Below are 252,836 nucleotides of genomic sequence, written 5' to 3' on the forward strand. Positions count from 1 at the left end.
TTAAATAAATTCAAGGAGGGATTGGACAAACTTTTAGAGGGAATGGATGTATGAAAATTTTTTTTTCTCTTTTTGGCTGATGCTATATAAGCTCATGCACTTGTTTTCTTGCATCACATGCCTCCATTACTACTACTGCTACTATGGTAGAGAGTGGTAATAAATGGACACTGCTCTACGTGGATTAATGTTATTAATGGAGTCCTCCAGGGTTCGGTGCTGTGCCCATTGTCGATGATTTGTGTATTTATCAATAATATCAGTGAAGGTATATCAGGCGTAATGTCCAAGTTTGCAGATGATATAAAGGTTGGCAGGGTTGTTAATGATAGTAAAGACAGTATGCTATTGCAACAGGATCTATAAACTTTTGGCAGATGGGCTGCAAAGTGGCAACTGAAGCTTAATATTGACAAATGCATAGTACTGCATATGGGTAGCAGCAACCCAAGAGAAATGTACCAACTGTGTGGTACTACACTCAGGGAGGTGGAGAATGAAAAAGACCTGGGGGTAATTGTGTAGTCAGATATGAAGTTTTCTGAGCAGTGCAGATGGATTGCCAGAGCAGGTCATGGAATTTTGTCAATGATATATAGGAATTTTGCTAGCAGAGACAAGGAGGTGATTATACCTTTGTTTAAGGCAATGTATCACAGGTCTCGGTGGGACCTGTGATACTTTAAGGCAATGGTCAGGCCACACCTAGAGTACTGTATACAGGCCTGGAGGCCTAATTTCAAGAAGGATGTAGAGCTGCTGGAACGAGTACAGAGAAGGGCAACAAGATTAGTGAATGGGACAAAGGGGTGCTCTTACGAAGAAAGGCTTAAGTTTTGCAAATTACAGTGTCTGGAGACTAGGCATCAGCGAGGTGCTCAATGCTGATGGGATTCTTCCTCTTGCTCAGAATAATCACCTGAGAGGGCATAAATTCAAATTGAGGAAAGACAGATGTAGGATAGACGTGCGGAAATTTGCCTTTAGCCAGCGGGTGGTTGGTTGGTGGAACAGACTTCCATCCCTTGTCGTGGAAGTTTACAGACTAAATAAGTTTAAGGCTCAGGTGGACAGGTATTTTGAACGAACAGAGGGGTGAAGTGGAAGTGGTTATTTTTCATTTATTTATTTTATTTTATTTTATTTTTTTTTGGCTGATGCTGTATAAGCTTGCTTTCTTCCATCAAATGCCTCTACTAATGCTAATGGTCACGCCAAACTTTGAGTACTGCATACAGGTCTGGAGGTCTCATTTTAGGAAGGATGTAGAGTTCCTAGAACAAGTACAGAGAAGGGCAACAAGATTGGTGAAAGGAACAAAGGGATTCTCTTAGCAAGAGAAGCTTAAATTCTGCAAGTTGCAGCATCTGGAGACGTGATCTGATTGAGGCGTACAAGGTCTTGAATGGTTTGAGCAGGCTCAATGCTAATGGTATACTTTCACTTGCTCAGATTAAGAACCAGAGGGGACATATATTCAAATTTTGGAAAGACAGTTGTAGAATAGATGTGCAGAAGTTTGTCTTTAGCCAGTGGGTAGTTGATCTGTTGTTGTGGAAGTTGATAGCTTAAATAAATTTAAGGCTGAACTAGACAAATATTTGGAGTGGATGGATGAAATGGGAAGGTTTTTTTGGCTAATGCTCTATAAGCTTGCTTTCTTGCATCATCATCAGCCATTTTCAATCCACTGCAGGATGAAGGCCTCTCCAGCAACTTTCCAGTTCCTTCTGTTTTGAGCACTGGCCATCCATTTACTACCCAAAAACTCATGAATTTCATCTATCCATCTCCGCCTTTGTCTTCCAGGTTTTCTTCTAGCTCCTCTTGGGTACCATTCTGTTATTTTCTTAGTCCATCTGTCATCATGTCTTCGAGCTATGTGTCCTGCCCAAGACAATTTTAGTTCTTTAGTTTTGATAAGAATGTCCTTTACTTGAGTTTGCTGCGTAATCCATGTGTTTCTCTTCTTATCTAACAGTCTGATTCCCAATATAATTCGTTCCATTCTTCGCTGTGTAGTTCTCAGCTTCTCTTCCATTCTTTTGGTGAGTGCCCAAGTTTCACTTTCATAAGTCATGGTGGGGAGTATACATTGATTCATTATTTTATGTTTCAGACAAACTGGGATATTGCTCTTCAGTATGTGACTATATTTCCTGAATGCTATCCATCCAAAATTTATTCTTCTCTTGACTTGCAGCCATTTATCATTATTACAGCTAATAACTTGTCCCAGATAAGTATATGACTCCACCTTTTCAATTACTGCTCCTTCAATCATTATTTCCCTTTCTGTGGCATACTTGTTCATCATTACTTTTGTTTTAGCCATATTCATCTTTAGTCCAAAATCCTTACTAACTGTGCATAACTGATTAAGATTTTCCTCTAATTCTTTGGGATTGTGGCTTATGACCACAATGTCAGCTGCAAATCTTAAATGGTTTAGGTACTCTCCGTTCACATTGACTCCTTTCTGCGACCAGTCTAATCTTCTGAAAGCTTCCTCAAGGTCAGCGGTAAACAGCTTCGGAGATATTGTGTCTCCTTGTCAAACTCCTTTCTCGATTTTAAATTTGCTACTGTCTTTGTCTAGTCTAATAAAGGAGGTAGCACTGTTATATATTTTCTTCAAAATCATAATATATGGGGTATCTATGCCTTGTCTTTCCAGTGCCCGAAACATTGCCTTATGCTGTATGGACTCAAATGCCTTTTCATAATCCACAAATGCCAGGCATAATGGTGTTTTATATTCATTTGCTTTCTCCATTAGCTGTGATATTACGTGAAGGTGATCCATAGTTGAGAATCCTGTCCTAAAGCCAGCTTGCTCTTTCAGTTGATTCTCATCAAGTATTCTTTCTAATCTGTTAGTAATGACCCTTGTGAACAACTTGTAGATGTGGGATAACAAGCTAATTGGTCTATAATTTCCAATTTCTGATTTATCTCCTTTCTTATGCAGCAAAACTATGATTGCATTATTCCACTGCTTAGGCGTCACACCTTTTCTAATGCACTTTGTGAAGAGCCTTGCCAGTTTTTGTGTTATGTCTCTTCCTCCCAATTTTAACAACTCTACAGTAACTTCATCTTCCCCCGGGGCTTTCCGATTCTTCATTTTCTTCAATGCATGTTCTACCTCATCAGGAAGAATATCGGGTATGTCGTATGTGTTGCTACTTTGCAATCCATCTTCCCCACTGCTCTCATCATTCCCTCGCTCCTTGTATAATTCTCTATAGTAGTCTTCTGCTATTTGAATTATGCCTTCTCTGCTGTTTATAAGTACACCATCGCTATTCTTCAGTTTCAGTATCATTTGTCTTTCTGTATTACTGCTCATGGCTGCTGATTTAAATCCTTTGTTTTCCCTTAATGCTTGTTCTACTTTTCTTGTGTTAAATCTTCTTATGTCCTCTCTGAGTCTCTTTCTAATGGCTTTGCATAACTCAGTATACTCAATTTTCTCCCTGTCAGTGTTTTTCTTGCTCTTCATTTGTCGTCTTCGGTTCATCATGACAAGTGTTTCTTGACTAATTTTTTCTTCTTTGGATTTCTGTTTCCCTATAGGTTTCTTGGGCTTTATCACTTTCAGAAAGTTGTAATATTCCTCGTTGATATCTTGGTCCTGAGCAGTCTGCAGAAGCTCAAACTTGTTCTTAAGTTCCAGTACATACTGCTTTTTCTCCTCCTCTGTTATCTCAAAGATCTTTGTATTATTTACTCGAGTCAGTTTTTTCCTTTCCTTTCCTACATCTATATCAAGTGTACATCTTACCATTCTGTGATCACTTCCAACATTTACCTTATTCAGGACGGTAACATCATTCACAATATATCTTCTGTTAGTGAGGATGAAGTCGATTTCATTAGTTGTTAATCCATTTGGACTCTTCCATGTCCACTTTCTGTTCACCCTTTTCTTGAAAAAAAGTGTTCATTACTGACAGTCCTTGAGATTCTGCAAATTCCACAAGTCTTTCACCTCTTTTATTTCTTTCCCCAATTCCAAAATTTCCTATAGTTCCTCTTTCTGCGCTGTTTTGCCTTTTCCTAACCTTAGCATTGAAGTCCCCCATAATAATAGTGTATTGGGTTTTCTGCTCACCTAGAAGACTCAATTTCGGTGTACATTTCTTCAACCTCTTCATCATCATGGCTTGATGTTGGTGCATAAATCATTATAATCTTTACCTTGTACCTTTTAGAAATCTTGAGTGTTAGTCTTGACACCCTTGGTGATGTACTTTTGAATTCCAAAATGTTGTTTTTAAAATCTTTATGGACCAGAAACCCAACTCCACCTTCACTCCTTTCACTGTTTCAATTGGTGTACAGCAGATTTCCACTTGATAAACTTATAAGTGATTCATTTCTTCTTCTTGTTTCAGCCAAACCAATGATATTCCAATTCACATTTTCTAATTCCTTTTCCAGCTCTAATATCCTGTCTTCACCGATGAGTGATCGTACGTTATAACAGGCCAAGTTCAGTTTCCGTGCATGGCAGCCTGGTCGTACCCAGAGATTCTTAGCACCCTCTGCTTCCGCTCTGATCATCTCGCTGCCGTAAGAGGGAGAGTGAAAGCTGCTGGGGACTGAGGGCCATTTGTATTGTTGTGCTCTCATATGCTGGAGGGTTTGGTCTTTTCCTCTTCACGCTGACCAGGTGTCTTGAAGAGAACCACTCTACACGTTCGTTGCCACCTAAGTGACGTAACAGGGCTTACCATTGAGAAGGTGTGCATGAGTGGATTTTAGGGAGGCAGGCCAACCGGACTTCTCCTAAATCTTCTGTAATAGAGAGATATTGGATCCATCAGTGTTTTAGGCTGAGTGTCTGATAACACACAGGATACCTGTTCCCCTCTAAGTTCCCCTCTTGCATCATATGCCTCAACTAATGCTAACATTGGTGAACCTAGTCCAGTCTGCATCCCCACTACTTCTATTGCAGAAGTATCCAAAATACCATCCTTCTGAACCTCTCCATATATACAATATGAAAGAATTTTTTTTTTTTTTTTTTTTTATTCTAGACAAATAAAGCAATCCTTGTGCAAGCCACATATTACTAACATCTTTCTCAAGAGCAATAATTAGAAATATTAAAAAAATTTTAGAAACACTAAACAAGCACAATCTCTCAATGGCAGAAATCCTAGTAATTATAAAGATATCAACTACTGGTTGATACTAAAACAAACCAAAAATATGTGGTGTATGGTGAGCACAGTAATCAAGTGGTCTAGGATGAGTAGAGTTGCTTCAATTGATAAAGATCAGCAAAGCCACAGTCAATAAATTTTGTAGGTCCTTACTTAAAAATATAACATTTAATATGCACATTTAGTATGTACATAAAATATGCACATTTAGAAAACATATTTCTGAACTTTATAGTAAATAGCAGAACCATTTTGGTCCTGAGAAATATAAACAAGTTTTTCCTTCTTAAAATGTTTTCCCCTTGATACTTTTGTTGACGACTTTTCTGACCATCTTTTTTACATGGGATTGAAAGCCACAGGATTAAGTCAATGAAAAGGGTAGACATTTTTGGGTTTTTTTATCACTATGACTGAATTAATCAGACTCCAGTGAAGGGTGCTTGACAAAATATTTGGTTTTTCTGTCAAATTGGAAGAGAAAGTTCTAAAAAGAGTGGTTCCCCTCCAACCAGATTAAAAACCTTAAGCTACATATTTGCATGAGGAAGCAGTGAACATGTTAGGGTTTGCACTGCTTACCCTATTCAAAAGCATCTTATATGGTGGGAAACCTTTTAGAGTTTTTCACTATATGTATAGGAGGATAAATCAAATGGAAATTTGTGAGTAAAACTAATACCCATGTCAGTTTGTTTGTTATTTGGTTTTTAGGAGCATTAGCAACTAAGGCCGTATTGCTACGGGGATATGCGGTGGTCATTCCCTCACCTTTCCGCATCCTCCGTATTTGGTGGTTACGGGCTCGAACCCTGGTCTAATCAAGAAGTGTGTGCTACGCACTGCTGCTCCTTCCCACCTGGCTACGGAGGCGCCCGACCCATGTCAGAACATGCTCCCATATTCATCATACCTACTATGTTGTTAGACAAGTCTATACATGTGTCACCAATTGCATGCACTCACTCAGTTGAGGTGTAACCATATCAGCTCTGCTTTCCATTTGCACCATAAGTAAACAACATATGATCAGATTTTGTGGTCAAACCATCCAGATTCAGAGAAGAATGTTAGCACAATATGAAGAAAAGTGAACTGTTTGTTATTTGGTTTTAAGGAGCATTAGCAACTAAGGCCATATTGCTCCGGAGATATGCGGTGGTCATTCCCTGACCTTTCCGCATCCTCCATATTTGGTGGTCACGGGCTCGAACCCCGGTCTAATCAAGAAGAATGTGCTATGCACTGCTGCTTCTGCCCACCTGGCTACGGAGGCGCCGAAAAAGTGAACTGGACAAAGAAAGGTTTATAAGTGGCAGAACAAGTGTGGTTGATGAAGACCATTCAGGCTGTCTGACAATTTCGACAACAGCAAACAATCTGATCAAGTCAATGCTATTCAAGAAAACAGACAAAATACTATTGCCAGGTTAGCCATCAGTTACAGGTCTGCATATTCGATCATACATGCCTTAAATATTGCAAAGTCTGTACAATTTGGATTCCTCAACTTCTTTCATATGAACATAAACAGAAGTGTTTGGAGATTTTCAAACAATTTTTGCAGCAGTATTGTGACAAAGGAAAGGCAATCCCATTACCAACTGTTACAGAAGACTGAATATTATATTCAGCACATATGTTTTAGCAAATGCAAGAAGCACAGCATGGAGAGGAAACATGTCATCCCAATAACCAAAAAATTCCAAAATGTGCCTGCTTTCAGCAAAGTCATATTGACACTCTTTTTGGATCTGAAGAAGTCTAATTCCAGAACATTAACAGGAACATGGAGAGCGGAGAAGCTGTCAGGGGTTCAGGATGATATGTTGGGAAACTTAAACCTGCTAATTGCAGTAAATGCAGAGTTGAATGTCAAAAGGTGTTCTGCTGCAGCATGACAATTCTCAACCTCACTGCAACCATTGAAATGACTCAAAAACTTCATTCGTACTTCTCTCTCACCCACCATACAATTCAGACCTCATCCCTTCAGGCTATCACCTTTTTTGGCCTCTGAAAAAAGGATTGTGTGAATGTTGATTTTCAAATGATGACAAAGTCAAAGAAGCAGTGCACAAGTGACTTCACCACCAACCGAAAATGTTTTTCTTAGCACTGAGAAGCTTGTGGACTGATATGAGAAGAAAGGGGGTTCTACATGGAAAAGTAATACTAAAATACATATTTTCCTTTTTTTGATATAATAAAAAAAAAAATTGCCTTTACCTCTTGATTTACACTCACACAAATAATGACATTTGCTTATAGTCTTACTGAAAAATATCTACAAATACTTACATTACTGCTGCAGTAAAATTCATCTGTTCAGCCTCTTCCTGCTGAACAGATGAATTTTATTTCAGGTTTATTTAATGTGTGTGGTCAATCTCAAATTTGTAATGCAAGGTGCATGCCTAATGAACTATTTTTAAATGGCATATCAAATTCCATACATTTCCCCCCCTTTCAAGGCTTGCAATAATATTCAGCTGTTTGATGGAAAGGAGCTGTTCAGCTTCTTCCTGCTGAACAGCTGAATTTTACGTGCAGTCAGTCCCAAAATTGTAATGCCAAGGTGATTAAGAATGAGCTATTATCAAATTTCATATAAACACTGGCAATGTTTACACAAAGTTGTGTCACAAAACCAGCTACTCTTATTCTAAAAAGGCAGTACATTTACAATACGGAAACCTTTACAATATGTTCACCAATGTAAATACCTTTCTGTAAAAGGTTTCTGAGAGTTTCTTGTATGACTGGCTACTGTTCAAGCAGGAAATGTTGGAAACCTGAAAAATTTGGAATGCCAATTCCAAATTTTTCTAAATGTTAAATGGCCTAAATGTTAAAATAGAAAACCCAGCCCTGTAACAGTTAGGCTTGGTGCATTTCACACCTGGTTCTATATTTGAACAGTTTTCTTGAAAAACAAGTTATTTTTAACATTAAAAAATATCGGTGTAAATATACCATAGAGAGCTCATAAAATAAAAGCTACAATAGTAGTGTAAAGACATTGATTAAATTGTATCTCATATTGTGACTACCTTCACAATGAGTTACCATGTATTGCGCTACTTTAAATAAGTAACGCTTCACTAATAGAGAAGACTTTTGTTACTTATTCTCAGTGGGCACCACCCAGATGGCACCATTTCAAGGCTTGTTGCCCTATTGTCAGTGGGTGGACATGTACCTTGGTGTTGCAATCATGCCATATGAGATATGCCAAAACGATATGTCAACAAGCTTGAAATGGTGCTATCTGGGTGGTGTGGTGCCCACTGAGAATAAGTAACGATAGTCTTCTCTATTAGTGAAGCGTTTCTTATTCGAGGCATTGCAATACATTGTAACCTGTTGTGATGATAGTCACGATATGAGATACAATTTAAATGATGCCTTTATATTACTATCGTAGCTTTTCTTTTATGAGAATAAGTAACGATAGTGGGCACCACCCAGATGGTGGATCTATGGTGTATTTATACCGATATTTTAAGCTCATATCATATTATGCGTTGTGCATTTATATTTTAATATTGTGTTATTTTTTAATAAAGAAATCATAGAAACCCTTTCTAAGATGGTTGTTACTCTGAGTTTCAGCAGGGTGGCAAAAGTGTAAATTAAAGAAAGATAGGTTAGCTGCACTTCGTTAAAATAACTGCAGAAAGTACTGAATAAGATTTGCAACTTATGATATTGTAACACGAAAGCAGAGAATATTCAAAACTTATTCTTTCATTTTCTGCTAATTACAACAGAATAAAATTTACTGCAACTGTACATATATATATAATATATACACATGTATACATAGTAGAACCAAAGTTCTGGTATGCTCAAAACAGTTACTCAAGGCAGCATTTGTGCAGACCTAACCAATGACTGGCCTAGGCATGCTCATATTCAGTTTGTGAAGGTCAGGAAAGGTAAGGTAATTAGGTAAGTGTGCATGCATACGTACATATATTCTTCAAGGGAGAGTTGTTTTTTTATTGCATGTGCCAGGAATGAGAAAACATCAAGTTCTGCATGTCTAGAAAAATTTCTCAAGACTTTTCCACATGTACAAAAAAAAAAAGCTCTGCTTATTGTTCAACTGCAACATGATGATACATGAAAATGAAAACAATTCACTCCAACAAAGAATACACACACCCGTCCACCTTTCTCATTCCCCACAAAATACTGAATGCACATGTGGGAACCAGTTACTGGCTACTTACATCCACTGACTCTACTATGTACATTTTATTGAAATTACAGAAAACAATCATGACTCATCATCTACAGATTCTTCAGTTTCACTATCCTCTTCATCAACGCTTTCATATTCAGATGACGATAGCACCATGTCTTCAATGATATCCTCTTGGTTATCATCAAGCTTCAGTTTCTTAAATGGTAACTGCCAGGCAGAATCATTTTTGCTTAAAAAAAAAAAAAATACACACACATGTAAATATATATGTATATACACACTGTCCTCCAAATGTATGGGACACTAAATGAAAAAACATCTGGTTGGAAAAAAAGAATTTTTAATATCAAATATGACCCTGGATGGGCTTTAATGACAACATTAAACTATTTGTTAAAACATCTGAAAGAGACAAAAAAAAAAATTGGAACTAAATAACAAAAAATTAACTTACTAGGGCAAGCAAAGATGCACCACAAAGTACCTTAACTTCTCAAACAAAAAATTTGTGAAGTTAAAAAAAAAAGTTTGCAGCTGATATCTGTGGCCTTAGTTTTTGCAGGGTCATTAGCCAGCATAGGAAGTGTGATGTGGTACAGTAATGGATTAACAAAAAAGTTCACATTGCGTTAAGTTGCATCCCTCGCACTAGTGGATCGGAAGGGCACATTTGATAATGTACAAATGGGAAAAGTCAACAGGAGTGTGCACATTTGGTAGTGATGGGAATTTTGTTAAAGTTAATAGTGAATGCTCTGTATGTTCAAAGTAGCTTACTAGAAAGAAGTTTGATTAATAAGTTGGCTTGATCACTTTAAAAAAATTTTGCAAAGCTATGTGTATGGATAATTCAGTGTTCCTATAATTTAAAGACAAACAGATTGTATGGTGTCATGGTGCTGCCTATGAACTTAACAGCACAACTGTCTTGGCAAGAGATCATATAAACAATGTTATTTAACTCATTCATTGATATTTTACAATTTTTATAATAGCACATCATCTAAATGACATAAATAACATTATTTAATATGATCTCTTGCCAAGACAGCTGCAAATGCTAAGTACAGAGGTGGTACTACCACAAGATACAGTCTAACATCTCAAAAATCCTCACACACTACCATAAATTGAGATTACCTTCAAATTACAGTAATGCTAAGTTATCTGTACACATGCTACTTGGCAAAATTCTTTCCCTTAATATCAACCAACCCAAATTATTAATCCCAACTTCCTTCTAGCAAGTGAATTTTATAGAAGGAAAATGAGGTGGTGAATCTGACTGAACCAAGGCATACTGATCATGCTTTGTGGGATGAAGCATTGTCATGCTGATAAAATTTGCATTGCCATGCAGTCCTCTGTCTAAAGAATTGTGTAGAAAAACCAATGCCATGATACTCACAACCACCAATGGTACTCATCATGAAATTAAAATGCATTTATTTCAAAAGAAAATGAACTGGCTGGAGACCATGATCCATAATTTAGTGGCTCAAAAGGAAAACTATTCCATATTATGATTACCATATTTTCCAAACTCACACCTTATATTTTACTGTTTCACCAGTATGTGCCTACTATTGAAGCTGGGCCTTTTTACTGAACACTCTTTAAAGTCCTCTGACCAGTTTGGTTTTCATCCAGGGTGTGGAACTGAGGAAGCCTTGGTTGAACTTCTTTCCAGAGTAAACACTGCATTTTTAAACATGTTATGGCTAATTTTGTAGATTTCCATGAAGCCATTGACTCCCTTTGGTGGGACAGTTTTTTGCTTGCCCCAGGATTGCTTAATGCTCCTCACAATTTTACAACTTAACTAACTACTTTCTCCACTGTTCTCAAGTTAAACAGACAAGTTAAATCTCCAGTTCAACTTGTCTAATTTTTCCCTCTGTAATTGTGGCAGCCCAAGAAGACTTGCAGCATGTTCTTTTCGCTTGTCCATATTACTTGGATCTTTGTCAGTCAACGTCTACTGTGTGTCAACCATTTTCTCTAGGCAATGAGCCATCTCTATTGGACTCCAAAGAAAAATTTAATCTTCTGCAAGATCTCGCCACCAGCACTTCAATTCCAGGAACTACTATTATTCCGGCTCCACCTTCAGTTCAGGCCATCATCGCCATTTAGTGATACCACCATCTTTAGGTCAAGTACCGTCTTCACCATCTTCGACTTGGACAGTTCCTAATCTTGTAAAATGCTGAACGATCACTGTTTTCCTGTTTTCTATCTCTTGCCAGTCCTGAGGTGGGATCATCTTTTGTTATTCTGTGTGAAATCTTTGTCTCTTCCCTCTATCCCCTTTTAATTCATGTATTTTCCTTTTGTCCATCTATCAAGTGTTTACTTTTTATTCTTCCTCCTTTTACTGCTATTCTTTCCTCTACTGTGTTTCTCATTACTGACACCAGCCTTGCACTGGTGCAGTATTTATTTATTTATTTCTTTTTGCTAGTTTGCTATCAATTCCTTATTTTTATTTTCTTAATATTATTTAATTTAATTTATTCCTCTATTATTTTATTTGTTCATTTTTTGAATGGTTTAGACATTCAATATATACACTCTAGATTTGCTGCGGTTTGCACTGAGTTGTAGCGTAGACGGGTATCAGGATGCACCTCTCTGGTGCTTGTTGCTTTCTGGTAGCAAAGTGGCCAGAAACAACTAAACATATACACAGCCCAACCATATCATTACACACATTTCTGCAGAGTTTCTGTATTATCACAATGTACCACGGCAGAGTTGAACTAGCATTTGGGAGTCACCCTACATAAGGTACATGTCTACAGGTCATGTTGATGCTGGGCCCATATCATCATCACTTGAAGGTATATATAATAGGTAAAATTTGATTAACAATTTGAAACATTATTGTCATTTTTGCAATATTCTGTAAACTCTGATTACCCATTTTTTTGTGCAAAATCTGCATCATTTAGCTCTTTGTGGAAATTTGCCTCTTATCACTCATAAGTAATAAAGAGGCAAATGGCAAATTATTTAGATGTTGGCTGGGATGAACAATTTTGTTTTATTGATTTTAATAGTGTTTGTTCAATGCCAATGTCATGATTCTAAAGAAAACTAGTCTTTGTGGGGGGGGGGGGGAATGGGGTCCTAAATCTACTACACAATGGGACTTTCTACCCCACTGGCTAAATATATTTTTCAGACTGTATTTTGTCCCACACCATAGTAAACTGAAAAGTGAGTGCCTATGCATTATTTAATTAAATGTAGGATCACACCTAATATACTACTCTTTGCACTCTTCACTTCACATCACCAATAATTTAAAAAGGGTCCTCATGGTTAAAAAGGTTACCAACCTGTACTCTATACCAGGGGTCACCAATTAGCAGACCACAAAAATTTTTTTTGCAGACCACAAGGTAAATGAACCTAAATCATTAATTTAAATATACACTCAGACCTCTATTTAATGCACATCTTTATAGCAAATTTTTCTATTATTTCTGAATTACTGTCAGTTGTACAATCATTTCGTGAGAAACTTGACACAGCTTCCTCTGATTTAAATGATGAGGCACTGCACTTTTCTGTGTATGAAAGAAGTATTAACGGAAGAACTTAATATACAATTAGATAAAAATGAATACAATAATTTTCTAGAAAAACTAAATCATGAACTTGACAAAAGGTTTGGCAATTTTAAAAAAATAGGAAAATTAACAACTTCTCATATGTCATTTTCACTTGAACCAAATGGAGAATGGACTAATGAGGCAGCAAAATGGTTTAAGTAATAAAGCTGCACTGCAATAAAAATGAATGGAGTGATTTGCAACAGTTTTGGAAAAAATATGTGCAACGTGAAAAGTATCCTGAAATAAGGAAAATGCATACTCGATTATGTACAATGTTCGGATCAACATACATATGTGAATAAATGTTCTCAAAAATGAACCATATTAAGAACAAGTTTCAATCTTGGCTAATGAAGAATCATTTGCGAAATTTGTTTTAAATATAGTTTGTTCCAGATTTTACAAAAATTGTTTTAGAAAAAAAAATGTCATTTTTCTCATTAATATATATATATATATATATATACATAAATTTTAACATTGTATCTATAGTAATTACATAAATAAATACAAATATCACCTAATATTTATTAGACAATTTATTAATTTTATTTTAATTTCAAGTATGCGGACTGCGATAAGAAATTTTTTTCTAATATAGACCGCAATGAAAACTGCACTGAACGTGGTGACCTCTGCTCTATAGCAATACTCGCAACTGATACAAAAGGTGCAAGTTTGATATTTGTTTTTAATGAAGTAAAAATATCAATACTTTCAATTTAAACTATTCAGAATTTTATGATGACCCAATATTCGAAATGCATTCTTTATCAAAAGTTAATAAATAGTGCATTTGTAATGTTTTAAAAACTGCTATATTACTGCTTACCTCTCTTCACTATTTTTATTTTCTCCAGTATCTTTAATAGTGCAATGATTAGTCTCATTTTCTTGGGACAGTTTCTTCTTTCGTACTTTTACAGTGTCTTCATTTTGTGAGCTAACATTACCAACCATGTCTTTAACTTTCCTCTGATCCCCTTTCTGTTTAGTAATTTGTTTTTTTACAGTTGGCAAATCTTCAGTGTTCATCTGCAGTATGAAAAGAGATAATAATGAAATAAACAAGTTATCTAGAGACGGTGAATCCGTATCTAGTGCAATGAAAAGGCTAAAGATTACTTTGAATCAACTGTACACATCATTAAGTCATAATAATAAATTACCATAAATTAAAGTTCTGTACTCAGTCTGGATAGATATTCTTGTGACTGGAATGTCATTAGCAGTTAATGTACGACTGGAAACATGTAATTTTTTACTATGAAAAACAGATAAATAAAATGAATCATCTTCCTATTGGTGTAATTAGAGACATTCATCTGATCTGTAACATAAGAATAGTTTATTACCTGCAGGGTTGGACAACTCAATCTTCAATAGTTGATCTTTAGGGTGGACCAGTATCACCAAATCCCTTGGGATTGGTGTGGATCCCTTTCTGTTTCTAGTTTTCATCAAGACTTGAATGTGAGAAGGGTCGAAAAATGTAAAATGGTATCCTCTATGGATCCCAGCATGGGTTTGTGAAGGGAAGTTCATGCCTGAACAATGTAGTAAATTACTGTGATGAAGTCATTAAACAGTTGGATGCAAGAAGACAATTTTGACATATATATCTAGATTTTAGTAAAGCTTTTACACAGTTCCACATGAACGGCAGCTATATAAACTGGAACAAATTGGAACCACACATAAGATCCTATACTGGATTTTGGGATAGCTAAAAGATAGGAGACTGAGGGTTGCCATAAATGGTCAACCAGGGTGGACTAGTGTAATAAGAAGTGGATTCCCTCAGGGTGATACCTGAGGTGTTGGTGCTCTTATTCTAATTTTTTTTTTTTTTTTTTATGTAAACCCCAAACACGAGAGGTATTAGCACCAATAGTACTTAGTACAGTGTTTGGGTTGGAGGTTGAGAAGACAAAAGAAGATATTTGTTGACATTGGACTTGAACTTCTATAGACTGTAATTTTCAGGAAATATGTATGAAGGAAGGTTGTTCCAGAAAACAGCAGCTGAATGAATAAACGAGGAAGATGAAAAGTTAGTTCTGTGAGTTTGAAGTTGGACAGTAAATGGATGTTGGCTGGTGGCGGCACATGTTAGGACTATTTTGAAAGAGAGAGTGGGAATTATAGAAGCCAATTCAAAAGAACAGTGCCCATAGAAGTACCTGTAGAAGAGGCATGCAGCAGAAACAGTACGTCTATGACACAACGAGTGGAGAGACTCTGTTAGAGATGAATCATTAATTAACCTAACTACCCTCTTCTGAATGGAATCAAGAAGCCTGAGAGAGGTTTTTGGGGCACCACCCCAGATGTGGGAACAATATTCCATGGCAGGGTGGATTTGCAATTTATACAGAGTGAGCAGCTGTTTGGAAGAAAAGTAATGCTGAGAGCAAAAGAGAAAACCAAGTTTTTTAGATGCAGAGGAAGCAATATTTGTAATGTGCTTATGTCAAGAGAGAGAGAGATTAGAATTCAGGGTAATCCCCAAAAGAGATATATCATTTTGCCTAGAAATCAGAGTGTCACTAAAGATAAGCATAGGAGCAGAAGAATCCTTTTTGTGAGATATAAGACAAGACTGAGTTTTAGAAGGGTTGAAATCAACTAAGTTATCTATGCCCCACTGGAGAATTACCTGAAGATCGGCATTTAAGAAATTGGTAGCAGATTTTCGAGAAGTTGAAGCTGATTGAGCAGGGCAAGGTTTCTCAAAATGGAAAGTGGAATGCAATGTGCTATCATTGGCAAAACTATGGATAGGATTTCCAGTCAATGGAAGAAAGTCATTAATAAACAAGTGGAAAAGAGTGGGGGAAAGAACTGAACCTTGGGAGATACCGGCATTAGTGGAGAAGTTAGAAGACAGAGAGCCATCTACCATCACCCTCAGTGAGCGATCAGAGAGAAAACTGGATAACCAATTACTAAAAACAGTTGGCAAACCATAAGATGGAAGCTTGTTTAGAAGACCTTTATGCCAAACACGATCAAAAGCCATTGAGATGTCAAGAGGAACTACTTGTGTTTCACCGAACCTTTCCATTGAAATAGTCCATAAATGGGTAACATAAGCCACAATAGCACCAGTGGATCGACACTGACGGAATCCATACTGGTGATCGTTGATCAGACGGAAGGTTTCTAGGTAGTTTAAGAGTTAGCGGTTAATTGATTTCTCCATTACTTTAGAAAGAGTAGAAGTAATTGCAATGGGGCGATAATTGGATGGGAGGGATTTGTAACCCTTTTTAGGAACTGGCTGAATATGAGCAAATTTCCAAGCAGAAGGAAAAAGACCTTTGGAATAATTAAGTGAAAAAAGGCAGCAAAGAATAGGAGTAAGTTCAGGAGCACAGGTTTTGAGAACAAGTGGAGAAATACCATCGGGACCTGGATCCCATTTTATTTTCTTAGCATCAAGATTCGTCAAAATTCTTCTGACATCCTTTTGACGGAAGACCACAGGAGACATTGAATGGAGCGTGTTGGGAATGGTGGGAGGTGTTTTACCAAGATCATTAATACACGAGTTGGAAGAAAAATGGGATGCTAGCAGGTCAGCTTTATCCTTGGCTGAAGTGGCAACAGAATCATCTGGTTTGGACAGAGGTAGGAGCAGAGATGGGCAAAAGTTGCGGCCAATAGCTTTGGCAAGAGACCAGAATGCTCGGCTACCATTAGGGCAAGAAGCAAGTTTTCTACTCTTAGCCTGTTCAAACTCTAGTTTGGACTGATTAATAACTGCTTTACAATTGTTGCGAGCTTTAGTGTAGACAGAAAATGAAACTGAAGAATTAGAAACAAGCCAATTATGATATGCAACATTCTTTTCTTGAACAGCCTTAGCACATTTATTGGAAAACCAAGGTTTAGATAAAGGACGAAATTTTAAAGTGGAGTGTGGGATAAAGGATTCCATTCCTGCAAGAATAATTTCACTGACACGATCTGAGCAAACGTTGACATCAGAAGTTTTGAAACAGTAATCCAACCAAGGAAAATAAATATCGCAGGTCATCCCGTTTTGCATTCTTGTAATGCCAAACAACATGAGGTTGGGAATAGCCATGAGATAAACGCTCCATTGGAGAAGAGACAATCACCAAGTTGTGATCTGAAGTGCCTAAAGAACCTCTCACTTCGACTGTGTACTTAGAAGGGTTGTTTGTGATAAAAAGATCAAGCGTGTTGGCTGTATGATTAGGATTGTCTGGCATTCTTGTGGTTAAATGAACAATCTGTGGTAATTGCAAAAGCCTCAGCATCTCGGCCAGCTAGGTCGGTGTGACTGGAAAATGGAAGCCAGCTGGAGTTGTGAACATTAAAATCACCAAGGAAAATTACCTCACTGTTAGGAAAGTTGGACTGGAGAAAGTCAAAGAGCTCCAAGTGATTTGTGGAGTTGGGAGAACGGTAGAGACAACAGATGAATTTTATGCAATGAGGTAGAGAGATTTTAAGCCAGAGAAGATCAAAGAGAGGAGATTCCAAATTGCCAAGTCTCTGACAGGGAATATCTGAACGGACATATGCACAAGTACCACCTTTGAGGCGAAAGGAATCATACAGCGAATAATTTGGGCATCTGAGATGAGCAGTAGTTGAATCAACCGATAACTGAGATTCTGTCAGAAAAAGTGCATAGGGTTTGGCAGACTGCAAGTGGAAATGGACATCGTTGAGATTAGAATTGAGACCACGTATATTTGTGAAATGAATTAGGAAGTGCTTGGGAGGTATCTCTTCGCAGATAAGCTTGCTCTATTAGTTTGACAATTCATGGTGTATTCAATAGTAAGAAAATGTGGGTGGGACATGCTGTATGAAGTAATGAAATTTTTGGATATGGAGTACACATGGTAAGAATATGCCCAGATCCTTGACATAACGTGGCCTCGACAATGCTCCCCGCATACACACTACTCGGACTCCCTCCAGTCACTATCTGGCAGAGTAGAGGTAGCAAGATTATACACTAGCTGATCCAGAAGCCTCCTAGAGAGTTACCAATAAGTTCGGTCCAGTGTACTAACTAGTGGCCGGCCTGCGAACACCGTTTTAGAGCTGTACCCTCAGAATGTAAGGAATATTGGATCTCGCCACTACGTTCATCGTAACTTCAAAAGTCATCAATCATACTGTATGATGGAAGAGGTAGGGAAGGGTTGACCGGAACTTAGCTCTAGAGACTAAACATAGGTTCCACCACTTCAAGCCTCCAATAAGCAAAGTGGTGGTATTTCACCGGTTGATGAGAGTCATCTACCACCTAGTACTGCCTGGTAACATAGAGGGGCGGCGTTCCTCCATGTGGTATGTGTGGTATGGGCGCCACACCTCGACCTCTGCTTACGTTGGTTCACACCTGGGTGGTCACCCACCATGTACTTGTGCATGGAGGTTATACCCAGGATTACTAACAGTCCCACCACCGTGAAGGTGCAAGCAGAGGATTTGGCTGTCACAGACCGTCCAGACTTCGCCGAAATTGGGTCCACTTGACTTGAGTGTCACCCGAATGTCAGTTCCATCAGCGTTTTAGACTCCCAGGTAGCAAGTACAGCTTGTCTGACATATCTGAGAGAATGTCTGTGACAACCTCAAGGACCATTAACTTTTAGTGTTTGAGGATAACATTAAAAAAAAAAAAAATCATATAAATAAATTTACAATTCTTTTAGAACACCTGGGTATCATCACACTCAAACTGTATATTTATTGCAAAGTACACTGTTTAATTGTGATGTCGGGCAATTGATAATGCAAGCATCCAAATAAAAGTATAGTTTTTGCTCCATATGAATTCAACATCTATTAACATTAACAGGAAGATTCAAAAAATATATATATAACCTGATGGCTGTATGGTAAGAAATAATATATTCAGTAGCTTCTGTACTAAAGCACAGGCAAGTGAAGATTTTACGTTAGCTGGTTATGTAAAGTCATTTTAGATAACTTTGCACTGAGCCATCTAAACTATAGCCACAAAGCAACAGTATAACTGTAAAATGCATGTATTCTATGGTTGGTTTGCCTCATTTGAAATAGGAAACCTATACAATACTTTTCTGAGGCCAATTAATGTGTGAAAAAAACCCAAAAAAAAAACAAAAAAAAAAAAAACGAAGGTTCCTTCTCTATAGAGTGGACTTGAATCTAAACTTTTTTCACATGAATGATGTGGGAGAACAATGATGGCAACCACTGCATTAGCTGCAAGAGCTTTAGATAAAGTCAAATTGGGCAGTGCATGTTTACACATACTTTACAGTGTCTGCATTTTCAGACAAAAGTCATGATTTATTAATACACCTGTCAAATAATATTTTTATTGTTCACTTTACTGTCAAGTTACTGCTTATTAAAAATTACACTTGAAATAATAAACACTTCTGACCTGTATTTTTCTTGCATTATTCCGCAGAAATTTTGCATCTTTCAACTTCTTCCATGTAGAAAAATACGTACTGATTGGAGTTCCTTCAACTTGAAGTTTCTTCTCCCAGATTTCCTAAAATGCACATACCACATATTAAATAATATCATAAAAATGCTAATGCTATACAATATCATCTAAAATCAGGGTTTTAAAGATAACAGGCCAAAATTAAAGAAATTCTGACCATACCCTCAAAGGAAGTAATCCTGTGAGGGCATGACTGCCTTTGCTCTCGTTGAAATTTATTTTTGGTTTTATAACGCATCAGTATCTTAGGCTATGTTTTGCTAGTGCATTATGTCTGTGGACCAATATGCATATCATGCAGGCTGATAAACTTAGAATCTGCCTCTGCCTGAAATTGGTTAAGGCAGCATTTCCCAAACTGTGTTCCACGAGATGTGAACAAGTGTTTCGTGAAAAATTCTAATTAATAATTTAAAAAATAAAATAAATAAATTTTGCACATTTGTAGCATACACCACTTTTGTATCATTCTAATTAAAAAAATTTTTTTTTCCTTATTGGTTATTAATATACTGTACTGGTATCGACTAATCAAATAGACCTAGTAACACTTTATCTTAGCAGGCTTTGCTCTATAGAAGTATGTGTAGATGTAATGACATATACGAAAAAGTAGCAATATAGTGATCTAATATGCCATTTGTACGCGATTTAGCCTGGAGTAGATGGGTTGAGGGGGGAAGCGAACTGATATCATGCATCGTTCGGGTGGATGAAACAAAGTAGCCTTCTGCTGACATGTTCTTGCATGTTTACGCAGCAGGTCCGTAGTAGTGCAGAAAACTAGTAAATATAACTAAACTCACTTTCTTGTATAAATATTTTTTTGATAATTATCAGTATTTCGAAATATTATTATCAAAATAAATTACCATGGATTTGTGGTTGAAAAAAGGAACTTTAAAATGCAAAGCAAGTACTTCTAGTATTGCAACCGTGGTCGATGAAAACGAACACAATATTGTCACACTTCAAAGTGAGGATGAACAATCACAGCCTTTTGTTCCCAAAAATCCAAAGTGAAAAAACAGGAAACAACTAATAAAAGACCAAAATGAAAGTATGATGACAGTTATTTGAATTTCGGCTTTACATGTGTTGAAAATAAAGATGCTCCTGATGCACAGTAAGTCGTATGTAATAAAATTAGCAAACAGTTCTTTGGCTCCTGCAAAACTTGTGTTCCGTAAATATAACGTGAGATGAAAAGTGTTCCGTGACTAAAAAAGTTTGGGAAACGCTGGGCTAAGTACAGTCCTGCTCAAAAAGGTCTTTAAGAATTACTTCAGTTTCTGACAAAATTTGAAAACAGTGACAAGTGACAGAATTGCTCAAGGATTGGTTCATACTCTGATGAGGGTTATCATCATCAAGACAACTTGCACTATAAGGCGTCTGTGCCATGCCTGTTAATTGTGTGTTCCAAGGTGAGGTTTATCTGTTTATGGGATAAGTGAAATGGAACCTGCACCTCCATTTAAGGCAGGCTAATTCAGATTCCACTTAAAGATCTTAATATAAACTTAATTATCAGCTGGACTTGAACTCAGACTTTTCTGAACAGGTAGCACAATGGCCATACCAAAATGGCTATTTAGATACAGCTCTGAATGTTTTGCCACCAAAGCATTTATTGCACTAGCATGTGGAATGCATGTCTAGCAAGGATTGGCTAGAATAATAGAAAGTTAGTAATAGTATTTGCCATATTGTGCAAGGAAGCCACAGGCTTTTGCTGCAGTGGCAAAAAAAACAAACCAAGTAGATAAGAAAATATAAATTACGTACTTCCTTGCTCAAACAGGTAACTATCCAGTTGACCTTTGAATTTATTCAACTGTCAGCCTTAACTATCTGTGAGGGCAACTTGTTCAGAAAACTTCTTACAATCTAATACAAACCACTAAAAGTGAACTTCCTACAATCTAATACAAACCACTAAAAGTGAACTTCCTACCATCTAATATAAACCTCAACACCTGTAATTTGAATTTATGACCCCTAGTTCTGGAATTCTTTATAACAGTAAGAATTCCACCTTCCTTCATTTTACTAATCCCGCTTGGAGCCTTATAAGCCTCAATCAGGTCACCTCTGAGGTGCCTGGATGCCAAGCTCTGTAGCCCACATAATAGGAGTCTTTCCTCACACGGTCGTCCTTGTGCCGATCTGGCCATTCGAGTTGCCAGTCTTTGGACCCTTTCAAGAAGCTCAATGTCTTTCTTTCAGATGAGATCTACATACTTGAACATAGTATTCCAAATGTGGTCTTACAATTGCCTAATGGGATAGGGGGGGTCATAATCCCATAACAATGGGATTATGGGATTAGACTTTCCCAGCTGCCTGTTTACCCTGTTCAGAAAACTTCATATCTGCCTGTATTGTAACTCCCAGATCCCTTTCCTCCTCCACTGTTTTTAATTCAATCCTACCAAGTGTATAATTTATTTGTGGGTTGCTATTTCCCAGGTGTAAGACCTTGAATCCAAAGATGCCTTCATAATAAACCTTAATGGTTCAATATGCTTTCCCTCAAAACTACAGGGTATATGGTATCAACTGGAGCCTTACTTGCCTTTATGCTCAAAAATTCTTCTAATAAAGAATCATCTGACATAATTTCATATGGCTCAGCCTCATCTGCATAGCCTTTTCTCAGCATGAAGAGTTTTTTTTTTCGGTAAAGAACTAATGCAAAGTATTCAATTCATCCGCAATATCAGCTAGGTTATCTAAGCCTTTTCCACACCCAGTGCACAAAGATTAACTTTCTTCTTTGTTGTATTCACATACATGAAAAATTCCTTGTCCTCATTCTTTACTCTCTTAGCCAATGCTTTCTCGTACACAGTCCTTGCCTCCGTGACCTTATTTATAGTGCTATTACAGACCAACTTGTATCTGTTGTAGGCTTCTGTACTTTTCGTCACTCTGTAACTGTCCCATGCCATCTTTTTCTGCTCTATTTGACCAGCCAGCTCTGCAGTCACCCATTTCGTTATCCTCCTCCTGCAGTATTTTCTTAAAGGTATGTATGCATCCATGGCCTCTGTGATTTTTGCTTTAAAAGTATTTTATAATTCAAGTGTATTCACCATCCCTCTGCAATCTGCCCAGTTCACAGATACCATACAGCGCCTTAAACTACTGCAACATCTTTCTTCATCTTCCAAATGACGATTGCATGATCACTTCCTGACAATGGTTCCTGTAGTTTAATCCCTGTGATGTCGTCTGAATCATTAGTAATGATGAGGTCAAGAATATTCTCAGCCCTTTCTCTAACTGCTGGTACAAATAATAATCATCTAGTTTATTTAAAAAAATTTCTCCCATCGTGAGTTTCCCTCCCACTTATTCCAATCAATGTGGAGCAGATTAAAGTTACCCATAATAAGACATTCATGCTTGTTTGCCCATTCCATCTGCATGTAAAGACTCATTGTATTCTTCACAATCTTCTGGTCCAGATTACTCCCACTCTCATTGTTCCTTTTCTTCCAACTAACTCACACCAGTCAGATTCCATGCTGGCAGATGCAAATTCAGACTCAGTAAAAGCTCTTTTCATGCTCAGGCTGCTTTTAATAGGAAGCATGACCCACCACCTCTTCAACCTTACTTACCTTTCCTAAATACATTATACATACCATTGTAGAACACTTTTCATCACCAATTTCCGGGTGGCACCATGTTTCTGTCAGCCCTATTATATCAGCATTAGTTGTCCTAACCAGGAGTTCAAATTCAGCCATTTTATTGATGACACTCCTAATATTACTGTAGACACAGCTGAGACTTCTACAGTTTACTACTCTGACACACCCCATGAAGTTATTTAGGTTTGCATCATAAGCTTTATCTTCGTCCCCAGTTGAAACATTGCTACCCTCAGAACATCTTATCAACATCAGCTGTTTTGGCAACAAACAAGAATTCATGAGGTGACTGCAAGCATTACTTTGATCCACATCATCAAATAAATGCAGATCTATATTACCCTTCTCCCCCTAATTATCAGTTTCCCCGAACTTATAGAGTATCCTCAATGATACTGGCAAAAATCCTTGCCTCATCTTTGTTCAAATGAATACCAGCTCTGCAGAACAGATTCCTTCTACCTGCAAATGTGGGCCATGCTGATAAAAATTTCCTCCCTAGAGCCTTGTAGATTTCCTCAAATCTTGAGTTAATCCATAAGGCTTTCAGCGTATAATTCCTCCTATCGTGTCTGGATAGAATTGCAGACACATACCATTGTGATCTAACTTGTGGCATTTTTTCAGCATAGTCCTATATTTATCTAACAGATGGTCAGGTTGAGTATGTTTAATATTGTTAGTCCACACATGAATAATAATGCTCTCTTTACGTCCCTTAAAATCTGACAATCTGTTGGTAACATCATCAATTATTGCTCCTGGCAAACACACTCTAGTTCTGAACCACTTTATTATAAAAAATGTTTGTAACAAAGACTGTTTCTTTGACAATAGTCACCCACTAAAACTAGATCACCTTCGACCAGAGCAGTCTGCACTTGACTTCTTTTCTGGGACCTGAATCAGAGGTGCATCACTTGGCAGGTCAGAAGATACTTGAGTCTGACAAGCTCCCATTACATTTGTTTCTAGGGCAAGCACTCATTTTTTCAGTGACTCAAATTCTTCTCGTAATGCACTAAGTTGTAATTTCAGATCAGTACACTCCTTACATTGGTTGCAAAGAAAAGAATCTCCAGATGAGCTAAGTCTGTCTACTAGACTGGCCTTAGAATAACATGCCAATGGCTATACAAATAATGAAGTCATGACTCACACTGGAAATGCCCACAGGCATTTCCATTTCAGTCCTGATGTCCTGGACTTTGTACTGTAAGTGAACCTTGTAGCAACCACAATTTAAATAAAATTTGAACTTTATGAAGATTATGAAATTTAAATTTACAATATATTGCAGAATTTATGTTAATAAAATATTGCAGAAATTAAACTGTTGACAAAACTTAAATCACTAAAGAAGTTAAATTTAAGCTACTGAATGAAAGTTATGAAATTCACACCAAAATATTCATAACAAAAGCTATCTGAACATTAAGCTGTAGCTTTCCAAATACTTTACAAATTTAAACTTATAACATACTATGGAATTTAAATTAATGGAGTATTACAGAAATTATATTGCTGACAAAACTTTTAGCCACTAGTGAAATTAAATTTAAGCTACCCAATGAAAGTTAAAGTTCCCGCCAAAATATCAATAGCGAAGGCTATTTGAATATTAAGCTGTAGCTTTCCAAATACTTATCTAAATACAAAAATAAACTAACCTATGTGACTATAGGAATTCAAACTATATATTATCTTTAGTATATTAAAATGTAAAAAAATAAAATTATTTCAAAAACTAACCTGTAATGAACAGCTTTGGAAGTTATCTGTACACCTCTTTTCCTATCAGTTCACTAGAGCCAATTCTTGATCTTTGCTAGTGAAGTATCTGAGAAATTTGCTTCTCAGCCTCAGGTGGTGGAATGTATGAAAAACACAATCTCAAACTTGATACCAAGTTTAAAAACTGTTCCTTGCTATTTAGATACTAGATACTACCTAACATTAAGCTAGATAAAAGTAATGCTGTTGTTGTTATTTGGTTTTTAGGAGCATTAGCAACTAAGGCCATATTGCTCCTGGGATATGCAGTGGTCATTCCCTGACCTTTCCACATCCTCTATATTTGGTGGCTCACGGGCTCGAACCCCGGTCTAATCAAGAAGCATGTTAAAAGTAATGCCTCATAGTCCATAACCTCAACACTAAGTGGCACATCAAGTTCCAACTAGTGAAGTATAACTAGGTTCTTCGTGCAACTAATAGTTTTGTTAGTATATACCAAATGGTGTTTGGTTGTTCATTAAAAGTTACACTGTTTTAAATGGAAGCATTTTGAAACACACAGTTCAAACATGCAGTTATTGAGTTTCTGACTTTTGAAAATATCAGACCTATTAAAATTCATCAATGATTACTAGTTGTTTATAAGGATGTTTATAACTGTGGATGGTAGCAATTTTTGCCAGTGGATATTATGCTTAGAGTTGAAACAGACAACCAGTAATTTTGGCTGATAAAAGCACATAATAGATAAGAAATTAAAAAGATGCTGAGTTTGTCAAAGTTTGTCCCATTTCAAGCACAAAAAGGCATTTTTAAGAATGAGCCTGGAGATGAACTCTGGATTCACCTTTATGATCTATAGATAGTCCAAGGAATTTCATCAAGGAACATCTTTACGTCAAAAAAAAAAAAAGTACAAGTGTTAGCCACAAAAGCAAAGTTGACTTTTTTTCGAACTCTATGGATGTTATCCATACTGATTTTGGAAAAATGAACCACAATTCAGTCCATTAAACTGAAACACTAAACAAGCTAAAAACAAGGCCTTGCAATACAGCAATGTTGCTTCAACATGACAACGCATGTTTGTTGTTGTTTGTTATTTGGTTTTTAGGAGCATTAGCAACTAAGACCATATTGCTCCAGGGATATGCGGTGGTCATTCCCTGACCTTTTGCATCCTCCGTATTTGGTGGGCATAGGCTCGAACCCCGGTCTAATCAAGAAGCGTGTGCTATGCACTGCTGCTCCTGCCCACCTGGCTACGGAGGTGTCTATGACAACACATGAACTCACTGCAGCCACACAATATTGGCAGTAATTTCATCACTGAGATTTGAAGTTGTTCTGCACCCACTCTATAGTGCAGATTTGGTTCCCATGCAACTTCTCTTCATTACCAAAACTTAAAAACCATATATGAAACAATATATGAAAAAACAAATATGGAAACAGATATGACTGATGAAGAAGTTAAAAGCAGCCATGAAGTTGTCCTTGCAGCTGAAAGAACATTACTTAAATGGTACACAACTTTTTAAGTGCTGGATCAAATGTTTCAATGTAAGTGGGGCATATGTAGAAAAATTATACATTAAATTAAAGCCAATTTTTTTTATCTACAAGTATGGTTTTTTTTTTTTCTTTTTGATTTATCTGTATTCCTTAAAATGTCACGCAATGAGATACTAGACAGGCAATACTTTTCACTCATTCTCATATAAATTATAATCTGTAGGATAGATTTCATTATTTTACTATAAAAATTTTGCAGTAAAATAATGAATGTTCAAAAAAAGAAGGCCAAAGTACCTTATATTGTATGGTTATTTGGTTTTTTTTTTAGGAGCATTAGCAACTAAGGCCATATTGCTCCGGGATATGCGGTAGTCATTCCCTGACCTTTCCGCATCCTCCGTATTTGGTGGTGACGGGCTCGAACCCCGGTCTAATCAAGAAGCGTGTGCTACGCACTGCTGCTCCTTCCCACCTGGCTACGGAGGCGCCATATTGTATGGTACATGTAAATCAATCCTAAATATAATTTTGAATTATTAATAAATTTTTGCATTATAAATAGCTATTTATAATGCACAAAAGTCTCTGCACAATCACAGACAATACTTTCATGCATGGAATCCAGTATTAAATAATATATATATGAATAGTAATTGTTTTAAATGCTTACCACTGCCTGTATATTAACTATGTTAAATGACACGCTTTTCCTTTTCTCAGTAATAAATTTTGAATTTTCTTCAATTTTTTCTAAAATTTGTTTAACCTGATGGCAATAATTTGCAACTCTGCTTTTCTTTAGGAATGATTTTACCTAAATTAAAAAAAAAAAAAAAAAAAAAGGAAAAAAAGAAGGAAAAGACTTAGAGAATTCAATAAATGCAATAACTGACAAGTGTACCCCAATTACTGAAGGTATACAAAAGAAAACAGAAATTAAGATTTAAGACTGGCTTGTGGTACAAAATTTTCTACTTGGCAATGCATTTTATTTATAGTAATACATTATTGTGATACTATAAGAATATTAATGATATATCACCAATATATTTTTCCGTAGTAGTAAAACTACAGAAGTAATGTAAATGGCATCGATTTACCATGTATTGCACTACCTTGAATAAGTAGCGCTTCACCAATGGAGAAGACTACTGTTACTTATTCTTGAGGGTTACCGCCACCCAGATGGCACCGTTTCAAGGCTTGTTGGCCTATTGTCGGTGGGTGGGTGGGTACGTACCCCGGTGGTGCAATCATGGCAACCAAGTTGTGAAGTACAGTAGATGCTTGATTTTTCGGAATATAGATGGTAAAAAAGAATTCCCAGATAATCCAAAAATACAGTAAGTCCCTGACATACGTAACAGATACATTCCAGGACTTCTTATGTAAGTTGAGTTTTACGTAACTCGAGAATGACTAACAAAATATTGCTACTTTTTTCTCTGATATGCCAAAATCACAAAAACCACATAATATCCCCCAGAAGAAAAATAGTTATATATTTTTAATTAGTTCAATTAAAAAAAATTATCTGGGTACAGGTGAAGTTGCCAGAGTGGCACATAAGAAAAGAAAACACGCATGTTATTGTACTGTAAAAACTGATATGTATTTCGTAGCCTTGTTTATTATAGTTGATCTCCATTTTCATTGGTGGCGACTGCTTTTTGTATTCTGTCTTTCTTCTTTATTGTGATACTTGTTAATGTTTGGCCATTTTCATACATCCTTATTATTTTAATTTTCTGATCCAAATCGATTGCTTTCCTTTTCTTGGTAGATTTACTATTTTTTTATTTATTTATTTTTTTTTACATGACACACACTGGCCTAACCTTACCTTGACGGTGTCTGTAAAAACTGAACAGAGCAATGAAGCAGAGATGAACTTTTGTTCTAGGAGCCGCCCATACAAAAACACAAAAATAAATAAATAGATTTACTAGCACCGCTGCCACTTATTCTCTTAGTCGGCACCACATTAACAGTCAAAATTAAATTTTCTGTAAAGAACTTCACAGGGCGAAAACTCACTTATAACCCCATGCGAGCTCGCATTTTACCAAAGCACATTTCTGGAGGCCACTACCATAAAACAAAAACAATTTGCACTTTCCAGTTTATTGGGCTTTTCTGTTAGTGCATCTAATTATAAACAGGTAGTAAACTCGATCTTATTGCATTTGGGATAATACCGATAACTGCAATTCTGTGCGTTTTTACATTATGGTATTATGATTAAATGTGTCCCCTTTCACTGAAATCTTCAGTCATATAAAAAAATATATAAATAATGTAACGTAAGTCCGAAGTTACATAAGTCAGGGACTTACTGTATTGAAAAATGTTCAGCAACCTATGTAAAAAGTATGGTGATAGATAAAAAAACTTACCACGCACTACTCGCGTGTCCGATACGATGCTTCCCTTTATTTTTTAGTGTCGTGTATGGTTTGGTCACCGACATTATAATGGTTCATTAGAGATTTAACAGATGCACTGTTTGCAAATTTTTGAATTAATTTCAAGCTTCACAACTCTTGCATTTGCCCATCATTTTTGCGATTTCTAAACAAAAAAAAAAGAAAGAAAAGTTACTATAAAAAAAATTCCGACATTCCTGACATAAATAAAATTTGCCTTTTGCGGTGCAACGAAACAAAACAATTGACGTGATTCACTAAAACAAACTTAACATTTGGTCTTTTTTTTTTTTTTGGAGCGGCGAGTGTGAAGACAGCGGAGGTTGCAAGGTAATAGGTACACTAATCTCCTGATGATGACCTATAATGCCGCTTCTTGTCCCTTATTTACGACTTTCAAAATATCTGTTTATAACTATTATAGTTATTACTTGAATTTTACGATTTCTGTTTTATTTTTTTTATTTTTTTATTTGGAGTCTTGAAGTGTCCCGGTTAATCCAATCCCAGTTAATCGAGAGTCTGCTGTATAACTCCATAATATGAGATGCCAGTTGGTGTGCATAGTAATAATACTAAAAAGAATAAATGCACAAGGCATAATAGGCTGTGAACTGGTATTCCTATAAGAATATCAGTGATATATCACTATATTTTTCCGTAGTAGTAAAAAACTGTAGAAATAGTGTAAATGGCATCGATTTAACTGTATCTCATATTGTGACCATTTACATTACCTCTGTAGTTTTTTACTACTATGGAAAAATATGGTGATATATCATTGATATTCTTATAGTGAATTACCAATCTATAGCCTATTATGCCTTGTGCATTTATTCTTTTTAGTATTATTGTGATACATATCAAGTTTTAAAAGTTTAGTCCATGTTTTTTCATCTGCATTTTGGGTTCCCAAAGTGTAGATGAAAAAAATTAATCTACGTCATAAAGTAGTATAAATTAATAAGGTATTTTAATGGAATCTTCGACCACTTGATGCTGCCAAGTAAATGTGAAATGAAGAAACACTGAGCTGATCGCAGATAATAGGAAAAACCCTAATTATTTTAAAATACAGTGAAACTTCTCCTAGATGCCTCTCGTTAACGGACATCTCTCTACAACGGACATTTTCAAATTCCCCCACCTCCATTGGTTTTAACGTGTTTTCAGCTTCTGTCTAGCGGACATTCTCTGTAACGGACGCGGACAGGCAATCTGCACTGTTTCGTTTAGATTAGCACTTAATTTGATCTCCACATAACGGATTGCGGGAGAGCTCACGGCCCTTTTTCTAGGAACTTTTCTTCCACATATTGCCTCAATCTATTTTCTATTTCCGATTCTCTGAATTTTATCAAGGTTTACGTCGCGGTTCTAAACCCTTTTCAAGAATTTTTAAGGCACGTGTAAAACTTCTGATGAATTCGGTGTGTGCAGGGGGCGGGGTGAATTTGGTCGGCCTTTCGTCTTTTGAGTTTCAGTTTTCAGTTTTGTTCAGTGTCATGTGAAGTGCACAATGTCTTCTCGTAAACATTTAACTTTAAAAGATAAAGTCGAACTAATTAATGCATATGATCGGCAAAAAAATAGTGTTCGCAATCTCGCTGCAAAATTCAAAATCGGGAAGACGCAGGTAAGCGACATCCTAAAGAAAAAAAATGAACTGCTCAAACAATTTTGGCAACACGGAAATGATCACGTTCAAAAATCATTCCCGAAAACTGTTGGACTTCAAATTGACAATGTTACGTATGAGTGGTTTTGTCGCGCACGTGCTAAAAAAATTCCCATTAATGGGCCTATTATTAGGGAAAAGGCTTTGGAGGTTGCGAAATCTATGGGAGTAAATGAGTTCAAAGCTTCTGCGGGATGGCTAGACAAGTTCAAAACTCGGCATAAAATTTCTTGGAAAACCGTAAGTAGTGAAGGTGGATCTGTTGATACTGGGGTTGTAACAGAGTGGACCGTCAAATTGGAAGAGTTATGTTGTGATTTTGAAGGATATTTACAACTGTGACGAAACAGGGTTGTTTTTTAAAGCTCTTCCTGAAAAAACAATGAGTCTAAAAAACGAAAAGTGCCAGGGCGGAAAAATTTCTAAGGAACGCTTGACTGTACTATTGTGTACAAATATGCTGGGAGACTTTGAACAACCTCTTATTATAGGAAAACCACAAAATCCTCGTTGATTCAAGGGCATAAAGTTGAATCTTTTGAATGTTGACTGGAAGTCTAATAAAAAATCGTGGATGACACGAGATATCATGAGGGAATGGATAAGTCACTTTAACCAAAACGTGATTCGTCAAAACAGAAAAATTATTCTTTTCATGGATAATGCTGCATCTCACCCGCACATTGAATTGTCCAACATTCAAATCGTTTTTCTGCCACCAAACACATCTGCAGAGCCCTTGGATCAAGGGATAATAAAAAATTTTAAACTTCACTACAGAAAATGTGTTTTAAGACATCTCATTGCAAACATGAACGATGTAACATGTGCGAGTGACCTTGCAAAGAAAATCAGCATCCTAGATGCGATTCAATGGATTTCCTCTTCAGTAAACGCAATTAGAAAACAAACTGTCGTGAACTGTTTTGTAAAGTCTGGCTTCTCAAACGCAAAAATTGAAGTTGTGAACAGCAATGTGGAGCACCAAGAAGAACAAGAACTTCAACATCTATTGATAATGTACGATACTTCAGCTACAAGTGACCCTGGCTACAAAGATATAGACTCGAACCTCACTACAGAAGATGGTGCTCTAGATATCAATGACATTATCATCGATATTTTTCAAGAAGTTCCTCATGAGGATGAAGAAATGGACGGAGGTCATTCTGTCGAAGAACATATTAACGACGAACCACCGATGAAAACAGAAGAAGCGCTCATACAAATCAATCGTTTAAAAATGTTTTTCGCCACTGAAGAAGATACTGAAGGACTTTCGATGGTTTCTTCACTCCAAACAAATGTTGAAAACAAAATTATCAGCCGGAAGAAGGTGCAGAAGAAAATAAGTGATTACTGTATGTATTTTTCTTAAGATAAAGTCATAATATGCATAGCACAATTGTATGTATATTATTTACAAAAATATTGTGCAAAACCTGTATATAATTTAATTTAATTTTACATTAAACGTTTAACGATTTTTCTTTATCTCTTGTGTATGTAATTGTATATTATTTACAAAAATATTGTTCAAAATCTGTATATATTTTAATTTAATTTTACATTAAACGTTTAACAATTTTTCTTTCTTTCTTTTTTTTTTCTCCCTCAGACTTCTTGTTAGCGGACACTTCTCTCTAACGGACAGATTTTCATTCCCCATGGCTGTCCGTTAAAGGGAAGTTTCACTGTAACCTAGAGACAGCAGGTTATCTACGTAGTTTGCTTGAGAGACAAGTAATCATATATAATCAAGAGGCTTTATACAGAGAGGTTTTAGAATTGTTGTCATCGACAATGATGTGTAGTGAACACATGTTGCTATCTGGCATTTTAATAGAGCCAACTGTGATCAACTGCATTTGATCTGCTTCATAAAAGATTATGTGGGCAGGCAAACACACTGTCTTATTTTAATTGCAAATTAGAAATAAAAATTTTCTTAACTTATCCTTGTTTTCCTATCCTAATCAGTTTCATTAAGATAAGTTAGGTCAGGAAACGTGAGAAACAAGAAGCTTACACAGTGGATTTGTGTTTTTGTAGATGCTTTGTAAAATCCTTGGAAAATAAAATCTTCACAGAAATTAATAGAGAGCCTACAAAAACTATTGGAAAACTTCTAAAAATGCCCACTGGTAATGTTCTGTAAAACAGTTATGCTGCAGATTGTAGACTCTCAATATATGATTCTCATTTCTAATTTTCCCTATAGCCTAATTTATCTTAATGAAATTGTTATATCTGGTTAGATTAGAAAAATGTGGAAAAATTAATAAAGTTTTTATTTCTAATCAATAGTTAAAAGAAGATAGTACACTTGCTTGGCAGTGTAATGTTTCATAAAACAATCAAGTGCCAATAACACTGGTTGGCATCAATTTTACCTTGAAATAATTATGACACAGTCTTGCAGGAAATATGTTCAAAAACTGAGATATGTGCTTTAAAAAGTTCTATTTCAGTTTTCTGATATTGTAGGTTAATGACCAAAAACCTGTCATTAAGGCTTCACTTCCTACATTAGGCATTTAGACTTTTTTCCTGAAAACTTGGGAGCGGTCTCCAATGAACACAGTGAAAGGTTTCACCAAGATATTTCTCAAATGGAAAAAAGATACCAAGGAAAACGGAGTCCAAATATGTTGACAGACTACTGTTGGAATCTCATATGGGAGGCACCAATGGATGATTATAAAAGGAAAAACATGAGAAAATGAGTGTTTTCTTATCAGATAAAATTTTTGTAAATAAAATAAGGTTAATAGACCCATTGTTCAATATTTAATACTGTATGTAACATTTTCTTAAAATGTATGAAATCTTTTTTACTAGAAACTTTTTGACTTTAATCCCTCTCCCTTAAAACTGGTGGGTGTTACAGCAAAATGGTTGCTATATTTGAATTCAGCAATGTGAAAATCTATGAGAATCATCCTAAATTTTTTTAGGAACAAAAAAAAAATTTTTTTTTTTTTTTTTTTTTGTCAACTAGTGTAATTGCAGTTTTCCATACCTACAACCTTGTTATCACTAGGGTTGGCTGTGTGAAAATGTCAGTGATGAATGTGTCACAACAATCCTCAAAAAAATCTCTCCATAGCAACATAAGAATGGGAATGAAGATTTTAGCACCAGTAACATAAGTACATATTTAGCATTTAACTATCTTACAGTTCATAATTTTCTTACCTGGATTATTGTTGGTAATACTAATTCTGGAAATCCTATACAATGACTTTGAGAACAGAGATATTCCAATAACAATTCATAGATATTTTCTATGACACCATCTTTGAAAGCATTTTCCTGAAGCTGTGATTTGGACAGTTTTAGTACACATGAAAAGTCAAGTGGTTTCATGCTGAGAGATGTATGCTTTTTATTAAAATCTACCATATCAAATACCTGAAAAAGTAATTTAAAAATTGAAATCTTAGATATACACCTTTCTCCCATCAACTGTTTAAGTAGTATGGCGTTTTATTTTGCAGTTTATCATATATTTCAGAATAAAATTTGTAATTTTTTTTCTTATAAAGAAGTCTTGCAGAAACAATAGAATCTTATCACAAACTCTAATTAAGAAATTAATTGACAATAATCTAATATTTGTAGAAGAATAAGAAGACTTAGGAAAGAAAATTGTTTTTCAAAATTTATGTTAAAGGAAGGAAAATCGTTTTTCAAAATTTACATTAAACCTTTTTATTAATTTTATTTAATTTTTTAATTGCTTTTTGAATTTTTAATTAATTTTTGAATTGTTTTAAATTGATTTTTTACTGTAATCATTTTGCGTTAATCTTTTATTTGTTTTAATTTCTAAAGAGTATCATACAGAAGTGTATGTATCATATTGAGCTAAAATTCTCTTATTCTTCTACAAATATTGATATCAACGTAGAATGTATTGAGCATCATAGCTGTTATATATACTATCAAATTGGCAATTTAAATATTAATACAGGTCAACTATCACTAATCCGGCAGCATTGGGACCTGTGGGGTGCTGGATCACTGGTGGTTATTTTAGCACATACATTTTACCCAACAGCTAATCACCTCCTTCTACCTTTAACATGTTGACTGCCAAGCTAGTTTAAGAAAAAAATTCCCCAGGGGCCAAAAAATATTTAGGAAATAATTTGATTAGTAATTCTAAAATAAATATTGTAATGTCAGTGTTGTCGTTTTTTTCGCTAAAAATATTTTAAAAAAAAGTCTTTTTTTTATGTCGCATATACGTGATCAACATGGCCACATATGTTGGTTACTTTATTTCTTGAGAAGCCGTGTCGGCCACATACGCATGACGCTATTACGGCATACATATGAAGGTTTTTGTGATTAGTTTATTGCATGCGCGTGAGCGTTGCAATAAAACTAATTACGATAAAATAAACTCTCAAACATTGCAATAAGTTTGTCAGTATTGTTAGAGATTTTGTGAAAACAAGTTCATTAGCATGCTGTATTATCCATCATATTGTGTTGTGTTGTGTTTTTCTACAAGTTTGTATAAGTGGGTTTAAAAAAAAAAAAAAAATCTAAAAAGGAATAGCTAAAAGAAAATTACTAAGATAAGAGGAACTGAGAGAAATTGCTGGAATTTATAATCAAGCAGAGTTAAACTTCTCAGACACACCGCTGTCGAGTTTTTTCAGAAGTTTAACTTTATCTGTTATGGACAATGTACGGTGTTTGCGCTTTACACAAGAGGCACTTCCTTTATGCACTGGAACCATGGCTGGGGCTAAATGTGAGCAGGTTATAATAATAAATGCAGAAAAACAAGTGGGAATGGCTTGCCAGTGTTTACGAGTTCTCACCAACAGCTGATGCTGCAACCAATACCACCAAAACAATAGCGGCAGGTTGGTGTGCCGAACCGGGAAATTTGAAATTATGTCCGAATTAGCAGTGGAACTGGATTAGTGATGGTCGACCTGTATTATAAAACTGTTATGCAGTATTATGGATTATAGGCCCATATTGCCAATCACAGCTGATAAAATTAACTCTTTCTTAATTAACCAAATGTAAAAAAAGGTTAAATATATGTATTGAGAATGCTTATTATTAATAACTTTCACTATTTTACTGGCCCTTGCCATTATTGTAACCATGTCAAACCAAAACTAAAATGCAGTTACATTATGAATAAGAGAAGCAGATGCACATAACCTGCACACAACACTGGACTCACATATGCAAATTAAATTCTCACATTAAGAAAAACCTGATTATTTAAAATTTCTTGGCAATTTATAGAAGGAAAGGAATACTGAATTTACGAGAAAAGAAATTTCAGGTTATGGCTAAGTAGTGGTGATTTATAAACTGACAGTGGTGCAGTAATAAAAATTTGTGTGAAATAAAGTTTTAAATCACATGAACCACAGCAAATAACTACTGGACCTCATGTTGTATGACAAAAAAGGGCTTCATCCTTAGAAAAAAATAAATAAAAATTCATAAACAGTTATATAACCAGGGAATTCAGTTATACATATACAAATGAATCAAAAGTACAATACGCTTAATGTTAAATGTTAACTCAGAATCACAAAAATTTTCATTAGGATAAGGATATAATCTGTCACCATTTTGTCTAACAAAAAATGTGTTGCTTAACTTTATTAATCAACTCTATAAAATTTGTGTATTTTAACTTTACTTCATGGCTATCTTACATAAAATTTGCACTTTGGATTGTTTACTGATTTTGGATGGCTACTATTGCTTACCTTAAAAATTTAAAACTGTTCAATATGCTTGCTGTTGTTTAATGCACAAATAATGCTGGACAAATTAATAGCAAAACCATTTCAACCTATTTTATGTATTTTTGACTCAAAAGCAAATGTTTAATAACATTTTTTTATGAATAAAACGTAAGCTGTTTGCAGGCACTATGAAATTCATATTCTTGGTATGATATTAACTAAGATATATTAATTAAAAAAAAAAAAAAAAAAAAGGTACATATAATAGCAACCATACTTGGAATTTGATTTAAGCCCTTAGGTCAACCATAATGGCTGAGTGACTAATACTGAACATTGATGGAGCAGTTCTACTTCCAAAAGTAATCTTATAATTTTTCTGTTGTGCATGTTTTAATTCTTTTTAAGTGGTGAAGATGGGAAAAAATTAATATTACTCTGAGGAAGGCTACTAAAATTAAGCCTCTGAAGGATGTGGAAAAGTAAACACTGAAATTGCTGAAACTCACTGTTAGTGTACAAAAAATAACAAGGAAATTAAAGAAAATGAAAGAAAATTGAGAAGCTCAGAGTGGAAGAGTAGGCAAACATGGAAAAATGCAAGTCAACTCCAAGAGCAGATAATTACCTTCACTGTATCTGTATTTGAGACAGATACCCTTGTTCTGAGCCTTGTTAAATAGGGAAATAACTAGAATGGAAACAACTGGTAGAACTGTAAGGACAAGGTTGAAGGAAATTGGTCTGAAATCATGTTGCCCAATTAAGAAGCCAATGTTTACTAAACAGTAGTGGAAAGCTAGCATTACATGCACTAAACAGCCAAAACTATTGGTCTGAAGAAAAGTTGTAGAAAGTTTAGTGTTTAGCAATGAAGCAAAAATAATTTGTCACCAATTGCTATACATCTGCATTTGTCACCAATTGCTATACAGCTGCATTTGTCACCAATTGCTATACAGCTGCATTTGCCACCAATTGCTAAACAGCAAACATATGTGCTTTGCATACATCAAGGCCATGAAGTTTTCCACCAGTATGATGGTATGGGAATGTTTTACAGTAAAAATGATGTGTGGGAAAATTGAAATTTGTTGACAGCACTGTAATACTACAATATACAAAAACATTCTTTCTTTTCAGCTGATACCCTCAATCAGCTGAGAAGATACTCTCAGCTTCAATGTTCAACAAAAAAGAATTCATTTTTCAAAATGATGTTGCCCTGTGGCACTGAGCAAAGAGTGTTATGAACTTTGTCATCCAAAATTGTTAAAACATATATTGGTCTGATAATTCACAGGATTTGAACACAATAGAAAATCCGTGGATACAGTTAAAAAAAATGGTTAACAAAAACAACCCTCATGTGAAACACTATGCTCAGTTGTGAAGTTGCGATAAATTCTCTTCAATCTCTGTAAAATTAATAATAGTTGCTATAATGGACTAAAATAACAGTTGTTATTATTTTATCCATTATTGTTTACTGAAAATGACAAATTATCATTTTGCAAGTAGAAGGAATCATTTTAGAACCTTACTTACCCAGTTCACTTCCGTGTGATACGAGATATTTCAATATTCTTCTGTGTCAGCAAGAAATTAGCAGCCATGACTGCTGATAAAATTCCTGCAAAAACTACTTCAACCCATTTCCATCTTTATTGATGGGAGAGAGAAAAGTTTGGTTTGCATTTCACTGCTTATTATCGCATTACATCAAAATTTTTCTCTCTCGCACACTCACACACTTTTTTATGCTTTGCAGTTATCACTCAGTTGATCAAATACATCAAATGATTTGTATATTTTGAGACATCCTCCTATTTAACTGTAACCCTTCAAGCACTAAATACTTTATTCCTCAGAAATTCTTCCTAAGTGAGCAGTTTTCTGCAATTTGATATATTCAGTGACCAAAAAAGCTCAGTTTTAATAGTTTGAAAAATTATGTTCGAAGCCATTGTACATGCTGATTACCCATCAGTGCAATTCAAAGATACAAGTGACACTGAGTCAGCGATGCCAAACGAGTGAAGTGTAATTTGTTAAAATGGCAATGAGCGACGAAAGAGATGGCTACTCCAATTACCTTTATTGCAGCATGTTTGCTTTATGAGTATAAACTGGGCAGAAATGCTACAGTAAGTCAACGAACAGCCCAAAAATAGTTCAAAAAATTTAACCAGGTTGTTAAATCGTCAAAAATGTCAATGTCAGAAAACCTTGATATGTCATCAAATGACTGATGAATCACTTGACATTGACATGCTAAGTGAGGGACAACCAACTGCTATGGATGACAGTGAACTGAAGGCCACTGCTGAGTCAGATTCAAGTCAAAAATGCCAGTTGCTTGCAGAAAGATTCAATATGATATGAAACCATTCATTTGCATTTGTATTGATTGGAAAAATTAGTTCCACATAAACTCACAGCTGACAACAAACTCCAGAGATTATCAATTTGCTTGTCAATGCTTTCACATCAAAATAATGAGCCATTTTTGAACCAGTCGTTGATTTGTTGTTCCTGGCATTAGCTGTTGTCAACTGTCAGGAACAGCAAATGATCACATCATTGATTATCATCCTGTGAACATATGTCAAACACATTAAAGCTCCTGCTTCACCAACAGAAGACTGTGCTGTGTGTCAGGTATAATGCAGCTGGTACCAGCTTTCTACCATCTGGCCAAATGGTTGCAGGGGACAAAAAGGGTTTTTTTTTTTTTAATATTTGTTTTATAAAATCCTCTCAAATCTTTTTGGTCACCTGATATCACTACAAGTATCAACGAAGAATACTTGAAATTTTGCCTTTCTTTCAGAATATAAAACAGAAAGACACTAAACTGTCATCATTATACATCTGCATCAGATGTGTAATGATGACATAAGCAGTGAAATGCAATAAGCTGTGTATAAAACACAAACATTTCATATCAGTAAAATAGGAATCTAAAGAGCATGAAAATTATTATGTTGTCGTTGAGAATTCTACTAACCTCTAAAATAAATGGAAGCACAGGAATAAAGGTTCGTGTATTTTCAGACAGCACACTTAGAGCACGGACTAAATGAAACCTCAAAGGAAGATATTTTGCTGTTGGTATTAATCTGGAATAAAAAATATTTGGATTGAGTTTAAAGATGAAAAAAAGTTGGCAGTATTTTCTTAATTCAAATAATTCATTTAATGCTATAATTGTTTACTAATATGAAAACAGTATTGGTTTTGATTATTAGAAGGATTTTACTGTGAGAAACAGTTTGTAATGCCAGCAGAGAATAATTACACCACTATTACTAAATACTTCGAGGAACAAGTAATTAAAACTTTTTTATAATAGGATCACTGTATATGCTATGGCCTACAATCGGTTTCATATAAAAGAGCCATCCAAAGCAGGTGCATTCAGCTAGCAAGATGTGCGTGTGGAATATTTTTACTTTGGATGTCAAAATAGCAAGAAAATTGCTTTCAGAGAAAAGAAATATAAGATTTTTTCCTTCAATCAAAGAAAACAACTGTAATGGGGAGGGGGGGGGACACTAAAAAAATGACTGTTTTTTTTTTTTGTTTTTTTTTAAATAAAAAAAGGCAAGTGGTACGAGTATGTTATCTAATACACATTTTTTCTAAAAAACCTTTAAGAATTTAAATGCATAACAAAATATTTAAAATATATATATATGTAGGAAATAACAATTCATTAATATTATTTGTACTTGAACGAAGTGTGAACATCCTTCTTGTTACCAGGCCGGGCTGAAACCCTAAGGGCCAGGCCCATGCAGACCTCTACCTGTAATATCCTTTTGGTTTCTCTAATACATGGTATTCTGCTAATTCCACTTCTTTGCCATTTAAGTCTTCATTATTGTTCCAATAACAAATTTAGCACTGTGTCCTAGTTCCCTGACAAGAAAGGACTTTTTTGAACCGGGCAACATTCCAGCTGCCATGTACTATCATGATGATAAGGGTTTAGGCCATAAGTTATCTAGTTTGGTTGGCTTAGTCCCATACTGGCATCCATTCCTCATTCATTCAGTAGTGATATAGTTGGCCTTCTACTAACTGGTAATACCACAGAAGGCGAGAAGCAGGAACTAAGTTGTTGTTGTTGTTATTATTTGGTTTTTAGGAGCATTAGCAACTAAGGCCATATTGCTCCGGGGATATGAAGTGGTCATTCCCTGACCTTTCCGCATCCTCCGTATTTGGTGGTCACGGGCTCGAACCCCGGTCTAATCAAGAAGCATGTGCTACGCATTGCTGCTTCTGCCCACCTGGCTATGGAGGCAGGAACTAAGTCTGGACTAGTTAGTATCGTTTTTGAACCAGGCAGCCACAGCTTTTTAGATGTAGGGATTTCCTTTTGGTTAGATAGCCTCAGAACTGTTAGTAATCTTATTTTATACCTTTATTTCATCTTTAATGTTCATTAAATATAAGCTAAGAGAATCTCATCCTATAACCTAAACAAATGTACATCTTTTACAGAGAGGAAATGCCACACACTCACTCTCTCTCTCTCATTTAGCTCACTCGCGCAATCTGAAATGAAACGTTCATCTTACTTGATAGTTCCTACAGAGATCTGTACAAGAGGATACACCAAAGGCTTCAGGATATTACTAGGATAAAGTGTGGATATTAAGTGGATCCAGAGAAGAAGACAATGGATATACTGCCAGTTGTACACCACTTGATATGCATCCTAAATGATTAAATATAATTAATATAATCTCAAAAAAGAACATTAATTATCTTACTCTCTTGAATTATTTGTGAGAATACAAATGAAATATTAAATTATTAATTTTTTGAGTATACTTTCTGTAGCCTGTATATGTAGTTTATTGTAATCAGCAACAAATTTAAAAAGTCTCAGCGTGTATTTTTTTTTTTTTTTTTTTATGTAAACCCCAAACACGAGAGGTTTTAGAACCTATGTAATCATATACAAAAATAAAACTTATAATCAGATGTAATTACCAATAAACAGAATTTAAAAATTGAATTTCTTTGAAATAACCTCAATGAGATCTCTAATTAGCTCAGCTAACTGTAATGAGATATATCCACAGGTGACTGATACTCATGTTATCCATCTGAAAAAGGTTGCTGAATATTTTTTTTGAGAGGAATTCAATGCTGAGAAATGTTTAGAGATGAGCCTTTTAATTTTTTATTAGTTCATAGCTGACAAAACCCAACAGCTTTGTAGATCATTAGGAAGAGAAAAAGCTATAAAATGTGGTTGTGCTAATAGAATAATTACCAATTACATATAATAAATCTCAATGAAGGGTTTTGAGAATGTTGTTATTGCTTTTCTTAAGGTGATCAAAGTCACCTACAAGCAGAAACATGGCTACAGACAATTTATTTATGTGGAATTTATTTAATTAACATAGTTATTTCACAGTTGTCTGTTTTGACCTAAGACAGTTTTTATGACAATTTCTGTATGACAAGTAACTGCTCCAGTAATTCAGCCTAACTTATTTATCATACAATACTCTGATCTATAGGGGACTCCAGGTGAAGATTCTATAGATAGGAAATGTGAAAACATCTCTCCTATTGAGAAAGATGACTCAAAGGGTGAAACCGAATACTACAGACACTTTGATTTTCATTACAGGGTAGCTTAAGGATCATCTGAACAGGAATAGTATTATAAGGGAATCACAGCATGACTTAAGGGAAGATAATGTGTAACTAGAGTAACCTGATTAACTACTATGAGGTCATCACAAAAGAACTGGATGTAAAGTATAATTTTTACATCATTTACTTACATTTTAGTGAAGCTTTTGATATAGTCCCACATGAATAATTATACAAATTGGAGTAATGTTGTATTAAGGCAAATTATTACTACATGAATTGGTTCGTTTAGATTTTTCTGGTGCAGCAGCATTAAGGCTATAACAAACCAAGCAACTACTATGGATAAACTCTATTTCCTGCCATCAACCATCCCTTTGATGGTTAATGGTAGGAAATAGAGTAGTTATAAATGGCCACGCTCTTAATGGACCAATGTCAAGAGTGGGGTTCACATTACTTGCTGCTGGACTCTTTACTATTTCTAATACTTATTAATGATACTGATGTAGGTATTTCAAATTTGATTACTAAGTTTCCTGAGATACAAAAGTGGATATGGTGGTTAATGACAGTAATCAAGATATGCTACTTCAACAAGAATTAGATATGGATGAGCTGAAAAATGATTGCTAAAGTATAATGATGGAAACTGGGTATCAGTATCCTGTGTAGCAGCAATTCTAGGTTAATGTATCACTTAGGTAGTAACTATCCTAGGGTAATTACCACTCTGGTAGCACTAAATTCAAGATAGTCGATAATGAAAAGGAATTGGGAGTAACTATACAATCTGATCTGAAGTTCTCTGAACAATGTAAACAGATTGCTAAGACAACTCATGGGTTTCTTTCAATAATATATAGGGCTCTGCTTCCAGTATCAACAACCTCAGAGATTTAACAGGGATACATTTCTGAAAACACGGCTGAATCTAAATCAACTCACAGTCAAATCACTTTTTTCATAGATTTGAATGTTATAACTGGAAGATGCATTACAGAACCATGGAACAAAAATTAAGTCTCATTTTATGTTATTAAAAGATAGCATAACATTATTAAAATATTAAGAGGAAAATATTAAATAATTAAAATACATAAAATAGATTATACTAAACCAATGCAAAATCTCTGGTCCCTAGCTACAAATTTTCAAGTCTTTGCAGCAGATGTTTAAGCAGCTTCTGGTAGCTGTGATATGTCAATCTCCTTCATTAATTTATTCAGCTTCAGCTACATTCTTCTTTTGTCCATAAAGAACCCTTTATAAGGTCATGCCCTTATGAAAAGCTCTTTGCATTACTGAATTCTCAATATTTTCAATTTTTTTTTCTTCAATCAATTTTATGAATTTATCCAAACACTAAAATCCCATCCCTTTCAAAGGTTGTTAGGTTTAACTGGAGAAACCATAACATCACCTTCACTTCGATGAATCCTTGTTAGCATCTCCTCTTCATGAAATGCAACTTAATCATCAGTATCCATTTCTAAGTCAAGCTACAGCCCCAGTGCAACAACTTCTTTAGTGAATTCCTCGAGGGTGGGGGTTTCTTCAGATTCTTCAAAATTGGTGATAAACTATGAACAAATCTTCCACAACCCATTCAGGGTGCACTGAGTGTTGGCCTGCCTTTCTTATCTACTACTGCAATTGTGTGCTGCATTCAATGCAGTCACAAATGGAATGGAGCAATCATAGTGTTAGGGCAATGAAACATTACTTTTACATTTATATTTGCATCATTTAAATCCTGAGGATGTTCAAGCAAAGTTTGTAATTAACAGGGTTTAAATGCCAGACTGTTATCCTTACAATATTTTTCCAATGATGGTGCAAAATGAAAAACAAACCAATCATTAAAATTAGAATCCAAGCCTTTGGGTTTGACTTCCACAAGTATGATATCATACCTTTATCCTGCCCTTAAAAGCTCTGAGATTTCCAAAATGGCAGTTTTCTATTTCATGTAAGTACTAATAGTGGAAAGAGACATCCTGACAACTGTGCACTTTTCACCTTTCTTGACATGTTTTAAAATTCCTAATTGTATTTCATAAATATGAAAATTATGCACTGAAGCATAGTACGGTATAGTACTGTATTTAAATGGAAATCTGCTAATTCAATCAATATAAGGGCTTGCATTCTGTTCTACAAGCAGTTTCACATCAATCTGTTCCCAATTTGATCAATATACTTTGTCTAATTTGAACTGAGGTTATAACATACACTTGCTAATTTTTTAGTTCAATGTCCATTTAGTATTTAACTGAATATAGAAGTGATTATTCTATATTGCATAAAGGTTTGGAAAATTCTATTTTAGAAAAGATGTAGACCTGTTGGAAAGGGTACAGAGAAGAGTGACAACATCAGTTAAGGGCATAATGGGGTATTCTTATTACCATCCACTTGAGTTCTGTATGTTCCATGATTATTGTCATTAACCACCCTGCCAACCTCCATATCATTTACAAAATTAGACATTAAGCCATATGTATACCTTCATCAATATCATTAATAAATACAGAAAACAACAATGGGCCCAGCACCAAACCCCGGAGGACTCCACTAATAACATTGGTCCACAAATAGCAGTGTCCATTGATTATCCCTCTCTGTTTTCTCCCAATCAACCATCCCTTTATCCATAGCAATAACTTTTCCTTAATGCCACAATTGTACAGCAGTCCTTTATGTACAACAGTATCAGAAGCTTTCCTGAAATCCAAGTATATGATATCAAAATTATTTTTTGATCCAATTCCTTTGTGACTGCATCATAGCATCTACTCAAATCGGTCAGACAAGATTTCCCCTTAATAAATCCATGTTGTGAATGAAGATATAACTGCACTCCTGTCTAGATGGTCCTGCATTACTTCTTTAACCCGTGACTCCATTATTTTTCCTGGAACAGAAGTTAAGCTAACAGGTCTGTAATTACCTGGAGTTGATGGAATATACCCTATAATCCTAAGAGAGACGGCAAGTGAGTGCATTGAACCATTGAAGCTAATTATGCGAGCATCACTAGACTCTGGGGAGATTCCCTTGGATTGGAAAAGTGCCAATGTATCTCCCATACATAAGGGTGGCTCTAAGTGTGAAGTGGGAAATTATTGACCTGTCAGTCTGACTTCAGTGGTAGGGAAAATCATTGAGACAATGATCAAGGGTGGAATTCTAGATCATTTGGATCGAATTGAAATTCTCAAGGATACTCAGCATGGTTTTGTAAAAGGAAAATCATGTTTAACAAATCTGATTCGCTATTTTGAAAGGGTCACTCACGAGCTGGATTTAGGGAATAATTTTGACATTGTTTATTTAGATTTCAGCAAAACTTTTGACTCAATCCCACATGAGCGATTGCTTTATAAGTTGGAACAGGTTGGAATCACTGGGAAAATCCTTAGATGGATAGAGGGATGGCTTCAGGGCAGGAGGCAGAGCGTTGTGATAAATGGCTATTCCTCAGATTGGGTTGATGTAAGAAGTGGGGTTCTGCAAGGATCAGTATTAGGACCACTGTTGTTTTTAATTTTCATTAACGACATCGATGAAGGGATAGAGGGCGTGATGTCTAAATTTGCAGATGACGTTAAAATTGGTAGAGTAGTTAATGATCACTGTCAAGCTAAGCTTCTTCAGAGAGACCTAGATAGACTTCAGGAATGGTCAGAAAAATGGCAGCTATGCTTTAATCCAACAAGGTGTAAGGTACTACACCTGGGAAACAGTAATCCCAAAATAACTTATTCACTTGGGGGAAAGTAATCCCAAAATAACTTATTCACTAAACCCAGTACTGGAGGAAAGGGACTTGGGTGTTACGATACGGTCAGACATGAAATTCTCTGAGCATTGTAAACAGGTTGCAAGGAAGGCCCATGGTATCCTATCGATGATCTATCGAACTTTTGCAAGTAGGGATAGGGACGTGATAATCCCATTATATAAGGCTTATGTTAGACCACACTTGGAATACTGTGTTGAAGTATGGAGACCGCACCTAAAGAAAGACATCGAGCTTCTTGAAAGGGTGCAAAGATGGGTAACTCGCCTGGTGAGATCGGAAAAAGGGCGTCCTTATGAAGAAAGACTTCGAATATGTGGGTTGCAGAGTTTGGAAACTAGACACCTTAGAGGAGATTTGATTGAGGTGTTTAAGGCTCTGAGAGGCATCAGTAAAATGAATGAGGATGAAATTTTCAAGAGTATAAATGATGCTAGAACTAGGGGACATAAATTCAAGTTACGGGGGGGGGGAATGTTTAGATTGGACTGCAGGAAGTTTTATTTTAGCCAACGAGTTATAAATTACTGGAATAAGTTGCCTACATGGGTGTAGTAGAGGCTGACAGTTTGGGGAAATTCAAAGGTCATCTGGATAGTACCTTCGGGTGAGGGAAGCACATAGGATGATAGGTTCAATTTCCTTTTCTTTTATTAATTATTATTATTTTTTTTTATCATTGTTTTATTCTGGGTTTTTTTTTTTGGCTGGTGCAGCATAAGCCATAGGCTTTCTTGCACCATGCGGCCATTACTAATACTAAAGCAAGCTTATACACAGCATCAGCCAAAAAAAAAATCCCTTCTCATCAACTTATTATTATTATTATTATTAGCTATATGGTGCAAGGAAGCCTGAGGCTTATGCTGCACCAGCAAAAAAAAAAATTCCCGAGCTACCCTAAGAGAGAGAGAGAGAGAAAAGTAGAAGGGAATCACCAAGAAAGAGAAGAATGATGATATCCAGCTCAGGACCCTGGGTGTGCCAAGCCCATACTCACCAGCTGTGAGCCCCTGGGGTTATAAAACCTGCTGTGAATGCACACCATACTGTAACGTATGTACTTTGTAGTGGTCTTTCATGCACAGAAGATGGACGAGAAGTTCCCCATATTTGGCAGTTTTGTGCATTAACAGCCCAATGAAGAGTGAAATGTGCCTCATCAGACCACAAGATCATTTTAGCCCATGTATTGTCAAGTTTCATACGAGCTAAAAATCGTAGAGCAAAGTCTCTTCGTTGTTGCTGATCACAAGACTTCAGTTCTTGCACTACATGAATCTTGTATGGGAACCAGTGTAAAATTATTCGAAGCACTTCACGTACAGTAGACCAAGGAAGGTTCAAGTCTCTTGACACACCTCTGGCAGGCACTACTGACTGGTAGTGTTTGGCATCCTGACCATTGCAACCACCACTTCATCCACTACCTCCGTTCTGATACATAGTCATCTGATCCCCTGCCTGGAATTACACCTAACTCCCTGGTCGCTTCAAATTTCTTTATTAGTTTTTGAAGTCCCACTGACAATGTCAAAGGTCCTTTACGCAAACCCTTAAGTTTCTGATATTCATGTAGTGCTGCATTAGTGTTACTATTATTCTGGTAGAACTGGTTTACTAAAAGAACATGTTTTTTTAAGAGCCATAATGGTTATTGATGATGGCATTGGTTTTTCTGCTTTTATTTAACAGGATGACATTTGTGTAAGCAGCATGTCTTGAAGTAAATGAGAACTTTTACATATTTGCAGCGCTGTTTTCTCCTGGGCAGAAATCTGAACTAATTTTTTTTTTTTTCTACAAATTGCTTCCCATACCCTTAAAATGACATACCCACGAATTTTCACAGCACTAACTCTAACCATTTTGACACTAGGGTCTCCTGAATAGGGAAACTTATTTTATAACCACCCGGTATATATATAGGTTTTTTTTTCCACAGAAAAGCTGAAATTCAGTATACGGTACACATCATGTTACGCTAAGTAACAAACAGAAGGTTGCGTGAAGGATGCGAACTGAGAAATATAACTGTAATTAGAAGGGAAAAAAATACATTTATTAGAGGGGTCATGTTTTTAATCGATTTTTGTTTAGTGAAAAAAATAGGTTTTTTCTGTGAAATAATAATAATACATACTTCTTTTAACAATAAAAACAAGAGAAATTAAATAATATAATTAAATATACATTTCCGTTGAGTGAATTTTTCTTACTAATTCTTCATTATTTGCCATTTATTCGTAAAATTCATCAAAGCAATTAGCAAAATTGCACTTAACTTGTAGTTCCGGGACTGTCCCGCATAATACGGGATGTCTGGTCACTTTATATAAACAGGTAGTAAATTCAATCTTATTGCATTTGTGATAATACCAATAACTGGAATTCTGTGGATTTTTAAGTTATGGTATTATGGTGAAATGAGTTCCCCTTCACTGAAATCTTCAATCATATAAAAAACATTAATAAATTTTCAGAAACTTCTCTTCATTCCTATTTATTTATTACAATGATGAAGGGAAAGTGACCAATGGAAAGTGCAAGTGCTGGCGGTGTTAGGAAACAAAACAAAAGTGATTTAGAAATGAAGATGAAAATGATTAAAAAGCAAGACAAAGTTTGTCATTTATTGCATGCGAATTAGGTCTCGCTGCTTCAACAGAGAATACTATTTTAAAGGACAGTGCGTGTATAAAAGAACACATCATGTGATGAACGCACTTAAGTTCAATGGTGACCGCAAAACAGCATTCAGGTGCTATATCGAAGACGGAACAGCTATTAATAATATGGGTGGAAAATTAGATTTAGAAGTGAGTGCCCCTGAGTGTAATGACCATTCAAGCAAAAGCAACAAGTATTTATGAAGATATTAAGGATAACTACAAACCCCAAGCCAAGTTCGTGGCAAGCAACGGGTGGTTTAATAGGTTTAAGTATCATGCTGGTTTCCACAACGTTAAAGAATGCGGTGAAGTTGCCACTACCAATTCTGCAGCTGCAGAGAAATTTTCTGATGTGTTGGAAAAAATTATTGATGAAGGTGGCTATTCAACGCAGCAAATTTTTAATGTTGATGAGACTGCTCTGTATTGGAAAAAAATTCTGGATCGAACATACATTGCCAAAGAGGAAAAGACAATGGCAGGTTTCAAGGCTTCAAAAGATAAAGTCACACTTTTGCTTGGGGCTAATGCAGCTGGAGATTACAGATTAAAACCACTGCTTGTGTACCATTCTGGAAATCCTTGTGCATTTAAGGGCATCAATAAAGCCACCCTATCCATGCATTTCTGATCGAACCAGACAGCATGGATAACAATATCTCTCTTTGAGGATTGATTTAAATGCTGCTTCATTCCCGAGGTTAAAAAATATTGTAAAGACAACAACGTTCCTTTCAAGATTTTGCTTCTATTAGATAATGCTTCTGGACATCCTACACATCTAGATGATTTCAATTCGAACGTGAGAGTCATATTTCTACCATCAAACATGACTTCACTCATTCAACCTATGGATCAGGGTGTTATTTCGAATTTAAAAGCATACTGTTTATGCACAACATTTGCTCAGGCATCGTATGCAGTAGATGGTGAGAAAAATTTTACGTTACAGGACTTTTTGGAAATATTACAATATTTACCACACCATCTTCAACATTAATAAGGCCTGGGCGGAAATTACTAAAAGTTGTTTAAATGGCACATGGAAGAAAATGTGAAAAAGACAAATCATATGAAGACGTTACAGACAAGATTGTAAAGGTTGCAGCACTACGTCAAAACTTATTGACTTGCAGGCAGCGATAGTGAAAGAAGAAAATGCTGATGAAGCTCAAGATGAACCGAATGAGAAGCTGAGATGTTTCATCAACAAAGAGATGGCAATGGCATTTCGCAAAATTGCATCGGCAATGACGAGGTTCAAGAAGATGGATCCTGACAGCAAACAATTCTTAAAAGTTAACGGGGGTGAATGATATATTTGCCTGCTACAAAGAAATCTATGACAAAAAGAAAAAAGCCACTGTCCAGTCATCCATTAATATGTTCTTTTGTAAGGTTCAGCGGCCGACCGCTTCTAAATCTCCACAGCCTTCAATCTTTGCAGCAGTGTACTTATCAGCTGAAGACGTCAATTCTGGCAACAATGCTTGAGAGGTAAAACTTACTGATGTTATGTCTGTCTCCTCTCTTTTCTTGTAATTTTATAATTTTGAAATTTTTTAAATTGCACGCTTTTGTAATTTTTCCTGCGCATGAGATAAAAAATTGAATAAATACAATAAATAATTCTTTACATGTTTGTTGAACATTTCTTTTTTGATTCAATCAATTCAGTGAGCACAGTTGCGAGTGCTGTACAAGCATTTAGGGAAATTCCAACTTATATAAAATCCAACTTATGTAGAGTTATGTGGAATGCAACCCTTATGTAAATTGGGGAGTGGCTGTACTAATATCAATATGAAATTTTCATGCAGTCAGTAGGGTATCTATCACCTGCATAATTAACCTTTCTCAAGACTTAACTTCTGTGCAATTTCTCAACTTCAGTATCATTATCTTTCTCTAATTTTGTATATTCTCTAATTCTAAATATTAATACAAACATTTTCACAGTCAGATAGAAGTTAGAACCTATATGCAACCAACATTGTGTTTCATATTACATGGGTTTAAAATTGAGTCATACATCAAACTAAATAGCCGCTATTCAGAGAAATCGTACAGTATCAAATTCGAATTGTTTTTTGTTTTGTTATTTGGTTTTTAGGAGCATTAGCAACTAAGGCCATATTGCTCCGGGAATATGCGGTGGTCATTCCCTGACCTTTCCGCATCCTCCGTATTTGGTGGCGACGGGCTCGAACCCCGGTCTAATCAAGAAGCATGTGCTACGTACTGCTGTCCTTCCCACCTGGCTACGGAGGCGCCCAAATTCAAATGAAATGGTTCAATGCTATTTGTACCAAATTTTTAATCAAATATCCTTGAAAAGGTTTGATTTTGGGATGTTTTAAATGTAATGTACAAATGTCGCTGAACTATTGGAAATTATCTGTATTGTCAGGCAACCTTAACAGACTGCAGTCAGAAATATGCAGAGTTCGGTAAGCCAAATGTGTGATCATCAGAATCTTTGCCCACAAAGGAAGGATGAAATTGTAATACATGAAATGTGGCAAGGTGTATCTATAAAATGTCAAAAAGATAGTCAAAAGATGCTCATATATGGCTTAAAGAGTTAAATTCTAAAAGATACAGTTGAAGATGAACTATGTTTTAGACAGCATGGCAACAAATGATTATATATAAAAGCTATTGTCATAAATTAACTTTTAGAGTGAATAGATGTGTGAAATGGGAATTTTTTTTTTTTTTTTTTGGATGATGGTGTATAAGCTTGCTTTTTTGCATAATGCAAATGCCTCTGCAAATGATAATGACAAACAGAAAACTGCATTTTACAGACATTTCTATTTCATTCTGTACAAATTCTTAATCTGAAAAATTGTACTGGCAACATATTGGCAAGATGCATGCCAAAGGAACTGAAATGATCAACAAAATGCTCTTGGTCTCAGTCACATTTGGTAAGTGTTAACAGTAACAGCACACAATTTCCATTCAGAAGGACTGTTTACAGCCCAAACTGCTGTGCAAGATGAGATATAAAATAAATGAAAGAGATGAAACAGTAGATTTTTGTAAGATGTGAAAAAGGTTGGCAATCCTGCCAATCCACAAAAAAATTTTGTATGTAATGTTCGACAGGTACTTATCTTCACATAGCCTGTATCTAAGGGAGCAATTATACAGAAAAATTCTGCACAAAATCTCTCCTCAGCCATTGTAACAATGTCCAAACCTGAATGTTCTGGCAACATGTCAATACACTATTTCACTTGAATTCAATGTTAGAGCCATGCAGCAAGCCATCATACAGGGACAACCAACTGACCTATTCACTCTCCCACAAGATTCTCTAACTTATCTCCCTCCTGCATATTTGCTTTTATAAGTTTGTTTGTTTGTTTTTTTTTTGATTTATTGGTGCAAGGATCACTTTTTATAAGAAATAAAGGAAGCCCTACCAACTAGATAGCTTGAAAGTCAATCATCAATGAATTTATAAAAAGTTTTCCACAGAAAATACATCACCTTAACTGACTTAATGAATCAATCCATCATTATGAACTGTAGATACAAAAGTAAGGAATTATTATTACTAAAATACTTCTACAGAAAGAGTACATAATTCAAAGCAAAAAAAGAATGTAATGAAAAGGTGAAAATGCATTTTGCATCCTCTTGCAATTGATTTCATAATAAAAATTGGTGATCACTATTTTCTGAATGTAATTCATATTTTAATATTTTATTATGTCTATTTAATTCTTCATGTGTGCTTTAGCATAAAATTTTTAATGTTAATTTCAAAATGATACCTTTTTTTTAACAACAAGGGCATTACGCAAATGTATTCCCAGCTGTCGAACATAAATAAACATATGTTGATAAGCAATAGTCTGGTCCAAAGAATAAAGCTCTACTAATGACCTTTTCATGAAATTAATCATTGGCCATGTTGATGGAGAAGTAAATTTGCAGTTCTTGACATATGTCATGTACATCACCTAAAACAGAAAAGAAGTTTACAGATTACCAGCATTGTTCAGAAACAGCCAATTTAAAGCAATTAAGTTTTATTGCTTGCATATATATTCAAAATGTAAATATTTCATTAATGAAATAAAACATAAGCACAAGTACATTAACATAAACCAGTAGACAATTTTTTTCATATTACACATCACTGCATACTGTATTATGTGCACATGTTTTAAAGAATATATATTTCATTTTTACTGAGTTATTTTTATTTGTTTTGAATTGTTGATAAAAAGGCTATTCCCATTGTTCTGAAGTTGGTGCAGAGTTGGGGGGGGGAGTCCCAGATCCACATTACAAATAACACTATAGATTCTATGCTCTTAAAGCAATTGATAACCTGCAATGCCGGAGTCAACACAGTCCTGCATGTTGGGGTTTCACTTGTGAATGCAGAAGCACGAGGATGGACAAAGCGATGCTCCACTTGATTAGTAGATGGCAGACACAAATCAACTGTGACTTCATGGATTTTGGACTTCATACAGGTATTCAAACATGGATTTTTTGTTCCTGATGGCATTTACACATGAATGAAAGCAAGATTAGAGAGGTAAGCACATTTATAATATTTATTTTAGCAGTTTTTTTTCAACTTTTGAGCACGTTACGCACTGATCAATACGACAATTGGTGGCGATTGTATTGGCACTGATCTTGGATTTTTAATCATTCAAAATTTGAGAAATACTAACTATTTTGATATTAATTATTGCTCTAGAGATGTATTTATTAGTAGAGAATCAGCATATAAGTTTGGACTAGACTTATTTTCGAAATTTCTGCCATGTTTCTTTGTCTTGACCCAAAAGCGGCCCTATTTCTAGCTCCCCCGAACAAAAATCGCTCATGACTTTGGCATTAATAGGCCAAATTCAATGAATGATATATCACTGGATTTGTCACAATGAACAGAACAACAATATTACAATGAAAACATGTTGTTCTGAAGTTGTTATAACAAGCTGTATTTTATGGACTGTGTAACCAACTTCTTTTAATGCTCTCCAGAGTGTAAAAATGGCTTCTTGTGCCTGCTGTCTGGTAACAGGAATTCATTACAATTATTCTTTCTCTTCTTGAACCTGTGAATAACTTTCTTGAATTGACTCAACAATGCCTTGATCAGTTAAGGTTACACTAGCTTGCAGGTCCTTGTCAATATCTACCATATCAGTGAATCCCTGTTCAGTCATCTCATCAGGTAATGTCACTAAATCCAACTCTGGAAACTCTTCTTCATCTTTGCAGCATGATCTAAGTTTCCCGAAACAACATTTAATGCAATTTTCAATTACCTTGTTCAAGGCATTCATCATTACATGAAGGTGCCTACAATTAATATTTTTTGGCAATTTCTGATGAATTTTTTAAGATTATTAACTACAGGCTAAGATTATTCACCTTATAAAATATGCACATTGTCATAAAGAATTTCATAATTCCTTAATTAAGTGGTTCAATCAGTAATGTGGTATTTCAAGATAAAAAAAAATTAATTAATTCTATGTTCTGCAAGTTTAAGTCTGGATGAGCTGTGTAACTGTCTAATAGCAATGCAATTTTCTTCCTTCTCATTACTAAGTGACTAACCCAGTTGCACCCAAAAGTTTTTGATATAGCTGAAAATGTGGGGAAATGCACTGAATTTTTAATGCCCTTAGTAGGATTAGTTTTCATCTTTATAAAACTGATTCAAATATCCTAACATTAAATTTTAATAAGTATAACATACATCAGTTATCACTGGTAGTATCAATAAATGAGATATAATTGGCTGCTTGAGATGAGAAACAGTTGCCTGATTTGTGTACGGTTGTCACAGACTAGATGTGAGAAACTACAGATGTTGTTTTGGTTTTTTTTTAGGAGCATTAGCAACTAAGGCCATATTGCTCCGAGGATATGCGGTGGTCATTCCTTGACCTTTCCGCATCCTCCGTATTTGGTGGTCATGGGCTCGAACCCCGGTCTAATCAAGAAGCGTGTGCTACACACTTCCGCTCCTGCCCACCTGGCTACGGAGGCTTTGTTATTTATTTGTTATTTGGTTTTTAGGAGCATTAGCAACTAAGGCCATATTGCTCGAGAATATGCGGTGGTCATTCCCTGACCTTTCCGCATTCTCCGTATTTGGTGGTGACGGGCTCGAACCCCGGTCTAATCAAGAAGAGTGTATTATGCACTGCTGCTGCTCCTCCTTCCCACCTGGCTACGGAGGCGCGGCTACGGAGGCACCTAGAAACTACAGAAGACTACTTGTTTGGTAATCAGCTTTGGCAGTCTCTAACAGGACTTGAACCCAGACCTCTCCAAACAATTAACAAGTAGCAAAGCCACTAGTGTCATAGAGGACACTGTAGGTGCAAAGCCACTGCACCTCTAATACATTGATATAAGAAGCAGTCATGAATGATCAAATGATCACTCTTTCTCAGGAGACAGCAGCAACATGGAAGACTGGAAAATTGTAAAGAGGTGATAGAAATATAATTTTTAACACTACCAGCCAATAAAATTTGCTGTTAGTTTTACAATCAGGGCCCAATTTAACAGTTGGGTTCCAGCACCTCTAATGATACTGGTCTGCTTCAGACTGAATGAAAGGCTGACTGCAGTCCTGGGGAAACTCATGTGGGCACTGCAAGATTAAATCCCACACTGGCATATTGCAAGATTAAGGCCATATGCTGCTAAAAAAAATTCACGGGCCAATTTAACCATTGTATCACTTTTTCTGCTACAATAAAATATTTATAAGGAAGTTGTAAACTCCTCTGACTGTGGTGGCTGTACAAAATATAAACAGAAATAGAGAAAAACAAAAAGGATAAGGGTTATTGCATTACTATTATTATATAATATCGGTGTGTAGATACACCATAGACAACTCTTAAGAAATTACAAAGTAGTTGTTGTGGGCATCATTTGCTCTTTCTCATATTGTGCTCTGCCTTCACGATGAATTGCCATGATATTGCACTACCTCGAATAAGTAACGCTTCACTAATAGAGAAAACTATTGTTACTTATTCTCAGCGAGTACCACCACCCAGACATGTTTCAAGGCTATTGGCCTATCATCAGTGGGTGGGCAGGTACCCTGGTATTGCAGACATGACAACCCAGTTGTGAAGATAATCGCACAATATGAGAGATGCCAAAAGGTGTATATGACAATATTTAAAATAACTAAATGCACAAGGCATAATACATTAAGAGAAAGAGCAAATGATGCCTACAACAACTACTTTGTAGTTTCTTAAGAGTTGTCTATGGTGTATCTACACACCGATATTATATAGAAATTAAACTCTCAATGTATTATGCCTTGTGCATTTAGTTATTTTAAATATTGTCATATACACCTTTTGGCATCTCTCATATTGTGTGATTATCTTTACAACTGGGTCGTCGTGTCTGCAATACCAGGGTACCTGCCCACCCACTGATGATAGGCCAATAGCCTTGAAACATGTCTGGGTGGTAGTACTCACTGAGAATAAGTAACAATAGTCTTCTCTATTAGTGAAGTGTTACTTATTCGAGGTAGTGCAATATCATGGCAACACGTCGTGAAGGCAGAACACAATATGAGAAAGAGCAAGTGATGCCTACAACAACTACTTTGTAGTTTCTTAAGAGTTGTCTATGGTGTATCTACACACCGATATTATATAGAAATTAAACTCAATGTATTATGCCTTGTGCATTTAGTTATTTTAAATATTACTATTACTATATATGTTGTATAGTAATAGTAATATTTACTATGAATTACCAGATATTATTCCTAAAGTGACTGTAAATTACTGATGTATGTGTAAGAAAAATAAAATATTGAGTACAGTGTTGAATGAACACCAAATAAACAATAGCCCAATACTGTGATGAAGAAATCAAAAAAATATGAAGTAGAAGTAGAAGGGAATCAATCACCAAGGAAGAGAAGAATGATGATATCCGGCTCAGGACCCTGGGTGTGCCAAGCCCATACTCACCAGATGTGAGCCCCTGGGGTTATATATAAGCAAAAATATTTACCTTTAAGGTGTCTTCTAGATAAGTGGATGTTTGAGCAATACGGAAAATACACAGAAATGCTAATATACGGACAGTCTCTTCACTGGTGCTCCAGAATGCAACCATTTTCTACTCAAATAAAATTGTAACTTAAATTAATTATAACTTAATTTTTCAATTACAAATGATATAAACATCAATGTAAAGTTTATACATAAAGACCTGAATATAAAATAAAACTTAAGGTGTTAACATTCAGATACAATAACTTACATGTATTAGTTTTTACATCATTAATGCGAAAAGTTATCTTAAAACACCCTGTACAGCCAGGCCTCGCATAATGCGAGTTCGATTAACACATTTTTCAGTTACTGCTATTTGAAAAAATTATACCACTTTTCACTTTACCCGATGCAAATTTCCGGTTAACACGATCTTTTTTTTTTTTTTTTTTTATGTGATAGCTGAAAAAGATTTGAATCACGCATTAAGCTTACCGCAAGCCAGACGGGCAATAAACAAATGTTTGCCTGCTGCCTGCCTCAGTGAGTTCCATCAATCATCGGAAGAAGACGTGTTACTTGTTTGTCTCCCGCTAATAAAGTCAATGCAGACTTGCATTTAAAGATTCAAATTTTTAAATGAGCCAGATGAAAATGTTACCACGAAGGAGATAACGGTAAAAGAACTAGATGAAATCTTTCGTATCGCAGAGAACCTCAAACAAGAGGTTTGAGGTCCTCTGCGATATTTATTTCGCCAGGGCCCAGAGAAGATTGTTGTCGGCTATCGGAAATTGATTGATGAAAAGAGAAAGTCAACACTGTTCAAATATTTACGCAACAGTCATTTCTTCATTGTGTATTTTATGTCAGAGGTTCCCAAACTTTCTCGGTTCACGGTGCCCTTAGTGTCTCAGTAATTTTTTCACGGCGCACCTAGACCAAAAGAAATACCTAACAGTTCCGTTTATTAAGTAGTTAAGTCCAAACAACTTAATAAGAAATGGTGAAACTGTGAACTACCTCAAGCTAATAGTTCGCACGGTGTCCAACAGATGTCGAGTATTGCCGTGTTTCCCTCGAAAATTTAAAATATTCCGAGGCACACAGTTTGGGAACTGCTGTTTTATGCAATAAACATTTAATTCCATAATTATTTTCATTATCTTTTACATTGTATACAGTTAAAAAGTTATTTAAAAGGTATTTTTAAAATTCTTTATGGACATTCCAGAGTTAGTTAGTTAGTTAGTTATTTGGTTTTTAGGAGCATTAGCAACTAAGGCCATATTGCTCCGGATATGCGGTGGTCATTCCCTGACCTTTCCGCATCATCCATATTTGGTGGTGACGGGCTCGAACCCCGGTCTAATCAAGAAGCGTGTGCTACGCACTGCTGCTCCTTCCCACCTGGCGGACATTCCAGAAGGTCAAGGACCAATTATAATTTTTCCTATTGATTATTATATTCGATTAATGCATTTCCATTTTGTGCAATGCACTCGCGGAATGAATTAATCGAGGCCAGCCTGTATTTTTTTTTTTTTTTTTTTTTTGTGCTTAACTATTCATCTTATTCAAAACTGATATCATAATGCAAGAAAAATTACTCACCTTTAGCAAAATACGATACAACTTTACAAAAATGAGATAGAAAGGTATAAGTTGAAGGATGTGTTTCAACAGTACTGTAATAACAGTAGGTTCTGCAACAACACTTATTAACTGCAAATAGAAAAATAAAAGTAAACTGTGAAGTTATTTTGCATCTAGTATCATGCAAAATTCTGTATTAGGTTAACAATGTAGGAAATAACACAAAATAGATAAAGTGATACTTACAATATTTTGTTATTAGGTCTCTATTTATTGCATACTGATGAAGTACAGAATATGTTAACATTTTAAGCAACTTTAATTCAGTTTTATCTTGTGTTATGTTATTGATAACTTTTAGAATGGCAAAAAGGCAGTGACTGCTGGTTGGTTCCTGCTCTCAATGGTTATATCAAAATGCTGCTTGTTAATTATTATTCATTAGGGAAAGTACTAATGGTTGAAATCACTTTAGGGGTAAATTTTAATTTTACTTATTTCAGATATATATATATATTAAACTGAAATATACATATGTGTACACACACACACACACACACACACACACACACACACACACACACACACACACACACACACACACACACACACACACACACAAGAAATCAAAAAAATATCAAAAAAATCAAAATGCTAAATAATTTTATGCACTGCTGTTGTTGATTTAGATGTTCATTTTGTTTCTCTTTATTTCTTGAGTTGCTGAACAGAAAATGTGGTTCTGAATTCCAAGCAATTACACAATTTGTTTTCCATACAGGTTTAGTTACAAGGGCTTTATTTGCATTCTTAAGGATTTGTGATAACTCTGACTGACTGAGTAAGGAAACCTTTATATTCTAAGACCTAGAGATGGCTTTCTCTTAAGAATATATGTGTACAGTATATCCTATCTAAGATCTAGTTAAAGTGAGTTTTTTTTTTTTTTTTGTTCTAATCATTTAATCCCTTAAATATCTTAAGGATTCAATGTATTGGAACAATCATTACTATGTTTTCCAAGCAGTGGGAGGCTATTTTTGATTTGTTTACTTTGCCATATTAAATATCTTTTCAATATTCCCCTAAGCATTCTTTGATAAATTGTTTCATTTAGTCTATATATAATTTTTTTTTCATTGGCATTTTAATACACGTATATATATATATATATATATATATATAATTATGAATAAAAATTAAAATTAAGTAAAGAAAGAAAAAATGAAATATCAATAATATGAATTATGGATCAGGGACACTGCAAGAGCAAAGGTACCCTACAACCATAATGTATATATAGAAAATTATTTTAATGTTATGTGCAAATCTTTAATTTAACTTATGCTAATAATGAAAATACCGTGTACCCTGGGAGCGATGTATGTTGAATAAAGGGGGGAAGAACGGAAAAGAGTAACGTTATAAACAAAGTGCGAATTTTGAAAAATGCAAAATTTGAAAAGAACGAAAATAGAAATAGCAGATTTTTGAAAAGAACGACCAAAGTAGAAATAGCATTGCAGTATCTTTCATAATTTCTGTGTCTTCTTCAGAGGTCATCCACCTAAATTATGAAAAAGAACAGCAATACTCTTACTTCTGTTTCTGACATGTTCTGTATGTCAAAAAACACGTGTACGCAGACACGTTGTAAAAAATAATTTAGAATATAAATTTTGAAAAAATAAAATACAAGTTAAGCAAAAATATTATGCCAAAGTATAACATACAGAACATGGATCTGTACAGAACATACAGAACATCCATGTTCTGTATGTTATACTTTGGCATAATATTTTTGCTTAACTTGTATTTTATTTTTTCAAAATTTATATTCTAAATTATTTTTTACAACGTGTCTGCGTACACGTGTTTTTTGACATACAGAACATGTCAGAAACAGAAGTAAGAGTATTGCTGTTCTTTTTCATAATTTAGGTGGATGACCTCTGAAGAAGACACAGAAATTATGAAAGATACTGCAATGCTATTTCTACTTTGGTCGTTCTTTTCAAAAATCTGCTATTTCTATTTTCGTTCTTTTCAAATTTTGCATTTTTCAAAATTCGCACTTTGTTTATAACGTTACTCTTTTCCGTTCTTCCCCCCTTTATTCAACATACATCGCTCCCAGGGTACAAGGTATTTTCATTATTAGCATAAGTTAAATTAAAGATTTGCACATAACATTAAAATAATTTTCTATATATATATATATATATATATATATATATATATATATATATGTACACACTATCATTGAATTATATTAAAATAAGTTAATAATAATAAAGTGAAAATAAATAATTAAATAATTAAGCATTCATTAGAGGCAGCAACAGGCAATTCCTCCATATGAAGCTGAAATACATCCAATATTTTAAATTAAATAAAATAAGACATAAGCCAGTAGTATGGCAAAACTGTAGAGCGAAAATTAACATAAAAATAACCAAAATAAACAAACAAACGAAAAACAAGAATAGACATAAATAGTAGCCCAGAAACCCTTGTAAACAAACTTTAAATCCAATTAACAAAAACTATACAAAATTTAGGATAATGCCAATTACTTATTAATTTAGTGGTCCCCCCCCCCCGAGAGGTACCAGTTCCGAAAAACGTGAAATATCACCAAAAGAGGGTTAAAGGAACTACCAAACGATAACAAAATCAAAACAAATTAAAATAAAATAGACTGACCATCATGCCCCACGAGGCCAATAATGGTCATGGAATCGCTGCATTTCAATCGCTATACAAATCGTCGCAATGGTGAAAATGCAGCGATTCCATGACCATTATTGGCCTCGTGGTCCTCTGTCGATATGGGGCATGATGGTCAGTCTATTTTATTTTAATTTAATTTGATTTTGTTATCGTTTGGTAGTTCCTTTAACTCTCTTTTGGTGATATTTCACATTTTTCGGAACTGGTACCTCTCGGGGGGGGGGGGGGGGTACCGCTAAATTAATAAGTAATTGGCATTATCCTAAATTTTGTATAGTTTTTGTTAATTGGATTTAAAGTTTGAAATTATACAAGGGTTTCTGGGCTACTATTTATGTCTATTCTTGTTTTTCGTTCATTTGTTTATTTGGGTTATTTTTATGTCAATTTTCGCTCTACAGTTTTGCCATGCTACTGGCTTATGTTTTATTTAATTTAATTTAAAATATTGGATATATATATATATATATATATATATACAGTAAAAGTCCAAAAATCCAGACCACCCGAGAACTCACAAACTTTTTAAATTTAGCGGACTTTTGTGTATGCACACACATCTGTGGGTGCCACAGATGCCCAGCGACAACAAGCGAGCTCACAGTCACAATTTTGAAACGAGCAATCAAACTGTGGCAATGCTATAATTTAGCATACGTATTTACAAGTCCATAATAATGGCTCCTAAAATAGATAAACTTCATGGTGTGAAGAGAAAGAAGAACACATTGAAATTGAGTGACAAACTTGAAATAATTAAGAAACTAGAAGTGTTGTGAGCACTACTGTTTTAATGGAAACGTACAACATCGGAAAGTCTACAATTTACGATATAAAAAAGGCAAAGAATAAAATTCTAGAATTCACAGCCTCGTCTGAGCCTTACAATAAAATTGCTGAGAAAAAAAGTTTACATCAGCCAAAATTAGAGAATCTTGATAAACCGTTGTACGAATGGTTTTTGCTAAAATGATCAGAAGGTATGGCGATTTCTGGGCCGATGCTTATTGCCAAAGCAAGGTCTTTTAAGGAGCAAGTGAACATTGAATCAGAGTGCACATTTAGTGATTGATGGTTTAGGAATTTCAAGACTTGCCATGGTATTAAACAGTTAGATATTACTGGAGAAAGACAGTCGGCTGATACACAAGTAGCAACAGAATATAGAGCAACATTTGAAAAAATTGTATCTGACTATAACCTTACAGCCAATCAAATTTATAATGCTGATGAAACAGTGGTTTACTGGAAGTGTTTGCCCAAAAAAACTTTGGCTGGAAACCAAGAACGAAATGCAACAGGGTTTAAGCTTAATAAGGAAAGCGTAACCGTTTTTATGTGTGCTAATGCTTCAGGTCAGCATAAAATTAAGCTTTTGGTGATTGGTAAATTTCAGTACCCACAGGCCTTTAAAGAAATTGTGCACTAACCTGCGACCTATAAAGCCCAAAAGAATGCTTGGATGGACAAAGATATATTTTGTGATTTTGATCAATCAATTCGTCAGAACTTGAGAAAATTGGGACAGCCTGCAAATACAAAGTGCCTGCTACTTCTTGACAACTGTGGGGCCCACCTGCATAAATCTAAATTAGTGTCTGATTGCGGAAATATTTTTGCATGTTACTTGCCACCAAACGTAACAACATTAATTCAACCCATGGATCAAGGAGTCATTACGAACATTAAATGTCACTATAAAAATGATTTTACGATGAAAATAATGCATAAGAATGTCGACCCTTCAGAATTTCAAAACAGTTTTACAATCAAAGATTCAACGTTTTCACTTGCGACTGCATGAAATGCAGCCAAGCCTGTAACTCTTTTAAGAGCGTGGTGAACGTTATGGCCAAACGTGATGTTTGCAGATCTATAATCTGATCGAAATGAAGATTTTGAAGGATTTCACATAAAGCTGAAGGCATCTGAAGTGAAAGAACTGATGGAAACTGTTAAATTATGTATGGAAGACAACCCTACACACAAACTTAATGCTGATGACATAGAAGAGTGGATATGCATTGAAGATGACGTTGAAGTTGCAGCGACTTTCACTGATCAAGAAATTATTCAAAACATTATAACACCTGATAACATAGAAGAGAATTATTCAGAAGAATCTGGTGAAGAAAATGACAAAATTGAAGAAGAAAAGATATCTTGGGCTACTGCAGAAAAGTCCATTGAAACAGTTATTAAATTTATGCAACAGAACCATAGCTATTATGCACCATGTGCATGCGCACATGGTGCATAATAATTTTATCACAAAGGAATTACAAAGTCGCAAACAAGATGATATACAAAAGTATTTAAAGAAAGCAATAGAAGCATCAAGCAGTGCAGCAGATAGAGCAGAAACTGCAAGTGTTCCATTCACAAGCAGTACAACAGATGCAACAGAAATCGCGGAAAAGAACAAATAAATATTAGTTTGTTTTTCGAACTTTGTATTTGATATGAAAATGTTTCGTTAATAAATGTTTTGTTAATAAACAAATAATTAATATATATAAAATATGTATCTTCTGCTTTCATTTATATACTGCATTATTCTTTTACAATGTTCATTTTTAAACACGATTTCGAGCATTACACGCTTTTTTTTTTGTGGTGAAAATTTTTATGATTACATCTTTGTCAGATGTTGACTTTATTTTTCTTTAAAACTGCTCGTTTTGATAAATGAAACATGCTTTATTTGCTAATGAATAAAATGGCAAAATGTACTCAGTCATCTCTTTCTTATTCCATCTTAAATTTGAATTTTAAAAGTACTGCCCAAGAATTCAGATCGACCCAGACCCCAGGCAGTCCGGATTTTTGGACTTTTACTGTGTGTGTGAATATATATATATATATATAGCCAATATTTTAAAATAAAATAAAACATAAGCCAGTAGTAGGGCAAAAACTGTAGAGTATTAACATAAAAATAACCCAAAATAAAACGAACGAACGGGAAAGTAAAGGTAAGACAAACAGTAGCCGAAAAACCCTATATAATTTAGCACTTTAAATCCAATTAATAAAACCAATATAAAATTTAAAATAATGCCAATTACCTGTTCTATAATTTATTTTTCACTGCATAAGGACCACCGCCGTGCAAATCTTCTGCATTGGTGGATCGATCGAGGGAGGAATGGGTCGTTTGGTTCTTCGATCTTTTCGCCTTTGCGACAATTTGTATAGCGATTGAAATGCAGCGATTCCATGACCATTATTGGCCTCGTGGTCCTCAGTCGATATGGGGCATAATGGTCAGTCTATTATTTTGATTTTGTTATCTTTTAGTAGTTCCATTAACCCTTTTTGGTGATATTTCACGTCTTTCGGAACTGGTACCTTTCTGGGGGGTTACCACTAAATTATTATGTAATTGGCATTATTTTAAATTTTATATCGGTTTTATTAATTGGATTTAAAGTGCTAAATTATTTTCGTCTACTGTTTGTCTTACCTTTACTTTCCCTTTCCCGTTCGTTCGTTTTATTTTGGGTTATTTTTATGTTAATTTTCACTCTACAGTTTTTGCCATACTACTGGCTTATGTTTTATTTTATTTTAAAATATTGGATATATCTTGGCTTCATATGGAGGATGTGCATGTTGCTGCCTCTAATGAAAGCTCAATATTTATTTATTTATTTATTTTATTATATTTTAACTTTTGTCATTATTTAAATATAAGTTAATGGTAGTAATGGGTTGATATGCTAATTAAGCAGCGCCTGTGCCGCCATCTATTTTCTATTTTCTTTTATATAAGCTGGTTCAGCTTACATTATGTCAGGGGTGTGGCTCTGCTTTAGAGTGCTGTCTGTTCTATAATTTATTTTTTGCTGCATAAGGACCACCGCCGCCGTGCAAATCCTCTGCATTGGTAGATCGATCGAGGGAGGAATGGGTGGTTTGGTTCTTCGATCTTTTCGCCTTTGCGACGATTTGTATAGCGATTGAAATGCAGCAATTCCATGACCATTATTGGCCTCGTGGTCCTCAGTCGATATAGGGCATAATGGTCAGTCTATTATTTTGATTTTGTTATCTTTTAGTAGTTCCATTAACCCTTTTTGGTGATATTTCACGTCTTTCGGAACTGGTACCTTTCTGGGGGGGGGGTACCACTAAATTATTATGTAATTGGCATTATTTTAAATTTTATATCGGTTTTATTAATAGGATTTAAAGTGCTAAATTATTTTCGGCTACTGTTTGTCTTACCTTTACTTTCCCTTTCCTGTTCTTTCGTTTTATTTTGGGTTATTTTTATGTTAATTTTCACTCTACAGTTTTTGCCATACTACTGGCTTATGTTTTATTTTATTTTAAAATATGGGATATATCTTGGCTTCATATGGAGGATGTGCATGTTGCTACCTCTAATGAAGCTCAATATTTATTTATTTATTTTATTATATTTTAACTTTTGTCATTATTTAAAAAATATATATATATATATATATAATAGGAACAATTTATAAATATCTTATGCAATATAATCCGGATTGGATTAATGCCATCTATATTAGATAGAACATTACATCCGTCGTAATATAATTATTTTGATAATAGTTTAAGTAAATTAGGTACGTGCTGTTTAATAGTATATTATGCTAGATATTATGGTGGTGTCCGAAAATATAAATCCGATTCTATATAAATATAAGAATATATGTATACTAACTATCTGCCCAAAAATATACCCGTAGATCAAAGCACCAATTAACTCTATAATAGCCGATACCGGCCCCCGTGGCCAAACCTAGTAAAGAATAATAATTAGTAAAACAAAGTAATAATAGTATAATACATAATGTTAATTATAGGTAATTGGATACATTGAAAGGGACTTTGTCGAGGGGTAACCCTCTCAATATATCCCACTCATAATTAACAGAGCTATCAGTTTCTGTTGTCATCTGTCTGTTTAACATGGTCAAAAATATGTAATATTAAAAGTTTAGTGGTTATGTAGATAATTTAGTTGTTAACAGACAAGATGACATTTAGCCCGACTGATAGCTAAATTTCATATATAGAAAAATTGAAGAAGCAATTATTCAGAATAAAGAGAAAAGAGAACCAATATCAATCTATAATTTTCATATAAATAGGTACAAAAGAAGCTATCGCTAAAATAAGGAGAATGGAAGTAAGGTTTAAGTATAGTAATAGTACCTCATTCCCCCTTGAATTGCTCTAATAGTTCATGAGGTAAGAAAAATAGGAGTCAATAGTTAAAAGTAAAGAAAAAGCGTTAATGCAAAGGTTCGTAGAATAATAACGGGAGCGTAACATCCCGTCCCTTACAGAAAGGGATCCTGGTATATCATAAGTATAATACTACAATTTAGGATAATAGAAGGCATAACCTAGAAACTTAGCGAACAGTGGAATGGCTAATTTCTAAAAGCTATAAATAGTGGTAAAAGGCCCATTATATTCAATAAATCTGTTTACAACATGAAATAAATAATGATTAGGAGATAGCAAACATCTTAACACCAAGAAAAGAAATATAGGAAAGACCACATAGTAGAGCACATGTTATTATATCTCCGATGAAAGTTGATGCCGACGCCCTCGCAGTTCTGACATGTAAATTTAGTTAACATAATAACCCAAATAAATTAAATTAAATAAACCAATTAGAGTGCACGCCCTCTAGATTTATATTTAAGCGTGTAGAACTAACAAAATTATGTATTATATTTAGAGGAGTACCATAGAAAAAGACGATAGATATAAGGTTCTCAGGAGCAAAAGAGAGAAGCCAAGAAATTAATTCCTACCCTAGAAGCAAATATAGGTACCACTTTTTCAATGAGTGTAAGCTATTTTACTTTTTTAAATTTAGGTATTGGTCTGAGGCCAAATATATCGGTCAAACAAGGGGGGGCAGCTGCACATTTGAATAAATGTACACAGATCACATATTAAAAACTTTGTCAACTTAAAAGACATAGAACTGCAACACTTCCAGGTGCACAGCTTCAATAATATCACTACACTATTTTAGAAATAGAGCATAATAATAGCACCAGGTTAGAATTATAAAATATTAGCATATTAAAATATAAAACACTTTATCCATATGAACTCAATAGCAAATTCAATGGACACTGTTATACTAATAATATAACAGACACATGCGTCTACAACCTTTTTCACATGGTTAAAGATCAGTACCTAAATTTAAAAAAGTAAAATCTATTAATACCCTTAAAGTAACCCACACTAATAATACTTTAGGTAGATTTACAGACGTGTTAAAATCATGGGATGAACCTATTATACAAGTCAAACAAATACACGATATTATCTTTGGATTAAAACATAGTAAACTTAGAGCTTTAGCCAAAATCAACTTAACTTATAGCCATAATAACAAACACTTAAACCACCTACTTAAAGATATTTTTAAATATAGATTAAGTAATAAAACCATAATTTCGAATGAATATATTAATATTAAATTTAGCAATATAGTATTGGATCATATATTTATAAATAAAATCATCAATAAATACAAACATGAATTACCTAATAACAATTTGAATATTTATACTAGATTCAACTACAATAAACCTATAGGACTTATAGTCTGTAAATATAAACAAGTTACCTGTAACTTAGATAAGTGTGATGTTGAGGCAGAGTGTTTTTGCCATTTGCTTCAATATCAAGCTTATGTGGAAAAACATCATAAACATATTATTATAGAGGACCTTAGTATAATCACTGACCCTGAATTACGCAAATTGCTATCCTACGGATTTAAATATAGACCTAACACGATCTGTAATACTAATAAGATGAATAAACAAATACATTTAGACCTTATGCAATTTTGCTTAAAAATAGCCAATAAACACAACATACCATTAGAAGCATTCCACAAGTGGATAACACTTACATACCAAGCTATTTATAAACAGATACGTATTATGCATAAAACTAAACTACATACTAAGATCTTTGATTTGTTCAAAATTAAGCAACAATTAAAAATGTTACAAGCTAAATTTATTATAACTACTACAGACAAAGCTGCCAACAACTACAGCCTTATAATGTAAAAAATTTTATACATCAACATTACTAAAACTGAATAATAGTACTACTTACAAATTAGTAGCTATTAAACGTAACACTATTATAAAGAAACTACTGGCTATGCAAAAAAAGTTAAAATTAATAAACCCTAATACCAATTTTCCATATATATATCGCATACCCAAATTCCATAAATCACCTATAAGTTTTAGATTTATCACTTCCTGTAGGATAGCTACTCTAAGATTCCGCACCAAAAACTGGTAGACCTACTAAGCATTGTTTTTAACAAAATTGATAATTCTAGAATTATTCTCAACAATAGCCCTATTTTAGAATATTTAAACACCAATAATCATATCATAGAGCATATTAACATGTACAACTTTAAAAATCTGTTTACCAGCATTCCACACAATACAGGCATACCTCGAATAACGAATAGGATGCGTTCCACGAAATTACTTCGTTAAGCGAAACTTCATTTTCAGAGGTAAAAATACTATGGCCAGAATAGGGATATGTTCCTACGTAAAGAAAATGAAAAGCTTTTTTTTCGAACAAAGAAAAGTTTTACTAAATAAACAGTCAACTTACATACAAAGTGAAATCACATTTTAAAATATCAGTCTAAAGTTGATTGTTTATGCTTTTTTTCTCTTTCATTTAACAATTGCCTATACGGAGTTATTGCATTTAACACTGATCGCTTAACAATAACACTTCTTCCTAAATCAGGATCATTTTCACTAAAAAAATTTAAAACGTTTTCAATGTCATTTAAGCACCTTTTTAAATCTTTGGTTGTTAACACTTTTTCGGCAGGAACTTCTTTAACTTCATCTTCATTTTCTTTGTCTTCATTGCTAACAAAGTTTTCTAAATCTTCCACTGAAAAACGATCATCTTCTGCATTCAATAAATTTCTAACATCCTCTTCATCGACATTTTCGAAACCTATTGATTGAGCCATCTGGATAACTTCATTTCTAATTTCTTGGATGTTATTTTCTTCTTCTAGTACAACTTCTGGCCATATTTTGCGCCAAACTCCATTTAAGCATTTCTTAGTGACTTCTTTCCAAGAACTATCAATGTTTTCAATTGCGTTTTTAATGGTGTAGTTTTTCCAAAAAGTTTTAACTGTCATTGCCTCTTTATCCTCTAGTTCAGTTAAATTGCTTAATGTTCAACGCAGATAATAAGCTTTAAATGATGCTATTACTCCCTGATCCAATGGTTGAATCAGGGAAGTTGTGTTTGCTGGAAGAAACACAACTTTGACAGGAATGCATGTGTCCAACGTGTTAAGATCAGTAGGATGTCCCGGAGCATTGTCTAACAACAAAAGAGCTTTTTCTTCAAAGTTGTTTTTTTGACAATACCATTTTACTTCAGGACAAAAGTGGTCAACAAACCAATCAGTAAATAACTCCTTGGTAACCCACGCTTTTCTATTTGCTTTCCATATTACAGGTAAATTAATTTTTATGTTACCTTTTAACGCCCTCGGATTTTCTGAATGGTAAACTAAAAACAATTTTAATTTATAATCGCCAGAGGCATTTGATCCAAAGAGTAACGTTAAACGGCCTTTGGCTGCTTTGAACCTAGCAGCTGATTTTTCTTCAATAGAAATGAAGCTTTTTGTTGGTAGCCATTTCCAGAACAAACCGCTTTCGTCAACATTGAACACCAAATTTGGTGCAAAATTTTCACGTTCAATTATTTCCTTTAGTTTTTCTGGAAACTTATTTGCAGCTTCAACATCCGCACTTGCAGCTTCTCCTGTTAATTTTACACTATGAATCCTGGCCCGTTTTTTAAATTTCTCCAACCAACCACGAGAAGCCCCAAAGGTTTCCGTAATTTCTTCAGTTCGTTTAGATTTCAGGTGATTAAACAAAAATAATGCTTTTTCTTGAATCACCATTTGACTTAAAGGCATACGACGTTGTGACATATCATCTATCCACAAACTTAACATTTTCTCCATTTTTTCTAAAATTAGATTCCTTAAGCGAGTTAATTTTGCCGCTGTAACATCTGTACAATTCTGAGCAGACTGTTTTATTTTTTCTGATTGACTTAGTATGATTGTTAAAGTTGATTGCGCTAATCCTAAAGAATGTGCCACATCGGATTTTCTTTCGCCGCTTTCAACACGTCGTACGATATTTAGTTTAGTTTCCAAAGAAATTGCTTTTCTTTTCTTTGATTCTGACATTTTAATTAACTAAAACAAAAATATTTCTATTAAAATTTACAAAATCTACGTTATGTAATGCTATCAAAGAACCTACGTCGATTACTGCAATGCTCCACACTGAAACAACGTCAATCATGTAAAGGAAATGGAGGACAGTTAAAAATCACGATCTGGCATACCAAGAAAACTGACAGATACGGATCATTGCAATGCACCACACTGAAACACACCCTATGAAGTGTAAATAACAACTAAATTAGGCGAATGAAGTGCAAAACTGTTATAACAGACACACCAGCAGCTCGGGAGTATGTAACGAGTCGCCTTCAGTCACCAATTGGATGATTGTCGGGCGTTGGCCTTAAATTGGAATATTTTTTTTATGTTAAATGGAGCTTGAAATTGCGGACTTCGTTATATCGAAGCTTCGTTATCAGAGGTAACGTTAACCGAGGTATGCCTGTAGTTTAAAAAATGTGTTTAGTAACTATTACACAGAATATAATAATATATTACATTACCTTGCCTACAACATTACTGGGACGACTTAATAAATCTATGCATTTTCAACAGCTACATTTATAATGGAAGCAATATATATAGGCAACATATAGGTATTGCCATGGGTGCGTGCAGCTCATGCCTGCATCACCCAGTGATGAAGATACAGGTTACTGGTCACTAACCTGTATCTTCATCACTTTGGAAATAACTTTAATAAAGACCTAATTATGTATAGATATATTGATGATTTAATTGTGTTTAATAATCCAAACTTTCTCACCAAAGCAGTTAACCATTACCCTCCTGAATTAGAAATAGAGGGTACTAATAAACATGGTACCAAAATAGCAACATATTTGGACATAGACATACAAGTACAAGATAACATAATATTTACAAAAGTTTACGACAAACGTAACGAATTCGGATTTAAATCCATAGACCTAACAAGCTGGTATTCAAATATCTCCAAACGGATTCACAAAAACATAATAGTTTCACAATGTATTAGAAGGATTAAGATATGCAACAATGCTGATAATATAATAAACACACTCATCGATTTCAGACATAAGTTGACTGACAACGGATTCCCAGAACGTTTTATAACTAGATACCTACAAATAGCTATTTTGATAGCTATTAATAAATGTCATAATCATCTTAACCAGCATTACATTATATCTAAAGTTTTGCAGTATTAATAATATAGACTATGCACTCTTTATAGTTATTCCGGCAACGACAGTAATATTGACATTTAGTGGCATCTACAGAGCCTGTACATAGTAGGCACTACCTTAGGAGCAAGACATATATAGCTTACGCTCATTGAAAAAGTGGTACCTATAGTTGCTTCTAGGGTAGGAATTAATTTCTTGGCTTCTCTGTTTTGTTCCTGAGAACCTTATATCTATCGTCTTTTTCTATGGTACTCCTCTAAATATAATACATAATTTTGTTAGTTCTACACGCTTAAATATAATTCTAGAGGGCATGCACTCTAATTGGTTTATTTAATTTAATTTATTTGGGTTATTATGTTAACTAAATTTACATGTCAGAACTGCGAGGGCGTCGGCATCAACTTTCATCGGAGATATAATAACATGTGCTCTACTATGTGGTCTTTCCTATATTTCTTTTCTTGGTGTTAAGATGTTTGTTATCTCCTAATCATTATTTATTTCATGTTGTAAACAGATTTATTGAATATAATGGGCCTTTTACCACTATTTATAGCTTTTAGAAATTAGCCATTCCACTGTTCGCTAAGTTTCTAGGTTATGCCTTCTATTATCCTAAATTCTAGTATTATACTTATGATATACCAGGATCCCTTTCTGTAAGGGACGGGATGTTACGCTCCCAGTATTATTCTACATACTTTTGCATTAACGCTTTTTCTTTACTTTTAACTATTGACTCCTATTTTTCTTACCTCATGAACTATTAGAGCAATTCAAGGGGGAATGAGGTACTATTACTATACTTAAACCTTACTTCCATTCTCCTTATTTTAGCGATAGCTTCTTTTGTACCTATTTATATGAAAATTATAGATTGATATTGGTTCTCTTTTCTCTTTATTCTAAATAATTGCTTCTTCAATTTTTCTATATATGAAATTTAGCTATCAGTCGGGCTAAATGTCATCTTGTCTGTTAACAACTAAATTATCTACATAACCACTAAACTTTTAATATTACATATTTTTGACCATGTTAAACAGACAGATGACAACAGAAACTGATAGCTCTGTTAATTATGAGTGGGATATATTGAGAGGGTTACCCCTCGACAAAGTCCCTTTCAATGTATCCAATTACCTATAATTAACATTATGTATTATACTATTATTACTTTGTTTTACTAATTATTATTCTTTACTAGGTTTGGCCATGGGGGCCGGTATCGGCTATTATAGAGTTAATTGGTGCTTTGATCTATGGGTATGTTTTTGGGCAGATAGTTAGTATACATATATTCTTATATTTATATAGAATCGAATTTATATTTTCGGACATCACCATAATATCTAACATAATATACTATTAAACAGCACGTACCTAATTTACTTAAACTATTATCAAAATAATTATATATATATATATATATATATATATATATATATATATATATATATATATATATATACAGTCGATTCCGATTATTTGGAACAAATCGGGGCTAGTGCATTTTGGCCCGATTAAGTGGCTGCCCCAATTATCCGAAGTTTCACATAAAAATATAAAATAAAAATAAAATGGACCCCCTCGCTTTACAATTGGTTCACTGTACAATCAAATCACGTTACGATGGAGTCACCATACCATTTACTATACAATGTGTAGTAAGCACCGGTCATTGTGATCACGTTTGTGAATTGAATTTTAATTCTATCAAACAGTGATTCTAATTAGTGAAAATAGGAGGAATATTATACACAGGCTATAAAAGTAAAGATATATTAAGCACAAATTTACCTTTTATTACCTTACCAATTAAAAAATTAAATGATACGTGAAAATCCGAAGAATATACGTGATAATTGGAATAATTAATACGTACTGTAATATGTTCGTACTAACTAGTTGACATTTCTGTTCACTGACATTTGTGGGTGGGGATTAAAATTTAAAACAATAAAACGATAAGCAATCAATAACAAAGAACACGGCACACACAAATTGCAAGTAACACGATATGCGCAAGTGAGACGGGAGTAACAAGTTAAGTAGCTTTAAAAACAGGAATGAAGAGAAGATTCTGAAAATTTATTTTTTCATATGACTGAAGATTCCATGGAAGCATAAACACATTTTACCATAATAACCCACACAATTCCAGCTGTCGGTATTATTGCAAATTCAATAAGATCGAGTTTACTATCTGTTTATGATAGATTGCACTAACAGAAAAGCCCAATAAACAGGTGACTGCTAATTGTTTTATGGTTGTGACCTCCAGAAATCTGACTGAACCACGTGGTACAGTAGGAGACAACCATAGGGTAATCTCCAGTGCTGCGGTCTCCTACCCCAATTAAACGGCATGTTGTCCCAATTAAGCGAAGTAAACCCTGGCTATTTTCTCGATTGGGTTCTGTTTTTAAGATTTGCCTCAAATAAATGGCATAACCGGAATCCATTGTTCCACTGTATATATATAGCCTTTTTTTGGATTCTCTCTTTGAATGGCATTCCAAGTGCAACAATCCTTTATTTAATATGCTTGCTTATCTATTAAACAAGGGGTTTCTTATACAGCATACTGAAAACATCCTAACATATCTTTCTTATACATCCTAATAAAAGGATGTATAAGAAAGATGTGTTTCGAACATAACAACATCATTTGCTTTTATGGGAGACAAACGTTGCTACACATCCGTAGGAATAACCTTAAATCGCCCTACACGTGTCTCCCGGGTGGTGCTAAGTGAGCAACTGTGTTGGCTGCTGGACCTCAAGCTCTGCTTTTGGATATACCAGCAATTAGAGGATATATTATATTAATACTTAGAACATGGAACATTATCCTAATCTAAATGGCTCCTTTCAGAACCAAACAACAACAAAGAACATAGGACACCCTCTGAATATTCTTCAACTTAATATCGAGGGTATAAGCCGATCAAAAAGTGACTACCTTTTAAAAGTGCTTAACGACTACCATGTAGATGTTGTGCTGCTACAAGAAACACATTGTGAAGATCAAAACCAACTTTACTCTAGATGTAAATTACCAGGATACAGCCTTGTCGCGGCTACTTTCCATAAAAGCTATGGTACCACTACGCATATCCGAAATAAAATTGACCAAATAGAAATTTTGGACATAAGCTCTAATGACATTTTCACTACCGGGGTTGGGGTGATGGGCCTGGAAATAATAAATATCTATAAACCACCATATCGACCTTGGTGTAAAGAAGCTATCCAGAATGTGCATCATCCATCAATTATTATGGGAGATTTCAACAGTAGGAGTACTCTTTGGGGCTATGCTGACACTAATGCAGATGGCTTTGGTGTGATGGTCTGGTCTGAAGTCGAGGATGTTTTCTTAATGTATGATGCAAAAGAGAAAGGTTCCTTTCACGCAGGCAGATGAAACAAAGATACCAACCCAGACCTCTGTTTTGTCTCAAGAGATGAGTGCGGAAGACCTTTGCAGTGTAGCAGGAAAGTTTTGAATAATTTTCCTCGTAGTCAGCATAGACCAATTCTTGTAAAAATTTGTACCGAAGTTCCAATAGTAAGATCAAAGCCTGTACCTCGCTGGAACTTTGGAAAAGCTCACTGGGAAGCCTTCACTAATGAGGTTGATCACAATATTCAATGGATCCCATCAAAAACCGACAATTATAAGCGATTTGTTGGTTTAATATGCTCCATAGCAAAGAAACATATTCCCAGAGGATATAGGAAAGAATACATTCCTGGCTGGAACAGAAGATGTGATGAGCTATATGAAGAATACCAACTTAGCAATAGAACAGAAATTGCTGATGAACTATTGCAATGCTTAGACTCTGCTAGGAAAGAAAAATGGAACATAATGACAGCAGGTATGAATTTCCAACACTCAAGCAGAAAAGCATGGACACTTCTGAGGAAACTCAGAAGTAGTACTCCCAAATATATTAATAAGAGCTCAGAAGTATCCCCAGGAAAAGTAGCCAAGAGAATTTTCAACATTTCCAAGAGACCAACCGATACTAACAAAGATGAAGTCAAAAAACTTAAGAAGGAATTAAGAACTAGACTATCCTTGGCTGAACCAACCTCCCAATTCTCAGGAGAAGTCACAATTGCAGAGATTTCAACAGCTCTGAAGGAAATAAAACCAGGCAAAGCAGCCGGAGTGGACGGAATATATCCAGAGTTCCTGAAACATTGTGGTCCAAGAGCTCTGAATTGGCTAGTTAAATTTTTTAATGACATCTTGCAGAATGGTAGGTTCCCGTTTTTGTTTAAGAGAACTAAAATAGTTGCCATCCTAAAGCCTGGGAAAAGTGGATCTTGCCCTGAAGATTACTGCCCAATTATACTTTTAAATATATGTTATAAATTAATTGAAAGAATGGTTTACAATAGAATTTCAACCACAACCTTCCAACACATACCAATTGAACAAGCCGGATTCCGACCAGGCCGAAACTGCTGAGATCAGGTACTGGCACTTACCAGCCATATCGAGAACGGATTCCAAGATAAGAAGAAGACCATTGCAGTCTTTGTGGACTTGACATCAGCTTATGACACAGTATGGCGACAAGGAATGATTCTGAAATTTTTGAAGATTATTCCTTGTAAGCCCCTCGCGATCCTACTTAACAATATGTTATGCAACAGAGTGTTTGAAGTACACTTAAACGGCAGAGTGAGCAAGCCCTATATATTAAATGATGGTTTACCACAAGGATCAGTTCTAGCCCCATTATTATTTAATATCTATACTGCAGATCTTCCAGCAACTGCTTCTAGGAAATTCATGTACGCAGATGACATAGCCCTGACTGCACTGCCCAGTCTACTGACTTCAATGCAGCCGAAATTGTACTTACAAAGGATCTCCATAACCTGAATAAATATTTTCACACATGGCGACTTAAACCTAATTTAAATAAAACCGAAGTTAGCTGTTTTCATCTGGATAATCATAGGGCTAACTATATGCCACAAGTGGAATATAAAGGTCAACGACTGAAACACAACCCTTGCCCAAAATATCTGGGAATTATAATGGACCGAACACTGACGTATAAACAACACCTTTGTAATATTGCAGCAAAGATAAAAACTAGGAATAATATCTTTCATAAACTCAGTGGAACAGGCTGGGGAGCAAACGCACGGTGCTACGAACATCAGCCCTTGCCCTAGTCTACTCAGTTGCAGAATATTGTTGCCCTGTATGGCTTAATAGTGCACACTCTGTAAAAGTTGATACCCAACTGAATGACACAATGAAGACAATATCAGGCACCATTAAATCGACACCTTTAAAATGGCTACCAGTGTTATCTAACATCTATCCCCCTCATATAAGAAGAGAAATAGCCTTGCTGAAAGAATGGCAGAAATGTGAAAGAAATCCTCAATTGCCCATACATCAGGATTGCAAACCCCAGAAGCCGGAGAGATTGAAGTCTAGGAACCCCTCATGGAAGCTAGGCGAGAAACTTATCAAGTCACATTTTAATGCTGACCAGACCTGGCGCGAAGACTGGACTACTTCAAATCCCGACCACCTGGGCTTAGTCAGTGATCCATGCAGAGCTGTTCCAGGTTTCAACTTACCAAGAAAGGAATGGACATCCCTGAACAGAATCCGAACAAATCACGGAAGATGCAAGTTTTGGTTGCATAAGTGGGGAAAAACTGAAAACCCATTCTGCGACTGTGACAACGTGCCCCAGACCATCCAGCATGTCATCTCGGAGTGCCCAAAGAGGAGATTTGAAGGCTCCATCCAAGATCTACATAGTGTTACTGATGATGCTATTAAGTGGCTGAATAAACTGGACATTACATTTTAATTCATCAAATGTTACTTATAATTTTTTCCTGTAAATATTGTTTTTAGGCTTATTGTAATTTATTTATTTATTTATTTATTTATTATGCGACTGTGACAACGTGCCCCAGACCATCCAGCATGTCATCTCGGAGTGCCCAAAGAGGAGATTTGAAGGCTCCATCCAAGATCTACATAGTGTTACTGATGATGCTATTAAGTGGCTGAATAAACTGGACATTACATTTTAATTCATCAAATGTTACTTATAATTTTTTCCTGTAAATATTGTTTTTAGGCTTATTGTAATTTATTTATTTATTTTTTTGACATTGTTTGTTACAAATGTATCCTCATTTTTGCCATACGAAATAAATAAATAAAATTTGCTTTTATTAGGAATGAGTTTTGAAACAGTTCCATAAGATTTTTAATGAGAGAGAGAGAGAGAGAGAGAGAGAGAGAGAGAGAGAGAGAGAGAGAGAGAGAGAGAGAGAGAGAGAACATTTTTATTATGTCAGTTTTTTTAAATGAAAGTGGAGCTAATGGGATAAATGTTTTTGGGAATTTAATATGAATTAAGAAATATCCAAACTTAATAACTTCAAAATGTTCTGTGGAACCCTGCAGTTCTACAAAGGGATCCCAGAGTTTCTGCAGATGTTTTAATAATTGTTTTTATTTAATTTCCATGCATATATTAATGTTTTAAATTTATTCTTAATTATTAGTGTTTTAAACAGATTAGGTTTCTTTGGAAGATTCAGATTTACAAGTGTTCTGTAGATGATTTAGATTTTCAAGTATTCTGCAAAAGAATTAGATCTTCGAGAGGATTCCATGGTCAAAAAAATTTTGAAAAGCCCTGTAATAGGGAATATTTTTCACACAACATACCTAGCATTAGACAATTTTTGTCTGTTTAATGATGAAGTAACTTCTTTGGATGGAATGCGGAGGGACCATATACATAATTTTCATCCTCACCACAGCTACTTTACCTCTACCATCCACTGAAATCATGAATGGTAACTACCGCTGACCCATCCTATCCTTAAGAGCAGGTCCCAACAAAACAAGTCTTTTTTTTTTTTTTATGAAAACCCTAAACACGAGAGATTAGAACCTATAGTACTTAGTACCGTGCTTGGGTTGGAGGTTGAGAAGATGAAAGAAGATATTTCTTGACATTAGACTTCAACTTCTGTAGACTGTAATTTTCAGGAAATATGTATGAGGGAAGGTTGTTCCAGAAAACGAGGAAGATGAAAAGTTGGTTCTGCGAGTTTGAAGTTGGACAGTAAATGGATGTTGGCTGGCGGCGGCACGTGTTCGGACTGTTTTGAAAGAGAGAGAGCAGGAATTATAGAAGCCAATTCGAAAGAACAGTGCCCATGGAAGTATCTGTAGAAAAGGCATGCAGCAGAAACAGGATGTCTATGAGACAGCGAGTGGAGAGACTCTGTTAGAGATGAGTCATTAATTAACCTAAACTGCCCTCTTCTGAATGGAATCTAGAAGCCCGAGAGAGAGGTTTTGGGAGACACTGCCCAGATGTGGGAACAGTATTCCATGGTAGGTCGGATTTGCAATTTGTACAGAGTGAACAGCTGTTTGGAAGAAAAGTAAAGGTGAGAGCGAAAGAGAAAACCAAGTTTTTTAGATGCAGAGAAATAAATATTTCTAATGTGCTTATGCCAAGAGAGATTAGAAGTCAGGGTAATCCCTAATAGAGATATATGATCTTGCCTAGAAATTACAGTGTCACCAGAAATAAGCATAGGAGCAGAAGAATTCTTTTTGCGAGATATAAGACAAGACTGAGTTTTAGATGGATTGAAATCAACTAAGTTGTCTTTGCCCCACTGGAGAATTACCTGAAGATCGGCATTTAAGGAATTGGTAGCAGATTTTCGAGAAGTTGAAGCTGATTGAGAACAGCAAGGTTTCTCAAAATAGAAAGTGAAATGCAATGTGCTATCATCAGCAAAACTATGGATAGGATAGGATTTCCAGTCAATGGAAGAAGGTCATTAATATACAAGAGGAAAAGAGTGGGGGACAGAAGTGAACCTTGGGGACACCGGCATTAGTTGAGAAGTTAGAAGACAGAAAGCCATCTACCATCACCCTCAGTGAGCGATCAGAGAGAAAACTGGATAACCAATTACTAAAAACAGTTGGCAAACCATAAAATGGAAGCTTGTTTAGAAGGCCTTTATGCCAAACACGATCGAAAGCCTTTGAGATGTCAAGAGCAACTGCTTGTGTTTCACTGAACTTTTCTATTGAATCTTCCCATAAATGGGTAAAATAAGCCAGAATATCACCAGTGGATCGACACTGACAGAATCCATACTGGCGATCGTTGATCAGATGGAAGGTTTCTAGGTAGTTTAAGAGTTGGCAGTTAATTGATTTCTCCATTACTATAGAGAGAGTAGAAGTAATTGCAATGGGACGATAATTGGATGGGAGGGATTTGTCACCCTTTTTTTAGGAAATGGCTAGATATGAGCAAATTTACAAGCAGAAGGAAAAACACCTTTGGAATAAGAAAGTGAAAAAAGGTGGCAAAGAACAGGAGTAAATTCAGGAACACAGGTTTTGAGAAACAAGTGGAGAAATACCATCAGGACCTGGAGCTTTCTTAGCATCAAGAGTCAGCAATATCCTTCTGACATCCTTTTGACGGAAGACCACAGGAGGCACTGAATGGAGCGTGTTGGGAATGGTGGGAGTTGTTTTTCCAAGATCATTAATACATGAGTTGGAAGGAAAATGGGATGCTAGCAGGTTAGCTTGGCTGAATTGACAACAGAAACATCTGGTTTTGACAGAGGTGGGAGCAGAGATGGGCAAAAGTTGCAGTCAATAGCTTTGGCAAGAGACCAGAATACTCGGCTACCATTAGGATAAGAAGCAGGTTTTCTACTCTTAGCCTGTTTAAAATCTAGTTTGGACTGATTAATAACTGCTTTATAATTGTTGCGAGCTTTGGTGTAGGCAGAAAATGAAACTGAATTGGAAACAAGCCAATTATGACATGCAACGTTCTTCTCTTGAACAGCCTTAGCACATTTATTGGAAAACCAAGGTTTAGGTTAAGGACAAGATTTTACAATGGAGTGTGGAATAAAGGATTCCATTCCTACAAGAATAATTTCACTGACACGATCTGAGCAAACATTGACATCAGAAGTTTTGAAACAGTAATCCGACAAAGGGAAAGAAGAAAAGAAATCTCGCAGGTCATCTCATTTTGCATTCTTGTAATGCCAAACAATACGAGGTTGGGAATAGCCATGAGATAAAGGCTCCATTGGAGAAGAGACAATCACCAAGTTGTGATCTGAGGTGCCTAAAGACCACTCACTTCGATGGTGTACTTAGAAGGGTTGTGAGAAAAAGATCAGGCGTGTTGGCTGTTTGGTTAGGATTGTCCAGTATTCTTGTAGGTAAATGAACAATCTGTGCAAGGTCATTAGTAATTGCAAAAGCCTCAGCATCTCGACCAGCTGGGTCGGTGTGACTAGAAAACAGAAGCCAGCTGGAGTTGTGAACATTAAAATCACCATGGAAAATTAACTCACTGTTAGGAAAGGTGGACTGGAGAAAGTCAAGTTGCAAAGAGAGGAAGTCATAAAGCTCCAAGTGATTAGTGGAATTGGGAGAATGGTAGAAACAACAGATGTGACACAATGAGGTATAGATTTTAAGCCAGAGAAGACTGAAAATCAGATATCAGATGTTCATACTTTATTACATAAATAATTTCTGTGTAATATTTTCAGACTGCCATATTTAATTCTATGATTACCAGCTTCTTATTCGTACTGAATCTGCCCTGCTGATAGAACTTTCCTAGGTTTACTCATGTACTGATAACTGCAAGTAAATAAAATAGCACTATGACACAAGATATTTCAACATACTGATATTGCATAATTTCAGTATGTGGAAAAATCAATAAGCCTATACCAGATGATAATTTGGGACACGTGTGTGTTGACATATACACAATTCTCATTCTCCATGATAGTATAGTGGGTTCATCATACTACTTATTTGAAGATGTCTTGGTCTGAATCCCACAAGAGATGGAAGGAATTCTTACAAAGGCCTCTTCAACTATGGCTACAATAAACCATTCTCAAATGGAGTAGTCTGCCATGCCCCCCCCCAGCCATCATGAGTTATTACGGTTTTTCAGGATGCACAACATGTAAATCAGCCTGTGCACAGACTTTTACACACACAATACACAATGCAAACATCACAAGGAAATAATAATATGCAGTTTAAGGGTATTTACTAGGCCTAAACACTCCATATTTACACTATGGAGTAAATGAGCTAAGGGAAGCCTAGAAAGTGATCTGAGCCGCCTATTGTTTTTTTCTCCTGACTATAGCATTATACGGTGCATTATGACCAAAGCAGTTGATGCACTAAGGAACATCCAGCCAACCAAATAACACAATTTTTATTAACTGATGGAGCAAATGGGGGGGGGGAGGCAAAAGTATCTCACAGGGAAGGCCCTGATAAGCAGCCAATCAGTCCTGGAAGTAAGCAACCAGCATGTAATAAGAATGCTTCTGGGAGCAAACAAGCAAAGAAAAAGAACTTCTCTTTCACTCTTAGAGTCCCAACTGCTAAAATAAAACTGATCCCCCTTCATCTCAGTCTCCCATATGCAGAACTTTTGTAAAAAAATGCACTTCATACATAACCTGACCAGCATTCCCAAGTTTTTATGTTATTCTAGCTTTACCCCTTGTTGAAGTTTATACAATGTCTCAAAATTTTGACTGCTGCATGTGAGGGAATTTAACATTAACAAATCAAGTGTCCTGATTTATTACAACTTTTTTAAAATTATGTAGACTATTTCCAGTTTTCTTGAAAAATGCATGCTATTTTAGTTAGTATTGGCAAAATAATGTAAGGAAGTGAAGCTTATATAGCATCAGCCAAAACAATAATAATTCATCTAAACCACCTTAAAATTTATTCAAACTATCCACTTCCACTTCCAGTCTACATAATTTTAAAAATGTAATTTCATCTTATTACAACAAATTCCCCTCTGGCTGAATGCAAATTTTCACACATTTTTGCAGATGCATGGAAATTCTATACTGTTAGTCTATTCTGAGAAATGCCAGCTTTCCATTACAAAACTCCTCTCAAAGAGCATGCCGATATTTTCATACATGCATTTCTATTAAAAACAGACAAGTCATTTGGCACCTATGCAAGTTACTTCTGGAATGTGAAATTTCATCTTCATAGTTTACCAGCATCATTCAACAAACAATATCAGAATTACGAAGCCTAAATTCCACCACACGCACATACAAAAATTCTATTAATATTTCTATATAACTGAAAACATTCAAAAATGTCAGGCAGAGGCAGACAACCATTCAAATAATAAATGATACCGAGTAGGATGATAAATATCACCTGCTCAATATCACTCATGGAAAATTATAAAGGGAATAACCTTCTTTTTTTCTTTTCAAGGAGTTTATTCCTAAACTTTTCAATGTACATTGAGAGTGACTGAGGTTGAGTTCGTGGTCACATTTCCTTCATAATACTAATGACAGATAACCTATTCTATGTATATCACTATCAGATAATGCACATACATAATGATTAGTTTTTCTGCCTGAAATGGGAGAACTAGAGCAGACCAGAGAAAAATTGCATATATATCACAGAAGTGGATAAAGTGACAACTAAAGAAAATACTGTATATATCCAAACTTTACTTACTCGAATCACATCTGCCAAATACGATTTCATAGATGGCATGATTTTCTTCCAAGCTTTACTTTTTGCAGGTTCTATATTACGTCCTTCTTTCTGAACTCCTGGAGGAGGAAGTTTCAAGATTTTGTGTACTGCTGGCAGAAAGTCAGTAATGCACAGCTGAACCACTTCATTAAATACTGAAAGAGATATTCAATAATATTCATTATATAATTAAAATAACATCTACAACTAAATATTAAAATATTACACAATTAGGCACATCTGACAAGTGGTGTGTATATATATAGTGCACCACTGAGGCAACTCATCATGACAGCCTCATAATATGAGATTGAGCCATTTAAAAAAGACTTATGCATTTGCTAGTAGTCTATTCTATGACAATCAAGGCAGGTCTTGCAAATTCAATTAATTTCACACAAAGGGTCCTAAGCTCAGTCTGTTAAAAAAAAATAAAGAATAATTATAAGATAAAATGCAAAGCAAATGTTCTTCAGACAAAGACTAAATTATATGAAATAGTTGATTCCTTTGCTGGGAATGGTGGGAGGTGTTTTACCAAGATCATTAATACATGAGTTGAAAGAAAAATGGGATGGTAGCAGGTCAGCTTTATCCTTGGCTGAAGTGACAATAGAACCATCTGGTTTGGACAGAGGTAGGAGCGGAGATGGGCAAAAGTTGCGGCCAATAGCTTTGGCAAGAGACCAGAATGCTCGGCTACCATTAGGGCAAGAAGCAAGTTTTCAACTCTTAGCCTGTTCAAACTCTAGTTTGGACTGATTAATAACTGCTTTACAATTGTTGCGAGCTTTGGTGTAGGCAGAAAATGAAACTGAAGAATTAGAAACAGGCCAATTACGACATGCAACATTCTTCTCTTGAGCAGCCTTAGCACATTTATTGGAAAACCAAGGTTTAGATAAAGGACGAAATTTTAAAGTGGAGTGTGGGATAAAGGATTCCATTCCTGCAAGAATAATTTCACTGACATGATCTGAGCAAACGTTGACATCAGAAGTTTTGAAACAGTAATCCGACCAAGGAAAAGAAATCTCGCAGGTCATCCCATTTTGCATTCTTGTAATGCCAAACAACACAAGGTTGGGAATAGCCATGAGATAAAGGTTCCATTGGAGAAGAGACAATCACCAAGTTGTGATCTGAAGTGCCTAAAGTCACTTCTTGTATTATTAAACTAGTAAATTTAATACGATCGAGGGGCCTGAAACACAGACAATTCGTTGATTTTCTTCAAGATATTGAATCCGAGTACACAGATATTCCTTATCATAGCCAAATTCGATGGCTTAGCTTAGGAAAAGTTCTTCGACAAGTATGGGATCTTAAAGATGACATCATTCTATTTTTAAAACTTAAAAATATTATGGACTTTCCCGAATTAACTAATAATAACTGGATTTGTGATTTTGCATTTATCCTGGACATCGTGACACACTTAAATACTTTCAACACTGTGTTACAAGGGATAAATTTATATGCCCATGATATGGTAAAAAGTTTGAATGGATTTCAATTAAAACTCCAGTTCTTCCTTCGACATTTATTGATTAACAAGGTAGTCCACTTTCCAACCATGAAGTTGCTGAAGATTCCAGAAAATAAATTTGAAAAATATTGTGAAATTATCAATGCGCTGAATGACGACTTTTCACGAAGATTTGGCAACTTCTGAAAAATTGAGACAAGTTTGGCAATAGTGTGCGACCCATTTTCAATAGAAATTGATAGTGCACCGAGTGAACTACAACTTCAGATTATAAATCTGCAGTGTGATACCGATTTAAGGGAATTGCACCGTCATGAGGAAATTTGTAAATTTTACAATACTCTTAATTCGGACAAATTCGACGAACTTAAAGATTTTGCCTGAAAAATGTTTCTTGGATCAACCTACATATGTGAACAAACATTTTCCATCATGAATCTAAATAAAAATTCTTTATGATCAAGCATCACTGTTGAACATTTACAAGCAGTTTTAAGAATCTCAACTACAAAATTAACACCCAAAATTAAAAAAATGTTAAAAGATGTAAAACAGTTCCATTCATCTCATTAAATTCTTGGTTGTTAGAGAATAATTTTTTTTATGTTATATTTCTTCATGATAACAAATAATATATATCTAAAAATAGTATTTTACGTGCGGCCCGCCTTCTTTTTGAATTCCTAATGTGGCCCTTCAGCCAAAAAGTTTGCCCTGGTTTAGAGTCAAACATGACTAAACTCATTTAACTTTTTTTTCTAAATTTATCTTCAAATAACTCTCCTTCTTGTTTATTTTGCAAAAACTACAATCAACAGAAATTCAATTTACACATTAGCAAATTTTGTCCTTGGGAATTTTTTTTCACTGGATACTCAAGTTCATAGCAGACATGCAAACTTTTCATATTTTGTCAAAAGATTTCTGTTATGCACAAGTCTTTTATAATTGTCTGGCAAGTTTTCTTTTCTTCCAACTGATAGTCACATTTGCATTTTGTTTTAACATTTTTAAAATATGTAAAGGAACTATGTTTATTTACTGATGTAGACTTCAAAATTTGACGTTATGCAGCTTTGATCATGTTTGGCATGGAATGGTTGACTGGTTGGCATTTGCACCAAGGCCATGAAGCAGCAGTGTATTGTGATCATAAACTATGTGTATCCAAATATAAACCTCACTTGAAACCAACTACCTCAGACCCTTTGTGGAAAAAAAAAAAAAAAAAAAAAAAGAATGGGTGGAGAGTGTGAGCATAATGTTATGCTCACTCTCCACACAGCAATTATACTATCTTTGAAGGTGCTTAATGCAGAGAATATCAATAACATGCTCAGGATATGCTTTTAGTTTTCTATTTTTGGATAGTGGCCGTGTCAGGAAGTTTTCTGTGAATGAATCTGAAACTAATTATCTGCTTTAAAAAATATTTCTGAAAATGTGCAGCTCTCCTGAAAATTAGTTTCTTTTCTGTGAATATTGTTTTTTTCTGTATGTATTAGGAGTCATCCACTATTGGTGCACTATGGCAGAACTGCCATAGTGCACCACCATTTATGATTTTTAATTATTTTTTTTTTTTTGAGGGCATTGGAACGTTTTAAAGGAAACATTAACTTGCACAATTATAGATTTGGTCTGACAAATATTTTCACTCTGCCCAACACTGTTAAATGAAATCATGAATATAATAGTCTAATATGGTATTACTATTTTTTATAACGTAGAAACAAGTAGATTATATCTGTTATAAGTTGTAAATACTAATACTTTTCTTCAGTGCTTAAATGATATTCCTATAATAATATAAATTTAAATATGGTAGCAATTAGATAGTACACCTGCATACTTTGAACCCAATATTCTGAGATGGCCATAAAAATACTTTTAGAATAACTGTATTGGCAGAAGAGGACTCATAGAATGCCTTCCCAGATCCTTTATCCTTACATGCCTAGATTTTCTTCTATGGATTATCTCTGAAGTGTGGTGGACAGTATGTGTCCACAGTAATAACAGGTTCTGCATCCACAAAAAATACACAGTGATCATAATAAAACTTTGCCACATAAGAGGGATAATTACATAGTATTTAATGTTGCCATAAATGCAATTCAGTTATTTAATGTCTTAAAAAGATGCATACTGCAAATTATATGCAGTTATTTGCATTTATTTCTTAGTATAATTCTAAGCCTGTCTGAATATGTAATTATTTATGAGGACTTTGCAATGCAATTTATATGTACAGCTTCTGTTCTTTGGAAAGTTACTTTTTAGTTTCATTATTAACCTTTAATATAGCCTATTTAAAATTAGTTAATTGCTTCAATGTCAAAAACACAGTGTGACATTAAAACAATGAACTTTGTATATCTGTACACTGTGTGTGTGTGTGTGATGCACAAAGATACACAAATGAAATCAAAATCACAAATATTACCAGAACTTCCTTTTACTTGGAAACTTGAACTGTCTGTCTTTTCTTCTCCACTGGCTTGCTGAATAGCTGATTTAAAAGTTGCTACTACATTTCTGATTGTTGGTACATCTGGTTTCTCCTGCACAATATATAAAAACAGGTTACTACTAGATATTTTAAAGTAGTAAAAGAAGATATTATTATCTGCCTTTACTGCTTTAAAGTTTTTTTTTTTTTTTTTTTTTTTATCAACATCTCTTATATCACCAGAAATAATTCCCTACCTACATTATGTCATTTAAATATTGACAAAATTTAAACTGACATGGAGTTTAAAAATATATATTTATACAAACATAACACATGCATCTCCTATTAAATTCAAAATAGTATGGTATAGTATTTATTACTTTCAGATACAGTACATGAAACCTTTTTTTGCCCAATGGAAGAGAATTGACTCTTGAACAACAATGCAATTGATATAACAGCTTAATGACTTAGGATTAGGAAAAAACTGTTATTTTTATTTTACAGAAAGGTGATGAAAAGTAACTAATTTATTATACATTACCAAAACTATTCTTCAATATATGTTTATCAGAATACTATAAGCACAACAATAACAGCTGATCAGTAGATCAATATAAAAAAAGTTTCGTGTGTATTTTAAAATTTCAGGTATATGTGATAAAATCCAGAGGTAACCATTTTTACCCTCTCTAACTGTGCCTGATACTTTTGTAAGAAAAACTGAACAAGGTGATATAAAATGGGAAATATAAATAAAAAAGCATGTCACTGAGAAGAGAATTTAATAATAAATTAACCACTGAACATTAAATCGGAACCTTATTTTTGACCTTTATAGCCAACTTCCACAGCACTCTGTGATCCATTTAGATCACAAATATCACAGGCAAGTTGAAATAAAATAAAATGACTATTTTGCACAAAATACTTTTGTTGTAGAAGTAGAATAAATATGTAATCATAATACTAACTCTTAACATTCAAAAAAGGCATTCTCAAATATCTTTGAATACAGTCGATTTTTCAAAAATATTTATAGCTAAATTAAATTATCATTAAGGACTAAGATTCCCACCTCAAGGGGAGGGTCACTATTACAATGAGGAACACAATTTTTAAATGAAATGAATAATTGTTATTTATATCAACATGGTTGGGAAAGTATTAGGGGCAAGAATATTCTAGATCTGATCATCAACCATGAACCAGATGATATCAGAGGGATGACAGAAGAGGAACCATTGGCAAGGACTGATCATGGAGTTCTAAGTTATACGATAAGGAGGGAGATGGCAATTGTTAATACATTAACTGCATGTTGATGCATATGTGCATGAAGGAGCTTTCAGTCCATGTGGATGAAACAACCTGAATTTAAGAACCATTTTCTTTTGATTTGATTTCGAAACCAAAAATATCTGGTTTCGAAAAAACCAGATATTTCTGTCAAGTAACATTCACCAGTAGCTGACTAATTCAGCCATAGAAAGCCCAAAAATCGCTCTGCCCTTCCCAATCAAGATTGATGCAATCCTGCAATTTTTTGAATTCAGTTTATGAAGGAAAAGGAATAGGTTTTAATTTCAAGAAAGGAGATGACAGCTTAAGGTACTACACTGCCTTTATCAACTGAGGAGATTGCGTCACAAAAGCTACGAATTCATATGTATAATTAAGAAACCGTAGTATGAGGAATATGCCAAGATGGACAAATAATGAGCTAGCCAGTTCTGCTCTTAGATAACACAGCATAAAAAGATGGCATGGGGAAGTTATAGAGTGATAAAAAATACAAAAACCTATAACAGCTTCAAGTTGATCTTTAATAGTACCACAGAAAAGGTTAGGCTAGCTAGCAATGGCAGATTATGAGAAATCGCTGGATAAGAGAGCAAAGAACAGAGACAATAAGTTTTTCAAGTATGCAAATACAAAGAAGAAAAGAACAAATCAGATTAGACTCCTGTGTAATAGCATTAGTAGAGGCATATGGCCAAGAAAGCAGGCTTATACAACAGCCAAAAAAAAAAAAAAAAAAACCCCTTCCCATTTCCTCCATTCGTTTGCTCCGAAAGTTTATCCACTTATTATTGAATTTATTTAAACTATCAACTTCCAAAACAACAGATGAAAGTTTGTTCCAGCAATCAACTACCCGATGGCTAAAGGCAAATTTCCGCACATCTCTTCGACAACTGTCTTTCCTCAATTTCAGTTTATGCCCCCTCAGGTTTGGAATTTGAGAAAGAGGAAGAATCCTATCAACACTGAGCCTACTCAATTAAGGCCTTATACACCTTAATCAGATCACCTTACAGGTGCCTAGTCCCAGACGTAGAACTTAAGCCTTTCTTCGTAAGGGCTCCCCCTGGTCCCCTCACTCTGTACTCGTTCTAGCAACTCTACATCTTTCTTAAAACAAGGCCTGCAGACCTGTACGCAGTACTCAAGGTGTGGCCTGACCATTGCCTTATACAAGGGGATAATCACCTCATTATCCCTGGTAGCAAAATTCCTGTATATCATTGACAAGACCCCATAACCTGCTCTGGCAGCATGCCTGCACTGCTCAGAAAGCTTCATATCTAACTGCACAATTACCCCCAGGTCTCTTTCATTCTCCACTACCCTGACTGTAACACCACACATTTGGTACATTTCTCTGGGGTTACTGCTACCCATATGTGGTACTTTGCATTTGTCAATGTTAAACTTCAGTTTCCACCTCTCAGCCTATCTGCCCAACTTCCTAGATCCTGTTGCAGTGGCATACTGTCATTAACAACCCTGCCAACCTTTGTATCATCTGGAAACTTTGACATTATGCCCGATATATCTTCATCAATATCATTGATAAATACAGAAAACAACAATGGACCCAACACCGAACCCTTTGGGGACTCCACTAATAACATTAGTCCAGAAAGAACAATGTCCATTGATTACCACTCTCTGTCTTCTCCCATTCAACCAGCCTTTTATCCATTGTAGCAACTTGCCCTTAATGCTATACTGCTCCAATTTGTACAGTAGTCTTCCATGTGCAACAGTATTAAAAACTTTCCTGAAATCCAAGTATATGATATCAAAATTATTTTTTGAATTCAGTTCCTTTGTGACCACATCGTAGTATCCAATCAAATTAGTAAGATAAGACTTCCCCTTAACAAACCCATACTATGTCTGAATTATTACTGCAGTCTTGTCCAGATGAGCCCCCATCACCACCAAATACGGAGGATGCGGAAAGGTCAGGGAATGACCACTGCATATCCCGGAGCAATATGGCCTTAGTTGTTAATGCTCCTAAAAACCAAAACAACAAACAACAACCAGATGATCCTGCAATGCTTCTTTAACCAGTGACTCCATTATTTTCCCCACAGTAATTAAACTAAAGAAGTAAACTAACTGGTCTATAATTACTCGTGTCACCCTTTGTGAAATGGAAATACATCTTCATATCTCCAGTCCATGGGGAACCTCCCTTGAATCCAATGATGCTCTCATAATTATGGCTAAGGGTTTGCTTACTTCCTTTGCTACCTCCTTCAATTAATTGGATAGATCCCATCCACCCCAGGTGCCTTTCTTATATTTAACTTCAACAATTTCTCTTCCACTTTTCTCTCCATTATTACAAAACCATTTAGCTCCCTGTTAGAGTTTAATAAGCTTCTGTTCTCCACTTCCCTACAGAATTACTCACGTGTGAATGTAGATGCAAAATACTCATTCAGTTTGGCAGCAATCTGAGCAGGATCAACTATAGTCAAACCATCGATATCAAGTGGACTAATCTGATTCATACCCTACCTTTTAGAGTTTATATAATTAAAGAAGTCTTTGCATCCTCTGCAAAGACTTCTTTAATTACAAAGATTTCTTGTAATCTGCCTTTGCTTGCTTAACCTCCTTTGTGACTTGATTACAGATTAGCTTATATCTACCATACGCTTCTGTGTTGCCTGACAATTTATATGCATCCCATGCATTTTTCTTCTCTGTCACGAGTCTCATTAGTTCATCTGACATCCATTTGAGCCTAAACCTTGAACAGTATTTCTTAGTTGGTACAAAAAGCCTTGTAGCTTCCAAGATTAATTCCTTGAATGCTTCCCATTTAGAATCTGCTGTTGTTAACATCATTAGTTGGTCCCACTGTATAAAATTTTAAAAATTTACGAGACCACTATAGTCACCTTTACGAAAGCAAAAAAAATCCTTCCCTTTACCCCTGATGGTAGTTGCATCTTTGAGTAAATCCCACATCAGCACAGTGTAATCACTGCCACCTAGTGGTTCCTTTATCTGCAAATTCCTAATGCATGAATAAACACTGCTGATAATCAGATCATGAGTATTACTCTCTTTCTCTGGTTGCCTCTCGAACGGCGCCTCCGTAGCCAGGTGGGAAGGAGCAGAAGTGCGTAGCACACGCTTCTTGATTAGACCGGGGTTCGAGTCCGTCACCACCAAATACGGAGGATGTGGAAAGGTTAAGGAATGACCACCGCATATCCCGGAGCAATATGGCCTTAGTTGCTAATGCTCCTAAAAACCAAACGACAACAACAGCCTCTCGAACATGCTGCTGTAGAAAACAATCATCCAATAAATCCATAAAAGTCTTGCTAATGTGTGAGTGACCAACCACAAGTTCCAGTCATTATCTGGAAAGTTAAAATTCCCCATTATGAGACAATCTAGTTTATTGGCCCACTCTATTTCTCTGTATAGTTGTTCATTGTACTCATCAGAGTCATTAGACCTATAACAAACTCCTATCCTCATTTTTGCTTTCCCAGTGCTTAACACCAAACTGCCTCAACATTGAACTGTCCATCTAGATCAACTGGATGCTTCCTTACATTTTATGTGTTTCTTAACTAACAGCATTACTCCTCTTCCCTTCCTTTCTGTGGACATAGTACTCCCTAAAACCCAATTCTACATTCCTTATATCTGTGTGACACCATGTCTCTGATATCTGAAAAATATCCGCCTTTGATGTCTTGACCAGCACTTCAAATTCAAGAAATTTATTCACTATACTCCTAGCATTGGTGTATATACAAGTATACATGCACCTATTTTTACTCTTACCCTAACACAGCCCATGTATTTACTTGTTTCACAATGACTCCCAGTAGTTCCTGAATTCCCCAGTACCTCGCTTTCCGGGCTGCTGCTCATTCCAATACGTGTGGGAAAATCTTAGATAACCCAGCTGATGTTACAGATGAATTGAACAGGTACTTTGCATCAATATTTAATGATGATGATAATATGATGATGATGATAATTTAATGATAATAAAGTCTCTATGCAGTAAGAAAAACTGTGCAGATAAAACTGGGAAGCATGAAATTAGTGATATTGAAATTTCAGATTATTTATTAGAAAAACTTTCAAGCATAAAGGAAAGTAAGCCGCCTGGAAGTCAATGGCATTACCCAATAATTCTGAGATGGGCAGCAAGAGAGTTCATTGAACCACTAGGTTAATTAGCAGGACATCACTGGACCCAGAAGTGCCAATGTATTGCTAATATGTAAAGGTGGTTCTAAGAGTGATTGGGTAACTACTGACTGGTCAGTCTCACTTCGGTAGTATAGAAAATCACAGAAGCAATGATCAAGGGTGCAATACAAGCTCATTTTGATAGAAATGGAATTCTGAATTGTTTTGTAATAGGGAAATCATGTTTAACCAACCTGGTTAACAACATTTAACCAGGTTGGTTAAACTCGTGAGCTGGAGGTGGGAAATAACTTCAACACTGTTTACTTGGATTAGACCAAAGCATTAAAAACTCAATCTTGCATGAAATGAAATTGTAATGAAACTGGATTATATTGGAATGACAAGGAAAATCCTTACATGAATCATCTAATAGCTGCAGGGAGGCAGATGGTTGTGATTAATGGTTGCTCTTCAGATTGGGCTAATATAAGAAGTGGGGTTCCCAAAAGATCAATAGTAGGACCACTGTTTTTTTATTTTCATTTTCTTAAATGATATCAATAAAGGGATACAAGGTGTGATGTCAGAACTGGTAAATGATGTCAGGATTATTAAAATAATTAATGATCAGTGGCAAGCAGCACTTCAGTGAGGCTGAACAAATAGAGGAAGAAAGGGATTTGGGAGTTATGATATAATCAGACATGAAATTCTCTGAGCAGTGTAGACAGGCAGCAAAAAAGGTCCACAGTGTCCTATCAATGCTTTATCAAACATTTGGTTGTTGAACTAGAGAGATCATAATCCCACTGTATAACGCAATTGCAAGATCACACTTGGAATACTGTGTTCAAGTATAGAGAATGCCCATTAAAAAAATAAGAATTTTAGGAATTTTAATCTTTTCAAGAACTGAGGTTCTTGAAAAGATTAAAAGATGAGCAATGCACCTGGTGAGAATGGCAAAAGGACATCCATGTGAGGAAAAACTGAATGTATGGGCTATACAGTTCGATAAGTAGGCGGCACCTTAGAGGAGACCTAACCAAGGTGTATAAAGATAGGTATCTATGTGAGGAGCCAAACTGGTAGTTTATTTTATTTTATCATTTTTTAATTAATTAATTATTTTTTCCCCTGGCTGGTGTAGCAAAAGCCACTGGCTTCCTTGCACCATACAGCTAATACTAATACTATTACCAAATTAATGATGAGTAAATATTATAGGGCAAACTCATACCTCCATCAAGGCGTCTACACCAAAAATGTTGTCTATCAAGAGTTTAATAAAGCATTGCATTTTAGCAAAAGATATTGCTAATAACAAAACTAAACCAGAAGTCAAGCACTGTACATAATGGTATCGCTAAATCTTATTTAAATTTTTTTTTTTTTTTTTTTTGTTAGTTGTTGGTGCATCGGCTTCTGTGGCCATAATGCACCTCCCAAAGTTTTTGCATTTTACTCTGATCCAAGCCCGAGGCGGGATTCGAACCCGCGACCTTTGGGTTGCCAGGCAGACACTTTACCCACCTGGCTAGCCCGGTCGGCTATTTTTAAATAAGATTATATTTAAAACTTATAATTATTCATATCTTTGCTTTGGTAGTAAAATATTTTTTGAAAATTTAAATTTATTGAAAGATATTTGAGAGTGTATGCTGCTAATTGTTAAGAGTTAGTGAGTTACAGGTGAGTCAGTTGCTCTGGGCCCTTCAGAGACCTGGATCATGGGAAATATACAAAAAAGGAATTGGAAGGGAAAAGCAGACCCAGCCAGTTAGGATATCTAGTTCTCTACATCCCCAATCTTACCCAGTGATACATTGTCAGGTCAACGTGTTACAGTATATCTCTTTTCTTGAAAGCCCAAGGGGTCAATTTTCTTAAAATAAAATCAATTCACTTGTTTATCTTATTCAGGTTAACTTTCTTCACATTTCTCAAAATGTGTTCCATATAATTATAGGAAATTTTTAAACGAATATTTTATTTTTTGGCGCCTTCACATATGATGTATAAAAAAGTGTATGTATCTATTATGTCCATCCATACCCAATTTGAAGTAGTAACTATGGGCAGATTTGTATTGAAATAACCTTGCTTATTTCTCAACAGGTTGTTTTTTTTTTATGCTTCTTACTATGTTTCTCATTCTAGCATGGCTAATTCTGATTATTATTATTAGCTGTTTTATATAATATAGTATTTCTTTTGATTCAGTTTCGGTCTAATAATCTATTGTTATTTCCATTAGTGGCTGTGCATCTTTTGTAAAGGTGATTATACAAGATATCATAGTACTCAAGTCATTATAAGCATATAATGTGTTTTTCTAAGAATATACAGTGTGGTAATTGGAAAACAAGGCTGATATTATGAGACAAGTGCTGGTATTGCCATCTACTAGAAGTATACATGAGTGATTATTCCTCAAGCACTGCAGTCAAGGTCAGCAGAAATTGCCACCATTTCAGAAAGTAGTGTGAGCTGAACTGCACATCTCTCCTGTGTCTGTGTTGTGAAGGGACAATGGAACAAAGAGCAAACATCAAGTTTTGTGTTCGAATGGGCAAAAGTTTCAAATGGCAAAGCAAATGCATGGAGAGAATTGTCTGTCTTGTGCACGTGTTCGAGCGGCATAAATGTTTCACCCATGGAAGAGAGTCACTGGAAGATAACAAACATCTGGGTCTAGCAAAAACAATTCGAATGCCAGTTGATTGAAAAGGTGCAGGAAATCAGTTCCAATGACTGTGTGAAATGCTTCAAATGATTTCAGAAGATCTGTGCATTAATAAGGAAGCCATTTGATGAATGATAACCCCGGATTTGAAGAAAAAGAAGGTCTGGGTTAAAAGGAATGTTGAACAAACAAGGTTTGTTCCACATTCGTTAACAGATCATCAATGACAGGTGCGAGCCTCAATGAAAGGTTATGGGTGAAGAGATGTGGTGTTTTCAGTACAATCCTGTGAAAAAGTGCAGAGCAGAAGTCAGCAAACTATCCCAAACCAAAAAGGTTTGTCAAGAAAGAGAAAAAAATATTGCTAATGACGAAACTAAACCAGAAGTCAAGCACTGTACATAATGGTATTGCTAAATCTTATTTAATTTTTTTTTTTTTTTTTTTTTGTTAGTTGTTGGTGCATCGGCTTCTGTGGCCATAATGCACCTCCCAAAGTTTTTGCATTTTACTCTGATCCAAGCCCGAAACCATGCTCATCACTTTCTACAATAGCAAGGGAATTGTGCACACAAAGAGTTCCTGGCTAATGGCCATGGCTACTGCCTGGACATTTAAAAACATTTATTGCAGAGAGACTCCATGTACAGCCTCAGTACGGACAAGATGGCAGTTGGTTCCTCTTGCATGACAATGCACCAAATCACAAGGCCCTCACTGTTCTAGAGTTTTTGGATAGCAAAAAAGACTGCATACTGTCACACCCACCGCATTCACCAGACTTGGCTCCATGCGACTTCTTTTTGCTCCCAAAGCTCAAGGCATCACTGAAAAGCTGTTATTTTCATAACATTGACACCATTCAAAGAGCTGTGATGACAACACTGAACAGTATACTAGTCACAGCCTTCCACCAGTTGTTCCAGTGACTTCCTGATCATTGCATGCAGTGTGCAGATGCGGGAGGAAGTTATTTTAAATAAACCAAAGTTAGTTTACTCATATGTGGGATCATTATTTTTTCTAGCATCAGTCTCATTTTCCAATTGTGCATTGCATATTTCTTATTCACATAATGGTTGAAATGTTTTACAATGATGATTTTTTAAAACAAATTGCAAAGTAAACATAGTTATACAGTGGACTTCCACTTAACTAGTGTAAATGGAACCAGGGAGCAGGTGATTAAGTGAAAAGCATCGGTTCTATACAGTTAAATTATTTTTGGCATGAAGAAACAATAAATAAAAAATGAATACAGTGCAAACTATCAAACTGGCAATTAAAGATATACTATAAATACAACCAAACATATAAATTGACTTTTTTATAAACTCTCTTACACCTAAATTACAAGAAACTTTTTATCAATAGATTTTATTACATACTTCTAAGTATTCAAATTTAAAGTACTCATAATTTCTTTTCCATAGCCAATATTATCTTTCTTTTTTTTTTTTACACAATTATTAGATAAAAAATAGTCTGCAATATTCATCAATGTGTTGAATATTGCAACACTTGGTTCTTATTGCTGATTGCCAAGACCTGTACTATTAAATTTCACACACACACACACACACACCCTACAAGGAGAAAACCACATGCTAATGGCTGCTAGAAACTTAATATGACTGCCCGCTCTATTACGACTGTTTGCTCTTCCAATGTAAAGAAGCTCTGAAAGCGCTGACCGGGCTAGCCAGGTGGGAAAAGTGCCTGCCTGGCAACCCAAAGGTAGTGTGTTTAGGGGTTCGAATCCCGCCCCGGGCTTGGATCAGAGTAAAATGCAAAAACTTTGGGAGGTGCATTATGGTCACAGAAGCCGATGTGCCAACAACTAACAAAAAAAAAAAAAAAAAGCTCTGAAAGCTTACACAGACATATAGTGAAAGCAGGTACAACATTAATAATTTCAATCTTCCAAAGATAGCAAGTCTGATTTTTAATATGGCCTCTTGCAAAATATTATATATTACAATGGGCCCAATACAGTCCAAAACTGTTGAAGGGTATGATGTTGCCAAAAACTCCATAGTTCACCATTAATGCCAGCTCTCTTTCCTCATTAGATGCCAGGACACTTTCAAATTATTCCATATGACTGTTTGAAAGATCCACCAAATCTAGGAGGTCAACAGCAATAATTCAGCAATAAATCTTTAAAGAAATTCATTCAGTAATAATTTTTATGAATTTTAACACTAACCAAAATTTGTACATTAGACATCTCATATTGTGAAATCCTTCACAAATTACGTTAGTATTAGTAACGGCCGCATGGTGCAAGCCTATGGCTTATGCTGCACCAGCCAAAAAAAAAAAAAAAAAATCCGAACAAAACAATGATAAAAAAATAAAATAAAATAAATAAATAAATAAAATAAATAACTAAATATTAATAATTAATAAATAAAAAAAAATAAAATAAAAAGGAAATTAAACCTATCATCCTATGCGCCTCCCTTACCCGAAAGTACTATCCAGATGACCTTTGAATTTCCCCAAACTGTCGGCCTCTACCACCCATGAAGGCAACTTATTCCAGTAATTTATAACTCGCTGGCTAAAATAAAACTTCCTGCAGCCCAATCTAAACATTTCCCCCCGTAACTTGAATTTATGTCCCCTAGTTCTAGCATCATTTATAATCTTGAAAATTTTGTCCTCATTCATTTTACTGATGCCTCTCAGAGCCTTAAACACCTCAATCAAATCTCCTCTAAGGTGTCTAGTTTCCAAACTCTGCAACTCACATATTCGAAGTCTTTCTTCATAAGGACGCCCTTTTGCCGATCTCACCAGGCGAGTTACCCTACTTTGCACCCTTTCAAGAAGCTCGATGTCTTTCTTTAGGTGCGGTCTCCATACTTGAACACAGTATTCCAAGTGTGGTCTAACATAAACCTTATATAATGGGATTATCACGTCCTGTTTACAATGCTCAGAGAATTTCATGTCTGACCGTATCATAACACCCAAGTCCCTTTCCTCCAGTACTGGGTTTAGTTGAACTCCACCAAGTGAATAAGTTTTTTTGGGATTACTGTTTCCCAGGTGTAATACCTTACACTTTGTTGGATTAAAGCACAGCTGCCATTTTTCTGACCATTCCTGAAGTCTATCTAGGTCTCTCTGAAGAAGCTCAGCTTGACAATGATCATTAACTACTCTACCAATTTTAACATTATCTGCAAATTTAGACATCACGCCCTCTATCCCTTCATCAATGTCGTTTATGAAAATTAAAAACAACAGTGGTCCTAATACTGATCCTTGGGGAACTCCACTTCTTACATCATCCCAATCTGAGGAATAGCCATTTATCATAACCCTCTGCCTCCTGCCCTGAAGTCATCCTGCTATCCATCTAAGGATTTTCCCAGTGATTCCAACCTGTTCCAGAATATAAAGCAACCGCTCATGTGTGACTGAGTCAAAAGCTTTGCTGAAATCTAAATAAACAATGTCAAAATTATTCCCTAAATCCAGCTCGTGAGTGACCCTTTCAAAATAGCGAACCAGATTTGTTAAACATGATTTTCCCTTTACCAAACCATGCTGAGTATCCTTGAGAATTTCAATTCTATCCAAATGATCCTGAATTCCACCCTTGATCATTGCCTCCATGATTTTCCCTACCACTAAAGTCAAACTGACCGGTCGATAATTTCCCACTTAACTCTTAAGAGCCACCCTTATGTATGGGAGATACATTTGCACTTTTTCCAATCCAAGGGAATCTCCCCAGAGTCTAGTGATGCTCGCATAATTAGCCTCAATGGTTCAATGCACTCGCTTGCCGCCTCTCTTAAGACTATAGGGTATATTCCATCAACTCCAGGAGCCTTACTGGTCTGTAGGCTCGAAAGTTTTTTCATTAAATAATCTTGCGAAATTTCAATATCATTAATTACATATTTTTTAACTTCGCTCCCACAATTTCCCATTGCCACAAAAGGCTTTTCATTTGTAAATATCGATGCAAAATAACTGTTGAGTTCATCTGCAACGGCAGCTGGTGTATTTATTACTATCCCCTTTCCCTTACGTAAAGGTCCAATTTGGTTTGTCCTGCTCTTCTTGGCATTTATATATGTGAAGAATTCTTTATTCCCCCCTCTTTGCTCTGTTTGCTAGTGATTTCTCATAAACTGCCTTTGCCTGTCGAACCTTTTCTGTGGCTCTATTACACATCACCTTGTAGCTGTTATAGGCTTCAGTACTTTTTATTGCTCTGTAACCTTTCCATGCCACCTTTTTCTGCTCAAGCAATGCGGCAACTTCACTATTCATCCAACTTGGAACCCTTCTCATGGAGTATTTTTTAAATGGTATATACGCATTCAAGGCATCTGCGATTAATGTTTTAAAAGCGTACCACAGTTCAATTGTATTCATTCTCTGAGCGATATCTACCCAGTTAATAGAGGCCATGTAGTACCTTAAGGCATCGTAATTTCCTTTTCTGAAATTAAAACCCATTCCTTTGCCTTTTACTTCTGCTACCTCTCTCTCATCATCATCCACCGTAGAACTCCGTGATCACTTCCTGCTACTGGTTCCTCTACTGTCAGCCCTGTTATGCCATCTGATTCATGTGTGATGATGAGGTCTAGGATATTCTTTTCTCTAGTACTTTCCCTGACATGTTGATACAAATAACAGTCATCTAGTTGATTTAAAAATTACGATTTTTTAAAAATATTTAAAAATTGATTTAAACGTTCTTCTTATACTTCAAATAAATAACAGACTTTTCTAATGAGGATGTGTTACTTATTGAAAGTATAAGAGGAAGGCAACTCGTGAATGATTTCACAATGAGATGTTATAATCATGATGCTTAATGTGCAAACTACAGTTTATCTTAAAATTCAAATATAAAGTAATGATGCATTTCACTAAAAAATGTCACAGTTTGAGCCTTTCTACCCTAATTTTATTAGTTCTTTATGGAAAATAATTCTTTAATGTAGTTAAGTGCATTTTATCATCACTGTGGATTATGCTGTAAGTAAACATATCACCTATCAACAGCAATTATCAAGTTATATTAGAAGCAATTATTTTTAAATTTTCTAAAGAAAATTTAAAAATACTTCCTTTAAATATAATTTAAATAACTTAAAATTTGCTTTTAAAACTGAAAATTTTCTATGGAAGAATCATTTCAATGGCTTTCCATTGAATTAAAATGATTCTTCCTGTTTTTTTTCTGACAAAGTACCCTCTGAGTATCTTTTTCAAATTAAATACAATAATCTGAATTCCCAAGTTAAGTCACATTTTAAGTTGCAAACAGAATGAGAAACATACTCATTTTTCAGTTCATATAAAGCTTTTTTTGTTTGCTGTACGTTCAAAACCTGGACATTTTTTCAATGTAAATTTAAATACGTCTTATTCACAGGCTGATTACAGTTACATCAGCAATTTTTTGACCACCTGAATGGTCAAAAAATTGTTGATGTAACCGCAAAGATTTAATTATCATTTGACTGGCTAAGTGACCCCTTAATTATATTTAAAACTATCAGAATTTTTATCTCACTGGAACTCGAATATTTTTCTGTGCATAAAGCTTCAAATGTATTGCCTTTCATAAGTTTTCTAATAAACAAATAATGAATATATGAATATTAGATTCAATGAATAAAGGAGGACTAATGAGAAAAGTAAACAAAGTAACAGAAAACAGTCCTAATAAGCAACAAAACTAAAGATTAAAAATATAACATGAATAAAAGTTCCATGATATTATTTTTACAATTATAATAATAACAACAGTAATAAACAACAAAATTTAGCTCTAATATATGAAAATGCACTTTACTTCAAGCTGCTTTTTCCACTGTTTGAGAAGTGTAGATGTTACATGTTTTGCACCTTTCACTTTTGATAGTGGTGCTTCATCATTTCCATCATCATCTCTGCCACTAAGGGTCTCCTAATTATATGAAGAGAAGGAATTAGTCTTGTAAACTGGTCAGTTATAATACAATTACTAATAGTTATCATACACTAACAAACAGTTTTTAACCGGATTTTGGATAATAGTTATTAGTTGTCATACACTAATAAACAGTTTTTAACCAGGTTTTAGATATAAATGAATGAAACGTTCAGTCAGACTCAATGCCAAGATTTGCATATGTGAAAATGGTTTATGTTTTAAAACATGCTATTAGATTCCCATTTTAAATGTGTTTTTTTTAATTGTTTAAAAAAAACACTATCAGATTTCCTCTTATGAAGCCTTTTACCGTTATCTTAGTGTGCACATTTCTAAGTGTCTAGATTTTAATAATATTTTAAAGCTTTAGCAACTTCCCAGTTTTGCAAAATTTTTCACTGGCCCAATGGTAAAGTTACACTTTTTGGACTACTGACCTTTAAACTGTTTGGCTGTATTTCTAATCTGATTTTTATTGCCAAGTAATATTATATTACTTGACTTAAAAATTAAATAAGTATTCTTCAGCTGGGCTAAATTATTGCTCAGCTGCTTAGTAGCTGAGCAATCATAATTTGCATTAAGAAAATTTATGGAAAACTCACAAGAGAGAGAAACATAACAAAAATCTGTATTTTGGAATAGGTGACCTTAAAATGAATTAAGTAATCCCTTTATTGCCATTAAAAAATAAATAAATAAATAAAATAAAAAATACAAAGGCAGTGCCTTGATTACAGAAAATCTAGAGGAACAGTCAATGATGTCTACAAATTTGATAATACATATACTTTATTAAAATTCACTACAAATTAACTTCATTATCTCTTCCTTGTAGTTCTTAAAGACAAACCATAAGTTCAAATCAATGTTAAAATGATTAAAATCTAATACAGCTCTGTCTATAGATGTAAAGCCAAACTTTCTTATTCTGCAGAAGCCAGAATGGAGTTTGTGGAAGTTCCTCAAAGAAACTATATTCTAAATAGGACAACTTCCATCAACTCTATATAAAAGATTAAACTTTTTTTTTTTTTTTATTGTCACAATTTTCCACCTGATTTGCATTGGCATAATATCTAAGTTCAGATATAACTAGCAACAATTTTTTTTTCTTTTTTTTTTTGGCTGATGCTGCATAAGCTCATACACTTGCTTTCTTGCATCACATGCCACTACTACTACTACAAAGAAGCTGTTGTTGGAATGTGAAACTTATAGTTTATTCACCAAGAAAGGAATTCAAGAAAGAAAATTCAGCTAATAGGACAGGGTGAATCACATTACTAGGAGCAGTACACCAGATAGGGTATCACAGACAATAAAAAAAATGGAATATACAGATTGTCATATACTGAAGAATGACTTTTTGCTTGGTACCATAGCTAGGTTACATTTTAGATTCCATACAGCATAGAACATTATAGAATTTAAAATGTCATTAAAATGTAACTTAACATTCAAATGTACACCAGAAATGGCTTAGAAACTACAAAGAAAGAGTAAAAGGAATATATTTAACTTTGTTGTAAATAACTGATAATTCAAACAATGAAATGTATTTGAGAAAGGCTCAATTAATGAAGAGTATCTGAACCCTGTACCATATCAGACTTATTCAGAGGAGTTGGAAACAACAGATAAACATTACCTGCATATACCCCAAAATTTGGATTGAGATAGAAAAATGTGAATAATATTGCCAAAAATAACAAAATCAAAAGACTGCCCACCAAGAGGGAACTCAGTTAATAGCAATCTAGGGAATAACTGATTCCTAAATAAAAGGATTTAAAAAAAAATTAGTTATTACAGAAATTAATAATGCAAGTAATGAACCTCAAATAAAGTAATATAAAGTTACATAAATAATGTATAAATTGTAATACAAAATTGTATATAAAAATTTAATATAAAGAAATATAAAAGTAATAAAAAATATAAAATTGTAGAACATATGGTAATGTACCTAGAAATCTACTCCATTAAATTTTACAAAAATATGGCATTAAAGAATACCTTTTATTCCTTGTAAAAGGAATAAAAATTTTTATATAAATATAGAAAATCTGTAATGAGGATTGAAGGAAACATTGGAAAATGGCTTAGATTGAACTAACAGTGAGGAAGAGCTGCATCTTATCTCCATTTTTTAAATATTTTTGTTGGCAATTTAATAAAAGAATGTAAGTTATGGGCAAAATAAAAATTGGATCAATATTGTATATTGATGGTACTGTGCTATTAAATCAAAATCTTCAAGAAGCCATTTTAATAAATTCATTTGGAGCAAAAGAGAAGTTAGCCAGAAACAAAATTAACTGTTTAAAACTTTTTATGCCTATTTTATCATATGGAGCTAAGGCTTGAAAAGAAATAAAGAACACAATCAAAAATTTGAATCTTCATTAATAAGAGTTTTAAGAAAAATAATAAGAAAAAATTTCAGCCTTAGAAACATATCAAGAGGCCAAGCAAGCATTGGAGAAATGGGGCTTACCGTGGTCAGGACTAAAGATCCGACAGAAAATAAGAGCAATGGACCAAGGCTAAAGATATAACAGAAGACTGATATATATACTATCATAGTAAATCCCCCACCACCAACCACTGGAGAGGACAAATTTGAATGATGACAGTGATGATAAAAAATTTACCTATTACACTATGTAACAAAGAAGTTTACATTTATATTTAGCTTAGATGCTTCTTATATATATTTTGTTATTTTGTGTGATGAATCCAGCAGTGTTATTGGTTTTTCTGTAGTGTCAATATTTTGGCAGAAATTGAAGGGTTTTATGTATTTAATATGTATTACACAAGTCACACTATGATATATAATAATATATTTTTTTTAACAGTTCATTATGACTATCAAAGGCATAAGTTATCGCCACACTTATTTTGCTATGTTTGTGGATAGGTCCGAAGCATAACATCATTGGTGGCACCAAGTTCTGCAGCACATATGAAGCCTATTTTGGAATGACTGTGGATGATCAAAACAATCTGTAGATATCTCACTTCCATTGTGGTAGTTGCAGGTCAAAATTAGAGGGATGCTTTTGTAGGTTGTAAGTGAATATGAAAAGAGCCCACATATTATCATGATAGTTGCTACTTTTGCACGGTGAACATTTAAAAAAGTCTGTGAATTGAAAAGTTGTAGTGTAGTTCAACACAATATCCTCTATTCTTCCAGTTTCACACAATGAAGACCTACCAATTTTCAATCCATCTTCCAGAAAAGAGCATTCATAATTGGATGATGAATCTTATGAACATGATTACACCTCAGAAACCAGTTCAAGTAAAGTGCCACATTTCCCTAATCAGCAAGAACTGGATGACTTAGTGAGGGACTTGGATGTGATGAAATTCAATACAGAGTTCTAAACAATTAATTTAAAAGAGGAAAATCTATCAGATCCCAGCTCTAATGATTCTAAATACAGAAAAAGATGTGAATGTTTTTACAATGTTGCAGAATCCCTGTGCTATTGTTCTTATTTGATTTTTATGAACAAATCAGTATTAGTCACAATTGTGAAAAGTGGCATCTTTTCACAAACAATTCAAGTAAACGTTTGCAAGCTTCACTGTTTCATAACAGAGATCAATGATCTCTGTTGCACACTCTTTCATATTAAAGAAGTCCACAGAAATGTGAAGCATGTGTTAGTGAAGATTAAACATGACCAGTATATATGAGATGTCTATGAAGACTTCAAGGTGCTAGGGTTCCTCCTGGATTTGCAAGGTGGTTTCACCAAGTTGCCATGATTTCACTGCTTTTGGGACAGCAAAGCAGTAGATCTGCACTACAGGAGAAAAGAATGATCTGCCAGAACTGAATTTTAACCTAGTGCACACAATATAGTAAATAATCCATTGGTTCCAAGAAACTAAGTCTTGTTTCCACCATTCCATATCAAGATGGGACTGGCCATACAATTTGTTACAGCATCAGATCCTCAAGATGCCAGTTTTACGCATATACCACTACGTTTCCAAAACTGATGATGCAAAAGTGGTCCACAAGAACAAAAAAATAAAATGGCTAAAATGGATAAGATTTTTGGTCCACAAGAACAAAAAGATAAAATGATTGATGCTGAGAGCAATGCCTGGCAGTCATTCTGCATTGTAGTGAATGGCTTTATAACGTTAAGAGTTAAAATTACAAATAACTAGTTGACAAGTTGATTGAAAATTACAGAAAAATTGGATGTAGAATGTCACTCAAACTCCAATACTTGCACTCTCACCTGGATTTTTTTCAGACCATATCTGGGTGATGTTGGTGAAGAGCATGAGAGAGATTCCACTAGGACAGCAGTTCCCAAAGTGTGAGGCACATTGAAGCACCTAAATGGGTACTTCAAAACACTGAATAAATCTTTAAACTAAAGACCATAAGTTTGAGTAATTCTCTTTGGATAGAAATTTGAAGTCACTGATAATTTTAGCTCACGTACCTGAGAGAGGAATCCAACTGAAGATGAGCAGGTAAATCACTTTTTAGTTAATGTAATGATTGAGCATCAGCTAATTAAATTTCATTTGGAATTCAGCTAGGTGATGTTCAATCATTACACTATGAGTAACAGGCCAATATGCATGTTGTGCCAATTGAAAAACTTGAAAAAACTCATAGAGAAATCCATACTCCCTCTGCTGAAATAGGCTAACTAAAGCCCCAAGTTGTTGTTGTTATTTTTGGCGCAAGGGCTGCTCAGGCCATATTGCGCCGATCAGCGATGTGGACGATACTCATGATGACTGTTTTGCAAACAATCAGAACTGATCATATAAGTTTATCCGTTTGATAAATGAGAAAAATTCTGTGAGATTGGCATTATTACCTATGATATGACAGAGGTTTAAAGATTCTTTAAGATTAGGAAGAAAACTGAATGAGAGTTGCCGGGCATGCGAGTATAAGGTGCATTCAACAAGAATGTGCTTCATTGTGAGTTGAGAATTGCAGTGTGTACACTGAGGAGGATCATTGCCTGTGAGGAGGAATAGGTGGGTAATGTGACTGTGACCAATTCTTGCTCTGGCTAGGATTACTTCTTCCTGTTTTCCCGGAAGCTAGAGGCCCATAATTGAGGATCTGGTTTTATTTGAAAGAGCTTATTATCTGGTTTATTTTGCCATATAAGTGTCCATTGTTCCTTACATATTCTTTGTATATTAGATTTGTAGTCAGCATATGGAACGAGAGCACATGATGACTCTGAATTAGAAGGATGTTTGGCTGCATAATCTGCACATTCATTTCCAGGTATCCCAGTGTGGCCTGGGATCCAGCAAAAGATAACTACAAGCTGGCGTTCCTGAGTGTGTATCAACATATCTCTTATAGTTTTTATTAAAGGATTCTTTGGTGAGGAGGTGTTTTGTAGGGTTATAAGTGCACTCTGCGAGTCCGTATATATTATACTCTTTTTGATGGATAGATGGAGAATATTTTGTAGGGCAAGCTTGATGGCAAATAACTCAGCTGTATAACTGCTGCATTCTGTGGGAAGTGATAGAGAGATGGTGTTAAAAGGGAATACTGCTGCAGCACCTACTGCGCTATCAGACTTTGATCCATCGGTATATATTTTTGTAAAAAGAGGATAATTCTCTGTGTGAGCAGTATGGAGTTGTTGTATATTGATATTTGCCAGGGAATGCTTCCCCCAGTTTACGAAGTAATTGTCGCAGGATGGTGTAGTATAGGCCCATGGGGCGACTGGACAGGTTGGATCTTGGAGGACTTTTTCGAGATGGACATTCCAGGTTTCTGATAGTGCTTGTAATCTGATACCAGTAGGCTGAACAGCACTGGGTTTATTTCTATAAAAGATTTTAAACTGTGGGTCACTAAGTATAGGCCAAATTGGATGGGTAGGCATGCTTCGAATTTTAGCTGCATAATTCAGAAGTAACACCTTTCTTCTGAGACAGAGTGGAACTTCATTGGCTTCAATATAAAGGCTTTGTACTGGCGATGTCCTAAAAGCTCCTGTAGCAATCCTGAGAGCAGAATGTTGAATAGGTGCAAGGCGTGTAAGTACGCTTTCCCTGGCAGAGTCATAAACTGGGGCACCATAATCAAGACGAGACCTAATTAGAGTTCTATACAATTGAAGCAGGGTATAGCGATCTGCACCCCATGTTGTCGAAGAAAGAACTCTGAGTATATTCATTTTTTTCTGGCAAGTAGTCCGCAGATATTTGATATGTTCTAAGAAATTAAGCTTACTATCAAAAATGAGGCCCACGAGAGAAATACTTTTCATGACTAATATAGGATGATTCGTTAAGTGAAGTTCTGGTTCAGGATGCATCTTTCGTTTGTTGCAAAAATGAATGACACTGGATTTCTGGTGTGATAGTCGGTATCCATTCTGTGTCATCCATAATTCAATATTGTTAAGAGAGGTTTGTAGTTGCCTTTCGATGAAGTTCATATTCTGTGAACTGCAGGAAACAGTCAGGTCATCGGCATAGAGATATGTGTTTACAGGGACTGGTATGCATTTGGTTATATTATTTATTCTTATTGCAAATAAGGTAGAGCTCAGAACTGAGCCTTGTGGGACTCCTTCCTGTTGTATATAGATTTGCGAGAGGACTTGCCGATAGCGGACTTGAAAAGTTCTATTCTGAAGGAAGTTTTGTATGAAATATGGTAAGTGGCCTCTGAGGTCAAGGGAATGTAGATCTTTCAAGATACGAAAACGCCAAGTGGTATCAAAGGCCTTTTCTATGTCAAGGCATACCATAACGAGATGCTCGTTTCGGATAAACGCATTCCTGATGTTTGTTTCAGCTTTGACCATGAGATCCAGGGATGATCGATTTTTCCTGAATCCAAATTGGCTATCAGATATTAAATGTTTGGAGTCAAGATACCAGGTTAGTCGGCGGTGTATCATTTTTTCCAGGGTTTTGCCCAAGCAGCTGGTAAGAGAAATAGGTCTATAGTGGTGAGGGACAGAGTGATCTTTCCCTGGTTTGGGAATTGCCAGTACATAGGAGTGATGCCAGCATGTGGGGAATGAATGTTCAGTGAAAATACGATTGTAGAAAGTTAACAGCAAGGATAATGCTTTGTTATCTAAGTGTTTAAGCATTGTATAATACACTCCATCTGGACCAGGAGCACTGTTCTTTGAGGTATGTATAGCTTCTTGAAGTTCAATCATAGTGAGGGGCCGATTATATGATAGACACGATTTGGTTTTGAAGTTCAATCGAGATTTTTCAGCTGAAGCTTTAATCTTCTGAAATGACTGGTCGTATGCGGTTGATGTAGACAGCTGTGAGAATACAGAGCCTAAAGCATTTGCAATTTCTGCGGGAGTACACAGATCCTGTCCATTCCAGTTGAAAATTGGGGAGGATGGAGGAGGAAATTTGCCATTTAATTGTTTTATTTTTCTCCATATTATTCTAGAATCTGTATTTTTATTAATTGAATTTGCAAATCGGATCCAGGAGTCTCTTTTTGCTTTTTTCCTGATATGGCGAGCCTTGGCTCTGAGTTTTTTATAATTTATAAGATTATTGGTAGTAGGATGTTTGCGGAATATATTCCAGGCTCGGTTTTTTTCTTTTTTGGCACTTCTACAGTCTTCATTCCACCAATAATTTATGGATCTACGAGAGCTTGACTGTGACTGTGGAATGGCAATAGACGCAGCTGCTAGGATTTGTTTAGTGATATGGCTGGTGACTATGTCAATTGGACAAGATTCAATTATCTGATTATCAAATGATACATGATAAGTATATTTTGCCCAATCAGCCTTGGAAAATTTCCATTTCATGCAGTTTTCTGAAGTCACAGAGTGTGAAGTTTGAATTTTACAGATTAGTGGATAGTGATCACTGTTCAGTGGATCATCCAAAGCTGTCCACTCAATACAAGGAAAAAGGATTGGAGAGCATATAGATAGATCTATTGAGGACACAGTTCCTGTTTGGAGATGAATGTAAGTTGGTGAACCAGTATTTAGGATGGATAAATTCTGCCTGTCAATGAGCATTTCAATAAGTTGTCCCCGTCCATCTGCATTGGGAGAGCCCCACAATGGATGGTGTCCATTGAAGTCGCCCAATAAACAGAAAGGGGTTGGCAACTGCAGTATTAGATCTTCAAGTTCATGAATAGTGCAAGGCTGAGTGGGCGGTAGATAGATAGAGACAACTGTTATAGTGACTCCAATTGCTATTCGCGCAGCAACCGCTTCAATAGAGGTTTGCAAAGGAATACGCCTGCAAGGGACTCGTGAATCTATGAGAATAGCAACCCCACCATGAGCTTTATTTGTAACTGGTCTATCTTCTCTGAAAAGAGAATAATTTTTGATCGAGAGAGATACCTTAGGAGTTAAATATGTCTCCTGTAAACAGATGCCAACTGGATTATGACGTTTAATTATTTCCTGGATGTCATCAATATTGCTACGCAAGCCTCTGCAATTCCACTGGACTATATTATTCATTGTTTAGATTTAGATGAGGGAGCTGAGTCTGTCTGCTTTTTAAAAGTCTGTTTACCGCGGTCAATTTTGATTTTATCTCTTTTTGAGAAAACTGGTCTCTTGTCTATTTCATCTTCCGGATGGATCTCCAGAATCGTTTCTGTTTCTTCCTGACTGGGGATTTCATTGGTATCCATAAGGATGGAGTCAACTGGCTGTTTGCTAACGGGATCTGGTTTCTCTGTTTGAACGGATATTAGAGGGGCTGCATGGACAGCAGGTGGTATGGTGATTGGCGTGTTGTTAGCCCTGCTTGATATATGTTGCTTTGATGATTGTGGTGCAGAAGAGAGCAGGGATCGAGCCCATTCAGCAATAGAGATGTTTGGTGGAATTGATGTGTCAGTTTGGATGGATACTGAATGAAATTTTTTAGAGGCTTCGGCATATGTACGTCTAGGCATCTGTATTTGCAGTTGCTTTCGTGCTTCTGGGAACGAGACTTTGTTTTCTATTTTATATTTCTGGATTTTTTTCTCGTATTTCCACTGTTCACAATTTTTGGAGAAGGCTGGATGGTTGCCTTTACAGTTGGGACAAAGAGAAGACTGGGCATTACAATCAGTTTGGGTATGCTCTTTCGATCCACAGTTTGGGCAGACTGGGTCACCTCGACAGACTGTTTGTGAGTGTCCAAATTTCTGACACTTATAACATCTTATTGGGTTTGGAATGTATGGCCGTATGCGACAATGCAAATACCCTGCTTTCACTGACGAAGGTAGGTTTGGTGAGCTGAATGTTAGTATGATGCTCTGAGTTGGAGTTAGCTCGCCATCTTTTTTCATCATGATTCTTTTGGCCTGTGTGACTTTCTGTTCCTGCAATTCCTGTACAATTTCCTCCTCTGAAACATTCATTAGGTCCCATTCTGAAATTACGCCTTTGGATGTATTTAGTGTGGCATGTGGGGACACCTTGACTTGAATTCCACCAAATGAATTGAGTCTAAGTAGAGACTCAGAGTGTTTAGAGCTTGTGGTCTCTACAAGCAAGTCGCCAGATTTTAGTCGCCTCACCATTTTCGGGGAACCAGCTACATTCTCAAGACATTTTTGAATTAGAAATGGCGATAGATTGCCTAAGGGTTGGTTTGTCAGTGAATGGAGAATCAGAAAACTCGGATGTTCAATTCGATGAGTATCCGTTTTCAGTCTCTTTGGATTGGTAGAGTCGATATCAGGTTGATGCAAATCTGTATTATTCAGATTTGCAGTCTTAATCGGGGGGAAGTTGTCATATTCCATGTTTTGCTCCTTTTGGCCCTGGGGGTTTGCTTTACCTCCCAGGTTTCCGGCCCCGCCACGGGGAGGCAGGAGCAGTGCCACTAGGTGACCAAGCGGCTGAGTTAATTGGTTAGTACTGTTAGAAATAGAAACAGAAAGGTGGCTTCCATTTCTGGGCCTTTGCCTACTTCTTGTAGTGCGAAAGTGCTGCAGTAATTTATAAATAAAGAAAATGGTAGTTGGAACGAAATATAATTTGTTCAAAGGCTCTTTGGATATAACGCTTTTTGGAACGCACAAAAATCACTTGGTCACGGAACGCTTGGCACCCGGGGCCAAGCCCCAAGTGAACATCAATATAAAGTGTACAATAAATTTGGGATCTATCCCTATAACATGATGAATACTACAGTTTATTTACTAGTTATTTTTTAATTAATTTTGTGATGCTCCCAAATGCAAAACATTGATGGAACTAAGGCATTCCTGTATTAGATTAGTTAAGATCTAATCCCACTGATGTCTTTCCAAAATTATATCAGGTTAAAGTAAATGCCCTTTATTGTTTTCCTTAGAGGATCAAATTATGTACATTATAATGCCCTATACTTCTGCAGACTATATAAAGCTAATTACAGGCTGCCAAATAAATAGCTCTGTGGTGGGATAACAACATAGGTTATGAATATGAATAAATCTTTAAACTAAAGACCATTAAGTTTGAGTAATTCTCTTTGGATAGAAATTTGAAGTCACTGATAAATATGAATGCATCACCAGAATATGCAGAGACAAATTCTGATCACTTAGCAGTTATTGCAAGAAAAAATTGTTAAATAATATAAAAGAGCTAAAATTATCAAATCCTGATAACTGGAAAGAAGCTTGCAGTTAAAGGAAAAAAATAATGAAAATGATAATATTAGAAAAAAAACTTGGATGATGGTTGCAGAAGCATAACAAAGCTGGTTGATGATTGCGTATAATTATGGATAGAGCCTTAAATTGGAAAGAGAATTACAAGTTAAAATGAGGCCCTTAAATAAAATTTTAAAGTATCATAGAAAAAATTACTAAATTAGGAATTCAAGTAACCTTTTGTTCATTACTGATTTCATCTTCCTGGTCATCAGAAAGGTTAAAATCCAATAGATCTTTCTCATTTTCCTGTAAAAAGTGATAAAACTCTGGATCTTTCTCTTTTAACCTTTCCAAAGCTGCTTTATGTGCTGCAGCATCTTCTATTTCTGAATCACTGCAGAAAATAAAATTAATTTTTTTAGTACAGCATGTGATATTATTACTCAAAAACAAATGGTGGAGAGGACATCTTTTAAAATTCTGACATATAATATTTGAAAATATCAGTTAATCTTAAATGCAAAGTTTCAGTATGAATTAATTAGCAAATATGAAAATGCTACCCCACATGTTTATCTATCATAAATGCCATATGAAAAAAAAATATTCAAAATTTACTTTACTTTTCAGCATACATTATGCTACCCAACCAAAAATCATGCACAGGATACCCTTAACATTACAGGCAACTGTCAGTGACTAAAAAATATAGAAATTATTTTGGCCTAGAATTAATCTAGAATTTTTTTCAAACATGTAACCAAAAAGTGAGCAAAGGAAAGAAGAAACAGAGGTCTGATCTAAGGTATATTAGTGTTAATATTGGCCATAAAATGCAAGGAAGCTTTTGCTACTCTGACAAAAAAAATAAAATAAATAAAAATAAAAAATACAGTCTCTTCCCTCATCTAGCTGGCCTTTTTATTCAAAATTTTCCCAACATTTGCTGGAGGGCTACCTATTCAAAATCTGCACCCCCTCCCCGCTATAACTTATTCTAACAATTAACACCTCACTGGCTAATGAAAATTTCTCGCAATCCAGCCTGTAACTCTTTCTCCTAAGATTGAATTTATGCCCCCTCATTCTAACATCACTTAATACCACGAAAATTTGCTTTCATTCATTTTCTTTTATCTCCTATCAGAGGTCTTATAAGCCTCAATCAGATTCCTCTCAAAGATACTAGTTACCAAGCTCTGTAGTCTACCTTAGCATCAGTACTAATTTGGTGATCTCATCAGACACACTGTCCTTGGACCTTTTCAAAAAAGTTGTCTTTTTTTTCAGGTGTGGCTTCACAACTGCCTTATACAATGATGTTATAACCTTCCTGTCCAGAACCAGCTTTAAAGGTTGTGACACCCGTGGTTAACTTTGGTTTGGCAACATTCCCCCCATCCCATATAAAATAAACAATGTCAAAATTATTTCTTGCATTTAACTCATGGGCAATAATGTCACAAATAATAGCCACAATTAAAACCCATGCCCTTACCTTTATCAACTGAGATCTCTCCCTCTCTGCTAAAGGTTCCAATACTGACAATCCCATGATACTATCAGCATTATGGGTGATGATCAGGTTCAGAATACTCTTGCCCCAAGTATTTTCCCTAACCTGTTGGTATAGATAACTGTCACCTAGTTGATTAAAAACAAGCCTCATGTGAAATTTGTAGCTAGCAAATGACCCTGCATATACACTATGACCTAATTCATAGCATGTTTTTTACCCAGCACCTATACAGATTGTCCACATGCACTTAATATCACTAGTTCTACCTGAATAATAATACTCCTCCCCACCCAGCAACCTGTTGGTGCTCCAAACAGACATCCTGGTTCTAGTCCACCTATCTTTAATACAAAAAATGTTACCCATTTCCTGATAAAGACAGCTCCCAATAAATTAAATCCTTTTGAACCAGAGAAGTCAGCACTTTGTTATTCTCTTCTGTGGCTTGGATCAGGGATGCATGTTACCTGGTAGGTCACTAGATACTTAAGTCCCTGATTAGTCCCCACTCTCATTTTTCTGAAGAAATGAGTAATGCCCTATTCATTTCTTCAGTGATTTAATTTCATCTAGCAATGCATAAAGTAAGGTTAAAATCTATAGTAAACTGCTTACATTAGGGAACATGGAAAGAAATCATAGTTCAAATGGTTTGGTTGTGGCATATATTCCAAAGTCACTCATGTAAATGACTCAATCTTATAGTATCATAATTAAAGTAAAAAAAAAAAAGTATAAAAAACAAAAAGTATAAAAAAAATCAAAATACATTCAATGCAAAAATAATTATAATACAATCACGTACCTGTTTTTAAAAAAATCTGCTACAATCAATAACACAGAATTACAACTAATTAAATTAAAATATACCAAAAACTTTCCCCCTTAAATGCAAGTGCACTTTGAAACAGGTTTTTCAGAACTTCACTCATCCAAAGTCAAGGCAGGAATGACATTATAACTGGCACTTATTCTCTAAATAGCATTATTTCTTAAATTAATTTACCAATAAATTCATAAATTAATTTTTTTAATTCTATATTAAATTATTTTTATTTAGATATTTTAAATTAATAAATCAGCTGTGGTGAAGTTGAATTATTTTCATAACTCCCTTTAGCTGACATTGCTAGTTTTTTAATCCTTCCTAACACAGATTTATAAACATATCACTGTGACAATATCAACAAAGTGTTAATTTTCTGCAAAACCTTTAAACATTAAACTCATCAATGTAACATATTTTGTTTATAGAAAGTTCATGGAAAAGTTTGCGTTTGGTTCATGCAACTACTTCAAATGTAGAGACAAAAGACAGATATTGACTGTTGAAGTTATTATTTAAATAGTACATTAGCATCTGAAGCCATATTGTGTTGTATGTCTTTATTCCAAGTCTGTACAAGTGTTTGTGTTCACAGGTCAATTTGCATGTCGTACGAAAAAAAAATATGTATGGCTAAAAAACCATACTCCACCTGAGATTGGCTAAAAATTCCTGCAGATGCTGATGGATTTTAATTCAGAAAAACTGCTTAATATGAGTGAAAAGTAGTGAAATCACTGTACTGTTATCTACGGTGATGGTTACACATTATACAGAATGTTGTATTTTAAATCAAATTAATAAATAATTATGTTTTATGGATATGCAGTACATACCTAGTAAACTCCAAATATAAGCCTCTCATATACACATAGATATGTGCACAAAAAAAATAAATAAAAATGAATCTCATACCTTCCTTCTCTCTCTTTGTGATTCAAATTTTGTGCATTTTTTCTTTTCTTCAATAATTTATTTTTTGCTCCTATGACTTTCTTGTTCTTCTTCTGTAACTTGGCTTCTTTAATTACTATATCACTTTCTTTCTGGTCATAAACATCACTGTTTTCATCTAATTCAAATCCTTTAGTAAAGAACTCATCAACACTGACTTCACTTAAGCCTTTGCTAAGGTAAAAATCAATAGGGTTGATAAATTACTTTTGCAATAAAGAAAAATGACAATAAATTTATCTACAGTAAAATAAAGGACAGAGCAATTCAAATGCTGAAAAAAACAAGAGCAATAAATTATAAGGGTACAAACTTACTAAACCTAGCATACTACCAGGTAAGGTTTAAAATACTGCCTTTCATGTGGACTTTTTAAAAAGAATACTAAACTTACTCCTAACTCCTATTTATGCATACACATTTAATATCTTTGAATAAAGTAAAATTTTCAAAAATATTTTATTACCAAATTAAAAATGAATAATAAAAAGATACAAAATAAGGTTCTTTTTTTTTTTTTTTTTGATTTGGTAGTTGTTGGCGCATCGGCTTCTGTGGCCATATTGCACCTCCCAAGGTTTTTGCAGTACTTTGATCCAAGCCCGAGGCGGGAATCGAACCCGCGACCTTTGGGTTGCCAGGCAGGTACTTTACCCACTCGGCTAGCCCGGTCGGCACAAAATAAGGTTCTAGTTTAATGTTCGGTGGTTACTTTATCTAAACAACAAATTCTCTTTCTGGTGGCAAACATTTTTATTTATATCCCTTTGTTCATTTTTCAGTCAAAAAAAATCAAGAAATAATTTTTTTAAAAAATGTCTACATGTGGATTAGAACAACGTGCATCAAACTCTTTTACTCATTACTCTACTGATTCAACTTCATCATTGTGCTTATAATGTTCACAGTATCAGTGATTAACAATCAGTTAATCATTTGTACAAATTCATAAATTACTTCATTTTTGTATTTAAAAATTAATGCATTAAATTCTGGTTAATAACAAACTCATTCCTAGTTGAGACTTTTCAAATGGTATAAGATTTATCTTTGTGGAGGCAAAACAAGGAAAATATCATGTCATGAACAAACATATATTCAAGATTAGTTTTGATAACATAAAATAGATTAAAAAAAAAAAAAAAATGAAAGAAATTTTAAACTGCCAGAGAGTGATTCAGTTTCATGGATTATTCTAAAGGTAACTCATTCTATGATACATATGTATTTGATCTGTAAATTTTAAATTGTTCTTTTTAGTAGAATGTTGTGCAGGTAAACCAAAATGGAGAACAGTGAAAATCTAAGCACTTACAATCTAAAAAGGGTATGTGTCTTTATAGTGCAATCTTTTAAGAAATTAAAAATAGATTACACTCTATACAAGTTTAAATAATTAGATTTTCACTATTCTCTAAGTGTAAATTTTATACATTTTCAAGCAAGGCCAGTTTTAATATGATAATAGACATTACCCCTGTATTCTAATTTTCTGTCATTCTCTGTCCCTCCCTTCCTACTGACAGCGAGGCTAGGGTTTATGCTCATTTTAGAAACAAATTTTTTAAAATGAACATAAACAGCTAATTTTTTTATTTTGAAACAAGCTCATTTTCAAAATAAAAATGAGTAGCATCTATTACATATTATTTCAACTCCTGCAGTAAAAAAACCCTGCAACATTACTAATTTGCAAGGTCAGTATGCTTTGATGAGAAAAATCACAATTTCCTGGCAAACTCCACTTCAGTCCAACTGAAGTGGACTTTATGGAGGCATACTACAACCCTTTCCATTCCACTTATCAGACATAATTCATTACCAACTAAGTCACCGAGGTTCTCGTGTGCTGTAATATAGTAAGAATAATAATAAACATATTTATCTGATCCACTATTTGTCAGCACACACTGCATGCATAATATATATACACTGAGTGGACAGAAATCATGGGATACCTACCTAGTAAATGGTAGGCCCACCTTTCACAAGGATAAGGGCAGTCATGCAGTGAGGTATTGAGTCCACTAGTTCACAAGTGTTCCACAGGTATTTCCATCGATGCTTGCTGCACCACTGTCCATAATTCCATCGCATTCCTGGGTGGAAGATCCAAAGCTCAAACGGACCTTTCCATAGCATCCCAAAGATGCTCCACAGGGTTCATGTCCAATGAATGGGGAGGCCATTCTATGATGGTAAAATCTGTGGAATGCTCTTCAAACCATGTTCTAGTCACCATGGCTCTGTGGGTAGGCACACTGTCCTGCTGGAAGAGTCTATTGCCCTGTGGGTGTACGATGACCAAGAAGGAATGCAGATGGGTTGCAAGGATGAACACCATTCAGAGATGCATCTTGACATACCAGAGGTCTCAACGTGTGCCAGCTGAACATGCACCAGACCATTACTGACTGTCCACCTGCCTGAACAGTTCCTTGTTGACATGACGGGTGCTTAGCTTCATGCAGTTTCCGCCAGGTATGCAGAAACTGCACGAAATGCTCATCCGCTCAAAATAACTGGAAACGGGACTCTTCGGACCAGGAGACCTGTCTCCAATCATCCAAGGTCCAGTTGATGTTCTTTCCCCAGTTGAGGTGTCGAGCCCTGTGTCGTGGTGTTAGCAATGGGCCTCTGGTGGGTCAGTGGCTCCCATACCCTATTGCAGCTAATGATCGCCTGATGGCCTTGGTGGAGACATTTCTGGCACCTCCCTTGAAGTCGGTGGTGATTTGTGCTCTCCAGATGACTGAAACAATGCTAGACAGACGTTGATGGCCATGTTCATCCACCACCTTTCTCTGCCCACAATGAGATATTATTCCGGAAATGGCATATTCCCAATACACTTCTGATACTGTCAAACGAGGATAGTGCAATTTCTGTACCACCTCTGAGACAGAGTGACTCATGGGTCGGGCATCCACTATCATCCCTATTTCAAAGTCAGTTAAAGTTTGTTATATAATAGCCAATACTGCTAAATGAATTAATAGTGAATAAAAATAAAGAAACTGCAAGCACAAACTATCATAAGCAGACACTTTCAAAGTCAGTTAACTGACTTTGAAAGAGGGATGATTACCTAAGCTAGATAATTACCTAAGGGAGGAGGGAAATGCATTGGTTGTCCATTTCCTTTTCTCTTATTATTAATTTGTTTATATTCTTATTATTTTATTTTATGTTTCTTTTTTTGGCTGGTGCAGCATAAGCCATAGGCTTCTTTGCACCATATGGCCATTAATAATACTAACTGACAATGTTTATCCATACTAACATCAAATTACCATCTAGGTGAATGCAGTGTACCTATATAGCTGCCAAGTGGTGGGTTCGTCCACTAGTGAGAGGGGTGACAGCATCGCATTACCCAGGAACCAGGTATCCCATGAATTTTGTCCTTTCAGTGTACATAAACAATAAATAAATTTTCTGTTTATTCTCTGGGTGCCACATAGGATCACAGAAGTATTTCTGTGATCCACATAGAAACCAATAGTTGCACTGTATTTGGTAGTCACATGGGCTAGAATGCAGTCAACTCAAATGTGTATGCCATTGCACGCTCACATTTGACCACTTGGCTATAGTAGCTCTTGCACATAAACCTCACAATGTTTTATCTAAATATTTAACAAGTTAGGCAGTGTGTTACACTTCAGGCTCATTCAATGTTTTTCTTAAATTGAATTTTTTTTCTATAATTAATAGAATTGAAGAGTAAATATAGTTATCTCCTTATCAATTAATTACTAAGATTATAACTTTATAGAACACTTAATAAAATCCTATAGTTTTACATTCATTATGTTTTAGATTTAACTACAACTGCACAACATTTATTACTCTTCTCCCATATACTTTTTTTTTAAAGTCTCTCTCTCTTGACAAGTGACACCATGTTTATGAGTCTTGCAAAACAATACATGTGAAGTGTGTACAAACTGTCTAAAGCTATCAATACTGCATTAAAACTATAATTTAATCTATGAATTTCTTTTTCTTTTTTCCATACAGACTATATGGCAAAAAGACATAATATTTGTCCAATTTTAATGAAATTGGGATAATTTGACAAATATTTCTACAAAACTAAATATAAAATTTCATGAAAATTTGTCTACTGAGAGTTGAATTATGTGGAAATGGTCATACACAGTGAGGACAATAGGTACTTATGCATATATATATATGTGAATACAGGTGACCCCCGCTTAACGCTGATAATTTGTTCCCAAAAAACAGACGCTAAGTGAATCCGCGCTAAGCGAGCACCGCATTCCCATAAGGTAACATATGTATTTGTGAGTTGCGGTTGGTGCCATAGGATATTTCCTAATCAATAATAAACAGTAGTGAAAAGATGCACAAATGTCGGTCAAATATGTGTACATATAAAATATTCTGCATTACATACATATATAATTATGTCGTAACCACTTACATATCAAAATTAAACTTAAAATTCCAATTAAAATCATGAATTTTGATTTAATTTAACTGATGAATTTAATCAAGAAAAATGTGTCGATTTTAGGTTGTACTTTAGCCCTCTTCCTGCTAAACTAAAAGGGGTTTTAATTTTAAATCCCCAACAATAAAGTCAACCGATCCTTCGCCGCTTTGAAACCTGGCATGTTTTTTTCTTCTTTCAATATGAAACTTCTTTTAGGCATTCGTTTCCAAAAAAAGTCCTGCTTCAACCATGTTAAAAACTTATTGGGAACTATAACACATAATACCCCTCTTCAATAATTTTAACAAGTTCTTTTTTTGAAAGTTTTGGCTCCTTGATCTGCCCTTACGGCTTCTCCCTGAATTTTAAATCTATTCAACCAGCCCTTACTAGTTTTAAATGGTTCCGCATTTTTTTTTTTTTTAAGTGAGTGTTCTTCAGATCATCATATAGGCTAATCTCTCTCTCTTTTTTAATAATATTTAACTTAACTGAATTCTGCATTGGATATTATCTTCAATAAAATTATTTAAAAGTCTCTCCTTTCAATCCTAATAACCAGCCTAGCCTTAGTTGCTTGCAGTAGAATAGCTGTCTTTCCTGCTGCTAAAATGAATTCTTTATTTTTTACAATTGTTCTTACATAATTTAGGACAGGCAAGTTAAACTTGCCAGTCATAAATTATGGCACACATCCGCTTGTCATTGATCGGAATCGATTTGTTTCAAAACGTCTAATTTAATTTTTAAATTCAGTCTTTTTCTTATATTTGTAGTCTTTGTACTGAGTCCAGACCTTGTTGCTTTTTCATTCTTATCTGCCATTATTAACTCTTCAAAAATGTAACTACATTGGTTGCATTAATTATGATTCAATGTTCAAGTAAACTGTGCGTTATGCACGATGTCTAATACTGTCCTGAGTGATGACTAGACTTCGGATAAATGCATATAATGCAAATATTACAAGCAATATACTTGATCATTTTTTAAAATGTTGATCTCGGAACTACGTAACAAGTCACTGTACTGCAATTAAATTAGCGTGTGAGAAAATTTCACTGAGCGTGGGAAAATTTCTCAAGTGGGCATGGGAAACATTTTAATGCTGTTTTGCTATTTTTTTTTAATGCTGTTTTGCTATTTATTTTAATGCTGTTATGCTACTGACTCCCTCAAATGAAACAATTCCGTTAAATATGCCAAAAATGCAATCGGTAAAAGAGTGTTATAGTGATTTGTGACAGTGTTATAGTCAGATACGAGTTATAATATAAGAACAGCATCATAGCAAATCAGCATAAAGCGAACAGCGTTATAACGAGGGCCTGCTGTATACCTTAAAATGGTACTAAATGAAACTGAGAAAAAAAAAGTTGAACAGAGCTAAATGAGGACCTGAGAAATGGCCTTTGAAAATGCAACATCTGTACATTACATTTTAAGTTCACACCTTTCAGAAATCCACTTAAGTTGTCTGCCATTGTGTGCTTTTAGAACTCAAGAACTCTCCACTTTTCAGTGAGATTAGCACTAACAAGTATTAGCAAGGCATGATACTACTGATTGATAACTGCTCCCATAATAAGATGAAAATATCCTATTTAGGAAATTAATTTGAATTTTCAATTCCTTTGAACTTTGAATTCATTTTTCAATTTGAAAAATACGTTCTTAAACATATTTTTTAAATGGTATAAGAGTATTTTATTATTATTTATTTTAATCTTTTAAGAATGGTAAATCATATACCTTGTTTCAAACTATTAGAAACATTACTGAATTAATATTAGTATTGACAATATAAAGTAAGGAAGCAAAGCTTAATTAGAAAACCAAAAAAAAAAAAAAAAATTGCCCATTTTTTTTTTGCATGTGTTTTGATATATTAAAGTATTTGGAGTTCTCACAGGAGGGTGAGGAATGTCTTTTTCTTGCACCATGTCATTTTCTCATAGATAAGAGAAATGTTTATGTATAAAGAAGGGTTGTACAACTATCACCCAAGACCAACTAACTCAGCCATGACACTGAATATATTCCTTAAAAATTTCTCCTGTCTCAATGAGATTCAAACCTATCACACTGCTATGATGAACTAGAGGGTTGAGTTCAACTAACAAAATATTAGGCATGTATTCAATCAAGGTTCAAAGCTTGTTAAGCAGGAAGTCAGGAGTAACAGAATCAGAGATGCTTGAAAAATCCGTTGAACACAACTCTGTTTAGATTCATTTAGTGTTTTTTTTTTTTTTTTTTGGTAGTTGTTGGCGCATCGGCTTCTGTGGCCATAATGCATCTCCCAAGGTTTTTGCAGTACTTTGATCCAAGCCCGAGGCAGGATTCGAACCTGCGACCTTTGGGTTGCTAGGCAGGCACTTTACCCACCCAGCTAGCCCAGTCAGCTTCATTTAGTGTAGTGTATCCCAAAGTTTTTATGAAGCAATGCCATTCATTTGAAGTGCAAGAGTGAGAAAATTTGTAATCTGGTTCAGAATATGCAAAATATGTTTTTTTTTGTGGCAAAATTAGCTTTACCATTATATTTGTGTGCACAAGTGATGCTTTGGCACTACATGTACATTGCTTAATAATTTTAAACTTCATTTATGTTTTGTAATATAAATTTTCATCCAGTTTTTAGTTTCTAGTGTCATTTTATTCTTCAAATTCGGCCATTCAAAACAAGAAGACACTGTGCCTGTTTATTTCTCACTGAATTCTTTTCTCAAAGTCAGAGATAAATACTGAAGTTAAAAGATGCCATAATGTTTTCAGGAACCTGTTTAATTAGACAAAGATAAATGAACGTTATAAAGTAGAAAATTTTTGCATGGTTAACAATTGATACTTACAATGGGTTGCTAATTTATGGCATGCATTATAATTTCTGAAAGTATACCTAAATCGATTTTGAACAAATAATGCTAGCAAATATTGTCAAAAAAAAAAAAAAAGTTGTTGCCAATAGGAAGGGAATGGGGACGTCTATAAGATAACAGGGGCCCTGCTAATATCCATTGCACAACTGGTACAAATTATATTACTGTATCTATAACGACTGTAAATTATGGTTGAGTAGTAAAAGTATGCAGCTGGCCGGAAACGTCTGATTTCACACCGCAACAGCCACGTGGGTTACATGCGAAGATATATTTATTGCAATCATAATGGCTATATGCTTCAATAACCAAAGAAAACTTAACTTTTGTTTTCTATTCGGCTAATAATCAACGATTATATACATACTGACTTATTTTCATAATAACAAATACATACCTCAAGGAAGAATCCATTTTAACTCTTCTCTTTTTATTTCACCTGGTGGTGTGTTTCAATAAAATCAATAAATATTGTGCATGCTTATTTACTTTTAAAAAATAAATAACAGAAATTTTTTTCACATTTAAAAATATATCATTACTAACGCAAAAACAGGTTAAAAAATGCAGTACATAGGTTACTGATCTGCCATATCATATGGGAAAAGCTTACTTTCGATTCTAAAATTTTGTTTATAGTATTAGTACTATAAATTAACGTTTATTTTTTTAATATATATTTTTTCAGCCAATATTGGAAGAAAAATAGAAAATAAATTCCGTATCTAGATATGTCTAAAAATGTATTATACGCAAAGAGCCCGGGTTCTTTAATCTATGGAATGGTGGCACGCCACATCATCCAGGCGAGCGATCACTCCGTGTCCTTCCATGTCTACTGGATGCACTGCCTTAGATTGAATGTTTCTTAACAAAGAGCACAACCTCACTGACTGTTGTCCTGTCTGCCTTTCCTGTACCCATGTTACTCCCCACACTGAAATTCCGTATTCCTTATGTCTGAGTGACACCGCGTCATTGTTATCTCCACAATTTCTGCATTTGATGACTTAATAAATGTTCGAAATTCACCAATTTATTTAATATGCTCTTAGAATTCGGTTACATGCACTTCGTCACCCTGACCCATATCACCGGCACCTTGCTTTCCAGCTGCTGGAAAGCAAGGTGCCGGTGATATGCCTGTTCCAATAGAAGCGGTGCAAGAATCAATTTTAACCTGTCCCCACAGTAGTTAATCAGTCATTGTGCGTATCCCTCCAAGCTAGCAGTTTTCTGACCTAGTTATCACCGCCTCGATAGCTCTGCACATTTGCACGCCTTCTATTTCACTGTGTCCCATTCCTGTAAGAAAAAACAGTTGTATAATCACCATCCTCCCCGCAAGGGGCGGAAAAGACCTAGGTTTAAGTCCTGTCAACAATGCAAGGATTTCCAATGGGCTTCTTTCACAATGTGGCTGAGTTAGTCGGTCTCAGGCAATGACTGCGTAAGTTTTCCCCCGGAAAGTCGGTTTTTTCGTCCAGTAAACAGCAGATCAACTTCAAACTATTACATTAGGGACACGGGTATATGTAATTTCTTACATATACCCGTATATGTATTATGTCTGTAAAATGCGTGTGTCCTGTGGTTGTTTTGCTGGATTAAAATCTCAGTTTCTTGGGGGGGGGATACCCTTACTATCTGCGCCTGAGACACAGCAGATCAACTTTAAAAAATATATATATTATATTAGGGTCATCCGTAATTCATTTCATAAACCCGTATTTTGTGCTGGACGGAAAAACCCCAGTTTCTGGGGGAAACCTTGCTATCTACGCCTGAGACCGACTAGCTCAGCCACGGAGTCAAAAAAACCCATTAAAGTTTCTCGTTTTATCGACGGGATTTGAACTCGTGCCTTTTCCACCCGGTGTGGGAAGGACGGTGACGATACGACTTTTATCCAACGTTGTCCTGTATTTGTTAAATGAGCCCTCAGATCTATTCTTAATATCATTAGTAACAACCTGTACAACGTCTCCCTTCATGCCTTAAAATATGGTATCTGGTGTACAACGTCATTTTGCTCCTAGTAGCCATACTCTGGTCCTATTGGATCTATCCTTTTTGCACAATATTTCTTTTCCCTGGCAATAGAATCACTTACAATAACTACCTCCTGTGGGACCAAAGTTTTTAAACTTGGGGATTGTTGCGGTGTTGCTTGATGCATAAATGTGAGCTATGGCGTTCAGTTCGGCAGCTCAGAGCGTGATAGTCAACCATTTTTATACCTTTGAGGGCATCCATCCAAATATTCAAGCTCTTGTAAACTCAGAACGCTGAGTCCGCGTCTAATTTCCTCACACACTTTGCATCGAACATAAAGATATCACCCTTGGCTGTATCATGTTTCGTTTCAAATATTTGCAAACATCGCACAAACAGCACATTTTGTAAAACCCTGATTCGTAGGAGAACCGCACTCTTCAGTCTTCTACGAGCCACAGCATTTCCCCTAGTTTGAACGTTGTTTTGCTGCTCTACTCTGATTTCGCTTTAAATTAACTTGTAATTTCAGAATACTACACTAAATGTATAGATACCTAAATGCAATAATATGTTTTATTGTATTAAGTTTACATTATATGTATTACACTATATTCTTATTCGCTTTCGATACCTGTATCGAAACGGAATAAGAATATTGTATGAGAACCTTCAGGGCAATAAGTGCAAAACCTTACCAGAACTTATCACGCTATTTGCTTTATTGTTTATTGAAGGTGAAGAGTATTTCTGGCCGCAGCAGTACAGATAATAGTGCTTACTACTAAAGATGTAATACCAATTCTCGCCCTCGTGTGTAATACAGTTGGTAGAATTGCGGTCTTCCCTCACCGGGTGAAAAAGACCCGAGTTCGAATCCCGTCGATGACAAGACTAATTGTTCTTGGTCTTTTTTAGAACGTGGCTGAATTAGTCGGTCTCAGGCGAAAGTAGCATAGTTTTTCTCCAGGAAACTCGAGTTGTTCATCCAGCAAACAGAAAATCGAATTCAGAACACACGCAATTTACTGACAACATACACGGAGCAATATGGCCTTAGTCGCCGATGCTGCAAAAAGCCCAATAACAAGGACAACCACAATTCCCACTGACGCTTTCCTTTATAGATATTAAATTAACAACATTCATTCAAATTGTTCGTTCTTAAAATTAGGAAATTTTTAGAAACTGACTAAATGCACGAATTGTTGCTAACTACTTCGTGCTTCTGCTCAACACTAATTCAGAAATATTTGGTTAACTTCGAACATACTGAAACCAACCAAACGGAATGGGACACAAATTGTAGAACGCTATATAATATTCTCCAAAGTGTTCTCTACCCAATTCTGTTTGTTTATTCCGATTAGAATGAAGTATATATATATATATATTTTTTTTTTTTAATAACAAACTTTAACTTTATCTTGAATTAGGTATTTTCAAACCGTTTATTTTTTTGTCTGCTTACTGGGCAGTACCCGTAGGGTATCCACTCGGAAGAAATAAAAAACAAAATTAGCATTCCAAATCCTCTCTAAATTGATATTTTATGGAGGTTCTGCCATCTATCGTGAAATAATGTTGTTAAGAGAAATATTGTGTTTTAGAACAATATAAAAGTTTAAAAATCTTATAATACTGTATTGGTGGACTAATAATAGAATAGCAATTGCTTAAAAAACGGTACTCACCTTGAATAAATCTGCAGTGGTATATTGAGAAGGTGGTTAGTATTTAGGTTGAATTGTTAGCTAAGAAACTAAGGGGGGAAATTGAAGAAAAACGGAATTTAAAATAAGCGCAAGGAGGTAGAAGTGTACACATCCGATCCTTGGTTGTCATTGAAGAGGGAAGAAGTATTTTGAAAGCTTGAATAAAATAATACGATGAGGCCAATAGTCATTACGAAGGACTTTCATTAAATAATAACGTCTTCATTAAACTTAAACCTTTAAAACAACACGCGTTCTCTGCCCATTCAATTGCCAACTGAAGACGTTATTATTTAATGAATGTCCTTCGTAATGACTATTGGTCTCATTGTATTATTTTATTCAAGCTTTCAAAATACTTCTTCCCTCTTCAATGACAACCGAGGATCGGATGTGTACACTTCTACCTCCTTGCGCTTACTTTAAATTCCGTTTTTCTTCAATTTCCCCCCTTAGTTTCTTAGCTAACAATTCAACCTAAATACTAACCACCACTTCTCAATATACCACTGCAGATTTATTCAAGGCGAGTACCGTTTTTTAAGCAATTGCTATTCTATTATTGTGCTTTAGAACTTGTTTTATAAAGGATAATAACGGTTTTATAAAGGTGTGGCGAGGTGAGGGCTTTTCTGCAGTGGAAAATTGAGGAGTGGGAGTGTCTTGGGTGTTATTGCGTACATTTTGAATTTGCAGATAATGCAATGGTAATTTGTTTTAGCAAAAGCAGAGGATAGATGTGTGGTTTAACAAAAGGAGGATGCTTATCTCTGCAGAATATTTGTGAATACGCATTTGGATGTTTATTAGCGAATAAGCATTCGTATTATGCATATTTGCCAGTAACCACCTCGATTCTTCAGTGAAGGAATTGACGGAAAGATGGGTTTCTCTTCACGAGTCTATATAGAAGTATCATCAATTTACGTTATAAATTGATTTGGAAAACATGTAGCGTGTTTAGCACATTGAGGCTAATTTTTCCAGAAGCACAAATGGGGTGGAGGATGGAAACTTAATTAATGGATTTCCGCCAGTTCCTTAATACTTTACGATGGTTGTGTGAAGTAGCGTTTACCAAACTTTTTTAGTAACGGAACACTTTTCATCTAACAATATAGGTACAGAACACTAACGAAATACAAGTTTAGCGGGAGTCAAAGAACTGTTTGCTATATTTTATTACATACGACGCACTGTGCAACAGGAGCTTCATTTCCAACACATGTAAAGCCGAAATTCAAATAACTGTCATCAAATACTTTCGTTTTGGTCTTTTATTAGTTGGTTCCTGTTTTTTCACTTCGGATTTTTGGGTAATAAAAGGCTGCAGTTGTTCATCGTCACTATGAAGTGTGACAATATTATGTTTGTTTTCATTGATCCCAGTTGCAATACTAGAAGTACTTGCTTCTCCTTTTAAAGTTCCTTTTTTCAACCACAAATCAATGGTCATTTATTTTAATAATAGTATTTCGAAATACTGATAATTATCAAAAAAGATTTATACAAGGAAGTGAGTTTAGTTATAATATCGGCTCGCTTCCCCCTCTCGTTCAACCCGTGTACTCCAGGCTAAATCGTATACGAATTGCATATTAGATCACTAAATTGCTACCTTTTCGTAGATGTCATTACCTCTACGCATATTTCTTTATGCAAAAGTCTGCCAATATAATGTGTTCCGCAGTCTATTTGATTATTAGTCTATGCCAGTATATTAATAATCGGAAAAAAATTGTTAAAAATTATAATGATACAAAAGCGGTGTACACTACAAATATGCAAAATTTGTTTATTTTATTTCTTTAATTATTAATAACGATTTTTCACGGAACACTTGTTCACATCTCACTGAACACAGTTTGAGAAACCCTGGTGTAAAGCAACCATCGTCAAGAATGAATAAAGGAATTTACCGAAAGATAGGGTTCTGTGGCAAGAGTAGAAGTATCAATTTATATCATAAATGGATTCGAAAAACGTGTAGAGTGATAACCATATTAAGGGTTAAAATTCAAATGAACATTAGCCTAATGCACTATTCACTAATTTTTTCCGGAAACATGTATAGGGAGGAGGGAGGGAATATAATTTCGTGTATTAAGCGCTTAATATTCAGGTTTCATTTTAATGAAATCTAGTTCTATATTACCTGAATTATACATATTATGATTGATTAAAATAAAATTCCGGCTTGTTCCAGAGGATAGATATGTGATGTAAAGAATGCGGATACGTATTTCTGCGGAACATTTTCATATTATAAACATAACTGAGTTAGAACTTTTATGGGATCTTTTCACATTATGGAAAAGTTAGTTGACCTTCTGAGAGGATTTCACTGCATATATTGTGGAATTTAGCAAGTAATTTACATAATTATTTACAAAAGCATGAAAAGAATGCCCGCAAAAATTTTGTAAATAATTTCAATTTGAGGTTGTCGTTGCAGAGAAATGTATTCATTTTCTTGAAGGTTATTCTGGCGATTTCAATCCGACTTCGTATTTCTCTCTCGGGGGTCTAAGTTCTCCGGGTATTTGAAATGACTGACAGATTCGATCGGATTGAGTGACAGGTCTGCATTTTCATACTGTTTTTGGCTAAAAATTATAAACTTGGTTTTCTTTTCATAAAATATTGAGTCCCAGCTCTACTCCCATCGAAGTGAACCTATTGAATAGCTGTTGGAGGCCTTCATTGGTTTCGCAGAGAACGAGAGTGTCGTCTGCATATCTAATATTATTTATGACCACTGTATTGCCTTATACCCTCACGTCTGTACATTTCAGGGCCTTTATGAATATTTTGTGGGATTATTTATCATTATTTATTTATTACGATTTTTTTAAAAATACGCGTGGATGTGGATCCGTCGGTTTCCTTATCGAGGCGGTATCACTGAATCGTGAAACAGCGTGTGTCATTATACTTTTAGTGCATGTTTTGACAAATAAATTGGTATTTATTGATTGATAACACCAAATCAAAGCAAAAACTAAACTGAAATGGCGAGATTCGAATTTCGAGACCTGTGAATTGAAGATTTCTATAGTGTTTCTAATCAAAACTGAAGCAGCGCTTTTGATAAACCGATAAATAAAATTCTGTACCAAGTACATAACGTGTCCTGCGCTAGCATATTTAACGTGCTTTACATTTAAGAGTCATCGGAAGGCGTTAAAAACATTTTATTTTCAGATGTTAATAAAATTCATATCCATGAATTTTATTAACATATAACAATGTTTTTTTATGAATAATAATTACATATCGGTTACTGAATTATTCCCGATATGTAATAATTACATATCGGTAGTAATGGTACATATCAATATGTAATAATTACATATCGGTAGTAATGATACATATCGATATATAATAATTACATATCGGTATTGGTCTATGATGACTAAAGTAGGATATATAATTTTTACATTGAGGAGATTTTAGTTCAAAAGGAAAGTTTTGCAATATGACGCAACAATGAATCACAGGAAGCTGCTTGTTGCTGCATGTTGAGACATGTTCATACGTGCATAGTAGCCGCCGCGCCAAGTCGATAGGCTCAGTTATTCATTAATAGTGAGAGTGTGAAGTGCTTGCGATGGCATCGTGGTCACGAAATGAAATAAGGACAGTTTTGCGGTATAATTTCGTGCGTGGTTTAACCATAGACCAGTGCTTAGAAGAAATTACTCTTGCACTAGATGATGATTGTCCACATCGTACAACGATATTCAGGTGGTATAGAGAATTCCAAAGGGGAAATTTCACTCTGGAGGATTCTGAGAGGCCGGGAAGGCCACGAACGTCAGTTACGGAGGAAAACGTTACTGCTGTGAGGAAAATGCTTGACGAAACAGGCGAATGACCTACCAACAGATAGAGGATACTTTGGCCCTAAATGCACAGCAATTCATTCGATTCTGCAAGATCATTTGCACATGAAGAAACTTTGTTCTGTCTGGGTGCCGCATCAACTGACTGAAGAGCAGATGACACGACGTGTGACTTGGTGCCGGGAGATGTTAAAAAAGTTTGATAAGGGACAATCTCGGTATGTGAACAACATCGTGACAGGTGACGAGACTTGGCTGTACTATTACGATCTGCCGACCAAGGCTAAAAACAAAGTTTGGGTCTTTGATGATGACGACACACCCGTAATTGTCAGAAAATCCCGATCTGTAAAGAAGAAAATGATAGCTGTATTTTTCAAATCGAGTGGAATTGTGGAACGTGTCGTTTTGTACACGCAGAAGACAGTCACAGCTAAGTGGTATACTGAACAATGCCTGCCTAAAGTCATTGGATCTATGAAGAACCTGCGGCCAAAGTCAAGAATGGACACCTGGTACCTCCATCACGATAATGCTGCAGCTCACCGCGCCAAAGCCTGCACCGAATATTTGACCACGACAGGACTGAAACTTCTCGAGCACCCTCCCTACAGTTCAGACCTTGCTCCCTGCGACTTTGCACTGTTCCCGCATGTGAAAATGAAGCTAAAAGGGAGGCGTTTTTCCAGTGATGAGGACCTTCTACGGGCTTGGGACAACGAATGTGCTTTACTCCCTAGTGAAACTTGGCAGAACTGGTTTAAAGATTGGTTTCGGAGGATGGAGAGGTGTATTGAATGTAGAGGAAATTACTTTGAAAAAATTAAATAAACAAAGCTGTATTGCAAAACTTTCCTAGTACCCTTTGTATTTATCGAAAGATCTGATGTCCAAGTTGAAGAATGTTTTCATAAATGTGCAGAACTCTTTTCCAGCCTCAGAGTTTAATTGTAAAGAAAAAAAAAATTACATTCAAGCTGAAAACACAGGTGACTTGAAACCAGATGCGTTTTCGAATTAACACATTTCCCAGTTTCCGAAAGTCTTTTTGTATCTTAAAACCTTAATATTTCTGTTTCTAAATTCATTAGCTTTTCAACGATATGCTATACGTCCACATTATCCTGTTTATTATGTGAGAAAATTTCCTTGATCACAAGTTCATATTTTCCACTATCCTGGAAAAACTAGTGCAATTTTCAGAGTTTTTACTCTAGTATAGAGCTAAGATAAAGCTCCTTGCAAAATTTCGTTAAATTTGGTCCAGTAGAAGCTTAATTAAACTGGAATAAATTTTCATAAGGCTTTTCGCATGACGGTTTTTTTGGAATTACACCAGTAAAAACGTTTTTAAAGTAAAAAATAATAATAATAAAAATAAATAAATCGTAATTATCCCCTATCGGAAAACCAGAAAAGCTTTTCACACTCACCATTTTTGCCTAAGTTTCCAGTCTGGTTCATAAACTGTCATTATTGGGTTGAGAAAGTAATGGACTAGTAGCGCCGTGTTGGCATCAACGTGTCAACTTCTAGCGTATATGTTGCATATGCCTTCCTTCGTTGGTACATTTCCGTCAGACTTTGGATATTAATTCTTATTACTAGAACAGGTTTTCCTTCGCTATTCAATACGTGCGATGCTTGGCATTTTTTAGTAAAACCTTATTCCATTCGGGCATACTTCTTGAAGCAATATATCATTTTATATATGTAAATTCCGAAAATCCTGTTTCTTGAAGAATGATTAGTCTGGGCAATGTTTTTCTGTGAAACATAAACTTGACAGGGAATTGCCTGCAAATATTCAAACTCGATTAGTTCGTTTAAGGATGAATTAATTTCTTGAGTACAGAACAGTTTGTCTTCAAGTTTCATAGGAATTTATTCAGTTCTGACTGCCATGTACTGTTTAGAAGGTGTAAAGTGCTCGATATTATGCCATTAACAGATTTTATTAATGTTAATGCTCGAACGTTGTGCATCGATTAATACACATACAGAGGTATGATAACGTTTGAGATTACAGTAATGCATCCTGTTTAAATTCACACATTGTTTATCAAATTACGAATCTAATTTTCTCCCTCTATTACAGAGAAACGATATTTAATCGAGCAATGTCGTCGGATTTGAGAGTAGCAGTTGTATGCTCTAGTAATCAAAACAGAAGCATGGAGGCCCATGCAATTTTAAGGTATGTTTTTGCCATGTCCTTTTCGACGCTTTGATTTTAAATTTCAACTTCCCAGCGATGCTTGTGAGAAAGTGAGAAATATATAGAGTGAAAATGTATATATTTGTAATCTCCAGCTCTTGAAAACCTCGGTCAACTGAACAAGTAATAAATGTCTCATTACGTAGAAGCACTATTTGTTGGAAAATTACTAAAACCCAAACCACTATGTAAGCAGTAGAAAATTCCAACTATTATCATTTCGGTTAAGTGCTGAACATACTGTTAACATGTTTTCGTATTTGTAGTTTTTTCTTTTACCGTTTTTTATTATTTTTAACCCATATTTGGATACGTGTCAGCACTTTGGTCCAAGGTGGCGCAATTGTTTAATAATGCATCACTTTGTAAGTTTTTAGTTGCCATTATATCATTTAAAAGCATAATAAATTATCACCATATTTAAAAGTAGAATGAATCACCCCTTTTTGAAGTTAGAATTTGGCATTCCTTTAACTAAGAAATAAATAAAAAAAAACATAATATCAAAAAAAAAAAAAACTTAAAAGGCAGATGCATCTGTGGAATTATAACAAATGATTGTGTACAGCTAGCAAATCAAGATATATTTTGGATTAAAAAAAAATACAAAAAATATCTGATGTTGCAACTTCAAGTTGATATATAAGTACCAGCAGTAAAACAAAAATAGTGTGGATACTACCATCACCTTGGTCAGTTCTTTTTTTTTTTTTTTTTTTTTTTTTTTTCTCTTGGTAGTTGTTGGCGCATAGGCTTCTGTGGCCATAATGCACCTCCCAAGGTTTTTGCAGTACATTGATCCAAGCCCGAGGCGGGAATCGAACCCGCGACCTTTGGGTTGCCAGGCAGGCACTTTAACCACCCGGCCAGCCCGGTCGGCCTTGGTCAGTTCAAATGCTCTTTAATGAAGACTCATGTAGTTACTCACTTGAGCATTTACTTAAGAGTAATGTTATTAAATTGCCACTATATTAACTTGTAATAGCAAACTTGTTTTACTTATAATGGTGTAAAAAATGAAACTAATTGGATCATTCAATTAATAAAAGTAATTGAAATGTTTGGGGCATACATATTTACCCACTTAGTTCATCATTTCAGTTTTGTTTAGTTAACATCAAAGTTTGACTTATTTTATTTGTATCTACATATCTAAGCATTTCATATAATGAGTTGATTTCTATTACACATTTCTAAATATGTAGAAATATATTTAGAAATGTTACTTTTCTAAATTAACTTTCAAGACCTCTACAGTTAAATTACATTTTAAGGAATAGTCATGTGATAAAATTCTTTCCGTTAATTAATGCCATCAACAATCAAAAACAATCTTTTCGGTGAGCCCATATCATTGAAAAGGTTGTTTTTGATTAGTGTTTTACATTTATTGTATGTGACTGTCAGTGATTAAATTATTTTTCATAAGTGTAAAAACTTTTACCACACAAGCAGCAATATATTATATCTGTTGTACTGAAGCTTGATATCAAAGAGGTTTTTTTTTTTTTAATCTTAAAACAGTTCTGGAAGTGGTTTAGTGCTAATATTGAAAAACTTATGCAAGGAAGCAAGCTTATAGAAATGGGTTAATTTAGTACCATTTGCCTATCATTGCCTTTAATAATTTTTCCAGTCCTTTAAATTTGACATTTCCTTCTTCCATAATGTATGTAAACTGGCTTGTGGATAATAAGCTGTATTATTGGATATATTAGAGATGCCATATTTAACAGTGGTGCTGCCTATATATATATATATATATATATATATATATATATTATCTTATCATTGTTAAACTATGTGCTAATTTTATTATAAGATGAGAAAATGTTTTTAAGTCTTTCCAATCGACAATAAGGCAGAAATTTTTGTATTAGTAGCTGATTGTTTTATTAGAGAAATTACAATATTTAACTAATATTTTCAGAAAGGAAATATCCTTACAGTTTAATGCAAGAAACCATAAAGCAAAAAAATAGATTAGTTTTTTTTTTTCTTGTAATAAAACAATCAATTACAAATGCAAAAATAATTGTGCCTTATCATTGTCAATTGTCCAGACAACTTAATGTTTTCTAACACTGACTTCACCTTAGTTTTCTTATCTTATAATAAAATTAGCACATAATTTAATAACTATAAGGACACATTCAGAAATGGTATTCAAGACACTCGCAACACAGTGTATTTAATCTCTTGCCAACAAGAATGTAACACATGTTATTTAGGCAGTACCATTGTTAAATATGGCACCTTTAGCATATCCCAACAGTAGAGCTTATTATCACCAAGCAAATTTGCATACTCAGTATCACAGAACTGAACTTAGCCAGCATGCCCAATAAGCTTTCTACCAACCTGAGATTGATGCTGCTGTAACACTAATCAAATTATCTTCTGGGCATAAATTAACTACTTGTGAAGCATTTGCAATAGGATGGTTCAAACATAATACACAACTTTCAATCCTTAATACTAAACTACCTATAGCCTTTTCACTAATATGAAACCTGAACAATATAATTTCCAGTGTGCATGCCCAAATTGCACTATGTGAATTAATATTTCTATATTTAATACTTTCTTCCTCTTATCATTCAAGAAACAACTGAAGATGTTATTCAAAAGTTCATCTTCGAACTCCTGGTTCTGCAGAATAATTTTAATGTCAAACAAAATCTCTGACGAATACAGTCAGTCCTCGTATAACACGTGTTTACACTACACGAATTCAATCATACACGATTTATAAATAGGGGAACGATATCTTATATAACACGAACTGAATTCACTTATGCACGATTCGCCTTTGTGTTTACAAGAAATGGCAGTAGAACGCAGAATCACACCAACCGAACGCAACACGATAGGAATGAAGAGAAGATTCTGAAAATGTATGTTTTTTATATCAGTGAAGGGGAAACACATTTCACCATAATAACGTAAAAACCAACACAATTCCAGCTATCGGTATAATCGCAAATGCAATTAGATCGAGTTTACTACCAGTTTATAACAGATTCACTAGCAGAAACACAACTGGAAATTGTTTTTATTGTTTTATGGTAGTAACCCCCAGAAATGTGCTTTAGTAAAATGTCAGGTGTTAATAGTGTACCTCTGCCTTTACGGTATTGTTTATTCAGTTGCTACACGCACGCAGCTTTGTTTATGTGTATCAAGCGTGCCTCCTTGTTTTGTTATTGTGCTTTATTCCCTAAAAATGAGTAAAATACTTAAAAGGTGTGAAAAGGAAGCGTCCTGGAAAAGGAAGACACTGCAGATTCAGAGAGAAAAAGAAAAGCAATATCGATAAACAGAGGCGGACTGTGTCAAAAATTCTCACCCGGGAAAATTTATAGTGGCCTCATACTATGGTTTATGGCCAAAATCACACCTGCCTTCGGCCCACCGGGGTTTCCCCGGTAAGGCTTATGGCCAGTCCACCTCTGTCGATAGAGAAAAAATATGAAATTGTGAAACGCTTTGAGCGAAATGAAAGACCATGTGATATTGCACATTCTACAGACCTAAATGAGGCAACGCCGAGAATTACAAAGAATGCAGAGAAAATAAAAACAACTTTCATAGCAGGAACAACCAAAAGTGTAATTAAAATCCATTAGATTTAAGACACAAAGAATTGGAAGAGATGGAATGGCTGTCATCTGTTTGGATAGAAAATCAAACAAAAAACAAGTTTGCTTACTATAGAAACAAAAGCATTAGCAATATTTTATTACATAATAGTTGTAATAAAATACATAAGTATTTTATTACGATAATTTGTGTTTGGTAATGTTTTGGTTACAAATGTCTGTTCAATCTTGGGTGGTCGGCACCTAACCCTATTTTTCCCATAGGGCCTGTTGTTTATATTGCATGAGGGTTTCTAGGAACACAACTATCGTGCTATACGAGGACTGACTGTACTAGAGAAAAGTGCACTTTCCTCTATGCATTCCAGCAGCTCCAGATCCTTCCTAAAATGATGCCTCCAGACTGTATGTGGTACTCAAGATGTGGCCTGACCATTGCCTTATACAATGGGATAACTTCCTTATCACTGCTAGAAAAATTCCTGTATATCATTAACAAAACCACAAGATGCCCTAGCAGCCTGTCTGCATTGCTGAGAAAACATATCTGGCTGCATAATTACCCCCATGTCTTTTTCATTTTCCAATACCCTGTGTGTAGTACCACACAGTTGGTATGTTACTCCAGGGTTAGTGTTACACAATATAGTACTTTGCATTTATCAATGCTAAACTTCAATTGCCATTTCTTGGCCCAGCTGCCTAACTTTTTAGATCCTGTTGCAGTGGCGTACTTTCATTACTACCATTAAGCACCTTGCCAACCTTTGTATCATCTGCAGACTTTGGACATTAAGCCTGATATGCCGTCTTCAGTATCCTCGATAAACAGAAAATAACAATGGGTTCAACACTAAACTCTGGGGAACTCCAGTAATAACATTAGTCCACGAAGAGCAATGTCCACTGATTACCACTCTGTCTTCTCCCACTTACCACCCTTTTATCCATAGTAGCAACTTACCCTTAATGCCACACTGCTCTAATTTGTACAGCAGTCTTATGTGCAACAGTTTCAAAAGCTTTCCTGAAATCCAAGTATATGATATCAAAATTATTTTTTGCATTCTGTTCTTTTTGACCACACTGTAGTAACCAATCAAATGGGTCAAACAAGATTTCCCCTTCATAAACCTGTGCTGTGTTTGAAGTATAATTGCGGCCTTGTCTAGATGATTCTGCATTGTTTCCTTGGAGCAGAAGTTAAACTAACAATTACTCTTATCACCCTTTGATCCCCTTTATGAATTGAGGATACATTTGCACATCTCCAGTCCACAGGGACCTATCCTGAGTCCAAGGATGTTCTCATAATTATGGCTAAGGGTTTGCTTATTTTCTTTGCTGCTTCCCTTAATATAAATGGATAGATCCCATGCACCTCAGGTGCCTTTCTTATGTTTAACTTCAACAATTTCTCTTTCACTTTACTCAGTTATTACAGTCATTTAGCTCCCTGCCAGAGCTTGATAAACTTCTGGCATCCCCATCCCTAAAGAATTTCTCATGTGTGAATTTAGATGCAAAATACTCATTTAGTTTGTCAGTAACCTGAGTAGGATCATCAACAGTCAAACCATTGATTTCGAGTGGACCAATTTGATTGATCCCCTTTCTTCTAGTCAAGAAGTCAGAAGTAAAGAAGGCTTTGCTGTTTTTCTTTGCACACTTCACTAAAAACTTCTTGTAATCTGCCTTTGCTGGCCTGACCTCCTTTGTGACATGATTGCTTATAGATATCTTATATCTATCATAGGCATCTGTGTCTCCTAATAAATTATATTCATCCCATGCATTTTTCTTCTCTGCCATCAGTCTCATTAGTTCATCTGAGGCCTCAACCTTGAACAGTATTTCTTAGTTGGTATGAAAAGCCTAGTAGCTTCCAAGATTAATTCCTTGAATGCTTCCCATTTAGAATTTACTGTTGGTAACATCAACAGTTGGTTCCACTGTATAGAATTTAAAATCTCTGAGACCACTGTAGTCACCTTTTACAAAAGCAAAAATCCTTCCCTTTAACCCTGATGGTAGTTACATCGTTGAGTAAATCCCACATCAGTACACTGTGATCACTGCTACCTAGTGGTTCCTTTATCTGCAGATTCTTAATGCATAAATGATCACTGCTCATAATCAGATCAAGAGTATTACTCCTGGTTGCCTCTCAAACATGCTGCTGTAAAAAACAATCATCCAATAAATCCACAAGTTCGTCTATATCTGGGAAGTTAAAATCCCCCATTTACTGACAATCTGATTTACTGGGACACTAGTTCACTGTACTCATCAGAGTCATTAGGCTTATAACACACCCCTCATTTTTGCTTTCCCATTACTTATGTTACACCAAACTGACTCAATATTGCATTAGCCTAGATGCACTGTCTTAGATGCACTGTCTTAGATTTTGTGCTTCTTAACTAAGAGCATAACCCCCCCCCCCCCAATCTAAGATTGGTATACATACAGTAAACCCTCGATTTAACAGACCCGATATAACAGATTTCAGATTTAACGGACCGGACAAATAATAATACAGTAATGTACATGTTAATCTCAACCATATTATTTTTTTTAGGTTATACAAAACTTCGGTGTTATTATTATTAAAAATTAATAATTACCTATTTCCATTATTGTTTTGATAATTGCCTACTTTTATTTTTATAATCAAATTCAGGAAATTGTTTTTTATTCATTCTGAAAACATGTTCAAGTAGCTGTTTTCCCAGATAACAGATAAGAGCTAGTAGTGACTTGCAAGCTGAACGTGACTTGGGACAGTAAACTGCAGGTCTGCCGACTCGCTTTGTTTCGGTCTCAGTGTTCCTCAAGCTATTGTGTGGTCAGGTTGTATACAGAGTGTTTTTGTGATTTACAATTTAAAATGGCATCAAGTGATAGAGGAGTTAAAAGAAAGCGTGTGAACTTAAATGTGGCACAGAAATTAGAACAAGGCGTCTTTTTCTAGTTTCTTCCTAGTTTTTTTTCTTAGTTTTCTCTGAGTGAGCTCCACTATAATGAAGTAACGGTGGCTTCACAGTAGCACATGTTTGTGAAATTTACAGCGTAAAAAAACAAGCTGTTTCTGATATTCGTAAATCAAAGGCCAAATTGGAACATTTTATATTTACAACAGAATATTACATATTCTTTATTATAATTTTATATTGTACAGTACTGTATATTGTATGAGTGTTTTTTTTTTTTTTTTTATATTAAGAACAATAAAAAAATGCTCCCCCGGGTTACATTCGGTTTTTAACAGACTTTCGGCATTAACGGACACCCCTTCTCCCCTATTAGTCCGTTAAATTGAGGGTTTACTGTACATTGTACTCCACATATTCAAATTCTGCATCACTTATATCTGAGTGACATCACATCTCTGAAATCCCAACAATGTCTGTATTTGATGTCTTGACCAGCACTTCCAATTCATCAAATTTATTTACTTTACTCCTAAGATTGGTATACTTACACCTGTTCTTATTTAGTTACCCTAACACAGCCCATGTTTTTACTCGTTTCATGATGACTCCCAGCAGTTCTTGAAATCCCCAAGCATCTTGCTTTTACAAGTCACTTTCATTAATACAAAGGGTACTAGGAAAGTTTTGCAATACAGCTTTGTTTATTTAATTTTTTCAAAGTAATTTCCTCTACATTCAATACACCTCTCCATCCTCCGAAACCAATCTTTAAACCAGTTCTGCCAAGTTTCACTAGGGAGTAAAGCACACTCGTTGTCCCAAGCCCGTAGAAGGTCCTCATCACTGGAAAACCGCCTCCCTTTTAGCTTCATTTTCACATGCGGGAACAGTGCAAAGTCGCAGGGAGCAAGGTCTGAACTGTAGGGAGGGTGCTCGAGAAGTTTCAGTCCTGTCGTGGTCAAATATTCGGTGCAGGCTTTGGCGCGGTGAGCTGCAGCATTATCGTGATGGAGGTACCAGGTGTCCATTCTTGACTTTGGCCGCAGGTTCTTCATAGATCCAATGACTTTAGGCAGGCATTGTTCAGTATACCACTTAGCTGTGACTGTCTTCTGCGTGTCCAAAACGACACGTTCCACAATTCCACTCGTTTTGAAAAATACAGCTATCATTTTCTTCTTTACAGATCGGGATTTTCTGACAATTACGGGTGTGTCGTCATCATCAAAGACCCAAACTTTGTTTTTAGCCTTGGTCGGCAGATCGTAATAGTACAGCCAAGTCTCGTCACCTGTCACGATGTTGTTCACATACCGAGATTGTCCCTTATCAAACTTTTTTAACATCTCCCGGCACCAAGTCACACGTCGTGTCATCTGCTCTTCAGTCAGTTGATGCGGCACCCAGAGAGAACAAAGTTTCTTCACGTGCAAATGATCTTGCAGAATCGAACGAATTGCTGGTGCATTTAGGCCCAAAGTATCCTCTATCTGTTGGTAGGTCACTCGCCTGTTTTCGTCAAGCATTTTCCTCACAGCAGTAACGTTTTCCTCCGTAACTGACGTTCGTGGCCTTCCCGGCCTCTCAGAATCCTCCAGAGTGAAAAATCCCCTTTGGAATTCTCTATACCACCTGAATATCATTGTACGATGTGGACAATCATCATCTAGTGCAAGAGTCATTTCTTCTAAGCACTGGTCTATGGTTAAACCACGCACGAAATTATACCGCAAAACTGTCCTTATCTCATTTCGTGACCACGATGCCATTAGCATTAGTAGAGGCATTTGATGCAAGAAAGCAAGCTTATGCAGCATCAGCAAAAAAAAAAAAAAAAAAAAGTAACATAAATAAATAAAAATAACCACTTCCACTTCACCCCTCTGTTCGTTCGAAATACCTGTCCAGCTGAGCCTTAAACTTATTTAGGCTATCAACTTCCACGACAAGGGATGGAAGTCTGTTCCACCCACCAACCACCCGCTGGCTAAAGGCAAATTTCCGCACATCTATCCTACATCTGTCTTTCCTCAATTTGAATTTATGCCCTCTCAGGTGATTTTTCTGAGCTAGAGGAAGAATCCCATCAGCATTGAGCATGCTCAAACCATTCAAGGCTTTGTACACCTCTATCAGATCACCCCGCTGGTGCCTAGTTTCCAGACACTGTAATTTGCAAAACTTAAGCCTTTCTTCGTAAGAGAACCCCTTTGTCCCATTCACCAATCTAGTTGCCCTTCTCTGTACTCGTTCCAGCAGCTCTACATCCTTCCTGAAATGAGGCCTCCAGGCCTGTATACAGTACTCTAGGTGTGGCCTGACCATTGCCTTATACAAGGGAATAATCACCTCCTTATCCCTGCTAGAAAAATTCCTATATATCATTGACAATACACCATGAGCTACTCTTGCAGCTCGTCTGCACTGCTCAGAGAACTTCATATCTGCCTGCACCACCACCCCCAGGTCCCTTTCATTCTCTACCACTGTCAGTGTAGTACCACAGAGTTGATACGCTGCTCTGGGGTTGCTGTTTCCCATATGTAGTACTTTACATTTGTCAATGTTAAACTTCATTTGCCACCTCGAAGCCCATCTGCTCAACCTTTCCAAATCCTGTTGCAGCAGCATAGTGTCAGTAGTGTCCTTGACAACCCTGCCAACCTTCGTATCGTCTGCAAACTTGGACATTAAGCCTGATATACCATCATCAATATCATTTATAAATACAGAAAACAATAAAGGCCCCAATACTGAACCCTGAGGGACTCCACTAATAACATTAGTCCACGATGAGCAGTGTCCATTGATTACCACTCTCTGTCTTCTCCCCCTCAACCACCCCTTTATCCATAGCAGCAACTTGCCTCCAATGCCACACTGCTCCAATTTGTGCAGCAGTCTTCCATGTGCAACAGTATCAAAAGCCTTTCTAAGATCCAAGTATATAATATCAAAGTTATTCCCTGCATCCAGTTCTTTTGTGACTGCATCATAGTATCCAATCAAATTGGTCAGGCAAGACTTCCCCTTAACAAAACCATGCTGTGTCCTAGCTATAACTGAAGTCTTGTCTAGATGATCCTGCAGTGCTTCTTTCACCAGTGCCTCCATTAATTTTCCGGGAACAGAAGTTAAACTCACAGGTCTATAATTACTTGTGTCAGCCTTTGATCCCCCTTTGTGAATTGGGGTCACATTTGCACATCTCCAGTCAATGGGTACCTCCCCTGAGTCCAAGGAAGCTCTCATAATTATGGCTAAGGGTTTGCTTACCTCCTTTGCTGCCTCCTTTAATATAACTGGATAGATCCCATCCACCCCAGGTGCCTTTCTTGTGTTTATCTTCAACAATTTCTCCTCCAATTTGCTCTCAGTTATTACAAGATTCTCTAGCTTACTGCTAGAATTGAATACACCTCTGGCATTCCCCTCGCTGACTAACTCATGTGTGAATGTCGATGCAAAATATTCATTTAGTTTGTTAGCTACCCGAGCAGGGTCATCAACAGTTGACCCATCGATCTCAAGTGGACCAATCTGATTCATCCCCTTCCTTCTAGAGTTTACATAAGTAAAGAACTCTTTGCTGTTTTTCTTCGCATCCCTTGCCAAGGATCTCTCGTAATCTGCCTTCGCCTGCCTAACCTCCTTTGTAACTTGGTTACAGATCAACTTGTATCTATCATAGGCGTCCGTGTCACGTGTTAATTTGTATGTATCCCATGCATTTTTCTTCTCTGCCATATGCCTCATTAGTTCATCTGACAACCATTTAGGCCTAAACCTTGAACAATATTTCTTAGTTGGTATGTAAAGCCTAGTAGCTTCCACGATACGTTCTTTGAATGCTTCCCATTTTGAATTTGCTGTTGGCAATATCATCAGTTGATCCCACTGTATAGAATTTAAATACTGTCTCAGTCCATTGTAGTCGCCTTTACGAAAGCAATACCCCTTCCCTTTACCCCTAATGGTAGTTACCTCTTTGAGTAACTCCCACTTCAGCACACTGTGATCACTGCCACCAAGTGGTTCATTTATCTGCAGATTCTTGATGCATGAAGAATCACTACTGATAATCAAATCAAGAGTATTACTCCCTCTAGTTGCCTCCCGAACATGCTGATGTAGAAAACAATCATCCAATAAATCCACAAAAGCCTTGCTACTGTGTGAGTGACCAGCCCCCAAATTCCAGTCAATATCTGGGAAATTAAAATCCCCCATTATAAGACTCTCTGATTTACTGGCCCACTCTATTTCTCCGAACAGTTTCTTATTATACTCATCAGAGTCATTAGGCCTATAGCACACTCCTACTCTCAATTTTGATCTCCCAATGCTTATGTCACACCAAACTGACTCGACACTGCACTGTCCGGCGATGTCGACTGGCTTCACTTCCTTGGATTTTATGTGTTTTTTAACTAATAGCATAACCCCTCCTCCCTTCCTATCCTGTCTATCCTTTCTGTAGACATTGTACTCCTCAAATTCCAGTTCTGCATTTCTTATATCTGTGTGACACCACGTCTCTGAAATCCCCACAATATCTGCCTTTGATGTTTTGAGCAATACCTCAAATTCATCAAATTTATTTACTAAACTCCTAGCATTGGTGTACACACAAGTATACATGCACCTGTTCTTTTTCTTAGCTACCCTAACACAACCCATGTGTCTACTTGTACCCCAATGATTCCCAGCAGTCTCTGAAATATCCTGCATCTTATTTTCCAGGCTGCGGCTCATTCCAATAGAAGCAGTGCAAGAATCACTTTCACCTCTGCCAGTGGCTACTGTTAATCTATTAGTCCTTGTATCCCCCCAATCTAGCAGTTTTCCGACCCACCTAACATTGCCTCGATAGCATCAGCAAACATTCTTGCACCCTTTCTATTTAAGTGTATCCCATCCCTGTAGAAGCAGTCTCTCCTGTTAACAAGTACAGACCAGGCTGAAAAAAATTCTACCCCTTGAGCCCTGCACAATCTTTCCAGGGCCGAATTGATTGACAGGGCTCTCATCATATACTCCCTCCTATCGTGTCTGGGCAGAATTGCAGACACTTTCAATTTCAACCCTAATTCACGGCTTTTTTTCATCAGTGACCTGTACTTGTCAAGTAATTCCGCCGGTCTCCTACTCTTAATGTCATTAGTGCCAACGTGTACAACTATATCACCTTTTGTGCCCTTAAAAGATGATATCCGCTCTACAACGTCATCAACTTTTGCCCCTGGCAGACATACCCTGGTCCTATTCCACCTATCATAATCCTATTCCACCTTACCATCGTAAGCACTTTACACTCTCACTAGTAATGAATAACTGAGCCCATCGACTTGGCGCGGCGGCTACTATGCACGTATGAACATGTCTCAACATGCAGCAACAAGCAGCTTCCTGTGATTCATTGTTGCATCATATTGCAAAACTTTCCTAGTACCCTTTGTACAAGAGTGACTTTCACCTCTGCCTGCAGATATTGTTAATCTATTATTGTCTAGCCACCTGCCCCCCCCAAGCTAGCAGTTTTCTGAACCATCGAACACTGCTTCGATAGCATCCACAAATATACTTACATCCTTTCTATTATGTATCCCATCCCTATAGAAGCAATCTCTCATGTTATCAAGCAGAGCACACTGAGAAAAATTCTACCCCATGATCCTGCACAATTTCTCCAGGGCTGAATTGATTGAAAAAATTTAGCTAGGTACTTTAGGCTTGGGAACGGTTAACATACTAGAAATTTAATTTCATCTTTTTATGCAGTCAGTGTTCTTTCATGTTCATTATTCTGTTATTCTCCCCATCCTCCTTCAATTATCATTGTTTTATATTTTCTAGTTTTTGAAGGATTGTAATATTAATCTTCTCCAATTGTAAAATTATCTTTGGGCACTTTGATATGCTGCCATAGACTTCATCAGGCTTGCACAAGGCCTGATGAAGGTGTGTGCAATGGTAGTTGATCTCAGTTAACTTAGTATTAATTATATAGTAATTCCACTCTTAATTGGCAACACACCACAGGCAAAATTCCATTGTGAAAGTAAGAAAAAGGTAAACTGCAGCCATTATCAATCCACTGCAGGATGGAAGCCTCCTCAATGATTCATGTTGAAGGAAATGGACGATAATCTGCCATGCTGGTCCAGTGTGGGTTGGCAGATCGACTGCATTTAGCAATGAGGGGCTTGAACCCCGGTCTACTCAGAGTGTGTGCTGCTGCACTCCCACTGCTGACCACTTTGCTACGGCGGCCTCTGTTGTGGAAATAAATGCATTACATTTATTTATATAGCTAAAATTTACCAATTTCATTAATGAGTTTATATGATAAATTCTTCTCATATTGGAATGTGCTGCAGTAAAGCAACATCTTTCAATATGAAAATTTGACCCCCCCCCACCGTTTATATTTAATTTTTTGTGCATTTTCCATTCAGTATAACGTAGTGTTACATATTCTGTGCATACAGTATTTACACACACACTCTTGATATATGAGTACTTTTGATGCCTGCAAAAGCATAGTGATTTTTACACATAGCTAATCAAAACCATTTTTATCAGTATTTGTATTCCTGTCTCAGTAGTGGTTTTCTTCAGAAATTATTAATCTGAATATTAGTATTACTAATGGAAAAGTGATGCAAGGAAGCAAACTTATACAGCATGAGAGAGTGAGAGTGCTTGTCCACTTAACATTCTAATAATTTTCTCATTTTTTAACCCCTACAACACTAGGTATAAATTGATTCCAACAACCAAGTAATCTGTGTCTTAAGGCAAACTTGTATTCCATATTCAATCACATGTACTCTATTAGTATTAAGAGTAGGAGACCGGCTGAATTACTTAACAAGTACAGGTCACTGTTGAAAAAAAGCCGTGAATTAGGGTTAAATTTGAAAGTGTCTGCAATTCTGCCCAGACACGATAGGAGATAGTATATGATGAAAGCCCTGTCAATCAATTCAGCCCTGGAAAGATTGTGCAAGGCTCAAGGGGTAGAATTTTTTTCAGCCTGGACTGTACTTGTTAACAGGAGAGACTGCTTCTATAGGGATGGGATACACTTAAATAGAAAGGGTGCAAGAATATTTGCTGATGCTATCGAGACAGTGTTAGGTAGGTCCGAAAACTGATAGCTTGGGGGGATACAAGGACTAATAGATTAACAGTAGCCACTGGCAGAGGTGAAAGTGATTCTTGCACTGCTTCTATTGGAATGAGCAGCAGCTTGTGAAATAATATGCAGGATATTTCAGAGACTGCTGGGAGTCATTGGGATACAAATAAACACATGGGTTGTGTTAGGGTAGCTAAGAAAAAGAACAGGTGCATGTATGCTTGCGTGTACACCAATGCTAGGAGTTTGGTAAATAAATTTGATGAATTTGAGGTATTGCTCAAAGCATCAAAGGCGGATATTGTTGGGATATCAAAGACGTGGTGTCACACAGATATAAGTAATGCAGAACTGGAATTTGGGGAGTACAACGTCTACAGAAAGGATAGACAGGATAGGAAGGGAGGAGGGGTTATGCTATTAGTTCAGAAACACATAAAATCCAAGGAAGTGAAGCCAGTCGACATCGCTGGACAGTGCAGTGTCGAGTCAGTTTGGTGTGACATAAGTATTCGGAGATCAAAATTGAGAGCAGGAGTGTGCTATAGGCCTAATGATTCTGATGAGTATAATAAGAAACTACAGGGAAATAGTGGGCCAGTAAATCAGAGAGTCTTATAATGGGGGATTTTAATTTCCCAGATATTGACTGGAATTTGTGGGTTGGTCACTCACACACTAGCAAGGCTTTTGTGGATTTATTGGATGATTGTTTTCTAAATCAGTATGTTTGGGAGGCAACTAGAGGGAGTAATACTCTTGATTTGATTATCAGTAGTGATTCTTCATGCATTAAGAATCTGCAGATACAGGAACCACTAGGTGGCAGTGATCACAGTGTGCTGAAGTGGGATTTATTCAAGGAGGTAATTACCATCAGGGGTAAAAGGGAAGGGTTTTGCTTTCGTAAAGGCAACTACGATGGTCTGAGACAGTATTTAAATTCTATACAGTGGGACCAACTGATGATGTTACCAACAGCAAACTCAAAATGGGAAGCATTCAAAGAACTTATCTTGGAAGCTACTAGGCTTTACATACCAACTAAGAAATATAGTTCAAGGTTCAGGCCTAAATGGATGTCAGATGAACTAATGAGACATATTGCAGAGAAGAAAAATGCATGGGATACGTATAAATTAACATGTGACACAGAAGCCTATGATAGATATAAGTTGATCTGTAACCAAGTTACAAAGGAGGTTAGGCAAATTACGAGAAATCTTTGGCAAAGAAATCTTTGGGATGCAAAGAAAAACAGCAAGGAGTTCTTTACTTATGTAAACTCTAGAAGGAAGGGGATGAATCAGATTGGTCCACTTGATATCAATGGTTCAACTGTTGATGATCCTGCTCAGGTAGCTAACAAACTAAATCAATATTTTGCATCTACATTCACACATGAGGAGTTATTCAGGAAGGGGAATGTCATAGATGAAGTAAACACTGGCATTGAGCTAGATGATTTGTAATAATTGAGAGTAAAGTGGAGGAGAAATTGTTGAATATAAATACAAGAAAGGCACCTGGGGTGGATGGGATCTATCCAGTTATATTAAAGGAGGCAGCAAAGGAAGTAAGCAAACCGTTAGCCATAATTATGAGAGCTTTCTTGGACTCAGGGGAGGTACCCATAGACTGGAGATGTGCAAATGTGACCCCAATTCACAAAGGAGGATCAAAAGCTGACACAAGTAATTATAGACCTGCGAGTTTAACTTCTGTTCCAGGAAAATTAACGGAAGCACTGGTTAAAGAAGCACTGCAGGATCATCTTGACAAGAATTCAGTTATAGCTCAGACACAGCATGGTTTTGTTAAGGGAAGGTCTTGTCTGACCAATTTGATTGGATACTATGATGTTGTCACAAAAGAATTGGATGCAGGGAATAACTTTGATATTATATATTTGGATCTTAGAAAGGCTTTTGATACTGTTGCACATGGAAGACTGCTGCACAAATTGGAGTAGTGTGGTGGCAAGTTGTTGCTATGGATAAAGGGATGGTTGAGTGGCAGAAGACAGAGTGGTAATCAATGGACACTGCTCATCATGGACTAATGTTATTAGTGGAGTCCCTCTGGGTTCAGTGTTGGGTCCATTGTTGTTTTCTGTATTTATAAATAATATTGATGATGGTATATCAAGCTTAATGTCCAAGTTTGCAGACAATACAAAGGTTGGCAGGGCTGTTAAGGATGCTACTGATGCTATGCTGCTGCAACAGGATCTGGAAAGGTTGAGCAGATGGGCTGAGAGGTGGCAAATGAAGTTTAACATTGGCAAATGTGAAGTACTACATATGGGAAACAGCAACCCCAGAGCAACGTATCAACTCTGTGGTACTACACTGACAGTGGTAGAGAATGAAAAGGACCTTGCGGGGGGGGGGGGGTAATTGTTCAGGCAGATATGAAGTTCTCTGAGCAGTGCAGATGGGCTGTAAGAGTAGCTTATGGTGTCTTATCAATGATATACAGGAATCTTTCTAGCAGGGATAGGGAGGTGATTATTCCTTGTATAAGGCAATGGTCAGGCCACACCTTCAGTACTGTATACAGGTCTGGAGGCCTCGTTTCAAGAAGGATGTAGAGCTGCTGGAACGAGTACAGAGAAGGGCAACAAGGTTAGTGAACGGAACGAAGGGCTGCTCTTACGAAGAAAGGCTTAAGTTTTGCAAATTACAGTGTCTGGAGACTAGGCACCGGCAAGGTGATCTGATAGAGGTGTACAAAGCCTTGAATCGTTTGAGCATGCTCAATGTTGATGGGATACACCCTCTTGATCAGAATAATCACCTGATAGGGCATAAATTCAAATTGAGGAAAGACAGATGTAGGATAGTTGTGCGGAAATTTGCCTTTAGCGAGTGGGTAGTTGGTTGGTGGAACAGACTTCCATCCCTTGTTGTGGAAGTTGATAGCCTAAATAAATTTAAGGCTCAGCTGGACAGGTATTTTGAACGAACGGAGGGGTGAAGTGGAAGGGTTTTTTTTTTTTTGGCTGATGCTGCATAAGCTTGCTTTCTTGCATCATATGCCTCGACTAATGCTAAAAATGCTAAAAATACTGGCAGTTAATGCTAGGAAGCAAACTTATAGTATCAACAAAAAAAAAAAAACCTATCTCTCATGCATCCCCTCTGTTGCCATTGGTACCTGAATAAATATCAACCATTGGGCTGCACACATGAATGAGTAATTCCATATTAGCATTTGTGCTCAAAGCTGGGATGTTCCATGCATTTACCATTCAAGCAGAAATAGCACCTGTACAAATTGTGTAAAATTTCAGTGACAGTAGTGTTGTTTTGAAGCTCCCTCAGACTTCAATTCAACAAGATTGAATTGATAAGTTCATTTGCTTTAAGATTGTATGGGTAAAACAGGGCTTTTTTTTTATATTTTGTCATGGTTACTTCTGCTGTGAATGCCTGTATATGTCATGTTTTAAAACCTATTGTAAATATCTGGATTTAATACCTTATTAATTTATTCTTCCTTGCAAAATATCTGACTTGTCTAGTATTGCTTGCAACATGGAAATTCTTTTGAAGATTTAATGGTTGCCAAACCAATCCACTTTGCTATTTTGTGAAATTACTATTGTCTGAAGGTTTGCCAGTTATTTGTTTTGATGTGTTAATGTCTTGGTACCATCAAGTCCTTAATGAGGGTAGTTGTCGTGAGGATTGGTTAGTTTATAAGGCTATTCCTAAAAAAATGGGTAGATGGCTGTAGAGGATTTTAGGTCAGTTTCAGTTCTGGGAAATCTTTTAAGAAATTGATTTTGCCTTCTGTGTCCAAACAAGTTTACTTTAATAATTGAAACTGCTCATTATGGGTGTGAATGTAGGTCTAAAGTTAGCGCTAAAGATCTTGAGAAAAAAGGTAAGAAATTGCATGTTTTGGTTTTTGATATTTGTAAGGAATTTGACTCTGTACAGATAAGGCATTTACTGTGTATTTTAGCGAATTATTTAAATAGCAGTCCTTGTTGGCCCTCCCTAGAATCAATTTTGTCAAGTCATAGATTGGCATTTTTTAATTCAGTGTTGGATAATTTTTTCATCTCTGTTAGTTTGTCTCAGGGTGGAGCTCTTGGCCATCTTATTTTTTTTCTTATTCCTTTCTTGATAGTTAATCCAAATTTTGTTTCTTAAGTGGACGACCTGTACATTGCTCTCAATAAATGATTAAATTTTTCTATTATTGTGGAGAGAATGTCTACTCCTCCATTTTAGGAATATTATTCCTTACTTGAACATGTTTGATCTTAAGATAAATTCTACCAAACACCAAATGTTTGTTTTTATTTTGGATACAATCCAGTTTCTGTATCTTTTGGCAGAGTCATAATTAACAGATGGTAATGTGATTAATTTTTAGGGAAATATAATTCTAAAAGTTATTTTGGGAACACATTACTGTAGTTAGGAAGGCTATAACACTTACTATATATAACATTTACTATAACACTAACTATTACACTTACATTTACTATTTGGCAAAAATATTAGTGCATATTGGAACTTTTAGCTTTATTTCATCCAAGTGTCAAACAAGGAGTTTATCAGAAAGTATTTTAATTTTTGAGATCTGTTGCTACTGGTTGGGCATTTAGGGGCCCCTCTTCTATTACACCTGTGCTGTGACCTGAATACTTGTAACCCTTGATCTTAAGATAGATTTTCATGATGTTTCTTCAAGAACAGTAATACTCTCAGACTTAATCTCAGCATCATATGAAGGATTTCTGCTTTAAAGGACACTTTTTCAGTAGAGAAAATGGTCTGTTTTCTTTCAATATTTTGGCATGACTGTAGCACAAAACTGGTTACAAGCTAGTTCTGTACTTTGATTACCTTTTCACAGACTGAAGAAGTCTGTGAAAAAGTAATTGCTATTTTTGATCTAATTTAGCTTCTTCACAATTGATGTTGATTTATGGGACCCAAATCCTGAGTACCAGAGCAGTATCATGTCATTGCTGATGTAATGTACTATTTGTATGTACATATACATATATTTTTTTTTATCAATAAAGGATTTTAATAATAACCCATTGCATCTACATGCTTCATTTTAACCTACTCCCACTTAATTTATTTTTAAATCTTGCTCAAAAACCTGCTCATCCAGCTGTAATTCAAAATATGATATATTGCAGAGAGATTTTCTGTTGATTATCATCTTTGTTTTATTCCTTTTTTCTTGTCATTGAGTTCTGGAAAACTATCTCAGTTAAACATAATTTACTAATTTCAGTGTATTTCTAACAAGATTTTCAAATGAAACTACTTCAGTTTTTCCCAAAAATTGTCTTTTTTTTTTTTTGTAAATTTACTAGCTGTCCACTACTTGCTTTAAACCTTTCATGATTAAGATCTTTAGCAAATTGTTCAGCTTTTCATGAATAAGCATCCTGCTTAATGGAATATCCTTCTCATGGCACTGAGAAAACCACTTTAATATACGCGTACATTGGTTATTTATGTAACTTGCATTACACATTCATTTCTTACTGCTAAAAGATTGTTTCTGCTTCTTCTAAACTGCATTGTTATTTGATAAGTAAGTTAAGAACATGTTAAGAGGAATCCTAAATTCAGCAGTGTTACTGACTTCTTTTTTCTCTTTTCTACAGTCTGAATGACTCATTTTATCTGCAGTTGTGGTCTTTAGATTTCTGTTTGGTGCCATTATGCACATTGCTGAAGCTTTCAGTGAAGTGTACATATGTCTACTCAGAAAAATAAAACTAAACAGAAAATGTGCTTAATGAATTACTGTAGCTGCAAGTACATTTCTCATCAGACTTTTTCATGTCACTTAATTTTGTCAAAGTTATTCATTTAGAGAATGTATTTAACACCTTGTGAATTGATATAACAAATGTGCCACTGATGCACTTCTTACCTGCCTCTGCTTGGATTTAGCCCACACAGAAACATTTCATTGATCTAGTTTTCAAGACAATCACAAAACTATGGAGTTACTGAGAATGGCATTGAGCACAGTTTGAGTTGAAGAATTAAGTCATTATTTCTGTGGAGGTTTTCATGGTAAATTGTCACAGTTTGAAATACTGAGTCAATTTGACTTACTGAGAATCTGTTATGCATACAGTGTCTGAAAAATAAATGAGGGAAAGAATTAAGACTTAATTGTAAAGGTCTAAATATTGCAATTATAAAATTTAGACTAAACTTTCCTACAGCGAGCTCATATATACTTTGCAGTTTATTATAATAGTTTGTTTTGGGTTTTTTTTTATTACAGCAAATTATAGTAAATAACATAAGTGATATTCATATATACCCTTTATTTTTTTTATATAGTAAAAAAGGTTTCAAAGTCCGGTCATTTGGATCTGGAAATCAGGTTAAACTTCCTGGGCCTACACCCGATAAACCAAATATCTATGATTTTGGAACATCATATGAACAGATGTATCATGATCTGTTATCTAAAGATAAAAATTTGTATCCTTTTTTTTCTTGTTATTAATATTTCAGACAATGTGTATATATTTTATTGTTCATTTAATTTTATCCTCCAGCCATACACATTAGTAAAGATTTGTATTTCAGTATAATAATTGATTTACTCGTGATTGTTTCCATTTGTGAATCATAGTGATGCTTACAAAATGAAAAGTGAAATACTTTTAAAAGTATTTCATATTTTTTCCTAGCTAATTTTTATGTATTGAAAAGTTTCGAAAAATTGCTCTATGATCAAGCTGTAATGTTACCAAACATACTTGAGTTTCAGCGAATTATTTCAGATACTTTATCATAAAAACTGCAAGTTTTCACTTTGCAATTATCCCTAATTATGATCACACTGATGACACTCCAGAGAGTGGTAGGAAGTTATATAGAATTGGGCCGTGGTCAGTTCATGGTACCATTCTACATGATTTTAATTCCTGTTATATACTCATATAACAATTCAAAAAAATGTTCTACATATTTTTTTCAAAAGATTATTCGGTTTTCTTGGAGTACTAAATAATTACTTAGTGTTTATATCAGTGTAGCAAACATATTGTTATTATACGTAAGGTATGAACATTAAGACTGAATCTACAACCAATCTTAAATATTATTTTCAATGGACTGCACAACAAGAAAAATATGGACTCTAAGGAACATTTTTGTCATTGCCAAACTTTTTTTTTTTTAATTTGTGGTTTGTTTATACACCGTTGAATTCCCACTTTGTTATTTAAATAAGAAATATATTACCTTTAAGCATAAATATCCTTTTAGTTATTAAGTTTGTAATTTAAAATTGGTTTTACTGAAAAACTATTCACTGCTTCCCAAGAGAGGTGTTTAGTGTTATGCTTTTGTCACAATGAAATTGACACATACAGGAATGAATGAGCTTTGTGAAGTTGTTACTTCGTGTTTTGAACATTGTTATTAGGAGACAACAATATATGGAACAGAGAAAGTTATTAGTAACTGCCTTTCTGGAAAATTTTAGAGAGAATAGTGGAGTTTGTTTTAATGTGTTTCCAGTTCATTTTGTTTGTTGAAAAGAATAAGAATATGCCTCTTTGGTTGTTGTTGTTATTTGGTTTTTAGGAACATTAGCAACTAAGGCCATATTGCTCCGGGGATATGTGGTGGTCATTTCCTGACCTTTTTGCATCCTCCATGTTTGGTGGCTCACAGGCTTGAACCCCAGTCTAATCAAGAAGCGTGTGCTACGCACTGCTGTTCCTGCCCACCTGGCTATGGAGGTACCATGCCTCTTTGGGAAATGCATCTTAGTGCTGTTGATCTTTTGAGTTACCTCGAAGAACTTGCAGCAGAATAATTGTTAGTAAATTTTCAAGAATGGCTTTTTTTTATTATTATTATTTTTTCCTATTGTTTGAATCTGGATACAACAAAGGAATATGAAACTATTTCAGTTTAAAGGAAAAAATAAAATTGTCTTGGGTATTTAAGAAATGTTTCAGTGACAAGCCCTAAGAAAATTCAAGGTAGGATACATCATTTTGCAAACATTAAAGAAAATGAAATTGCTCGTCTTCATGCTAAAGTTTAAAGCTGTGAGCAGACTTTAGAATAATGAAAATAGTGGACCACAAGTGAAACAAAACTAAAGTAATAAGAGTAACATTGCTTTAGTTTTGGGCAATCATTGATAATGAGAAGTCTGTATAGGCACCAAATTTTCAGCTTATGTTTGGTTGATCTCTGAGAAGCTTTTAACTTTAAATTGATTCCAGCCTATTCCCCCCCCCCTCTTCCCAAAATCTGTTTTTGAGCATTACTAAATGAAGGGAAAATGTTTTAGGTATTTTAACTCCTGAGGTATGCTATTGAATGCACATGAAATATAATGCATTACTTGTTAACTTGTTTGTATCACAATGATTTTCCACAAATGGGGAAAAAGGAAAGAATGTTTTTCCAAAATTATAATTAATTTATCCAAGTAATACTTTGTACATTTTTATAATAAAATGGACAATTTGTATAAAACAAATATTAATACAGAAGTGAACATTTATGCAGTTTCACCAAATTCCTTGAATTTTCTTTTATACATTATACCGGATGCCTTTTCAAAATCTAGCAATAGTCTGGTAATTTAGTATTCAAAATCCAGTAATCTATTGTCATGTTTACATTCCACTTTCTCTGGTATCTTTCCATTTTTTTAATATTTTGAGGAAAACACTCATCCTATTCCTTGCTGATGCCCCCAAGATTTTCCAGGGAGGCAGAGTATGTGGACTGCATGAAATGAACCTTTAAGCTCACCTTGAATTTTCTTTTATACATTATACCGGATGCCGTTTCAAAATCTAGCAGTAGTCTGGTAATTTAGTATTCAAAATCCAGTAATCTATTGTCATGTTTACATTCCACTTTCTCTGGTATCTTTCCATTTTTTTAATATTTTGAGGAAAACACTCATCCTATTCCTTGCTGATGCCCCCAAGATTTTCCAGGGAGGCAGAGTATGTGGACTGCATGAAATGAACCTTTAAGCTCACCTTCCATCCTAATATTTGAAACTTATTGAACATATTTTCAATGATACTTCCATAATTGGCATATACTTCTTCCTTAAGAGTTTGTGAACATTTTTGTAGGCAATCTCTTCTCTTTCAAATTTCTCATGTAAAGGTCTTTATCTTTGGCCCAGTGAAAGTAAGTAGGAAACTAATAAAAACTAAGACTAATAAACTAGGAAATTGATTGCAAAGGTAATTAAAGTGATTATTCTTTCTAGAGTCTTTACAAATTGTGTTGTCAACCTTAATTTGATATGAAGTAGATGTTATAGGAATTTTGACTCTACTTGAATTAGTATCAAAATTCCACCCCTTCTTTCAGTCTCAGAAAATTAGCTTTATCCCTTGTCTTTTCTATATCCTTCATGAGTTGTAGTCATCCATGTTTAACATTAGTAAACATCTTTTGCCTTCTCAGCTTTTAACCCACATATGTGTAATGTGTGGTTTCCACCAGTTGCACGGTTCTCATTTCCCTGGTATCTTCTTTCCATTTTCTTTATATCTTGATGAAAACACTCATCGTAATCCCCAAGATTTTCTACGGAGGCAGAGTATGTGGAGTGCATGAAATGAACCTTGCATCCTAATATTTGAAACTTATTGAGCATATTTTCAATGATATACAGTAAATCCTCGCTAATCCGGTTACAGTTAATCCTGATTGAAATTCGAAAAATTCTGTTCATAGTTGAGTACTTTGAAAGACACATGGCTTTATATCGCTTCATTTGCGTACTTTTTACGTACATAGGTTAACATATTTTATATAATTATGGGTTCTAAAGGATTGAAAAGCGGAATAAAAAGAAAACATTACTTTAACTATCATTAACAAGCTCAAAGTCATAGAACAATTTGAAAATGGTGTTCTTTAAAAAAAAAAAAAAAAAAAAATGCTGAAGAATTTGATATTGCCCAACAGACTGTGTCAGATATTAAAAAACAAAGAATCTATAAAGGCATTTGCTTTAAAATTCGATGTGGGAAGTGATAAAAGCAGTTTATCAAATAGATGTTAAAAAAAAAAAGCCAAAAGAAGTGTTGCTATATTAAGTGGTATTCACAGCCGACGATCAAGTGGTGTTGCCGTGCGACACCAGTGCAACCTCATAAATGTATGAAAAGACAATACATTTATCCATCTATCGATGGGTAATTGCATTGTCCTTTTATAGTATTTAAATAAAGGCTCCACAGTGATCTTTTTTATTTTCATCAGCGCTACCTATATTATTAAATTTTCCATTTATTTGTGTTCTAAGTTTTTTTTTTTTTTGTCTTTTTTTTGTCTTTTAGGGCTATCTTTTGCTTCACTAATCTGGATTATTGCTTAAGCTGGATGATCTCTCTCCCCAATTAATCCAGATTAGCAAGGATATTTACTGTATTTTCAATTTAATTCTTTTGCTTATGAAAAAAATCAAATGTTTCAAGTGGGAGATGACTTTCATCAACCGGTGAAATACCACCACTTTGCTTATTGGAGGCTTGAAGTGGCGAAACCCATGTTTAGTCTCTAGAGCAAAGTTTCCGGCATCCCCCTCCCCCCATACTTCTCCTTCAACCCATGCACGGTACTAAGTACTATAGGTTTTGATACCTTTCGTGTTTGGGGTTTTCATAAAAAAAATAAAAAATGCCTTTTAGCATGCAGGTTCTATAATTGGTGTTATGATGTAATTTCTTTACTGAAGAAAAGTCTCCTTTTTTTTTAAGAATATAATTTTATTTTCAGCAATTAAAGGTTATACATATGACTAGAAAGTTTGTGCTGCAAATTCATTAGCAATACAAGCTAGAAAGTTTGTGCTGAAAATTCATTAGCAATACAAGCTAGAAAGTTTGTGTTGCCAATGGCTTAGCTAACATTAGTTGAAGATAGCTTCTTTTATAGATTTTTTTCAGTAAATTTCATTGGAAATTTTTTTTTTTTTCTATGAAAACCCCAAACATGAGCGGTATTAGAACCTATAGTACTTAGTATAGGTTCTCTTTCATCTTCTCAACCTTCTTGGGTTGGAGGTTGAGAAGATGAAAGAAGATATTTGTTGACATTACTTGAACTTCTGTAAACTGTAATTTTCAGGAAATATGTACGAAGGAAGGTTGTTCCAGAAAACGGCAGTTGAATGAATAAACGAGGAAGATAAAAAGTTGGTTCTGTGAGTTTGAAGTTGGACAGTAAATGGATGTTGGCTGGTGGCGGCACGTGTTCGGACTGTTTTGGAAGACAGAGCGGGAATTATAGAAGTCAATTCAGAAGAACAGTGCCCATGGAAGTATCTGTAGAAAAGGCATGCAGCAGAAACAGTACGTCTATGAGATAGTGTAGATACTCTGTTAGAGAGGAGTCATTAATTAAGCTAACTGCCCTCTTCTGAATGGAATCTAGAAGCCTGAGAGAGGTTTTGGGGGCACTGCCCCAGATGTGGGAACAATATTTCATGGTAGGGCAGATTTGCAATTTGTACAAAGTGACAGCTGTTTGCAAGAAAAGTAATGCCTAGAGTGAAAGAGAAAACCAAGTTTTTGAGATGCAGAGGAAGCAGTATTTGTAATGTGCTTATGCCAAGAGAGATTACAAGTCAGGGTAATCCCCAAAAGAGATATATCATTTTGCCTAGAAATTGGAGTGCCACCAAAGATAAGCATAGGAGCAGAAGAATCCTTTTTGCAAGATATAAGACAAGACTGGGTTTCAGAAGGATTGAAATCAACTATGTTGTCTTTGTCTCACCTGGAGATTGGCATTTAAGGAATTGGTAGTAGATATTGGAGAAGTTGAAGCTGATTGAACAGGGCAAGATTTCTCAAAATGGAAAGTGGAATGCAATGTGCTATCATCGACAAAACTATGGATAGGATTTCCAGTCAGTGGAAGAAGGTCATTAATATACTAGAAGAAATGAGTGGGGGAAAGAACTGAACTTTGGGGGACATCAGCATTAGTGGAGAAGTTAGAAGACAGAGCCATCTACCATCACCCTCAGTGAGTGATCAGAGAGAAAACTGGATAACCAATTACAAAAATCAGTTGGCAGACCATAAGATGGAAGCTTGTTTAAAAGACCTTTATGCCAAACACGATCAAAAACCTTTGAGATGTCAAGAGCAACTGCTTGTTTCACCGAACTTTGCCATTGAATTTGTCCGCAAATGGGTAACATAAGCCAGAATATCACCAGTGGATCAACACTGATGGAAAACATACTGGCAATCGTTGATCAAACGGAAGGTTTCTAGGTAGTTTAAGAGTTGGCAGTTAATTGATTTCTCCATTACTTAAGAAAGAGTAGAAGTAATCGCAATGAGACGATAATTGAATGGGGATATGAGCAAATTTCCAAGCAGAAGGAAAAACACTTTTGGAATAAGAAAGTGAAAAAAAGGTGGCAAAGAATAGGAGTAAGTTCAGAAGCACAGGTTTTGAGAACAAGTGGAGAAATACCATCAGGACCTGAAGCTTTCTTAGCATCAAGATTCACCAAATCCTTCTGACATCTTTTTGACAGAAGACCACAGGAGCCATTGATTGGAGTGTTTTGGGAAAGGTGGGAGGTGTTTTACCAAGATCATTAATACAAGAGTTGGAAGAAAAATGGGATGATAGCTGGTCAGCTTTATCCTTGGTTGAAATGAGAAGACAGCCATCTGGTTTTGACAGAGGTGGGAGCAGAGATGGGCAAAAGTTGTGACCAATAACTTTGGCAAGAGACCAGAATGCTCGGCTACCATTAGGGCAAGAAGTAAGTTTTCTACTCTTAGCCTGTTCAAAATCTTGTTTGGACTGATTAATACCTGCTTTACAATTGTGAGCTTTGGTGTAGTCAGAAAATGAAATTGAAGAATTGGAAACAAGCCAATTACAATATGCAACATTCTTCTCTTGAACAAATTTTAAAGTGGAGTGTGGAATAAAGGATTCCATTCCTACAAGAATAATTTCACTGGCATGATCTGAGCAAACGTTGACATCAGTTTTGAAACAGTGATCCAACCAAGGAAAAGAAGAAAACAAATCTCGCAGGTCATCCCATTTTGCATTCTTGTAATGACAACTATAGAGGTTGGGAATAGCCATGAGATAAAGGCTCCATTGGAGAAGAGAATCACCAAGTTGTGATCTGAGATGCCTAAAGGACCACTCACTTTGACCGTGTACTTAGAAGGGTTGTTTGTGAGAAAAAGATCTAGTGTGTTGGCTGTATGGTTAGGATTGTTTGGTATTCTTGTAGGTAAATGAACAATCTGTGCAATGTCATTAGTAATTACAAAAGCATCAGCATCTCGACCAGCTAGGTCGGTGTGACTGGAAAATGGAAGCCAGCTGGAGTTATGAACATTAAAATCACCAAGGAAAATTACCTCACTGTTAGGAAAGTTGGAGTGAAGAAAGTCAAGTTGCAAAGAGAGGAAGTCAAAGAGCTCCAAGTGATTAGTGGAGTTGGGAGAATGGTAGAGACAACAGATAAATTTGACACAATGAGGTAGAGATTTTAAGCCAGAGAGAATCGAAAAGAGTAGATTCCAAATTACCAAGTCTCTGACAGGGAATATCAGAACAGTCATATGCACAAGTACCACCTTTGAGGTGAAAGGAATCATACAGTGAATAATTTGGGCAACTGAGATGAACAGTAGTTGAATCAACCGATAACTGAGATTCTGTCAGAAAAAGTACATGGGGTTTGGCAGACTGAAAGTGGAAACGGACATCATTGAGATTAGAATTGAGACCACGTATATTTGTGAAATGAACTTGAAAGTGTTTGGGAGGTTTAAATCTTTTCACAGATAAGCTTACTCTATTAATTTGACAATTCATGGTGTATTGAATAGTAAGAAAAAGTGGGGGGACACGGTATAAAGTAATGAAATTTTTGGTGTACACATGGTGAGAATATACCCAGATCCTTGACATAACGTGGCCTTGACAATGCTCCCCACATACACACTACTCGGACTCCCTCCAGTCACTATCTGGCACTATCTACACTAGCTGATTCTGAAGCCTGCTAAAGAGTTACCAATAGGTTCGGTTTGGTGTACTAACTAGCAGCCGGCCTGCGAACGCTGCTTTAGAGCTGTATCCTCGAAATGTAAGGAAGATTGGATCTCGCCATGATGTTCATCATAACTTCAAAAGTCATCAGTCATACTGAATGATGGAAGAGATGGGGAAGGATTGATCAGAACTTAGCTCTGGTGACTAAACATGGGTTCCACCACTGCAAGCCTCCAATAAGCAAAGTGGTGGTATTGCTCCAGTTGATGAGAGTCATCTACCACCTAGTATTGCCTAGTAATACAGAGGAGTGGCATTCCTCCATGTGGTGTGGATGCCACACCTTGACCCTTGCTTATGTTGGTTTACACCTGGGTGGTCACCCACAGTATGCTTGTGCATGGGGCTATACCCAGGATTACTAACAGTCACACCATAGTGAAGGTGCAAGCAGAGGATTGGCTGTCACAGACTGTCCGGACTTCACCGAAATTGGGTCCACTTGACTTGAATGTCCCATGAATATCAGTTCCATCAGTGTTTTAGACTCTCAGGTGGCAAGTACAGCTTGTCTGGCATATCTGAGAGAATGACTGTGACAACTTCAAGGACCAATTGGCAGCTATGTATTTTACCATTGGCACTGTTTGCTTGTTTTCCCAAATCTTGTAACTGCTTGTTGTAGACAAGGCCTCTTTAACTGTAGCAAGATAAGTTTAATTTGCTGCAAAAAAAAAACAAAAAAACCCATCTTGTCAATATATAATATATATACTAGATAACGATAATTTATCTAATGTTTATTATTTCTATATGATTATTGGAATATTTTGCTTTATAAATGATTGCACAATTGTGGTACCATGAACCTAGCAAGGAAGGGGGGGGGAGGCTTTAATTGAATATTAATATTTGCCCATACATCTAGAAAGGTCAGTTTAGTAACAGAATCATTTGTGTATTTAATCTTGCCTACATGCAGGGCTGTGGAGCTGGAAGAAAATTTTTCGGTTCCATCTCCAGCTCCTTTAATTTATGAAATGTTTGATTCTGGCTCTAATTTATCAAAATCTTGATTTAGTTTTGAACTGTTGAAGTGAGCAATGACCATGACCAAATGACAAATGAAAACACTGTTGGAATGACCTTTACATTATAGGCTAAAAATATGCGGTTAATTTGACCTTTAATTTAATGAACAAAAGAACAAAAATGAATGAATTATGAATTGAAAACTTATTGCATTATAGGAAAAAACACTTATTTGCTATATAAAAATGTACAAATTAACTTTAATTTTCAAATTTTTAATTATTTATAGCGGTTTGTTCTTAAGAACAAGATTGCCTCAAGCAAGTCCTCTTTCATTTGATGCCTTCAAATCTGATTTAATGATTTTTAGAGCTGAAAATAAATGCTCTACACCTGCTTGAGTAGGGGACAATGCAAACACCAATTGTGCGACGTCTCGTTTTATTTTCGTGTACTTTAATATTGCATCTTTTTACTGGCCTCTTTGATTGACGATCAATTATTTTCAACTTCAGTGAGGGACGTATACTTCTAAGTTGAATGTAGTCAATGTACAAATAGGAGTAGCATGTGGTATGCCTTTTTCTAATTCCAATCAACAGCCTCTTGAGCTATGATGTTTGTCAGTAATCTTTTCAAAGTCAAACATCTTCAGTATTAGATGATGATGATGGATTTCATCTCCTGGGGCTGGGCATTCTTTAGAGTTTCTTATTCTGAGTGCTATATCACATAAAGCTTCCTTTGCTTTGCTGTCCATCTATTAATAAACATCTGTACTTGAGATCAACATAAACACTAGCTAATATTACATCATTTCCCAATAAATTTTCCCATCATTCCCCTTTTGTTAAGGGGAAGTCTTGCCTGACCAATTTGATTGGATACTATGATGCAGTCACAAAAGAACTGGATGCAGGGAATAATTTTGATATATACTTGGATCTTAGAAAGGCTTTTGATACTGTTGAACATGGAAGACTGCTGCACAAATTGGAGCAGTGTGGCATTGGAGGCAAATTGCTGCTATGGATAAAGGGGTGGTTGAGGGGGAGAAGACAGAGTGGTAATCAATGGACACTGCTCATCGTGGACTAATGTTATTAGTGGAGTCCCTCAGGGTTCAGTATTGGGTCCATTATTGTTTTCTGTATTTATAAATGATATTGATGATGGTATATCAAGCTTAATGTCCAAGTCTGACAGTATGCTACTGCAACAGGATCTGGAAAGGTTGAGCAGATGGGCTGAGTGGTGGCAAATGAAGTTTAACATTGACAAATGTAAAGTACTACATATGGGAAACAGCAACCCGAGAGCAACGTATCAACTCTGTGGTACTACACTGACAGTGGTAGAGAATGAAAGGGACCTGGGGGTGGTTGTGCAGGCAGATATGAAGTTTTCTGAGCAGTGCAGACGGGCTGCAAGAGTAGCTCATGGTGTATTGTCGATGATATATAGGAATTTTTCTAGCAGGGATAAGGAGGTGATTATTCCCTTGTATAAGGCAATGGTCAGACCACACCTAGAGTACTGTATACAGGTCTGGAGGCCTCATTTCAACAAGGATGTAGAGCTGCTGGAACGAGTACAGAGAAGGGCAACAAGATTAGTGAATGGAACAAAGGGTTGCTCTTACGAAGAAAGGCTTAAATTTTGCAAATTACAGTGTCTGGAGACTAGGCACCGGCGAGGTGATCTGATAGAGGTGTATAAAGCCTTGAATGGTTTGAGCATGCTCAATGCTGATGGGACTCTTCCTCTTGCTCAGAATAATCACCTGAGAGGGCATAGATTCAAGTTGAGAAAGGACAGATGTAGGATAGACGTGAGGAAGTTTGCCTTTAGCCAGCGGGTGGTTGGTTGGTGGAATAGACTTCCGTCCCTTGTCGTGGAAGTTGATAGCCTAAATAAGTTTAAGGCTCAGCTGGACAGGTATTTCGAACGAACAGAGGGGTGAAGTGGTTATTTTTTATTTATTTATTTATTATTTTTTTTTTTTTTTTGGCTGATGCTGCATAAGCTTGCTTTCTTGCATCAAATGCTTCTGCTAATGCTAATAAAGATTTTTCCTTAACTTCCATGGAGGTCATGACACACCTTCAGCTATTAGCATTAGTAGAGGCATATGATGCAAGAAAGCAAGCTTATGCAGCATCAGCCAAAAAAAAAAAAAACTTCCACTTCACAACAAGGGATGGAAGTCTGTTCCACCAACCAACTACCCGCTGGCTAAAGGCAAATTTCCGCACATCTCTCCTACATCTGTCTTTCCTCAATTTCAATTTATGCCCTCCCAGGTGATTATTTTGAGCAAGAGGAAGAATCCCATCAGCATTGAGCATGCTCAAACCATTCAAAGCTTTGTACACCTCTATCAAATCACCTTGCCGGTGCCTAGTCTCCAGACACTGTAATTTGCAAAATTTAAGCCTTTCTTCGTAAGAGCAACCCTTTGTTCCATTCACTAATCTTGTTGCCCTTCTCTGTACTCGTTCCAGCAGCTCTACATCCTTCTTGAAATGAGGCCTCCAGACCTGTATACACCATGAGCTACTTTTGCAGCCTGTCTGCACTGCTCATCTAACTTCATATCTGCCTGCACAATTACCCCAAGGTCATTCTCCACCACTGTCAGTGTAGTACCACAGAGTTGATACATTGCTCTCGGGTTGCTGTTTCCCATATGTAGTACTTTACATTTGTCAATGTTAAACTTTATTTGCCACCTCTCAGCCCATCTGCTCATCTTTCCAGATCCTGTTGCAGCAGCATAGCGTCAGTAGTGTCCTTAACTACCCTGCCAACCTTTGTATTGTCTGCAAACTTGGACATTATACTTGATATACCATCATCAATATTATTTATAAATACAGAAAACAATAATGGACCCAAAACTGAACCCTGAGGGACTCCATTAATAACATTAGTCCACGGTGAGCAGTGTCCATTGATTACCACTGTCTTCTCCCCCTCAACCACCCCTTTATCCATAGCAGCAGTTTGCCTCCAACGCCACACTGTTCCAATTTGTGCAGCAGTCTTCCATGTGCAACAGTATCAAAAGCCTTTCAAAGATCCAAATATATAATATCAAAGTTATTCCCTGCATCCAATTCTTTTGTGACTACATCATAGTATCCAATCAAATTGGTCAGGCAAGACCTTCCCTTAACAAAACCATGCTGTGTCTGAGCTATAACTGAATTCTTGTCAAGATGATCCTGCAGTGTTTTTTTAACCAGTGCTTCCATTAATTTTCCTGGAACAGAAGTTAAACTAACAGATCTATAATTACTTGTGTCAGCTTTTGATCCTCCTTTGTGAATTGGGGTCACATTTGCACATCTCCGGTCTATGGGTACTTCCCCTGAGTCCAAGGAAGCTTTCATAATTATGGCTAAGGGTTTGCTTACTTCCTTTGCTGCCTCCTTTAATATAACTGGATAGATCCCATCCACCCCAGGTGCCTTTCTTATGTTTATCTTCAACAATTTCTCCTCCACTTTACTCTCAATTATTACAAGATTATCTAGCTTACTGCCAGAGTTGAATACATCTCTGGCATTCCCCTTACTGAATAACTCCTCATGTGTGAATGTCGATGCAAAATATTCATTTAGTTTGTTAGCTACCTGAGCACTAGCTAATATTACATCATTCCCAATAAAGATTTTTCCTTAACTTCCATGGAGGTCATGACACACCTTCCGCAATGGGTTCCGCTATATATCTTGGAGAGGCAGTAAATGAGAGGCTTCCATTCCTTTAGAAACTGAACAGGAGTCAAGTCTTCACCTTGAATTTTCTTTGTAGTAGTATGTGGTTGGTAAAGCAAGTTTTTAAGTTTCTGCACTTAGTCTCACAGTACTTCTGTTAGTTCAGAGCTGGCCATGTCAATAAGGACATGTGTTGTGTCTTACGTAAGGTGGCCCGTAAATGTTAGTTCATCTCAGCCATGGTTCTCTGTGATATACAAAACTCTGTTCAATGGCCAGAAATGAGTGTAGTGCTGTGTTTGCATAGTGTGTCTGTGTGTTGTTTAGTTGTTTCTGGCCATTTAGCTACCAAGAAGCAGCAATCAGCAGGAAGTCTGCTTCCCGGTACCCGTCCATGCCAAGAATTCCAGTAAGCGGTCCATCATATATGTGCTACCCCACCTAGTAACTTGGTCGAAAATTGTTACTTTTCCAGCATGCCATTTAATTATTGCTTCTATTTTTGGCTTTCTAGCAGCTAGTACAACCTGTCTCACCTTACAAGAGCAGTTGCATGTTTATTTCCTAAGCCATCACGAATTGCCATCTGTAAAGTATGAGCACCACAACACATCTGCTGGACTCTTGAGAGGCTTGAAATTTCATCCTCGATGTCACTTAAATCCAGTTCTGCTTCTACATCATCATCAGGTTCTTATTCTGGAGTCTCACTACTTGATTCATCTCTCATCTGTTATTGAATCACCTCTCTCTCTCTTGGCCTTTATTTAACTTCTCAATGGTACTTGATATGTTGAAGGTATTGTCAGTCACAATGCACAATACATGATCTTTTCTTATTTCAAACTCTTGCAGGATGCCTTTCATTAGTTGATGAAGGTACTCGTATGTTGGGCATATGCTGAAACTGATTTTATTGGTCAAAGTTTTACTAATTTTTGCTCTACAAGTCAACATCTCGCCATCAGTGTCATTCACTTGACATGCGAAAATGTTATTTATCATCTTCAGTGACAGTAAAGTATTCAAATACATTAGACTTTGTTCTTGATCCTTTGTTCATTGTAGAGGGCTTCCACACATTTAACATTTCTGAAAAAATAAAATGTGCATTATTCGAAAACCACTCACTGGTTTAGACAAAAAAAAAAAAAAAAAATAGTAAACAAAAAGAACAGGGAAATGAAACTATACCATGAATCATCAAAGCATATAACATATGTGCCAACCTCATGATTATGACTGACCAAGTTAGTTGGAGCCAAGGAACCAGTTTTTTTTGTTTTTTTTTAACTGGCTCCGGCTCTGGCTCCATGGTCCAGACTTCAGCTGTACAGCCCTGCCTACATGTATGGCAATATGACATTAAGAGCAAGTTTATTACGAGGGGCATTCAAAAAATAAGTTACACCTGCTGCCATCTCTTGGTATAATTGCGCAACAAATGTGGCGCATGCTCGGAATGGGATTCATAACGTGCACCCCCTGGGAAGTGAACGGGTGCAAACAGCAGTTCGATGGTGGCTGAATGACCAAGGAGTGGATTTCTATCAGGGAATCGAATGTTTAGTCACATATTCCAAGACTAGGTACTGCAAAGTGATCTGATCAAGGTGTATAAGGTCTTGAACGGTTTTAGCAGGCTCAATGCTGAAGATATACTTCCGCTTGCTCAGATTAAGAACCTGAGGGGGCATAGATTCAAATTGAGAAATGACAGTTGTAGAATAGATGCATAAAGTTTGCCGTTAGCCAGTGGGTAGCTGATTGCTGGAACAGACTTCCATCTGTTGTGGAAGTTGATAGCTTAAATAAATTCAGGGCTGAACTAGACAAACATTTGGAGTGACCGGATGGGTGAAATGGGAAGGTGTTTTTTTTTTTTTTTTTTGTTTTTTTTGGCTGATGCCGTATAAGCTTGCTTTCTTGCATCATATGCCTCAACTAATGCTAAGCATTTCACCAACTTGGTGACTATGTGGAAAAGTAGTGCAAGTTATGTGCTTTCTGTTGCATGATGTTACATACCTCAATAAATATCTCTTGGGTCAAGTGTAACTTATTTTTTGAATTACCCTTATACTATGAATAAAGGAATGGTTAAGTTGTAAACTTATTTATAAATGGCCACTGCTTTTCATGGACCAGTGTTAAAAGTGAGATCACACAGGTTTTGATTCTTGGGCCTTTACTGTTTCTAATATTCATTAATGATATGTGCAAGGTCTGTTTAACAAGTATCCGAATTGCTATGATATAGTGCAACAAGCATTCTTATGGATAGGCAACTTCTGCACTTAGTTCAGCAATTTTCCTACTTTAGGAGATACTTCTGGAAATTTTGAAATTACCAAATTACCTGGATTTTGAAATTACCAAAAGCTGAGTCATATTATTTATTGTTTATATGTCATCAAATTGGTGTTCTTTTAGAATTCATTCTAGTTGTAAAAAAAAAAAAGAAAAAAAAGTTAGATGCTGCCATGTTTGATGAATGCTTGGGTTACTAGACTTAAGAAATTGTGCCTTAAAAAAACTCTCTACAAAAAGTGATGAATGCAGTGGTACATTGCTGTGGTGAAACACAACCAGTCTTCAAACTAGATCATGAAGGCATCTCAGAACTTCAACATAGAGCCCTTTTAATTGTTTGTTCCTTAGGAGCCTATTTGTGGCAGCCAACACTTTCATAATTAATTGTTAGCAATGTGGCCTTTGCTAAATCAGGACAACAAATGGAGTCTTCCATTAGATGACTGCTATTTGATTTCCAGATCGTACTCAGAAATCTGTTTCATATCCAGTTATGATACATTTTAACAATGTCTCATCATTAATTAAATATCAAACAAAAATTTGTTTGAACTTTTCATTTGGACTCTTCATATTGTGGTGAATCCGATGTTATTTGAAAAAAGTTAAAACCGTACACAGTGGGCTGGTTGTCTTTCGTCATAATGCTAAATCAGAAGTGATTTTCTGGTGTGTTGGTCTTCTGTTAACAGCCACAGCATGAACATTTGCAGAAATGTAGTTTTTGTTAAAATAGAAAGACATCTGATGGCGATATATGTGATACAATTTAAACTTTGAATAATTTCTCATCATTTGTTGATATTGAGAGCTGGATCACTTTAGACAGAATCTCTAGTCTTTGAAACAATGATGCCAGTTACACTAGTGTTGACCATTGCAGAGTCCCTGTATGCTATTTTTAGATTTTTTTTTTTATGAAAACCCCAAACATGAAAGGTATCAAAACCTATAGTACTTAGTACCGTGCATGGGTTGACAGAGAAGTATGGGGGGGGGGGGAATGCCGGAAATTTTGCTCTAGAGACTAAACATGGGTTTCACCACTTCAAGCCTCCAATAAGCAAAGTGGTGGTATTTCACCAGTTGATGAAAGTCATCTACCACCTAACGTGAAAGACAAGACAAAATGTGAAAACATGTCCACATTATTGGTCAGCAGTAATAGTCTGCCACAAGTGAGTAAACAGCTTACTGCATGGAGGTAAGGATAAGACATGTCTACATGTTATGCTTTGTTGCAGTGTGCTGTGTGTGTGTGTCAACCTTGAACGATGAGTATAATCCAAATACTTTTTAATAGACCTTGAGTATTTCAAGTTCATTGTCTCAGTTTGCTGATTGTATAAAGGTGAACAAGGTAGTTAATCACAGTGTTTGGTAATATATAAGAACTTTTCTAGTAGTGTTAAAGAAGTCATATTCCATTATATAAAGCAGTGGTTAGGCCTCATCTTCAAATTGTGTACAGGCTTGAAGATCCCATTTTAGGAAAGATGTAGACCTGTTGAAAAGGTATAGAGAGGAATGATGACATTGGTTAAGGGAACAAATGGGTAATCTTATCAAGAGGGCTTGTTTTCTAAATTAGTGTTTAGTGGTTTGGAAGGTGTGAGTAAACTAAATGCTGTTACGGAATTTTTTACACCTAGTTTTATGGCATATGTAAGGGGTCATAAATTTAAATTCAGAGGGAATAATTGTGAATAGATGGTGGGAATTTTGCCTTTAGTGAAAGAGTAATTGACTGTTGGAATAAACTCCCACATACTCCTGTGGAGAGATTGAAATTGTATCTAAATTTGAAGGATTGGTTAATTACTGGAAAGAAATAGATAAATAATATGAAGGAAGGTAACTTTGGTTACCTTATTTTTTTTCTTTCATTTGCCATATTTTTCAGTAAATATGCACCAGACTATAAGATATGTTTTAGAAAGCAAATTTTGGGAAAATGTATTTTATTGCATATGTTTGAAATAGATTCATAGGTGCCCACTAAAGAAAATGTCTGTATAGAATGAAGCTTTTGTTCATAGAAAAAAAACACCCTCCCCGTTTCACCCATTCATTAACTCCAAAGGTTTGTCTAGTTCAGCCATTAATTTATTTAAGCTGTCAACTTCCATAATGACAGATGGAAGTTGTTCCAGCCATCAACCACCGGCTGGCTAAAGAAAACTTTCCACACATCTATTCTACAACTGTCTTTCCTCAATTTGAATTTGTCCCCTCAGGTGATTAATCTGGGCAAGAGGTAGAATCCCGTCAGCATTGAGCTTGCTCAAACCATTCACCTCAATTAGATCACCTTGCAGGTGCCTAGTCTCCAGACGCTGCAATTTGCAGACGTTAAGCCTATCTTTGTAACAGCAACCCTTTGTTTCACCCACTAATCTCCTTGCCTTTCTCTGCACTTGTTCTAGTAGCTCAACACCTTTCCTAAAATGAGGCCTCTAGACCTGTATGCAGTACTCAAGGTGTGGCCTGACCATTGCCTTATACAAGGGGATAAACACCTCCTTATCCCTCTAGCAAAATTCCTATATATCATTGATGACCCCATTAGCTGCTCTTGCAGCCTGTCTGCACTGCTCAGAAAACTTCATATCTGACTGCACAATTACCCCCAGGTCTTTTTCATTCTTCTCTACCCCAAGAGTAGTACCACGCGGTTGGTATGTTACTCCGCGGTTACTACTACCCATATGCAGTACTTTTCATTTGTCAATGTTAAACTTCAGTTGCCACTTCTCAGCTCATCTGCCCAACTTTTCCAGATCCTGTTGCTGCAGCGTACTGTCATTACTGTTATTTTTAACCCTGCCCACCTTTGTATCATCTGCAAAATTTGACGTCAAGCTTGATATGCCTTCATCAATATCATTGATAAATATACAAAACAACAATGCACCCAACATCAAACCCAGGGGACACCACTAATAACATTAGTCCATGAAAAGCAGTGTCCATGGTTACCACTCTGTCTTCTCCCACTCAATCATCCTTTTATCCATTGTAGCAACTTGCCCTTAATGCCATACTGCTCCAATTTGTATAGTAGTCTTCCATGTGCAACAGTATCAAACGATTTTCTAAAATCCAAGTATATGATATCAAAATTATTTTTTGCATCCAGTTCCTTTGTGACCACAGCATAGTATCCAATCAGATTGGTCAGATAAGACTTCCCCTTAAGAAACCCATGCTAGGTCTCAACTATAACTGCAGTCTTGTCTAGATGATCCTGCAGTGCTTCTTTAACCAGTGCCTCCATTAATTTTCCTGAAACAGAAGTTAAACTCACAGGTCTATAATTACTTGTGTCATAATTACTTGAGGCCTTTGATCCTCCTTTGTGAATTGGGGTCACATTTGCACATCTCCAGTCTATGGGTACCTCACCTGAGTCCAAGGAAGCTCTCATAATTATGGCTAAGGGTTTGCTTACTTCCTTTGCTGCCTCCTTTAATATAACTGGATAGATCCCATCCACCCCAGGTGCCTTTCTTTTGTTTATCTTCAACAATTTCTCCTCCACTTTACTCTCAGTTATTACAAGATTATTTAGCTTACTGCCAGAGTTGAATACACCTCTGGCATTCCCCTCGCTGAATAACTCGTCATGTTTGAATGTCGATGCAAAATATTCATTTAGTTTGTTAGCTACCTGAGCAGGATCATCAACAGTTGAACCATTGATATCAAGTGGACCAATCTGATTCATCCCCATTCTGCCTTCTTCCTCAACTGTTGAGGAAGGGCACGCCTCCGTAGCCAGGTGGGAAGGAGCAGCAGTGCGTAGCACACGCTTCTTGATTAGACCGGGGTTCGATCCCGTCACCACCAAATACGGAGGATGCGGAAAGGTCAGGGAATGACCACCGCATATTCCCTGAGCAATATGGCCTTAGTTGCTAATGCTCCTAAAAAAAAAAAAAAACCCCCGTTGAGGAAGAAGGCAGAAGCCTTTGAAAGCTTCAGTTATTTTAGTGCTTTTAATCTAGTATATTTTACTGCATTTTAATTCAGTATTTTATTATCATTTTATTTGTACATTCACTGTAAACTACATTTGTTTTATCCTATCTTAATTCAGTATTTTATTATCAGTAACATTTTATTTGTATAATCACACTTATTTTGTTTTGTTTGATCTACTGTAAATTTAAATATAAAGCTTTTTAAGATTTTGGTTTTCGTTTTTACTTCAATGGTTGGTGAGAAACGCTAAAAATTATAGTATGAATATACCAAACCCCAGAGGCCTATTTGAAGATATTTAGGAATTTTGCTAGCAGAGACAAGGAGGTGATTATCCCTTTGTATAAGACAATGGTCAGGCCATACCTTGAGTACTGTATACAGGTCTGGAGGCCTCGTTTTAGGAAGGATGTAGAGTTGCTAGAACGAGTACAGAGAAAGGTAACAAGATTGGTGAGAGGAACAAAGGGGTGCGCTTACGAAGAAAGGCCTAAGTTCTGTAAGTTGCAGCATCTGGAGACTAGGAACCTGCGAAGTAATCTGATCGAGGTGTATAAGGCCTTGAATGGTTTGAGCAGGCTCAATGCTGACGGGATACTTCCACTTGCTCAGATTAAGAACCTGAGGAGGCATAGATTCAAATCGAGGAAAGACAGTTGTAGAATAGATGTGCGGAAATTTCCGTTTAGACAGCAAGTAGTTGATTGCTGGAACAGACTTCTATTTGTTGTTGTGGAAGTTGATAGCTTAAATAAATTTAACAGTGAACTAGACAAACAATTGGAGTGACTTCATTGGTGATTTGGGAAGGGTTTTTTTTTTTCTTTTTTTGGCTGATGCTGTATGAGCTTGCTTTCTTGCATCATATGCTTCAACTAATGCCTAATGCTAGTCTCCAGATGCTGCAATTTGCAGGGCTTAAGCCTTTCTTTGTAAGTGCACCCTTTTATTCCCCTCATCAGTGTTGTTGCCCTTCTCTATACTTGTTCTAGCATCTCTACATTCTTCATAAAATGATGCTTTCAGACCTGTGCAGTACTCAAGGTGTGGTCTGACCATTGCATTATACACAATGATTATCACCTCCTTATCCCTGCTAGTCAAATCCCTGTATATCGTTGACAAGACCCCACGACCTACTCTGGCAGCCTGTGTATGCTGCTCAGAAAACTTCATATCTGACAGCAAAATCCCCCCCCCATGTCTTTTTTATTCTCCACTACCCTGAGTGTAATGCCACACAGTTGGTACATTTCTCTGGGGTTACTGCTACCCATATGCAGTACTTTGCATTTATCAATTTTGAACTTCAGTTGCCACTTCTCAGCCCATCTGCCCAATTTTTCCAGACTCTGTTGCTGCAGCATACTGTCATTACTATTATTTATAACCCTGCCAACCTTTGTATCATCTGCAAACTTTGACATCAAGCTTGATATACCTTCATCAATATCATTGATAAATATACAAAACAACAATGTGCCCAACACCAAACCCTGGCAGACATCACTAATAACATTAGTCCACAAAAAGGCAGTGTCCATTGATTACCACTCCCTGTCTTTTCCCACTCAACCATCCTTTTGTCTGTCGTAGCAACTTTCCCTTAATGCCCTACTGCTCCAATTTGTAGTCTTTTATGTGCTACCGTATCAAAAGCTTTCCTGAAATCCAAGTATATGATATCAAAATTTTTTTAATGCATCCAGTTCCTTTGTGACCACGTCATAGTATCTAGTCAAATTGGTCAGACAAGACTTCCCTTTAACAAACCCATGCTGTGTCTGAATTATTACTGCAGCCTTGTCTAGATGATGCTGCAATGGTTCTTTGGAACAGAAGTCAAACTAACATGTTTGTAATATTACTCGTGTCACTTTTTGATTCCCCTTTTTTAATTGGAGGTACATTTGCACATCTCCAATCTATGGAGGCTTCCCCTGAGTTCAAGGATGCTCTCATAATTATGGCTAAGGGTTTGCTTACTTCGTTTGCTGCCTCCTTTAATATAACTGGATAAATTATGACTTACTAATTTATAGCACTGTCACTGGCCTGCTTAACCTGACAGCAGTAGTGGTGCAGATCTTATAACACAAATGATGTATGTATAATGGAATCAGTGAAAATTTTTACATGGGTGCCTGATGCAATACTCATAATAGCAACAATGCTAGGGATTAAAAAAAAAAAAAAGTTCGACAGGACTCGGATGCAGGTTTTTTCTACCCTATATGGGGAGAATTGTTGGTAGAATTGACAAGTATTGCATGGAATTTAGACTTGCCAGTGGCAACAGTGAACACTATAGTAAAGGACAAAGACAGACCACGTGAAGCTGTGAAAGGATCAGCACCAATGAAGTCAACTATAACAACCAAGGCTACAAAATGCATATCAGTTTTTTTTTTTTTTTTTTTCTCAGTACAATAACTGTTTTTTTCTTCCTTTTATGTTTTCTTTTCTTTAGTGCCACTCCCGCTACTTCACTGCTGTCCCCAGGTAAAGTTTTTAATTGAACTAATTAAAAATATAACTATTTTTCTTCATTCTTCTGAGAATCCTAGGGGCTCACATCTGGTATGGGCTTGGTACACCCAGGGTCCTGAGCTGGATATCATCATTCTTCTCTTTCTTGGTGATTCTCTTCTACTTTTTGACTTTCTCTTTCAGGGTAACTCAAATTTTTTTTTTTGGCTGGTGCAGCATAAGCCTCTGGCTTCCTTGCACCATATAGCTATTAATAATAATAATAATATTATATGGTTTTTGTAATTTTGACATATCACCGATATAGCAGCAATATTTTATTAGTCATTCCCGAGTTACATAAAACTTGACTTATGTAAGAAGTCCTGGAATGTATCTCTTATGTATGTTGTAGACTTACTGTATTTTAGTTTTTCATAAAAAAAAATTGCAATATACTATATGGGTCTTTTGATTTTTTAATTTAAAAAAATTGTTTTTTAAATGTGTATTTTTAACTGTTTATTTTCAAAATATCAGAAAAAAATATTAATTTTTATGAAAATTAAATAAAACTAGTCAAATGTAGGCTCAAATGTGTTATTGCGATCTATTTTCCAGCTGAAGAGTGTTAGGTGTAAAATCACATGCACACGTATGTTTTTTCAAAATTTTATTTCAAATTTGGTGTGTTTCACAATGTGGAAAGTATTATACCTACTTATCTTGCGTTCTATAGAATAGCATCTGCCTTGAATGAATATAGTGTTTCTTTTCTGTAATTTTACTGTTTACCACAGATATTTACCTAACTTGTGGGTGTGGACAGACAATTAATCTCGAATGACAAACAAACATGAACTTTAAAACCTCGTAGCAAATTCAGTTCCCACAGTACATTTTTCACACAAATGGAAAATGTGTTACACAAATGATGTGATCCCCAACAGATGCTCACATTTATACTCTGTGAAAACCATAAGAAAATAAAATTCAGGAACTGTTGCAGTAAAAATTTGACTATATTTAGGAAGCTAGAAATCATTTCAGAATTTTAATCATTAATTATGGGGTAACACGGAGTATTATTTTTGAAAGGCACCTGTCAGCTTCTGCACCACCACTGCCAGGTTTAATTTTTTGCAGGTTGTTTAGTGATCTCTGCTTTAAGGAATAGCAAGTTTTTATGTCAATGCTATTATATAAATAAATAGTTTTGCTTTGGAGAATTTTGGAGTATATTGATTGTGTGAGAATTTATATTATGGCAGAAAAATCTGAAATAACTTAGGAACCCTAATCCATTATCAAATTGGTGTCATAGTAAAAAAGTGGTTATTGTTAAGATTTTTTTTTTTTATTCAAAAATATTAATCATACATAAAGAAATTATCAAAGTGAATTTTAATTTAGGAATGTTTTCATAAAGATATTGATTTTGCATGCACTGAAAGGTTACTGATCTATTATCCAAATCCATGTTAAAAGTTTACATTGTAATCTATAACCCATGCTGGCTTCTAATGTATTGCTACTACACAGGCAAACCTATGTAGTATGGCTAAGCAAATGGCCATATAGTGTAAGTCTGCATTCTAAATATATATTGCCAATATCTTTCTGTAACAGAACTTGTTCTTTGCACTGACTGTAGTTTGAATTTTCTCCAGTCTCCGAAACTTGTCTTCGTTGTGCCATGAAGTTGGTTAACTGGTGATGTAGTTATGTAGAAAACTTGCTTTACCTTGGTTTGTACTCATTACAACTTGATATTTAAAATGACAATTCTTATTTAGTTTGTACAATCCCATCTAATTACAGTATAATCTTACTAATTTGTCACCTGCTTTGTTTGCCACTTGTTTCAAAATGTTTTTCTGAATCTTGACTCCCCCCACCCCTTTAATTCATCTACAGAACATATAGCTCGGGTAATTCATTACCATCTGTACAAACTTAAGTTAATTACAAATCTTAAAAGTTCCAAGATGGTTTCATTGTGTAAGCAAGATTATTCAGCAAAGGTAAAGAAAGCCTGCACGGAAAGCATGCAAAAGTTCGATGAAATTTACCGGTAAAAGTACTTTGCCATAATGGCATTTGTATTGTTGCTTGCTCAGTAAACATACAGTGGGTGTTATCGGTAAGGAGTAGAAATTAAATCCCATGGGAGATTGAAACCCTCCTGAAGTGGAGGGGATAACCTGACCTTTTTTCTTTAGAATCACTAGTGGATAAATTTTTTATTAAGAAAAAAAAAAGGCAAAGGAAGCTCACACGAGAAGCACAGCAAACTTCGAAAAAGTTTACCGGTGAAACTACGTTACGAACCTTTTTTATGATGCCAGAACTTCCAGTATGACTCTGTTCATAATTCAATTAGTGATTTAAAGAAAAAAAGTCAGATTACCACCCCCACACGGCCTCCGTAGCCCAGTGGTCAGGAGAGGAAGTGCAGTAGCACATGGTCTTTGAGTAGACCGGGGTTAAACCCCCTGACTGCTGAATATGGTCGATCTGCCAACCCGCACTGGACCAGCGTGGCAGATTATGGTCCATTTCCCTCAGCATGAATTGTTGAGGAGGCTTCCATCCTGCAGTGGGTTGATAATGGATGCACTTTACTTTTTTTTTACTTTACTTCAGGAGGATTTCAAACTCCTGTGGGATTCAACTTCTACTCCAGACCGATAACACCCACCGTCTGTTTACTGAGCGAGCAACAATACAAATGCCATTACGGCAAAGTACTTTTACTGGTAAATTTCATCGAACTTTTGCAGGCTTTCTTTATCTTAGCCGATTATTCTTCAGAGTTTGTTTCCTTTTGGAAGCTTATTAAATGTGTTGCACTAAGCACATACACTTTTCAATGTAGTATGATTCTCAACAGTACCACAAGTTGCAGTAGTGAGACAGTATCTGGGCCATCAAAGAAAAAGTATTTATTATCTTTATTAGGCAAGCAATAACTTAAAGAAATGTTTCAGATTATCAGCAGTACTATAAAGCTGCAGAAGTGTGATAATGCTTGGGCTGTCAAAGAATATTCATCTTATCTTTATCAAGAAAGAACTGAGGTTTGAGTATTTGGAATTATCTAAAGAACAAAACATCCTTAGACAGCTTTGAAGCATTTTTTCATCAAAAGGAAATGTGACATTATTTACTTTTCCAGCAAATATGACATCTGCTTTACAACCATTGTATTAAGAAGTCATACAAAACTGTTTCAACTGTAAGGGGTTAATGGAAGATCTGATAACTACTGTGAAAACTAAGAGCTTCAGATAACTCTGCTGTTGTCTACATCCACAAAATTGGAATAAAGTGACAAGTGAAATGATTGAATATTTTCAGGCATGCTGGATTTAAACATTTCTGTCAGAATGACAAAGAACAAACATTTAGTGTTTTACTTGAAATGTTGCCTTAAATGGTTAGTCTTGCAGAGAAATTGTAAAAAGATTATGAATGCATTGACAGTGCTATAGTTTTGTCTCACATGGCCATTGGTGATGTTAAGCAAAGTTGTTGATTCATGGTGTGTTTGTTAAGAGGACAAAAATAATCAGCTGTGAGTAGAATGATGCAATTAATACTTTAACAATTGGAAATTTGGTGATTGTTGATAATAATAATCTGAATTGATTTGTTTTGGGGGGAAATAGAATCAGTACACAAACTTTCATACATATGCAATTTGTATTCTTAAGACAGTTCAAAATATGTAATACATCTTGAGTCAACTTGAAATTGAAATCAAACTGTTTGAAACTGAATAAATATTTTTAGAACTATACAACGTATCCGAATTCTGAGCTCAGAAATGTATGTGGCATTGCTTACTTACAAAAACAATACTTCTAGTATTGGTACATGTTTTAGGAATTGAAATAACCTGATGGTTTTCTACTTTTTCCTACAGGATGTCTGAAATCTATGGTTTATAGCTGAAAACCAGATTACATCACTGAAGCAAAGCATTAAGAATGCATACCCTTTAGATCAGTGTTTCTATCTTAAGAAACGTTCAAGAAAAATATTTATGCAAGAATTCGTATGTATATGAATGTTAATGGCAATCAATTTGAATAATAAATGAATTTATATTGTTTGATTTCTCTGTGGTTCTCAATTTCTGATACACCCTATACACTTATTTAGAACTGCAGTAAAAATGGTGGAGAAGACACTGCTTCCTGCGAATATCATGTGATCAGCCACATCTAGTGTAGCCCACATCTATCCATATTTAGACATCTCAAGTGTCACATTGTGTAGTGTGTGCACACACCATATTCTTATCCTTTAATTTATTCTTATGTCCATATTGCATCCTTTGTTCTGAGATGTTTAAATGGTTACATTTGAGAGAAACATGCACTTTGACATATTTCAGTTAGTACTGCCAATCTTATTCATATGGAATGCATTAAACACACACACACACACAGCTCCGTGATTTCCTTTAAATTTCTCTTCATAGTAGCCTTGCTACCTTACATGATATGTTTTGGGTCTCTTTGTTTTATAATCTTCCAGCTATGGTTCTGGTGTATGCACAAACATATGCAGATTTTAAGAGCTCTTAACAATTTGTGTTCTTATTAGTGATGAGCATAATCATGCAGAATCCAACATAGCTTGCTTGAAAAACTCTGAAATGAGGTGAAGTATCTTTGATCTAGGAAAATACAAAAAAATTTTATCAGTTTCCTTTTGGTTAATCATCAATCCAATTGAATGATGGTGTGGACTTCATTGAGGTTTTAATAATTTCAGGATGTTAATGGGTGAACATCTTCAAAAATTTCTCTTCTGAAGCATTTTAAACCACTTCAGTTCTTTTTTTTTCTGTTTTTTTTTTCCCATCATATCATCAGCTCAACAAACGAAGTATTCGACATGTTTTAATGGTTTACTTTTCAAGTTGAAAAAAAAATTTTATGTTGGCACATTTGTTTCAAATTTCACAAATGAGAAAAGCAAGTGCTTACTCAAATCAGCTTTCTGATAGACTGGTGCATGACAAGTTAAAACTTGGTGTCTGCATGATCAAAAGATGTTAACTCTGCCACACATTCATGAATTACAAGATCATTTTCAAACCTTGTATTATTTTTGCTTTGTCAGTTACTGTATTTAATACATAAAATATTGTACATAACACATTAATCAGTTATGCATATTCCCATAATGTATTCTAATAATAATAAAAAAAAAAAAAAAGCAAATTATCTGTTGTGAATGGGATCATAGACTAATCACTTTTACCATATGAAATAGATAACATATATCTTCACCTGATTATTCTACCATTTCTCAGTACACAATAAATGGACTGCAGCATAGTGAAGTCAAAACATAAGTGATCCATCTGTTCTGTATAATTTTGTACAGAATGAAATATCATGTACTCTATTCACTCTAATTTTAATCCTGAGAAGGGTTAGTAAAACAAATGAAGAGAATTTTCACTGTTATAAAGAATTCCAGAATTAGGGGCCATAAATTTAAGTTATAGGAGATGTTTAGACTTCGTTGTAGGAAGTTTTCTTTTAGCTAGCAAGTTGTTGATTACTGGACCAAGCCTCAACTACCTTTGCAGGTATTTAAATTTTTTAAATAGTACTTTGAATTTATTTGCTACCTGAAGTGGTAATAGTGTATTTTTTAATGCTCAAATGTACTGCTAATTTAAAAAAAAAACCACCCTTTCCTATATAAAATCAGATATACCCAAAATGGCATTTTGCACATGTTGGACAGGAATAGGCGAATTAAATCTCATCCAGAACGGTTTCAAAGTTGTTTTGAAAAATTTGATGTTATTTTTACAGCTGAAGAGAGAGTATATGACCAAGTAGTAGAAGGTAAATTCATATATTGTTTATATCACATACTTTATATATAATGTATGTATTTGATAAAGATTGAAGTTGCAGCAGTATTACAAATATATAAAACTAATACAAGTCATTCCAAAAATGTCCCACAATATCTTTACAAAACTATATTTTTACAGCATTATTGCTTATACACTATTGGTACATCCTTTGTTTCATTTATGTTAATGACATTGTCTTTGCACAAGTGGTGTTGCTATACCAGTCATCAAAACAGTGCTAGCTCTGTGAATGTCTGTCAGAAGCAGTATGCCATTATTGAATTCTTCTTGAGAAGACTATTGAAAACATCAAGAAGAAACTACAAAAGGTATATGGGAATGATGTTGACCACAGCACAATTGCCTGCAGAAGATACATGCTGATCTGCACGACAGTAGTTAAAGTTGGTCTAAGGACATGTTATCTACTTCACACTTATATACCTTTCCCCTCGACATGGGCACCAGCATATAGTGAGGAGATCTCCCAGTGATGCTGCTGGTCCTCCAGATTGGCATCACTGGGATTCAACACCTACAGCCTGAGTTGCAGGCTGCCACTATAAAAATATGGCATATTTGCCATGCGCAGCAACTCATGGAAATTCAGAGAGGACACCAATTTGCTCCCCCCTGCTTCAACAAGGTGGGTGGTCCGGCGATGACTCTCCAGGTTCAATCAACCTGCAGGAATAATCCATGCTGAAGCCATGTCCCTAACCTCATGGTCTAAGGGACAAGATTCAGGCTGGCAGAGGTATCACTCTGGCTTCCCACTCAAGCACACGTATTGCTTGCTGGAGTAGTGGGCATCCCTTTTGAACTCTGTGGTGGGTGGGGAGCCTGGCCACTAAAACAAAACAAATAACATACAAATCCTACCAGAAAACAATGACTTCAATAGTAATACTACCATGAAAAACACAAACAGGACTTGCACTGCTTCTTGGCAATTTGTTGCAACAGCAAAAAAAAAAGCCCATAGGGAAAATGTTGCCTTTAGTCGAAAGGATTGGCAATCTCTCCAAAATCACTTAAATGGCTGTTCTTACAATATTTTAATAGAAATATTGTCAGAACAGCTGCTTTGAGCAACTAATCCATATTCCCATCAGGGGAATTAAGATTAGTCACCCCCCCACACACACACCATAAGACTAAATTCATCTCTTAGCATGATCTCCAAATGAAATCTTGTAGTACCAGAAGAAGAAATTTATTCTGAACCGAAATCACAAGGGGTGACAGCTGTAAGACTTATCCTTATTTTTGGCTGACTGTCTCCTAATCCCATTACAACTGGATTCCTGCATTGCTCAGCAAGGCCATTTGTACCAAATACCACTGGGGTGCTTTAAGTGCCAAAAATATGTACACTCATAAATGGCATATCATGGTGCTCTTGCAAGTGCTTGATGTGGTACAAAAGACTACAATGATAGGGTGTTTGGCTACAAAACCTATATACATCAACTGCCAAGGAGTCATTCCCAGCATTCCTTGCGCATCAGCTCTGCCCGAATCACTACTAAGAAAATCTGTTATTTGGAATAGTGTGTCACATGTACTGAAAATGCAGTAAAATGTAAGATTTTACTGCATTTTCACTGCACAAAGTACTTTTTATACTTTAGCTTTTAATTTCCTGCACTAAATGCAACTACTGCACTAAATCCACCACTATTCTAAATAAAGAAATGAAATTAAGTGTTTCATATCATGGTGCACACACACACGTGCAATATGTAGCTGCAAAATATTACTTCTCTAAGCTCAGGAAATCAAAAATAAAACTTAACTACAATATAAAAAACTACGTGTACCCCATACGCACGAAAGATGTTTTATATGAAAATATCCTGGCTTGGATGAGGTTAAAGGGTTTTATGAATGAAAAGAATCCGAACACGTTTAACATTTTAATGCCTTTTTTTTCCCCCGACAGTTTCTTCAATTTGAGGTTGCAATACATCTTCGATAGGTAAATTACTTTTCTTTAATTTTCTTCCTTCATACTGAAGAGCATACCAGTGGTGGAAAGAAGAAAAAGAGATAGAGATTCAAGGTGGCTCAATGTATCCTATCAGGAGGCAAGGAAAGCACTTAAGTTAATAAATAGTAACAAGCCCTTATGCTGAGGAAGTTGCAGGGAAGCATTACATTGGGATGCAAACTGAAATGACTGTTCCATGAAAATCAATCGCTCCAATTGTATGCTGGTTATTGAGCTCTCATACACCCACTCAAAAAAGTGGCCACTCCCATCCAGTACTTCCTAGTGCTCCACCACTACCAAAACAAAGTGGTAAAGAGAAAAAAACAAAAAACCTGGAGTGGCCCACAACATAAAAACAAATGTATATTGAAGTTAGATGTACTGCACAACTTAGTCCTGGAATTCTTCACAGAAGAAGAAATGGACACAGGCCAGCATCCTTTCTTTTCAAAGAAGGGTAAATCTAGAACTGAGAAAAATCCTTCAGCCCTTTGAAAGTTCACAGATGGAGCCAGCAAACCTAAATAATGGTCCCATTCAAATTCTTACAGTGGATTTCTGTCAAAATAGTGACATTAAGGCCCTCCTATATGAGCATCACCAACTTGCTTTTGCTTATAGATGTATTTAAATGCGAACGAGGACTCATTTGCATAATTACAATTATTCAAATAGGATGGACTTGCCCATAGAGGTGTCACCATCTTTACGACTAACTGTAACGCTTTTTGGCCCTTGTCACCAACATAGAGGCAGTAGCAGTTTGCTCTACTGTAAAGTTCTTCCTAACTGTCTGCTCTATTTTCCACCTGGAACAACACCACCTAGGCAGACCCCTGATACCTCATTAAAGCAGTTACCTTCCCATTTTTTACTACTAGGAGGTTTAATGAACATAATACACTGGGATAGTCCTGATATCAATGGAAGGGGTTGGATTTGAGCATATGCTTGAAAGCAGTGACATTGGCCCTTCTAAATGTGAGTTCTAACACCTTCCACATACCTACTCTTACATTTACTGTCAATGATCTCTGTGTGCTCCCCTTCTCTCTGGCCCCGAGTGCCAAGCGATAGTGACAAGCGATTTTCTCAGTGATTTATAGAGTGCTCTTATTAAAGAAAAAGTTTTATTTGTTTTCTAGTGTTTTTTTCTATTTCATTTACTTCCAGTTCTGTGCTTAAAGTATTAAGTAAGAACACAGAAAGGAAAACAACATTTCTTTATTTAGTATATATATTTTACTAATAACGAACAACTAACTTCTACAACTGCTTGGTCACTGGTGGCACTGCTCCTGCCTCCACGTGGCAGGGCCGGTAACCTGGGGGATAAGACAACCCCCGGGGCTAAAAGGTGCAGAGATGGAAACAAGTGACTTTCCACGCTTAGAGCCGAAGAGCTCTCAATTAAATGACACACATGACTCCTCTATCTCAAAGAGAATGAAGAAAGACACTGGCAGACAGGAATTACCAGCCTTCCTGATTATACATTCTCTGTCAACGCAACCTGTTGGCAAGCTCTCCCCCTTCACCATTCAGAGATGCCTCGAATATGCTGCAGGTTCACCAGAAATGGTGAAACGTCTTCAATCCGGAGATTTGTTAATAGAGACCACCAATTCTAGACATTCTGAGCTACTACTACGTCTGACATCCTTGAGTGGAATCCCAGTTCAAATCACACCACTTTCAATTCTTCAAAGGGAGTGATCACTGAATGGGATTTATTGAACGTCCCCGAAGATGAAATAGTTCAAGCACTTAAAGAACAGAACATCACTCAAGCAAAAAGGATCATGATCCGAAAAGATGGCAATTTAGTCCCTACCCGGAGTATAATTTTAACATTCAGTTCTCCAAATCTACCATCTTCAGTCAAGGCAGGATATTTATACTGTCGCGTTCGGCCCTATATCCCGAACCCTCTAAGATGTTTTAAATGCCAGAAATTTGGCCATTCCCAGATAGCATGCCGTGGAGATGCAACTTGTGCAAACTGTGGGTGTAAAACTCATACACAAACAGAATGTAAGGCACCAACTCCACAGTGTCCAAATTGCAAAGGCAACCATCCCGCTTATTCCAAAGACTGCAACCTCTGGAAGTTGGGGAAAAAAATACAAAAATATAAAATTGAAAATAAGGTTTCCTATCAAGAGGCAAGAAAACAAGTAAAATTAAGTATGCCAAAACACACCTATGCTACTGCTACTCACAGTCACCAATCAGTAGCATGTCAGACTGAAGTGACCATTCCTCCAGACACATCGATCTCCAACTGGGCTCGGTTAGTCCTCTCTGTTGAACATCCATCTCCACCAAACGCAGTAGACCAATGCAGTAATACACCACTAACAGTTCCATCCCAGAGACATCCCCGTTGTCAAGCAGTAGATAATTTACAGAAATCAGATTCTGTTCCCAACCATGGAGTGGATAGTACACGACAATCCTCTAAACAGCGATCACTTTCCGCTGATTTGTAGCATTCAAACCACCCATTTCAAACAAAAACTCAATGGAAATTTTCCAAAGCAAACTGGACAAAATTTACCAATCATGTATCTTTTGATGAGGATGTCATTACGTCTTTTCCTATTGACGCTGCCACCGAATATATTACAAAGCAGATACTAACAGCTGCAACAGCCACCATCCCAAAGTCTCAAATAAGAAACCATCGGCATACCAATCACTGGTGGAATGGTGATTGCGAAAAAGGAAAAAAAAATTGCAGCATGGAATACCTTCCGCAAATATCCCACCACTGCCAACCTTATTAACTACAAGAAACTGAGAGCCAAAGCTCGTTTCATCCGGCGAAAAGCTAAAAAAGATTCATGAGTAAAATTCGCCTCCTCAATCAACAAAGATACTGATACCCAAATAATCTGGGAAAAAATAAAAAAGCTAAGTGGAAAATATCATGTATCACCATCTCCCCTTCCCACTCCCCTGGAATGGGAAGGAGATCTCCTCTCCTGAAGAGATTGCCAATGCCTTAGGAACTGTGTTCTGTGAATTATCTGCCTCAAGCGCATATCAACAGTCTTTCCAAAATATTAAAGCCGGAAATGAGAAAAGGAAACTGAACTTCAAAGCTGCATGCCATTTACCCTATAACCAACCATTAACAATATCTGAACTGAAAGAAGCTATGTATAGCTCAAGAAACAGTGCTCCTGGCCCTGACAGAATTTACTATATAATGCTTCAACATCTCAATCAGAAATCACTATCTTTATTGCTTAAACTTTACAATCGGATATTCTCAGAACATATATTCCCGACCTCCTGGCAACATTCTTATATAATAGCTATACCGAAACCTGGAAAAGATCACTTGATTCCACACAACTATAGACCAAGTTCTCTTACCAGCTGCTTGAGTAAGATTTCGGAAAAAATGGTTCACCATCGTCTCACATGGTATCTTGAATCCCGAAACATAATCAGTAATAATCAGTTTGGTTTTCGAAAGAATAGATCATCCCTAGACCTCATGACCAAAGCCGAATCCAACGTAAGAAATGCATTCATCAGAAATCAACATCTCGTCGTGGTATGCCTTGATATAGAGAAGGCTTTCGATACCATATGGCGATACGGCATCCTAAGAGATCTCCATTCTATTCATATGAGAGGGCACTTACCATATTTTATTCAAAGCTTTCTTCGACACAGGTCTTTCCAAGTTAAGTACCGGCAGGTTTTATCTCAAACATATATACAAGAAGGAGGAGTCCCACAGGGCTCTGTTCTTAGTGCCACTCTGTTCTCACTACGAATAAACAATATTACAAACTGCATTCCAAACACTGTTGACTCATATCTCTATGTGGATGACCTTACCATATCCTGTCATTCCCAGAATATGAACTATGTCGAGAGGCATCTACAAATATCCATAAACAACATTGAATTATGGATGGCGCAAAATGGATACAGACTGTCAAGCCACAAATCAACAGCCATACATTTCTGCACAAAGCACAGAATGCATCCTGAACCTAAGTTGCACTTAGCCAATCACCCTATACCAATCGTGAACAGTATTCGTCTCCTAGGGTTAATTTTTGATAAGAAATTAAATTTCCAAGAGCACATAAAATATCTAAGAACCTCTTGCGCAAGGAAAATGAATATACTCCGGGTAATCTCCAGTACATCTTGGGGTGCAGATCGCCATACCCTCCTCCACTTGTATAAGTCCCTAATTAGATCTCGGCTAGACTACGGAGCACCTGTTTATGACTCAGCTAGGGAATGCACCTTAGCGCATCTTGCGCCCATCCAACATTCGTCTCTTAGGATAGCCCTAGGTGCATACAGAACATCACCGGTTCAAAGTCTTTACGTTGAAGCTCACGAACCTCCACTTAGCATCAGAAGAAAAATGTTACTGATGAATTACTCAGCTAAAATTAAAAGCCTGCCTACTCATCCTGTTTGGCCACTGCTGCATGATCCTCTGTGGAAAACCCACTATACAAATAAACCCAGAACAATTCAGCCTGCTGGTATCAGACTACAGATTCTAGCAGAAAGCTGGAACATCCAATTTGATAATATCCTCAGAGAATCAAAAGATCCAGCTCCCCCGTGGTCTACTCTCACTTCCTTTTCATGAATACCTTGAGCAATGGGGTAAAAGTTCCATTGCAAAGATTAACATCCAACAACTACATTAAGCTCATACACAAAAGTACCCTGAATTCACCAAGATCTATACTGATGGTTCAAAGTCTGACAATCAAGTGGGTGCAGCTGCTGTCTTCCCTAATTCAACTATCTCATTTTCACTTCCAGTCGAATGTAGCAGTTATACCGCTGAGCTTCATGCCATTAAGCTTGCTCTGAAAAATATCTCACTGCTGTCAATAAATAAAAGTATAATATATGCTGATTCACAAAGTGCTATTTTAGCTTTGGAAGGCATTCCTTCTCCTACCAATCCTTTATTAAAACTCATAAAACATAAGCTGATGCAGCTTATGTTTTATGAGTAAACATAAGCTGCATAAAACACAAACTGTTATCTTTTCTTGGGTCCCAGGCCACAGTGGTATTCCAGGAAATGAATGTGCAGATGATACTGCAAAGCATCCTTCTAATATAGGCTCAACAAATGATCTAGTCCCATATCCTGATTACAGACACAAAATACAGAGAACATGCATGGAACAATGGACACTTCTGTGGAAAATGCAAACAAATAACAAGCTATTTCAAATAAAATCTGAACCAGAATTATGGACTTCTAGCCTTCGTAAAAATAGAAAAGAAGTAATCTTAGCCAGAATCCAAATAGGTCACACGCACCTCACACATCTCTATCTGCTTACAGGGATGATCCTCCTCAGTGTGCAAACTGCTCGCAGCCACTTACAGTAAAACATATACTTGTTGAATGTAGCTTGTTTAATAACACCCGACGATTGGCTTTTAGTTCCATCTCAGATCTGCAACAACCTCTGTCTCTCAATAGCATCATAGGTAAAGAAGCAAATCTCTGAATTATTTCTCTATTTAAAACAAATTCAAGTGTATGATCGTTTTTAACTGCTGTACAAGCAGTTCCCATCAATTGATTTGGGAGGTGCAATATGGCCTAAGTTGCCCTTGCACCAAAAACAACAACAACCCCTTCTCTCCTCCCTATATGTATATGAAAGGTTGGAGAAAACTTACAGTAATGATCACTTCCTCATGCAATTCATTCATCCTTTGCAGTGGGAGCCCATGTGAGCCATCAAGAATACCATGATGGAACATCAAGAATACCATGATGGATCACATGACATCCATTATGAGATGTTTAATGGGACTCTTGGACTAATTGTATGCTTTCCCCCAAACCAGGGAAGGATCCAAAAATACCAACAATTACCATCCTTTTGCTCTGACCAGCTGCTTCTGCAAGATCCTGGAAAGAATGGTCAAAGCTTGCCTTATGTGTTATTTGGAAGCTAACAATCTCTTTTCCCGGACACTGTGGCTTCCAAAGGAACAGGTCAGCATACAACCATATAACCCCTGGCACCACCATGCCGTGACGGGATTAATTGTATGTCTATCATTGCTGCAATTAAAGATTCTAATCTGACTGGAATCATTATTCATGGTGCTTTCCTAAAATGAGAGCACTTAGTGTTGGTTTTTTTTTAGTTGGAAAAAATGTATAACATGACTTAGATTTGGAATTTTAAAGAGCATAACGCTGGTCTTAAAGCACATGTTGCCCTTTTCATTAAAAACTCCCTCTCAAACTAGTCATTCCAAGTTTGTGAAGGATCCTCTCTCTCCCAGCTGTTTTGCCGGGGGGGGAGGGAGTTCCTCAAGGATCACTTCTAAGTGTTACACTTTTTGTTATCAAATTTAATTCTGTTACTGAACAATTTCCTCCAGTTGTATCACCCTCTTCATTGATGACAGCATCTTTTCACAGTCCCAGTATAAGATTAATCAAAAGGCAATTGAAGCCTGCCGTTGACCTCAACCCTTGGGAAATGGCTAATGGGTTCAGGTCTTCATTCCAGAAGACCATTTGTATCCACTTTTGTCACTAGCAGAACCTTCATCCTGAACTGGAACTGAAGCTCAGACAAAATGATCCCAGTAGCACTTGAAACAAAATTCCTGGGACTTATATTGATAAAGTTGACATTTCTTCGACACATCTATCAACTTCCAACAAAGTGCATGATGGGGCTGTACATATTACAGGCCATATTCTCTAACAAGTGGGGTGCAGACTGTTGCACATTACTTCAACTGTATCATGCACTTATGCATTCTGAACTAGATTATGGGTCTCAGGTGTATGCATCAGCCAGAAACAGCATATTGTGTTGCTTGACCTAGTCCACCATCAGGCCATTTGTATTGCTACTGGAGCATTTTAAACATCTGTCCAGAGTTTATATGTTGAAGCAATTGAGTCATCCATGTTTCTTCGACAAAAGCAATTGTCATTACAGTACATCTTTAAACTAAAATCCCTGCGGACCACCCCACGTGGACATTTCTTTTTGAGTTGTATTAGGAAAACTATAACAGCTGTAAGACTGTCAACTGTCCCTTTGGTATTTGTGTCCAACAGCTACTAAAAGAATTGAACATCATGGTAGACAATGTAGCTGAGTAATCAAGGCAACTACTTCCACACTACCATGCTCAAGTGCCATTATACAACTTCTCTGTTTAAAATTGAGGAAAGGGTCACCACTCCACTTTCTCTACCTGTAACTCTGTGCTGTCCACTCAGCTAAATACTCACTTCTTTCCAATCTTCACTGATGGCTTGAAGTTAAGAGTCATCTGTTGAGTCTGCTGCCATCATCCTAGATAACACTATATCTAAGAAGGTTCCCCATAAATGCATTATATACCGAGCAGAGTTGTATGCTATAGAGGTAGCCTTGGACCACATTAAAACCCACATTACCAAAGTTATATGCAAACTTTAAGTATATGACAGGCTTCATCAGGGATGAGATATAATCCTTGTCCATTCTTGACCCAGGTCTGGCAGATGTTGCATTTTCTTTCTGAATGTTCATTTGACATCAGTTTCTGCCAAATCCCAAGCCACATTGGGATCATGGATAATGAACAGGCAGATGCTGCAGCTAGATTACAACCTCAGAACAAATGTAGCCTGTTAGTTCCCCATACAGACTATAGGCAAGTGAGCAATAGATTACTCTCCAGTGGCAGCAATCATGGCATGGAAAGGTCATAAACAAGCTATATTAGATAAATGTTCAACAATATTTGTCATTTCTGCAGATAATGTTCAAATGTTGAACATATTTCTGGTTTGTAAAGTTGTCCAGACTTTTTTTTTTTTTCATTAAGATATTATCTCTAGTCTTTCATATTTGAATAACATCTACCACAGTGGATTTTGGAAGGTTCAAACAAGTTATATTTGCATGTATGGAAAGGTTGGCAGCCAGCCACCATCCCACTTTGAAAGTTTATTCGTCTGTGATCCACATTGGCTTCTAATGTGTTGCTACTGTAGTCTCATAGGGTTTATGTTTGCATGTCTGAACAAATATGCATGCATGCACGGCGGAACTTTCATAGTACACAGTATTTGTGCAGGGGTGTCCAAATCCTTTTTGGCCATATTGTGTGTTCTTGGATAGCAATTTTTGTACTGGTTATGGACTACACAATCAATATTTCCATGATTAGGATCAGCAGATGGCCAGATTAAACTCTGGAAAAAAATGCAGAATTAGATTTATTGAATGACTGAGCACTTGAACTGTAATAATAGAGGTTATTGTTGAAAAATACTTTTTCGACAAATGATCACAAAGTGTGTATAATATCATTATTAATCAGAGCTTTCTAAATTGCCTTTTAATGTATATTTTAATCAATATATTTTTGATGTGAAAACATCTTTGGCGGCACCTACTAAATTTCGGACTGTAGTAAAACCAATTTGTGACGATTTTGCTATGTGGAAATGTCATTTAACATCGTTTCCATTACGGGACTAAAAGAAATGACATTTCGTTAGTAACCTTAACAGAAATGACGTCATTTTCATTAAGGTTACTAATCTTCACATTTCTTTTAGATACTTTTATTTGTATATCTTGGTTACGAAATAAGAGCTTTTGTATTGTAAATATTCTATTCGTCATTCACAAATTTCCATAATTTCAGCTGGAAGACAAGATACAATGGATTTGTGATAACTGAAGTAACAGACGCATGCTTGTGACTGCAATGTATCTTAAAACCTCTTAAAAACAGTGTCGATTCATGTACCTGATCTTGTAGTGAAAATTGAGAGATTAGTGTTTATTGTGAAATCGAAGATTTCTTGCAGGAGTATAATTAATAGTTTACTTTCTTCCAGTCTGAAGTTAACGTTGAAATCTCTGCTTGTGATCATAGGTATTTTATGTAAATCTTTCTTTAACAGTGATGCACCTTGAATTGAGTACAGCAGCAAAATGAATGAAGTAAATTATATCCTGTACACTGAATGGACAGAAATCGTGGGATACCTACGTAATAACAGGTAGGCCCATCTTTCACCCAGATAAGGGTAGTTGCACGGCGAGGCATTGAGTCCACTAGTTCACAAAAGCGTTCCACGTGTATTTCCATCCATGCTTGCTGTAATGCTGTCCATAATTCCATTGCATTCCTGGGTGGAGAATCCAAAGCTCAAATGGATCTTTCCACAACATCCCAAAGATGCTCCACAACGTTCATATCCAGTGAATGGGGAGGCCATTCCATGGTGGTAAAATCTGTGGAATTCTCTCCAGACCATGTTCTAGTCACCATGGCTGTGTGGAGAGGCACATTGTCCTGCTGGAAGAGTCCATTGCCTTGTGGATGCATGATGACCACGAAGGGATGCAGGTGGTCTGCAAGGATGGGCAAGTAACCTGGACCATTTACAGATACATCTAGACTTACCAGAGGTCCCAACTTGTGTCAGTTGAACATGCCCCAGACCATTACTGACCGCCCACCTGCCTGAACAGTTTCTTGTTGACAAGACGGGTGCACATAGCTTCGTGCATTTTCTGCCAGATACACACCCTCCTATCCACTCGAAATAACTGGAAACTTGACTCATCGAACCAGGACACCCATCTCCAATCATCCAAGGCCCAGTGCCGATGTTCTTTTGTCCAGTGGAGGCATAACGTCTTGTATTGTGGCATTAGCAATGGGACTCTGGTGGGTCGATGGCTCTCAACCTATTGCAACTAATGATTGCCTGCTGGTCTTGGTGGAGGCATTTGTGGCACCTCCCTCATTGAAGTAGGCAGTGATTTGTAACACTGTCACTCTTCGGTTGGCTGAAACAATGCAAGACAGACATCGACAGCCACATTCATCCACTACCTTTCTCTGCCCACAGTGCTGTCCACGATGAGATGTTATTCCAAAAATGGCGTATTCTCATACACTCCTGATACTGCCGAACGGGGATAGTGCAATTTCTGCACCACCTCTGCGATAGTGACCTGTGTGTTGGGCACCCACTATTATCCCTCTTTCAGAGTTTGTTAACTGATGATGTTTTTCCATACTAACATCAAATTACTGTCTATATGAATGCAGTGATGCAGTGTACCTATATACCTGCCAAGCAGTGGGTTTGTCCACAAGCAAGAGGGTTAACCACGTCGCCCAGGAACCAGGTATCCCATGAATTCTGTCCTTTCAGTGTATATCACTGTTAGGAGATAGACACTGAAAGACAACTGTTGTAAGTATCACTTGGCCGTTGGGTAACAAGCACTCTGCTGTACATATATTGCCAATGGGCCGAACACTGACTCCGTTCATGACTTCAGTTCTAAATTTGTTCGATTTTTAAAACGGTACTGATTTTCATCAAAGATGTTTTCACATAAAACATCTTTCGTGTGTACGGAGTAAATGTGCAGTTTTCTTTTTTTTTTTTATATTATTTCATTGTAGATCAGTGAAATTGATCTTTCATCTGGAAGATGACTATTTTAGCTTGTGCTTTGATTTTATTTTGATTACACTGTTCATAAGTGTTATTAATTTGTTTAATTCTTAGTATTTTCATGTGTATTAGGTTAATTTTCTATAGGATGTTGTATGTAGTTTATAAATAAATTGATACATTTTTAAATGCAGTATTCTGTGTATTTATTTCCTATCATATTTTTAATATTAACAGCTTTAATAATAATTTCCAGAATTGTCTAAGCGGTCACCAGTAGAGAACAGTGTAGTTCACATTATTAATATTGATATCCAGGATAACCACGAAGAGGCAACTATAGGAGCTTTTTTGATATGTTCGATGGTACAAATGGTAATCTTTTTATTCTTTTTTATAAAAAAATTTACAAAACGTTTAGTTAAAAGGATAGTTGTAGACTTGCATATAAGAAGTTTTCTTTTATGGAAATAGTTATTTACAATCATTGCAAGCCCTATTAGGATCTATTCCTATGTACTGTCCTTAGTAGCTAATGCGCCAATAAAACCAAACCAAATCCTATGTACTGTAAATTTGGAATTGGGTCCTGACAAGGCTTTTATTGACTGTAAATATATTCTAAATGGTTATGTGGTGCTTACAATTGGCTTGTTCGCTGTCTTGTTTTAAGATGGCAGTTAAATAAAAATGCTGCCCCCACACTCATGCGTTCTAATTTGATTAATATTTGGTTACAAACATGAATTATGGTATAATTTTAGTGGTTATCATCTTGTTTTAAATACAGTGAATTGAAATAAAAATACCATTAGAATAATATAGAATCTCCCCTCCCCATTCTCCCTTTCTGTATCAGCCAGCTTTTATCAATTTTTTTAAAGAATTTTAATAAGTTTATTTTTTTCATATAAGCATTTTTTTCCTTGGTAAAAACTTAACTGAATGAACTTTACTTTGAATACTTGCAACTGTGATCAGTACAGTTGGTAAAATGAGGTCACAATGTTTTAATTCATCCCTCTGGCTCTAGCCAAAATGTATTTTATTTATTGGAATGTTGTGCAGTATAAAAGTTAAATTCTCTCTTTTGGCAGAGAATATGTTTGTTTTCTAGCAGTGCACACAATTCATTCATATAGCAGGATCATGTGATCTCTGACAGAATTAAAATAAGTAGATAACACTGATATTGTTTAATGCTCAGTGGAAACGAATAGTGGATAATGGAGCAAGTTCATTTGTCACCTCTTACCAATGGCAAATTTCCTAGCCCATGCTTGGGCAGCTTGAGATTATTTCTAAGTTTGGTTACCATTTACTAGTGAATGTAATCTGTAGGTATTGTGTATATGTTTTGTTAAACATAAGTACTAAAGATGTGGTTACATTCTTTCACAGTTGGTAAAAAAACTTTAATTATTCAAGAGACAGAAAAATTGATAATCATTCTGCTCAAAATAAATTCATTTTTTCTTTTTTGTGTTCTAAAAAATACCTACATGGTAACGGGTAGGCCAATCTTTCACCTGGATAAGGGCAGTCGCATGGCGAGCATTGAGGATGGATGCAGGATATTTGAAAAAATGGGTATTTTAATTTTTAAGTATCAGTATGCTCCCATGTTTTTAAAGTTAGAAAAGTGATAGCCTGTTTTTAGCAGAGTGCAATTATTTATATCTATTTGAAATCTCCAACTACACTGTCAACTCAGAATGTGGAGAAGGCAACAAAAAGTACATAATTTGTCTCAAAAATGGGAATGCATGTTAGCAGCAGTGTATTTTCCCTTTATTTTGGTAGAACAAAATCTTATGACTGCAACAAGTCATGCTTGTTGCTTATTTAGAAAAATACTTTCAAATATGAATTGTGATTCAAAGGTTTGGTTTGAAAAAAGATTTGATGGAAGAAGGATTTGAAGGATTCTGGCAGGATGAAAATAACTTCTGTTTTGAACCAAGTGGCTTCTGATGTAACTACTGGAATTATGCACATTTGCAAAATGGATCGTGTTCTGTTTCAGTTGATAGTAATAATGATAGAGATTTAAAGATCTATTCCATTATGATAATAAAATGCAAAGTGTAATGAACTGATGTTTTACTTTGCACAAATTCCTTAGAAATTATTCTTCTGATAGGAATATGAGAACGTGTTTTCGGAATTAGTAACACCAGAAGTTACTAATTGAACACTGGTATAAGCAATCTGTATTGCTATTATGATAGGCCATAAAAATGGCATTGCGTAAATATTAAATGAAAGCAAAAAGGAGTTCATTGTAATTATAGGCTGTCCAATAAATTAAATTAAAGGGTAAAATGTTTGCACTGGATTAGCCAGCAAATTGTTAATCACTGGAATAAGTTGAATGGTTGGGGCTTAACAGCTTGGAGAAATTCAAAGATTAGCAGGATAGGTATCACCTATGTGAGGGAGCTTTGTTGGTATACTTTATTTTTATTTATTTATTTTTAGTTTTATTATTTTTTTTTGCTGGTGCACCAGAATCCTAGAACCTCCTCGCACCACATGACTAATACTAATACAAAATGTTGCAGCAAAGTTTGCCAGTTAAATTGCACAAAATCCTTGTGGCATTTTATTATTAAAAAAATTCTAAAAGAAAGTCTGTTTCAGGATCTTCATGACAGTCTATCGAGATACTAAAAAAGTGAATTAGGATTGCATTCCGTAGTTTGTACTGAAGCAACGTTAATCGCACAAAGTGAAAACGCAATATTGCTATCCATCTGAAACTTCTAAAAACATTGTCAACCTAGTGTTATTCTGGTGTTTATTCTGGCCATGGGCTGGATTCCAGCAGCAAGAAAATTTTTGTTACATCATGCCTACATGATGCAACAGAAATTTTATTTTTTAAAATTTGCTGTTCCCTAGAACAGCAAATTTTAAAAAATAAAATTCTTCCAGAGTCACAAACTAAATTTGTTTGTTTCTTCAAGTTTGGACAAGGCATATTATATATATTTTTCTTTAGTGTTGCACCTGTATTTGCTAAAATTAACAGATATCTCTTAATACAGTAGTGAGTATGTTGGTCAATCCAATGCATAAAAAAATTAGTTTAAAAATTAAAATATCTATTAGAATTCATTATGAATTTTAATAATTCTATTAATGTATATTTGATGCTTGATCTGCATTAATGATAAAAACAGACTAGAAATAAGGCTAAAACATGTCAGAGCCATACAAAATGTAACATGTACCATTTGTGTAACTTGTTTTTGCTCTGGTATCTCCTGATATTTGCAGAATTTTGGTTTGAATTCTAATTTTTGAATTCAAAATTTTTTTATTTTATTTTTTTTTTATTGTGGCACTCCTACTACCAAAATATGTTTTTCATTCTTATATGCAATATAGTGTTAACATTAAGAATAGTATTAAAAATTGCATAACATTTAAGCTATACCTTACCTTTATTCCAAATATATTGAATAATTAATTCATTTGATATAACAGCACTCTTTATTTTTTTTAACTTTCTCACTAGAATGAGGATTTTCAAACTTATGGTCCCAGAACCTTTTTACAAAGATACATCTTTGGAATCCTTCTGTAAAACCATAATATCTTCTAGAAATAGGAAACAAATTAATGAAACATTTGCAGAAGTTTTGCAAATGTTTAATTAATGAACAACTAGGAACCTTTTCTGAATCCCAGGTCTCCAGAATAAGGTCTGCAGACCTTGTTTTGAAAACTTTGGCTCTAGATAGTTTTGGATATTTTTTAATTTGTACTAAAATACACATCCCCCGACTTATGTAAATTCAACTTTACATAAGTTTTTGCCGGCCGGTGAAAACTGAAAAAAAATATGGAGATGTATTTTGTGTGCCATAGGAATAAATGGAGGTATTGTGAAAATAGTGTAATTGAACCCAATAACACTTTTTTTTTGGTAATTCGTTCCAAGGCCTCAGAAGTTGAAATTTCACTATATAATAAACTATTTAAATCTCTAAAGGGTCATTTTTGTAATGGAAATTGTATTAGTTTTATATAAATTTGTCAAATAAGCACAGCACAAAAATCACTAACTAAAGGATGCATAAACAAAACACGTGGCCAACATGTTTACAAATGCCGCTATTCACTGAGAGGAAGGGCTAGAGAATGCACTACACTTTCATCGTTATCATATGTTCCATTATAAGAATCAATTTTGAATGCCTTCATGATATTTTTCTAAAGCACGTCTTTGGAAGTCATGACCATAACACAATAAAACTCGATCTTATTGCATTTGTGATAATACTGATAATTGGAATTGCGTGGATTTTTACGTTATTATGGTGAAATGTGTTTCTCCTTCACTGAAATCTTCAGTCGTACAAAAAACATAAATAAATTTTCAGAATCTTCTCTTCATTCCTATTTACTTATTACAATGATGAAGAGAAAGCGACCAATGGAAAGTGCATGTGGTGGCAGTGCTATGAAATGAAACAAAATTGATTTAGAAATGAAGATGAAAATAATTAAGAAGTAAGAAGCAGGACAAAGTTTGTATCTATTGCATGGGAATTAGGTCTTGCTGCTTCAACAGTGAATACTGTTTTAAAAGACAGTGTGCGTATAAAAAGAACATGTTAAAGGATCAACACATTTAAGATCAACAGTGATCACAAAAAGCGTTCAGGTGCTATATCGAAGATAGAAAAGCTATTAATAATATGGATGGAAAATCAGATTCAGAAGCAAATGCTCCTGAATCTAATGGCCATTCAAGCAAAAGCATTTATGAAGATATTGAGGATAAGTGTGGCAAACTCCAAGCCAAGTTCATGGCAAGCAACGGGTGGTTTAATAGGGTTAAGCAACGCACAGGTGTCCACAGTGTTAAAGTAAAATTTTTGTAATTTTTACTGTCCATGGCATGAAAAAAATGGAATAAATAATTCCATTTAAATGTTAGTCAAACATTTTTTTGCTTTAATCAAATCTGCTGTGCATAGTTAAGAGTGCTGCATAAGCCTTGAAAGAAATTTGACTTACATAGAGTTCTGCAGAATGCAACCCTTACATAAGTTGGAGAGCTGTGTTGTTAATATATCTCAAACCTCATCCCAGACTTTTTTTCATGTTATCTCTCTTTTATTAAACAATGATAGTAAAATCTTTCTCTTGCATTAAAAATATCATGGTGTCCCCAAGTGGATTCTGTGGATCCTTGAGTTCCACAGAACCCAGTTTGAAAACATACAAGGTCAGACAATTAAGTTTTGAGACCAAAATCTAAAAATTTATTTTTAGTGGTACAAACATGAAACAGCTAAAGTTTCAAAGTAATTTGACATATTTTGACTTGTGAAGTGTATACAGGGTCAGATTAATTTGATATATTTTGGCCCCCTAATTCAACATTAGTCCACCATATCTGCCACTGATTGAAACAGCTTCTGAGGTCATCAACTATAAGGTCCTTCAAAATTTGTTTTATGTTCATTTTGATTTCCTCCGCATCTGTAAAATGCCTCCTTTTCAGATAATTTTTTAATTTTGGAAAAGGCCAAGAATTGCACTTCACCAGATCTTGGTGAATAGGGAAGGTGGTCCATGACTGTAATTTGTTTCTGAGACAAAAAATTCGGAAACAATCAGTGATAAGTGCACCAGATCATTATGTTGCAAAATTCATCTACACAAGTCTGGCCTTTTTCTTTCAACTGCTGCTTGCATTCTCTTCAGCACTTATGGGTACAATTTCTGATTGACCATACATGCCTCCAGCACAAATTCGTAAAGAATGATGCCTCAAATATCAAAAAAAAAAAAAAAACCAGATCAACATCTTTGTTTTTAACTTTGACATTTGAGGTTTTTTGGTCTGGGAGAGTTTGTTCTCCATTCCATTAATTGGCATTTTGTTTCAGGATCCTACTGATATCACCAACTTTCATCCCCTGTGATAACACAAGTCAAATAAATTTTTTCGATCCATTCACAAAATTCTTTGCACAAGTCAGTCTCTGTTGTTTTTGTTCCCGCATCAACAAGTGCAGAATTAATTTTGCCACCAACTTTCTCATGCCCTATTTTTTGTTTAAAATTTGAACTGTTTCCTGTTCATGTAGAGTTCAGCAGCCAACATGGCACATTAACTGATGATTGAACCTCACCAGTGTTGCAAGTTTCTTAACATTTTTGCCCAACTTGGTAACCAGTGCACCACCACATCATTCATAGTCTTCCCCTGCTTCTCTTCCTTCATTAACCTTTTGTGCCACTTTGCAACATTACTTTTAGGCATGGAGGGCTCACTGTATTTTTTTATCATTTCCAGTGTTTACATGGGTGTCTTACCTAGTTTAACACAAAATTTCACATTTGTTCTTTGCTTCATCATTCTTTCCATTTTTAATGCCTAAAAAATTTATACACATGCAACTTCACAAAGCTGTTATTCACCTACTAATAAAACGTAGCTTGTGCAAGGCTCAAGGGGTAGAATTTTTTTCAGCCTGGTCTGTACTTGTTAACAGGAGAGACTGCTTCTACAGGGATGGGATACAGTTAAATAGAAAGGATGCAAGAATGTTTGCTGATGCTATCGAGGCAGTGTTAGGTGGGTCGGGAAACTGCTAGATTGGGGGGATACAAGGACTAATAGATTAACAGTAGCCACTGGCAGAGGTGAAAGTGATTCTTGCACTGCTTCTATTGGAATGAGCAGCAGCCTGGAAAACAAGATGCAGGATATTTCAGAGACTGTTGGGAGTCATTGCAGTACAAGTAAACACATGAGTTGTGTTAGGGTAGCTAAGAATAGGAACAGGTTCATGTATTGTTGTGTGCACACCAATGCTAGGAGTTTGGTAAATGAATTTGAGGTATTCCTCAAAACATCAAAGGCAGATATTGTTGGGATATCAGAGACGTGGTGTCTCACAGATATAAGGAATGCAGAACTGGAATTTGGGGAGTACAATGTGTACAAAAAGGATAGGAAGGGAGGAGGGGTTATGCTATTAGTTAAGAAACACAAAATCCAAGGAAGTGAAGCCAGTCGACATCGCTGGACAGTGCAGTGTCGAGTCAGTTTGGTGTGACATAAGCATTGGGAGATCAAAATTGAGAGTAGGAGTGTGCTATAGTCCTAATGACTCTGATGAGTGTAATAAGAAACTGTACAGGGAAATAGTGGGCCAGTAAATCAGAGAGTCTTATAATGGGGAATTTTAATTTCCCAGATATTGACTGGAATTTGTGGGTTGGGCACTCACACACTAGCAAGCCTTTTGTGGATTTATTGCATGATTGTTTCTACATCAGCATGTTTGGGAGGCAACTAGAGGGAGTAATACTCTTGATCTGATTATCAGTAGTGATTCTTCATGCATTAAGAATCTGCAGATAAAGGAACCACTAGGTGGCAGTTATCAGTGTGATGAAGTGTTACTCAAAGAGATAACTACCATCAGGGTTAAAGGGAAAGATTTTTGTCTCAGACCATTGTAAAGGCGACTATGATGGTCTGAGACAGTATTTAAATTCTATGCAGTGGGACCAACTGATGATGTTACCAACAGCAAATTCAAAATGGAAAGCATTCAAAGAACTTATCTTGGAAGCTACAAGGCTTTACATACCAACTAAGAAATATTGTTCAAGGTTTAGGCCTAAATGGATGTCAGATGAACTAATGAGACATATGGCAGAGAAGAAAAATGCATGGGATACATATAAATTAATGGGTGACATGGAAGCCTATGATTGGTATAAGCTGGTCTGTAACCAGGTCACAAAAGAGATTAGGCAGGCAAAGGCAGATTATGAGAAATCCTTGGCAAAAGGATGCAAAGAAAAACAGAAAAGAGTTCTTTAATTATGTATACTCTAGAAGGAAGGGGATGAATCAGATTGGTCAACTTGATATCAATGGTTCAACTGTTGATGATCCTGCTCAGGTCGCTAACAAACTAAATGGATATTTTGCATCGACATTCAAACATGACGAGTTATTCAGCGAGGGGAATGCCAGAGGTGTATTCAACTCTGGCAGTAAGCTAGATAATCTTGTAATAACTGAGAGTAAAGTGGAGGAGAAATTGTTGAAGATAAACACAAGAAAGGCACCTGTAGTGGATGGGATCTATCCAGTTATATTAAAGGAGGCAGCAAAGGAAGTAAGCAAACCCTTAGCCATAATTATGAGAGCTTCCTTGGACTCAGGTGAGGTACCCATAGACTGGAGATGTGCAAATGTGACCCCAAATCACAAAGGAGGATCAAAGATTGACATAAGTAATTATAGACCTGTGAGTTTAACTTCTGTTCCAGGAAAATTAATAAAGGCACTGTTTAAAGAAGCACTACAGGACCATCTAGACAAGACTTCAGTTATAGCTCAGACACAGCATGGTTTTGTTAAGGGAAAGTCTTGCCTGACCAATTTGATTGGATACTATGATGCAGTCACAAAAGAACTGGATGCAGGGAATAACTTTGATATTGTATATTTGGATCTTAGAAAGGCTTTTGATACTGTTGCACATGGAAGACTGCTGCACAAATTGGAGCAGTGTGGTGGCAAATTGTTGCTGTGGATAAAGGGATGGTTGAGTAGCAGAAGACAGAGTGGTAATTAATGGACACTGCTCATTGTGGACTAATGTTATTAGTGGAGTCCCTCAGGGTTCAGTATTGGGTCCATTATTGGGGAATGGACCCAATACTGAATGATATTGATGATGGAATGATATCGATGATGGTATATCAAGCTTAATGTCCAAGTTTGCAGACGATACAAAAGTTGGCAGGGTTGTTAAGGACACTACTGATGCTGTGCTGCTGCAACAGGATCTGGAAAGGTTGAGCAGATGGGTGAGAGGTGGCAAATGAAGTTTAACATTGACAAATGTAAAGTACTACATATGGGAAACAGTAACCCCAGAGCAATGTGTCAACTCTGTGTTACTACACTGACAGTGGTTAGAGAATGAAAAGGACCTGGGGGTAATTTTGCAGGCAGATATGAAGTTCTCTGAGCAGTGCAGACGGGGTGCAAGAGTAGCTCATCGAGTCTTGTCAATGATATACAGGAATTTTTCTAGCAGGGATAAGTAGGTGATTATTCCCTTGTATAAGGCAATGGTCAGGCCACACCTTGAGTACTGTATACAGGTCTGGAGGCCTCATTTCAAGAAGGATGTAGAGCTGCTTAAGTTTTGCAAATTACAGTGTCTGGAGACTAGGCACCGGCGAGGTGATCTGATAGAGGTGTATAAATCCTTGAATGGTTTGAGCATGCTCAATGTCGATGGGATTCTTTCTCTTGCTCAGAATAATCACCTGAGAGGGCATAAATTGAAATTGAGGAAAGACAGATGTCGGATAGATGTGTGGAAATCTGCCTTTAGCCAGCGGGTAGTTGGTTGGTGGAACAGACTTCCATCCCTTGTTGTGGAAGTTGATAGCCTAAATAAATTTAAGGCTCAGGTGGACAGGTATTTCGAACGAATGTAGGGATGAAGCAGAAGGGTTTTTTTTTTTTTTTTTTTTGGCTGATGCTGCATAAGCTTGCTTTCTTGCATCATATGCCTCTAGTAATGCTAAATGCTAATGCTAATGCTAATGTAGCGAGTTGGAATTTGGCCGAATAGTCTCCTACTATATCACGAATATACAGCTGACACGACGGTGTTACCAACCCAACCGGTAAGAAATAAAAATAATTTTGAAACTTAATTGTCTGACCTTGTGTACACTTAAGCACAGGTTTTCAAACTGGGTTCTGTGAGTTTATTGAAGTTCTCTGAAATTTTTACTAAGAGGAGAGATGATTTTACAGTTCTTTTTATGTTTGTTTTTTTTATTAAAAAGGACCGAAAAGTCTGAAATGAGACTTTTTTGAGATATTAATAGTATTTTAACATAGATTAAGAAATATTCAAGTTTCAGAACTGTCTGGAGCAGTGTGTTCCAGAAAGGGAACCTAGAGGTTCTGTAGATGTCCTGTTAATATTTTGTATCATTGAGTTTTTATTTAATTTGTGCACTAAAAGTAGTTTTATAAAGTAGGATTCTGCAGAAAACTTAGATTTGCAAAAGGTTTCACAGTGGAAAATAAAAGCTTGTAAAGTGCGTGCTGCACTAGAAGATTAATGTAACTGTTCAGAGAACTATTCTCAGAATTCTAAATCCCAGTACTACTAAAATGTATAAGAAGCATCTATCAGGAAAGCGCTGAGGCCTGAGGATGGAATTTAACATTCATAATGAGATCTCATATTCCAGGACTATCTATTTCCTTGAACTAGATATGTGCTAATGTCCCTCCCCCCACCTAATTTATAAAGAGCTCAAGAGATAATGGGCATGAATATTGGGTTTGACTTCTTTGATGGGATGATCAAAGGAATGATCATGTAATATTATGAATAGAGCACTTAAACATCTTGATAAGAATGGAATCCTAAAGGGTTGCGGCATGGATATGTGAAGGGAAAGTCTTGCTTAGTTGACCTCGTTTATTACTATGACAGGTCATGAAACAGTTGGACGATAAAAACAACTTTGGCATTGTGTATATACCTATAATTCAGTAAAGCGTTTGATGTGATTCTTCACAATAGGTAATTATATATAGTGAAGCAATCTTGGATATTCACATATCCATAAGTAGATCAGGGGCTGGCTAAAAGACGGGAGGGATGGGAGTCTTAAATAGACCAACTTGAGTTGACCAGTTATAAAGTTGATTTCCCTTAGGATTCACCTTCCTGTTTCAGAAGCAGGCTATTCCACTTCAATTACTTGGCCAGTTGCAAATAAGTGTGTGAAAAATGGCAATTGAGGCTCTTGGTACTGTGCTTTGAAACTAATGCCTCCATACTTTTTTTTTTTTTTTTTTTTTTCCTGGGGTACCATTGCAGGTATCCAATTTTTAAATTATATGTTATGAATTTCAACTGTTTTAAATATTTTGATTTATTTTTCAGCAGTGGGGTATACATTCAACTCCACTGCTGAACCAGATGCTGTATCTCTCTCTCTCCATAAAAGTTGCTGTCAACCTCTAAAAGCTACTTCTTTACAACTGCAATGACACCATTGCAATTAATGAATTGCTCCCCATGAACACTATCCTCCATAGGACCAAACAGGTGAATGGCACGAGGTCATGACTGTTACAGGGGATGTGGCAGAACAGTCCACCTGAATTACTGTGGTCTCCCTTGTCAGGATGCTGATATCGGGTCTGCTATTGTCATGCTAAAGATGAAATTTTTCTTTCTTTTCTGGCTTTGCTCTTACAATTTGTGCTTTCAGCTTCCTTACTGTCTCTCCCCTGCAAATAGAATTTGTGTTCTTGTTCCAGGAAATATGAAAGGATAGTCCCCCTCTTGTTCAGAAAGATGGAGCACATTTTTTCAGCAGAAGGCTGAGTCTTGAATTCCTTCTTTATTGGTGAATTTATCGCCATTTTGACTCTGGTTTGTAATAGTGTAACCAGGTCTCATCTTCAATGATGATGATGATTCATACCCTCAAGAAAATTATCACCCATGGTGTCTTACTACTCCAAAAGATCAGAACAAGCCTACACTTCCTTCACCTTGTGATATGCAATTAGTCATTTCTGAAGCCTACTTTTCACAAAATTGTGTATCCCAGATTGTCTTGCACACATTTGTGGATTGCATTAGTCTGCGAACCAGTTTATTCACATGCTCTCTCTCTCTCTCTCTCTCTCTCTCTCTCTCTCTCTCTCTCTCTCTCTCTCTCTCCACATTTTTTGCCATTATTTCATTGTGAGGGCAGCCTGATGTTGGCATGTTCAACGATAGCCAGGGTTTCCCCTTCAACCACAAAAGCAGTAGTGGTTGTAGAGGAAACTCTGGAGACTGCCATACAAGCAAAAATACCTTGAATACCACTACTGCTATCACTGATCTAATCCATTAAGCAGTGGATTAGATTAGTGCTTAATTATGCTCATGTCAACTAATATATTCCCATAAATGTTCTTCAAATACCACAATTCAATGTATTCAAGAATTTACTTACCCACTGCTGCTTCATATGCATATCAGTGTCACCTTCCATTTCCACAGATTACTATAGTCCTACTACCTGGTATGGAGTGTTGAAATGCAGAATATTAGTGGTAAATTTAAATTTCCACCTGACACCATTTTGTATGCAACGTCACATGGGTGTGGAAGAAATTAGGGGCATTAGCTTTGGAATGTCATTCATACTAAAGGGTCTTGCTACTAGGAAACAAACTCAGGAGTAACTTATATTTGTGGGGGGGGGTAGGATTAAAGGTGGTTCAGGATGAGTAAAACTTAGAATGAGGGTCTAAGTTGCCAAGTTTTGTAATACACATCTAATTCTTTCCTCATAGGGCCACTACTTAACACAGCTCATCAGTATCATTCCCTTCTTTGCATTAATCAGGAAGCTCTAAATGTTTTTACATTCTGCCTCCAGACCCAAATATAATATTCCAGTTGTACTCACTATTGTCTTACATAGAGGGATAATACCTACCTATTTATGTTGCATGGAAAACTTCATATAAACAGACATATTTCTTCCTTGTGAGAAATTAATTAGAAGATGTGTGCTGTGAAGCTCTACAACTTAGTCACTTGAGAATGGGACCTGATTTAGGTATATAAGGTCCCAAAGGGAATGGGTAGATGAAGTGAATATCTTGTCTTGCTTACCAGCAAGTATGTTCTTGATGTCAGGCGAGACAAGAGCTGTAGGAGTAAAAGTATAAAATGTTAGGGAGTAACAGAAGGCAGAATATCAAGAAAATTTATCTTTGGGCAGTTTGTTAGATAATTTGGAATAAATTATCTCCCAAGATGGATAATGAGCGGAATTAATACCATTCAAGATGGAGTGAGGTCAGAACTTTCCGATAGTTTCTGTAATGTCAGTGATAGAGGATGTTTTTTTTTTTTAACAGATGAAAATTAAATCATTATTTGGACATTTGAACACTAATATTAAAATAACTCATTCCTTTGAGACACTTGCAGTGAAGGGCATAGGCAAATGGGTAGTAACTTAGGGCTTCACACTTATAGGGACATCACAAGCTGAAAATATTATATGGAATTACTGTATGTACTGAAAGGTAAACTTTCAAAATTATAATTTTCTTGTAATGAATCGCACTCCTAAATCAGGCATTGTTTACAGAAAAATCAGCTTATATTACAATACTACAAATTAGTTTTAGTATCGCAGTCATCTATTGTATTATGTGGATGCTGTAATTGAAAACATGAGCACTGCATTAGGAAGACATGGAAACAACTGAGTCCATATAGAATCCATGTCAGAATGGCTTCGTTTGGACTATCAGTTTTTCACTAGGAAAATCATTGGTTCCTACTTTAAGTGGCCTTTTCCTAATCCCAATTATCCTTGGATAACAAAGAATCCAAGGATGCCTGTACAACATAAATTGAGTCATCTCTTTGCAATTCTTTTTTTTTTTTTTCCCCTGTTCTGAAAGTAACATTTTTAACACTTACAACACTATGTCATGGACTAACCATAATAGTTTATCCAGAAAGCATTTATTAAGTTATTGGCATGTAAAAGCAATTTCCATGTATTGCATGGACATTCTAATATGTGGGGGGGGGGGTTAATTTTGATTTGATTTTTATAATGATCAAATTTGGGATCAGGGGCAGTTGTATTCCACCAGTAGAGATCCATTGTCTTTTATGTGTAATATTCATGGTAATTTTTTGATTGTCTTTATTTTGCATCGTACATTCAGTGTATCACTTCTTTTTTTAGACTAGTAACTGCTCCTTAGATATTTTGCAATAATTACTAAATGGGTGTTGTTACTAAACTTGGTTAAATGCAAAATATCTTATGTACAAAAGATTCAATCTGAAGTTCTTAATATTAAATTTTTTTTTTCAGATGAGTCAATCAGAAGACTTGGATAATGATATTGATGAAATTCTCCAAGATTTTGAATCAACTTATCGTCGCACTGTATTGCATACCATACAGTTTTATTGACACTTATGTTTTATTAAACTATATGACTAATAAAGACTTATTTTTTGATGGGAAGATCTGTACAGAAGATTGAGGAGTTGTAATTTAATTGCTTGCGTGCAGTGTGGAGGTTCCTATTGATCAACTTCAATCATAGTCTTCCTCCAAAATATTTTACATGATGAAATTTCTTCTGCTCCCCCACCCCTTCAATTGTGCATTAGGGCCTTATACAGAAGTTTGACAGTAGATTGTGTATAAATCAGTTATATTAGCTTGAATATGCAATAACTGACATTATGCAGGTAGATTTTCTACATCTCAACTGAGAGAAAATTATGTACTCAAAGTTTATGAATTTCTGAGTAATTTCTAATTAAAAACAAAAAAGATATTCAGACAGTATTTCATGGATAGACAAAGTATTGATGACTTCCTCCCCTTCAACATTTCTTAGAATTAAGATGTGATGGGTCAGTTTGCATTAATGGAATGTATACTAAGTTACTGTAACTGTAAACTCTGTATATATAATAAGAATCTTGGTTGTATTTTAGTTTTGTGCTGCTGTTTTTGTGTTGATTGTATATCTGTGTATAAATATGAGAAAGTAGGTTTAATACACAATTTTGCAGATGAAACTCTGGTCCTTTCATGCAGTATTGTCTGAATGATCTCTTGAGCATTAGTTATGGTGGCATCTGTGGTCAGCAGAAATTTACTGGTTATTCTTTTACCATTAGCTTATATAATGTCTGCTTTTTTCTTTTTTAGTGCTCAAAATTTCCTTATTGTTAGCTAATGGGTGCCTCAGTAGTTGATTTTCCACTGTAAATATGTGACAAATTCTTTTATTCATTTCTTTCGCAGAAAAAAAAAAAAAAAAAAAAACTGAATAAACATGCCAAATTATTTGAAGACTTTCACTTTACACTAAAACAAAGTATCTTTTTGAGGGTTTTGTCTCCATATTTATTAAACAAGGAACATACTGGTTATTTTATGTTTAAACCGACAAGTGCTTCCAGTTGTGTTAATTGGCACTATGTGATGTCTTAAAAATGCCATAAAATCTAAATTGAGGTTGTGTAGAGGACCTGAACTTTGAAAGAAATTATTCATTAGCTATTTGATAGATCAGAAAAATGGTTCATGATATTGATTTTTATTTTTGCTGTTTAGGAATACTTCTTGAATAAAGTCACACAAAAATTGCAGTTTCTTTTTTTAGAGAAACAGGTTGTTTATCATTTCTAAACTATCTAAAATTAACAATTTTAAACTGCACTTAACTCCATTATACTTTATATTTGCATCTCTGTGGAATTTGTGAAGTAAGATGGAACATATTTTAAATCAAGTTCACTAAAAAAAAATGTTTTCCTTTGTTGATAAAATTTAACTTCCTTCCTGTTAATTCTCATTTATTGGCATTAAATGAACTGTTAAAAAATGTATAAAAACTATTTAAATAACTGTAATAAATGAAGCCAGAAAACTTGCATTGTTGCTTTTTTATTGATTTATTTTTAGCTCCTTTTACTTAGACATGTTGATCGTTCTGGTCTCGTTCCTGTGTGCTCAGAATTTGGCATGATTGAATGTAATAATGAGGAGCAAGATCTCATCTTTGAAGGATCTTTTATGCTGGGGTAGATATCAGCAATTAGTATTAGAATAGTCAAATGATGTAAGAGATATCTTTGCAACATTTAGAAAAGCCCTCAGATTTGCATATAGATGTACTCATTGCTGTCAATGTTTGTAGCACCCTATCACTCAGTTTTCCCATCTTACAATGCAGACTAGCTCTACTGAAATTTTTTTGAAAATGGATAGTCTTATCAGATTTGAAAGAGGATCAGTGCAACAAGATATGGAAAATGTAACACACTAAAGAAATCTAACTTTAAATTTTTTTTGAATATGGCCACTGTACAGGAAAGGTTTGGACACCACTGCAGTAGAAGGTGGACCAGAGCCCATTGGGAATACCCCTTGATCTGCTCACTGCTGACCAGCGCGACTTCACCGTATGTGGGACAGGTGGTCGGATAGGTTTTACCAGGTACCACTAAGTTGTACAATGGTAATCCCTTTAGCTTTCTTAATTTTCACAGCAGCACTAATGGCCTAAATTACCCGAAGGCTAGAAATGCAAACAGTGCGTACTGAGTTAATTCTCTCCTAATCCATTCACTATATGAAAATTTTTTTCACTCAACAGAAAGTATTTTAAATGTAACTTCCAAGGGGAATTCAAAATAATTCTCTATAAAAGGACTTTGTTAAACAGAAGTCTGACTAAGTAATATATAATTATAAAAATGGTTATACAGTTTTATGTAGAAAATATATTAATAATAGACAGTGAAAAATACAAATTTAGTTAAATAATTTTAAGCTTATTTGAATAGTAGGTAAACATGAAAAAAATTTACGGAATATTACAAATTTCAAAGTGCGCTGCATCCAAATGTCACGCGTCACTATTAATAAAGTATATAATAATAATAAAGGTGCCGGTACGCCGTACCATCCTGAAAAAAGCACTGGATTTAGCCATTCTATTTCCAATACCAATCTATCAAAAAAAAAAAGAAACAGACATTCTCAGTTAAAAGATAACTATTCAATTCTGTTTTTGACTTAACAAATCTCTCCACCTCAATTACCTGGTAACTTATTCCAGTGATCTACAATTCTACCCAAAGGTAACCTTCATGTGATCCAACCTTCTACATCCACAACAGCCCTGGTTATCAGTGATCAAATGAAAAGTTCAAGATAGTTTTAAGCGTTAGTGATTGATTTCTCCATTACTTTGGAAAGAATAGAGGTAAATGCAATTGGATAAGAGATGTCACCCTTTTTAATGACTGAATGCATATATAAACAAATTTCCAAGCAGAATGAAAAACACCAGTGGAATATAAAGTGAAAAGTGACAGAAGGGTAAGGTTTCTTTGCATCAAGATTGTTGAGAATTCTAACATCCTTCTGTCAGGAGACATTGAGTAGTGTATTATGTATGGTAGTAGGAGGTTTACCAAGATCAATACAAGAGTTAAAAGAAAAGTAAGTTGGCATTATCTATTGCTGAAGAGGCAATATAACCATAGGTTTTAACAGAGGGAAGTATAGATGGATAGAAGTTGTGATGAATAGCTTTGGGAGGTGACCAGAATGCTACACCACCAGACGAGAACTAAGTTTTCTACTGTTAGCCTGTTCAAATTCAAGGTTCGATTGGTTAATAATTTATGCTTGTTACCAGTTTTTTAGTGATTAGTAATTGCAACAGCCTCACCATCTCAACTAGCTGGATCTGTGCAAGCAGAAAACAAGCCAACTGGAGTTATGAACAAAGAAAAGTTACCTAAGTGTTGGGACAATTAGACTACAGGGGTTTCAAAGGAAGGAAGTCAGAGTCGTAAGCAGAATTGAAAGAATGATAGTTGCAACAGATGTATACGACAGAATGAGGCAAATATACTTTTAAGCCAGAGATAAAAAAAAAAAAGTCTAAATTAGGTCTCTGACAAGGAATATCAGTAGACATGTGACACTGTCTTTGAAGCAAAAGGAATCATAGAATGAATAATTAGGGTCACAAATGAGTAGTGGTTGAGGCAACTGATTGGAATTCTGTCAGTAAAAGTAAATGAGGCTTGGCAGACAATTGGAGGAAATAGACAAGATTGGAACTAAGACCACATATTTGTTCCCTTGTGGGTAGCACAGTTGGTAGAATTGCTGTAATTCCCATACTGGGTGGAAAAGACCTGACTGAACGTCATAAATGATACAAGGAATTTTTCACAATCTAGCTGAGTTAGCTGGCCTCATGAGGGTAACATGGTTTTTCCTCCTGAAAACTCTGATTTTTCTTCCAACAAAATGGCCTAAGTTGCTAATGTCCTAACTGACCAAGCATATATTTGTGAAATAAAGTAAAGTTTTTGGGAAGTTTAGGTTTTTTTATACAGATCATTTTGTTCTATTAGTTTGACTATTCTAATATAACAAGTTAGTATTAGTAGTGGCAAATGATGCAAGAAAGCAAGCTAATAAAGCATCAGCCAAAAATAAAACTAAACTGCACACTTCACCCACCCATACACTGAATTACCACCCACTGGCAGAAATAAAATTTCTGCACATCTATCCTGCAACCATCCTTAATTTGAATTTATGCCTCCTGATGTATGTAGTCTCAGCAAGAGGAAGAATGCTATCAACATTTAGTTTAATCCATTCAAGGCCCCAGGTCTTTCATTTTCCACTACCCTGAGTGTAGTAACACATGCCTCTCATTTTTGTTTTTACACTGAAGTGACTCAACATTGTACTGGTCACCTGTATTGACTGGATACACTGCCTTAGATTTAATATGCTTAACTTATAGCATAACTCCCACCTCTCCTGTATACATTGTACTCCCCATATTCAAATGTAGCATTTGTCTTAGTGACACCATGTATTCGATATCCCTACAATATCTGCATTTGATGACCTTATCAGTACTTCAAATTTATTTACAATGCTCCTAGAATTAGTGTACATGCAAATGTCCTTACTGTTACCCAAATACAATCCATGTATTTGTTCCATGATTACCTACAGCAGTGCTTGAAATCCTGACACCTTGCTTTCCAGGCTGCTATGTTCCAATAGAAGCAGTGCACAGATCACTTTCCCTTCTTGCTTGTAGTTAATCTATTAGTCTGTGTATCCCCCTAAGCTAGCAGTTTTCTGACCCCCCCCCCTATCACTGCCTCAATGGCATCAGCAAATATTCTTGCACCCCTTCTACTCCTGTCTCCCACCCCTCTAAATTCATGATGCATTCAATCCATAAAGTAAAAGCAGAGGGTTGACATTTTGTATCAGGTGATGAAATTTTGGGATATGCCATACACAAGAATATACCCACCTCCTTCACAATACTTGGGCTTGACAATTCCCCTCTTTCCCTGCTGCATACACACCACTTGGTCTCTCAGTCGGTAGCTGACAAAATGGAGGCAGTAAGATTATACATGTTCCTTCTAAAGAATATCCAATAGTTTTGGTCCTGTGGGCCATCTAGTAGCTGGCCTACTAAAACCGTTTTAGAGCTGTACTTTGAAATGTAAGGAATACTGAATCTTGAAGTGATGCCCATTATAACTTCAAAAGACTGTTGCACTGTATGATGGAAGAGGTGGGATTTCCAAACCAAACATGGGTTTCACCACTTTGTTTCCAAAATGGGAAAGATTTAAATAACAGCATGGCATGCCAGTAGGCACCAGGGCTTCTGGCATGAATACCTCAAATTTTAACCCTGCTGGTACTGTATTTTTGCTTACAACTCTGTCTGATTTATCAAATTTGGTCTGATAAACAAATAGTATCTGATCCTGTGGTTGGAAACAGCTTGATGCTGAAAGCCAACAGAGACTGACAAAACATGCACAGTAATAGAGAATGGTCAGTCAAATAACCCCTTACATTGAGGGTAACTAAATCCCCAGGAGCTCACGTCTGGTGAGTATGGGCTTGGCACACCCAGGGTCTCCAGCTGGATATCATTCTTCTCTTTCTTGGTGATTCTCTTCTACTTCTCTCTCTCTATCCGGGTAATTCAGAATTTTTTTTTTTTTTTGGCTGGTGCAGCATACGCCTCAGGCTTCCTTGCACCATATGGCTAATAATAATAAAGTGGTATTTCAGAATGCACTTCATACCTGGTCATGGATGGGGGTATCACAGTGAACGACTGGTTTCACTCTCCTTGGCAAAAATTGAGAAGATAGGAACAGCAGTAGACGATGGAGGATTAGAAAAACGTTTCATGGTCTGATGAATCTCAATTCGTGCTCTTTCACAACGGATGAGAGGACCAAAATGACAAAAACAGCATGAACCTATTCTGATACCCTATCAAGGTGACAATAATGAAGCTAGGTGATGCAGTATAATGGAGCCTGTGGAGTAAATCTGCCCCTTGATACCGGTGTAAAAAATATTTGGATGCCACACAGTTTATCTGGAACTTGTTTCCAACCCTTTATATTTGCATTAATCTGTTGGAAGAACTTATTTGCTGCAGCATATCTATGTTTGAATGGATTCTTCCAACAAGATAACATGGCAGACTCACAAAGCCAGATACAAATGTCTGTTGTACAAATGTCACTCCAAGAACATGAGAATGAATTTGGCCTATTTCAGTGGCCTCATTTGCTAGATCTCAATCCAATTGTCAGGTCAGGGCCGGATTTCCCCTTGGGCACAGTGCCTAGGGCCTACAAAAGAAGGCAAAAATTTTAAAAACGAACAGTTCACGCTTTTCACTAACGAAAAACGAGCTGAGAAAACGTGCGCAATCGGCTCTAGGAGCTACAATTCAATACTCATACGCTATCTAGCGATTGTTTTCGAAACTAGAATCGAAGTGCTGGTCGCGCTATCAATTGAGGTGGTTTATCATTTATTATAATTGAAACTTGAGTGGCGTTAATTGACATGATTCGCAGTCAAAGTGTTAAAATAGAAGAAATATTTTACCCTCCCTCTTTTTTAGAACATTTCGGAATAAAAGTGCCTAGGGCCTACGAACACCAAAATCCAGCCTGGCTTATGGTATGAGGTGGAATGAGCTCGATAGAGATCCACAACGATCGTTTGCAACAGTGGTGACAAACACTTAAGCGAACGTGCATCACCATCCTTTTCTTGTGGCACAGGAACGTTGGCAAACCCATGCTGTTCTAAGCCTGGATTTATCATGAAAGGGAATAACCTCCCTTGTTATAGGATTTCAGGGACTTAGACCATATTGCACTGTGTACATTATATAGGTAAATTGCATGTATTCTCTGATTGCTTAGCCTGTTTGCTTCTCCCTGAATTTCCGGAAGGAAAACCACTCTACCCTCGCCTGAGACTGACTAATTCGTCTACGTTTAAAAAAAAAGGCCAATAAAAATTCCTCCCGCGCTTGACGAGATTTAGACTCAAGTCTTTTCCATCCAGTGTGAGGAAGATGATTACATTATACCAACTGTGCTACACGCGAAGGAAGGTGTGAGAGAACAACTTATACACCACTCAGTGTATAAGTTGTTCTCTAAATGGTCATCTGTTCACCTTTTTTACCCTCTCTAAAAGCTCCATCTTTTTTCAAATGTGACCAAACTCTTGAATACATACAATATTTCAAATGCAGTCTTGCCATCATCTTATACAAAATGAAAATGACATGGAAAAAGTCTTATAAATCATATACAGGGTGATTCGCTACCAGTGCGACAAACTTGCAGGAGGTGTAGGGGGCACAAAGACGAATCGGAATCACATAGCATTGCAGGGTCCGAAATGCCTTCGTCGTGCGGTAGAGGACGTTGAACGGGAGGTCGCGTGAACAGCGATCCCGCTGGAACTCAGCATTTGCGAACCATTTCTGTTGAAGAAACCAAGTAGGAAAAGTCCTCCGGAGTGGATAATCCGCAGGCTCCAATGATTGCAACATTGCAAATGGTATGAACTCATTTGGTTTGTTGACAGTATCCTCCATACAGTAGATTGGGAAATACCCAATCGTTGGCCTATCGCTCGAGTACTCGTACTCGGATTGCCTTCTGCAAGGCGTAGGACATTCTCCTCATTGTCTGGCGTCCTCGTCGTTCGCTCTCGATTCATGATACCTCTCGTGAAACAACCAGTTTCACGTAACCTGTGCCCACGTGCGAAAATCGTATGATGAGGAGCACGTCTGTGCGGGAAACGTTCCTGGTACAAGCGCAGAGCGGCGCGCCCGTTACAGTCCGCAGTTCCATACGCGAGGTGCATGTCGGCTAGTTCAACGTTTGAATACTCGTCCATCCTACCGGTTCGCAAATGCTGACTTTCAGCGGGATCCAGAGGCCGATTTAACGGCGGGCCACCCGGCGCGCGCCCTGGGCCCCGACTTCTGAAGGGCCCACGCAAAACCCCAACAAATCATTATTATACTATTATTAATTATATTATACATATATTATATTCAATTTTTATTGGAAATAAAACATTAATAGTACATAATATTTTTTATTTATTTAAAAAATATTTTTATTTTTATTTAATTTTTTATTAAATAAAAAATATTTTTATTTAATAAATATTTAATAATATTTTATTTAATAAGGGGCCCAATATTTTCTTCTGCGCCCGGGGCCTCAACCGACCTTAATCCGCTCCTGGCGGGATCGCTGTTCACGCGACCTCCCATTCAACGTCCTCTACCGCATGACGAAGGCATTTCGGACCCTGCAATGCTATGTGATTCCGATTCGTCTTTGTGTCCCCTACACCTCCTGCAAGTTTGTCGCACTGGTAGTGAATCACTCTGTATAGGAAATTGTGTGCTTTTCCAGCTGTATTTTTACATTACATCGTAAATTTCATATTTGATTGAGTTATAAGACTGCTTCATTCTAATTCTTCATTCTGAAGCACTTAACTTCATTCCCTCCCTGTTCAGATATCCAGGAGCTTATAAGTAAATGCCGGTGTTTCTGTTTTCCAGGAGAAAATCTTTACATTTAGAAGCATTATACTTTGGCTGCCGTTTTTCAGAAATATCTGCAACTGATCCAAGTGATTTTGAAGCAATATAACCTGTTCCTGGTTTTTAACCACTCATCTATAATGCGATCATAATGCCATCCATAATACGATACACAAAGTTCAACGTGTAGTGTAAACAGGCAACATAAAGGGTACAGGGTATTCTATGTGATGATGGCAGGACCACACTTGAAATATTGCATCCAAGTCTGGAGGCTAATCTAAACAAGAAACAAATCCTATTGAGACTGTATGGGATATGCTGGAGAGAGCTGTTCGGCAACGAAGTCCTCTTCCTTCAGCTTTGCCGCAGCTGTACAACATTTTAGTATTAGCAATGGCAAATTATTCAAGAAAGCAAACAAGCTTTCAGCATCACCCGAAAAAAACAAAAGGAAAAAAAACACGACACTTCCCATTTAACATATTCATTCCCTCTAATAGTTTTAGTTCTTCCTCAAATTTATTTAAATTATCAACTTCCACAATAACAACAGATGAAAGTTTGTTCCAACAATCAACACCACCCGTTGGCTAAAGGCAAAAATTCCGCACATCTATTCAGCAACTGTCCTTCAATTTTAATCTGTGACCCTCGTGTGTTGTCTGAGCAAGAAGAAAATCCCATCAGCATTGAGTTTGCTCAATCCATTCAGAGCCTTAAATATCTCCATCAGATCACCTCACAGGTGCCTAGTCTCCAACACTGCAATTTGCAGAACTTAAGCCTTTATTGGTTAAAGAGAAACCCTTTGTTCCGCTCACCAATTTCCTTGCCTTTCTCTGTACTCGTTTCAGCAGCGACACATCCTTCCTAAAATAACGCCTCCAGATCTGTATTCAGTACTCAAGATGTGGCCTGACCATTTCCTTAAATAAGGAGATAATCACCTTATCCCTGTATGTCATTGATAAACCCTATGAGTTGTCCTGGCTGACTATCTGCATTGCTCAGAGAATTTCATATCTGACTGCACAATTATCCCCAAGTCTTTTTCATTTTCCACTACCTTGAGTGTAGTATCACACAGTTGGTACATTAGTCTGGGGTTACTGCTACCTACATGCAGTACTTTGCATTTATCAATGTTAAACTTCAATTACTATTTCTCAGCCAATCTGCCTAACTTTTAAAGATCCTGTTGCAGTAGTATACCGTCATTACTGCCATTAATCACCCTGTCAACCTTTGTATCATCTGTAACTTTGAACTATAAGCTCGATATGCTTTCATCAATATCGCTGATAAATATAGAAAACAACAATGGGCCCAACACCGAAACCTGGGGAACTCTACTAATAACATTCGTCAATGAAGAGCAATGTCCACTGATTACTACTCTCGGTCTTCACCCATACATCCTAGGTGCCTTTCTTATGTTTAACTTCAACAATTTCTCTTCTACTTTCCTCTCAGTTATTGCAAAATCATTTAGCTCCCTGTTAGAGATTCATAAACTTCTAGAATCTTCTTCCCTAAAGAATTCCTCATATGTAAATATAGATGCAAAATACTTATTCAGTTTTCCAGCAACCTGAGCAGCATTAGCATTAGTTGAGGCCCATGATGCAAGAAAGCAAGCTTATACAGCATCAGCTAAAAAAAAAAAAAAAAAAAAAAATCCTCCCATTTCATCCATCCGGTCACTCCAAATGTTTGTCTAGTTCAGCCTTATATTTATTTAAGCTATCAACTTCCATAACAGCAGATGGAAGTCTGTTCCAATAATCAACTATCCGCTGACTAAAGGCAAGCTTCTGCTCATCTGTTCTACAACTGTCTTTTCTCAATTTGAATCTATACCCACTCAGGTTCTTAATCTGAGCACGCGGAAGTATCGCGTCAGCATTGAGCCTGCTCAAACCATTCAAGGCCTTATACACCTCGATCAGATCACCTCGCAGGTGCCTAATCTCCAGATGCTGCAAGGAGAGGATCATCAACAGTTGAACCAGCGAGATGAAGTGGACCAATTTGATTCATTCCCTTCTTTCTAGTGTTTACATGAGCAAAGAAGTCTTTGCTGTTTTTATTTGCATCCTTTGCCAAAGATTTCTTATAATCTGCCTTCGCTTGTCTAACCTTTTTTGCTACGTGATTACTGACAAATTTATATCTACTATATGGATATGCGTCACCTGATAATTTACTTCCTTTGTGAATATGAATCCCATGCATTTTTCTTCTCTACTACAAGTCTCATCAATTCATCTGACATCCATTTAAGCCTATACCCTGAAGAGCCTTTCTTAGTTGGTATAAGAAGCCTAGTAGCTTCTATAATTAATTCCTTGAAAGTCTCCCATTTGGAATTTGCTGATGGTAACATCATCATCAGTTGGTCCCACCGTATAGAATTTAAAAACTGTCTGAGACCACTGTATTCACCTTTACGAAAGCAAAAACCCCTCCCTTTATCCATGATGTAGGCACATCATTAAGTAAATCCCAAATCAATACACTATGATCACTGCCACATGGTGGTTCAGTAATCTGCAGATTCTTAATGAATAAATAATCACTGCTGATAATCAGATCAAGAGTATTACTCCATCTTGTTGCCTCGCTAACATGTTTCTGTAGAAAATAGTCATCCAATAACTTCACAAAAGTCTTGCTGTTCTTTGAGTGACCAACTCCCAAGTGCCAAATCCCCCATCCATCATAAGGCATTCTGATTTACTTCCCTACTCTATTTCTCTGTACAGTTGTTCATTGTACTCAGGCGCCTCCGTAGCCAGGTGGGCAGGAGCAACAGTGGACCGGGGTTCAAGCCCGTGACCACCAAATACGGAGGATGCGGAAAGGTCATGATATGACCACCGCATATCCCCGGAGAAATATGGCCTTAGTTTCTAATGCTCCTAAAACCCAAATAACAACAACAACATTGTACTCAGAGTCATTAGGCCTACAACACACTCCTACTCTTGGTTTTACATTCCCAGTGCTTATGTCACACCAAACTGACTCAACCTTGCACCGGTCACCCATGTCAGTTGGATGGGCTGTCTTGGATATTATGTGCTTCTTAACTAAAAGTATAACCCCTCTAACTTCCTTTGCTTTCTGTATTTCCGTATACATTTGTTGCCTCCAATATTCAAATTCGGCATCCGTTATATCTGAGTGACACCACGTCTCTGAAATCTCAACATATCTGCATTTGATGTCTTGACCGGCATTCTAGTTGATCAAATTTATTTACTGTACTCTTAGCATTGGTGTACATGCAAGTATACATGCACCTGTTCTTATTCTTAGTTATCTTAATACAGCCCATGTATTTATTTGTTTCATGATAACTCCCAGCAGTTTTGATAATTCCCATCATTTTGCTTTCAAGGCTACTGGCAGTTTTCCAACCCACCTAGCACTGCTTCGATGGCATCAGCAAATATTCCTTCACCCTTTCAATTTAAGTGTATCCCATCCCTGCAGAAGCAGTCTCTCCTGTTAAGAAGCCCAGACCATGCACGGTGAAAATTTCTACCCCATGAGACTCGCACAATCTCTCCATGGCCGAATTGACTAACAAGGTTCTCATCATGTACTCCCGCCTACCGTGTCTGAAGAGAATTGAAGACACTTTCAAATTTAACCATAACGCGCGATCGTTTTTCAACATTGCCCTATACTTGTTAAGTAAGTCTGCAGATCTCCCACCCTCAATGTCATTATTACCAACGTGTATAACAGTATCACCTTTTATGCCCTTAAAAGATGATATCTGCTCTGCAAACATCATCAACTTTGCCCTTGCAGACATACCCTGGTCCTATTCCACCCATCTTGTTTGAAAAAGATATTTCCCGATTACCTGGCAATAGAGTCACCGACAACAACTAGCTCCTGTGGATCCAATGCATTCTGTCTTGGGATTTGCTGCTATCTTGCCTTATGATCAAGTTCAAGCTGTGGAGTTAATGTGGGCAGCTGATAGCTTGATGGGACTCAATTTAATTCCTTCGAGGGCATCCACCATGCTCTTCAAAATGTCATAAAGGCCCATAACAAGACTGAATTGGTACTAATATCCTCACATTTCTTACATCGAGATTACACAAAGACCCCTTGCCAATATCATGCACCATTTTTGATAGCTCTGCAAACATAAAACCAGCTGTACGTCTCATAAGGTCGTTATTCGGTGGATAGCTGTCCCTCTCAGTTCTCCACAGAGCCACGGCACTCCCACTAGCTTATTATTATTATTATCCATAAGTGCAGGTAAGCCTGAGGCTTTGCTGCACCAGCCAAAAAAAATTCCGAGTTACCCTGAGAGAGCGAGCGAGAGAGAGAGAGAGAGAGAGAGAGAGAGAGAGAGAGAGGAATTACCAAGAAAGAGAAGAATAATGATATCCAGCTCAGGACCCTGGGTGTGCCAAGCCCATACTCACCCACTGGGTGTGCCCTTTGCTTTGCTGCTCTTGAGTGAGGCATGATTTTCGTTCAAATTCAATAAAATTAAAAATACTTCACTAAATAAATATTTCTAATGCAGTAATAACACTAAGCACCAGTTATGCTATGAAGTTTTTACGTTATTAATTATATATAATTAAAATTCAAACATTCTTATCGATACACGAGTTACTCCTGCGAGGTGATCTGATTGAGGTGTATAAGGCCTTGAATGGATTGAGCAGGCTCAATGCTGCATTAGCATTAGCATTAGCATTAGTAGAGGCATTTGATGCAAGAAAGCAAGCTTATGCAGCATCAGCCAAAAAAAAAAAAAAAAAAAAAAAAGTAACATAAATAAATAAAAATAACCACTTCCACTTCACCCCTCTGTTCGTTCGAAATACCTGTCCAGCTGAGCCTTAAACTTATTTAGGCTATCAACTTCCACGACAAGGGATGGAAGTCTGTTCCACCCACCAACCACCCGCTGGCTAAAGGCAAATTTCCGCACATCTATCCTACATCTGTCTTTCCTCAATTTGAATTTATGCCCTCTCAGGTGATTTTTCTGAGCTAGAGGAAGAATCAATTGAGGAAAGGCAGTTGTAGAATAGATGTGCGGAAATTTGCCTTTAGCCAGCTGGTAGTTGATTGCTGGAACAAACTTCCATCTGTTGTGGAAGTTGATAGCTTAAATAAATTCAAGGAAGAACTAAACAAACTTTTAGAGCAAATGGATGTGTGAAATGATAGGATTTTTTTTTTTTTTTTTTGTATAGCTGACGTTGTATAAGCTTGTTTTCTTGCATCATATGCCTCTTCTAATGCTAATACTACCAAATTTGCCTTAAAACTATTAGGCTATACCGCTGCACTTGAAAGTTATAAGTTAATTTTATTTATATATAACAAAATTATCGATTAACCACAAAGTGATTCGAACTTCAGAGCTACCTATTTACCACAATTTAAAAAATTTGAATTCCCCTACCACTCACTCTATATTTTGCTGGAAGAGTGATTACAATTACAGCAAAACGCTTTATAGAATCCACTGTGCTGTTATTCAAAACAAAGGTGCCCGATTCGATACTGAATAAAGGATCCTGTTTTTTGGCACATTGTATGTGGTATATACAATTATATAATCGAAAGTAATAGAATGACACACTTCATATTCATTTAAGGCTTTTAATATTACTATTGATTAATTTAATAGTGTATAATACTTAATATTTAAGTCAACGTCTTGATTATACAAGAAATTAATGGAAAATTCAACCTTGTTTACATAAACAAAAATATTTACAGCAAAACAATATAAACAATAAAACAATGTAATTACAGAATTGCAAAAATATCAGAAATGCAGATAATGCAAAAATATTACAATGTAATACGAAATAAAGACGTTAAATTCATTATTATTTTCAGATGACTGCTGAAAACAGTAAAAATTATCTGTACAAGGACAGACTAGAAACAATCTATTCCTGTAGTTTAACTTAGCACCGAGATACAGTTGATTAAAACATACCTTAGAACTTGAAATTACTGATAGAATTAATTTTTTTAAATTTGAATATTTTCAAAAAATAATCAGCTTAAAATCTGCTTCATAGAAAAAAATAGATATACGGGAAATTTTGTATTCTTTTATTCCCATCATTCACACAATGCTAACAAATTGGTGCTGTGCGAAAAAAGTTTACAATGTTAATGATATTGCTAATTCATCATGATTTAAAATGCGTAATTAGCATAGCACGAGTAGTGGCATATGATACAAGAAAGCAAGCTTATACAGTATTAGCAAAAAAAAAAAAAAAAAATCTGATTTCACCTATGCATAGGCTCCAAAAGTTTGTTCAGTTCTTTCTTGAATCTATTTAAACTATCAACGACAGATGGAAGTCTGTTCTACCAATCAACCACTCGCTGGCTAAAGGCAAATTTCCGCACATCTCTTCCGCAATTGTCTTTCCTCAGTTTGAATTTAAACCCCTCAAGTGAGCAAGAGGAGGGATCTCATCAGCATTGAGCTTCCTAAAACCATCCAAAGCCTTATAAATCTCAATCAGATCAACTCGCAGGTGCCTAGTCTCCAGACGCTGCAATTTGCAGAACTTAAGCCTTTCTTGGTAAGAGCACCCCTCTGTTCCCATTACCAATCTCATTGCCCTTCTCTGTACTCATTCCAGCAGCTCTACATCCTTCCTAAAATGTGGCCTCCAGCACTGTATGCAGTACTCAAGGTGTGGCCTTATACAAAGGGATAATCACCTCCTTATCCCTGCTAGAAAAATTCTTGTATAACATTCACAAGACCGCACGAGCTGCTTTGGCAGCCTGTCTGCATTGCTCTGAAAACTTCATATCTGAGGGAACAGTTAATCCCGGGTCTTTTTCATTGTCCACTATCCTCAGTATAGTACCGCACAGTGGTTACGTTACTCTGGGGTTACTGCTACCCGTATGCAGTACTTTGTCGATGTTAAGCTTCAGTTGCTACCTCTCAGCTCTTCTGCCCAGCTTTTCTAGATCCTGTTGCAGTAGTGTATAACGACAACAATTAACAGCCCAGCCAACCTTTGTATCATCTGCAAACTTGGACATTAAGCCTGATATACCTTCATCAAAGAAAGTGATCTTTCTTTAACGACTCTTATCAATGACTGTTATCGTAAACTCCTAATTGTAAACCTATAACTAACCATCTGTAGCAGATATATAACATTCTGCTGTCCAGAAGTGAAACTTATGATCTCAGTTGAATGAATAATAACAAGATATAAATTGAAATACATATTAGTTTATCAGTATTGTCACAAATTTATCTTTATGTACAACAATAAAATACTTTTATAGTTTCTTTTGAACTCTTAAAACACCATCTGGGAAAACAAAGAAGTAATAATATTATCTGACGCTATTCATCTAAAAGCAAGATTGGTAACTAACTTTTAAACAACTTGGATAAAATATTTTTATAAATTAAAACTGCGTAGCTAGCCACTAAGCCGCTATTGGTACTAATCTCTACTGGCTAACCTCTAAATCACTTATCATTGGTATAAGTTTAGGGAGAAGTTTCATTATCTACTATTGTTTTTAAGATATGCTGGCATATGATATTTTTCTTCAGCACGGCCATTCTTCAGACTATTATTTCTCTTATCACGTATTGATAACCTATGTCGTGCACACGTTGCACATAGAGGTTGTAACCATCTGTTAACTTGAAGCTTATATCCAGTAAGCCGTTTAGCTTGTTCTTTCCTGAAGCCATTCTTTCTCTTGCACTGTTCCAAAAAAAAAAAGAAAAAAAGAGAGGTAAAAAAAAAGAGAGAGAGGTAAGATTTAAAAATATTGTTATTATCGTTAATTTTGAGAATATCCACAGCACGAATGCTTAAAAACTAGTTTCTGATTATCTTGAGGATGGCCTAATTATATTACATTATTTATCTTTTAATTATTATTTCGTATAATAGCCAACGACAGTGGTCACTTCTCTTGAAGTTGAAATTCCAAACTGAATATTGGTTTTCATTTCCTTGCTATTGGTCATATTTCAAAACAAAACCGCTAAGGAAATTACCTGTGAAATAAATTGTTGTTTAATTCATTTTTAGTTTAGATTACTTGATAAATTACAAATGAAGTTATTCGGAATCTTTATAACGCATACAGCTTTCATTTCGAGCCAGTGAGGGCCTAGTAAGGTCGGAATAAGATTTATTCTTGGTTATTGTTGCTGTAAGGTTTTAGGCGTATCAACAACTTAGGCCTATATTGCACCGTATATAATATAACTGCAAATTGCGTATGTTCTATGGTCGATTTACTGTTTTATGGATGAAAAACCCGAGTTTCCCCGAGGAAAGAACCATGCTAACCTCGCCTGAGACCAAATTAACTCAACCACGTGATTTGTTCTTAATTTTTTTAAGAACTTAAGGAGATCATCGTTGTACCATGCTATCTAGTATCTGTGTACTTTTTAATGGGCACGAGGTTGTACCAAATACAACCCCCAACCTTAAGACACCCAATAAAAATAAAACCATGTGTTGCAAATAGTTCTATAGATCTGTCATTTACACAAAGGGAATTCGTTTTTCGCTTAATACGATTTACTAAGATGTTTCATTGAGTGTTTTTTTTTTTGCAATACCGTATAAGGCTGGCCATTCTCGACTTTTTTGCAGAAGATTTTCGCTACCCTGGGCTCGCTGTGACGTCATGTCGAAGACAAAGTTAAAAAAAACCCCGTAATTTTTTATTGTTATCTGAAATAGAAAAGGCCAAATCTTCACCAAACCAATGGCGTCCTGTAACTTACTGATTCCTTATCAGGTAGCAAGTGCTCTCTAATGACAATGCACATTGAGAAATCCTGGGAAAGCTCAACTGAAGTGTGCAAGAAATTCGAGGCCAATTATCCTAAAGACTGTATTTTCATTATTTTTTGTGAAGGACTCAGTCCAATAAGTGAATGGCTTGAACAAGTTATAAATAATTTTATATTATATTGCTGAATTTCATTAATCCAATTTTTCAACTGTAAACATGAGATGACGGTACGTGATAAGGTTATTTCAATGCATGTTCAAACAAGGATATTTATTCAAATTAGGCAGTTAAATAATATTCCCAAACAAGAAACGATGAAAGGATCCACTGCAAAAAGGAATAAGGTATGGATCCAGCTGCCTTTGGCAAACAAGAATGTTTAAGGATAGTCAAAGTGGAATTACTGCGGTACTAGGAAGTGATAAACTTATTATTACACAGCATATGTCAGTTACAGGTATTTTATCATTTTTTTAGTAGATCATTCCATTTAAAACGTTTTCTGGGTTACATTAAATCCAAACCTAGAAGTGCTTTAGCTACGCGAAGTAGTATGACTCATAGCCTACTAGAGTACTCTAGTAAATTATGATATGACTTCTGCGTGACGTCACATTTGGGCAGCCTATCACAGCTCAATATTCTGGAATGACCTATCTTGCTCGGTTCTATGTACTTTACCTTGAGTTCATATCTAGTCCAGCTTTATATATCAATATGTGTTTCTGAAACGTTACGCAGCTTTCTTCTGTTTGCTCCCGTCATGCAATTCACTTGCTAAGTTTGTAAAATTAAACTACGCAGTATAAACAAGATAACGTTTGCTACTCGAGCTATTCTTTTCTCTGCTTCTTATTTCATATTTGTTCTATATTTCATATTTGTTCTATTTATCACCTTAACACGCAATGCTTATGTAGTTTTGAGTTGATGTTTTTGCTTTTGCAGAGATTACTTTTTGGATTATTTGTGCTCAATTGTTCTTTCTGATTTATTAAAGCATTATGATTCGGTAACCAAAACTAGTGTCTTCTGTGCTATGACTCATTATGTACAGAACTATGGATATCTCGAGATTTAATCAATCTTCAACAAAATGGATGTTCATTTTTCTCAGACAATTCATTTTCCCTTTAATTTTTACTTTAAAAAAGGTTAGGTATCTAAAACAAGAATTCATCAAAACGGAAAGATATTTATAACGAAATAAATGAAAATATGAAAACTCAAACTACGTAATTAGTAGTATTTTATCTAGAGGTCATGAAGGTGAAGGTGTTATGAATCTCTGAGGGTGAAGATATTAAGAGACGTTATGAAGATGAACAGTCTCTCACCTCTTTAGTATAATTGATTAGAAGATCTTGGAGACACATCGACCACTCTTTATTAAAAGAATTCTCCAACTGCTGAAGAATCACAAAAAAATGTCAGTCGATTAGCAATACGACTTCTCATTGCGTCCTACACATGCTCACTTGCATTAAGGTCAAGGGAGAAAATTATCCAATCCATGTGCTCTATATTCTTTTCATTCAGCATGTTGTCACTCACCTGTGCCCTCTGATATAGAGAGGCGCCTCCGTAGCCAGGTGGGAAGGAGCAGCAGTGCGTAGCACACGCTTCTTGATTAGACCGGGGTTCGAGCCCGTCACCACTAAATACGGAGGATGCGGAAAGGTCAGGGAATAACCACCGCATATCCCGGAGCAATATGGCCTTAGTTGCTAATGCTCCTAAAAACCAAATAAACAACAAACAAACAACATCTGATATAGAGCATTATGATTGATGAAAGCGAATCTTTCTCAAATTACCGGAGTGCATGGAAGGATATAGGTCTTAAAATCTTATATTTACTTCTGATCTTTCATTATAGTGTATAGTGTGTTCGTGTCTAACGGCACCAGGGGTTTCTCCCATCTCCGCGTTGCTTTCATTGTGAGTGTAACAGTTCACTGTAAAGGCCAGAGATTTAAAAGTGTATGGATTTTGTAAGTGTAGTGTTGTGTATCGTTGTTCTTCTGGCCATTTAGCCGCTAGACCCCTACTGGGGCTCAACGTTGTCCACACTATGCCTCGTGGAGGCAGACAGGGTACACTAGTATTGAAATATTTACTCTGGCAGGTCCTGCCATCTAATTTCTTGAGATTTCAGTGGCTAGGACCTAAAAAAAAAAAAAAAAATATATATATATATATATATAATAATAACATAAAATAAAATTTTCACTCGGTGGGGGTTAAGAAAATTGAGAAGAAAGGCCAAATGAGTTTAGTGTGAACGCAATTAAATTTAGTCATTATTAAATTTTAAGTTATGTGGGGTATACACTAGCGTATTAGGTAGAGTGGGGGGAGACAGAAATATGGGGACGATAGAGAAGGCGACCCCCAGATAATCAGTGGGGCAGGCCCATGCCCTATCAGGTGAAGAGAGGAGTGGCAAGGAGGTGAGGGGACGGAAAATACCGCCCCCTCCCCTGCCGGGGGAGAGGGGAAAAGATAGGAGCATGGTTTGAGAGCCAAGATGGCCAGCAGCAAGCTGCAGTTGGTCTTCAGTGGTATTGGTGTTCTCATTTGGGATATCACTCATGGGACCAGGTCCCGTCCAGTTTAGTCAAGTCAGTTCTTGTCGTTTAATAAGTAGGTTCAGTTGTTATTCCTGGTTGTCATGTATAGGGTTCAGTTATGCTCCATTGTAGCGAGCACATGTCTTCTTGCAAAGAGCTCTTGGGCGTAGCTGGAGAAAGGTACTCTTGTTTTGTATCCAGTATGTTGTGCTCTAGGACAATATAGGATCTTTGTTATTAGGATGTTGCGGAGGTCGTCATAAAGCTGGCAATCATACATTAGATGCTGCAAGCTCTCCAGACCGCCGCAAACACAGGTAGGGTCCTCCTCAATTCCCAAAAGGAAAAGTTTGGCATTGATGGCACCATGTCCGGTGACAAGGTATGCCGCATGGAATCCAGATGAGAACCACGTTGAGAACTTAGGGTAGACCCTGCCGACGTCAGGTATAAACTTTCTGATTATCTCCCCTGTATGGGAGTTTGTCTATCTCTCTTGCCACACCTGCAGCAGGTGAACATAGAGCCTCTTCTTTTCAGTGGTGCGGTTATTTGCTGGGTCAGTTGTATGTCCGAGACAAGTCCTTGAGGTGCCCTTTGCCAGGTGGTAAAGTAATCCTTTTCCCACAATCTCCAGGTCAAGGGGGGAGAACTCCGGTCAGGACCTGTAAAGCATGGGTGCTCACCATGCTGCAGGCACGAGAAGTAAATAGTAGAATCGATCTTTGGGTTGAGTCGATGATACGTCGGTTGAATGCGGTAGTAGCCTTGTGATACCATACGCCAGAGGCATATGTGATGATAGGATATTGCTTTGTAGAAGATATGTAGCATACGCCGGCCAAGGCCCCAGTCCCTTTGAGCCACCCTAGCAACGAGGGCAGCATATTTCCTAATCTTGGTTCGGATGTTTTGTAGGTGGTCTTTGAAGGATAGGTTGTGATCTAGGATGACCCCTAGATACTTGAGTTGTTTGGAGAATTTTATTGTCGTCTGATTTATCTTAATTTGAGGAGACCGTCGTAGGTTCAAGTTCCCTTTCAGCAAGGCTTAGTTGGTTTTTTCTGGTGATATTCTCAGGTTATTCTGTTTTGCCCAGTTCTGCAGAAGCTCCAAGGCCAGGTTCGCAGATTCTTCCAGTTTTGCCCTTGAGTTCGCCAAGACGGAGAGAATGAGGTCACCGACAAATGCTTGAGCATCCACTTCTCCGAGGTCCGAGACGAGGAAGCTGTCCAAGACGTTCCATAGGAATGGTGCCAGGACCGAACCCTGCGGGCAGCCCCTGTGGATGCTTCTAGAGAGTGTCTGATAGGGCGCATTCACTACTATGAATCTGTTGGATAGGTAGTTCTGTAAGGTCTGAGAGAGGTTGCTGGGAAGATTTGCCGCTCTAAGTCTGGCCAGGACGCTCGGCCACCAAAGTGTGTTGAACGCCCTAGCGAAGTCAATAGAGATCACCAAGAAGTATTTTCTGTTTCATTCTCCACTTTCCCCAGGAGGTACTGGTGGGCATTTATGGCAGAATGACCCTGTCGAAAGCCGAACTGGTTGGGCGTTGTTAGTACTGCAATATTCTAGTGATGTTGGAGACGAGCATATAATAGGCGCTCGAAGAGCTTGCTGACCACGGAGAGCAAGGCTATAAGCCTGTAAGAGTCTGGGAGGATAGGCGACTTGGAAGGATTTTAGAAAGATGTTAGAAAGGCACCTGCCTGGAGGCGTTCATTGAAATGAATTAGCATAAGGTCAGGGACATGTACCACTGTCTTTTTAACAATTTCTGGTTCTAGCAGGTCTGGCCCTGGGCATTTATTTCCTCTGATAGTTGATGCTGCTGCAGTTAGCTCCTCCCTGGTGAAAGGCATTTCCATTGCTTGGTTATTGTAGGTCGCATTATCTTGGCACATTTTCTTCTGATCATCAGCCGGTGATCAAGAATATTGTTTATGGTGCTTTCCCAGTTTGTAGTCATGGCACCTTGTGGGGTTCTAGTAATAGCGACAACCTTCCCCCGAGGGAGCTTGTTTGTGGCGATCGTGTAGATCCCCCAGGGATCGTTATTGCCAGTAGTTGTGACCAATCGCTGCCAAGTCTCCTGTTTGCAGTGACGTATCCGCGCGGTGTAGGCATTTCTCGCTTCTCTGTACTGCTGCCGTAAGTCCTCCACTTCTGCAGCTGGCCAAGATCTTCTGGCCCTTTGAAAAGCCTTGCGTCGGATCTGAGTTTCCTTTCTAAGGTGCTGCAGGTCCCGGTTCCACCATGGCGCTGCACCCGGGGCTGGGTGTTTCCTAGGTATTGCAGCTTCGCAGGCCTGAGTGATGAGGGCTGTTGTCTTCCACTGAAGGAGTTCCGGGTTGCTAGTGGTCTGGAGTTCGGCATTATGTTCCTGTAAGGCAACTGAGATTTCAGTCTGGAAGGTGTCCCAATTTGCTTTCTAAAGAGCGTACATGTGCTGTATTTGTCTTGGTACTGAGTTCCTAGTTAGTGAGCGGGTAAGCTGGAAAGTTATGGCATGGTGGTCCAGGCATCTTGGACCGACCACCCAGTAATATTGCTGGCTATGTTTCTGGAGGCCATGGTGACATCTATAGTTGACTCCCACAACGTATTGTAGAAGGTCGGCAGGTTGTGTGGGAGGTTTAGTACCGTTACTAGTGCGTTTGCCAGGAACTCCTCTAGTTTTTGACCTTTCCTTGTGCCCGGTCGATCAGATGTGTGTGACTGTGCCACACCAGGGACCTGCAGTTGGTGTCCGCGCCAATGATTATTATCGAGTTTGGAAAGGTGTTGATTACCGTGTGAAGGTAATTTATGGGGAAGGTAATGTCCTCACCAGGGTGTCAGTACAGTGCCACAACATAAAGGGCTCCCATGGGGGTAATAATGTGGGTACATGCAGTGCAGAGGTGTGTAATTCTAGTAGCTGTGATGTCTGGATTCTGGATGACAATGGCTGCCCAGGGAGTCTCATCCTCCGTCTGGATGATCTTGTATTTCAGGGGATACCTCCGGACCATTTTCATGTGGGCATATGGTTCTTGCAAAATTAAGTCATCAATGTTCTCCTCTTCAGCTTTAAGTCGTAACTGATCGGCCATTGCCCTGGCCCTTTGTGCGTTTATTTGTATGAACTTAACCTCAGTGGTGTTGTACTCTTTAAGGCGTGTCCCCATAATCGAGTCTTGCCTGGTATAAACTCTTAGCCTTAATGTACACTGGGCATTTGCTGTCTCTTATGGAGTACACAAAGTCCATTTTTAGGCCTTTACAATTTGTACAAACTGGTTGTGTGCTTTTATTTGGGCAGTTGTTATAATAATGGCCTTTTTCAGAACAGTGACCACACGTTGGTGCCGTTTGTGTGCAAGTATGTGTAGTGTGGCCATATCTGCAACAACGGAAGCATTTGAGCACAACCACGTGCTCGCGGAAGCGGTGGCTGCTCCAGTTTACAAAGATCCTTGTCTGTTCTTTCAGGGCCTGCCAGGCGACAGGGGTAAGTTCCACAATCCAGTTGGTGGATCTAGCGTCTTTAGATTTGTAGGAGTACTTTGGGGTGAACAGATTTTGGGTGTCAAATTTAGGTAGGGAGTTACAGAAATTTCTCTGGTAGATCTCGTCACAACTGGTTTGGTGTCAGGTTATTTTCTAAGTAATATATATTGTTAGGGACGGTCCTTTTCGCTTGGGCGAGATCGCGGTAAGGCCTAGTTCTGGGATTTTTGGGTTATTGATGATCTTTTCTGCTTCTTCCTTTGTCCCCGTCTCTATTAGTATGCCGGTGTTTGTGGTCTTCCTAACTGCTTTTATCCTCGTTGTCTTGAGGTCATTGCTTTTGGATTGCGTTTCGTCCGGTGTCACAGGGCGTAGAAAGACCAGATGTGGTTGCTTTAGGAGTGTTTTTCGTTTGGCAGGTTGTGCACTAGAGTCTGCAGTCGGCGTCTGGTAAGGTGTGGTCCTCAGCGCTTGTGCGTAGGAAGGGGCACGCTATGGCATTTTATTTGCCCTTCCCTCCAAGTAGGCCTCCAACTTGGCAGTTGCTTTGTCATATTCCGATTGTGTAGAGAGAAGGATAGTCTCCAATTTGCTCCATAAGGAGACGATTTCGGCGCGGAGATTTGTTGTAATCCTGTTCGTTGGTCTTTGAACAAAGTCTCTAATGCCGTCCTAAGGGTGAGTACCTGTTGCAGGACGGGGTCCACTCGCAGTGCGGGGTACAGAGCATGCTCCTCCTCCATGCAGTCGCACTACTTGCTCCTTTGTTCAGTTTGTTCCTTGGATTCAGATCTAGTTTCTCTCTCAGGTTTTGGGGTTTCTACCTTCTTGTTGTGCTTTTTTGGAACTGGGGCGGGCTTTTGGCTTTCCACATCGCCTGTTATGTCTACAGTCTGAACAGTTCCATAGGCGTTTTCCATGCTTACTTCTGAGCGGTTTGATTCTTGTGAAGGCATTTTCATAAAGTTCGGAAGAACCAGGTTCCGGATTTTCGGGACTTGTTTGATTTATCCTTGTAGAGCAGTGAAAATTATGATATTTGGTGGTCGCCGCAAGAAGCTGTGATGATTTGCACTGGTCGCGTGGGGGGAAAAGAGCCCAGATAAAAAAAGGGCCCTAGAGCAGCGGGTTTTCTTCTCCTTGCGATTTTCAGATGCATCGATCACAGAAATCACAAATATTTCGATGTAGGAGCAATAGTAGGGAAGCTGAAATCCGCCCATATAATGTCTAAGGAAAGGGGGGGGGAATATTGAAGGCACATTTTAGTTCACTTATACAATTCACAGAATGTCTCAGAGTTAAAAGAGCACAGTCCTACCCTATAGTAGCACAGGGGGGCACCAATCCCCAGTCAATAAGTGAAGTTCGGATGTGGTGGCTGAAAGGCCACACTAATTCTAGAACAGGGCGCTTTTAACGGCAGACCCAGTCACAAGACAAATCAAAATTGACTATGTGGCCAGAATTCAGTCATTTTCAGTGATTTCAGTTTGGTCATAAGCTGTTGGTGCAAATAGGGTAAAACCATTCCTTAATAGAGGGGGGGGGGGCTTTCTCTATGTTTTATGTGCTCCGTGCAAGTTTCCGATCTACTGGAGCTGAGAACCAAAGTTCCGAAAATCGGTAAAAAGTGAGTCGAGATCGTGAGCCCGACGCGAGTTGTGACCACGTGGTGCTAACATAGCATTAATACCAAGTGAAGAGGATGAAAAAATGCTCTTGTTGCTAAGTACATTATTGGGGTATCTATAATTATAAATATGGACGTTTAATATTGGTTAAGGCTGCGTACACAAACTCACAGCCAAATTTAACTGAATTTTAAGCACGTGGCAGTGAAGGCAGGACAAAGGGAGACCCCTCTTTGTTGTGCAAGGTGTTCCTACGAATGTACCTAGGAAAATTTTAAATTACTGTATACAGTTTTATTATTATTATTTTAGGGTTGCCCGTAATTAAATACATTAACCCGTATTTGTGTCTGTAAATTGCGTATGTTCTATGGTCGATTTGCCTGTTTTGCTGGACGAAAAACCCCAGTTACTGGGGAGAAAAACCTTGCTATCTACGCCTGAGACCGACTAACTCAGCCACGGAGTAAAAAAGCCCATTAAAGTTCCTCCCGTCATCGACGGGATTCGAACCCAGGCCTTTTCCACCCGGTGTGGCGAGGACGGTGACGATACCACTGTGCTACACGCGCAGACACTGTATACAGTTTGGCAAATCAATGACAAAGATAACAAGCAAGTATTAATTTCCATATCAGCATATTGCATTGGGAAGTCAGTCTATGAACAGTGCCCGCTAAACAAGGGGGGGGGAAGTAGCTCGGGATGCTAAAGTCCAAAATTCTATGCTGTAGGCATACGCTCTACATACAACTACAAGCTATCATATGCAAAGTTTAAATACACTTATATTTTCATTAATTCTCTAAAGGAAATTTTTACAAAGTTACCTTGTGATCCAGTTTCTTTAGTTCTTTAAGATTAAGTCACTGGCGAATGGTAAATCCATGGTTATCTGGCACAAAATTTACTATTTATCAGGAGCACTCATAAACGTGACCGCACGGTCGAAGCCATAACAGAAGTGATCAGTCATTAATCAGTTTTTGATGTACAGGTCTGTAAAATTATTTGCGCTGTTGCTTCTCCTCACACCATCAGCTCCATTCTTTATTACCAAACGCCATCCAATTATCGTCCCATTGCAATTACTTCTACTCTTTCTAAAGTAATGGGGAAAACAATTAACTGCCAACTCTTAAAACTACCTAGAAACCTTCCGTTTGATCAATGATCGCCAGTATGGATTCCGTCAGTGTCGATCCACTGGTGATATTCTGGCTTACGTTACCCATTTATGAAAAATTCAATGGAAAAGTTCAGTGAAATGCAAGCAGTTACTCTTGACATCTCAAAGGCTTTCGATCGTGTTTAGCATATCTTCTAAACAAGCTTCCATCTTATGGTTTGCAAATGTTTTTTGTAATTGGTTATCCAGTTTTCTTTCTGATCGCTCACTGAGGGCGATGGTAGATGGCTCTCTGTCTTCTAACTTCTCCACTAATGCTGGTGTCTCCCAAGGTTCAGTTCTTTCTCCCACTCTTTTCCTCTTGTATATTAATGACCTTCTTCCATTGACTGGAAATCCTATCCATAGTTTTGCTGATGATAGCACATTGCATTCCACTTTCCATTTTGAGAAGCCTTGCCTTGCTCAATCAGTTTCAACTTCTCGAATATCCACTACCAATTCCTTAAATGCCGATCTCCAGTGGGGCAAAGACAACTTAGTTGATTTCAATCCTTCTAAAACTTAGTCCTGTCTTATATCTCGCAAAAAGGATTCTTCAGCTCCTATGCTTATCTTTAGTGACACTCCGTTTTCTAGGCAAGATGATATGTCTCTTTTGGGGATTACCCTGACTTCTAATCTCTCTTGGCACAAGCACATTACAAATAATGCTTTCTCTGCTTCTAAAAAACTTGGTTTTCTCTTTCACTCTCGGCGTTACTTTTCTTCCAAACAGCTGCTCACTCTGTACAAATCATAAATCCGCCATACCATGGAACACTGTTTCCACTTCTGGGGCAGTGCCCCCAAAACCTTTCTCAGGCTTCTTGATTCCATTCAGAAGAGGGCAATTAAGTTAATTAATGATTCATCTCTAACAGAGTCTCTCCACTCGCTAGACGTACTGTTTCTGCTGCATGCCTCTTCTACAGATACTTCCATGGGCACTGTTCTTCTGAATTGGCTTCTATAATTCCCGCTCTCTCTTTCAAAACAGTCTGAACACGTGCTGCCACCAGCCAACATCTAACTTCAAACTCACAGAACCAACTTTTCATCTTCCTCGTTTATTCATTCAACTGCCGTTTTCTGGAACAACCTTCCTTCATAAGTATTTCCTGAAAATTACAGTCAACAGAAGTTCAAGTCCAATGTCACCAAATATCTTCTTTCGTTTTCTTAACCTCCAACCCATGCACGGTACTATAGGTTCTAATACCTCTCGTGTTTGGGGTTTTCATAAAAAAAACTAGTCAGGCCTCTTCCTGCTGTACCAAACATATCTCACTCAATGTCTTTCGAGGAGAAGAAATTCGAATAATTCTAAATAATCTTGTCTCCAGATGTTTAACTCGCAACGCATGTACAAAAATCATGTCACTCCCGTAAGGTGGATTAAATCGGTGTTATCGAAAGGCTCCTTTCAAAAAGTGCCCGTGAATAAAACTCTAGCTATTAAGGTTATTAAAGTTAATGCTAAATAAAGGAAACCAGTAGAGATATTGAAAATTTGAAAGGTGTATAAAGTGAAATTCTCGTGAACCCACAAGTGTTGTAACCAGATTAGCACGGGGAGTTTAGCACGAGAGTTCAGAATCGTTTATATGTGTGGCAACAGTTTTTGAAAGGACCCTGTCGATATTAACTTGATCCAGCTTACTCATAAAACAGTATTTACCTCAATGATGTGCCCTCAATCCAATGATACAGATAACTATATACTCCTTAAAACCTACAACAGAAATCATCTAATGCAAATAAAATAAAATAAATTTGGATATTATTATTATCAAAAGCAGCTGGTTTTACCAGAATAATATTGAGAACGAAATCTATCTTAAATGTTGGCTTTTAAAGGCAGAATAATATTTGCGAAACCAGTTTGTATTCTGGTCACTCTGTCCAAAAAAAAAAAGAGATTTAATTTTGAATTCAGTCAACTAAACTGATGTCGTTAAACTGCTAGAGAATTAAGATTTTATTCGTTTAAAGCAACTGTACATCTGCATGATATAAAAATACCGGATTTAGATGAATAACACAACGCATACTATGCCCTCGTGGGTAGCACAGTGGTAGGATTGCCGTCTGCCCCACACCGGGTGGAAACGATCTGAGTTCGAATCCCGTCGATAACAGGAGGAATTTTTATGGGGCTTTTTCACAACGTGGCTGAGTTATTCGGTCTCAGGCGACTGTAGCATGGGTTTTTTATCCTGGAAACTTGGGTTTTTCGTTCAGAAAACAGAAAATCGACCGCAGAACACACGCAATTTGGAGACAATATACACGGAGCAACAAGGCCTTAGTCGATTACTATTAAATCCCTTAACTCTTGCGCTGCTTTAATTCTTTATCTCAAGGAAGGTTTGCGTAGGTCGTAACACCCTCGTCCTGGCTCTGTTTTTGAGGTCACTGCCAACCTGGTAACATCAAGGCATTTTATATAAGTCTGCGATACTGACATTTGTAATCAAAAGACATAGTCGATTCTGCAGATGATATACTGATTCCGATGACTAAAAAGATAAATCGCGAGACGCTTTATCGAAATAAACTAAAAGATAGATAGAAAAATTATTGTTTAATAATACTGCCATGAAGGGGCCGAGATTCGAGAAATTAAAAATCAGGTAATAATCATTAATTACAGAATAAAATTGATATTTTTATGATATATTTCTGGTAATAATAATCTGGATATACAGTAAATCTCCTTTAACAAATTGGAGATAAAATGTGTTTTAACATCGAGAAAATGTAATTTTGTGCATCTGTTGTTGTCATGTGTTAAGCTCCAAGGAAACAAAGTCCATGTGGAATCCGTATAGTGTATTTGCATCCTTCTGTCGATTTTCTTGATGAAAAACGCGAATTTCTGCAAGAAAAAAATATCAACTTCCCCCGAGACCGACTAACTCGGTCAGGATGTGAAATACCCCGTTAATTTTTTCCTATCGAGAAGGGATTCGAGTCCAGGCCTTTTCCACCACCGTGTGGAAAGACAGAGATTGCAAACACTTTTCAGAGCAGGTTGATAAATTCAGTAGAGCTCAAAAACTTGCATTTGTCAATGAAGTGGATTATTCTTTACCCAAAGAATAATCTATTCAACACGCACATATATTGAATAGAATAACAAGAAAACAAAATAATTTTTATCACTATTTGTGTCTCATTGGGGAGCATTTTTTAGTTTTGCTTTTGTTTTGTTCTGCCTACAGTCATGTTTCCACATTTTCCTCACGTGTCTCTACAATGTAAGTTATTTTTCCAAGACTATTTTCTTTTTTACGTTTTGAAATCTCTTTACCTTTACTTGGATTAGACTAAGTTATATCTAGAAATTTCTGTCGATTCCAGTTTTTAATTTCTCGTCTTCGTAGTGTCAACCTAAAGTTCACAAGTCATTTGCAAAAAAAACCACCCTTTTAATCCTTGTTAAAAAAATTTTATTTTACTCACAACAGTTTGTTTTCATTTATTTCGGTATCTAAATTTTATTCTCATTTTTATTTATGTTTATGCTTTTTACCTTTACATTAGAAATGAAGACACATATTGCCATTTACACCTGACGAGAGGTCGGTTTTGTAAGATGTGTGGCAACTCACAAAATAAGGATGGCAACATCCTTATTTTGTGAATTTTGTAATTATTTTTCTCTTATTGTACATTCTTTGTTACCTTCTATCCCCTTTCTATGATTCTCTATTTCCCTAAATTTTTTTAACTTTAGAGATATATTTCTCTAGTTTATTTATAAATTATGTGTTTTCTTTTAGAAACCGAAATAACTTTGACTAGGTCTTCAACAAATTCTCAAAATGTCTATGAATGCACGTAGTCCTCGGGATTACCTTCAAGGACAGTAAGTTTTACAATTGAAATATTTTGTAAATATACTGAATCTTTCTTGTGATTTAAAAAAACATATATATATTCAGCCATTTTCCTAATAATCATATTGATTTCAAGTTAATATTAAAAAAAAAACCATGAGAGCTGCAACTTTCAGCACTTAAAGAGATACTAAGAAATACCAAGAGGTACTCTAAGATACCAAGACGTCTGAAAACCAAACTGCAGGAAAAAGGAAGAAGTTTAATTGATATTGAGTCCACACTCAATATTAACTAAATAATCCCATTAACTAAATTAAATTGGCTAAGTTTTGGATATCGCTCTTGAAATCCATCTTTGGGCCTGGATTTTGGGGTTAGGAGAAGACTATCATATGATCATAGGAGAGGCCTAACATACTTAGTTCTTCATCGTTTGTGTTACAAGAAATGTAGATATTTTAATGTCGTTTGATATTATAACAGACTAATGATCTAAATAAACTCAGTATTCTTACAGTTTACTTTCAGTTAATGTGGTTTTTTTTTTTTCGAAAGTAATCACGCTCACTGTTTCTTTTTTTTTCGTACCACCATCCGTTGCCACCATTCATATTTTCAAAACCACTGTCTAGAGAGTTATTAGAGCAAAGAAACTTAGCTATGTTGTTATTCACATAGCTCATCAGCACTACTAAAGTCATGTTGTGTTTGTTCAAGGCAGAATTACACGTTCTGTTAAAGAACTTGGAATAACTCACTGGCGGGGAAGGGGGTAACCTTACTTCCTTTTCCGTCACAGACCCAATTAAAAGGACTATTAAGAATTCCTCCAGTTCCTGATGAGATTCGAACCTAGTCCTTTCCAAATGACTGAAAGTGGCGAGGCCACCATATACTATCACGGAAGAATGGAGTGAAGGAAAGATTTAGGTTACAAAGAACTTAACTGGAAATATGGTTAATAGTTTACATGGACAAATGTTCACAACCATTTATTATGAGATCGAATGCAAAAAACGTCTATAAGGTGTTCGAAACTGTAAAATCATCGTTAGCATGTGAGCTTGAGTCACATTGAATAGTATTTATATCTGATGGATGACTCTTGGTGCTTCATTAAACCGATATCGCTATGTTTATCCCAATGACGAAATTTTATGGAGATTATCATGGTTGGAGATTGTTTTTATGAAATTGGTTGGATTCTTGATAAATACAATGATAATAATGAAATGTTTCTGCTAATACTTTAATGATAACTTCGATCATTACAGTATTATCAACATATAGTGATGGTTAGTGTCCATTTGATCAAGTCAGAACTTTAAAATTGAAAGGCCTCTCTGCAGAACAAAAATGAATGTTCAGAAATCATAGTGAAATAAATAATCGTAATATTGAATTATTCAGGTAACTCTAAACCATACACGCAGAAGAGTTGTGAAAGCAGCACCTACTGTTTCTTATGACTACTGTTTCTTTGGCCAGTCCAGAACCTCTAATTGGGATTTCTTTCTGCTTTTAATCAATATACCTTAAATGCATTATAGAATTTCAGAGTTTCTCAAACACTAATGGACGAATATTACAACTGATAAATATTAAAAAAAAAAAAAAAGAAATCGGCGAGGTGATAGCGGCAAAGATTGAACAAGTTAAGAGGTTCTTAGAAACCTTGAAATCTGAGAAATTAAATTTAAGTGTTGATTACTGTTATAACTACACTGCCCGACGAATTACATCTCGACTCACCAGAAGAGTACAAGGCTTTTACTAAGTATGCACAGGAAATTTTTGTCCGACGCAGGACATTAATTGCCATCCACAGATACCACTAGCATCAGTAAGGTCCATGCTAGTGGTATCTACAGATACCACTAGCATGGACCTTACTGATGCATGCCATGGAATTGACTATATGACTAAACTGATCGGAAATGGACAAACTACCTAGACAAATTGACCAACAAAATAAATACTTCTAATGAGAGGCAACTGAAAAATTACAACACCCGACTTGACAACCCTGGACTTGAAACTGCACCTTGAAAATAACACTTACTGGACAGCATACCCTAGGGACCCATTGGGAACCGACATGTACTACTATCAAAATACTGACTTGAAACAATGACAAACTATTATTGAATAGTTTGTCATTGTTTTAGGCCACCCGAAATATTTTTTAGGCCACCCGAATAATTAAATTCATCTGCCGTGCTGTGCGTCTTATGTCTGTTAATTGCGTATGCTCCTTGGTCAATTTGTCTGTTTTGCTGGACGAAAAATCCCAGTTCTGGGGAAAAACCTTACTATCTACGCCTGAGACTAACTCAGCCACGGTGTGAAAAAAGTCCACTGAAGTTCCTCGCATCATCGACGGGATTCGAACCCGGGCCTTTTCCACCTGGTGTGGGGAGACGGTGACGATACCACTGCGCTAAGCGTGCAGACCTTGAAACAATGACAGTGAAATCAAACTGTTAGCTCACAGACACTGACATGAACCTTTTAAATGCACGCCATGGAACTGACAAAACTATTTGTACGAACTGACAAAATAATGATGCTTCCAATGAGAAACACAGGGAATTGAAACCACTGGACTTAAAATTGCATCCCGAGAATAACAACACCTACCGGATGGATCAATACCTTCAGAACCCACTGAGAATTAACATGTACTAATACCAATTACAGACTTGAAACAATAAGAGTGAAATCAAACTGTTCGCTGACGACCTACCTTTGTTGACCAGGAGCGATCTTACAAGACAGGATGTGTCGTACTTCGATCGGGAGCCAGCAGAGCCACTGGAGATGCATCATGGTTGTCCTTGAGAAATGGAAACTTAGACCATCAACTCCTAACTGTGACTTAGTCCTATTAGAGGCAATTAAACTGGACCTGATCTCTTCAGACAAGCCATTGATAAGGCAAGGAAGACCGAAGAAACACCCGGAGGAGGCAAAATAACACTAAATGTGTTATTTTGAATATACTTGTTGTCTGGGATAATGGATCCATTACCTAATAGTGACTGTTGACATTGGCGACCTGAACGAGGTGCTCTAGCCCAGTTCACTTTTAATCCCCATCCCTTGGGCAGGGAGGAGGGGATAGTTTTCAGTCTCCCCCTCCCTGCTCCTCTCTTTTCTCCTGGTGGGGCTTGTCCCCACTGACCAGGTTGGGGTTGTCTTCCCTATCATCCCCATGTTTCTACCTGTCCCCATTCTTCTTTAGACTCTACCCCTACTCTAATTTGTCACATTTTTTTACTTTATTTATTTATTTTTATTTTATTATTATTATTATTTATTTTTATTTTATTATTATTATTATTTATTTTTATTTTATTATTATTATTATTTATTTTTATTTTATTATTATTTATTTATTTATTTTTATTATTTATTTTTTTTTTTTTTTTAGGCCCTTGCCACTGAAATTAGGTGGCAGGGTCTGCCAGAATACTTAAGCAATCCCTCTACTGCCTGACTTGCCTCCTCGGGGTTACGGCTAAATGGTCAGAAGAACAACATAACACGACACTACACAACGCTAACACACACATTACACTTTAAATCTCTGGCCTTCACAGAGTTCTGTGCTACACAAACAGACTACAGTGGAGATGGTGGAACCCCTGGGGCCGTTAGACATCGAACACTTTACACTTTACTGTTCAACGAAATTAACAGAACATGTAGAAAACGTTGTGTAACTCGGGCAGCCTGCAATGAAGAGGGACAAAATTTGGTATTGCGGTGTAGAAAATATGGTCACATGACATCAGTACGACGTATGATCCCCGCCAACGGCTAAACAGGCCAGAGAGCGGTGGACCATGCTCGATATAAGATTCCGTGGCAACAAATCCCGTTCTTCCACAAGAACAAAACTTAGCTGACCAAGTGATCGAGGAATTGGCTGTCATCGTGCAATGCGACGTCCAAGGGCGTGCCGCACATGTTCGATCGGATTTAAGTCTGCATCTGGTGAGTATGGGCTTGGCAAACCCAGGGTCCTGAACTGGATATCATCATTCTTTTCTTTCTTGGTGATGCCTTCTACTTCTCTCTCTCTCTCTCTCACACACACACACACACATAGGGGGTAACTCATGATTTTTTTTTTTTTTTTTTTTGGCTGGTGCAGCATAAGCCTCAGGCTTCCTTGTACCATATGGCTAATAATAATAATAATAATAAAGTAAAAACTTACATTTAAGTAAACTTAGTTCATCAAGTGACCGAGGAGTTGGCCGTCGGCGTGCAATGCGACGTCCAAGGACATCCAACACATGTTCGATCGGATTTAAGTGTGTAGATCGTGCTGGCCACGGCAGTCTTTGGATATCTTCAGTTTCAATATATTTCTCCACCACTTGAATTCTATATGCAGTGGTTGTCGTGCATGAAAAGAAAATATGGACCAACAGGTTCGAGGATCTGTTCTCGGTACCTCTGAGCAGTTAAGGTACCCCAATTAAATCATTGGGGGGTGCGGCGGTTGATCATTATTCCAGTCCACACGAGAACACCGTCTCATCGTAAGTGTCCCTTTCTCTGATGTTGGAGGGATGGTAGCTCATTCCTTGTTGTTTCCAGATGAAGTAGCTTCTATAATCTGTAGGCTGAAACGAGACTCGTCAGAGAACAGAACTGTATCCAATTTTGTCCTGCTTCATCTCAACTGCACGAGTTACACCACGTTTTCTACGTGTTCTGTTAATTTTGAGGAACAGTGTATTAAACCATGTATGTTTAGCTACTCCCTCTATTTTATCGCTAATTTATTCTTTATGAAGATTGCTCAAAACGTATTGGCAGCACAATTGTTAAAAAAAAATGAGCTTCATTGATTAGTAGAATAACTTACACCATGGGGACTGAGAATAAGAACGCTTGGAAATTCAAATTCAACTGGATCAGTACGCGATGAACGAAACACATAATTAAGTTTATTATTATGATGATGATTATTATTATACAGGGTGTTTCAAACACGATGGTCCATAATTTAAAGGTGAAAAGTACAAACTAAAATAAGCAAAAAAGTCCCAGTGAACATCGGGCCGCAAATGAACCGTTTTCGAGTGGACTGGCGGATCTTAACAGAAAATGCACATTTTCTGTTAAGATCCGCCACTGACTATGGGAGCATTAGTTTAGCAAAACGCTGTGAATCCTTTGCTAATGGTGGTTTTATTAAACATAAGATAATACATTTTTAATTTTTGGTTTCAATACCACAGAATTTTACAGATATTACATGTTACAGGATGTTACAAAAGGTGTTCAAAATGCTGTCCTTGCATCCCTACGCAGCTTTGTAGTCTTCTCTGAATTGAGTTGCGAATCCTCTCAGGCATTCCTGGGTCATTTCTGATTTGCTGAAAGGCTCCTTCAACCCGACGCTGCAATTCCTTAACTGTGTTAACGTCAGAAGTGTACACCAAGCTTTTTACGTGACCCCCAGATACAAAAATCCATAGGATTTAAGTTTGGTGATCTGGGAGGTCATATTACAGGTCCACCTCTACCTACCCACCGTTGACCATACTTTCTAGTTAGATACCGAGTCACAACTCGAGCAAAATGTGCCGGTGCACCATCATGCATAAACCACATGTTCTGGCATTGCTGAAGTGGAACATTATCATCAAGGAGGTCTGGAAGAAGATTCTGCAGGAACTGAAGGTACAGCTCTGCTGTTAGCCTGTTTGGCAGAAAGTGTGGTCCAATTAGACGGTCTCCTAATAGTCTTGCCCAAACATTCAACGAGAAACGTTGCTGATGTCGTGACTCGTGAATTACATTAGGATTTTCGTCGGACCAAACGTGACAGTTATGAAAATTAAAAATACTATCACGAGTAAACCCAGCTTTGTCAGTGAACAAAACGTTGTTTAAAAATTGGGGGTTCGGGACACACTGTTGTTGCATGCACTGGTAGAAGTTCACTCTGAGAGGGTAGTCTGTATTACTGAGACCTTGTACAACCTGGATATGGTAGGGGCACAGTAACTGGCGATGTAAAATTCGCCACACACTGCTATGACTCAGTACACGCCCTTGCAGAGCGTCTACTGAGTCTGTACAGTCTGTACATATTGCCTGTACAGTTCACCTTTAAATTATTGACCATCACTTTTGAAACACCCTGTACATTGGCTGGTCAAGGGAAAGCCTGGAAATTCTTTGTGCCGTATAGCTAATACTATTACTGAAACCATTGTAAATAAAATAATAATTAAAAAACCCAGTGGTCTTTTGATATGCCTTGTTCTAGCTGAGAGTATTGGCCTATGAGTGATGGTTTCACCTTGTGGAACAAATCAAATTTTCAAGGATCCATTTCATGAAATGGGGGAACGGGTCCTGTGAATTTCCCATTACCTACTGATTTGGTGATGTCTTCAAGCACAACAACGATGATTGGAGTCGTCTCCAGGAAACAATGTTTTATTCGTATTGCTGGGCAAAGGCTTCTCCACAAACAAGTTGTAGTATGCGGCATTTAGTCATTTTGTTCGTGGCGAAACAACGTTGCCCTGTAGAACAGCATGATGCAGAATACCATCCCACTCGTACGCAGTAATCATCACTGAAACCATCACTCATAGGCCAATACTCTCAGCCCGAACAAGGCACATCAAAAGACCACTGGGGTTTTTAATTGTGTGCACTCTCATTTCTTGCCACAATTTTTTTGGTTGTTGAAAACTTAAGTATCATGAATCATTGCAGTTAAGTAAAGTGTCACGTTAGGGTCACCCGAAAACTAATCCATGTGTATTATGCCCGTAAACTGCGTATGTTCTCTGGTCGATTTGTTTGTTTTACTGAATGAAAATCTCAGTTTTCGAGGTAAAAACCTTGCTATCCACGCCTAAGACCGACGAGCTCAGCTACTTTTTTTCAGCTATTAGCTGAAAAAAAGCCCACAAAAGTTCTTCCCGTCATTGCGGGATTCTAACCGGGAGGCATTTTCCATCCAGTGTGGGGAGGACTGTGATTATAACCATTGCGCTATCCGTGCGGGCTCAATCATTGGAGTGGGGTTCGAGTTCTTGCTGGTAAGGTTGACCCCACGTTTCATCCAAGTATACTAGATTTATTGTGTGTGAGCGGTATCAGCCAATCTTTGGCATCCCCGCATTCCAGTATACTCCAATGATTAACTTCAGAAAACATCATAAACATAGTTCAGAGAATATGTAGCACGCTCTTAAAGAATTTTAATACTTCTGCTATAAGTAGACGGATACTTCCCTGTATCTGTCTACGTAGTCGTGTTATTTTTACTCACGAGCGCCTATATACGGCAATATTTCCATAACGTTTTGAACAATCTCTGTATTGATCAAAAACGAATGATGAAAAACACTGCATCCTACTAGTTGTGCTTCCAATACTTAATATGTACAGTGTTTTTAAGTGTAAAAACCATCCCCAACGACTAATCTTTACTCAACTTTTAGGGAAGGATGGTGGAGAAAAAGGACAGGAATGGAACAGAAGCTCGTGATAGGGTGTAGCGTACTGTTTATCGTTACCTTTTGCTTGGTAATTTCGTTGGCAGTCATTAATCATAAAAGGCAGAAGGAAGGTAAGAAAAGTTAAAATTGTAAATGGATCATAATTATTTTCAGTTAAGCATCTTAAATGTAGGTTTAGCAGCATGGTGCGTAGGTATATCAAGAAATGGAAATTGGTAAAATAATAAGCACTTCAACCTGCGTGGAGTGTAATCTGCCTTTAATTTCTTAAAGAATTACAGATTATTTTCAGACATTTTGTGGTACTAACTGTATCACTTCAGCTAACTCTACTATTTTAGTGAATAAGGACAACATTACAAGAATTTAGGGAAGGAGTGGTACCACGAAAAGTCTGAGAATGATCTGTAATTCTTTGAGAAATTAAAGTCAGATTACACTCCACGCAAGTTGTAGTGATAATTATTTCACCAATTTCCATTTCTATTTTCAATTAAAAAACTTTTATGGTTTTCATTTATATTCTCATGTTTCGGAATATATTTCCAGTTGTGATGGAAACAGTAATATTTGAACTTTTAGGACAAACAAAACTAAATCAGTATGTTCGATAATAGGTATTAAAACAACAAATAAAAACTTACGTGCTTATCAGTAAACCAGACACTGGATACCTTCGTGTAAATAAAAGCAAAACAGTAAAGAAATCAATCAGAATGAGATAAGATACAACAAGAGAGAAGAATTACAAAGTGTCGATTCATGGTGAAGTTTCTGTGAACCCAGTCTTCATATTTCTCGACGTTTCCTGTTTTTAATGTTGCCTTAATTTTTGTTGTCCTAACAATAATGTCGCTGTAATTAGCTGACTTTTTTGTTTATTAATTAAATATTATTTGTTTTGATATTTTATTTCGGTCTATTATATGGATATATTCATAAGAGGTCTCACCAGTTTGATTAATGTTATTCACATATTAAAACCGAGTTCAGTTCAGTGTTTTTAAGTTCTGTAGTGCAGCATGGAAAAAACAAGCTTCGCTAATTAAGTTAGAGATGAGTGATGAGCAAATGCTGTGTAATCAAACTTAACGCATTTTGCTACAGTTGTGGTAACTTTGTTTTAAAACTTTATTGTAAGAATAAGATTACCGGCTTTTTATCAGCTGGAGGATGGTCTATTATAAAAAGTATGCCGAACAATTTTCTATAAGAGAACAGCTAAGCGGCTTATGGAAATAAAAACATAACATTCGAATTGGACAAATGGAAATTTTAATTCCATACACCATTTGACTCTTCACTTATACAAAGTACTTTATTCACAGTTCGGCATAATTTTGTTAACAGAGGCCACCCTTCAGCCAGTAAGCTTTGAAACAGCTATCCTCGTCGAGTCTCAGAATTTTGAATGTAGAGGATTTAAGTTGTTAATATTGTGTCCATAAATTACGTGTAATCTGTGGTCGATTTGCTTGTTTGCTGGACGAAAAGAGCTGAGTTTACCAGCGAATTATGCGAAAGTCGCCTGAGACCGATTAACACGGCCACTTTGTGAAAAGAGCATATAAAATTACTCGATCATTGACGGGATTCGAACCCGACAATTTTCCACCGAGTGCGGGGAAGGTAGGATTATATCCACTGTGCTATCCACGAGGGCCCTCAAAATTAATGCGAACTATGAATACAATCTTGATATTATAGTAAAGAGAAAAATTATGCTAACTATAAATAAATGAATGTTATATTATTTTTCAAAATGAAGGGAAAATGCACATATTAATGTAAAAATTTTAAGCAAGGTGCATAAATTTTGAAAAGAAGATAATGGACTACGAATTGTATATCGATCGATAAAACCCTTTAGACAATCTGTGTGCAGCCTTGGTTCGAATCCAGTCAACACAATTGAATATTTATGAGCTTGAGCTTTTGTTTCATACCCTGACCGATTTAATCGGTTTTATGAGGAGGTTTCGTGATTTGAAACCCAGATTTAAGATATGATCGGCATCTGATCGCTGTGCTTCAGTAAATTTTGTTTGAAGTTATATTTAGTTTTGTTGAGAGGTAAAGCTGTTGACAGTGTCTGATCTTTCTTCTCCAATATATGTCATTTACTCCATACCCTTGGACCCTCAAGGATAATTTTTTATTTTTTAATTATTTTTACATTTCGAACTTTGAATTAAAAGATAATTTAAAATTTAAGCAATTTTGACAATGTTTTTAATTCAAAGTTTTAAGTTTTAGACATTTAAACTTTAAATTTGTGGAGCTTTATCAGTAAAATTATTTCACATATAAAATATATACACACTGGCCAAAACAATACAACCTTTAAAAATATAGAATCGGGCCGCCTTTTTTTCGAAAAACAGTAAGTGTGTGGAATTTAAGAATCCTATAAGGTGTTTTGGTGCTCTTTAAATAAATTTTCTGTTTATACTCCGGGACGACCAAACGGTCAGGAGTTCACAATATGGACAGAATACAAGAAACAGCACCGTATTCAGCAGTCACGGGCTTGAACCCCGGTCACTCAAGGCACGTGTACTTATGCACCCGCGCACCTGACGGCTACGGCAGCCTTCTTTTTTTTTTTTTTTTGGTTCAATTGTAATCATTCTTCTAGCAAAATGTCGTGCAGCTGCGACAGAATTGAAGGAAGAGGACTTCGTTGTTCAAGTATGGAGACCTCACCAAAAAAAAAAACAGACATCGAGATTCTTGAAAGGGTTCACGGGTAACTCGCCTGGTGAGATCGGCAAAAGGGCGTCCATATGAGGAAAGACTTCGAATATGTGGGTTGCACAGCTTGGAAACTAGGCACCTTAGAGACTTGATTAAGGTGTTTAAGTAAAATGAATGACGAAATTTTCATTGTTGTAAATGATTCGAGAACTAAGGGCCATAAATTCAAGAACTGGGGAGATGTTTAGACTGTATTGCAGGATTGCTGGATTTTATTTTAGCCAGCGATTTATAAATTACCGGAATAAATTATCTACATGGGTGGTAGAGGTTGACAGTGTGGGGAAATTCAACTCTCAGCTGGATAGTTGCCTACGGGAGGAGGGAAATGCATAAGCTGTCTATTTCCTTTTCTTTTATTTATTATTATTATTATTTTACTCGTTTTTTTTTTCTGGCTGGTGCAGCATAAGCCTTAAGCTTCCTTGCGCCATACGGCCATTACTAATACTAACACCTCTCTCCAGCATATCCCACAGATTCTCAACAGATTTGAGATCAGTGAATGTGGGGACCAGGAATGATGGTGGAAATCCGTGTCATATTCTGCTAATCATTTTGGCACGATGTGCTGTTGCACTGTCATCCATAAATTGGTTATCACCTTCAGGATAAAAGTGTAACGTTTCAGGATGCAATAGATCTAAAAAACAAAATTCAGGTATTCCCTAGATGACATTCGACTTTCTACCGATATCAATGGGCCCAGTCGTGCCAACAAATCATTCCCTTCGTGAGGTTCTCGCCGCACTCTCAGCCTACCATCAGTGCAAAACAAAGTGTATATCGTGATTCATCTTACCACATGACTTTCTTCCATTGTTCCACTGTCGAATGACGACGTTCTCGGCACTACTGCAAGCAGATTTTTCTGTTTTTATTTTAAACAAATAACTTCCGAATAGGCAGGCAACTGCCCGTCCCCAATTTCTTCAATTCCCTGCGCATGGTACGGGTTTAAACAAGGCAGTTCTGGGCTTTGTTAAATTCAGATGTTATTTGCTGCACAGTCCTCCTTAAAGTACGATGGCTTCGCTCTTGAAGTATTGTTTTTCTGCCACGTGTGCGCCTTTATGATATGGAAGAAATCTTTTTCTTTCCAGTCATTAAAAATCATTGAGATGGAAACGTGCACCCACGATAAGATCTTTTTCAAAGTCGGATAGATCAAGCGTTTTCCCTATTCTGGCTTCAGATTACTGCAGTCGAGCAACCTGTGCAGTTTTATACTGAATGAGGCAACACGTCATCACCCCATATCACAGTTTTCTTTGCATCTATTTGCATTTCTGTCTTAATACAAAGGTTCGTATTTTTTTGGTCAGTATGTGTACTTCATGCAAAATATCAAAAAGGAATTCAGATATATTACAAAACTTATATTATTTAGATGAGATGTAGATCACAATGAAAACAATATTTTGGTTTCAGCAGTATATATTCCACCTTTTTAGCTCTTTATTCAAGACTTCATTGAATTTGCAATCATCTTAATTAATGGTTGATGGCGAATAAAAATACAGTTTACTATTTGCTGTATTACTGTAATTTATAAATTTCGTTACTAAAATTTATCAAAATAAATTTAATTTTAATTACAATTTTCAAGTTGAATTTTAAAAATGAACAAAACTGCGCGGTATTAAATATAAATTTAATTTATAGTATATCTAACTTCTTTTAACTGGAAATTTAATGTACAAGTTTTGTATCCAGTTTCAAGAATTATTTTGCTTTTTAGAGCAGAATAATATAATGGACATTTTTTTAGGGCGCGGCGAACAGTGTGAAACCACAGGGACTTCCAGTGTGACTGAACCACTTGTCACTTCAGAGGAATCGACTACAATTACTTCTACAGAGGAACTATCAACTGAAAACTCATCAGAACCAACGGATGAATCTTCAGAACCACCAACATCGACTACACAGAAAAAAGAACAATGAAGTACTCTGCCATCACTTTTGATGGTGCTACCAAAACTACTAACGTTGTGCATATTTGAATTTTATACATGAAACAGGTTAATGTCTATCACTTCCTTATTTGTACGCTTCGGTAACCCATCTCAATGTCAGTATTGAAAATATTCACTCTCCTCCTCTCTTTTTGCTAAACCAGTAACAACGGTTTTACCCATACTTACTGCAAAGTTAAGTTTCTTATTACTCATTTAAAAACGTTCTCATCTTAAAAAAAACTATTAAAATAAGATAACTGTAAAAACAATTTTTGATATAAAAATGTCATTCAAGAGAACGAAAAATCCATACATGATGAATTTTTTACCAAAAGTATTCTAATGCTCAATAAATTTATTCTTGTGTTTTCTCTAATAATTTATGCTTAATTACTCTTTTAAGATGCAATTGATAAAATACAGAAAACCGATCAATCAGCAAAATTGCAATTTTGCTGATTGATCGGTTTTCTGTATTTTTTAAGCTTCAAAATTGCAACTAAATAAAAGAATTTAAAGTTTGCAATGTTAATGATCGGATACCAGGTGTCATACCTTACAAAAAATATATAATAATAAAAATAAAATGAATGGATATTTTCGGAGAAACTGCCATAATAATTGTTCGATATTTAAAATTTAAATAATGTCATTATAGTATAGACTACCTAGATGGCACAATAACTGTGAGTAGACATCCTCTTCATAAAGGTTTTGACTACATTAAATTAATACGAAGGTAACATATGAACTTACTTAAAATTATTTTTGAATTAATTATGTAAGCCTTAGAATTGGCTTCATCTGCAATTATCCATACAAGTTTATTTAATTTTGATATGGTTTCTATCAAAACATTGTACTATATTTATTTATTTTAAAGTCTAGAAATATGTAAAATGACCTTATTATGACTTAATCCAAAAAGGTACAAAATTTTTAAAACCTTTTAGTACAAAATGTACGAAATTCATAAGAACCATGTTTTCGTAACTTTATAGTACCTGAAATTATGACTTTCATTCTTGAAAATATTTGTCACGAACAGTTTAATTATTCATGATATGATAATGAAATATGTTGTAACCAAATAAATAAATAAATAAAAGAAACGTACCCTTAAATGATCCTATGAATAATGTAAGTATATTTTTGTAAAGCAGAATTAAACTGTTCTACACATTTCGGATATTTCATGCGTTGATAAATTGTAATATGTTTAAAATAGAGGGCGCTAGTTTACTAAATCTTATTCTTTATAATGTCCATTTTAAGGCAACGTAATAAATACGATATATCTCGCTGCTATGGATGACTTGAGTTTTAATTGTATCAAAATTTTGTACACAGCAAGGTAGAATCAAAAAGTTTCTGAAACAAAAAAAAATAAATATATTTTTAATATCAAGTATTATGGACTTTAATGACATCGATTACTCAAGTTTTTGGTATGTGGAGATTGGACCTGCTCTTCTTTCTTAAGGCTGTGACTAGTTCTTTGATAGAACTAGGATTCTCAAATGCTGTTCAGATACATCCCAAACATATTCAGTTAGATATAGATCTGTGCTCTGTGCTAAAAATGGCAGGTTCATACAATATTCTCCTCCAACTACCGTTGTATTAACTGTGCTTTGTGACACTCGGTGTTGTCATGCTGATACAAATACGGCTCTTTTAGGTGTCCAAATACATGTTGGAGAATAGTTTATTTACCTTAAATTGAAACAGTTTTATACCTCGTCCTCAAACTATTCCGCTCCTCTACCAGACAGTCCTTCCATCGGGCGTAACATTGCTGAAGTTAGTACAGCAAACTTTTGCTCATGAGTATCCCTCTTCTACGAAGTTAAACCACCACTGTCCTTTTTTATTTTTTTTACTGTCCCTTGTGGCTATAATCGCTGTCCTCTTTTACCGGATTGAAAATTCCGGGTTTGAACCCCGCCAATGACATAAAGAATTTTTATGGTCATTTCACAACGTGGTTGAGTCAATTGATCTCAAATGAGGGTTTCGTGATTGTTTTTCCCTTGGAAACTTGAGTTTTTCGTCCATCAAGCGTGCAAACCGACCGAATGATGCACGTAATTGCAGACACAATATATTGATCCCTCACAGCCTTAGTTGCTTTGGAAATTAACGCACTCACCTCCTCAATTGGATGTTGCCGGTTGCCCACTTTTTGTACTGTCCGTTTGAATTTGAATAGCGTATACCGTAAAGACAATCAGTCGTGCTCTTCCATGAATCATATCAAATCTAGAATAGATAAAAATTAAATTGACGAATCGTTTCGAGCACTGCCTGTGGTTCATGGAGAGCATTTTTGAACATTTCCACCAGGGCTCAAAATGTAAAATTTTAGAAAACAAAACTCTCATTAATCATATATCTTATTTTTGATAATCGAATATATGCATGATGACACTGTCGATGAGTTCCGATCCGATCTTCACTAGTTTATGTGTGTCTTCAGTGTCAAAGTAACTAAGTCTATGAGGCAGTATATTGTGTCTGTAAATTACGGATATTCTGCGTTCGATTTGCATGTTGATTGGATAAAAAACCCGAGTTTCTTGGAGAAAACTATTCAGCCCTCACCGAAAAGGAGTAACTCAGCCACGCTTAGAGAAAAGTCTACAAAAAATTTTTCTTGTGAACTGGTTCTAATATAAAGATTTTTAGGCAAGGCTGTTCATTTGTAAATTGACTTTTGTGCCCCAATGTGTTTTAGTATCATACTGTTAAATTTTTATTTGTTTTGAAATCCTGGAAACTTTTTACACTAAAGCCTTTAAAACGTTAAACTTTCAAACTAAAAGTTTTGGTGCTTTAAATTGAATACAACGTCGAAATTTGTTGTATACACGCTAGCGGATTATTACTTGCAGTTATGTTATGTTATAGGGTTTTAGGCGCATCGGCAACTTATGCTATATACGCTCATATAATATGTCTGAAAATTGCGTCTGATTTCCTGTTTGCTGGACAAAGAACCCGAGCTTCCGGGAGAAAAACCATGCTATCCTCGCTTGAGACCAACTAACTTAGTCACGATGTGAAAAAGGCCCATAAAAATTCCTCGTTATTAACGGGATTCAAACTCAGGTCTTTTCCACACGGTGTGGGGGAGGACGGTGATTATACCCACTGTGTTACCCATGAGGGCAGTGAACAACTGCAGGAGGTGGATGCCACTCTAAAAGCATATATAGTGTACATAGTGTTTCGGGGTGAGTCGCTATCGGTAGTTTCCCACAACTGCGCCTTTAGTATTCTTGTGAGGATAACAGTACTCTGTAAATACTAGAAGTATGTGGAGTGTGAGTTTATGTAGATTTATGTCGGGTTCTGTTGTTCTTCTGGCTTCTTTGCCGTGGGACTCCACGTTGCTCGTACACGCCACTAGGAGGTAAGCCAGGCTGTACAGTACAAATTGCTTCTCTGGCTGGTCGCTGCCAGTGTCGCCTAAGCTTCCTGAACAGAGACTAAGTTAAAAAAAAAAAACAAGGGGAGGAGAAAAAAAGGGGAGAAGGAGGGAAAAAAGACAAGGGAAAAAATAGAAAAAAGGGGAGAAGAGGGAAAAAAAAAAGGTGTTTGCTATCATGAGGCTAAGGCAATCTTAGGAGTAGGACAAAGTCCTATATAAGTTTGTAAAGGTTGTGTTGTTTGTCCAGTACACAAGAATCTAATTTAGGTTCTTTTTTTTTTTTTTTTTTTACAATTGATTGTCGTTGATATTATTTCTTCTGTTGGCCACTTGCTAGGTTTTTCGTCGTGTGAAGAGATCTTGCGCGAAGCATGTGAAGGCATGGTAATCCTGTTTAGAGTCTAACAGATGGCTCTCTCGGTTTCTTGGTAGGTACGTTATCCTAGTAATGAGGATGCATCGTAAGTCGTATAATGGACAGTCATACATCAGGTGTTGCCAGCTCTCCAATCCCCCACAGGAACAGGTCAGGTCCTCGGCAATGCCCAGCAGGGAGAGTTTGGCTTTAATAGATCCGTGTCCGGTCAAGAGAAAAGTTGGGGTACAGGCCGAGGGAGAACCAAAGGGGAGAACTCGAGTACGTTCTGTCAATGTCAGGGATAAATTTTCGCGTGATTTCTCCTTTAGGTGAGTTTGTCCATCTTTTTTTGCCATACCTGCTGCAGATGGGTAACAAGGCATTTCTTTTCTGCTCTGCGACTGCTCTCCAGAGTCACTGTGAAGTCTAGGAAGGTATAGGAGATTCCTTTGGACAGTTGGTACAGAAGTCCACAAGCGAGGATCTCCAAATCTAATGGAAGAGCACCAACCAAAGTCTGTAGTGCATGGGTACTAACTGTGCAGCAAGCACGGGTGATGGTTAAGAGGATTGAACGCTGAATGGTTTCGAGTGTCTTCCTGTTTGTTGCAGGTGTGGCCTTTGTGAACCAGATGCCAGAAGCATGGGTAATAGCTGGAATAAATATGGCCTTGTAAAACAATGACAGAGTGCGCCGTTTCAGTCCCCAATCAAGTCGTGAGATTCTGGAAACCAGGGTAGTATAATTTATGATCTTTGTCCCCAGATATTTAAGATGTGGTTGGAATGATAGTGTTGGATCAAGTATGATTTCAAGATATTTTAGCTGCGCTGTAAACTATACTGTTTACAGCGTAACTGTTTTACCTTCAATTTTTATTTGTGGTGGCCGTCGGATATTAAGAGTACTCCTCAGCAGGATAGAGCTTGTTTTCGCTGGGGAGATCCTGAGATAGTACGATCCTACCCAGTCTTGAAGAATTCGGAGGGAGTGGTTTGCCATGTTCTCAAGATGTGCTCAAGTGTTGGCAGCGACAGTGAGTATGAGTTCGTCTGCAAAAGCTTGCGAACCAACCTTACCCAGATCAATGTGGGTAAGGTTGGTTCGTTGGGGAATATTGTCAATCATCCATGACAATATTCCCCAAGAGCGGTCCCAG

At 36.3% G+C, this 252,836-nt stretch overlaps 2 protein-coding genes across 2 annotated transcripts; one reads left to right on the top strand and one right to left on the bottom strand.

Moving 5' to 3' along the window:
* Nucleotides 1-9,057: 9,057 nt before the first annotated feature.
* On the bottom strand, nucleotides 9,058-122,610 carry Noc2 (Nucleolar complex protein 2). The gene is made up of 16 exons (XM_090387238.1): nucleotides 122,575-122,610; nucleotides 114,795-115,007; nucleotides 111,769-111,928; nucleotides 100,779-100,892; nucleotides 86,779-86,896; nucleotides 82,823-82,998; nucleotides 58,018-58,128; nucleotides 56,420-56,527; nucleotides 52,153-52,341; nucleotides 40,852-40,991; nucleotides 39,273-39,384; nucleotides 33,726-33,941; nucleotides 27,094-27,237; nucleotides 19,438-19,551; nucleotides 13,846-14,048; nucleotides 9,058-9,619 (listed from the first exon to the last, which is right to left on the bottom strand). Exons 1-16 carry the CDS (start codon nucleotides 122,589-122,591, stop codon nucleotides 9,463-9,465), a joined length of 2,292 nt encoding a protein of 763 aa, XP_090243364.1. The 5' UTR covers nucleotides 122,592-122,610; the 3' UTR covers nucleotides 9,058-9,462.
* An 8,612-nt stretch (nucleotides 122,611-131,222) lies between these two features.
* On the top strand, nucleotides 131,223-206,438 carry Ssu72 (Ssu72 CTD phosphatase). The gene is made up of 6 exons (XM_090388032.1): nucleotides 131,223-131,737; nucleotides 131,831-131,929; nucleotides 151,974-152,117; nucleotides 178,943-179,082; nucleotides 191,820-191,938; nucleotides 205,505-206,438. Exons 2-6 carry the CDS (start codon nucleotides 131,853-131,855, stop codon nucleotides 205,604-205,606), a joined length of 582 nt encoding a protein of 193 aa, XP_090244158.1. The 5' UTR covers nucleotides 131,223-131,737; nucleotides 131,831-131,852; the 3' UTR covers nucleotides 205,607-206,438.
* The last annotated feature ends 46,398 nt before the right edge of the window (nucleotides 206,439-252,836 follow it).

Source organism: Mastigoproctus giganteus, chromosome 13 (genome assembly GCF_048544385.1).
Source record: "Mastigoproctus giganteus isolate SK-2022 chromosome 13, ASM4854438v1, whole genome shotgun sequence".
NCBI classification, from domain to species: domain Eukaryota; kingdom Metazoa; phylum Arthropoda; class Arachnida; order Uropygi; family Thelyphonidae; genus Mastigoproctus; species Mastigoproctus giganteus.

What these genes read in the sequence shown, in the direction of transcription:
- Noc2 (XM_090387238.1), bottom strand. An exon ending in ATCTCTGTAGGAACTATCAA is followed by an intron (nt 39,385 to 40,851) that starts GTAAGATGAACG and finishes TTTTTATTCCAG; the next exon opens with ATTAATACCAACAGCAAAAT. An exon ending in TATTACCAACAATAATCCAG is followed by an intron (nt 27,238 to 33,725) that starts GTAAGAAAATTA and finishes TTTTTAATTTAG; the next exon opens with GTAAAATCATTCCTAAAGAA.
- Ssu72 (XM_090388032.1), top strand. Translation starts at nt 131,853, where the DNA reads ATGTCGTCGGATTTGAGAGTAGCAGTTGTATGCTCTAGTAATCAAAAC. An exon ending in TTATCTAAAGATAAAAATTT is followed by an intron (nt 152,118 to 178,942) that starts GTATCCTTTTTT and finishes ATATAAAATCAG; the next exon opens with ATATACCCAAAATGGCATTT. An exon ending in TATGTTCGATGGTACAAATG is followed by an intron (nt 191,939 to 205,504) that starts GTAATCTTTTTA and finishes TTTTTTTTTCAG; the next exon opens with ATGAGTCAATCAGAAGACTT.